General features: G+C 44.2%; 4 protein-coding genes across 8 annotated transcripts in view; 1 reads left to right on the top strand and 3 right to left on the bottom strand.

The window, feature by feature from the left end:
- Positions 1–87281: 87281 nt before the first annotated feature.
- Positions 87282–131827, bottom strand: LOC140483587 (uncharacterized). Of its 2 annotated transcripts, XM_072581818.1 has the most exons (8): positions 131760–131827; positions 126217–126280; positions 124917–125005; positions 122401–122468; positions 121072–121350; positions 102305–102601; positions 94189–94653; positions 87282–87740 (listed from the first exon to the last, which is right to left on the bottom strand). In XM_072581818.1, the coding sequence occupies exons 4-8, from the start codon at positions 122444–122446 to the stop codon at positions 87355–87357; spliced, it is 1473 nt and encodes a 490-aa protein (XP_072437919.1). In that variant the 5' UTR covers positions 122447–122468; positions 124917–125005; positions 126217–126280; positions 131760–131827; the 3' UTR covers positions 87282–87354. The 2 variants fall into 2 exon arrangements, with proteins under 2 accessions (XP_072437919.1, XP_072437918.1); XM_072581817.1 differs by lacking the exons at positions 122401–122468; positions 124917–125005; positions 126217–126280; positions 131760–131827 and adding exons at positions 113365–113766; positions 116957–116992 and having other exon boundaries at positions 118748–121168.
- A 22789-nt stretch (positions 131828–154616) lies between these two features.
- On the top strand, positions 154617–187766 carry hmces (5-hydroxymethylcytosine binding, ES cell specific). 3 transcript variants are annotated; one of them, XM_072581819.1, is made up of 7 exons: positions 154617–154718; positions 162743–162972; positions 167239–167382; positions 174494–174616; positions 179925–180073; positions 181983–182175; positions 186541–187766. In XM_072581819.1, exons 2-7 carry the CDS (start codon positions 162784–162786, stop codon positions 186733–186735), a joined length of 993 nt encoding a protein of 330 aa, XP_072437920.1. In that variant the 5' UTR covers positions 154617–154718; positions 162743–162783; the 3' UTR covers positions 186736–187766. The 3 variants fall into 3 exon arrangements, with proteins under 3 accessions (XP_072437920.1, XP_072437921.1, XP_072437922.1); XM_072581820.1 differs by having other exon boundaries at positions 154697–154782; XM_072581821.1 differs by lacking the exon at positions 154617–154718 and adding an exon at positions 154730–154748.
- A 10500-nt stretch (positions 187767–198266) lies between these two features.
- Positions 198267–272907, bottom strand: LOC140483589 (coatomer subunit gamma-1). 2 transcript variants are annotated; one of them, XM_072581823.1, is made up of 24 exons: positions 272821–272907; positions 255615–255667; positions 252824–252904; positions 248209–248280; positions 245799–245878; positions 244131–244206; positions 239738–239830; positions 239352–239438; positions 237830–237984; positions 231027–231160; positions 230172–230239; positions 226873–227061; positions 225033–225128; positions 223216–223459; positions 222374–222449; positions 213565–213668; positions 212370–212495; positions 211660–211728; positions 211405–211547; positions 207933–208104; positions 205335–205432; positions 202851–202989; positions 202327–202425; positions 198267–198799 (listed from the first exon to the last, which is right to left on the bottom strand). In XM_072581823.1, exons 1-24 carry the CDS (start codon positions 272852–272854, stop codon positions 198669–198671), a joined length of 2619 nt encoding a protein of 872 aa, XP_072437924.1. In that variant the 5' UTR covers positions 272855–272907; the 3' UTR covers positions 198267–198668. The 2 variants fall into 2 exon arrangements, with proteins under 2 accessions (XP_072437924.1, XP_072437923.1); XM_072581822.1 differs by lacking the exon at positions 272821–272907 and adding an exon at positions 263016–263198.
- A 10377-nt stretch (positions 272908–283284) lies between these two features.
- Positions 283285–288358, bottom strand: part of LOC140483465 (urocortin-3-like) — a 16878-nt gene continuing 11804 nt past the window's right edge. The window contains exon 2 of the mRNA XM_072581661.1: positions 283285–283813. Within this exon, the coding sequence (XP_072437762.1) occupies positions 283285–283797 (513 nt within the window). The 5' untranslated portion in view covers positions 283798–283813. The remainder of the gene's footprint in view (positions 283814–288358) is intronic.

A 288358-nucleotide genomic window follows, 5' to 3' on the forward strand; every position in this document is an offset into this window, starting at 1 on the left:
TCAAAATTTGCTAGACAGTCCATCCATCGTCTAATAATGGCCAGGAAGAAGCTGTTCCTGAACCTGTTGGTGCATGTGTTCAAGCTGCTGCATCTGCTGCCTGACAGAAGAGGTTGTAGAAGAGCATTACCGGAGAACAATGAGTCTTTGATGATGTTGACAGCCTATCTGTGGCAGCGGGCTGTGTAAATAGAGTCCATGGATGGGAGGTTGGCTTCAGTGATGGTCTGGTATCTGCTCACAACCTTCTGTAGCTTTAAGTCAGTTCTGAGGAAGGGTCGCCGGACCCGAAATGTTAACTCTGATTTCTCTCCACACATGCTGCTAGACCTGCCGAGCTTTTCCAGCAACTATTGCTTTTTATGCCTCCAGTGAAGGGGGCAGGAGGAGATTGAGAAAGAGAGTTCTTCATGAGAAGACCAGCAGGTGTAGGAATTGTACCAGCTCTCATTGGTATCACTGTGCATCATAAATCAGACATCTCAGCTATACAATGGAGATAGCAAGGACTGCAGATGCTGGAAGTCAGAGTAAATAGATGTGGAGCTAGAGATACACAGCAGGTCAGACATCATCTGACCACCAGGAATGTCAATGTTTCAAAGGGTTTTGGCCTGAAACCTTGACTTTCCTGCTCCTCGGATACTGCTCGATCTGCTATGTTTCTCCAGTTCCACCTCCATCGAATCTGAGCGATACCAACCCTTTTTAAGACGATAAGACATAGGAGCAGAAATTAGGTCTTTCAGCCCATCGAATCTGCTCCACCTTTCAATCATGGCTGAATGCGTAATGTTCAGCAGCTCCTAAAGAAATGTATTTGAGGAGCTCTCTGCAATAAGTCACGGTCACAGAACAGTGGCATATTTGGGATTCTGGATTGGGAAGGTTAAATTATCAGCAGCTCCAATCGACCGTCTCTGAAGCTGCAGAGTTCATTAGAGTTTGCCGTTGGTTCTGGGAGCACTCCATGTTCTCAGTTCAAATCACACTGGTTCACAGAATCGAGGTGGACAGACCACCCCAGAACTGAGGGAGTGCTGCACTTTTAGAGGTGGCAGCCCTCCATGTCGAGATGTTACTGAGACCTTGGACTGCCCTGTTGGGCTGAAGTAAATGACCCCCACATTACGGTTACAGGAGAAGGCTAGAGTCCTGATCCCTACGGGCTTGTGGGATCTTGCTGTGTGCAAATTGGATGCTGCATTTTTCAACTTTGGAAGAATGATTGTGTTTTAAGGCATTACTACTGGCTTTTGTGACCTTTTTTGGCTGTTAATTGTGTAGTAACATCCTGAGTTGTGAAAGGTGCTATGACAATGTAAGTCTTTACTTTCTTTACCTGACTAATGCACCTAACACCACGGGCAATTTAGCACGGCCCTTTCACCTGACCTGAACATCTTTGGACTGTGGGAGGAAACCGAAGCACCCGGAGGAAACCCACGCAGACACGGGGAGAATGTGCAAACTCCACACAGACAGTTGCCCGAGGCTGGAATCAAACCCAGGTCCCTGGTGCTGTGAAGCAGCAGTGCTAACCACTGAGCCACCATGCCACCCTAAAATTATTTTAATCATCATTCTGATTAGATTAGGTTCCCTACAGTATGGAAACAGGCCCTTCGGCCCACCAACTCTACACCAACCCTCCACTGAGTAACCCACCCAGACCCATTCCTCTATATTTATCCCTGACTAATGCACCTAACACTATGGGCAATTTATCATAGCCAATTCACTTGGCCTGCACATCTTTAGGTTGTGGGAGTAAACCCCCACAGGCAGATGGCGAATTTGAAAATGCTACACAGACAGTTGCCCGAGGGTGGAATCGAACCTGGGTTTCTAGCACTTAGAGACAGAAGTGTTAACCACAGAATGACCGTGCCACCTTTTCTTGGACTTGCAGATAAACTAGGGCAGATGCGCAGGCCCAACAGCCCCCTTAAAGGACATTAGTGAACCAGTTAGGGTTTGTCTGAGGGCTGCTCAGACACCCTTATAGGTAGCAGCATGCTTATTAATTTTAAATTTCAAAACTGTTCTCCAAGTCAAAAACTGCCATGGTAAGACTTGACAGAACATTCTTCACATGGTTAGTCCAGACTTCTTTAGGTTACTGGCCCACTGATAGAGCCATAGAGTCATACAGCACAGAAACAGACTTTGATCCAACCAGTCCATGCCCAACATCTGCTTGTCCGATATCCCTCCAAACCTTTCCTATTCATGTACTTCATCTTTTGTACAAATGTCTTTTAAATAGTCATAGAGTCATAGAGATGTACAACATGGAAACAGACCCTTCGGTCCAACCCGTTCATGCTGCCCAGATATCCCAACCCAATCTAGTCCCACCTGCCAGCACCTGGCCTATATTCCTCCAAACCCTTCCTATTCATATACCCATCCAAATGCCTCTTAAATGTTGCAATTGTACCAGCCTCCACCACATCCTCTGGCAGCTCATTCCATACACGTACCACCCTCTACATGAAAAAGTTGCCACTTAGGTCTCTTTTATATCTTTCCCCTCTCACTCTAAACCTGTGCCCTGTAGTTCTGGACTCCCTGACCCCAGGGAAAAGACTTTGCCTATTTATCCTATCCATGCCCCTCTTAATTTTGTAAACCTATATAAGGTCACCTCTCAGCCTCCAACACTCCAGGGAAAACAACCCCAGCCTGTTCAGCCTCTCCCTGTAGCTCAGACCCTCCAACCCTGGCAACATCCTTGTAAATCTTTTCTGAACCCTTTCAAGTTTCACAACATCTTTCCAATAGGAAGGAGACCAGAACTGCATGCAATATTCCAACAATGGCCTAACCAATGTCGTGTACAGCTGCAACATGACCTCCCAACTCCTGTACTCAATACTCTGACCAATAAAGGAAAGCATACCAGACACCTTCTTCACTATCCTATCTACCTGCGACTCCACTTTCAAGGAGCTATGAACCTGCACTCCAAAGTCTCTTTGTTTAGCAACACTCCCTGAGACCTTACCATTAAGTGTATAAGTCCTGCTAAGATTTACTTTCCCAGAATGCAGCACCTCGCATTTATCTGAATTAAACTCCATCTGCCACTTCTCAGCCCATTGGCCCATCTGGTCCAGAACCTGTTGTAATCTGAGGTAACCCTCTTCGCTGTCCACTACATCTCCAATTTTGGTGTCATCTGCAAACTTACTAACTGTACCTCTTATGCTCGCATCCAAATCATTTATGTAAATGACAAAAAGTAGGGGGCCCAGCACCGATCCTTGCGACATTCCACTGGTCACAGGCCTCCAGTCTGAAAAACAACCCTCCACCACCACCCTCTATCTTCTACCTTTGAGCCAGTTCTGTATCCAAAATGGCTAGCTCTCCCTGTATTCCATGAGATCTAACCTTGCTAATCAGTCCCCTTGCTAATCAGTGTTGTAACTGTACCTGCATTCACCACTTCATCAGGAAGTTCATTTCACACACGAAACACTCTCTGTGTAAAAAGTTTTCCCCTCGTAAATCTTTATCCCCTCACCATAAAATATGCCTCCACTCTTGAAATCCTTGGGAAAAGGCACCTGCCAATCACCTTATCTACGTCCCTCGCGATTTTATAAACCTCTATAATTTACACCGCAACTTGGGAAATAGGGACAGAAATAGACAATCAGCCCAACTAGCCCGCTCTGCCATTCAAATAGATCATGGTTAATGGTCAACTTCAACACCATTTTCTAGATATAGAATCATAGAATTTCACAGTGCAGAAGGAGGCCATTCGATCCATCGTGTCTGTACTGGCTCCCAAAAGAACTACCCAGCTAGCCCCACTCCCCCATGCACTGTCTCCATAGCCCTCTAACATTATCCCTTTCAAATATACATCCAGATCTCTTTTGAAACTCCTATAGAATCCACTTCCCCCTCTCTCCCAGGCAGCACATTCCAAATCCTAACACCTCTCCAAGTAAAACAGTTTCTCCTCATCTCACGCCTAGCTCTCCTGCTGCCAATCTTAAAACTGTGACCCCTTTTGGGTCAACAAGTTGAAACCGTAAGATAGAGGAGCAGCATTAGGCCATTTGGCCCACTGACTCTGCGCTGCCATTCGATCATGGATGATACGTTTCTCAACCTTATTCTCCTGCCTCCTCCCTGTAACGTTTTATCCCCTTACCAATCACAAACCTATCTATCTCTATCTCAAATGCACTCAATGACTTGGCCTCCATAGCCCTCTGCGGCAATGAGTACCACAGATTCTCCTTCCTCTGGCTGAAGAGATTCCTCCTCATCTCAGTTCTAAAGGGTCATCCCTTCACCCTCAGGCTGTGTCCTCAGGTCCTAGTCTCTCCTACTGGTGGAAACATTTTCTCCACATCTACTCTATCTAGGCCTCTCAGCATCCTGTAGGTTTCACCCAGAACCCCACACCCCCACCCAATCCTTCTAAACTCCATCGAGCACAGATCCAGAGTCCTCAACTGCTCCTCATAGGGCAAGCCCTTCATTCCTGGGAATATTCTTGTAAACTTCCTCTGGACCCCCTCCAATGCCAGCACATCCTTCCTTAGATACGGCTTCCAAAGCTGCTCCAATATTCCAATAATCTGATCTTAGACTGTGTCCCTTCTTCTAGACACCCTACTACCAGGGAGAAACCTTATTCCTGAATCTACACTCTCAAACCCTCTCAGAGATTTGCATCCTTCAATGGCATTATCTTTCATTCTTCTAAAAGGCTAGAAAATAGCAGGCCCACTGTCAAGGAAAGGCTGCCAGAATTCTCAAAGATCTGGCAATGTTTTTCTACAACCTCTACCATCGGGGGGAAGGTACAGAAGCCTGAAACACGCACCAGCCAGTTTCGAAATAGTTTGTGCCCTACTGTTGTTAGAATACTGAATGGACTCACAAACTCTTAACATTCTCCTGTACCTGTGTTTTTGTTTTTGCCGCTGTTTATCTATTATTTACTTTCTATGCTACTTAACTCTGTGATCTGCCTGTATTGCTCGCAAGATAAAGCTTTTCACTGTGCCTTGGTACACATGACAATAAATTCAATTCAATTCAACCATCTGTGCGGAGTTTACCAATTCTCCCCATATCTGTGTGGGTTTCCTCCGGTTTCTTCCCACAGTCCAAAGATGTACAGGTCAGGTGGATTGGCCACACTCAATTGCCCATAGTGTCCAGGGATGTGCAAGGTAGGTTGATTAGCCACGGGAAGTACCGGAATGGGGTAGGGGACTGGGCATTGTTGGGATGCTCTTCAGAGGGTCAGTGTGGCATCGATGGGCCAAATGTCCTGCTTCCACACCATAGGAATTCAACAAAATCAGCAATTCTCCACAAGCCGTGAAAGAATAAAGAAGGACAATTCCAGAAACGGTCAGCAGGCCAGGCAGTATTTGCAAAGAGACCAACAGGGTTATCATTTCAGTTTAATGACCTTTTCATTGAAATGACTGAATATAAATTGATTATCTTGGCAACATTGCCACACCCTGGCTGCTGGAAAGCTCAGGTAGCTAGATGGTCAGATTGCAATGAAGACTGATGCCAACAGTGTGGGTTTAATTCCCATCACCAGCTGAGTTCACCATGAACGATTCTCTTTCTCAACCTTTCCCCTCATCTGATGACCCTCAGGTTAAACCAGTTGTCCGTCTGCAAGGGGAGACCATTCCTAGAGTCCAGTAAGACTATACTACAGTACTTTATTAATATTGACTGAAGCTTCTCTACTGTAATGTGTACCAGCATAAACGCATAGTTACAATGCAAAGTTTGGAAGTCATTGTTTCATTAAATCAACCAAGCTGATATCCATACATTCAGGCACAAAAATTCAGTGGTTAGCACTGCAACCTCACAGCGCCAGGGATTCAGGTTCAATTCCCACCTTGGGCAACTTTCTGCCTGGAGTTTGCGCATTCTCCCCGTGTCTGTGTGAGTTTCCTCCGGGTATTCCAGTTTCCTCCCACGGTCCAAAGATGTGAAGGTTAGGGTGAATTGGCCATGCTAAATTGCCCCAGGCGTGTTAAGTGCATTAGTCAGGGGGTAAATATAGGGTAGGGGAATGGGTCTGGGTGGGTTACTCTTCAGAGGGTCAGTGTGTACCTTTTGGGCCAAATGGCCTGTTTCCACACTGTAGGGAATCTAACCTAATCTTATATTTAGGCAACTCCAGCAGTGTCTCAACTCTCGAATTAAAAACAGCTGATGCTGAAAAATATACCTGAACTGTCACAAAGGATTGCTATTCCATTATCAACCTTTTACTCTTTGCTACACCTCTTGTGGCTGTCATATCAATTGCAAATGATGAAAAAAAAACCAAAAGATTGTTTCAATTCTGGCTATAGGAAGGATGTTGTGAAACTTGAAAGGGTGCAGAAAAGATTTACAAGGATTGGAGGGTTTGAGCTATAGGGAGCTGGGGCTACTTTCCCTGGAGTGTCGGAGGCTGAGGGGTGACCTTATAGAGGGGCACGGATAGAGGGTATACACCAGTTCAGGGGAGTCTAAAATTAGAGAGCATGGATTTAAAGTGAGAGGGGAAAGATTTAAAAGGGACCTAAAGGGCAACTTTTTCATGGTGATGGTGGTGCGTGTATGAAGTGTGCTGCCAGAGGAGGCTAGTACAGTTACAAAATTTCAAAGGCATCTGCATGGGTATATGGATAAGAACGGCTTAGAGGGATATAGGCCAAGTGCTGGCAAATGGGACTAGATTAGTTTAGGATATCCAACATGGATAAGTTGGACCAAAGGGTCTATTTCAGCGCTATACATCTCTATGACTCTATGACTAACTCTGGATGATGGAGATCTGAAACAAAAGCAGAAATTTCAGGAAAATCTCAGTAGGCCTGGCAGCTTCTGTGGAGAGAGAAACGTAGTTAACATATTGGATCGACATTCTGAAGAAGGGTCAACGGACCTGAACGATTAACTCTGATTTCTCTCCACAGACACTGCCGGCTGTGTTGAGTCTTTTCAACAATTTCTGTTTTTGATTCAAATGCAGACGATGCTGTGCTTTGGCAGCGTGTTCCAGCTGAAGGTGTGGAAGGTTAAGTGAAGATGGCAGGCCAATTGTTCTTGGGTTCACGCGTGCCTGCCATTTCACTGCACCCCTCTGAAAGATACAGGCTGTGTCTTTGTGCTGGCACCTCTTGTCACGTTGATGAACATGACCTAATAATTACTCATCGGGGAGGGATTCATTCAGTAATTTAATGTAGAAAATACAGCAGGGAGGAGGCCATTTGGCCCTTTGAGCCTGAGCTGCCATTCAAAACAATGATCCAGTTTGGGTCCATAATTTTTGACCCCTTTGGCCCTAGGAGTTGTATCTAACTCCTTCTTGAAAACATTCAATGTTTTGGCCTCAACCAAATGTGGTAGTGAATTCCACAGGCTCTGCACTCTCTGGGTGAAGACATTGCTCCCCATCTCAGCCTCCCACCTCATGGCCTATTCTTCAACTGTGACTCCAGGTTCTAGACTCTCGGGGACATTGTCCCTGTGCTTCCCCTGTCTGGTCTTTATGTTTAGTTTCACTAGAACAATAAAACACAGTACAAAGCAGATAATGACAGCAAAGCCAATGATTTCTGTGTGTGCATCTTATAACCCCACAGCACCCTAGCTTGTCAGGCAACATCACAACATTGTAAACCCCCCCAGTGAACATGAACTCCTTAAAAGTGAACTTTGTCAAAGGTAAGGTAACATATGCAACACTTTTGTGTCTGGGTCAGAAAGTTGTGAGTTTTAGGTCCCCTATCAGAGACTTGGAAACAAAAATCAATTTGGCGCAATCGTTAGTTAGTGCTGCTTTTCAGTGAGGTGTTGAACTGAGACACCTTTCTGCGCTCTGAGTGAGCTATAAAAGACCCAGGGCTTCATCTTGAAAATCATTTGCCCGCAATGTCCTGCTACTTCTTCCTCATTGTTTGTCTGCCTTTACCTTCCATCCTCCTTTCCCAAGGTTAAGCCGTGGACCTCCACTGGAACGGTCCATCCTTACAGACAAAATGCTGCATTGGCTTGCCATCACACCTGGGCAGTTGTTCAGAAGAACCCTTCTTATCTTAACCACCTGCCAGATGGGAGTTTTGGAAGGGTCTACCAGTCAACATACCTGACCACATTACAAAGGCATTTTCATTAGCCAAACACATCCAGGCTTGGGACCCAAAACCAGAGTTCATGGAATCCCTACAGTGTGGAAGCAGGCCTTTCAGCCCATCAACCCTTCAAACATGGTCTCACCCAGACCCACCTTGTAACTCTTCATTTCCCATGGCCAATCGGGGTGGCCCGGTGGCTCAGTGGTTAGCACTGCTGCCTCACAGCACCGGGGTCCCAGGTTCAATTCCAGCTTCAGGTGACTGTCCGTGTGGAGTTTGCACATTCTCCCCGTGTCTGCATGGGTTTCCCCCTGGTGCCCTGGCTTCCTTCCACAGTCCAAAGATGTGCAAGTTAGGTGAGTTGGTCATGCTAAATTGCCCATAGTGTTAGGGGTGTTAGTAAGAGGGAAATGGGTCTGAGCGGGTTACTGTCTGGACTGATTGGGCCAAAGGGCCTGTCTCCACACTGTAGGGAATCTAATCTAATCTACCTACCCTGCATATCCCTGGACACTATGGGTAATTTAAGCATGGCTAGTCCACCTAACCTGGACTGTGGGAGGAAACCTATGCAGACATGGGAAGAATGTGCAAATTTCAAGCAGGCAGTCACCTGAGGCTGGAATTGAACCCAGGTCCCTAGCACTGTAAGGCAGCAGTGTTAACCACTGAGCTACCATGCTATCCCTAGGCTGGAGGTAGGGAACACGACCACTGTGCCACAAAAACCTTCATCCATCGCAAGAACGTACCTCCTGTTCATTATCACACAGTGGGAGATTACTGTACTCAACGTAACTCCATCACACCCTCACAACACAACAGTGCCTGCACTTCAGAACCATGTCATGTAAAATGTTTACAATGCTCAGAGCTGACAAACATGTTATAAGAATGCAAGATCTTTCCTTTCTTTTAATATTTTTGTATTAATCTATTGCTCTTTAATGTCTTTTGCAGCTTCAACTACTCCAATTTATTTCCATTCATTATCAACAACAGGCATTGCATAGCAGTGAGCAACCTCATTGCAATTGACGTAAGAGTTAATTAAGAGTTAAGTGCCTGTGTTCTGATGCTAACATATACCAAATGGAGCGGGCTAATGGAGCTGACAATGACTTGCTGCTATTGGTGGCCATGAATTACAGCTTTAAGTTAAAAGGGAACAGCTCTGTTTTAGTTAAAGTCTTTTTTTTAATTTAGCACTCCACTCATAGACCTTTATGCTTGGTTTCTCGGGTCTCCCTTTATGTTGAGGTTCTGCAGTTCTGTAACAACCAAATAACTGTCCCCACACTCACATCAAATGCAGTGCGGCTCGGTGGTGGGGGGGAGGCGATGTGTGATTGCTGTCCTTGGACTGGATCCACACTGCCCCTTGTGACTCACGTTGAACATGTGAGCTCAAACCACCAAGACCTCCACAGAGTCAATTGGCGCTGGTGGAGACTGTTCAGCCCTTTGTGTCTGCACTGGCTGTCTGAATGAGCAATTTACTCGGTGACATTCCCAACCTTCTGCCCATAGTCCGTATTATTCTTTTTCAGGTAATAATCCAATCCAAGAGACCGGACTGGACCTGCCAATGCTACACCCTCAGTTTTAAGTCGAAGATAAGCAAATTTTTGTTCAGCAAAGGATAAGAGCCAAGCAGATGCAGGTATCCCTGCTTTGTGAAAGTTCACTTTACGCCACTTTGCTTTCATGAAAGACTTACATTAGTACCTGTTTTCACTAACCGAACAAAATTCAAAGAGGATTTTTGCTTTTCTGAAAAAAGGCGATGTTTTCCCCATATAAATTAAGGCTTCTTCGCTTTACGCCATTTTGGCTTACGAAAGGTTTCTTTAAAACGCTCTACTTTCAGATAGCGGAGGATACCTGTAAATTGAGTCAGGCCACACATCAGCCATTGAACAGCAGAACAGAACAGAACATTGGAGGGACCTGTTCCTGTGCTCCAGTGTCTTTCCACCTACTGCATGATAATGTTTCTCCTCTTGTTATCATTGTTTCTTTGGCCTGTGATCTTGAGCCTGTGCCCTCTGGTTCTCAATCCTTCCACCAATGGGGACATGTTTCTCTGTCCTAACCCCTCATGGTTTTGTTAGTGTCTCTCAGCTGGAAGAGGGAAGTGTGTAAGGGCACTGACTGTACAGTGGCATTCTGGTATCCTAGACACCCTCAAGTTCTCCATGCCAATGACTCAGTGACTGATTCGTCCTGGCAACAGCTGTACCAGACCTACTCTGGGCACCAAGGAGACTATAGGGGACCAGGAAAACCTGTTATCTTTTACCCTCCTGTCTAGAAACTGTGATTCTAAGGGAGGAGGTAGTATCATAGTAGGAGCGGCAGTGGGCTAGAAATCCAGGTTAACTCTCAAAGTACATGGGTTCAAATGGGACGTGACGCCATATTGGTATTATCACTGGTCTGTTAATCCAGAAACCCCAGTAATGTTCTGGGGATCCAGGTTCATAAAGATCTGCAATTAGGAGTCTGACGATGACCATGTAATCATTGTCAATTGTCAGGAAAAACCCGCCTGGTTCACTTATGTTCTTTAAGGAAGGAAACTGCCATCCTTAACTGGTCTGGGCTACATGTGACTCCAGACCCACAGCAATGTGATTGACTCTTAGCTTCCCTTGGGCAATTAGAGATAGGTAGTAAATGCTGTCCTAGCCAGTATGGCCACATCCTGTGAGTGGATAGAAAAAAAATGCATGTCTCTTTTATTTTAAGGAGATACTAAGTTATTAAAGTGTAAAAGACCAATGGTAATTGATTGTTTCTCCTCCTTGTTTATTGTTACTCTTTCAACATCTAAAAGAATATTGTCTGAAATACGATAATGAATTGCATGAGATTATTTTTTGATGTACCACGTCAGACATATTGCTCCTTCACCCAAGAGGGCTTCCTCACACCTGAGTCTCAGCAGTTTAAGGATTAAGCCATGGGTGAGGTCAGATGCAAGTACACTGCTGGAGCCCAGGTGAATCTAGGTGCAATGATGCCCTTTTCTGCAATCCAAAGGCTGTACCTTGGGCAGTTTGAAGTCTGCCCTGAGTCACTGTCATCTCCAAGTCCTCATCTTAGTGGGCGGCACGGTGGCACAGTGGTTAGCACTGCTGCCTCACAGCGCCAGAGACCCGGGTTCAATTCCCGCCTCAGGCGACTGACTGTGTGGAGTTTGCACGTTCTCCCCGTGTCTGCGTGGGTTTCCTCCCACACTCCAAAGATGTGCAGGTTAGGTGAATTGGCCATGCTAAATTGCCCGTAGTGTTAGGTAAGGGGTAGATGTAGATGTTGATGTATGGGTGTGTTACGCTTCGGCGGGGCGGTGTGGACTTGTTGGGCCGAAGGGCCTGTTTCCACACTGTAAGTAATCTAATCTAATCTTGTGAGCTCAAGTTTCACTTCAAGGACTCAAGGCAATAATTTAGACTCATACAAGTACCGAGGGGCTCCTGCACTATTGGAGAGGCCATCTTTTGGATGGCACAATTGGTTGTTGTGTTTCCTACATTTCAACAATGGCCATTCAACATAAGAACCTGGCTGTAAAACATTTTGTAACATTATGAATGTCAAAGAAGAACAAAAAACAAAGAAAATTCCAGCACAGGAGCAGGCCCTTCAGCCGTCAATGCCTGTGCCAATCCAGATTCTCTATCTAAACCTGTCGCCTATTTTCCAATGATCTGTATCCCTCTGCTCCCTGCCCATTCATGTATCTGTCTAGATACATCTTAGATGACGCTGTCGTTCCCACCTTTACCTCTCCCACTGGCAATGCATTTCAAGCACCCACCACTCTCTGCGTAAAGAGCTTTCCACACATATCTCCCTTAAACTTTTCCCCTCTCACTTTGAATTCATGACCCCTAATAATTGAGTCATCCATTCAGGGAAAAAGCCTCTTGTTATCCACCCTGTCTATACCTCTCATGATTTTGTAGACCTCAATCAGATTCCCCCCACCCCCCAACCTCTGTCTTTCCAATGAAAATAATCCTAATCTACTCAACCCCTCTTCATAGCTAGTACCCTCCAAACCAGGTAACATCCTGGTGAACCTCCTCTGCACAGTCTCCAAAACATCCACATCCTTCTGGGAATGTATTGACCAGAACGATACACAGTATTCTAAATGTGGCCGAACCAAAATTCTGTACAACTGAAACGTAACCTGTCAACTCTTGTAATCAATAGCCCGTTCAATGAAGGAAAGCATGCTGTATGCTTTCTTGACCACTTTATTGACCTACGTTGCCACCTTCAGGGAACAATGGACCTGAACACCCAGATCTCTCTGTCCATTAATTTTCCCCAAGGACTTTTCCATTTACCATATAGTTCGCTCTAGAATTGGATTTTCCAAAATGCATCACCTCACATTTGCCCAGATTGAACTCCATCTGCTGTTTCTCTGCCCAACTCTCCAATCTATCTATAATCTGCTGCATTCTCTGACAGTCTCCTTCTCTGTCTGCTACTCCACCAATCTTAGTGTCATCTGCAAACTTGCTAATCAGACCACCTAATACCTTCCTCCAAATCATTTATGTATATCACAAACAGTAGTCTCCCTGTGGAACACCACTGATCACAGTTCTTCATTTTGAGAAGCTCCCTTCCATTACTATTCTCCGTCTCCTGTTCCCCAGCCAGTTCTCTATCCATCTAGCTAGAACACCCTGGACCCCACGCTACTTCACTTTCTCCACTAGCCTACCATGGGGATCCTTATCAAATGCCTTACTGAAATCCGTGTATATGACATCAACAGCCCTTCCCTCATCAATCAACTTTGTCACTTGCTCAAAAAATTCTATTAAGTTGGTAAGACATGATTTTCCCTACACAAAACCATGTGTCCTATCACTGATAAGTCCATTTTCCTCCAAATGTAAATAGATCCTATCCCTCAGTATCTTCTCCAGCAGCTTCCCTGCCACTGATGTCAGACTCACAGGTCTATAATTACCTGGATTATCCCTAAAACCCTTCCAAAACAAGGGAGACAACATTAGCAATTCTCTGGGACCTCACCCTTGTTCAAGGATGCTGCAAAGATATCTGTTAAGGGCCCAACTGCATCTTCTTTCGCTTCCTTCAGTAACCTGCGATAGATCTCATCTGGACCTGGGGACTTGTTTGCCTTAATGCCTTTTAGAATACCCAACACTTACTCCCTCCTTATTCTGACTTGACCGAGAGTAATCGAACATCCATCCCTAATCTCAACATTCGTCATGTCCCTCCCCTCGATGAATACCACCGCAAAGTACTCGTTAATAATCTCACCCATTTTCTCTGACTCCATGCATAACTTTCCTTCTTTGTCTATGAGTGGGTCAACCTTTTCTCTAGTTACCCTTTTGCTCCTTATATACTAAAAAGCTTTGGGATTTTCCTTAACCCTGTTTGCTAAAGATATTTCATGACTCCTTATAGCCCTCTTAATTCCTCATTTCAGATTGGTCTTACTTTCCTGATATTCTTCCAAAGGTTTGTCTGTTTTCAGTTGCCTAAACCTTATGTACGTCGTGCAAGATTCTTCTGTACTCTGAGTAATGTGTGATCTCTGGTCTGTGCTGCTCAGATTTCCAAAGCGAACTGAGATCTAACTCACATCATCAGCTGTTTGAAAAGAGTAGACTCAGATTTTACACTCGAACTGAGATGTTTCATGTTGAGGGTTTTTTTCCTGGTGCCAGTGCTCCAGGAGTAGAGGTGCTCAGATGCATTTTTATAAAAACATTCAACTACCCAGCAGAAATCATCAACTCCTCATGTTATTGGACAGATGTCAGCCATCTGTGTTCTCAAAGGAATGACATGATGAGCCACAACTGACCAGATGTCCAGATGTAAATCCAACACATTTCCAGGATTCCAGCTCACACTGAGAGGAATGGAGACATACGAAATTAATGTGCCAGAATGTCTGGCCAGATGATAAAAATAGTCTTTCTCTGTCCTGTCCTTCAAAACAGAGATGAGTACATGCTAGAATTGAGATCGCCAATGGAAATGTATCAAGACTTTCTTTGCATGAGACTCTCCCAAAGGGGATTGAAGTTTTCTGTTCCTTTCAGACGAAGATTTTCAGCCATGAGCCAGAAATTAGAACATCAACGGTTTCATTAGTTGATAAGGTCATTTATTTAAATATTCACTTGTGAGATGTGGACATTGCTAGCCAGGCAGCATTTATTACCCGTCCCTAATTGCCCAGAGGGCAGTTATGAGTCAATGCATTGCTGTGGGTCTGGAGTCACATATAAGCCAGAAGGCAGATTTCTTTCCCTTAGTGAACCAGATGGATTTTTCCCCTAACAATCGACAATAGATTCATGGTCATCATTAGATTCTTGTTTTATTTTATTGAATTCAAATTTTATTGGAGGGAATCCTGAGGGACAGGATGTACCTGTATTTGGAAAGGCAAGGACTGATTAGTCAACATGGCTTTGTGTGTGGGAAATCATATCTCACAAACTTGATTGAGTTTTTTGAAAAAGTACCAAAGAGGATTGATGAGGGCAGAGCAGTAAACGTGACCTATATGGACTTCAGTAAGGCATTCAATAAGGGTCCATATGGGAGACTCATTAGCAAGGTTGGATCGCATGGAATACACTACTTTTCGTCATTTATATAAATGATTTGGATGTGAGCCTAAGAGGTATAGTTAGTAAGTTTGCAGATGACACCAAAATTGGAGGTGTAGTGGACAGCAAAGAAGGTTACCTCAGATTACAACAAGATCTTGATTAGATGGGCCAATGGGCTGAGGAGTAGCAGATGGAGTTTAGATAAATGCGAGGTGCTGCATTTTGGGAAAGCAAATCTTAACAGGACGCATACACTTAATGGTAAGGTCCAAGGGAGTGTTGCTGAACTAAGAGACATTGGAGTGCAGGTTCATAGTTCCTTGAAAGTAGAGTCCCAGGTAGATAGGATAGTGAAGAAGGCGTTTGGTATGCTTTCCTTTATTGGTCAGAGTATTGAGTACAGGAGTTGGGAGGTCATGTTACAGCTGGACAGGGTATTGATTAGGCCACTTTTGGAATATTGTATGCAATCCTGGTCTCCGTCCTATCAGAAGGATGTTCTGAAACTTGAAAGGTTTCAGAAAATATTTGCAAGGATGTTGCCAGGGTTGGAGGATTTGAGCTTTAGGGAGAGGCTGAATAGGCTGGGGCTGTTTTCCCTGGAGCGTCGGAGGGTGAGGGGTGACCTCATATAGATTTGTAAATCATGAAGGGAGTGGATAGGTTAAATAAACAAAGTCTTTTAGCTGGAGTGGCAGTGTCCAGAACTAGAGGGCATAGGTTTAAGGTGAGCTGGGAAAGATATAAAAGGAACATAAGGGGCATCTTTTTCACACAGAGGGTGTTGCGTGTATGGAATGAGCTACCAGAGGAAGTGGTGAAGGCTGGTACTATTACAACATTTAAAAGGCATCTGGATGGGTATTTGAATAGGAAGGGTTTAGAGGGATATGGGCCAAGTGCTGGCAAATGGAACTAGATTAGGTTGGGATGTCTGGTCGGCATGGACAGGTTGAACTGAAGGGTTTGTATCCATGCTGTACATCTCTATGAATATAAGTCTATGACCTGCCATGAATCCAGGTGTCCAGAACATTTCCTGGGTCTTTGGATTAATGGTCTCGTGACAATACCACTAGATCATCACTGCATTCCCTGTAATATAGGTCAACCCACATTGCTGTTACAGAGGGAGTTCCTGGATTTTGATCCCTTAACACTGAAGGAACGACAACATAGTTCCAAGTCAGGATGGTGAGGGAACTTGCAAGGGATGGGTTCCCATGTATCTGCTGCCCTCACCCTTCTAAATGAAAGTGCTTGTAGAGTTGGAAGGTGCTGTCAGAGGGGCTTTGGTGAATTTCTGTTGTGTATTTTGTAAATAGTACATACTGCTGCTATTGAGCATCGGTGATGGAGGGGGTGGGTACCTGTGGGTGTGGGGCCAAATCCAATGAGCTCAGCCAAAAACTGGCAACTGCTTTCCATTCAGCACCTCAGTTGTACCTGCATCTGATAGACAGCAGCAACTCGAGAAGACAGCTCCCTCCATTACAGATGGGCAACAATTAGATTTGATCCCCAACAGTGTGGAAACAAGCTCAACCAGTCCACACTGATCCTCTGGAGAGTAACCCACCTTACACTTACCCCTGACTAATGCACCTAACACTATGGGCAATTTAGTACGGCCAATTCACCCTAACCTGCACATCTGTGGGAGGAAAGTGGAGAAAACCCTCGCAGACACGGGGAGAATGTGCAAACTCCACACAGACTGTCGCCCAAGGCTGGAATCGATCCCAGGTCCCTGGTGCTGTGAGGCAGCAGTGCTAACCACTGAGCCACCGTGGCCTTTAGTCAGCAGCATTCACATTCCAGAGGCATCCCCAATTCTTAAAACGATCTGTGTGGTCTTTTTGCTCCTTATTTCTGCAAAACAAGAAAGAATGTCACTTCAATCTGACATTCCATTTACATCAGCACATATTTCTTTATAATAGCTTCTGACAGAAAGAATTCTCTTCCAATTCCAATAGTAATGGGGAGAAATTGCCCCAATGTATTTCTGATAGTTTGACAACTTGGGTGCAAACTCAGATCGAGAGACCATAGAGAGATTGCCCTGTGGACTGTCCAAGTCCCGAACACAAGAGCTGGGATTACTCACTGGACAGTAATAATTCAATACAGCTGAAAACTGACATCTACCAAGCTAAGCTGGAAATGTTTTCATGAAATCATTTTTGCCAGAGGCTCTCAAATTTCCCCAAATACTTGTCTCTATCCAAATGTACAAGATGCAGATGACTGTGTGGAAAGTGACCTGAACATATTGTAGTGAATACGTTGATATTATGACAAGGGTGCTTCTTGTTCTTGGGAGGAGAAATGCTTTATAAGAAACATGGTTACACAGCAAGAGAGCAAAAAGCAAAAGCAAAAGGCAAAAAACATCAAGATGAATTGCATTGGCTTTATTGTCACACGTATTCAAATAAGTGCAGTGAAAAGTTTACAAGTCAGCACTGACACTCACAAGGAACAAGGTACACAGGCACAGCTTCTCGAGTTACACAGTACCAAGGTACAATCCTTAGTTACAGAATAGAGAAATAAAGGAAGAAAAGGTTATGTTACAGGTATGCACAGTATAACCATTGGGAAAAAAATTAAAGCTGAAGAGACAATGATCACAGTAGCCATTCAACGGCTGTCTACATCAGAAGAACACATGGGTGCATCCAGGTGCTCTGACTGCTGACTGCATATACACACACTGGGTCAATGTGTACACATTGCGCACTGAGTCACTGCTGTCAAACTCCACACTGGGTTACTGTGTCCACACCCGACACTGGGTCACTGCTGTCACACTCTCACACTGGGTCACTGCTGTCACACTCCACTCTGGGTCACTGCATCCACACTCACACTGGGTCACCGCTGTCAAACTCCACAATGGGTCACTGCTGTCACACAAACACTGGGTCACCGCTGTCAAACTCCACAATGGGTCACTGCTGTCACACAAACACTGGTTCACTGCTGTCACACAAACACTGGGTCACTGCATCCACACACACACTGGGTCACTGCTGTCAAACTCCACACTGGGTCACTGCATCCACACTCACACTGGGTCACCGCTGTCAAACTCCACAATGGGTCACTGCTGTCACACAAACACTGGTTCACTGCTGTCACACAAACACTGGGTCACTGCTGTCACACAAACACTGGTTCACTGCTGTCACACAAACACTGGGTCACTGCTGTCACACACACACTGGGTTACTGCTGTCACACACACACTGGGTCACTGCTGTCACACTCACACTGGGTCACTGCTGTCACACACACACTGGTTCACGGCTGTCACACACACACTGGTTCACGGCTGTCACACTCCACACTGAGTCACTGCTGTCACACACACACTGGGTTACTGCTGTCACACACACACTGGGTTACTGCTGTCACACACACACTGGGTCACTGCTGTCACACACACACTGGGTTACTGCTGTCACACACACACTGGTTCACGGCTGTCACACACACACTGGTTCACGGCTGTCACACTCCACACTGAGTCACTGCTGTCACACACACACTGGGTTACTGCTGTCACACTCACACTGGGTTACTGCTGTCACACACACACTGGTTCACGGCTGTCACACACACACTGGTTCACGGCTGTCACACTCCACACTGAGTCACTGCTGTCACACACACACTGGGTTACTGCTGTCACACACACACTGGGTTACTGCTGTCACACACACACTGGGTCACTGCTGTCACACTCACACTGGGTCACTACTGTCACACTCACACTGGGTCACTGCTGTCACACACACACTGGGTCACTGCTGTCACACACACACTGGGTCACTGCTGTCACACTCACACTGGGTCAGTGCTGTAACACTCACACTGGGTCACCGCTGTCACACTCTCTCACTGGGTCACTGCTGTCACACTCACACTGGGTCACTGCTGTCACACTCACACTGGGTCACTGCTGTAACACTCCACACTGAGTCACTGCTGTCACACTCCACACTGAGTCACTGCTGTCACACTCACACTGGTTCACTGCTCCACACTGGGTCACTGCTGTAACACTCCACACTGAGTCACTGCTGTCACACTCACACTGGTTCACTGCTCCACACTGGGTCACTGCTGTCACACTCCACACTGAGTCACTGCTGTCACACTCACACTGGTTCACTGCTCCACACTGGGTCACCGCTGTCACACTCTCTCACTGTGTCACTGATGTCACACTCTCTCACTGGGTCACTGCTGTCACACTCACACTGGGTCACCGCTGTCACACTCTCTCACTGGGTCACTGCTGTCACACTCACACTGGGTCACCGCTGTCACACTCTCTCACTGGGTCACTGCTGTCACACTCCACACTGTGTCACCGCTGTCACACTCTCTCACTGATTCACTGCTGTCTCACTCCACACTCGGTCACTGCTGTCACACTTCACACTGAGCCACTGCTGTCACACACACACTGGGTCACTGCTGTCACACTCCCACACTGGGTCACTGCTGTGATGCTCCACACTGGGCCACTGTGGTCACACTCACACTGGGTCACAGCTGTCACACTCTCACACTGGGTCACTGCTGACACACCCCACACTGGGTCACTGCTGTCACACTTCACACTGAATCACTGCTGTCACACTCACACTGGGTCACTGCTGTCACACTCACACTGGGTCACTGCTGTCACACTCTCTCACTGATTCACTGCTGTCACACTCACACTGGGTCACTGCTGTCACACTCACACTGGGTCACTGCTGTCACACTTCACACTGAATCACTGCTGTCACACTCACACTGGTTCACTGCTCCACACTGGGTCACTGCTGTCACACTTCACACTGGATCACTGCTGTCACACTCATACTGGGTCACTGCTGTCACACTCACACTGGGTCACTGCTGTCACACTCACACTGGGTCACTGCTGTCACACTCTCACACTGGGTCACTGCTGTCACACTCCACACTCGGCCACTGCTGTCATACTCACACTGGGTCACTGCTGTTATAGTCCACACTGGGTCACTGCTGTCACACTCACACTGGGTCACTGCTGTCACACTCTCTCACTGATTCACTGCTGTCACACTCTCACACTGGGCCACTGCTGTCATACTCACACTGAGTCACAGCTGTTACACTCTCACACTGGGCCACTGCTGTCACACACACACTGGGTCACTGCTGTCACACTCTCACACTGGGTCACTGCTGTCACACTCTCTCACTGATTCACTGCTGTCACACTCACACTGGGTCATTGCTGTCACACTCTCTCACTGATTCACTGCTGTCACACTCACACTGGGTCACTGCTGTCACACTCTCTCACTGATTCACTGCTGTCACACTCCACACTGGGTCATTGCTGTCACACTCTCTCACTGATTCACTGCTGTCACACTCACACTGGGTCACTGTGGTCACACTCTCTCACTGATTCACTGCTGTCACACTCATACTGGGTCACTGCTGTCACACTCTACACTGGGTCACTGCTGACACACCCCACACTGGGTCACTGCTGTCACACTCACACTGGGTCACTGTGGTCACACTCTCTCACTGATTCACTGCTGTCATACTCACACTGGGTCACTGCTGTCACGCTTCACACTGGGTCACTGCTGTCACACTCACACTGGGTCACTGCTGTCACACTCACACTGGGTCACTGCTGTCACACTCACACTGGGTCACTGCTGTCACACTCACACTGGGTCACTGCTGTCATACTCACACTGGGTCACTGCTGTCACACTCACACTGGGTCACTGTGGTCACACTCTCTTACTGATTCACTGCTGTCATACTCACACTGGGTCACTGCTGTCACACTCACACTGGGTCACTGCTGTCACACTCACACTGGGTCACTGTGGTCACACTCCACACTGGGTCACTGCTGTCACACTCACACTGGGTCACTGTGGTCACACTCTCTTACTGATTCACTGCTGTCATACTCACACTGGGTAACTGCTGTCACACTCTGTCACTGATTCACTGCTGTCACACACACACTGGTTCACTGCTGTCACACTCTCTCACTGATTCACTGCTGTCACGCTTCACACTGGGTCACTGTGGTCACACTCCACACTGGGTCACTGCTGTCACACACACACTGGGTCACTGTGGTCACACTCTCTTACTGATTCACTGCTGTCATACTCACACTGGGTAACTGCTGTCACACTCTCTCACTGATTCACTGCTGTCACACTCACACTGGGTCACTGTGGTCACACTCTCTTACTGATTCACTGCTGTCACACTCACACTGGGTCACTGCTGTCACACTCTCTCACTGATTCACTGCTGTCACACTCACACTGGGTCACTGCTGTCACACTCTCTCACTGATTCACTGCTGTCACACTCACACTGGGTCACTGCTGTCACACTCTCTCACTGATTCACTGCTGTCACACTCACACTGGGTCACTGCTGTCACACTCTCTCACTGATTCACTGCTGTCACACTCTCTCACTGATTCACTGCTGTCACACTCACACTGGGTCACTGCTGTAACACTCACACTGGGTCACTGCTGTCACACTCACACTGGGTCACTGTGGTCACACTCTCTTACTGATTCACTGCTGTCATACTCACACTGATTCACTGCTGTCACACTCCACACTGGGTCACTGCTGTCACACTCACACTGGGTCACTGTGGTCACACTCTCTTACTGATTCACTGCTGTCATACTCACACTGATTCACTGCTGTCACACTTCACACTGAATCACTGCTGTCACACTTCACACTGAATCACTGCTGTCACACTCACACTGATTCACTGCTGTCACACTCCACACTGGGTCACTGCTGTCACACTCCACACTGGGTCACTGCTGTCACACTCACACTGGGTCACTGCTGTCACACTCTCTCACTGATTCACTGCTGTCACACTCCACACTGGGTCACTGCTGTCACACTCACACTGGGTCACTGCTGTCACACTCCACACTGGGTCACTGCTGTCACACTCCACACTGGGTCACTGCTGTCACACTCTCTCACTGATTCACTGCTGTCACACTCACACTGGGTCACTGCTGTCACACTCTCTCACTGATTCACTGCTGTCACACTCCACACTGGGTCACAGCTGTCACACTCACACTGGGTCACTGCTGTCACACTCACACTGAATCACTGCTGTCACACTCACACTGGGTCACTGCTGTCACACTCTACACTGGGTCACTGCTGTCACACTCACTCACTGAGTCACTGCTGTCACACTCTCGACTGGGTCACTGCTGTCACACTCACACTGGGTCACTGCTGTCACACTCTCACACTGGGTCACTGCTGTCACACTCTCTCACTGATTCACTGCTGTCACACTCCACACTGGGTCACTGCTGTCACACTCACACTGGGTCACTGCTGTCACACTCTCACACTGGGTCACTGCTGTCACACTCTCTCACTGATTCACTGCTGTCACACTCACACTGGGTCACTGTGGTCACACTCTCTCACTGATTCACTGCTGTCTCACTCCACACTGGGCCACTGCTGTCACACACACACTGGGTCACTGTGGTCACACTCTCTCACTGATTCACTGCTGTCTCACTCCACACTGGGCCACTGCTGTCACACACACACTGGGTCACTGCTGTCACACACACACTGGGTCACTGTGGTCACACTCTCTCACTGATTCACTGCTGTCTCACTCCACACTGGGCCACTGCTGTCACACACACACTGGGTCACTGCTGTCACACTCACACTGGGTCACTGTGGTCACACTCTCTCACTGATTCACTGCTGTCTCACTCCACACTGGGTCACTGCTGTCACACTCACACTGGGTCACTGTGGTCACACTCTCTCACTGATTCACTGCTGTCTCACTCCACACTGGGCCACTGCTGTCACACACACACTGGGTCACTGCTGTCACACTCACACTGGGTCACTGTGGTCACACTCTCTCACTGAGTCATTGCAGTCACACTCATACTGGGTCACTGCTGTCACACTCATACTGGGTCACTGCTGTCACACTCATACTGGGTCACTGCTGTCACACTTCACACTGGGTCACTGTGGTCACACTCACACTGGGCCACTGCTGTCACACTCACACTGGGTCACTGTGGTCACAATCACACTGGGTCACAGCTGACACACCCCACCCTGGGTCACTGCTGTCACACTCACACTGGGTCACTGTAGTCACACTCTTTCACTGATTCACTGCTGTCACACTCCGCACTGGGCCACTGCTGTCACACTCTACCCTGGGTCACTACTGTCACACTCTCACACTGGGTCACTGATGTCACACACACACTGGGTCACTGCTGTCACACTCACACTGGGTCACTGCTGTCACACTCACACTGGGTCACTGCTGTCACACTCTCACACTGGGTCACTGCTGTCACACTCCACACTCGGTCACTGCTGTCACACTCCCACACTGGGTCACTGCTGTCACACTCTCACACTCGGTCACTGCTGTCACACTCTCACACTGGGTCACTGCTGTCACACTCACACTGGGTCACTGATGTCACACTCACACTGGGTCACTGCTGTCACACTCTCACACTGGGTCACTGCTGTCACACTCCACACTCGGTCACTGCTGTCACACTCTCACACTGGGTCACTGCTGTCACACTCACATTGTGTCACTGCTGTCACACTCTCACACTGGGTCACTGCCGTCACACTCTGCACATGATCACTACATCCACCATAAGACCATAAGATATAGGAGTAGACATAAGGCCTTTCAGCCCATCGAGTCCACTCTACCATTTAACCATGGCTCATGGGCATTTCAACTTCACTTACCTGCCCTCTCCCCATAGCTCTTAATTCCTTGGGAGATCAAGAATTTATCAATCTCTGCTTTGAAGACATTTAATGTACCGGTCTCCACTGCGCTCCATGACAATGAATTCCACAGGCCCAGCACTCTCTAGCTGAAGCAATGTCTCCTCATGTCCGTTCTAAATTGACTCGCTCTAATTCTGAGGCTGTCCTCTCGGGTCCTGGTCTCCCCGCCTAACGGAAACTACTTCCCAGTGTCCACCCTTTCTAAGCTATGCATTATCTTGTAAGTTTCTATTAGATCTCCCCTCAACTTCTAAACTCTAATGAATACAGTTCCAGGATCCTCAGCCGATCATCATATGTTCGGCCTACCATTCCTGGGGTCATCCGTGTGAATCTCTGCTGGACACACTCCAGTGCCAGTATGTCCTTCCTGAGGTGTGGGGACCAAAACTGGACACAGTATTCTAAATGGGGCCTAACCAGAGCTTTATAAAGTCTGAGAAGCACATCGCTGCTTTTACAATCCAACTCTCTTGAGATAAGTGACATCATTACATTTGCTTTCTTAATCATGGACTCAAAATGCAAGTCAACCTATAGGGAATCCTGGACTAGCACTCCCAGATCCCTTTGTACTTTGGCTTTATGAATTTTCTCACCATTTCGAAAATAGTCCATGCCTGTATTCTTTTTACCACACATTTCCTCATGTTGAATTTCATCAGCCATTTCCTGGACCACTCTCCTAAACTGTCTAGATCCTTCTGCAGCCTCCCCACTTCCTCAGTACTACCTGCCGGTCCACCTAATTTCAGATCATCGGCAAACTTCACCAGAATGCCCCTAGTCCCTTCATCCAGATCATTAATATGTAAAGTGAACAGCTGTGACCCCCAACACTGAACCCTGCGGGACACCAATTGTCACTAGCTGCCATTCCGAAAAAGAACCTTTTATCCCAAGTCTCTGCCTGTGTCAGACAGTCAGTCCTCAATCCATGCCACTAGCTCACCTCGAACACCATGGACCTTACTCAGCAGCCTCCCGTGAGGCACCTTATCAAAGGCCTTTTGGAAGTCTTGACAGATAACATCCACTGGGTTTCCCTGGTCTAACCTACGTGTTACCACTTCAAAGAATTCTAACAGGTTTGTCAGAACGACCCCCCCCTTATTAAATCCATGTAGACTTGTCCTCATCCGACCTTATACATCCAAGAATTTAGAAATCTCATTCTTAAGAATGGATTTTAGAATTTTACCAACAACCGAAGGCTAATCAGTTTATAATTTTTCATCTTTTGTCTTGATCCTTTCTTGAACAAGAGGATTACAACACCCATTTTCCAATCATCTGGGACTTTCCCTGACTCCAGTGACTTTTGAAAGGTCACAGTCAATGCCTCCGCTATTTCATCAGAACTCTAGGATGTAGCCCATCAGGGCCAGGAGATTTATCAATTTTTAGACCGTTTAGCTTTTCTAGCATTTTCTCTTTTGTAATGGCTACCATACTCTGCCCCCCGATATTACTCATGTCTTCCATTTTGCAGACTGATGCAAATACTTGTTAAGTTCTTCAGTTATTTCCTTATCTCCCAGCACTTGCCTTCCTGCATCAATTTGGAGCAGCCAAATGTTGACTTTTGCCTCTTGTTTGTTTCTTGCATATTGAAAGAAACTTTTACCATCATTTCTCATATTACTGGTGAGCTTACCTTCATATTTGATTGTCTCCTTCCTTATTTCTCTCTTTGTTATCCTCTGTTTGTTTTTGTAGTTTCCCAATCTTCTGATTTCCCACTGCTCTTGGCCACTTTATAGGCTCTCTCTTTCTCTTTGATACATTTCCTGACTTCCTTTGTCCGTCATGGCCGCCTAATCCCACACACACATACACACCCACACACCCACACACACACCCACACACACACACACATACACACCCACACACACACACACACACCCAGATAGTCTTTCTTTTCTTTGGGATGAACCTCTGTACTGTGTCCTCAATTACACTCAGAAACTCCTGCCATTGTTGCTCTACTAGGTAAAAACAATGACTGCAGATGCTGAAAATCAAATACTGGATTAGTGGTGCTGGAAGAGCACAGCAGTTCAGGCAGCATTCAACGAGCAGCGAAATCAACGTTTCGGGTTTTGCCCGAAACGTTGATTTTGCTGCTCGTTGGATGCTGCCTGAACTGCTGTGCTCTTCCAGCACCACTAATCCAGTATTGTTGCTCTACTGTCTTCCCTGCTATGCTCTGCTTCCAGTCAATTTTCATCAGTTCCTCTCTCATGACCCCGTAATTACCTTTATTTAACTGTACCACCATTAGTGAGTTTTGAGACTATTTGTACTCAGGTTGAGTTTCTGGATGTAGGTTTACTCGCTGAGCTGGAAGGTTTGTTTTTGGACGTTTCATCACCATACCACGTATCATCATCAGTGAGCCTCCAAATGAAGCACTGGTGGTGTAGCCCGCTTTCTATTTATATGTTTGAGTCTCCTAAGGTTGATGATGTCATTTCCTGTGGTGACATCATTTCAAAGAACAAAGAACAAAGAAAATGTACAGACCAGGAACAGGCCCTTCGGCCCTCCAAGCCTGAGCTGATCCAAATGTACCGTCTAAACCTGTCGGTCAATTCCTAAGCATCTGTATCCTCTGCTCCCCACCTACTCATGCATTTGTCCAGACGCATCTTAAATGAATCTACTGTGCCTGCCTCTACCACCTCTGCTGGCAACGCGTTCCAAACGCCCACCACCCTCTGTGTAAGGTACTTGCCGTGTGTATCCCCCTTAAACTTTCCACCTCTCACCTTGAAAGTGTGACCTCTCATTATTGAATCTTTCACCCTGGGAGAAAGCTTGTCTCTATCCACCGTGTCTATACCCTTCATGATTTTGTAAAGCTTAATCATGTACCCCCCTCAATCTCCTTTTTTTCTAATAAAAATAAGCCTTACCTACTCAACCTTTCTTCATGGCTAACACCTTCCATACCAGGCAACATCCTCGTAAACCTTCTCTGTACCCTCTCCAAAGCGTCCACATCTTTTTGGTAATGTAGCGCCCAGAACTGTACACAATATTCTAAATGCGGCCGAACCAATGTCTTGTACAATGTTAACATGACTTGCCAGCTCTTATACTCAATACCCTGTCCAATGAAGGCAAGCATACTATATGCCTTCTTATATATCCACCTATGCAGCAACCTTCAAAGTACAATGGACCTGCACTCCCAGATCTCTCTGCTCATCAACTTTTCCCAAGGCTCTTCCATTCATTGTATAACTTGCTCTAGAATTAGTCTTGCTTAAATGCATCACCTCACATTTTTCTGGATTAAAAACCATCTGCCACTTTTCCGCCCAACTCTCCAGTCTATCTATATCCTCCTGTATTCTCTGACAGTCCCTTATGCTTTCTGCTACTCCACCAATCTTCGTGTCATCTGCAAACTTGCTGATCATACCAACAGTGCCCTCTTTCAGATCATTTATATATATTACAAACAACGGTGGCCCCAACACTGACCCCTGAGGAACATCACTGGTCACCGTTCTCCATTTCGAGAAACTCTCTTCAACTACTACTCTCTGTCTCCTGTTGCTCAGCCAGTTCTTTATCCACCTAGCTAGAACACCCTGCACACCATGTGACTTCACTTTCTCCATTAGTCTACCATGGGGAACTTTATCAAACGCCTTACTAAAGTCCATGTATATGACATCAACAGCCTTTCCTTCATCTATCAACTTGGTTGCTTCCTTGAAGAACTCTATTAAGTTGGTAAGGCGCAATCTCCCCCGCACAAAACCATGTTGCCTATCACTGATAAGTTCATTCTTTTCTAAATATAAATAGATCCTATCTTTCAGTACTTTCTCCAGCAACTTTCCCACCACTGACGTCAGGCTCACTGGTCTGTAGTTACCCGAAATATCCCTACTACCCTTCTTGTACAGGGGGACAACATGAGCAACCCTCCAGTCCTCCAGCACCTCACCTGTATTTAAGGATGTCACAAAGATATCTGTCAAGGCCCCAGCTATTTCATCTCTCACCTCCCTCAGCAACCCAGGATAGATCCCATCCGGTCCTAGGGATTTGTCCACCTTAATAACCTCTAGCCTACCCAACACATCTTCCCTACTTATGTCAACGTGATCCAGACTAATCAAGCTTCTATCTCTAATCTCAACATTCATCATGTCCCTCTCCTCAGTGAACACTGATGCAAAGCAATCATTCAGAATCTCACCCATTCTCTCAGGTTCAACACACAGCCTTCCTTCGTTATCCTTTAGTGGACCAATCCTTTCTCTAGTTACCCGCTTGCTTCTTGTATAAGAATAAAATGCTTTGGGATTCTCCTTAATTCTGCTTGCTAAAGCTATTTCATGACGTCTTTTAGCCCACTTGATTCCTATGGTCTTGTCATTTCCTGTTCTTTTTCTCAGGAGGTGGTAAATGAGATCCAAGTCAATGTGATTGTTAATAGAATTTTGGATGGAATGCCATGCTTCTAGGAATTCTCATGCATGTCTCTGTTCTATCCTAGGATGGATACATTGTCCCCATCAAAATAGTGTCCTTCCGCATCCATATGTAAGGATACAAGTGAGAGTAGGTCATGCTTTTTTGTGGCTAACTGATATTCATATATCCTGGTGCCTAATTTTCTGCCTGTTTGTCCAATATAGTGTCTGTTACAGTTCTTGCACGGTGTTTTGTAAATGACATTAGTTTTGCTTGTTATCTGTATCAGATTTTTCAAGTTCATTAGCTGCTGTTTTAGTGCGTTGGTGGGTTTGTGGGCTACCATGATGCCAAGGGGTCTGAGTAGTCTGGCAGTCATTTCCGAGATGTCTTTGATGAAGGGGAGAGTGGCTGGGGTTTCTGGACATGTTTTGTCTGTTTGTTTGAGTTTGTTGCTGAGAAATTGGCAGACTGTGTTCATTGGGTACCCATTCTTTTTGAATACAAGGTGTAGGTGATTTTCCTCTGCTCTGCATAGTCCCTCTGTGCTGCAGTGTACGGTGGCTCATTGAAACAATGCTCTAATGCAGCTTCGTTTGTGGATGTTGGGATGATTCCTTCTGTAGTTCAGTGTTTGATCTGTATGTGTTGTTTTCCTGTAGACGCTGGTTTGAAGTTCCCCATTGGCTGTTCGCTCTACTGTGACACCTAGGAATGGCAGTTTGTTGTTGTTTTCCTCCTCTTTAGTGAATTTTATGCCAGTAAGGGGATTACTGATGGTCTTGAAGGTTTTCTCTAATTGTTTTGTTTAGTGATGACAACGGTGTGATCCACATAGCAGGCCCAAAGTTTGGGTTGGATGGTTGGCAGAGCTGTTTGCTCAAGTCTCTGCATTACTACCTCCACTAAGAACCCTGATATCAGAGGTCCCATTGGTGTTCCATTGATTTTGTCTGTAGGTTTTGTTGTTGAAGGTGGAGTGGGTAGTAAGGCATAGGTCCACTAGCCTTACTATTATAGATAGAGGAAGATGAAATAATGGTCTCCTTTGGCATAACCGCCCTGTTCACATCCATCAACATCAACCTGACCAAGGAAACACTGACTACACTATTAGAAGAACCAAAGACACATACACCAAACACCACCAATTTCATCAGCAAGGACAATATGATCAAGTTAGTATCGCCAAATTTATACTTTTCCCTAGAACACTGGTTCGAGATCGGTTCAGGTGGAGAACATCCCATTGGTACTGATTCCCCAGTTCCAAAATTGATGCCAATGTCCCATGAAATGGAGTCTCTCTTTCCCACAATCCCTCAATCCCTTAGCCACATGTTTACTTCCCTAATTTTCTTATCCTTATAAAAATTAGCACGTGGCTCGGGCAATAATCCAGAGATTATGACCCTTGAGGACCTGTTCTTCAATTTCCTTCCTCGAGTTTAGTACTCCCCAAACAGGACCTCCAGCTTACCCTTGCCTATGTTGGGCCAACATGGGCCACAACAGCTGGATCCTCCCCCTCCCGCTCCAATATCCTTTCAAGCTGGTCGGAGATGTCCTGGAGCCTGGCACCTGTGGCAGACAACATACCATATGGGACTCCTGATCCGCTTGCAAAGGATACTATCTGTCCCCCTAAATATAGAATTCCTGATAACAACTACTTGTCTTCTTGCTCCCCCCTCTTAAATGGCCTTCTGCACTGTGGTGCTATGGTCAGCTGGCTCATCCTGTCCACATCCCTTTCCCTCATCCACACAGGGAGCAAGCATCTCATACTTGTTGGACAAGGTCAAGGGCTGAGGCTCCTCCACTCCTGAACTCAGAATCTCCCTACCTGCCTCACTTACAGTCACACCCTGTTGTCCCTGAACACTTAATGAATTTGAATTAATTAATTTTCCAGGTGTGACTGCCTCCTGAAACAAAGCATCCAGGTAACCCTACCCCTCCCGGAGGTGCCGCAGTGTTTGAAGCTCAGATTCCAGATCATCAACTCTGAGCCAGAGTTCTTCCAGCAACCAACACTTGCTGCAGATGTGGTCACTGCCATTCACAATGGGATCAGCCAGCTCCCACATCATACAGCAGCAGCATACCACCTGACCAGCCATCTCTACTTATTAATTAATTTATACCAATTTATGAGTCAAATAATTCCTAGTACTTCTCTGTGATCTGATTCAACTATTCAACTGACCAACTAACAGTAAACTGTTAATCAATCACACAATATGCAAAAAATATCAATTGAAACGTCTTACCTTAGCACCTGCTATGAAAATGTGGGTGCACCTTTAAGAGAGTTAAAAACAACTGGACTACTAGACACAGCAGCAAGTGTACTCAAAAATGGTAACAATATAACACTGTGTCAAACAACTCAATTAGTTCATTGCTTGGAGACAAAAATAAATTTGAGTTCGGCCAATAAGTTTGATTAATACCTGAAACATCTCAAGCTCCAACCAAGTTTGAATTGAGTATATTGACAATTTTAAAAGCCAATAACATAATCCGATGCTCTGGAGTATAAGACTGGGGAAAATTGAACAGTTGAGAGGAGAACTGCCATGACCTAGCATGTAAACAGACTGCCTGAAAAAACAGCTCTCTTAAAAGTACCTTTTAAATCAGTAACCTGTAATGCAGAAATTCCTGACAAGGAATAAAGGAGACACAGGAAGATGCGAAGACAAAAACATGCAGTAGCCTGGTTTTGAGATAAGAAATGTTGTTTTGTAAATCTTAATGGGGAGTTTTATTGCACTAGTATTATAGAAGGGAAGGTAACAGATAGGTTAGAAATAAATTGTAAATAGTGGTTAGTTAATTATTCTCTGTTGTACTTTAAGAAATAAAGTTGTTAATTTTACTTTACATAATTCTTGGCCACTTGAAATTTTACAGATTACTGCACTGGATAAATCTTTTCTATGTTGCTGGTTTTACATTAAGCAGGAGAGCTTACCCTGTGTCTTAACAGTAACATATGAGAGTCCTTGTTTTTCTGGTTAGAGGAGGAGGGCGGGTGGGACACAGTCAAGGGGACAGGGAATCCCACTTCACAGATCCCCACCCCTCAGAACATAGCCGGTAAATGACTTCTCTTTGTCTCTCCTTGTCAATAGGAAACTAAGCATTTTTCCCACCTGTTAGGCCATCGTTATTAAATAAGGATAGAGTGAGGCATTCCCAACAGTTCTGGAAAACGAGCCGGGGGAATGGACTCAAGGGATAGCCGATTTTCTGATGTGGATAGATTTGCGAATCTGGGGAGTCTGTCCTGAGAGAAATTTGAAAGAAGAGTTGAAAGCTGCAGGGGTCTCAGTGAGTAGAGGGTTGGTCTGTAGCCTAGGGCTGTTGTTCCTGTGCTAGGAGGCCTAGACTGATGATGTTGGTTCGATTCCCAGTATGGTAGATGGTAACAATGCGAATTCAAGTTTTTTTTTAAATCATGAATTTCAGGAGGAAGGGACAAATTGCCTGTATAAGCAAATGTTGATTTTAGATTATGATCAGTACCATCATTTCTGATTATCACCATTTTTTCCTAACCGTTTCTTTCCTTCTGGATGAGTGTTCTCTTTCTGTGCTGTAACCATTTTATGAGAGGTAGGATTGGAGAGCAGGTTGATATCCTCAGTCACCTTCTGCTCTGATAACCCAAGGACCTGGGAGAGAAGTGGTTGTTGTTAATGGCATCGTACACATCATGCAGTTGGAAGTGATCAGCAATTTATCTCTCATGCCAACCCCACCCACCCCCCACCCCCCACTCCCGCTCATGTAAGGTTGAAAGCTCGGAAAGAGTTTCATGAGTTCCAACTTTTGAAGAAATCTTCCCAGCCCCCGACAAGCCAGTTCCCCTTCCAATTCAATAAAGCCAACAACATCCAGGTAACTGCTGTATACAAGCATGCCATCAATTTGTGTGGGGCAAGCTCCACAAATATAGGGAAGGCAATAGCCTTGTGGTGTTATTGCTAGTCTGCTTATCCTAGAGACCCAGGAAATGTTCTGGTAACCTGGGTTCGAATTCTGCCACACCAGGATTTGAATTCAAGAGAAATCTGGAATTAAGTTTCTAATGATGGCTATGAAACAATTGTGGATTGTCATGAAAAACTCATCTGTCGCACTAATGTCCTTGAGCAAAGGTAAATGTCATCCTTACTTGATCTGGCCTACATGTGATTCCAAACCAACAACAATGTTTGCCTCTTTACTGTCCTCTGGGTACTTAGGGATGGGCAATAAATACTGGCCTAGCTGATGATACCCTCATCATGTGAGTGAATTTCTTTTTCATAAACGCAACGGAAAATGAGTAAATAACATGCTTTACATCAGGTTTGTAACACTGGTAAGGCGCTTGGTTCAAGTGGTCCCTTTGTTAAGTACAATATACAATTTACTTAGCCACTTCCCATTCCCCTCCATCCAACTCGATCCACATATTTGTTCACTCCTCTCTCTCTCATGCGCTGAACTAGTTACTCTATACGATCCCTCTCAGCTATTCCCTGATGTAGTGGGTTTGGCATTCCCCTGATCTTCAAGTAATTGTGTTTCTCCTGCTTGTGTTTTTTTTGGAATTATGAGTGCCAATTGGTTATTTATGGCATTTAGTTGCGATCTCTTCATTAAGAGGAAATGCCTTCTCAGTGTCTACCCTATCTGTTCTTTCCTGTTAGTTATGATCCCTCAGTTATAAAGTCATAGAGTCACAGCACAGAAACAGCCCTTTCAGTCCAATTCTGACCAGATATCCTACATTAATCTAGTCCCATTTGCTAACATTTGGTCCATACCCCTCTAAACTCTTCCTATTCATATACCCATTCAGGTACCTACCTCCACCACTTCCTTTGGCAACTCATTCCATACACGTACCACCATCTGCATGAAAAAGTTGCCCCTTAGGTCCCCTTTAAACATTTTCCCTTTCACCTTAAACCTATGCCCTCTAGTTTTGAACTCCCGTATCCTAGGAAAAAGACCTTGGCTATCGTTGCCCCTCATGATTTTATAAACCTCTATAAAGTCATCCCTCAGCCTCCGACGCTCAAGAGAAAACAGCCCCAGCCTTTTCAGCCTCTCCCTATAGCTCAAATCCTCCAAACCTGGCAACATCCTTAGAAATCTTTTCTCAACCCTTTCAAGTTTCACAACATCCTCCCTATAGCTGTTTATCAACGTTTATAGATCCTCCTTATAGCACAGCATGCACTACTCCATATATGGTTTAACCAAGATCTTAGCTATGACTCCTCTGCTTTTCCATTCTATCCCTTGTTATGACTCTTTCTTATTACACAAGTTAGACACAATCTAAAAACTGTCATGAGAGATCATATTTTGTTTTTGTTTTTGTTTTTAATGAGGGGTTCATTCACTGAAACACTAAAACATATGTTGCATATTTAAGTTTAACAAAGAAACAAAAGTTTATTATGTAAAATAAATGAAGATAAAATGGAATACGCTAATTCAAATAAACCAATATGACAAAAAGTTTAAAGATTTAAAAACACATGGTAAAATATAATAACATTAGTTCAAAATCACTCCTTTACAATACTCGCACCAGAGAGATTTGCTTATTTTCACTCTAGCTTCAATTCCATACTTTCAGAATTTGATACCATCTTCTTGGAGCCTCTAGATAACTGAGCTTAGATTTTCTCTATTTCAAATAACTCCATCAGGTTTGTAACCAAGCACTTCTGGTATGGAAATTACAGACTAAACTGTTTACTCGAAGTTAACCTCTTTCTTATCCTTTCAAAAACATTTTATTTTTCATCAGGAGCAGCTGTTTGGCCCATCTAACTTCTTCCAATGTTCTGCAAACTGAACTGAAACCCAAAACATTTCTCCAAGTTGAGCATGGTTCACTAATCAAAAGAAACATAATCAATTTCAGAACTCTAAACCGAAAGCCTGGTATACAATTGTTTAGTTGTTTGTTTGTAAACTCTCTCAATGAGACCCCAAATCCCCAACTCAGACCAGGAACACCCTGCTTCATTCTGTTCTTAAAATAAGTCATCATGGCTAAATAACACTTGCAAAGGAATCATTAAATCCCTTCAAATTCACATGCCACTAGTTCAAAATCCAAACTTTAAAATAAATGAGGCTAAAATATACTTAAATCATGCATCATATATCACATCCTCCAGAAATGAACAAAAGTGTTTGATTTGTTTCTCTATGGTCCTGTTAACCAATATTTTATTAATTAATACATCCTTACCCCCAAGTCTCTTTGCTGCCATAATCAATTTAGAATGTGATTACCCAAAGCATATGTGGTGACTTTAATGTGACTACTTAAATAACACTTTCTCACTTAACTATAATAACAGTAACCATAACAACGCACCCTGCAGGGGTATTAATGTTTTATTTTGCATCCTTTGTATTGACTGCCAATCCAATTTAGCAAATTTAGAAATTGTAATTTGAATCTGCAATGTAATTTATATATCGTGTGTGACCAGCACCAATATTTATGGGACCACCTTTTGCCACTTTGCATAGCTATCCTTAGACCCACTCTCTGTTTTCTAACCCCTTCAATCCATTCTGTTTCCTTTCCATAAGACCATAAGACATAGGAATGGAAGTGAGGCCATTCAGCCCATTGAGTCCACTCCATCATTTAACCATGGCTGATGGGCATTTAAACTCCACTTACCCACATTCTCCCCGTAGCCCTTAATTCCTCGAGACAACAAGAATCTATCAATCTCTGCCTTGAAGACATTTAGCGTCCCGGCCTCCACTGCACTCTGCGGCAATGAATTCCACAGGCCCACCACCCTCTGACTGAAGAAATGTCTCCGCATTTCTGTTCTGAATTGACCCCCTCTAATTTTAAGACTATGCCCACGGGTCCTAGTCTCCTCGCCTAACGGAAACAATTTCTTAGTGTCCACCCTTTCCAAGCCATGTATTATCTTGTAAGTTTCTATTAGATCTCCCCTTAACCTTCTAAACTCCAATGAATACAATCCCAGGATCCTCAGCCGTTCCTCATATGTTAGACCTGCCATCCAAGGGATCATCCGTGTGAATCTCTGCTGGACACGCTCCAGTGCCAGTATGTCCCTCCTGAGGTGTGGGGACCAAAACTGGACACAGTACTCCAAATGTGGCCTAACCAGAGCTTTATAAAGTCTCAGTAGCATAACGGTGCTTTTATATTCCAACCCTCTTGAGATAAATGACAACATTGCATTCGCTTTCTTAATCACGGATTCAACCTGCACGTTTACCTTTAGAGAATCCTCGACTAGCACTCCCAGATCCCTCTGTACTTTGGCTTTATGAATTTTCTCCCCTGAATCCTCATGCTCTGATCTTACTTAAGGGTCTACCTTAATGTATCTTCAAACACACATTTTTTCCTGCCTTGGGGAGTAATGGAGGGATTACTTAGTCCAATGTATTGCATCAAGAAAACTTCTCCAATAGCTAACAAGCCCTGGTATTGCAGAGTACAAGAGGAGCTTTCATGGAACACAGAAACTGATTGTAAAAGCTTCTCTAGTCATGTGAAGATAAAAAGATTAGGAAAAGTCAAACTTACAGCCAGAACCAGGCAAAGTTATAATGGGGAACAAAGAAATGGCAGACCAATTAAAGACATGCTTTACTCCTGTCTTCACAAAACAGGATACAAATAATGTTTCAAAATTATTGGGAAGGACAGAGTCAGATGGGAGGAAGGAGAGAGAACTGAAGGAAATCAATACTAGTCAGGAAATGGTGTTTGAGAAACTGATGGGATTAAAGGCTGATAAATCCCAAAGGACCAATGACTTTTATCCCAGTAAACGTATGGAAACGGTTCTACCGATAGATGGGTACATTGGTGGTTTTCTTCGGAGATTCTACAGACTCTGCAACAGCCCCTACAGAATGGAGGGTAGCCAAAAAAAGACACTATATGAAAAGGGAGGTAAAGAGAATACAGGGAAGTATAGACCAGTGAGTCTGATGTCAGTAGCTGTGAAAATGCTGGAGTCCATTATGAAAGATTGAATAGCAGAGCACTTGGAAAACAGAGGCGAGATCAGACACAGTCAGTTTGGATTTACGAAAGGGAAATTATGCCTGGCAAATTTACTGGAATTTTTCGTGGATGTAACTTGTAGAGTTGATAACGGGCTGCCAGTGGATGTGCTTTACTATGACATTCTGAAGGCTTTTGTACATTGAGATTAACATTTAAATAAAGCTTGTGGGACTGGGTAGTATCCTGACACAGATTGAAAACTGACTGCCAAGCAAGAGACAATGAGTGGGAATAAACAGGTCTTTTGTCGAGTGGTAACCAGTAACTAGTGCAGCATTCCAGAGATTGGTGCTTGGAGCTCAACTATTCACTGTATATATCAATGATTTAGGTGAGGGAACCACATGTAATCTCTTCAGGGTTCTTCTGAGGAAGGGTCACTCGACCAGAAACTAAACTCTAATTTCTCTCCACAGATGCTGCCAGACCTGCTGAGCTTCCCAGTAATTTCTCTTTTTGTTTACAGTCTCTCCAAGTTTGGCACAAAGTCAGGTGGGAGAGATATGGTCTGTGAGGACGATGAGATGCTTCAATGAGGTTTGGACAAGTTGAGTGAGTGGGCGAACTTGATTTCATTTGGTTATTGGCACGTGTTGAAATACAACAAAAAGTATTGTTTTGCTTGCCTTCTTGGCAAAGCATACCTTACATAAGTACATCAGGGTAAAGTATGGCAGGTGAGCAATAATGTGGATAAATGTGAGGTACTCAGCAAAAAATAGGATAATAATTATTAATTAGAAAAGATGTTTTGGCTATGGAGGGAGAGCAACAAAGGTTTCTCAACAAACACAGAGAATGCTGAAGAAACTCTGGCAGCTTCTGTGAGGAGAGAAATGGAGTCAACTCTGGTATGACCTGTTCAGAACATTCACCAGATAGATTTCTGGATTGGCTAAGCGGACCCAAGAAGAGAGAATGGATCCATTAGAACGTTTTTCAGTATATTTTAAAAGCATAAAGGGGATTGCATAGAAATAACATTTTAACAGGACTAGACAGGGTAAATGTAGGAAAGATGTTCCCGATGACCGGGTGTCCAGGACAAGAGGTCACAGTTGAGGGAAATGGGGTCAGCCATTTCATTTATAGAAATGGTTTGGATGTGAATTTTGTGAGGTATGGTTAGTCAGTTTGCAGATGACACCAAAATCAGTGGTGTAGTGAACAGTGACGAAGATCATCTCAGAGTATCTTGAACAGATGGTCAAATGGACCAAGGAGTGGCAGATGAAGTTTAATTTAGATAAGTGTGAGGTGTCCGCATTTTGGTCAGGCAAATCAGGGCAGTACTTATGCACTTAATGTAGGGTGCTAGGGAGTGTTGCTGAACAAAAAGACTGTGGGGTGGACGGTAAGTGGAAAGTGGAGTTGCAAGTAGACAGGGTATTGATAGAGGCATTTGGTACGCTTGCCTTTATTGGCCAATGCATTGAGAATAGGAGTTGGGAGGTCATGTTGCAGATGTACAGGACATTGGTGAGGCCAGTTTTAGAATATTGTGTTCAATTCTGGTCTCCCTGCTATAGGAAAGATGTTATTGAATTTGAAAGATTTCAGAAAAGATTTACAAGGATGTTGCCAGGTTTGAAGGGTTTGAACTAAAGGGAGAGGTTGAATAGGCTGGAGCTGTTTTACCTTGAGCATCGGAGGCTGAGGGGTGACTTTATCGAGATTTGTAAAATCATGTGGGGCATGAATAGGGCGAACAGCCAAGGTCTTTTTCCCAAGGTGGGGGAGTTCAAAACTAGAGGGCATAGGTTTAAGGTGAGAGGGGAAAGATATAAAAGGGACCTGAGAGGCAAATCTTTTATGTGGAGGGTGATGCACATATGGAATGAACTACCAAAGGAAGTGCTGGAGGATGATACAATTGCAACATTTAAAAGGCACCTAGATGGGTATATGAATAGAAAGGGTTTAAAGAGATATGGGCCAAGTACTGGCAAATAGAGTCAGAGTCCTACAGCACGGAGACAGGTCTTTGGCCCAAAATTGTCCGCACAGATCAAAACATCCATCAATACTAACCCATTTCCCCGCACTTGGCCTATATCCTTCTAAATCAATACAATACAACACATATACCCAATCCCCTCTATGCACTCTGATTGAGACTTCCTTGAAAATCTCTAATAAGTTTGTCAAATGACCTAGTTTAATTAGGACATCTGGATGGTATGGGCAAGTTGGACCAAAGGGTGTAGTTGCATGCTGTACAACTCTAAGAGGGGAAATGTCTTTACACAGAAAGTGGTGAGCCTGTGGAATTCTTTACCACAGACAGTAGTTGAGGGCAGAACATCGAATGTTTTGAAGAAGGAATTGGTTATAATTTTTCAGCCTCAAGGGTTAAGAAGGGTACGGGGAGACAGCGAGAATGGGGGACTGAGTTGGATGATCAACCATAAACATATTGAATGGCAGAGCATGTTTGAAGGGCTGAATGGCCTACCCAGTTCCTATTTTCTATGTCTCATTGCATAGCAGCCCAGTTTAAAGTTGGAGGTCACAAGACTGCTCCTCGGATGCTGCCTGAACTGCTGTGCTTTCCCAGCACCAATCTAATCTAGACTCTGGTTTCCAGCACCTGCAGTCATTGTTTTTACCTTTTTCCTACTGGATGAGGAAAGGGGTGATGTGTATGTGTTTCGGAGGGTGTGTTGGTAAACTATATGATTCCCCCATCACCATTCAACCCTCCCCCACCTTCCCCATTCATCCCAGTAAAACACCTCCATCCATCTCACCACCCCTCCACCCCCTCCAGCTTTTGGATGAGAGAGTTCAGCTTGCATTCTTTCTTGTTCCTAACCTTCTGCATCCCTGGAACACTAACCTTTCTGCAAGTGAACAAAAATTGGCAATTGGCACTTTCCAAGTTGAATGAAATATAGTGAGTTTAGCAGTTAAATTGGAGTTGAGTTTTGCTTTAATTGGAAGAATGAATCATTTGTAAGTGATGCAGTAATGATGTTAATAAAAGGAGAAATGGCGATTACCACAGTGCTGGAGATAACTAGTGCAAATTGTTAATTAAAAATGTGCCATTGGTGTTCCAAAATACTTGGTTTGCTGTTTTTTATGTGCTGGATTGAAGTACTCAACATTTTATATTGAATCACAACAGAACACACATTTCTGTAAGTTATCTTTCCATATTTAGTTTGTGAATATTAGATTCATGCTGACCTTTTCAATGTTCTGTATGTCTCAAATTCTAACGATATGGGAAGTCTTTAGCAGATTGTGCATAATTTCTTTTAAGATTATTTCAGACAGTCATGGCCAATATAACACACTGGCTCCAAGTTACACAGGAGCAATGGCCTTGATGTCTTTAATTTTCTTGTTAGGTGCTGGGAGAGGTTTGTAGTTATTCCAAGATGGATTTTTCTGCTTGAAACCCAGATTGACCACATTGTCTAACCCATTATCATCTTCTTATGTTGGCATCTTGAAACATTGCTTCTTAAGCTAAAGATATGGAAGCTTTAGAGACGGTACAGAGGAGATTTACCAGGATGTTGCCTGGACTGGAGGGTATGTCTTATGAAAGAGTCAAAACTCACACAATACCAGGTTATAGTCCAACAGGTTTATTTTTAAATACTAGCTTTCTGCACCTCCACGTTATGGTAATGAAGAAAGGTGGAGGGAGCTAGGGCTTTTCTCACTGGAGTGAAGAAGGTTGAGAGGTGACTCGATAGAGGTGTACAAGATGTTGAGAAGCATAGATAGAGTGAATAGTTGGAGACTTTTTCCAAGGGGGGAAATGTCAGTCATAAAGGGGCATAATTTTAAGGTTATTGGAGGAAGGTTTAGGAGAGATGTCAGAGATAGGTTCTTTACACAGAGAGTGGTGGGTCTGTGGAAAGCATTGTCAGTGGTGGTAGTAGAGTCAGATACATTCGGGACATTTAAACAACTCTTGGATAGGCACATGGAATGGAAGATAGTACAATGAAGGGTATGTGGGTTAGTCTGATCTTTGAGTAGGATAAAAGGCTGGCACAACATCGAGGGCCAAAACGCCTAAACTGTGCTGTACTATTCTATGTTCCATGTTTTGTGAATTCCTTCTTCTGTATTGGCTGGTCCATAGCTGTGCAATCCTGTAGGGTTTCACACATTACTTGTTAATGGTTTCACCATCTCTTTCTTGCAGTTGCTCTGTCAATCTCTTGTGTTGGCTTGTCAAATATACTCCCAGCACAAGGAGAGAAACAGATTACAGGTGAAGCTTCTTTCATAGAGAGCACCTTCTCTTGAGTTTGATGTAATTTGATTTATTATCGTCACATGTACCCAGGTACATTGAGCAATACAGGCAGACCATAATATGTAAAGGCACAAAGATCACAGGGTGATTGAACAGAGTGAGTAATACAAAGTTACTGCTGCATCGAAGGTGGACAAAAAGCAAGATTGACATTACATTTGAAATTTGAGAGGTCCATTCAGCAGTCTCATAACAGCAGGCAAAAAGCTGTTCTTGAACCTGTTGGTACATGTGTTTGAGCTTTTGCATCTTGTATTTGATGGAAGAGGTTAGGAGAGATTATAACCAGGGTAGGTGGGCGGGGCCTTTGATGATGTTGGCTGCCTTTTGTGTGGCAATGAGATGTGTGGATGGAGTCAATAGATGGGAGGTTGGCTTCCGTGATTGCCTGGGCTGTATACACAGCTCTCTGTAGTTTCATATGGTCCTGGGCAGAGCAGTTTCCACACCAAGCCATAATGCATCCAGATAGAATGCTTTTATATCTGGATCTATTAAAATTGGTGAGGGTCCCTATGGCCATGCATATTTTGGGGAATATCAGGGAGATGACAGAAGGATATCCAGGTTGATTATCAGCATCGTGCACCATCTTCCAATGTCAATAAGCCCTAATATGGGACTAGCGCACCGTGCTTCTGGTTCATAGGAAGGGGCATTGCCCCTGTGACACAAGGCTGTCAAGAAGGGAGGTGGTGGTCTGGTGCTGATATCATCGGATTCATGAACCAGAGGTCCAGGCTAAAATCCTGGAAGCATGGAATCAACTCCCTCCATAGCCGCTCGTGGGATTCACATTCAACTGAGTAACAAACACAGAGACTATCAAACCTCTCACAGACATGACAGTCATGCCAACTATCAATTGCTATAAAAATCCATCTGATTCATTATTCTGGAGAGGAGATCTGCCAGCCTCTCGTGGTTTGGCCACCATGGAATGCCCTGTAGGGTTGACCCTTTCCTGCCTGACAATCCCTAACAAACAATTGGGGATGGCCAGCGAGATTGCTCTGAATACAGGCATGGTCAGCACTGGGGATTCTTCATTTGAAATTCAGGCCAATCAGGAAAGACTTTGCCAATCACTCCATGATCCAGGCCTGCCCCTACACGAAGTTTGTGGGATGAGAAAATGTTAGCAAGTCCCTTAAAACCAATGAACCAATCAAACAAAGCCCAATTTTCATGATGAATATGGGAGCAAAGGCCATGTTTAGATTTATGCTGGAAATGCAGATCTCTTTAAAGGTCAACAAGCAGATATTTTCTTCATGAACCCATTCAGAGATTTTTTTTAGTCTCATGGTTAATTTTTTTTTCCTCTATTTCCCCTACACTACCACCTAACTGTGGTAGTGCTTATAATTTCCCCTGCACCCATGTTGTGTGTGTGCAGGTATGAGACACAGTGAAGGACAACAGGTGTACAAATCTTTATTCAATCTCCATGACCAGGAAGAAAGGAGTCACCCATTGGCCAGTGACAAGCAGAGATTTTCTCATCAAAACTGCATGATCAAAACGTTGAAGGGGAGGGCAGGGATTTCGGAGATGTTATTATACGGATTGTAACAAGGTCAGCCAGGTGGAGCTCATAGAATGTGAGTTCTCTGATTGGGGCTGTTAATCTGGTCCAGTCATGGAGCCCTGGCTGACAGATAGAAACAGGAGTACCAGAGGTTCTGTTCACTGGCTCTGAGGAAGCCGGGCCAGTGTTAAATGTCTGTGTAAACTAAAGGGTGTCTTGGTACTAGCATCTGCAGAGTTATATCAGCTAGTATACATCTCCAGAGCAAGTTAGGACTTGAACCTAGGTCTCCTGCCTCAAAGGGCGGTACACTATTCCTGTACACTTTGACTAGGCTATCACATGCTTCCAAGGACAAGCCAAACAGAGACACACCCGAGAATTCCTAGAAGCATGGCATTCCAACTGGAACTCTATCAACAGTCACATTGACTTGGATCCCATTTACCACCCTCTGAGAAAAACTACTGGAAGTGACATCACCAACACAAGGAAACAGCAACATATAAACAAAAATCGGGACAAAACACCAGTGCTTCACCGGAGGCTCACTGATGATGTTACCCAGTATGGTGACGAAACGTCTGAAAATAACCTTCCAGCTCAACGAGCAAATTTACATCCAGAATCTCAACCTGAGCTGCAAATCTTCTCAAAACTCGCTAACACTATTTCTGTGTCACAAGAGCCCATTAAAAGGTAGCTGGAACTACTCTTCTAATCAATCTGTTATTACACACCTCTGGAGCAGGTGGGACATGAACTCAGTCCTCTCACTCCAGAGGAAGGGACTTGAACACTGCGCCACAAGAGGGCCCTAAGGGACACGTAGAACTGGTTGACTGGGAGCAGGGGATGCTCATTGGAATTTTATTTAGGTTCTCATAGTGTTGCAGTGGTCAATTAGTTCAGGTGGCTAGACTATAATGCCGATAACACTGAGGTCAGACTCAAAAAGAACTGCAGATTCTGGAATCCAAAGTAGACAGGCAGGAGGCTGGAAGAACACAGCGAGGCAGGCAGCTGCAGGAGGTGGAGAAGTCAATACTTCAGATCTACTTCAGGTCCTGAAGAAGGATAACACTGAGGTCAGCAGTTCAATCCCTGTTCTGGCTAGTTCTGAAGAAAGGACCCTAAATTTGAAATGTTAGCTCTATTTTGGCTCCACTGACCTGATGAGTTCTTCAATTTCGAAACTTCAGCTCCTGCATTCTTTGCTTAATATTGCTGGTATCATTGTCAGACTTTACCTTTTTTTGGTAGAGTCCCTATCTCATAGCTAGGAGGCCCATGTTCAAGTCTCACCGACCCCAAAGGTGTGTAATAACATCACTGAACTGAAAACTTTGGAAATAATAGCAAGAACAAGCAGGGCAAAAAAACTCTTTCCCAACTATCAATTGTGACTTTACAAAGTGGTACAATTTGGCTCCCTTCTGTTTGAAGGAAAAACCCAAATCCATCTTTGATTTTTATGCTTCGGGGCTGCATATAAATCTATCACCCTGGAAAAGAATTCAACAACCTCACAGCATCTGAAGAGGCATCACGCAGCTGGGGCAGTGCCTGGGTAGATTTCCATCACCAACCCGAGCTTAACTCAGCGCAGGCAAATCGAAACTTCCAGGAATTGCTAGACAATCTCAGCAGGTCTCTGTCACCATTTGCGGAGAGAAAGAAGAGTTCGCGTTTCGGGTACGGTGATCCTTCTTCACTTCTGGTGTATGCTATCAGACGTGCTGAGTTCCTCCAGCAATTTCTATTTTAATTTCACATTTACAGCAGCCACAGTTCCTTGTCTTTTTCTTGAAACATCCAGGCCCTTTTGAGAATTGCACCCCCACTTCTCCTTCTCCTTCTAAATGCTGGTGGTTTCTTTTTGAAAATACTTCGGAAACAATTTTTCTGTCTCCTGTCCAAAATGGGTAAGGCGAACAAATTGCTGCCAATTAAGTCTACATCCACTTCATTAAAAAAGACTGGACTAAAGGAAGGTTGTAACAAACATTTTGTTCTGTGATCTTTGAGTAACTAAAGCTGTTTAATCTATTTATAACGGTGAAATCACCATAGTTTCGTTCCCCCATTACAGAGAAACAACAGGCAGCAACTGAACATTAGTGTCACAACACCTCAGGTAAGGGGAGAGATTGAGAAGGAGAGTCCTTCATGGCAATCTCAGCCAGTGTGGGAATTGAACCCGTAACATTAGCATCACAAACCAGCCTTCCCGCTAACTGATTACCTTTTGTCACGCATCAAAGCTGGAAAGCTAGGAATATGCACTTTCTTCATTATTAATCGCTTCTCAGGAATAAATGTAAAATCTTGTTCAGCAAATGAAAAGGGCTGGGTTTGACTGTATGGTCAAGATTAGAGTGGTGCTGGAAAAGCACAGCAGGCGAGGCAGCATAACCTTTGCCTGCATGGTGTCCACCAAATATTCTTGAGGCTTTTAGGGAATGGTAGGCCCCACAGAGATTAGAGTGCATTACTATTACATCAAACTCTGTTTCCATTAAACCACTGCAGTGTAGAAAGAGGCCATATAGCCCACTAAGCTTCAGCCAATCCCATGAAGAGCATTTTACCTTAACTCTACGTTAACCATGGCTAACTGACCCAGCCTGCACAATCCACCTAACCTGCACATTTTTGGATTGTGGGAGGAAACTGGAACACTCGGAGGGAAACCACGCAGATACAGGGAGAGCATGCAAACTCCACCAAGGGAGGAATCGAACCTAGGTTTCTGGTGCAGTCAGACAGCAGTACTCACCACTGAAACACTCTGCCCTTCTTGTTACTGTTATGCTGTGTGTTATTTAGTGTTGATTTAGTTAGACCATGAAGACTGGAGTATATTTCTCTCCCCCCAACCCCCCTCGCTCACCTCCGGCTCCATTTTGATTTCACCTCGATTCCTCCTCTTTTGGTTTGACTTTCTGTTATTGGGTAACAAACGGGTACTCATTGTAATTTGTTTCATTTGTGAATTTGGTGGATGGTTTATAAAATAAATAAAAGCTGAGTCCCTTCATCGTTACATCCACATCCTGGATGTCCTCGGAGAGAGAGCACACAATGCCCACCTCAGTGCCCACTAGTGCCCTTGAAGCTTTTCAGGATAGGTTAGCACCCATCTTCGACTGATCAGGTAACAATCCATCTTCCTGTTCTTGTTCCCGACAAGGCTGACTTCACATGTATCCACGCTACGTTTGCCCACTCACTCAACCTGTGTCCAAATCACACCGCAGCATCACTGTCCATCGTCCTCTCGGCTCACCACCTGACCCAGCAGCAACTCAGCGAATGGTCTACGCTCCCCTGGGTTAAAGCAGCCATGGGTTAATCTCACTCTAAGGACACTGGAGCAAAAACGTACAGGGGTGTGGAATCTTTCAGGCACAAGAAACGGCAGGGAAGGTGGCGTGAGAGGAGATGTCATGGAGACTCCCACCATCTTCCTGTCACCACGGCCTTTACCTTCTGGGTAGGAAGGCCTAGCTGCTGCCAGTTGAGGTCCTCAAGTGACAGGTTAACAACCACCTAAGGACCTCCTCACAACACCAGCCCCATTGATAATCTTCCCAACATAGAGGACAATGTCAGCCTTCCCAATTAGGAACCAGTGTGCCCTGCCTACTGCATTGTGGGAGTGCAGACATGGGTGTTTAGCTGGGGGTATGGCTTGCTCTGGAACTGTTCCAATCTCAGAGTGATCAGGGCCACGGGCAGGTGGAGCCACTGGAGGTCATCCTTCCCGTCTCTTACCTCCACACCTCCCTATCGTGTCTCCGCCCTGTGAACCCCCCATTCTGTTTTTCAACACTTCCTTTTTGGTGCAATCTGTTTAAATGGTGGCATGGTGGCTCAGTATATGGTACTATTACCTCACAGCACCAGTGACCTGGGTTCGATTCCAGCCTCGGGTGACTGTCGGTGTGGGTGTGCTTTGGTTTTCTCCCACAATCCAAAGACATGCAGGTCAGGTGAATCAGCCATGCTAAATTGCCCATAGTGTTAGGTGCATTAGTCAGGGGGAAATGGGTCTGGGTAAGATACTCTTTGGAGAGTCGGTGTGGACTTGTTGGGCCAAAGGGCCTATTTCCACGCTCTAGGGAGTCTAATCTAATCCTTTAGGGGCGAGTTAATAATTGGTAATAAAGGTATGATGCATAAAATGTTTGCTTTTGGTCTTCACTATGCTGGGAGATGTTTCAGTGTGATTTGGACAAGTTGAGTGAATGGGCAAGTGTAATATGGATAAATGTGAGCTTATTCACTTTGGGACCCAAGACAGAGGGTGGATTATTATCTGGATGGCAATCGATTGGGAAAGGGGAAGGGGCAATGAGACCCTGGATATCCTTATACACCAGTCGCTGAAAGTAAGCATGAAGGTTCGACAGGTGGTGACGAGAGGATTCAAGCAGGGGCAGGGATGTCTTGCTGCAATTGTCCAGGGCCTTGGTGAGACCACAGAGAGTCATAGAGCATCTGGAATATTGCAGCTTTGGTCTGCTTATCTGAGGAAAGATCTGTCGAGAGAAGGAATATCAGTCAAAATTGCCAGGTTGATTCCTGGGATTGCAGGATTGATTTATGAAGAGAGACCAGATTGATTAATGCTTTTTTAACTGAGGTTTAGAAGAATAAGGGGTGACCTCATTGAAACCAATAAAATTTTCACAGGGGATGGGTATATGAACAGGAAGAGCTTGGAGGGATATGGGCCGGGTGCTGGCAGGTGGGACTAGATTGGGTTGGGATATCTGGTCGGCATGGACAGGTTGGACCGAAGGGTCTGTTTCCATGCTGTACATCTCTATGACTCTATGACTAGACAAAGTAAACACAGGAGTGATGCTCCTAATGATTAATGTGTCCAGAACCAGGGGTTACAGTCTAAGGGTACAGGGGTAGGATTGAGACAAGGAGAAATTTCTTCACCCCATGAGGGGTAACCTGTGGAAATCTCTGCCACAGAAAGTGGTTAAGTCTGAAAGTATTCAAGAAGCATTTAGATATAGTTCTTCGGGCTAAAGGGTATGGGAGAAAAGGGAGGAACAGAGTTGAAATGTCAGCCATGATCATATTGAATGGTAGCACAGGCTTGAAGGAACAAATGGCCTACTTGTGTTATAGTTTTCTGATTCCATGTTTCTAACATTGAAAGGAAACAGCGCAGGTTTGGAAGCTGCCTGTTTTGATGCACTAACAGAAAAAAAATCCATCTACCCTTTTGTTTGATTCATAGGAATTCAATAGTACGCTGTCCTGCACACATGACTGAACAAAATGCACATTGGAACAGGTAAATCTGGGGTCAGCAACAGAGTTTCTGTCATAGTACATATTCATTTTAAAATGCATTTATCTCAGATTCAATGAAACTAAGAAACACTAAGCTGTATCAATTAAGATGCTTTGAAGAATCTTGGCTCCTTTTAAAGCTATAATTAGTGTAATCTGGACACAGCATTCAGCCTCCAATAATGCATTTATAATCTCAATATTCAGTCAACTGCAACTGGTTTTATATTGGGAGAGGAAAACGCTCAGAGGGCTGTACCTCACGTTCCTATGACCATCCCCCGCCATGAACAACACGGTGAGCATAAAGGTATAGGAATATTATCATTTCCCACTTCCCTCCCAAACTGTAGCCGTAAGATTTAGGAGCAGAAGTAGACCATTCAGCCCATCACGTCTACCCTGTCATTCAATCACAACTGGTATATTTCTCAAATCCCTTACTCTAGCCTTCTCCCCATAACCCTTGATCCCCTCACGAATCAATCTTTGTCATAAATACATTCAATGACTCAGCTTCAGCAGCAATGAGTTCCATAGGGTCACCACCCTTTGGCTGAAGAAATTCCTCCTCAGCTCAGTTCGAAAGGGCCATCTCTTCACCCTGTGGCTTTGCCCTCGGGTCCTAGTCTCTCCAACTCGTGGAAACATCTTCCCCATGTTGGATAGACTGAACATGACAAAGATTGATTCGTGAGGGGATCAAGGGTTATGGGGAGAAGACTAGAGTAAGGGATTTGAGAAATATACCAGTTGTGATTGAATGACAGGGTAGACGTGATGGGCTGAATGGTCTACTTCTGCTCCTATATCTTATGGCTACAGTTTGGGAGGGAAGTGGGAAATGATAATGTCCAACCTCTACATGCGATTTGTTAAGACTGGGTGTAGTGACTGAGAAAGAGAAATTGAAAGTAGGCAAGCTGCTGTAGGTGTGAGAGAGAAAACGCTTTAAAGCATTGAATAAAATCCTTGGATATGTAGAGCCTGGAGTGTATTATCTCTTCATATCTCTAAGGCATGAAATACCATATGCGAACAACATCAGCTTAGGATTCAGCCCTTGTCACTTTTATTTTTATCAATGTTGGCAATCTGACGACATTGCCCCCAACCCAATCTTTTTTTAAAGTTTTAAGTTGTAAGGCTCTTTTACTTTTAACCTAGTGGTTTTATCATCTGGGAACTGCCCAGCACTGTAAGTTCCTTAAATCTAAGCCACCACCCTCTGGTAGACCAAAACCTGGGATAATTGGATTGCCATATGAGGGAAGGTGAGAAAGAGAAGGTTTTTATCCTCTATAGGTGGAGTGTAGTAGAGTCAGAGGTGACTTAATTGAACTATATAAGGTCATGAGGAGACTTGACCAGGTGGACGTTGATAGAATGTTTCCTCTTGTGGGAAATTCTCAAACTAAAGGTCATTGTTTAAAAATAAGGAGGTGCCCATTTAAAACGGGCATGAGGAAATCTTTATTTACTCTCAGAGGGTTTGAGTCTTTGGAATTCCTTTCCTCAAAAGGCAGCAGACGCAGAATCTTTCGATATTTTGAAGGCGGGAGGGAGTTGGATTCATGATGACCAAGGGAGATGAAGGATTGTTGGGGGATATGCAGAAATGTAGAGTTGAGGTTAAAATTAGATCAGCCATGATCATATTGAATGGGGGACAGGCTTGAAGGGCTGAGCGAGGATTAGAGTGGTGCTGGAAAAGCACAGAAGGTCAGGCAGCATCCAAGGAGCAGGAAAATCGATGTTTTGGACAAAAGCCGTTCATCAGGAATCAAGGTGATTCTTGATGAAGGGCTTTTGCCCAAAACATCAATTTTCCTGCTCCTCGGATGCTGCCTGGCCTGCTGTGCTTTTCCATTCATATCTTGACTCTAATCTCCACCATCTGCAGTACCCACTTCTGCCTTGAAGGGCTGAGTGTTTCTACTCTTATTCCTTGATTGCCTGTCCTTATGTGCCCTAACCCCTTGCCTTGCCTATCTTCCTCCTAACCCTAATCCTAACCCTCTCTCCCATCTTCCTCATGCCCTGCTGCTTTATGTACCCATCCTATCCTCCCTTTGCTCCAGTATTGGTGGGGGGGAGACTCACTTCTTTCAGCCCTACACCTTGGAATTCCTTCATTTTTGAACCTTCCAACTGCCCTCAGTCCGACAATCCGTCCTTAAAATCCCATCTCAGTAATATCCTTTTAGCTAGCCTTTTGTCCACACTTCACGGTTTCACTTTTTGTGGTTCAGTAACTGGACACCTCTTCTCTTGTAGTTTCTTTTTTGAAACATCTTGGGCTTTCTTACTTTGTAATAACATGCAAGTTACTGTCGTTTGCACAGCATGAAGGCCCATCGAGCAGCCAAAGGTCAGAAAGCTGTAGTGTTAGCTTTTGGCTGCAATTTTATTTGGAAACGTACATTCACCAGACACAGTGCTCGTCTGCTGCTCAGCGTAGAGTATGTTCAAGTGTACCAGCCCAATAACAAAAGGCCCAATGGTTAGCACTGCTGCCTCAAGGGACCTGAGTTCGATTCCAGCCTCAGACAATTGTCTGCGTGGAGTTTGCACATTCTCTCTGTGTGGGTTTCCTCCGGGTGCTCCCACAGTCCAAAGATGTGCAGGTTAGGGTGGATTGGCCATGCTAAATTGCCCAAAGTGTCCAGGGATGTGCAGGCTAGGTGGGTTAGCCATGGAAATTTAGAGCGATAGGGTGAGTCTGGGAAGGATGCTCTTCAGAGGGTTGGTGTGGACTCAATGGGCTGAATGACCTGCTTCCACACTATCGGGATCCTATCAATTATAATTAGGTTCAGCTCAACTAATGCATTGGAGGAGGCAAGTGCAAATGAGTATTTAGGTATGACTCTTACCTCTACACATTAATCAGTCAGTCTTCCAGGGTTGCCACTGACCCTGTGAACGTTGGGTCTTTATTGTGTAAGCTAATTGTTCTGAAAGAGTTAATGCTAGAGATGGCATTAAGCCCCACCCTCCCCAATTTGATGGTGCCATAGGAGGGGAAGCACAGAATTTTAAAAGCGACAAACCCACCATCTTTATGAGGTCCTCATGAACTCACCACCAGTTACATCGCTTGGGGGGGGCATAGTTCAGCTCAGTTGGTTGGACTGACAAGCTTGCACTACAGAATGATGCCAACAGTATGGGTTTAAATCCTGCCCTGGCTGAGGTCACCCTGAGGCATGATAACCCTCACGGTTAAACAACGCCACTCCTCTCTCTCTCTCACTCTCTCTCTCTCTAATGAGTGCCCAGCAGGACTTTGCCATCGTGCAATAAATTGCATGCTGTTTCAGTCACGTGCCTCATCATGTTAGACTACCTCGTGTTACCTCTCACCAATGCAGGATTGAAGACACCCAGTAGATGCCAAACTAAAAGGAGGGCAGTGGGCAACATTGGCGACCCTTCTGGTGACCCTGCAGCCAGCTAGCTCATACAACACGGTGTAAGCAGTGGTCACCTTTAGCCGCAACGTTGCAAGAGGTGTGACTTAGATCGGACCAGTCTGTGATGCCCTTTGCAGTTGAATAGCCCCCCCGATGCTCACTTAACGGGTTTATGCTTAAAGAGTGGGTGCAGAGGAGTAGGAAATGGGGTGCTGCCTGTCTCAAAAGGACTGTGCAACTCAGCAGAGGGGTGCAGAGAAACCTAAGGGCAGAAGCGAACATTTTGAATTTGTCTGTAAAACGTTTGAGATTTTGCATTCTTGCATTTATCCTGACAAGACAAAAACCTTCAGCAACCTTCCTCTCAACCCAGCAAGACCGTGTATTGGTCCTTTCTGATTTCTCAGAAACATAGAATCTAGGAGCAGAAGTAGGCCATTCGGCCCTTCAAGCCTGCTTTGCTGGATAAATTGAATTAATTTGATAATACCTTTGTGTCTCCAAAGGCTGGTGTTTTCTGGCTGATGGGACAAGGTGGGTTCCACTGGAGACTGTAAACCTGCTTCCCTCCTTATTCTGCTTGTCTCTGAGATCAGCCACAATCTTGTTGGTGTTGCATTGAGCAATGAAACACCAAGGGGAAAGGCAAGAATTTTGTTTTGTGAAGGATGAAAGCAGCTTGACACAAAGTGTTCTTTATTTTCAAAATAGCTGGTACGAGCCAACACTGCCCCCTAGTGCCTTGAAGAGTCTGGCTTTATGAGGAGGTTTTTCAGTTATTTCCCCCTTCATTGGGTGTCTGTGCGTTTCAGAAGTATAGAGAAAGATTGCGTGCAATTGCCTGAGAAATGCCTTAATATTGACTCCCAACACCCCACCAGGACCCATAACTGATTCTGGGATCATTTCATCAAACTGTAAAAGGTTCAGTACAGATTCTGAACTCCGTTAGGAACCAGCATTTGGCTTTTACTGACTAATTTTTCTCTCCTGAAGCTACAGAATTTTTAAAAATTCATTTTTGGGATTAGACAAAGCCAGTATTTACATCTGGCCCTACTTTTCCAGAGAGGACAGTGATGAAGCACTTTTAGTATCTCTGTCAGCTATCTGCTTGTGGGAGAATCTAGGACCAGAGAGACTTGGGAGGTGTCCAGTTAAAGCAGAGGTGACGCAGATCTGTTTTGTCTCTTAAAGGGCAGTGAATCCGTGACATTCTTTGCTGTCGGGGGCTCTTGAGGCTGGCTCATTAAGTATATTCAGGGCTGAGATAGACAGACAGTAAGGGGAATCGAGGGTTATGGGGAAAAGGCAGATAAATGGAGGTGAGGATTATCAGATCAGCCATGATCCTATTGAATGGCAGAACAGACTTGATGGGCTCAAAGAGTGTGGTGCTGGAAAAATGTAGCACGTCAGGCAGCATCCAAGGAAGCAGGAGAATCAACATTTCGGACATTAGGAATGCGATGGGCTGAATAGGGGGTTTACTTTTGCTCCCACTTGTAGGAATTCCATGTTAGAATCCCAACAGTGTGGAAATAGTCCATTCACCTCATGGAGTATGCAACAATCCAGACCCACCCTACCCCCACTTTTCCCAAGGCACATCCTAGAACACAATGGGACAACTTCCCATGGCCAATCCATCCTAACCTGCAATTCTTTGGAGGAAATCGGAACACCCTGCAGAAACCCACGCAGACACGGGGAGAATGTGCAAGGTCCACACAGCGTGAGGCTGGAATTAAACCCAGGTTCCTGTTGCTGTAAGGCAGCATTGCGAACCACTAAGCCATCATGCCAACCCTTTATCCACTGTGTGAGACGATGGCTCCCACTTTGGTCTGTGCACAAGCAGGATCCTGACCTTCCCGTAGCTGGTCATTTTAACCCAGTGTCCTACTCACATGCCCATGTCTGTCCTCGGCATGCTGCAGTGTTCCAGTGCATCACAGTGCAAACTAGAGGAACAACATCACATCTTTACAACTTTCTTGACTTAATATTGAGTTCAATACCTTCAGATTGTGAACTCACTCCCATTCCTTCCCTTTCGTTTCGCTTGTTCCCCTCTCTCCCCTCCTCCCGTCCCACTTACTATCCTCTCCAGTCTGACAGTTAGACACACCATTGTTTTGCTGTTCTCACATTCCAATCATTTAACCTGTACGATTGACATCTGAACTATTGACATCTTTATTCCCAATTCCTCTGCCTCTTCTGCATCTGTTCCCAGGATGACCAACTCCATCTCAGAAAATCCCAGATGGCCTCCTTCTTCCATGTTCGCAAATTCCCTTCCCACATGGTTGACAATGCCATTCCTGATGAAGGGCTTATGCCCAAAACATCGATTCTCCTGCACCTCGGATGCTGCCTGACCTGCTGTGCTTTCCCAGCACCACACTCTCAACCCCCACGTCTTTTGTCTATCAGCACCCAAGGCCCCCATACTATAGTATAAATGCTGTCCCCACCCCCTCACATTTCACTTCAGCTTTGATGAAGAGTCATCTAGATGGGAAACGTTAACTTGCTCTCTTTCTGTGGATGCTGTCTGACCACAGCATTGATTGTCTTCAGCTCCCACTTTGGTGTTGACTTTCTGTTCCCTAAAGCCAGAGGGACCTCTCCAAGAATACACGACCTTTGGCTAAATGTACAGAGACTCTGGGCCCCCAAGTGTTGTCCTCCTGGCCCTCCCTGGTGAGTCCAAAGGAATGCAAGCTACGTTTAGCATGGACTGGGTTGAAGAATGTGCTGGGATGGCGTGAAGTAATGTATCATTGTATAATCTGAGTCTCACTCCAATTATTTAGAAAGTATTTATCCCATTAGCTTTCAACTCTCCCCAAAGCAGTGAGGCTACCAGCCTGGAACTGAGAATCACAGGATCTCATGGTGGATTCATCTCATGAATCTACACATTGCCTATTATAGGCGGATGAGCCCTCTTTGAGTTCCCTCTCAATTGTACACCTGGGGTGATGAAGAAGGCAGTTTCTGCATGTCACCACGAAGGGGTACAGCTGAGGACTGGCCAATGGAGAGGTTGTGGCCATCAATGAGGCACTGACGCGTTCGATCTCATTCTCAAACTGCCTCTCGCCAACAACATGGATTGGAAATGAAAACCAAACAGTATGCAGGAAGTGAGTAGCGCTCTGATTGCCTGCCCTCATACATTGACATACCTGTTAGACATATCTGACCGAGGGACCAGTGCTCAGCAAGCTGGTACTTCCAGATAAACCTGTTGGACTATAACCTGGTGTTGTGTGATTTTTAACCTTGTCCACCCCAGGCCAACACCGGCACCTCCACATCAGAGCTACTCCAGGCAGAGTTGAATGGTTGCAGTTAAGAGTCAATAATGTTGATGTGGAACTGATGTTGCAAGGTAGAGTGGATTTGATGGGCTGATTGACCTACTTGTGTTCCTGTGCTTCATAATACAGGATGGACTGGTTAAGGACAGCAAGTGTCCTTCCTCAAAAGGCGTCAACAGACTTTATTTTATTCACCCATGGGATATGGGCATCGCTGGCTGGGCCAACATTTATTGCCCATCCCTAGTTACCCTTAAGAAGGAGGGGGTGAGCTGCCTTCTTGTACCACTGTACACCTGCTATAGGTCAACCCACAATGCCATTCAAGAGGGAATTCCAGGATTTTGATCCAGTGACACTGACGGAATTTCGATATATTTCCACACCAGGATGGTGAGTGGCTTGAAGGGGAACTTGCAAGGGGGTGGTGTTCCCATGTACCTACTGCCCTTGTCCTTCTACATGTGGATTTGGAAGGTGCTATCTCAGGATCCTTGGTGGGCTCCTGTGGTGTATCTTGTAGATACTGCACACTGCTGCTACTGAGCATCGGTGGATGGAGGATGTGAACAGTTCAGAGTGGATACAGAGCCAATCAGGAGAGCTGCTCTGTCCTGAAAGGCGGCGATGTGGTAAATGTTGTCAGAGCTGTTTGTTTCCTGGTAGTGATGAGTATTCCATCACACTCCTGACATAAGACCGCAAGAAACAGGATCAGGAGTAAGCCACTCTGCCCCTCAATCCTGCCTCACCATTCATTAGGAAGACGGCTGATCTGACATGCCTCACATCCACTATCCTGCATTTTCCCCATAATCCTTGATACCCCAACTGATCAAGAATCCATCTCAGCCTTAAATATACACAAAGACTCTGCCCTTACTCTGCCTATGTGTCTGGTACATGGTGGATAGACATTTGGGAATCTAAAGTTAAGTTTCTCACCACAGAGTTCCCAGTTTCTGATCTGCACTTGGAGCCACAGAATTTATTGGCTGGTCCATATCATTTTCAGAGCAATGGTAACTCTCAGGATGTTTACAATGACAAAGCCATTTACATTCAAAGGAAGATGGGAAGGCGCTCTCTCTCTGGAGGTGGACATTGAACTTGTTACACAAATATTATTTGTTCTTCACCAGCTTGAGTCTGAATGGTGTCAAGGCCTTTCGGAAAATAGGCCTGGGCTTTTCCAAGGCAGAAGTAGAAATTGCTGGAAAAGCTCAGCAGGGTCTGGCAGCACCTGTGGGGAGAAATCAGAGTTAACGTTTCGGGTCAAGTGACCCTTCCTCAGGGGAAGTGTTCTGAGGAAGGATCAATCAACCCAAATTGTTAGTTTTGATTTCTCTCCTCAGGTGCTGCCAGACCCTGCTGAGCTTTTCCAGCAATTTCTACTTCTGCCTTGGAAAAGCCCAGGCCTATTTTCCGAAAGGCCTTGACACCATTCTGCAGTTTCTTAGAGTCATACAGGACAGAAACAGACCTTCAGTCAAACGCGTCCACGCTGATCAAATATCCTATATTAATCCAGTCCCATTTGCCAGCATTCAGCCCATATCCCTCCAAACCCTTCCTATTCACATACTCATCCAGATGCCTTTTAAATGTTGTAATTGCACCAGCCTCCACCATTTCCTCTGGCAGCTCATTCCATACACGTACCGCCCTCTGCGTGAAAAGGTTGCCCTCAGGTCCCTTTTAAATCTTTTCCCTCTCACCCTAAACCTATGTCCTTTAGTTCTGGACTCCTCCACCCCAGGGAAAAGACTTTGTCTATTTAGAGAAAGTGAGGACTGCAGATACTGGAGATTAGAGTCAAGAGTCAAAAGATTAGAGTCAATCCTGATGAAGGGCTTTTGCCTGAAATGTCAATTTTCCTGGTCCTCGGATACTGCCTGAACTGTTGTGCTTTTCCAGCAACACACTCTCAACCTTGTCTATTTACCCTATCCACGTCCCTCATAATTTTATAAACCCCTATAAGGTCACCCCTCAACCCCTGACGCTCCAAGGAAGACAGCGCCAGCCCATTCAGCCTCTCCCTATAGCTCATACCCTCCAACCCTGGCAACATCCTTGTAAATCCTTTCGGAATCCTTTTAAGTTTCACAACATCACTCCTGTACCATTTTTCCAGGTTCAGTTTGAGAATGGTGCTGTACATTCGGTAATCATCGACAAACACTCCAGTTCTAACGTGATGAAGGAGGGAAGGTCATTGATACAGCAGCTGTTGATGTTTGGGTCTAGGACAATACCCTGAGCAACTCCTGCACATTCCCCCCGAAGCTGAGATGATTGAACTGCAATGATCACAGGCGTCTTCCTTTGTTCTTGGTACAACACTAACCAACACAGAGTTTTCTGTCTGATTCTCATTTATTCTTGTTTTGATGTCACACTCAGAATGGTTAGGTTCTCTTATGACGACATGCTATGTTTAAAAAATCTGGAACTTAGTAGAGTTAGAGATGACTAGATTTTCTTTTAGATTGGATTCCCAACAGTATGGAAACAGGCCCTTTGGCCCAACAAGTCCACACTGAACCTCCAAAGAGTAACCCACCCAGGCCCATTGCCCCTACCCTATATTTACCCCTGACTAAAATGGCCATGGGAACTTTCCCATAGTGTCCAGGGATGTAGAGGCTAGGCAGATTAGCCATGGGGAATGCAGGGTTGGGATTGAGTGTCTGGATGTGATGCTCTTTGGGAGGGGTGGTCAATGGGCCAAATGGCCTGATTCTATTAGTCATGTAATGCTCTAGGGGGCCTTGGCTCAAGTTCTGCTTGGGGTGGCATGGCGGCTCAGTGGTTAGCACTGCTGCCTCACAGCGCCAGGAACCCAGGTTTGATTCCTGCCTCAGTGACTACCTGTGTAGAACTTGGATATTTACCCTGCGTCTGCGTGTGTTTCCTCCAGGTGCTCCGGTTTCAAAGGTGCTGCTCCAATCCAAAGGTGCCCAGGTTAGGCGGATTGGCCACGCTAAATTGCCCATGGTGTTAGGTGCATTAGTCAGATGGAAATGGGTCTGGGTGGGTTACTCTTCGGAGGGTATGAGTAGACTTGTTGGGCTGAATGGCCTGTTTCCACACTAAGTTGGAACACATAAAATTCCAAGTGTCTTCTTTTAAATTCATTCATAGTATGTTGGCATCTTTGACCAGCCCAGCATTTATTGCCCATCCCTAATTGCCCAGAGGGCAGTGAAGAGTCAACCACATTGCTGTGGGTCTGGAGTCACATGTAGGCCAGACCAGGTAAGGGATGGCAGTTTCCTTCCCTGAATGATATTAGTGAACCAGATGGGTATTTCCCCAGAAATAGACATTGGTTTCATGATCATCATTCAGCTATTAATTCCAGATTTAAAAAAAATAACTTCAAGTTCTACCACTGCAATAGCAGAGCTTGAACAGAGGCCCCCTAGAACATTACATGATTAATAGCATCAGGCCATTTGGCCCATTGACCCCTGAAAGAGCATCACACTCAGACTCAAACCCAACCCTGAATTTCCCCATGGCTAACTCAACCTGCCTTACACATCCCTGGACACGATGGGAAATTTCCCATGGCCAATCCACCCTAACCTGTCCATCTTTGGACTGTGAGAGGAAACCAGAGCACGTGGAGGAAGCCCACACAGACACAGGGAGAATGTGTAAACTCCACACAGACAGGCACCCAAGGGTGGAATCGAACCCAAGTTCCTAGTGCTGTGAGTTGGCAATGGTAACCAGTGAGCCACCATGCTCTGCCTGAGTCGACGTATTAGCAGTGTAATGGTAGTACCACTAGGTCATCACCTCCATAAGTGAGGATACAGAAAGGAAGTTTTCCTGCCTATTTAAATGTCTAAAACTAGGAGTCACTGTTCAAAAGTAAGGGGTATCCATTGAAGACCGAGGTGAGGAAGGTACTGTTCTCTTCGGGGGTTGTGAGTCTCTGGAACATTTTTTCCTGAAAAGGTGGCAGAAGCAGAGTCTTTGAACATTCTTAAAACAGAGGTAGTTAGATTCTTGATAAACGAGGGACTGAAAGGTCACCAGGAATGTGGAATTGAGGTTACAATGGGGTCAACCATGATCGAATTGAAAGGTGGAGCAGGTTTGAGGGGCTGAATGATCTACTCCTGTTCCGAACATATGGGTTCGTAAATAGCAAACACAGAGCAAGTTGAAGAAACTCAGCTGATCTGTGGGGAGAGAAATCGAGTTAGCATTTTGAATGTCAAATGATTAAGAAGAGCCATATTGGACTTGAAAATCTGTTGCTCTCTCCATAGATGCTGACAGACCTGCTGAGTTTATCCAGCACTCTCTGTGTGTGTTTTGGATTCCCAGCATGCACAGTAATTTATTATGTTCAAATGGGTGTTGGTACATAGAGCATCAATATGTCCTTCTCTGTCTCAATTGAAATGCTGTAGACAGAGTAAGGTGGAATGCAGTGGGTAATGTCCCTGCCTCTGAGCCAGAAGCTTTGGGTTCAGGTCCCACTGCAGTTCTTGATGTTGAGGGGAGGCCTATTTGTAATGCAGCTGAATCATGTCAGTGACAGGACAGATTGGAGGAAGAAATTCCTGGTTAATCCTGTGACAGAAAGGACATTGTAGCCGAGAGTGTGGTGCTGAAACAGCACAGCAGGTCAGGCAGCATCCGAAGAGCAGGAGAATCGACATTTCAGGCATAAGCCCTTCATCAGGAATAATGCCTGAAACATCAAATCTCCTGCTCCTCGGATGCTGCCTGACCTGCTGTGCTTTTCCAGCACCACACTCTTGACTCTGATCTCCAGCATCTGCAGTGCTCACTTTCTCCACAGAAAGGACATTATAGCCTCAGTCATCATTGTTCAGGCCAAAATGTGCCTGTTGACACTTATCCTGGATTCCCTGTAACACATCACCGCAAGATGACAAGGCAACTTGAACCACCCATTGAAAACTGGCTGTGACTAACTGCAAGCCCAAGAATTAGGATATCCTAAATATCTCAAAACAGTCCCCATTATCAGGAATTCATTCTTCCAGGCTGAACTTTGCCACTCCTTTGCCTGTCTAACTGTTGTTCTCTCTAGGAGAAAGTGAGGACTACAGATGCTGGAGATCAGAGTTGAGAGTGTGGTGCTGGAAAAGCACAGCAGGTCAGGCAGCATCCGAGCAGCAGGAGAATCGATGTTTCAGGCAAAAGCCCTTCATCAGGTTGTTCACTCTATTCAGGCTCCATTTCCACCTAATGTTTGCTGTCCCCACACCCTCCCCCAACTCCCCACCCTCTCAGAACCCCTGCTCAAGCAGAAATACTAACTTTTTCCGAGGTACACGTAGTTCTGAGGAAGGGTCACTGGACCTGAAACATTAACTCTGGCTTTCTCTCCACAGGCACTGCCAGGATGGCTGAGTTTTTAAAGCAAGTTTTGATTTTGTTTCTGATTTCCAGCATCCACAGTTCTTTTGTTTGGATAGAATATCCACTTTTGTGATCAAACTGGAAAAGATTTGATGAGTAAATGGTCGGAAGTTTACTGCATTACTGCAACTATTTACAGGTTGCATGAATGTGAGATATTTATTGCAGAGATCTTGGTGAGGCTACTTTTGGAATACTGCATTCAATTCTGGTCTTCCTGCTATCGGAAGGATGTTGTGAAACTTGAAAGGGTTCAGAAAAGATTTACAAGGATCTTGCCAGGGTTGGAGGATTTGACCTATAGAGAGGGGCTGAATAGGGCTGGGGCTGTTTTCCTTGGAGCATCGGAAGCTGAGGGGTGACCTTATAGAGGTTTATAAAATAATAAGGGGCATGGATAGGGTAAATATACAGGGTCTTTTCCCCAGAGTAAGGGAGTCTAGAGGGCATAGGTTGAAGGTGAGAGGTGAAAGGTTTAAAAGGACCTGAGGAGCAATGTTTTCACACAGAGGGTGGAGCGTGTATGGAATGAGCTGTCAGAGGAAGTGGTGGAGGCTGGTACAATAACAGCATTTAAAAGCATCTGGATGAGTATATGAATAGGAAGGGTTTGGAGGGAGATGGGCCAAATGCTGGCAAATGGGACTGGATTAATTGAGGAAATGGTAAGGACTGCAGCTGCTGGACATGGTAAGAATACAGAAGGACCGTGTGGGTGACAGACCTGGGGAGTCTCTTCAAGCCATGGAGCCACAGAGATGTACAGGACGGAAGCAGACTCTTCAGACTAACTTGTCCGTCAGATATCCTAAGTTAATCTCGGTCGATAAAAAGTGGAGCTTAAAAGGGACAGAAGGTCATGCACCACCAGAGGAGCAGGAAAGGTGACATTTCGGTCCGAAACCCTTTGTCAGAAACGTCGACTCTCCTGCACCTCTGATGCTGCCTGATCTGCTGTGCCTTTCCAGCTCCACCTTTTATCGACCGAGATTAATTTAGGATATCTGGTCGGTATGAATGAGTTAGACTGAAGAGTCTGTTTCCGTTTTGTACATCTCTATGGTTCTATGCCTCAAAGAGACTCCCCAGGTCTGTCACCCGCATCCTCATTCTGTGCTCTCACCACATCCCCTGCCATTACCACAGTAGACAGGGCTCAATCAATTCTTAACCTTCTCAGACAACACAAAGCAAGAGGCAGGGCGCGTCTCCAAACTAATAGAGAATATGACAAGAAACCCTTGACTTATCCCTCTCAGGTAGACCACCAGTCCGTTACACAGATACATTGACAACCACAACCTCCAAAGTAGGAGCTTAGAATCCCTACAGTGTGGGAGCAGGCCATTCGGCCCATTGAATGCATACTGACCCTCTGAAGATCATCCCACCCAATTCCAATAACCCTGCATTTCTCATGGATAACCCACTCAGCCTGCACATCACTTCCTGAAGAAGGGCTCGTGCCCAAAACGTCGATTCTCCTGCTCCTTGGATGCCGCCTGACCTGCTGTGCTTTTCCAGCAACACATTTTCAGCTCCGATCTCCAGCATCTGCAGTCCTCACTTTCTCCACCACTGTATGGGGCAATTTATCATGGCCAGTCCACCTAACCTGAACATCTTTGGTCTGTGGGAGAAAGCCCACACGGACACAGGGAAAACATGCAAACTCCATACATACAGTCACCTGAGGCTAGAATCAAACCCGGGTCCCTGGCGCTGTGAGGCAGGACTGCTACCTACTGAACTCTCATGCTGTCCCTGTAACTGTAGCTGTCATTTTCTAAAGTAATAGTGCTGGAAGGTTTGTGTGACACTATAAAATGTACATGGGTGAGAACATGTTTATTAATATATTTTTCAAATTGTACAGAGTTATTTCACAAGCAGGGAGTTTGCTTTTGATAATCTATCCTGTGCTTCTTAATTGTTCTGTCCTTTTCATATATTGCCTGAACTAAGGATCTTTCACACTGTTTGGAAGCCATTGATTTCCACACCATCTGCTATCTGTACATTTTTTAATTTGCTCTGATACACAGTTTCAATGGCTTCTGGCAATCTTACTTGGCCACATCTATCAGCTCCCAATCTCTCTGAACCTCTCCAGTCCCTGAGCTGTGTCACGGATCAAAGCCAATCTTTTCTTTTGAATATGCAGCCTTTTACCTAACTATCAGCGCTTCTTCAACTCTGAATCAGTCTGATAACTTCAATGTGCTGCTCTTTTTTGCAGATTTCCTTTGCATATTTGTTGTGTAGCTGATAGTTGCTGACATTGGCAGTTGTTTGCTGAGCTTTTAGTTTGCCTGTACACCCAATCTCCACCTCACCTTCAGTCCGTCTTACCTCTTGGATTTCGAAGCCTGTCTTGCATACCGTAATTTGCTTTGTTTCAAATTAGAATTGCTTGAAGTCTTGACTTTATCCCTTTGAAGGATGGCTGCTTACTAACCCACAAGTTTAAGACTATCCCAAAGAATATCTTTTCAAGGGATTTTTCAAATTATGTAGAAACTGGTGCGCAATATTGGGGCAATTCAGCGTGGATGGGGGCGGGGGTGGGAGGGGGAATCGGTTAGCTCAGTTGGTTGGAAGGCTGGTTTGTAATGCAGAGTGAATCCACAGTGTGGTTTTACACCCTGTTATAGCTGAGGCCACTCTGACCTTTCTCAACCTTTCCCCTTGCATTGTGACCCTTAGGTTAAACCAACACTAGTCGTGTCTCTCTCTCTAACAAGTGAGAACATTCCAATGGTCTGGTGACTTAGTGACTTCACCTTTTACTTATTTGACCCAACTAACCCCTGCTGATGTTCATGCTACATATAACTCTCATCGATTCTGTCTCCCTCCTCTTAGCCTTTCAACATATCTACCTATTCCCTATTTTTTATGCTCTCAATTCCTTTAGAAAGCCTCTAATTATGTGTGTTGCTTCCTTTAATCCTAACCATCAGGAAATTCTCCTTTCTGTTTGAACTAGAAGAGGTTTGCTTAGTGAAGAATTGGAAATCTACTGCATTACTCCAAGTTTTTACAAGTTATATGACTGAAAAACCAAAAAACCTGCAGATACTGGAAACCAGAAATCGGAAATCGTTGGAAAAACCCTGTTGCCCTGGCAGCAATAGAATGTTTTTGAAATAACTGCTCAGAGGCCAGGACATGTGTAAAAACGTTGCCCCTCAGGTTCCCTATTATTCTTTTCCCTCCAACCTTTAGCTGATGCCCTCTAGTCCTTGATTCCCCAACCCTGAGAAAAAGACTGAGTGTGTTCACCCTATCCATGCCTCCCATGAGCTAATACACTTCCTTAAGATCCCCCTTCACTCTCCTGAAGAAAATGTCCTAGCTTGTCCAACCTCTCCCTATAACTCAGACCATTGAGTCCTGGCAACATCTTTGTCAACTTATTCTATACTCTTTCCAGTTTATTAACATAATTCCAATCGCAAGGTGACTAAAACTATCCTAAAAAAAATCCTAAACGAATCTAGTCCAATTGGTCGGCATTTGGCCCATATCCCTCTAAATCTTCCTATTCATATCCAGGCGCACTTTAATTGTTCCAGTCTCCACCACATCCTCTAGCAGCTCATTGCATACACGCACCACCCTCTGCGTTAAAAAGTTGCCCCTTAGGATCCTTTAAAATCTTTCCCCTCTTACCCTAAACCTACACCCTCTAGTTTCCGGACTCCCACACTCCAGGGAAAAGACTTTGTCTATTCACCCTATCCATGTCCCACATCTTTCAACTGTGGAAGGAAGCTCACTCAGACACAGGGAGAACACCACCAAAAACAAAAGCAGTGACCCAAGGGTGGCATTGAACCCAGGCCCCTAATGTAGTAAAGTCTTAGTACTAACCATTGAGCCACCAATGGCTGACCTGCTGTGAGAGCTGAAATTTCTAAGTCCCTCTTGTATGTTCCTTACACATCTTTGCATTTTCTCCAGTTTTTCCACACTCTTTCTCATTGCACAGTGACTGGAGAGGGATAGCAGTTCAGCAACATGGTTTGAGCTCTACCCATTGAAATAAATCCCTGTGTATTCTTAATCATTTTTCAACAGTGAGATGAGATTCTCCCAAATATAACCTGGGATCACAGCACAGATATCCCCTGCAAGGAACTGAGTGAGTTTCCTCACTAGGGGCCGCATTTTAATTTCCAATGTGTTTAGGTGTGGATGGCGGGGAGTGGTTTAACATTGGCACAGATGGTAATCGCTTGTAGCCCGCCAACTTCCGAATCTCAATGCCATGTGTGAGACTGCCTGCAGGCAGACCCCTCAGGAGAAGCAGGTTGGCACTTAGCAGAATGCTAATCATTCCATTAAAGCGACACCAACAAGGGATTTCAGCTTTAACCTTTGGTTCGTACATTTCCTAGGCCTCCTGGAACCTATCAGCAAAGGCGAGGTGTAAACATACATTTAGAGTCAAGGGGAAGGTGGGGTGGGGGAGTGTGTTAGGGTCTACTACCTGAGGCCAGGGGCACCACGTGGCTTCCCGTGTTTGGGTGAAGGGGTCGGGAGCCCCTGGTGTTCTATTCGGAGGGTACTGGCTGCAGTGTTTGAGTATGCGGCATACAAGAACTGCTGTGCCCGGGTAAAGGGTCAGGGTGCACCATGTTCGGTTTAAGGATCAGGGTGTACCTTGCTCAGGTCAAAGGGCATGGGTGCACTGTCCTCATATCAAAGGGCAGGAGTACACTGTGCTCAGATCAAGGGGCATGAGTGCACTGTGCTCAGGTCAAAGGGCAGGGGTACACTGTGCGCAGGTGGAAGGGCAGGGGTTGTTGTGCTTGGGTCAAAGAGCAGGGACCATGCACCTGGGTCATGGGGCAGGGGATCCTGTGCTCTGTTAATGTGGAGGGGGGGTCACCGGGGGTCCTGTAATCTCTCTCCCTGAACACAGCGACAATTGGAGTGAACAAAGAGGAAAGAACAAAAAAAATCCCAGCACAGAAACAGGCTCTTTGGCCCTCCAAGCCTGCGCCAATCTAGATCCTCGATTGAAACTGTTGCCTATTTTCTAAGGATCTGTTTCCCTCTGCTCCTGCCCATTCAAGTAGCTGTCTAGATACATCTTAAATGATGCAATTGTGCCCACCTCAACCATCTCCACTGGCAACGCATTCCAGGCACCCGCCACCCTCTGCGTAAAAAAATTTCCACACGTATCTCTCCTAAACGTTTCCCCTCTCATTTTGAACTCATGTCCCTTAGTAATTGAGTCCCCCACTCTGAGAAAAAAATCATCTTGCTATCCACACTGTCTATACCTCTCGTGATTTTGTAGACCTCAATCAGGTACCCCCTTAACCTCCGTCTTTCTAATGAGTGGTGGGACATTGGGGTCAATGTTAGGGGTGTTAGGGAATGGAACGTTGGGGTGGTGGGTGAATGTCAAAGTTGAAACATGCACAATTCTTAGGGGTTTTACAGGGTTGTTTCCCATTGTCAGAGGAACTTAGACACTGTGAACACCTCCTTGAAATGGAGTGGCATTGACATCAATAATGGAGGGAGCTTGCGAACAACTGTTCCCATGACAACAAATTGTCCTTCAAACTGCGTCACATTCTGAATGCCAGATCCTGCTATAATTGCAGGACGACCTGTACATACACCCGATGAGTTTTTTTTTAAAGATTAGATCCCCACAGTGTGAAAACAGGCCCTTCGGCCCAACCTGTCCACAACAACCCTCCAAAGAGTAACCAACCCATTTCCCTCTGACTAATGCACATAGCACGAGGGGCAATTTGGCATAGCCAATTCACCTGACCTGCAGATCTTTGGACTGTGGGAGGAAACCAGAGCACCTGGAGAAAACCCACACAGACACGGGGACAGTGTACAAACTCCACACAGGGAGTCATCCAAGGCTGGAATCAAACCCAGGACCCTGGTGCTGTGAGGCAGCAGTGCTAACCTCTGAGCCACCGTTCCACCCCAGTTTCAGATGGCGAATTGGCTGATTTAGTCGTGGGAAGATCTGCCACAGAAATTCTCATCTCTGAATGGACATCATCCTGCATTGGCAGGGTAGCTAGGAATGGTGGTCGTGGTGCAATGGCAATGTCAGCGTATCTTGGCTTAATGTGCTAGGGATGTGGGCTTTAATCCTACTGTAGTAGATGGTGAAGTTTCAATTCAATCAAAAGCTCGCCCGATGGTGCTCATGTAACTGTTACTGGCTTTTATAAGGACTTATCTGGTTGGCTGATGCCCTTTTGAGAAGGGAATCTGCCATTTTTGCTGGCCAGTCATGTTGCAGCTGTATAAAACTTTAGCTCGGCCATTTCTGGAGCATTATGTGCAGTTCTGTACATCACACTATGGGAAGGATCGGGAGGCTTTGGAAAGGGTGCAGAAGAGATTGGCCAGGATGATGCCTGGATTGGAGTGTGTTAGCTATAAGGAGCGGTTGGACAGACTTGGATTGCATTCGCTAGAGCATTAAAGACTGAGATGTGACCTGATCGAAGTTATAAAATACTATATACTAAAGAAGCATAGATAGAGTCGATAGCCAGAGACTATTTCCCAGGGCAGAAATGACTAACACAAGGGGTCATAGTTTTAAGCTGGTATAGAGGGGATGTCAGAGGCGGGTTCTTTACACAGAGAGTTGTGAGAGTATGGAATGCGTTGCCAGCAGCAGTTGTGGAAGCAAGGTCATTGGGGACATTTAAGAGACTAGAGGGGATGTCAGAGACGGGTTCTTTACACAGAGAGTGGTGAGAGCATGGAATGCGTTGCCAGCAGCAGTTGTGGAAGCAAGGTCATTGGGGACATTTAAGAGACTACTGGACATGCATATGGTCACAGAAATTTGAGGGTGCATACATGAGGATCAATGGTCAGCACAACATCGTGGGCTGAAAGGCCTGTTCTGTGCTGTACTGTTCTATGTTCTAAAATTATGAGAGGCACAGATGGGGTGGATAGTCAGCATCTTTATTCCAGGGGGAAGTGTCAAATACTAGGTTTAAAGTGAGGAGGGATAGTTTATAGAAGAAGTTTTTTTTTAATGTAGAGTCTGATAGGTACATGGGATGTGCTGTTAGGGGGGTGATAGAAGCAGATGCAATAGCAACCTTTAAGAGGCATTTAGACTGAAACATGAACACGCAGAGATTATGGGGATATGGACCATGTGCAGGCAGGTAGGATTAGTTTAGAATAGCATCAGAGTTGGCACAGATATTGAAGGATACTGGATTAGTGGTGCTGGAAGAGCACAGCAGTTCAGGCAGCATCGAAGGGTCCGTTCCTGTGCTTTGCTGTTCTATGTTCTATGTTCTTAACTGCCCTCTGGGCAATTAGGGGTGGGCAATAGATGTTGACCAAACCATTGACACCCATGCCCCATCATCAAAGAAAAATTATTACAATCTATTCAGATGGCTGATTCGTTATTCAGTTATTTGGTCATGGTTTTGTTTTAGAATATGTTTTCAGGATGTGGTTGATGAGAAGTGTTGTGATGTGGTGAGTCATGTCGCTGCCCCTGAGTAGTGTGGTATCACTGACTGTGAGGTGGATGAACACTGCAGCAGTGGGTAGATTCCCAGTCATTGAGGGCTCTTTGCTGCTGGAACTGAATTGATCTTCTATCAAGGACCATGAGTCTGCTGATGTTTAACAGCATTCCCACATTAATAGATGTCCCACACAAAGCATCTCTCCACACTCTGCATTTAAAAACTTCTTCTATAAACTATCCCTCCTCACCTTAAACCTAGTATTTGACACTTCCACCTCTGGAATAAAGACTCTAACTATCCACCCTATCTATGCCTGTCATAATTTTACATACTTCAATCTGGTCACCCCTCAATCTTTAATGCTCTAGCGAATGCAATTCAACTGCCCCACATGCACACAGATTTAAATACATGAACAATCAGATTCATTAACAAGGGATTGTTACTGACAGAATACATCAAGAATAATGAACATGTTTAAAGATGAACAAACACTGTCGCTAAAGCAATGAAGTTGGATTGAAAGCAGGTGGAACCTCCGCATCCTTTCTGCAGTTTGCAGGGTGTTAGAGAGATTTTGATGCAGAAACCATAGCACTGAGTCAGCTGAAATTACCAACTCCTCAGAAGGTAACCTGTCAGAGAACTAGACTGATTCCAAACCTGGGTCTGAACTTTACACAACGTCACCACCCAAAAGCTTGCATCCCTCCAAATAGTCTGAGAAATGACATTTGGGGGTCATTAAGCAAATTTCACAACATTAGAATGAGTGAAGACCATTAACTTCGGAATCTGTGAAAGCTGTCTCCGAGATACAGGATACCACAGCTGGGGTGAGACTTTTAATGAAAATGTCATCGCCTTTGAAGGAAGGTGTGAGTCTGCCATCCGAGTGGGATTGCGCTGCATGTTGGAGATGTGCTAGCACAGCTTGAGCCCAGCTTTATTTAGCGAAGGGGCTGGATGGTTGAGTAAACCATCATCAAAGTCAGAGGCAGGTTGAGTGAAGGCGATGAAGAGAAGTTGCCCGTGGTTTGATGCAGGTGAAATTTTAAAAAAAAATACACAACACCAGGTTATAGTCCAACTGTCGTGTGAGTTTTTACTTTGTCTGCCCTAACCCATCACCAGCACCTCGTCAGCAGGTTAAATAAGGCAGGGTAAAAAGAGTAAAGAGTGAGGAAAGTCTCACTGAGCCTGAGAAAAGGTATTGTCCTGCTTTCAGTCAAAAATTGACACTCAAGGCTGGGAAAACCACTTTGCCTGAAATGTGCAAAATGGAGAAATCAAGTAGCAATGGGGCCATTGTAACAATGACTCCCTCACAGACACTGTATTTCTTCACAAGGTTAGGAAACTGCAGAAGGTTGCAAAGAGAGACTGAGCTCTGGTGTGAATAAGATTTTTACGATAGAAAGAGCTTGCGTTTATCCACAAGATTGTAACAGGGTTAGACACAAAGAAAATGCATTCCTGTTAGCTGATAGTACAAGGAGCAGGGGAATAGATTTTAAGTTTCAGGTGAGTGATGTGGGGCTGGGAGCCTGGGGGGATGTGAGGAAGAACATTTTCTTTTATACAGAGGTTGGTAATGATGTGGAACCTGATGATGAGGACAGAGGTGGATACGGCAATAATAATCTCAAAATTGGAGAGGCACTTGAGGGAAGTAAACTTGCAGGACTATGGGAAAAGGCTCTGTGTACTCAAACGATATGTCTGATCGGCCATGAATTATGAATGTGAAGCTTGGTGCTTTGGGAACGTGGAAGAAATTGAAAAGGAACCGCTTTGAATTGTGAGCTTTGGAAGGATCTGAAAGATAAGCTGAGTTAAGAAAAGAAGTAAGGAAGGAATACTAAATGAGACCATAAGAGCATAAGGTATAGGAGCCGACTGAGGCCATTCAGCCCATCAACTCTGCTCCACATTTAATCATGGCTGATATGTTTCTTAACCCCATTCTCCTGCCTTCTCCCTCGATCCCCTTACCAATTAAGATCCTATCTATATCTGTCTTAAATATATCAAAAGCCTTGGCCTCCAAAGCCATCTGCAGCAATGAGTTCAACAGTTTAACTACCCTCTGGTTGAAGAAATTCCCCTACATCTCAGTTCTAAACCATTCTGACTTCACTCTGAGGCTGTGCCCTCGGATCCTGGTCTCTAATGATAGTGGACACATCTCCCTTACATCTACTCTATCCAGGACTCTCAGTATCCTGTAAGTTTCAAACAAATTCTCTCTCAACCTTCTAAACTCAATCAAGTACAGAACCGGAGTCCTCAACTGCTCCTCATATAACAAACCCTTCATCCCCATGATTATTCTTATAAACCTCCCCTGGTTCCCCTCCAATGCCAGCACATCCTTCCTTAGATACAAGGCCCAAAACTGCTTGCAATATTCCAAATGCAGTCTGTTCAGAGCTTTATACAGTACATTCTTCCTCCTCTATTCGAGCCCTCTTGAAATGAATGCTGACATTGCATTTTCCTTCCCAACTGCCAACTGCATGTTAACCTGAAAAGAATCCTGAACTAGGACTCCTAGGTCCTTTTGTGCTTCAGATTTCCAAAGCCTTTCCCCATTTAGAAAATAGTCCATACCTCTGTTTTTCTACCCATAACCTCATAATTTCTCACATTGTATTCCATCTGCCACTCTTTTGCCCACTTTCTTAGTCTGTCCACATCCTTCTGCAGCCTCCACACCTTCTCAACACTACCTGTCCCTCCACCTATATTTGTGTCATCTGAAAACTAAGCAACAATGCCTTCAGTTTCTTCATCCAGATTGTTAATGTATCACGTGAATAGTTTGGTCCCAACACTGACCCCTGTGGAACTCTACTAGTCACTGGCTACCATCCTGAAAAAGACCCCTTTTTCTCCACTCAGTCAGCCAATCCTCCATCCATGACAGCACTTTGACTCTTACCTTATTTAGCAGCCTCCTGTGTGACACCTTGCCAAAGGCCTTCTGGAAATCCAAATAGATCATGTCCGCTAACTCACTTTGTCTAACGTGTTTGTTACCTTCTCAAAGAATTCTAACAGATTTGTCAGGCATAACCTCCCTTTGACAAAGCTGTGCTGACTCAGCTCTATTTTACCGTGCACTTCTAATTACTCTGTAATATCATCCTTTATAATGGCCTCTAAGATCTTACAATGACCAGGTCACGCTAACCACCCTATGGTTTCCTGGCTTCTGCCTCCCTCCCTTCTTAAACATTAGCCATTTTCCAGTTCTCAGGTGCCCTCCCTGACTCCAGTGGTTCCTAAACGACCACCACCAATGCCTACACAATCTCCTCAGCTATCTCCTTCAGAACTCTGGAATGTAGTTCATTTGGTCTGGGTGATTTATTTACCATCAGACCCCTCAGTTTTCCCAGCACCTTCTCCTCAATGGTAGCCACTACCCTCACCTCTGCCCCTCAATTCTCTTGAAGTTTTGGTATATTGCTGGTGTCTCCCACCATGAGGACTGTTGCAAAGTACCTATTGTCATGACACGGAGTAAAGCCCTCTGCTAATTTAAAACTGCAACACAGAAAAGATTCACCCCGTACTATGATCTGTTCAAATTCGAGAGGTAAAGAACTATCCCAAAAGTCACCAGTTAAAGTAAAAGTTAACAACTTTTTTTAAGTCTGACAGAGAATAATTAAATAACAACTATTTACAACTCCTTTCTCTAAACCTATGTTACCTTCCCCTCTATAACACTGGTCGAATAAAACTCCTTATTATGATTTACAAAAAAAACACAAAAAACAAGCTTTATCGAGTGTCCTCTGTAGATTTTCCTCTGTCTTTTTTTTTCTTCTTAGGGGTTCTGCTTCACAGTCCTTTGATAGATACAGGTCCCTTTAAGACAGCAGAACTTTCTGCAAGCTGTCTCTCACTAATTATTGTTGCACACTGTCCTTTGCCTGGGGAGCTGTTCAAAATGTTCTGAAATTCTATACCCCAAAGCATCGCGTCATTTCATTGGTTTAGTGTAGTCCAAAATCTTATTTTTTTTAAACTCAGTTGGACTTTGGTAACTTGGGCACAATTTAAACTGATTGACCGAATTTGAATTTGTTTTTGTATCCTGACAACACATCTCTTAGCTGTTTCGACCAAATGTTACACTGTTACTTTGTGGCAGACTCTCTGTTCTTCTCTAAGTCCTTGCTAGCTTTTCAACTCTTTAAAGGTACAGTACCCCTTATACCTTCATAACACATTTCAGTTCCTCCATCATTTTTGTGTTCCCCATTATTACTTTTCCAGCTCATTTTCCAGAGATCCATTCTTGCCTCTCTCTTACCTTCTGTATGTATATATATATATATATATATCAAAAGATCTCTAGCAATCTTCTTTTTTTATTACTAGCCAGTTTGCTCTCACATTTCATCTTTACCCCACATTGCTTTTAATCTCCGCTGGTTTTTAAAAGCTTTCCAAACTTCTGTCTTCCCACTAACCTTTACCACATGCTTTTTCTTTTGCTTTTATGCTGTCCCTGACATCTCTTGTCAGCTATTGTTGCTACATCCAGCCCTTAGTACATTTCTTCTTCCTTGCGATAAGTTTCTGCTCTGCCTCCCGATTTACCTTAGAAACTCCTGCCATTGCTGCTCCACCTTCCAATCTGATACATCTCTACTAGATCGACCCTCAGCAATCTGTGGTCCAAAGAAAACAACCCAAACTTGACCAACCTATCTTCAAGACTGCTCCTTCCCTGGCAACATCCTGGTGAACCTCCTCTGCGCCTCTCCTCTATCATTGTCTTCTGTCTTCATAAGGGCCACAAATTTTGTACCTGGCAAACAGATTCCTCCCCACTCATCACCTTTCCTCCCACCTTTATCTCATTCAATATTCGCACAATATTTGTTAACCATGCGTTTGTAGAAGGTTGATGGCTGTACAATTCAACTTCATTTTTACTTCCAAATGGCATTCCATTTTGAATAAATCCTTCCCTGCAAGAGAGCAAGGCCAGTTTTCCTGAAGCTTTTTTTTGTATAGATATAGGAGCTGACAACTTTGGAGTGTGATGGAATACTCCCCACTTGCCTGGATGGGTTCAGCTCCAACAACACTCAAGAAGCTCAAAGTAAAAACAAGGACTGCAGATGCTGGAAACCAGATTCTAGATTAGAGTGGTGCTGGAAAAGCACAGCAGCATCCAAGGACTGAACTGCTGTGCTTTTCCAGCACCACTCTAATCTAGACTCACGAAGCTCAACACTATCCAGCACCACTTAATTTGGCACCATGTCCACAAACGTCCATGCCCTCCACCATCGACACTCAGTAGCATCAGTATGTACCATCTACGAGATGCATTGTAACAATACACCAATACTTCCCATAGCCAGACACTCAGTCAAGTGCCTGGAAATGCCATTTGTGTTACCTACACCGCGTGGACTGCAGCGATTTGCAATCACCTTCTCCGAGGGTGAACAACAACACCCACATTCTGTAAATGAATCAACTAAGCCCCACCTTTAACATGCAAGTTCTCAAGTTCTGAGAATGGACAGTAAATACAGCGCTGCTGCCTCACAGCGCCATGGACGTGGGTTCGATTCCACCCTTGGGCAACTGTCTGTGTGGAGTTTGCACGTTCTCCCTGAGTCTGCATGGGGTTTCCTCCAGGTGCTCCGGTTTCCTCCCACAGCCCAAAGATCTGCAGGTTAGGTGAATTGGCTGTGCTAAACTACCCCACAGAATCCAGTGATGTGCAGGCTAGGTGAATCAACCATGGTTACATGTATGAGGTGGATCTGGGTGGGATGCTCTGCAGAGGCTCAGTACAGCCTCGATGGGCCAAATGGTTTCTACCTGCACTGCAGGTATTCCATGATCGTACGATACTGACCTGGAAAATTATGCCCATGTCATAAAAATGAATAAGTAATGTTTTATCTTTACGAAGCAAAGATCTACTCACAATCAGGTGCAAATGTATAAACAGATATCGCGTCTGAAATATTTATGTTTTTTAAAGGAAGGAGTTTAAAGAAAGGATTGAGGAAGACAATTATGTCAAGGAGTTGCTCAAAGGAAGTTTCTTTTGTCCAATGCCAATAGTAAAAAAAAATTTAGAATCCCATATCTTCATTGTGGAGGGATGGGAATGCAGGTGTCATTGACAGTGATGAGCTGGTTCAGGACTGACGGATCTCTTCAATCTATATCTTTCTTTTTTTTCCCTTAATCTTAAATTATTCAAAACTGCGCTGTTGCATGGCGACAAATGAAAGATGTTCACTATATTTCATCGTACTCTGACTGTAAAATACATGTGACAATAAAATCAAAATCAAATGATGTCATGTTCCATTCCAAGCACTCAACGAAGGTTATGTTAAAACATCAAGATAACATAATCCTTTCCAATATTAATTGAAAATGCAATATTATGAAAAGTATACTAAAATGCTAAAAGGAATTACAAGAAATTACAGGATTCCAGTGAGAAATTTTGACACAGCTTATTTAAATGAAATAGCAAACATATTTGTCTATAAGACAAATACATAACTTGGATGTTATCACTGTTTTCCTGAATTTAATCCTGATCAGTTCACCCCTTCAAAAGGGGATTAAAGCCATGAGCAATTCTAAGGTTTAAGAATAACAGAAGCCACTCTAAGCCTTGTTTTGCCATGACAAGATTTCAACGTTTTTCTTAATCATTCCGAGCCACGTACATCACTTCTCACTAGCAGCAAACCAGTTCAAATGGACGCTCACTCTGAGCTGTGATGAATACCACAGACTCCGGTTTCAGAGATTGCAAGTTCAGGACATGATCAAATGAGCCGGCACATTAATTTTCTCTCATTTCCGACAGAGAAAAATACACCGCGTCAAATAACCTCTCCATCAAAGTCAAGGAAGTATTATTAGCGATTGATCAAGACATAGGAAAAGGGATTAAAAAGAGAGGTTTGCAGAACCACACTAAAAATAGCCAGAACATTCAAATATTGTTAATAATTCATGTATATGAAGACAAAACAAAATCAGCCAGGGATGTATCTGTCTTAATCTAAAATGTCTTCCTGTATTAGTAGGGTATTTTTTCCTCTTTGTTTATTCACAGGATGAGGGCATCGCTGGCCAGGCCAGCATTTATTGCTCATTCCTAATTGCCCAGAGGGTGGTTAAGAGTCACCCACATTGCTGTGGGTCTGGAGTCACATGTAGGCCAGACCAGGTAAGGAGGGCAGTTTCCTTCCCTCAAGGACATTTGTGAACCAGATGGGTTTTTCCGACAGTCGGCTGATATCAACGTTTAACATTCTCGATCACAATCTTCTCAGCAATGTTTAGAAGAACTTTCAATGTAAATCGTAACCTTGAAAGGGTTGTGCATTTTGACAATCCCTTGAAAAAGGCGACCAGGAGTTCTCTGCTCTTGGTATTGTTACCCATGATGACAAGGTCAAGGTGGGGGGGGGGGGAGGGGGTGGGGGGGGCTGCGGTTGGGTAGCGGGTGGAGGTGGTGGATGGGGAGTTGATGCAAGACAATGTGCAGTCCAGAAACTTAGCAATGACACAACAGGCAAAAAAAAGGCTGTCATCTCAAAGACCATGATGGTCTCATCGCCTTGGTGGCCCCAGTCACCGTGTCTTGATAAACTAATAAAGTATGGCCAGCAACCTACCAGGATCATATGGAGAATGAGGGCACCCATTAACAAAGTGACATGTGAGTTTCTATCAGTGTCCCTGTGCCAAGTGCTGAGGTAATGAAGAACTAGTGATGTGGCCATAGCTGTGACCCAGGGAGTGCTGAGACAAGAGTCTGGACACAAGTGATACATGGGTTTCTGTTTTTTTCTCTTTTTATTCAATTCAATTCTGGTTGCCACATTACAGGAAGGATGTGGAGCATTTGGAGAGGGCACAGAAGAGGTTGACCAAGTTGCTGCCTGGATTAGAGGGTTTGAGCTGTAAGGAGAGGCTGGGAAAACTCAAGTTGTTTTCTCTGGAGCAGCAGATTCTGAGGGGAGACTTGATAGAAGTCTGTAAAATGATGGGACACATAGATAGGGTTGACAGTCAGAATCTTTTTCACAGAGTTGAAATGTCTAAAACTAGGGGGCATGAGGGGGGGAAAGTTCAAACAGGATGTGAAGGGCAAGTATTTTAATCAGAGTGGTAGGAGCCTGGAATGTGCTGCCAGGGGTGGTGGAGGCAGATATGAAAGGGGAATATAAGGAACTATTAGATAAGCATGTGAATATGCAAGGAATGGAGGGATGTGGACCAAGGGAAGGCAGAAGGGATTAGTTTAATTTGGTGTCTTGTTTAGCACAACAACATGGACCGAAGAGGCTGTTCATGTGTTGTACTGTTCTGTGTTCTCCGTCCCCATGCATGGAATTTGAGTGTCATTGGCTAGGCCCTGGAGAAGGTGATGCTGAGCTGCGTTCTTGAGCTATTACAGTCCTTGAGGATAGAGCCAGGGTGGGAGTTCCAGGATTTTGACCCAGCAACACTGATATAACTACGATAAATTTCCAAGTCAGGATGGTGTGTCTCGGAGGAGAATTTACAGCTGTTCCTGTGCATCTGCTGCTCTTGTCCTTCTAGATGGTAGAGGTGAAGTTGAAGGAACCTTGGTGAGGAACAGCAGTATATCTTCTAGATACCACACACTGCTGCTGAGCGTCGGTAGTGGAGGGAGTGGATGCATATGGATGTGGTGCCAATCAAGTGGGCTGCTTCCTCCTGGTTGGTGTTGAGCTTCTTGGGTGTTGTTGGAGCTGTGTCCATCCAGGCAAGTGGGGAGTATTCCATCACACTCCTGATTTGTGCCTTGTAGATGGTGGACAGGCTTTGGGGAGACACAAAATGCATTGAGGTGTCTTTGGACAACAGCACCTGTGACTGAGCAATCATTTTCACAAACTCCCCACTGTCCATTTGAAATGGGAAAGGGAATAGAAAGGTTGCCTTAAATATGGGTTGTGTCCTGTCTGGGGAACCACACTTTGCACAATCACCATTCTCGAGGTTAAAGAAGGAAACCATCAAATTTTGTAACTTGGAATGCTAGAACCATCATGGATCTTTTCAAATATGACCATGCTGAAAGATAAATTGAAGTAATGAAGACAGTGGCCTAGCTGTATTGTCATTGGATTGGTTATCCTGAATGCCAAACATATGCTCTGGTGACATAGACTCGGATCTCACCAGGTGGAGCGAGGGGGAAACAAAGGTCAACAGACATCATGGTGATCAGGTCAGTTGCTGTAAAAACCGACCTGGTTCACTAATTCCCGTCAGGAGAGGAAATCTGTTCTCCTTTCCAGGCCTGGCCTACATATCGCTCAAGACCTATAGTGACATTGGTTTCTTGAGCATTGTTGGATCTCCACTCATTAGGCACGTGGAAAGGAGCCCAGTACACTCCTGACTTGTTGATGGTGGACATCTATTCCCCAGTAATTTGGTTGACTCTTAACTGCCTCCTGGGAAATTAGCGATGGGCAATAAATGCTGCCCATGAGCCAGTGATACCCATATCCCATGAACAAAACAAATTTGCATCATGATCCATTTTCCTGGCAGTTAAAGGAAATGAGAGAAAGTTTATGGCACAGAAAAAGATGATTTTGACCATCATGTCTGTGACTCCAGAGAAACAAGCCAACAGGCCCAATCTCACTTTGCTGCACTTAGTCCATCACCCCGTAAGTGATAGCACTTGATGCATTCCTCTTCCTTTGAAATGAGTTGACATGTTATGCCTCTACTACCCTTTCGGGCAGTGTGTTTCAGATTCCCCCCCCCCGCCACCCCGACCTGCAGCACACCCACCCTGGTGGAAAAGCCGAGGAACTACAATGCAATTAGGCAAGATTTAGGAGGCATAGGATGGGGAAGGAAACTGCAGGGGATAGGCACATTAGAAATGTGAAGCTTATTCAAGGAAAAGCTACTGTGTGTCCTTGATAAGTATGTACCTGTCAGGAAGGGAGGAAGCTGTGGAGCGCGGGAGCCGTGGTTTACGAAGGAAGTGGAAGAAGAAGGCTTATGTTAGGATGGGATGTGAAGGCTCAGTTAGGGCACTTGAGGGTTACAAGGTAGCCAGGAAAGACCGAAAGATAGAGGTCAGAAGAGCTCAGAAGAGCCAGGAGGAGACATGAGAAGTTGTTGGCGGATAGGATCAGGATAAACCCTAAGCTTTTTATAGGTATTTAAGGAATAAAAGAATGACGAGTAAGATTAGGGCCAATCAAGGATAGTAGTGGGAAGTTGTGTGTGGAGTCAGAGGAGATAGGGGAAGCACTAAATGAATTTTTTTCGACAGTATTCACTCTAGAAAACGACAATGTTGTCGAGGAGATTACTGAGATACAGGCTACTAGACTAGGTGGGATTGAGGTTCACAAGGAAGAGGTATTAGAAATCCTGCAGAGTGTGAAAATAGATAAGTCTCCTGGGCCGGATGGGATTTGTCCTAGGATCATCTGGGAAGCCAGGAAGGAGGTTGCCGAGCCTTTGGCATTGATCTTCAAATCATCATTGTCTACAGGAACAGTACCAGAAGACTGGAGGATAGCAAATGTAGTTCCCCTGTTCAAGAAGGGGAGTAGAGACAATCCTGGTAATTATAGACCAGTGAGCCTTACTTCAGTTGTTGGTAAAGTGTTGGAAAGGATTATAAGAGATAGGATTTATAATCATCTAGAAAAGAATAATTTAATTAGGGACAGTCAGCACGGTTTTGTGAAGGGTAGGTCATGCTTCACAAACCTTATTGAGTTCCTTGAGAAGTGGACCAAACAGGTAGACGAGAGTAAACCAGTTGATGCCGTGTATATGGATTTCAGCATGGCACTCGAAAAGGTTCCACACAGTAGGCTATTGTACAAAATGCGGAGGAATGGGCTTGTGGGAGATATAGCTGTTTGGATCAGTAATTGGCTTGCTGAAAGAAGACAGAAGGTGCTGGTTGATGGGAAATGTTCATCCTGGAGTCCAGTTACCAGTGGTGTACCGCAAGGGTCGGTGTTGGGTCCACTGCTGTTCGTCATTTTTATAAACGACCTGGATGAGGGCGTAGAAGGGTAGGTTAGTAAATTTGCAGATGACAGTAAGGTCGGTGGAGTTGTGGATAATGACGAAGGATGTTGTAGGTTACAGAGAGACATAGATCAGCTACAGAGCTGGGCTGAGAGATGGCAAATGGAGTTTATTGCAGACAAGTGTGAGGTGATTCACTTTGGTCGGAGTAACCGGAGTGATCTCGGTGTCCATGTACACAGATCCTTGAAAGTTGCCACCCAGGTTGACAGAGTTGTTAAGAAGGCATATAGTGTTTTAGCTTTTATTAATAGAGAGTTCGAGTTTCAGAACCATGAGGTTATGCTACAGCTGTACAAAACTCTGGTGCGGCCGCACTTGGAGTATTGTGTACAGTTCTGGTCACTGCATTATTAGAAGGATGTGGAAGCTTTGGAAAGGGTGCAGAGGAGATTTACGAGGATGTTGCCTGGTATGGAGGGAAGGTCTTATGAGGAAAGGCTAAGGGGCTTGAGGCTTTTTTCGTTAGAGAGAAGAAGGTTGAGAGGTGACTTGATAGAGACATACAAGATAATCAGAGTGTTAGGTAGGGTGGACAGGGAGAGCCTTTTTCCAAGTGTGGTGACGGCGAGCACGAGGGGGCATAGTTTTAAATTGAGGGGTGATAGATATTGGATAGATGTCAGAGGTAGTTTCTTTACTCAGAGAGTTGTAAGGGTATGGAATGCTTTGCCTGCAACGGTAGTAGATTCGCCAAGTTTACATACATTTAAGTCGTCATTAGACAAGCATATGGACATACGTGGAATAGTGTAGGTTAGATGGGCTGCAGATTGGTATAACAGGTCGGCACAACATCGAGGGCCGAAGGGCCTGTACTGCGTTGTAATGTTCTATCTCTCCTCTAACCTTTGACCTAATCACTCTAAATCCATGCTGCCTCCTCACCAATCCCTCCGTTAAGATAAATAGGCCCTTCCATCTACTCAATAGCAGACCTCCCACAACTCTGTATAGCTCAGTCAAAGCCTTGTACTCCAGGAAGAACAACTCCAGCTAATCCAATCTGTCACGATAGTGATAAAATAAGGACTATTAGTTCTCATCTTCCATCATCTGATTCTGACTTTAATAAACTGAAATAATTTCACAAAAGCGCACTGATGTGAAAATGGCAGCAGTCCCAATGGAGCCATCCACATCCATCAAAGTTTCACCTGCACATCCACTAATATCATTTATTGTATCCATTGCTCCTGGTGCAGTCTCCTTTACATTGGAGAGACTGGACAGCCTCTTAGCAGAGCGCTTTAGGGAACATCTCTAGGACACCCGCACCAATCAACCCCATCGCCCCGTGGCCAAAAATTTCAACTCCCCCTCCCACTCTGTGAGGACATGGAGGTCCTGGGCCTCCTTCACCGCCGCTCCCTCACCACCTGAAGCCTGGAGGAAGAACGCCTCATCTTCCACCTCGGAACACTTCAACCCCAGGGCATCAATGTGGACTTCACCAGTTTCCTCATTTCCCCTCCCCCCCCCTTACCCCAGTTCCCACCTTCCAGCTCACCATCATCCTCATGACCTGTCCTACCTGTCAATCGTCCTTCCCACTTATTGGCTCCACCCTTTTCTCTGACCTATAACCTCCATCCACCTATTGCACTCTTAGCTATATTCTCCCCAGCCCCGCCCCCTCCCATTTATCTCTCCACCCCTGAGACTCCCTGCCTCATTCCTAATGAAATGTTTTGCCCAAAACGTTGATTTTCCTGCTCCTCGGATTTACTGGCAGCCTGACCTGCTGTGCTTTTCCAGCACCACTCTAATCTTGACTCTGATCTCCAGCATCTGCAGTCCTCACCTTCACCTGCCATCACCTGACAAGCTTCATAAATACACCACAAATAACAATCAGTCTAAATTGAACTTAACCCTTTTTATCAAAAGAGACCGGAACCATTCAGGCATGAAGAAAACTATATCTTCTGTTTAATTTACATGGTTTACAAAGTTAATCTATTAGAGATGAAAAAATAAATCAACTACAATTATCCAGATGGAAAACAATAAAGCCAGACAAGGGAATACACAAATCAGCTATATTTCAGGCCAACCCAGGGCCTTTGAGAAGTACCATCGATGTTGTTTGAGATGGATTCTCCTCATCAGTAGGAGGACAGGTATACTATCAGTGTCCTTATAGCAGCTAACAGCAGCAGCTTCAAGGCCACAATCATTCAAAACCAACTCCGCTGGGCCGGCCATCTGTTTAAGGTGCCTGAGTTCTGATGGCCAAAGCAAATCTTCAGCTGTTCAAGGAAGACACTCATAGGGTCATAGCGATGTACAGCAGGGAAACAGACCCTTCGATCCAACTCATCCATGCCGACCAGATATTGCAACCTAATCTAGTCCCATTTGCCAGCACCTGGCCCATATCCCTCTGAACCCTTCCTATTCATATACCCACCTAGATGCCGTTTAAATGTTGTAATTGTACCAGTCTCCACCACTTCCTCTGGCAGCTCATTCTATAGATCAGCCACAGAAGCCATTTCCTGCGTGGCCATTTTCCAGGTTGCCCATCATACTTGTTAGCAAGTGATTGCTGATAGCAATAATACTTCAGGCAACTGCTTTGATGTTGTGGAGGAGATGGATTTGTGACCGGAATTGAAGAACTCTCCCTTTCTTTCTCTCTCTCTCTCTCTCTTTCTCTCTCTCACACTCACACCCCTTTGTTGTCTCAGACAGGACAAAACCCAGTGATAAGCAAATTGATGAAGCAACTGAACACCAAGACTTTTAAAATATATGCATAATATTCATAGCTGTCATTGATTCAGAACATTGCAAACTAACCATGGTCACACATTAAAGCTACATTAAGGATAGCAAAGATGATTCCCGATAGGAGTGAGAGAGGCAGGGTAATTGTCATGGGGGACTTCAACTATCCAAATATTGACTGGGAGCACTATAATACGAGTACTATAGATGGGTCAGTTTTTGTCCAGTGTGTGCAGGAGGGCGTCCTGACACAGTATGTAGACAGGCCTACAAGGGGCAAAGCCACGTTAGATTTAGTACTGGGTAACGAGCCAGGCCAGGTGTTAGATTTGGAAGTAGGTGAGCACTTTGGAGATCACAATTCTGTCAGGTTTACTTTAGTGATGGAAAGGGATAGGTGTACTCCACCAAGCAAGAGTTACAGCTGGGAGAAGGGAAATTACGATGCAATTAGAAAAGATTTAGGAAGTGTAGAATGGGTAAGGAAACTGCAGGGGATGAGAACATGAAAAATGTGGAGCTTATTCAAGGAAAAGCTCCTGTGTGTCCTCGATAAGTATGTACCTGTCAGGCAGGGAGGAAGATATAGAACGCGTGAGCCGTGGTTTACTAAGGAAGTGGAATCCCTGGTCAAGAAGAAGACGAAGGCTTATGTTAGGACAAAACGTGAAAACTCAGTTAGGGCACTTGAGGGTTACAAGGAAATCAGGAAAGACCTAAAAAGAGAGCTCAGAAGAGCCAGGAGAGGACATGAGAAGTTGTTGGCGGATAGGATCAGAGTAAACCCTAGGGCTTTCTATAGGTATGTCAGGAATAAAAGAATGACGAGAGTTAAATTAGGGCCTATCAAAGATAATAGTGGGAAGTTGTGTGTGGAGTCAGAGGAGATAGGGGAAGCACTAAACAAATATTTTTCGACAGTGTTCACTATAGAAAATTAAAATGTTGGCGAGGAAGATACAGAGATACTTCTAGACTAGAAGAGATTGAGGTTCACAAGGAAGAGGTATTAGAAATACTGCAGAGTGTGAAAATAGACAAGTCCCTTGGGCCGGATGGGATCTATCCTAGGATCCTCTGGGAAGCAAGGGAAGAGATTTGCCAGCCTTTGGCATTGATCTTCAAATCATCATTGTCTACAAGAATAGTGCCTGAGGACTGGAGGATAGCAAATGTGGTTCCTTGTTCAAAAAGGGTAGTAGAGACAACCCTGGTAATTACAGACCAGTGAGTCTCACTTCAGTTGTTGGTAAAGTGTTGGAAAAGGTTATAAGAGAGAGGATTTATAACCATCTAGAAAAGAATAATCTGATCAGGGACAGTCAGCACAGTTTTGTAAAGGGCAGGTCATGCCTAATGAATCTTATTGACTTTTTTGACAAAGTGACCAAACAGGTAGATGAGAGTAAACTGGTTGATGTGGTGTGTATGGATTTCAGCAAGGCATTCGATGAGGTTCCCCACAGTAGGCTATTATACAAAATGCGGAGGAATGGGACTATGGGAGACATAGCAGTTTGGATCAGGAATTGGCTTGCTGAAAGAAAACAGAGGATTATAGTTGATGGAACGTGTTCATCTTGGTGTCCAGTTACTAGTGGTGTACCGCAAAGGTCAGTGTTGGGTCCACTGCTGTTCGTCATTTTTATAAATGACCTGGATGAGGCTTAGAAGGGTGGGTTAGTAAATTTGCAGATGACACTAAGGTCGGTGGAGTTGTGGATAGTGATGAAGGATGTAGTTGGTTGCAGAGAGACATAGATAGGATGCAAAGCTGGGCTGAGAGGTGGCAAATGGAGTTTAATGTGGGCAAGCGTGAGGTGATACACTTTGGCCGGAGTAATCGGAATTCAAAGTACTGGGCTAATGGTAGGATTCTTGGGAGTGCAGATGAGCAGAGAGATCTTGGTGTCCATGCACACAGATCCTTGAAAGTTCCCACCCAGATTGACAGGGTTGTTAAGAAGGCATACAGTGTTTTGGCCTTTATTAATAGAGGGATTGAGTTCCGGAACCAGGAGGTTATGCTGCAGCTGTACAAAACTCTGTTATGACCACACTTGGAGTATTGTGTACAGTTCTGGTCACTGCATTATAAGAAGGATGTGGAAGCTTTGGAAAAGGTGCAGAGGAGATTTACGAGGATGTTGCCTGCTATGGAAGGAATGTCTTATGAGGAAAGGCTGAGGGCCTTGAGGCTGTTTTCATTAGAGAGAAGAAGGTTGAGAGGTGACTTAATAGAGACATACAAGATAATCAGAGGGTTAGATAGGGTGGACAGGGAGAGCCTTTTTCCAAATATGGGAACGGCAAACACAAGGGGACACAACTTTAAAGTGAGGGGAGATAGGTATAAGACAGATGTCAGAGGTAGTTTCTTTACACAGAGAGTAGTAAGGGTATGGAATGCTTTGCCTGCAAAGGTTGTAGATTCGCCAAGTTTACGTGCATTTAAGTCGTCATTGGACAGGCATATGGACGTACATGGAATAGTGTAGGTGGGATGGGCTTCAGATTAGTATGACAGGGCGGCGCAACATCGAGGGCCGAATGGCCTGTACTGTGCGGTAATGTTCTATGTTCTATGATCTATGTTCTAACATTTCAGGAACATCTGAGGAATTTAAACTTCATATTCTTCCATCTTCCTTTTTCTACCATGTGCAACCCTTTCAATGTTGTATGTATGTGTCTGAGTGTTTGTGTGTGTGTGTGCATGTGTGTGTGTGTGTGCATGTTTGTATGTGTGTTTGTGTGTGTGTGTGTGCGCTTGTTTGTGTGTGTATTTATGTGTGTTTGCATGTGTGTGTGTGTGTTTGTGTATGTGTTGATTTGATTTGATTTATTATTGTAACATATGCCTAGATACAGTGAAAAGTTTTGTTTTGCTTGCAGTACATAAAGATCAGACCATACAAATAATGAGGAATATAATGTTACAGCTGCAGAGAAGGAGCACAAAGATTGAGATCAACATGAACTTTAAAAATTGAGAGGTCCATTCAGAATTCTCATCACAGCAGGGAAGAAGCTGTTCTTGAATCTGTTAGTACGTACATATAAACTTTTATGTCTTCTGCCTGATGGAAGAGGTTGGTATTACCGGGGGGGGAAAGGGGGTCTTTGATGATGTTGGTTACTTTCCCTAGGCAGTGGAAAGTGCAAATGGAACCAGTGGAAGGAAGGCTGGTTTGTATGATGGACTGGGCTGTGTTCATGGCTCTCTGTAGTTTCTTGCGGTCTTGGGCAGAGCAGTTGCCAAACCACGCTGTGATGTGTCCAGACAGGATGCTTTCTATGGTGCATCTATAAAACTTGGTAAGAGTCCCTGTGGACATGCTGAAATTCCTTAGACTCCTGATGAAGTAGAGACGTTGTTGTGACTCCTAGATCATTGTGTTGACATGTTTGAACTAGGTCAGATTGTTGACGGTCATCACTCTCAAGAGCACAATGCTCTTGACCATCTGCACCTCAGCACCATTGATACAGGCAGGGGCATGCCCTTCAGTCCACTTCCTGAGGTCAATGAGCAGCTCCTTCATTTTGCTGACATTGATGGAGAGATTGTAACATCATAACACTAAGCACCCAACCTCTTACCTATATTCTGTCTTGTTGTTGTTTGAGATTTGCCCTCTCATGGTGGTGTTGTCAGGGAACTTGTGAATGGAGTTGGGATGGAATTTGGCCGCACGATCATGAGTGTAGTATAGTAGGGGACTGAGTACACAGCCTTGCAGGGCACCAGTGCTGAAGATTATGATGGAGGAAGTGTTGTTACCTATTCTTACAGATTCCAGTTTATTGGTCAGGAATTCAAGGATCCACCAACAATGCAGGGAGTCAAAACGTAGGTCTCAGAGTTCAGAGATGAATTTGTTTAGGATTATGGTGCTGAAGGAGGAGCTGTAGTCGATAAGTGGGTGTCTGACGTAGGTATCCTCGATATCCAGATGTTTCAGGGATGAGCGAGTTTTCAGTAGATTTGTAGCTCAGGTTGAGGCCTAGGGTCAGGGATGAGTGTAGGGCCAGGGAGATGGTGTCTTCTGTGGACCTGTTGCGCCTGCTACACACATATGTGTTGATGCATACGTGTGTTTGTGTGTGAATACGTGTAAGTGTATGTGTGAATGTGTGCGTGCGCACGTGTGTAAGAGCATGTGTGTGTCTCAGGATCAACAAGTAACCTAATTTATCTTCCTTTCACTCAAGAAAACCTTATTATTGGTTCCTTGTTGTTTCTGTTGAATTAGTCAAATGCACTTCAATGGAAATGAAGTATAGCTGTGTGTTAAAAGGAGCATGAAATTTTTGCTCTGGCTAACCAATGGGGTTAAAAAGTGGTGAGCTGATTCATCCTTTCTCTCCTTGTCATGACACATCACTCCACATGGCTGCATTTCCTCATCATAGATTCATAGAGTCAGAGAGATGTACAGCACGGAATCAGACCCTTCGGTCCAACTCGTCCAGATATCCCAACTTAATCTAGTCCCATTTGCCAGCACCCAGCCCATATCCCTCCAAACCCTTCCTATTCATATACCCATTTAGATGCCTTTTAAATGTTGCAATTGTTCCAGCCTCCACCACTTCCTCTGGCAGCACATTCCATACCCGTACCACCCTCTGTGTGAAAACGTTGCACCTTCAGTCCCTTTTATCTCTTTCCCCTCTCACCCTAAACCTATACCCTCAAGTTCTGGACTCCCCCAACCCAGGGAAAAGACTTTGTCTATTTATCCTAAACATGCCCCTCATGATTTTATAAACCTCGATAAGGTCACCCCTCAGCCTCTGACGGTCCGGGGAAAACAGCCCCAGCCTGTTCAGCCTCTCCCTATAGCTCAAATCCTCCAACCCTGTCCCATCCTTGTAAATCTTTTCAGAATCCTTTCAAGTTTCACAACATCCTTCCGACAGGAAGGAGACCAGAATTGCATGCAATATTCCAAAAATGGCCTAACCAACGTCCTGTAGAGCCACAACATGACCTCCCAACTGTTATACTCAATATTCTGACCAAAGCATACTCTGAAAGCATACCAAACGCCTTCCTCATAAGACTATAAGACATAGGAGCGGAAGTAAGGCCATTCGGCCCATCGAGTCCACTCCGCCATTCAGTCATGGCTGATGGGCATTTCAACTCCACTTACCCGCATTCTCACTATCCTATCTACCTGTGACGCCACTTTCAAGGAACTATGAACCTGCACTCCAAGGTTTCTTTGTTCAGCAACACTCCCTAGGACCTTACCATTAATTGTATAAGTCCTGCTAAAATTTGCTTTCCCAAAATGTAGCACCTCGCGTTTATCTAAATTAAACTCCATCTGCCACTTCTCAGCCCACTGGCCCATCTGGTCAACATTCCATTGTAAATTGAGGTAACCTTCTTCACTGTCCAGTACACCTCCAATTTTGGTGTCATCAGTAAATGTACTAACTATACCTCCTATGTTCATACCTAAATCATTTATATAAATGACAACACCCACATATGGATAGGGAAATCAGTAAACCAGATAATCTTTTTTACCTCCAATGATCATCATCAGACTCTTGATGCCAGATGTGTTTTTTAACATTGAATTCAAATTCTACCATGGCAGGTTTTGAACCCTGGCCCCCCCCAAAGCATTACCTGGCTATCTGGATTAATAATTGAGCAGCAGCACCACTAGGCCATTGCAGACTCCATAACATAGATGCAGCAAAGTCAGCCTGTTCTTATCTTCTTTCCCTCATCTACAGGGGCCAGTTCATTGGCCAGTCCGTTTGTGATGTCAGCTAATGTCCAATACTGAACATGAAATATCTACCAAAAAACAAAATATACTGCAACTCACAGCAGGTCAGGTAGCATCCATGGAGAGAGATCAAGCTCACGTTTTGAATCTAGATGACTTTTCATCAGAGCTGATATGGAGTCTGGTGGGGGCAGCATTTACACAAGTTGGGATGTTGGAGTGCTGGGGGAGAAAGGATATGGATTAAGTGATTGGAATGTGAGAATGGCAGAAAACGATGTGTCTAACTGCCAAACTGGAAAGAATAGACAGTCTCAAAGGGGTAGGGGGGAGAGGAGAGAAGGTGACAGAGAATGTAACAAGCAAAGCTAAAAGAAAGTGAAGAAATGGGTTCACAATTTGAAGGTGTTGAACTCAATACTGAACCACACCTCCACACTTCACACCAGCTCTGAGGAAGAGTCATCACAACTCGAAATGTTAGCTCACTCTGTCTCTGCGGATGCTGCCTGACCCACTGTGATCTCCAGCATTTTTCCTTCCCAACACAGATTCCGGCCTCTGCAGTAATCTGTTCCTCAATAAAACGCCTAGTTTTGTTTCTGTCACTGTAAAAGACCAGGCAGTAGGACTTCAAAGGAATTTTATTTGCTCAAACCAGACAAGAGAGATGATTGGTGACTGAACGCAGATTTTGGTTTGACAGCTTTTTTTACATTCGGAGTCAACTCAGTACGGCTCAAGGTCATTTCTCCCCATTTTACTTTGGAATCTTGTGTCTCCTACATCCTGGATGTTTTCCATGCTTCTGAGCATTGCATGTTGAGCACCGGTCAAACACCCCGAGATATCATTTGGCACATCAAATGTATACCGATTAATTAGCCCATACTTCTTGCGCACACATTTCTCAAGGAAGTGGAAGTATACGTTTGATTTATGAAATGCGAGATGCCTCTGACGACAACCACTATAGTATTCTCGAACGCCTTGTGTCTTCAGTATCAAGTCCGAGTCTGCTACATCACGAATGTCCTTGCCACATCCATAACACTTCTTAGGCTTATATCTCAGCTTGGAGAAGGAAACAACTTCAAAGGTCATTTTCTGCTGTCCTGAAAATCAAAGGGTAGGCCATCAATAATAGACTTGTCAATAGGATAGATTACAGGAATACATAGGGGTTATACCTCCCCAATCAACTCAACTAGTCCACAAAGCCACCACGCAAAAGTGAGTACTGCAGATGCTGGAAACCAGGGTCTAGATTAGAGTGGTGCTGGAAAAGCACAGCAGGCCAGGCAGCCTCCAAGGAGCAGGAAAATCGACGTTTCAGGCATTCCTGATGAAGGTCCGAAACGTCGATTTTCCTGCTCCTCAGATGGTGCCCGTCCTGCTGTGCTTTTCCAGCACCACTCTAATCTAGACTCTATTCCACAAAGCCATTCATTTGTAGCACACACAACTCATTTTGATTACATTTTCCCCTGTTGTACCCCTATTCTATCAATGCCATCTTCTTCCATCCACCTATTCAATCTTACCTTGAATGGTGACCACTGGCAGTGCTCTATGTGAGGAAATGTTCCTACCCTTGCTTAACCATTGAAAACAAACACCTTCCTTCTTCTCGCGCCCATCTTTGTTGTATACTGCCTCAGGGTTCTCGAAAAATGCAGCACTGAGAAAAGCCCTTTGATCCATCGTATCCGTGCTGGCCAGAAACACCCATCCAACTATTCTCATCTCATTTTCCAGCACTTTGCCCACAGTCTTGTAATCACAAGTGCACAGCTGCATGCATCTTAGATGTTATGAGCATTTCTGAATCACATAAAATAGACGTCCATAGAATAGATTCCCTATCGTGCGGAAGCAAGTCATTCAGCCCAGCAAGTCCACACTGACCCTCTGAACATAGTGCCAGGGACCCGGATTCGATTCCAGTCTTGGGCGACTGTGTAGTGTACGTGGACTAGCCGTGAGAAATACAGGGATATGGTAGGGGGCTGAGTCTGGGTGGGATGTTGTTCATAGAATCCCTACAGAGTGGAAACAGGTCCTTATACCTCACCCATGTTTCATCCCATTCAGCTGCTATCCTACTCAGTTGCCACCTTATTGTCTGCCACTGTCTATAGCTGCTACCAACATTGCAACATTTCTGAACAAGTCTTCAGGATAGGGGAGTCTAAAAGTATAGGTTTAAGGTGAGAGGTGAAAGATTTAAAAGGGACCTAAGGGGCAACTTCTTCACTCAAAGGGTGGTACGTGTATGGAATGAGCTGTCAGAGGAAATGGTGGGGGCTGGTACAATTACAGCATTTAAAAGACATTTGGACAGGTATGTGGATAGGAAAGGTTTAGAGGGATATGCGCCAAATGATCATGTGCATAGATCCCTGAAAGTTGCCACCCAGGATGATAAGGTTGTTAAGAAGGTGTACGGTGTGTTAGCTTGTATCCCACTCAGACCCATTCCTCTCCCTATTACTCTACATTTATTCCTGACTAATGCAACCAAGCTATACATCCCTGAACACTATGGGCAATTTACCATGGTCAATCCACCCTAAGTTGAAAAATGTGGTGCTGGAAAAACACAGCAGGCCAGGCAGCATCCGAGGAGCAGGAGAATCAACGTTTCGGGCATAAGCCCTTCTTCAGGAATGAGGCTGGTGTGCCAAGCGGGCTGAGATAAAAGGTGGGGGGAGGGAATTTGGGGGAGGGGCACTGGGAATACGATAGGTGGAAGGAGGTGAGGGTGAGGGTGATAGGCCAGAGAGGGGGTGGGGGCAGAGAGGTTGGGAAGAAGATTGCAGGTCAAGAGGGCGGTGTTGAATCCAAGGGTTGGGACTGAGATAAGGTGGGGGGAGGGGAAATGAGGAAGCTGGAGAAATCTACATTCATCCCGTGTGGTTGGAGGCTTCCTAGGGGGAAGATGAGATGCTTTTCCTCCAGGCGTTGTGTGGCCAGGGTCTGGCGATGGAGGAGGCCAAGGACCTGCATGTCATTGGCAGAGTGGGAGGGGGATTTCCCCTCCGACATGGTCAATGACGCTCTCCACAGTATCTCCTCCACTTCCCGCACCTCCGCCCTTGAACCCCGCTCCTCCAATCACCACCAGGACAGAAGCCCACTGGTCCTCACCTTCCATCCCACCAACTTCCGGATACATCGTAGCATCCTCCGTCACTTCTCCCATCTCCAGACGGACTCCATCACCAGGGATATATTTCCCTCTCCACCCCTATCAGCATTCAGGAGAGACCACTCCCTCCGCGACTCCCTCGTCAGGTCCACATCCCCCACCAACCCAACCTCCACTCCCGGCACCTTCCCCTGCAAACACAAGAAGCGCAAAGCTTGCGCCCACACCTTCCCCCCCTCACCTCCCTCCAAGGCCCCAATGGATCCGTCTATATCCGTCACAAATTCACCTGCACCTCCACACACATCATTTACTGTATCCGCTGCACCCAATGTGGTCTCCTCTACATTGGGGAGACAGGCATTTTTTTCTCCTAGTCAATCCACGCTAACCTGCACGTCTTTGGACTGTGGGACGAAACAGAGCACCCGAGGGGAAACCCACGCAGACACAGGGAGAATGTGCTGACTCCACACTGACAGTCTGAGGCTGGAATTGAACCCACGTCCCTAGTGCTGTGAGGCAGCAATGTTAACCACTGAGACGCCGTGCCACCCTTCTAAGCTTTCTATCCTTTCCTTCAAATATATGCCCTCTGGTCATTGATCTCTCCTTGAAGGGGAAAAAAGTCTCCTGTCTTCCTATCTATGATCCTCATAATATTATACACCTCAATCATCTCCCCACCCCTCGGATGCTAAAGTAAACTACACTATGAAAATCCTGACTCATCGACTCTGTGGGATTTTTCCAGGAGGTTTTCGCTCCACCTTCCCCTTGATTGCCTCTCAACTCTGATTTCTCCCAGGTTCACCTCCAACTGATCCATACTTCTGACCCCCTGACTCCAGCCCAACACAGCAATAGCACCCAGCTAACCCCTGAATCCCCTCGTTCATCACTGACTGCCTCAATCCCCTTTCTTAACACCTCCCAACCAGACCTCACAAGCCCTGACCTAACAATTTCTCCCTAACCTGAATCCCCACCTCATCCAGTTACTGTTGTAGCCACCTGCCACCCAGATACCTCACCCATGTATCATCCCATTCAGCTGCTATCCTACTCAGTTGCCACCTTATTGTCTGCCACTGTCTATAGCTGCTACCAACATTGCAACATTTCTGAACAAGTCTTCAGGATAGGGGAGTCTAAAAGTATAGGTTTAAGGTGAGAGGTGAAAGATTTAAAAGGGACCTAAGGGGCAACTTCTTCACTCAAAGGGTGGTACGTGTATGGAATGAGCTGTCAGAGGAAATGGTGGGGGCTGGTACAATTACAGCATTTAAAAGACATTTGGACAGGTATGTGGATAGGAAAGGTTTAGAGGGATATGCGCCAAATGATCATGTGCATAGATCCCTGAAAGTTGCCACCCAGGATGATAAGGTTGTTAAGAAGGTGTACGGTGTGTTAGTTTTTATTGGTGGATGGATTGAGTTTTGGAGCCATGAGATCATGCTGCAGCTGTACAAAACTCTCATGCGGTCACATTTGGAGCATTGAGTACAATTCTATAAGAAGGATGTGGGAGCATTGGAAAAGGTGCAGAGGAGATTTACCAGGATGTTGCCTGGACTGGAGAGAAGGTCTTATGAGAAAAGACTGAGGGACTTGAAGGTGTTTTCTTTAGAGAGAAGAAGGTTAAGAGGTGACTTAATAGAGACATACAAGACGATCAGAGGATTAGACAGGGTGGACAGTGAGTGCCTTTTTCCTCGGATGGTGATAGCTAGCACGAGGGGACACAGCTTTAAATTGAGGGGTGATAAATATAGGACAGATGTCAGAGGTAGTTTCTTTACTCAGAGACATGGAATGCATGGCCTGCAACAGCAGGGGACTCGTCAACTTTAAGGGCATTTAAATGGTCATTGGATAAACATATGGATGATAATGGAATAGTGTAGGGTAGATGGGCTTCAGATTGGTTTCACAGGTCGGTGCAACATTGAGGGCCGAAGGGCCTGTACTACGCTGTAACGTTCTATTTTCTATATTCTATGTTCTATGTTCTACGTTCTACGTTCTATGTTCTATGTTCTATGTTCTATGTTCTAGTTCAGTTTAAGAATCCTGGTCAGCATGCGCAGAAGAGTCTGTTTCTGTGCTGTATGACTTTATAATAAATCAGTAACGTTCTCTCTTAATAAAGGAACCTGGCTGATAGATCGTTTTATTCTGGATCTATTTACAGAAGACAAGATAAACACAGGATGAATATTCCCAATGTATTTTCACTATTTTTACTGTTTTTCTCACTGTAAGATATATGTGACAATAAAATCATTCATTCATTCATTCATGCAGTGACTGGGAAATCCAGAACTACGGGGTGGGCCATTTAGGTTTGAGATGAGGAGGAAGGTCATCACCTGGAGAGTGGGCAACCTGTGGGATTCACTGCCAAAGAAAACAGCTGAAGCCATAACATTGAAAGTTTTTAAATAGGAGTTAGATACAAAATAGAAATCACTGGAGAGGCTCAGCAGGTCTGGCTGCAGCTGTGGAGAGCAAAACAGAGTCAACATTTTCATAGATTCCCTACAGTGTGGAAGCAGGCCATTCAGTCCATCGAGTCCACACCAACCTGCTGAAAAACGTCCCACCTTTGCATTACCCATCTAGCCTGCACACTGTGGTCAATTTAGCACAAAACCGGCACATCTTTGGACTGTGAAAGGAAACAGACACCCTGTGGAAACCTGTGCAGACACAGGGAGAACATGCAAACTCCACATAGACAGTCATCCAAGGCTGGAATCAAACCTGGGCCCCTGGAGCTGTGGGACAGCAATACTAACCACTGAGATACCCTACTGCTAGACCTGAAATGCTAACTCTGCTTCTCTCTCCACAGACATGGCAAGACCTGCTGAGTTTTTCCACTACTTTCTGTCTCAATTTCAGATTTCCAGCATCCGCAGTTCTTTGTTTTCCTTTAGGAGTTAGATATAATTCTTAATGTTAAATGCACTAAGGGATATGGAGCAAAAAGTGGGAACAGGGTACAGATTTGGATGATCAGCCTACTCATGTTCCGACTTCCTATGTTTCTGTGGAAGTACAGAAATTTCCATATTGACATGTTGATAACTGAGCAAATCAATGCTGTGACCAATGGAGGCAAAGAACTGGAGAAAGAGAGTAAGAGAGAGAAAGAAAGAAACATGCCCTTTCCATTGACACCATCACCTACCAGAATACTGCAGCTCTTGTTGTAGAAAGGAGATTTGGGAACATGGTCTAGTTTGACTTTCTCCATCTGGCCAGTCAGCGCTATAGTAACACAGTTAGAATTAAGATACACTCTGTATTTTTGAAAACACCAGAATTGGAAGTCCCAGCCACAAATGCAGAGCCAGATCATGGTATAAAGGAAATGGGGCAGGGCAGAGAGACAGAATCCTATGGAGATTGCCACTCCAGGGATATTGGGAGGCACGGAGTGTGGTCGTGGGGGGTTGGTTCTGGGGACACCAAGGTGCTGCCGAATTTCACAGTGTTAGGATTCTCTTTGTTCACTTTCCCACCGGGTAGTCAAATCAGTGCTGGTGGTGGGGGAGGATAGCTGGGCAGTCAGGAAGGTGGCACGGTGTCTCAGTGGTTAGCACTGCTGCCTCACAGCGCGAGGGACCTGGGTTTGACTCTGGTAAGTGATGGTGACTGTGTGGAGTTTGCACATTCTCCCCATGTCTGCGTGGGTTTCCTCCCACAGTCCAAAGATGTGCATGTCGGGTAGATTGGCCATGCCAAGTATGAGGTTATAGGATAAGGGGCTGGGTTTGGAACGCATGCTCTTCAGAGAGTCAGTACAGACTTGATGGACCAAATAGTCTTTATCTGCAAAGCAGGCCTGTTCTGCCTCTCAATGAGATTCTGTTTCTGATATGCGAATTCCACATATCTTCCTTTGGACCTTATTCCTTAATATCTTTGTTGAACAAGAACCTGCCAACATTTGATTTAAAAGTAACAAGTGATCCAGCATCAATACTGTTTGTGGACAAAGTCAGAAGTCACACGACACCAGTCCAATGGGTTTATTTGAAACCACAGACTGTAATTCCATGTGACTTCTGACTTTGTCTAACATTAGCACCTCCACCTACTGTTTGTGGGAAAGTGCTTGAAATCCCTCCCATCCTTTGTTTGTGGAGGTGCTTCCTAACATCTCTCCTGAACGGTCTGGCCCTAATTCTCAGACTATGCCCCATTATTTTAAAATCCCCAATTTTTGTTTAACAGAGGTATTAAGGGATATGGGCCAAAGGCAGGTATGTGGACTTAGAGCACAGATCAACCATGATCTCATTGAATAACAGAAGAGACTGGAGGGGCTGAATGGCCTCCTCCTGTTCTTATATTCCTAAGTCCCAAAAATAGTCCTCAAAATGTAAGATAAGATTTACCTTTCTTGTTTGAATTCCTTCCTCCTTGGAGTTTTCGCTTTGTTACCTTTCGCTCCTTCATTGTTGAGGGAGGTGGTTTCTGGGGTCCCTTCTCCTCGGTTAACTCCTTTTTATAATCGGTGATTTTACTTTGCTTCAGCACAGGCTCATCGTCTAAACCTGTCTCCAACTTAACTTGATGATCTAGTGTGTGCACTTTCTCAGTAGAAGGCTCTAGATTGTATGTCTCCTTCCTCAGACCCCCTCCCTCCTCAATCTTCATGTCCATTTCGGCAGCCTTGATTTTTCTCTTTTTCTTCCCCAGATTCTTAAATTCCTCTCTCCTCTCCAGTTGAATCTCTGAGGTCTTTAATCCTTCAAAAGGCTTGGTTATTTTCTCTTTTTCTAGAATCTTTGATTTCTCACTTTTCTGACTCTTTTTCTCTTGGCAGTTGGTGTTTTGTATTACTTTCTTGACTTCCTTTCCTAGTTTATTAAAATCGAAGGAAAACATTTTGATAAAATTAATTGTTTTTTTCTAAAACAATCAAATAATACAGGATGTGGATATTGTTGGCTAGACCAGCGTTCATTGCTGTGGGTCTGGAGTCACATGTAGATCAGACTAGGTGAAGGTGGCAGATTTCCTTCCCTGAAGATCATGAACAAACCAGGTGGAATTTTCCTGGCGTTTGCCAATGGATTTGTGGACATCATTAAGTTCTTAATTATGCCATCTGCTGGGGCCCCAGGATCTCTGAATTAATAGGCTAAGTCTTAATACAACTGGATCATCATCTCCCCACTCATGACTAGACTATTGGTGACTAGGATGAACTTTCTACAACAATCACTTCATGTTATCATTAGACCTTAAATGTGGGACTTCTATTGAATTCAAATTCCATCATTTACTATAGTGGAATTTAAACCCATATCTTGAACCCATATTCCTGAAGAAGGGCTCATGCCTGAAACGTTGATTCTCCTGCTCCTTGGATGCTGCCTGACCTGCTGTGCTTTTCCAGCAACACATTTTCAGCTTTGAACCCATATCTACAGAACATTACTTGGATCTCCAGGTTTATAGCCTCACAACAACACCACTAGGCCATCACCTCTCATATGTAATTAATTTAGTTTTTTGAGGTACTGCTACTTTACTACTGCAAAGACTGTATCATTTCATTTTTCCCTATTTATATCGGGAATTAAAATGGGAAAAGGATTGTTTGAAACCAAAGATGATGGAAAGGATGAATGCCCTTTTTGAAAGCAGGTAACCAATGCTCATTGTAAGTATTGTTTACACAGCTATCTGCTCAAGCAGTTGGTGGGGGTGTGGAAGAATTGAGTCACAGACTAAGGAAGGTCTACAAAATAGATTTGACCAGCAACAAGTGTCTGATTGGTCAGTGGAGTGGCAACTGACTGTCAATACCAAATATATTCTGCCTTCCAACTGCTACTTCACTGGCTCCCAGATAACTGAATGACTTGTCAGCGTGTTTGCTTGGTCAAAAACCATCAGACCTCAAGGAAGAAATGGGTTGTCTTATCTTCTGCAATTACCAGCCTGAGGAAAGTCGTTTTATTTCCTTCATTAGTTGTTGTAATAATATATCCTTCTTTCTTCCCCTTCCCCGTCCTGACCCATGCATCACTCTAACTGTCATTTCCTTTGTTTTGAGCTACCATTTTGCTTTGAGACATCCTCAGAAAAATCTGGTCCCCATCATGATTGCAGTATCTGCAATTGCGCTGTGACCTGGACAAATTGACCATAAGCGAGGTAGTGAGGCATGAGATAAGACTCGACTTCTTTCCGTGACAGCAGGTTTAGTATCAAAAGTGCTTCTCCTCACTAACCCAGTGGCCCAGATTCTCGCTGTGTAAGAAGAGTTTTCAGACCGGTCGGGAGCTGGGCTCTGATTGTTTGGGGCGTTGTCATGGAGAAGGTAACTCAGACAGTTACCTCTCTGAGTTGTTCCTTAAACTCAAAGAAGGCAAGTCAACTCTGATTGGTTGTCATGATTTGGAGATGCTGGTGTTGGACTGGGGTGTACAAAGTTAAAAATCACACAACACCAGGTTAGAGTCCGACAGGTTTAATTGACAACCACCTGATGAAGGAGCAGTGCTCCGAAAGCTAGTGCTTCCAACTAAACCTGTTGGACACTAACCTGGTGTTGTGTGATTTTTAACTCTGATTGGTTGTGGCATTGCCATAAGGAACCCTCCACCCACACATTTGTTTAATTGTAAAAGGCACATTGCCTGGAGATATTCTTTCTGTTAACCAAAACTGCAGAGGCTGGAAGTCAGCAACACAAACTGAGACTGTTGGAAAAACTCAGCAGGTTCTGTTATTGTCCCACAGATGCTACCAGCCCTGCTGAGCTTTTCCAGCAATCTATGGCTAGCACAGCTGTGTCACAGTGCCAGGGACCTGGGTACAGTACCACCCTCATGTGACTGTTAGTGTGGTGTTTGCACATTCTCCCCGTGTCTGCATGGGTTTCCCCCGAGTGCTCTGTTTCCCTCCCACAGTTCGAAGATGTCAAGCCTAGGTCAATTGACCATAATAAATTGCCCATACTGTCCAGGATGTGCAGGCTAGGTGAGTTAGTCATGGGAAATATGGGGTTACAGGAGTTGGCCGGGGTTGGGGTGGGGTGGGAGTTGAGTCTGAGAGGGAGGATCTTCATAGGGTCAGTGTGGACTCGATGGGCTGAATGGCCTGCTTCCAAACTGTAGGGTTTCTACGATTCTATAATGCAAAACGATTAGGATGGCAACATTGGTCAAACGCAACTCTTCTCATCACCTGTGCAACAATATAATTGACAAATCATTGGAAAATTTTAAATGGAGCAGATGTGAGATAAACATTGCGTAAACTTTTTGATGTGTACGCATCTTTAAGGGGATGTATGTTAACCTGCTGTCAAACATTACTGCCACTGACCATAGGATATGATGGAGGGACCACAATCTGCTGCCCCTCTGCAAACATTATTAGTTGACATCAAACCTTAGCATAGAATCGCCCAGCTAACTGTCCTTTCAATGTAGACTTATCTCGAAATAAAGAGGTCAAGTGCATGACCACTAAGCTCCACACAGTCAGGAAGGAGAGATCACACCTGGACTGAGATAGATTCTGAGGGAAGATGCAACTAAGAATTTGGAGGCAGTGTGGAAATTCGGGAAGAAAGGTGCTTTCTGCTTGTTTTTTTGGCTCAGAGTTGAGAAGGTTTTGGAAACAGGGTATATTGAAGTCCAGGATTAGGGGTCCTGGTCAAAAAGTGTGACATCACAGGAAAACTGTAAGTTTATTGGTTGGTAATAATTACTTATTTGACTCTCTATGATCAGTTACTTTCAGTTTGAAGGCAAATAGGGGAAATATTTACAGGTTACAAACTAAAAGGCCAGTTTGGGGCAGCACCGTGGCTCAGTGGTTAGCACTGCTGCCACACAGCACCAGGGACCTGGGTTCAATTCCAGCCTCACATAACCGTGTGCAGTTTGTACCTTCTGCCTGGGTTTCTTTTGGGTGCTCTGGTTTCTTCACACAATCCAAAGATGTGCAGGTCAGGGTGGATTGGCCATGCTAAATTACCTGTGGTGTTCAGGGATGTGTGGGTTAGGTGCATTAGTCAGGGATAAATGAAGTGTAATGGGTTTGTGCGGGATACTCTTCATCATTCCTGATGAAGGGTTCCTGCCCAAAATCTCAATTTACCTGCTCCTCGGATGCTACCTGACCTGCTGTGCATTTCCAGCATGACTCTAATCTCCAGCATCTGCAGTCCTCACTTTTGCCTACTCTTCCAGGGGTCAGTCTGGGCTTGTTGGTCTGAAGGGCCTGTTTCCACACTGTAGGGATTCTAACTGCAAAGTAGGAGTGCTTAAAAGAATCAAGTTAAGAATTAAGCAATTAAATTGAGATGCCGGGCCAGGCGATGTGTTGTACCTGCAGTATGTGGGAGCTGGTGGGCTCTACTGTGGTTCATAATGGCCACATCTATAGCAAGTGTTGGCTGCTTCAGGAACTCCAGCCCAGAGTTGGTGAGCTGGAGTCTGAGCTTTGAAAAGTGCAACATATCAGGGAGGGGGGAGAGTTATCTGGATGCTGTATTTCAGGAGGGAGTCACACCCCTTAGATTAACAACTATGAATTGGTCAGGGATGGGAGGGTGTGACTATGAGCGAGACAGGTAGAGGGATCCTGGAGGTAGTGCTGAAGGGGCCTCAGTCCTTGAGTTTATCCAACAGGTTTGGGATTCTTGTTTCTATGCGGATGAGAGTGGGGACTATAGGGAGGATGAACTAACCATAACACCATGGTACAGGGAGCCATTCAAGAACGGGAGAAAAGAGAAATCTAGTTGTAACTGGGGACACTACAGTCAGGGGGATAGACACTGTCCTCTGTGGCCAGGATTGAACACCTCAAAGACTATGTGGCCTGGCATGGTGCCCGGGTTCAGGATATCTCATCTGAGCTGCAGAGGAACTTGGAGTGGGAGAGGAAGGATCCAATTGTTGTGGTCCACATAGATACCAATGATATCGGTAGAAAGAGAGAAAAGGTTCTGCTGAGGGAATATGAGCAGCGAGGGGCTAAATTAGAAAGCATAGCCAAAAGGATTGTGATCTATGGATCACTGCCTGAGCCACAAGCTCATTGGCAAAGAGTCAGCAATATTAAAGAGGTCAACACGTGGCTGAAAGATTGGCGTGAGAGAAATGAGTTTGAAGTCATGGGACATTGACACCAGTATTGGGAAAGGGGGGAACTGTACTAAAGGGACAGGCTTCACCTGAATCATGCTGGGACCAGAGTCCTAGGAAAGCTAGGGCTGTAGATAGAGCTTTACACTAAATAGTAGAGAGAGCTAGGTACAGTTGCATGGAAAATTATGGAAAAAATTCACATGAGGAAGGACTCAACACAAGTTATTAAGGTTTTCAGAATGAGTAGTAGGACTGAGTATAGTAAGTGTCAGGACTCTAATGTTAGGTACAGCAGCTAGGGGGACAACTATGAGAAGAGAACAGTTAACTCAGGACTGAGGATGTTGTACTAAGAGGAACCATGATTATCCGAAGGATACGGGTAAGGAGCATTTCATTCAGTTAATCGAATTCTGGAAAATCAAATGTCGGATAACATAGTTTAGCCTAGCATAGGGACCTTGCGATCTTGCTGGATAAACCAATATTCAGATAGTCAAATGCTAGATAATCAAGGCTCCTCTAATATATGAAGTGTATGAAACAAAGAACTGAGATTCTGGCACAGATTGAACTTGGCAGTTACGATGTTGTAGGTATCACAGAGACATGGCTGCAAGGGGATCAGGGCTAGGAACTAAACATCCAAGGATTCATGTCCTAATGAAGGAACAGGTAGGTGGGCAGAGAGGGAGGGGTTGACTTATTGGTAAGAAATGAAACTTAATCAATAGCAAGAAATAATAATGAGTCAGAAGGCATAGAATCTGTATGGGTAGAGTAGAGGAATCGTAAAGGGAGAAAGATCCTGATGGGAATTGAGTACAGGCCTCCCAGCAGTAATCAGGGCGTGAGGAAGAAAATAAATCAGAGGATTGAATTGTAAGAAAGGCACTATTGCAATAACCATGGGAGACTTCAATATGAATGCCTGGGAAAGTCAGGTGGTAGTTGATCCTAACAAAAGAAATTCAAGGAATGTCTACAGGATTTTGTTTTGGAGCAGCTTGTGGTGGAGCCCACTAGGGAACAGGCAAGTCTGGATTTTGGTGATGTGTAATGAAAGCAGATGTGATTAGGGAATTTAAGGTGAAGGAACCCCTAGGGAGCAGTGACCATAATATGATTGAATTCACCTTGCAGTTTGAGAGGGAGAAGCTGGAATCAGATGCAACTGTATTACAATTGAGTAAAGGGAACTATAAAGACATGAGGGAGGAGCTGGCCAGAGGTGATTGGGATGGAGCCGAGCAGGGAAGATGGTGGAGCTGCAATGGTAATTTGAGAGGCAAAGTAGGAATTCATTCCAAGGAAGAAGGAACAGGAAAGGCAAGGCAACTATGGCTGATGAGAGAAGACAAGGACAGCAAAATAGCAAAGGAAAAGTATACAATATGGTGAAGATTAGTGGGAAGCCAGAGGACTAAGAAACCTTTATAAACCAGCAGGGGATAGCTAAAAAGCAATAATGGGGGAGAAGATGAAATATAAGAATAAACAAGCTAGTAATATAAAAGAAGATTGCCAGAGTCTTTTTTTAGATATCTAAAAGGTAGGAGAGAGAGGCAAGCGTGGACATTGGACCACTGGAAAATGAGGCTGGAGGAATAGTAATGGGGAACAAATTAATGACTGAGGAACTGGATAGGTACTTTGTGGCATTAGTCTTCGCCGTAGAAGAAAGCAGTAGCAAACCAGAACTTCAAGAGAGACATAGGACAGAGCTGAGAGTAGTGGCTACCACTAAGAGAAGCTGCTGGGGAAGCTGAAAGGTGGATAAATCACCCAGACCAGGTGGACTACATCCTAGAGTTCTGATGGAGACAGCTGAGGAGATTGTGGAGGCATTGGTGGTGATCTTTCATGAATCACTGGAGTCAGGGAGAGTCCCAGAGGACTGGAAAATGGCTAATGTAACAGTTCTGTCTAAGAAGGGAGGCAGGCAGGAAACAAGAAACTGTAGGCCAGTTAGCCTGACCTCAGTCATTGGTAAGATTTTAGAGACATTTATGAAGGATGAGATTGTGGAGTACTTGGAAGTCCATGTAAAATCTGGTTGAGTCAGCACAGCTTCGTCAAGGGGAGGTCATGTCTGATATGTCTATTAGAATTCTTTGATGAGGTAATGAGCAAGTTAGACAAGGGAGAGCCAGTGGACGTGATATATTTGTATTGCCAGAAAAACTGGAAAGATGTCACATAGGAGGCTACTAACTAAGGCCCATAGTGTTAGGGGTAGGGTTCTGGCATGAATAGAGGATTGACAGACTGGCAGAAGACAGAGAGTAGAGACAAAGGAGTCTCTTTCAGGATGGCAGCTGTGACTAGTGGAATTCTGGAAGGGCCCTTGATGGAACCGCAATTATTCATATCAAAAGTTAACTATCTAGACGAATGAATTGAGGGCATTGTTGCTAAGTTTGGAGATGACACAAAAATAGGTGGAGGGACAGGTAATATTGAGGGAACAGGAAGGTTGCAGAAGGATTTGGACAAGTAAAGAGATTGGGCAAAGAAGTGGTGGATGGAGTACAATGTGGGTAAGTGTGGGTTTTTCACTTTAGCAGGAAAAAGTGAGCCATAAACTATTTTCTAAATGGGGAAAGGTTTCACAAATCTGAAGCATAAAGGGAGTCATAGTTTAGGATCCTCTTCAGGTTAACATGCAGGTTCAGTTGGCACCTAGGAAGGCGAATGCAATATTAGCATTCATTTCAAAAGGGCTACAATACAAAAGCAAAGACGTACTGCTGAGACAATATAAGGCTCTGGTCAGACTACATTTGGAATATTGTGAGCAGTTTTGGGCCCTGTATTGAAGGAGTTGGAGGGCTCCTGAGGAGGTTCACAAGAATGATCCTGGGGATGAAGGGCTTGTCATATGAGGAGTGGTTGAGGACTCTGGGTCTGTACTCAATGGAGTTTAGAAGGATAAGGATCTGATTGAAACTTGCAGAATACTGAGAGGCCTGGATAGCGTAGACATGAAGAAGACATTTCTACCAGTAGGAGAGACTAGGACCCAAGGGCACAGCTGCACAGTGTCTGGATGCCTTGAGAACTGAGATGAGGAGGATTTCTTCAGCCAGGCGAAATTGCTGAAGAAGGCTGTGGAGCCACATCAGTGAGTGTATTCAAGACATGGATAGATAGGTTCTTGCTTGGTAAGGGGGTCAAGGGTTAAAGGCAGAAAGCAGGAGAGTAAGGTTGATAAATGTAGCAGCCATGGTCAAATGGTGGAGTACACGTGATAGGCCAAATGGCCTAATTCGGCTCCTATATCTTATGGTCAAAGTTGGTGTAATATTGGCACATTTATACATCTGAAAGAAGAATATAATGTAACCTACATTTGGCAGTTCCATCTCAATTAACATTAATGTGTTTCCCTTACCTGGTAATTCTTTATCTGTGTCTTTCTTGAATTTTTTTCCACACTTGCCATCAGGTTTATTTAAAACATTATCAATTAACATAATATTAAGGCTGTAATCACTTTTGCTCATTGGTTCTCCTTTTAATACTTTCCTTTGGAATTCATGTAGTTTTCTGTGTCGTCGCTTCACAAATTCTCTCTTCAGATCACTTAAGGTTGTCCATGGGTCATTTTTGATATCAATACATAGATAATCAATATTCTGGAATTGTTTTGGTTTTTTGATGATTGGGAGCATATCATCAATAGCAAATCCTGAAACATAAGACAACATTCAACAGAAAAGTCAGAACAGACTTTCAGTGCAGACTCGAAAGAGATTGAGGTGAATGTTATCACTTTTCAATCCTGGTTTAGACCTAAAACAGATGGTTGAGCTACAATGATCAAGAATCAAGATAGTTTATAAGGTCATAAGAAAGAGTTAGGAAGTCATGTTGAGATTGTACAGGACATTGGTGAGGCTGCTTCTGGAACACTGTGTCTAGTCCCCCATTTATAGGAAGGGTATTATTAAGCTGGAGAGGGTTCAGAAAAGAGTTACCAAAATGTTGTTTTTAGATTAGATTACTTACAGTGTGGAAACAGGCCCTTCGGCCCAACAAGTCCACACCGCCCCACCAAAGCGTAACCCACCCATACCCCTACATTTACCCCTTACCTAACACTACGGGCAATTTAGCATGGCCAATTCACCTAACCTGCACATCTTTGGACTGTGGGAGGAAACCAGAGCACCCGGAGGAAACCCACGCAGACACGGGGAGAACGTGCAAACTCCACACAGTCAGTCGCCTGAGGCAGGAATTGAACACGGGTCTCTGGCGCTGTGAGGCAGCAGTGCTAACCACTGTGCCACCGTGCCGCCCATTGCTTGGAATAGAAGGTTAGAGTTATAAAGATAGGCTAGGAATCTTTTCACTGGAGCATAGGAAATTGAGAGGTGACTTTATAGAAGTTTATAAAATCATGAGGGGTATAAATAGTGTTACTGGTGGCTGTCTTTTCCCTGGGATAGGCGATTTCAAGACTGGGGGTATATTTTTAAATTGAGAGGAGAAAGATTTTAAAAAGACATGAGAGGCAAATGTTTTTACACAGAGTATGCATGTGGAATGAACATCCTGACGATGTGGTGCGCATGGGCACAATTACAACATTTAAAAGACATTTGGATAAGTATATAGAGTCATAGAAATGTACAGCATGGAAACAGACCCCTCGGTCCAACCCGTCCATACTGACCAGATATCCCAACCCAATCTAATCACACCTGCCAGCACCCGACCCATATCCCTCCAAACCCTTCCTATTCATATACCTATCCAGATGCCTCTTAAGTATTGCAATTACCAGCCTCCACCACCTCCTCTGGGAGCTCATTCCATTCACATTTGGAGGGATGGGGCCAGGAGCAGGCAAGTGGGACTAGTTTAGTTTGGGATTAGGTTTGGCATGGACTAGTTGGACCGAAGGGTCTGTTGCCATGCTCTACGACTCTTAAGAACCAAGAACTAGGGGCAGTTATCCATAGTTTGTTTCTTGAGCTATCTTCACCAGTTAGTAAGATCATAGGTATTCTTCCTCCTATAATTCCCAACAGTATCCATATATCTAAATTATCATCTGGTAAGACAAAACTTGAGTACTGCAGGGAGAAAAAGGACATGGTTTGTCAAGGTTTCCCATCTTGCATTCATCAGGACATTTTGCAAGAATCGAAATTTAAGAGAGCAACCAACATCTAATCTCTTTGAGAAGAGAGAGCGTGATTGGCTGGCAAGTGGGCTCAGATGGTAGAGGTGCTTCCATGGAGAATGCACCAGTTAATTCTGATTGACAGCTAACAGCCAAGCTTGTCTTAAATTTTAAACGAGGGAGGGGAGGCCTTGTCCCCACCTCTGATGAGAGGTGCTGGGTTCAAGTGCCATCTGCTCTGCAAATGTGTCTGAACTGTTTGATGAAGAATACATTTCACCAGGCAAGCTATCTCTGATTGATCAGGGCACTGCCCTGAAATATGAAATAGCAAATATCTGTCACCTATTTTGTTGAGTTGAAACAGACCTTTCTGTCTGCTCACATCGGTGGAGAATTCAAAAGATTCATAATCTTTTGACTGAAATGTTTCCTCATCTGAGTCCCAAATTATCAAACCCCTCATCTTAAGACAGTTCCCCACTTGTTCTAGATACCAAAGACAATGGAAACTGCCTCCCAGCATCTACCCTATCAAGTCTCTTAAAAATTTTATACTTTTCATCATCTTCATTTATATTTAAATCATCTTCTAAACAATGAAGAATATTGTCGACGATGGCAACCACTCACTAACGAGTATGATTGTCCACACCCTAGGGAAATTCCATGTCACTGGTCATTGTGCACCTGATAACCCCAGTTCTAGAGCCACAACTCCACTCATATGTTTAGCCAGTGCTTGCACTGGCCTCAAGATCGTTGGCATGCTTTTCTCCAGTTCCTTCTCCATACTTTGTACTTCACCAAAGAATGGCGTCCCTTCATACAGGAGATTTCTCCAAGTTAGTTTCTTCCAAACGAGGGTACCCTGTGCATTAATGTCTGTGATGCATTTCTTGAGGGAAGCCATCACAGAGTCTTAGAAACACTTGCTTTGTTCTCTTGTTCAAGTGCCTTCCTTGAACAGCTGAAGATTTGCTTTGGCCATCAGAACTCAGGCACCTTAAACAGGTGTCCGGCCCAGCGGAGTTGATTTTGAATGATTGTGGCCTTGAAGCTGCTGCTGTTAGCTGCTATAAGGACACTGATAGTATACCTGTCCTCCCACTGATGTGGAGAATCCATCTCAAACAGCATCAACGCAAGGGCCTTGCGTTGGTGTCTATATGTAGTCCAAGTTTCACAGCCATGCAGGAGAATCAGAAGGACGACTGCCTTATCCACAAGGATCCTGGTATGAGCACGGTTGTCACGGTCATCGACTTTTCTCATCCTTAGATATTCAAAGGCAATGCTCACAGATTGGAGGCAATGCTGAATCTCCACATCAATGTCAGCCTTAGATGAGAAGTAGCTTCTCTGGTAGTTTGGATTTCTCCATTTGTTTTAATGGAGAGATGAATTAGAATGTGTCCTGGTTGGGAAAGGACTTGAGTCTTCTTGAGGTTCAGGCTGACACTAATTCTTTGGCATGCTTTCGTGAAATCGTTAAGCAATGCTTGAAGATTCTCTTCTTAAGGGGCAGAGATGAGATTGTCATGCACATAATGAAGCTCCCCAGGCAAAATCAGAGTCGGACACTTCTTGCATTTCAACCATAAGATTAAGAACCGTGGGATAAAGATATCAGAATATAGATCTAATTTGTTCAATCTCTACTCCGGACAATCCTCTCACTCCAGAAATTACTTCAGTGAACCCTTGCTACTCTCCTTCTAAGGCAAATATTTCCTTTCTTAAGTAGGGAGACCCAAACTTTATACAGAACTCCAAATTTGGTACTACCTAAGTCCTATGTAATGACAGTAAGGTTCCTGTACTATTAAACACCAATTGCTTTCCAATTAAAGCTAATGTACCATATTCTTTCCCAGTTGTTTGTTGTACCTGTCAACTTTCAGTAATTTGGTTACAAGGAAGCTTGGATCTCTCCAAATACTCATGTTTCCCAATTTCTCATTTATTTAAAAATTCTAATGTTTTTGATTTTTTTCTACCAAGTGACTAACTTCAAATTTCTCCGAATTATATTCCATCTACCTTATTTTTGCCCGCTCAGATAATTATCTGAAAAGTTTTGCAACTGCTTCGTACGCTATTCACAGTACACTTACCCAAACCAAAAAATATCATCAAAGTGAAATGTATCATGGTCAATCCTTCACCTAAGTCATTGATATAAATTCTCTGGATGTGAGACCCAAGCTCAGACGCTGTGGTACACCACTGGCTACAGTCACCCATCCCAAAAAATGAACTGCTTATCTCTACTCTTTGTTTTTCTTATCATTAACCAGCTCTCAATCCATGCTGATATATTAGCCTCATCCCATAACTTCTAATTGCACTCAACAATCTCTTCTACAGTAGCTTACTTTTGAGATTCCAAATGTATTACATCCACTGATCGTCCCTTATCTACTTATTAGTTGAATCATCAAAAAAAACCTAACAAATTTGACAAATCTGCATTTCCTTCCATAAATTCATGCTGAAATGTATGATTTTCCGTGTAGTTCCCTTGTAACAGACATTTCTAATTGTTGTTTGTACACAACTTGCATAATTGCTGAAAAAGAGGCACATTTTGTCAAAGTTTTCCATTTTATACAAATCAGAACATCTCACAAGAATATTTATTGATGCCAGATGACCTGACCTGAAGTTCTCTATTTTTCGTTTTCCCTTCATTGTTGAACCGCAGGGTCACCCTTCCTGCTTTCCAGGGACCATTCTAGAGTCTAGGAAATTCTGGAAGATCAAAAGCCAATACCGCTAAACTAAGAATTGATGAATCAGATCAAAGATCCACAATGCTGTCACATCTAGTCATGATGGGTGTTGGGGAAGTAAAGAAAGGTAGGAGCTTCCTGAATTTTACCTTCTTCAATGTCAATGGAGTTGAGCACACAGTTCAAATGGCAAAGGTAAAATGTTTGCAATAGCCTTCAGATGACATCCTGGCTAGATGGTTCACTTCATCACCTATGAAGGCTCTCAGATATGGTCAGTGCCATTTCTTACCCAGTTCATTTCATAACAAATCAAGAAACAGATAAAGGCACTGGATGTAGCAGACGCTTACAAGCCATGTCAATGTTCCAGCAACAGTACTGAAGACCTGTGCTCCATAGTTAGCTACGTCTCCACACAAACTGCTCGAGTACAGCTACAGCACTGACCTTTTCCCAGCAATGTGAATGGTCACCCAATTATGTCCTGTTCACCAAAGCAGGACAAGTCCAATCCAGTTCATTGCCATCCCATTGGTCCAATATTGATAATCTGAAAGTGATAGAAAGTCTTGTTCACAGGACTATCAAACAACAGCATGCTCAACCATGCTCAACAAGACCATTGAATCCAATGGTGGGATGTGTGACTCATGAAGTCTACATCCTGTCCTCTTTTGAAACTCTAAGATGTAACTAACTATTAGGCAACACAAACCAAAGCTATCCTGACATAAGTAAACAATTGAATATGTATTCCACTACTAAAGGTTATGAAAAATCTGCCTGGGAGTCACAAGAAAGTTCTTGAATCCACCTCTTATAGAGTCATAGAGTCATTCAGATAAACAGCACGGAAACAGATCCTTTGGTCTAACTCGTCCACACCGACCACATATCCTAAACTAATCTAGTCCCATTCGCCAGCAGTTGACCTATTTTCCTCTAAACCCTTCCTATACACATATCCAACCTGATGCACTTTAGTAGTTGTTATTGCACCAAACCCACCACTTCCTATGGCAACTCAGTCCATACACACACCACCCACTGTATGAAAACGTTGCCCCTCAGGTCCCTTTGAAATCTTTCCCCTCTCACCTTAAACCTATGCCATCTAGGTTTGGACTCTCCTACCCTGGGAAAAGGTTCTTGGCTATTCACCCTATCCATGCCATTCATGATTTTATAAGCCTCTATAAGGTCACCCTTCAGTTGCATCCCCTATCTCTTGTTGAAACCATACAAAGTAAGCATGCAATGGAATTAAGGAGAGACACTATTCCACAAATAAAATTCAGAATGTATAGATAATAAGACAGCCTAACCTGATACTTTGTGAAACCTATAAATAGTTTGTAAATTATTCAAAATTTAATGAACTCAAGTGTACAACACATGATCAATAGACTTGAATATGAACTGCAGAGTGTAGTAGACCTTTCATTTTTATTTTGTGAATGAAGGCGACCGACAGTTTGCAACATATTGTATTTATTTGTACACTGAAGAACAGGTATCCCCTGCTTTTCGAAAATTTGCTTTACGCAACTTCGCGTTTACAAAAGACCAACGTTAGTACCTCTTTTTGATAACTGAAAGAAATCCGAAAAGGATTTTCACTTTTAGGAAGAAAGGGTGAAATTTTTCCCATATAAATGAATGCTTCTTCGTTTTACACCATTTCAGCTTACGAAAGGTTTCATTGGAACGCTGTACTTTCGGATACCAGGGGAAACCTGTATTGCAGTTTCTTTTATAATTATGACAGCTTCGGAAATCTATTCCTTGACTTTGGCTAGCCGTTATAATCTGTTTTCCCTTTCTCTGTCAATTTCATTTTTTTAAATTAGTTTTCTGCACTTTAAAGTCACTCTAAAGAAAATGTAAGCTAATCTAACTGGTTAGCTCAGTAAGCTGGTCAGCTTTTTTTTTAAAAGGTAGAGCAATGACCAACACAATGGGTTCAATTCCTGTACCAGCATAAAGGACTCACCTTCTGAACTGTTCCTCTTTTCCGTAGTGACCAACAGGTTAAACCACCAAAAGCAATCTTTCTCTTATGAGATTGCAACCCTATGGTCTGGTAGGACCATGGTGACTTTACTTTTACATTCCAGTGAAAATAAAAAACAACTAAGGACACAGTTATGTGAAATTCCACTAGATACTGATTTCTGTCTGCATGCTCTCATTTATTTAGCTCTCCAACAACATTTGCCTGAATGGGGGTTAGCACTGCTGCCTCACAACACCAGTATCCTAGGCTCAATTCCAGCCTTGAGTGACTGTCTGTGTGGAGTTTGTAGATTCTCCCTGTGTTGGTGTGAGTTCCCTCTCGGTGCTCCGGTTTCCTCCCACAGTCCAAAGCTGTGCAGGTCAGATGATTTGGCCCATGTTAAATTGTCCATAGTGTTAGGTGCATTAGTCAGAAGAGGGTGGGTTGCTCCTCAGAGGATTGGTGTGGACCTGTTGACCCAAAGAGCCCGTTTCCACACTGTAGGGAATCTAATCATTCCACATGTTTTTACTGTCTCAGTGACACAGGAGGTTTGACTAAGGTTTCTAATGACAGAGAAAGGAGACTCTTGTGGCCACATCAGCCCAGCTTCAAGTCATCATTACTTCATAGTTTTGTCTGAACAGGTTGTTTCATTAAAAAATATCTAGAAAAAAGATGATGATGAATGGATAGGAAAAGGCCTGTGCAAGTTGGAGGAAAGCAAGAAATTAAGCTGTCTTTCTCCTCCCATTTAACATGTATACTTTGGTAGAGAGATACGTTTGGCCTTGAGATTATATTGTGGGATAACAAAGCATTAAGTATTTAACATCATTGTTTACGATTTGTCTCTCTGCCTATTTTACTGGATCAAAACCCTGGAACCCCTTTCCCAACCACATGTAGCATACTTCCACCAGCTGGAACTCAACTTCCATCAGCTAAAGCCAAGGGAGGTGAGGGCCCAGCAGGATTAAGCAACAAAGAACAAAAAGAGAGAAGAACACCACAGGAACACGCCCTTTGGCCCTCCAAACCTGGGCCAATCATCATGTCCTAGCTAAACTAAAAAACAAAGCTTCTGCCCTTATTTGGTCCGTATCCCTCTACTCCCTCATTGTTCATGTAACCAACCAGCCTCTTAAATGTTGCCAATGTGTCTATTTCCACCATCTCATCTGGCAGTGCGTTCCAGGCTCCTATATCTCTGTGTGAAAGCCTTCCCTCACACAGCTCCCTTAAACTACACCTCCCCCCCCCCCCCCCCACCTTGAATCTGTGTCCCCTTGCAATTGAAATTTCCACCCTAGGGAAAAAGTCTCTGACTATCCACTCTGTCTATGCTTCTGTAATTTTGGAGACCTCTATCAGGCCTCCTCTCAGCTGCCATCTTTCCAGTGAAAACAATCCTGGTCTGTTTAACCTTTCCTCATTGTCAATGTCCTTGAGTCCAGGCAACATCCTGGTGAACCTTCTCTGCACTCTCTCCAAAGCTTCCACGTCCTTCCGCGATCAAAACTGCACACAATACTCCAAATGCATCCTAACAACGGTTTTATACAGCTGCAACATGGTTTGCCAACTCTTGTACTCCATGCCCCACCTGATGAAGGCAATCATGCTGTATGCCTTATTAATCTCAGCCATCTGTGTTGTCACTTTTAGGGAACTGTGGACCTGCATGCCCAGATCCATCTGCCATTTTACTGGATCAAAACCCTGGAACCCCTTTCCCAACCACATGCAGCATACTTCCACCAGCTGGAACTCAACTTCCATCAGCTTAAAGCCAAGGGAGGTGAGGGCCCAGCAGGATTAAGCAACAAAGAACAAAAGAGATTATTGCTGGGCTATTATTCCAGAGACCCAGATAATGCTCAGGGGGCCTAGGTTCAAATCCTGTCATGGTAGAGATGGAATAACAATCCAATTTTCAGTACAAATCTGGAATTAAGAGTCTAATGATGTCTGTGAATCCAATATCAGAAAAACCCATTTAGTTCACTAATGCCCTTTACTGAAAGAAAATGACACCTTTACCCTGCCTGGCCTACATGTGACTCCAGAACCATAGCAATGTGATTGACTCTCAACATCAATTAGTAATGGCCAATAAAGGCTGGCCTAGCCAGAAGTGCCCTCTTCCCATGAATGAATACAAAGAGAAAACTTAGCTCTCTGTCCGGAGGTAATGTCCTTTCTTCCTGCACCTTCCTGTAATTCCAAACAGACATACTACCAAGTTCTACTTGGCTGGCAGCTTCCAGGAGAGCAGGACACTCTTATCCCAGGACGTGAGCTGTATGGAAAGTCCACCAGGCGGAGCATTTAGAATAAGATTCCCTACAGTGTGGAAACAGGCCCTTCGGCCCAACAAGTCCACACCCACCCCCCCCGAAGAGTAACCCACCCAGACCCATTCCCCTATCCTATGTTTACCCCTGACTAATGCACCTAACACAATGGGCAATTTAGCATGGCCAATTCACCTGACCCGCACATCTTTGGATTGTGGGAGGAAGCCGGAGCACCTGGAGGAAACCCACACAGACACGGGGAGAACGTGCAAACTCCACAGAGATAGTCATCCAAGGCTGGAATTGAAACTGGTTCCCTGGCACTGTGAGGCAACAGGGCTAACCACTGAGCCACCATGCCACCCCTAGAGGGTATCTAGAGGGTGATGGGGCGACCCTCCAGTTTTCACTCTCTGCTCTGCACTTGGAGCAAAAAGTGGAAGATTCCTTCCTTTATTTAGTATTTCTACCAAGCCTTCACCAATTAGTACAGCTTCTTTCTTTAAGGGGCCCTGCATTTGGGGATAACGCGGTGGCTCAGTGGTTAGCACTAGCACCAGGGACCTGGGTTCAATTCCAACCTCAGGTGACTGTCTGTGTGGAGTTTGCACATTCTCCCCCCCCCCCCCCCCCCCCCCCCCCCCGTGTCTGCGTGGGTTTCCTTGCACAGTCCAAAGATGCCCAGCTTCGGTGGATTGACTGTGCTAATTTGCCTGTAGTGTCTAGGGATGTGTGGGCTAGCCATGGGAAATGCAGCATTGTAGAGATGAGGTGGGTCTGGATTGGATGCTCTTTGGAGGGTTGGAATGGGCTGAATGGCCTGCTTCTACACTGCAGGAATTCCACGCACTTAGTTGAGCAACTCTTTTGCTTATAATAGATCTTTCTAATTTGGTTAACATTTTCTGACAGGCAATTTCACATTTTTACTTGCCCAGCTAATCTACTTGCTATACCGTCAAAATGTCTCGTAATTACCTTTAGTATTATTAGATCAAATTTTATCATTTATTTCCCTTTCAAGATTTAATTTGATTTTGTTACCTTGTTCTAATTCTGTCATCTAGCAAGTACTGGCAATGTTGAAGGAGCGACATAAATTACAATGGGGCACAACAGCTGAATGAGAAGATATCAAACACTTATTCTGGAATAAGAGAATAACAAGATGTCCTCATTTAAAAGTTAAGATAGTACTAACAGAAAATGCTACTTTAAGTGAGACAACTTTAATTGAATTACAGCTTCCAATAGGAATCAATGTTAAATCTAGAGTTAGGTTCCTTCAGACATTTTCTTGCCAAAAGAAACCAAAGTACAAGTTGAAATACTGTACCATTCTAGGGTAACGTTGTGCGTTCCTAATTGAAATAATTTTCAAAATAGAATGAAACATTAAATATAAACAAAAATAGTGTAGAAATTCAGTTTAGATAATAGTCACCAGTCTTTCTTAAACATCGGCTTTAATGGTTTTTGTCTCAATTCTCTTTGTCTCTTCAACTCTGCATTTTCCACTTTCTCTCTCTCTCCCTCACTTTGACATTTACACTTTGTCCCTCAGCCTCTTTGACTTTTCCACTCTATCTTGCTGCCTTTTCAGTCTGTCTCTGAACGTGAAACTTAGAATGATAGAGTCCTAGAGATGTACAGCACACAAACGGACCCTTCAGTCCAACTCGTCCATGCCAACCAGATATCCTAATCTAATCTCATCCCATTTGCTAGCACGTGGCCCATATCCCTCCAAACCATTCCTATTCATATACCCATCCAGATGCCTTTTAAATGTTGTGATTGTACCAGCCTCCACCACTTCCTCTGGCAGCTCATTCCATACACACACCACCCTCTGCATGAAAAACTTGCCCCTTAGGTCCCTTTTAAATTTTTCCCCTCTCACCTTAAACATGTGCCCTCTAGTTTTGAACTCTATCTACCATGGGGAAAAGATCTTGTGTATTTACTCTATCCACGTCCCTCATGATTTTATAACCCTGGATAAGAATACCCCTCAGCCTCTACAGGGAAAATGGCCCCAGCCTATTCAGCCTCTCCCTATAGCTCAAACCCTCCAACCCTGGCAACATCCTTATAAATCTTTTTTGAACACTTTCTCTCTGTCTCTCTCTCTCTCTCGCTCGAATGAGGGAGTACCTGAAAGTTCTCTACTGCTATGGTGACATTAGATGGAGGAGATCATTCAAAGTTAGACTGGTCCTTCCTTACTGTTCTTCGTATCTTATTCATGTTACCTCTGTAATTCCACCCTTCACAATGACCTACCTTTACAAAAATATTCTAGTGCTTTTCTGTAAGATCCACCTTCGAAATTATTGGTGAAAGAAAGCATCTCACTTGTTATGCTCACATCGGAAAGTTCTTCTTCAATAGCATTTTGTAGCTTCTGGTGTAAAGGAGCAAGCTGCTTTATCCCTTCAGAGCCTCCCTTTACAGGTAACAGGCTGAGTTTCAGGAGAGCCGTGTAAGATAAAATCTGCAGACGGGCTTCTACACATCCTGGTACAATGTTCAGAATTTTACTTTCCATAGAGTTAACAATTTTTCGAAATTTTAAGAGGAGGTTGATATCACTTTCAAATAATTCCTGAAATAGGTTTTCCAGAGCTTCAGTTCCTTTCTTCTGGATGGTATTAGCTTTAACTATCACAGTTTTAACTGAACAATCTGTGGATGAAAGCAGACACAAAGTGCCCTTAGATCGCCTGGATTATACAACAGGTTTCTCCCCTGTTTGTTTGCTATCTTAGCCTCAGCTGACAGACTGTATTTTCTTTTCTAGACATGAAATACTGAGTTGCTGCACTCTTTCAGGAGAAGGAACAGATCATAACTGGGATCTGGATATTCCAGAGTATTAGAATCCATGGATGTAGTGGTTGGGTCGATTGCCATTGGAAACGGAGGGTTATGGGAAAAAGGTAGTAGGAATGTTCTTTGGAGGGTTGGCGTTAAGCCATTGGGCTAAACGGCCTGCTTCCGCACTGTAGGCATTCCGCGATTCCATAATACTATGAGTTGACATTTTGGAAGGGGTCAAGAAAAGATGGAAAAGGAGCTGAGGTAACACCGAAGAACTTTCGAAAGCTGATTGGAGGCAGACGTTCGCCGGTAAAGGGACGGCTGGAAAATGGGAAGCCTTCAGAAATGAGACAACAAGAATCCAGAGAAAGTATATTCCTGTCAGGGTGAAAGGGAATGCTGGATGACTAAAGAAATTGAGGGTTTGGTTAAGAAAAAGAAGGAAGCATATGTCAGGTACAGACAGGATAGATCGAGTGAATCCTTAGAAGAGTATAAAGAAAGTAGGAGTATACTTAAGAGGGAAATCAGGAGGGCAAAATGGGGACATGAGATAGCTTTGGCAAATAGGGTTAAGGAGAATCCAAAGGGTTTTTACAAATATATTAAGGACAAAAGGGTAACTAGGGAGAGAATAGGGGCCCTCAAAGATCAGCAAGGCGGCCTTTGTGTGGAGCCGCAGAAAATGGGGGGGATACTAAATGAATATTTTGCATCAGTATTTACTATGGAAAAGGATATGGAAGATATAGACTGTAGGGAAATAGATGGTGACATCTTGCAAAATGTCCAGATTACAGAGGAGGAAGTGCTGGATGTCGTGAAACGGTTAAAAGTGGATAAATCCCCAGGACCTGATCAGGTGTACCCGAGAACTCTGTGGAAAGCTAGAGAAGTGATTGCTGGGCCTCTTGCTGAGATATTTGTTCATCGATAGTCACAGGTGAGGTGCCGGAAGACTGGAGGTTGGCAAACATGCCACTGTTTAAGAAGGGTGATAAAGACGAGCCAGGGAACTATAGACCATGGAGCCTGACCTCGGTGGTGGGCAAGTTGTTGGAGGGAATCCTGAGGGACAGGATGTACATGTATTTGGAAAGGCAAGGACTGATTAGGGATAGTCAACATGGCTTTGTGCATGGGAAATCATGTCTCACAAACTTGATTGAGGTTTTTGAAGAAGATTGGTGAGGGCAGAGCAGTAGATGTGATCGATATGGACTTCAGTAAGGCGTTCGACAAGGTTCCTGATGACAGACTGATTAGCAAGGTTAGATCTCATGGAATACAGGGAGAACTAGCCATTTGGATACAGAACTGGCTCAAAGGTAGAAGACAGAGGGTGGTGGTGGAGGGTTGTTTTTCAGACTGGAGGCCTGTGACCAGTGGAGTGCCACAAGGATCAGTGCTGGGCCCTCTACTCTTTATCATTTACATAAATGATTTGGATGCGAGCATAAGAGGTAGAGTTAGTAAGTTTGTAGATGACACCAAAATTAGAGGTGTAGTGGACAACGAAGAGGGTTACCTCAGATTACAACAGGATCTGGACCAGATGGGCCAATGGGCTGAGAAGTGGCAGATGGAGTTTAATTCAGATAAATGCGAGGTGCTGCATTCTGGGAAAGCAAATCTTAGCAGGACTTATACACTTAATGGGAAGGTCCTCGGGAGTGTTGCTGAACAAAGAGACCCTTGGAGTGCAGATTCATAGCTCCTTGAAAGTGGAGTCGCAGGTAGATAGGATGGTGAAGAAGGTGTTTGGTATGCTTTCCTTTATTGGTCAGAGTATTGAGTACAGAAGTTGGGAGATCATGTTGTGGCTGTACAGGGCATTGGTTAGGCCACTGTTGGAATATTGTGTGCAATTCTGGTCTCCTTCCTGTTGGAAAATGTTGTGAAACTTGAAAGAGTTCAGAAAGGATTTACAAGGATGTTGCCAGGGTTGGAGGATTTGAGCTACAGGGAGAGGCTGAACAGGCTGGGGCTGTTTTCCCTGGAGCATCGGAGGCTGAGGGGTGACCTTATAGAGGTTTACAAAATTATGAGGGGCATGGATAGGATAAATAGACAACGTCTTTTCCCTGGGGTTAGGGAGTCCAGAACTAGAGGGCATAGGTTTAGGGTGAGAGGGGGAAGATATAAAAGAGACCTAAGTGGCAACTATTTCACGCAGAGGGTGGTATGTGTATGGAATGAGTTGCCAGTGGAGGCTGGTACAATTGCAACATTTCAGAGGCATTTGGATGGGTATATGAATAGGAAGAGTTTGGAGGGATATGGGCCGGGTGCTGGCAGGTGGGACTAGATTGGGTTGGGATATCTGGTCGGCATGGACGGGTTGGTCCGAATGGTCTGTTTCCATGTTGTACATCTCTATGACTCTATGTCGAAAAAGGGCACGAGCAGGACAGTCATGAGAAATTATCTTAGCTCAGAGGATCAGATATAAGGTTGAATCTTAAGGAAAATCAGCCAAGAGGAATGTTGTGAAACTTGAAAGGGTTCAGAAAAGATTTACAAGGAAACGGCTGTCGTGAAACGGTTAAAAGTGGATAAATTCCCAGGACCTGATCAGGTGTACCCGAGAACTCTGTGGGAAGCTAGAGAAGTGATTGCTGGGTTGGAGGGTTTGAGCTATAGGGAGAGGCTGAATAGGCTTGGGCTGTTTTCCCTGGAGCATTCGAGGCTGAGGGGCGACCTTATAGAGGTTTATAAAATCATGAGGCATTCTAAAAAAGAGATAAGGTGGGGGAGTCCAGGACTAGACAGCCTAGGTTTAGGGTGAGAGGGGTAAGATTTAAAAGAGACCTAAGGGATAACTGGCTCATGCAAAGGGTGCTGCATTTATGGAATGCAATGCTCATTGGAAGAATGATGTGGAGATGATGGGCTAAGTGGCTTGCTTCCATAGTGTATGGGCTCTTTATGATTATTGTGTTATATTTTGGTCACCCTATTTAAGAATGGGTATCATTATATTTGTCATTGTTGAGAAAACGTTTGCTGATTCCTGGAAAGAATATTTGCGTTAGAAAGCCTATTTGTTACTCACTATATCCACTGGGACTGGGGTTGGAGAAAAAATGTCCTGAAGAAAAAGAAAAGTTGAATATCATCCACAAATTATTTTTCATCGAAACACTGATACTTATCAATTTACTTAATATAGTCACATGCTAACAGCACAACATTAGTAATTTAGGTTAAAAAATAGAAATTGCTGGAGAAACTCAGTGGGTCTGGCAGCATCGGCAGAGAGAGAAACAGAGTTAATACTTAAAGTCTAATATAGCTGTGTTTTTTATTCACAGGATGTGGGCGTCGCTGGCTGGGCCAGCATTTATTGCCCATCTCTAATAGCCCAGAGGAGCGTTAAGGGTCAACCACATTGCTGTGGGCTGGAGTCACATGTAGACCAGACCAGGTAAGAACAACAATTTTCCTGCTCCTCAGATCCTGCCTGATCTGCTGTGCTTTTCCAGCACCACTCTAATGTAGATTTGATTTCCAGTATCTGCAGTCCTCACTTTTGCCTAGGTAAGAACAACAGTTTTCTTCCATCAAGGACATTAGTGAACTTGATGTTCTTTTCCCAACAATCAACAATGGCTTCATGGTCATTGTTAGACTCTTAATTCCAGATTTAAATTCCACTATTTGCTATGGTGGGATTTGAACCCAGTTGTCAGTCATTAGCTGGGTCTCTAGATTAGTGCTAATAGTGCCTTCTTCATCCCAGGTACCCCACTTCTCGCATTAAGTTAACTGTTTGCTACATTATTGAACTGATGAATGAACTCTCTAACCTCAAATAATGCTGATCTTGCTAATGTTGATCTCGTCTAGCACATGCCTGTGCAACATAACCTGACTGCTTTTTTTACCTTTGACCTGTACATCCCTGCTTAAGTGATCTGCTCACAAACAAAGCTTTTCACTGTACTTTGGTACACGTGACAATAAATCAATTAATCAATCAATCAAGCAGAGTGCTTATCCTGAATGGTGATAGGCTACATGAGTGTTGTTGGAGCTGCACCAATCCAGACAAGTGGGGAGTATTCTATCACACTCCTGACTAATGCCTTTGTAAATGAGGGGAGGAGGAAGTGAGGACTGCAGATGCTGGAGATCAGAGTCGAGAGTGTGGTGCTGGAAAGGCACAGCCAGTCAGGCAGCATCCGAGGAGCTGGAGAATCAATGTTTCAGGCATAAGCCCTTCATCAGGAAGGCTTTGGGGAGTCAGGAGGTGAGTTGCATAGTACAGTTCTCCTAGCCTCTGACCTGCCCTTGTAGACATCTACTCTGTTTTCTAATCAACAGACACAATTAAGTTAGTAGAGTTCATTTATCTTTTAACAGTTTCATGTTAGTTGTTCCTTATTAACCCATGCTTCTCGAAGAGACAATGATTTTGGCCTTGACAGTTACCAAATGATGCTTAGATTGCTCACTCTAAGTGTCCATCAGAATTTTTGTAGGACAGTTCTGCAAATGATTGCCCAGTGGTGTAACACCAGTCTTCTCTTGTATGGTGTGAATGAACCCCACTCTCTGATAAAGCTTAAAATAAGTGACATTGATTGACGACTTATTAAAATTATACATATGCCTTTTGTTTGGTATATCATGGTACATACACAATTGTTCTGCTGACATGGAGAAGTCTCAATTATCTTTGAATTCTTATTAACCAAGGGAGGAAGGTATGTCACCTTTTGGCAGTGGGGTGGGGTGATGAGGAGATTTGGAAAAGATTTTACTATATACTCTTGCTTAAAAATTCCCATCATGTGTATAATGCAAAGAGGAATCTCAGGAACACAAGCTGGTAGGTTCTTACCTTGAACAGCCTCACATTTGCACTGGCAGTCCATTTTGTGACAACATTTGCATCTCAACTCTGAAGAGAAACAGATTTTTCTCGGCAGTAAAATATGCATGAAACTTGAAATTTCTATCAGAAAGGTCCTTAGTTATTTGGTTGACTTAAGGAGATGGGTCTACTTGGGATATGGGAAGTCCAACATCATTAAAAGTCATTATGACACAGCGGTGAACCCTTCTGCTAACTCAACCAAATACCCAAAAAAAGCTCACCTCATCTCGTAATCTGTTTAAATATGAGTGACAGAGAACTCCCAAATTCCACTATTTAAAGAAAATAATTTCAAATTTATTTTTTAGCTCTAAAAGTGAACATTAAACAATAACTATTCACAACTCTAAGCCTCCCTTTCTCTTGACTGCTTATTAAATGCCTCCAACTCTATAACAATATGATGTTCCAATAAGACACTTATTAAAATTGCATCGATTTAATTTCAAAACCACACAGCCGCTATAATCTTCCGTGTCTGTCTTCTTCCGGCTGAAGATCTCCCTGGGTCATCTTCTTTCTTTTTATTGCCAATTTCATATGAACAAGTACCTTTGATTGAGAGTGTTTCCTAATTTCTTGAGTCTCTATTGATGGCAGTTGCTCTCTCTGCAATTTTCAAAATGTCCTCATTTTTATATTCCCAACATTGGATTGTCTCATCGGTTGGATGTCAACAAAACAATAAATTCAAATTTGATTGGGTTTTAGTATCCTGGGGCATAATTTAAACTGATTGGTTAAATTCAAATTGCGTCAAAACAGCAACCAACTCAAGCATCTATTTCACACCCTAACTGTTACATATTTTCAATTGTCCAGTACACTCTGGCACTACCATCTGATCATTTGTACAGGTGCTTCTAAGTTCTCAGTTCAGAACAGCATTCACTCTCTCTTAAAGGTATAGTATACACCTTTAACTTCATAACAAAGTCAATCATGTTGCTTTGGGTGTGGAGTCTCATTGAGGTCAGAGGTAAAGAGGGCAGATAAGGTTAAAAAAGGGAAAATTTGATGTAAATGTGAGAGACAGATGTTTTGCACAGAGGGTGGTAAATACCTGGAGTGTGCTGTCAGAGGAGGTGGTAGAAGCTGAACCAATGTCTACATTTAAGAGAAGGATGAGGGGATTCAAATTGAGGTATTCAATAAAAGACATGGATAAAATAGACATGGAGCAGATGCTTCCTCATGTGGGGCATTCTAGGACAAGAAGTTACAGTCTTAGGATAAGGGGTTACAAATTTTAAAAAGAGTTGAGGAGAAATTACTTTAACCAAAGGGTTGTGAATCTCTGAAATTTGCTACCACAAAGAGCAGTGGATGTTGGGACAGTGAGTAAATTTAAGGAGGTGTTAGGCAGATTTTTAATTGGTAATGGGTTGGAGGGATATGGGGAGAAGGCAGGAAAATGGGGGTGAGGAGCATATCAGCCATGATCGAATGGTGGGGCAGACTTGATGGGCCAAATGGCCTAATTCTGCTCCTATATCCCTTATGAATTTATGAATCTAAGAGGCATTTTGACAGATACATGAATAGATAGGGAATTGAAGATACTTACTTAATTTAGAAAGGCATACAGGATTGGTGGGCTGAAGGGCCTGATCCTGTGCTGTATTGTTCTCTGTTCTCTTATTTTGTTCAACATCAGTGAACCAGGTTGTGTTTTAGGACAATCAATGACAGTTTCACGGTCACTATTACTAAGCCAGCTTCCAATTCCAGAATTTATTAATTGATTTCAAATTCTACCATCTGTTGTTTTGACTCTGTTATAGATACTTTCTGATAAACCTGGTCGGAGTTGCTATGGAAAGCTTTGGAGTAGGTGGACTTGAACGCAGGTCTCCTGGCTCAGAGGTAGGGGCACCGCCACTGCACCAAGAATACTCAAAACAAAAGTGAAAATGGAAATGTCCTGTTTGGTCCATCAAAGCCAAGGAGTGAACTAGAGAGCTTAGATCCTCAGTCTAACACTTGCCCAACTGAACTATATCAGCTGATTGGAGCAGAGGTTTTCAATATTTTCCTGATTAGTCAATTAAGTGAGATTATTACACCACTCTGAACCAAGTATTTTTAATTAAACTGTTCAGAGATGTTTTGATATATATCAGGAGCAGATAGAATTCTAACTCAGATCTCCTTCCCCAGAGGTATGGACCCCACTTCTGTAACACAAGAGCCCACCTTTAGAGTAGGTGGATAATTCTACATTAACCTGTTCCACGCTGGCATCACACACACTTACAAATCTTGGTGTTTCCAAAAACAAGACTTACCGTTATATTTACTGCCTTTATTACAAAGAAATAACCATGCATCAGTAGCAATATCTGCTTTATCAAGAATATGGATAAGGTCCCCGACTGTTGGACATTTTTCTCGACATTTCCAAGATTGTAACATTTTAAATGCTTTGTCTCGGTTACTGTTTCCATCAGAAACGAAGTTCTCAACTTCATATGCCTTAAAGCCTAGGTGTTGAATTGCTAAGCTCTGCCATGTGCTCCCCAGTTTTCCAGCTAATTCCATCAACTGTTTGTCTGAGATGGGTTGATCTGAATCAGAATGAGAGAAAACATTATTGATGCAGAACTAAACTTATTATTGTAACCAAAAGGGAAAGCCTTCAATGGAAATTACCCAATACAAGTCATCAATTAGTTCCATCTTTCAAAAGTATTTGTGCTTATCCATTTCAGAGTTATACAGCACACATGAGGCCCTTTGGTCTATTAGATTGCTGAGCTAGCTACGCTAATCCTAATTTCGAGCACTTGGCCAATAGCCTTTAACGTTTTGACATTTCAAGTGCTCATCCAAATATTTTTTAAAGGTTGTGAGGATTCCTGCCTCAACCACCCCGCCAGATTTTAGTTTTCTTTAGTACCATAGAAATGATACAGCACAAAAGGGGCTATTTGGCCCATCTTGTCCATGGTGACCCAAAAATACCAAGGTGTCCTTTGTAATCCCACCTTCCTGTACCCGGTCCATAGTTCCCCCCTCTCTCCCCCCCCCCATCCCTCCCCCCCCACTGATCCCCAACTACCCCACCCCACACATCTCCCCACCCCCCACTGCTCCCACGGTCCCTGCTTGCAGCACTTAAGGTGCAGATTCAATTACCTTATACTAGAGTAGAAGGCTCTCTACAACCATCACCAACTCTGGCAGCGAATTCCACACAACCAGCACCCTCTGCATAAAAGTGTTTTTCCTCACGTTCTCTTTTTAATTCTTCTGCCCCCCTAGCTTGAATCTGTGACCCATGGCTTTTGAACTCTCTGCCAAGGAATACAGGTTCCATCTGATGAAGGAGCGTCACTCCGAAAACTAGTGTGCTTCCAATTAAACCTGTTGGACTGTGACCTGGTGTTATGTGATTTTTAACTTTGCACACCCCAGTCCAACAGTGGCACTTCCACATCATCTTTATCCCTCACAGTTTTGTATACCTCAGACATGTCGACCCTCAGCCTTTTTTGTTCCAAGGAAAACAACCGCTACCTCTCTAATCTCTCCTCGGAGCTGCAATTGTCTTTACTAATTTTAATATTCAATTGTCCACTCATCAAAACAAGCCCAAAATTATCAGCTTACTATACCGTTTATTTCAGAATTGTCCATATCATGTTCTTCATCTGAAGGCATATTGAGCTCAGATGCTTAGTTTCTAAAAAATAGGTAAAATATCAATAAGTCATTTCCGAACAGTTTATTTTTTAATGGTTGCAGTGTATAATCTTGTATTTTTTGTTTGGTCACTGGATGGGGCCAGCATTTATTCCCTGTCTATATTTGGCTTTAAACTGAATGGCTTGCTACACCATTTCTGAGGGCACTTAAGATTTGAGGCTGGCATGGTGGCTCAGTGGTTGGCACTGCCGCCTCAGCACCAGGGACTCGGGCTTGATTCCAGCCTTGGGCGACTTGATGTAGTTTGCACATTCTCCCCATGTCTGCCTGGGTGTGCTTTAGTTTCCTCCCACAGTCCGCAAGTATGTGCAGGTTAGGTGGACTGGCCATGGGAATTAAATGATTATAGGGTAGAGGATGGTGGAATGCTATTCAGAGGGTCAGTGTGGTCTTGAAGAGTCAAATGGCCTGCTTCCGCACTATAGGGATTCTATAGTTCAACCACATGGCTGTGGATCTAGAGTCACATGTAGGCCAGACAAGGTAAGGACACCAGATTGACTTCCCTAAAGGGCATTAGTGAACCAGATGAGTACTTGCAATGGCTACTGGTGTTTTATATCCCATACATTGTGGTAATGGTAATGCTACTGGGCAAGTAGCCCATTGGCCCAGGGCAAAGTTCTGAGGACAAAATTATGGAGTCATAAAATCGTAGAGATGTACAGCATGGAAACAAATCCTTTGGTCCAACTCACCCATGCCAACCAGATATCCTAAATTAATCTAGTCCCATTTGCCAGCATTTGGCCCTTATCCCTCCAAACCTTTTCTATTCATGTACCCATCCAGATGCCTTTCAAATGTTGTAATTGTAACTATATTCAAATGTAACAACAAACCTGTAATTATGAGCTTAATCTCAGTGTTGACATACCATGTTAACTATCACTAACTTCTGCAGAGCTCATCTGGATCACTAATGTTTTATTTCAGGGTTGGAAATCTGCTGCCCTTACCAGCCTAGTCTACATGTGACTTCAGACCCACAGTAATGTGGGAGACTCTTAACTGCCTTATAGGTAATTAGGGATGGGTAATAAATGCGGGCCTAGCCACAAAAGAGTAAAAATACTAACCCACATGCCACAAAAGAGTAAACATTTCCAATCAGACTGAATGATTAATGTAAGCTAGAAAGAGCAGTTGACAATCTTATCTTTGTTGCTGAATAGCAGTTTAATCTTCATTGTATTAAATGGCTAGAGAAGATCAAGAAGTATTTGAGAAAAGTGGACCATAACTATAAAAAGAGTGCAAGGTCATTCAGGAATGGAATAAGGAGGTACATTTTGCACCTTGTAATATTGTCATTAGACTATTAATTGAGAAACTCAACCAATGTCCTGGATTTGAATTGTGCCATGGGAGATGGGGGTGACAGTATCAAAATTAGGAGAGCTGTCTCACAGACATAGTCATATTTATGGAATCATACCTTAGAGACAATGTCCCAGACACCACCAACACAATCCCTAGATATGTCCTGTCACATCGGCAGGACAGACCCTGCAGAAATGGCAGCACAGTGGTATCCAGTCAGGAGGGAGTTGCCCTGGGAGTTCTCCACATTAACTCTGAATTCCATAAAGTCTCATGGCTTTATGTTAAATCTGAGCAAGGAAACCTCCTGCTGACCACCGTGTACCATCCTCCCTCAGCTGATGAATCGGTACTCCTCCATGTTGAACAGCACTGAGAGGAAGTACTCAGGATGGCAAGAACAAAATATACCACTACCAAGAGTGGCTCGGCAACAGTGAAGGACATAGCTGCTAGACTGTGGCTGGTGCTGAGAGAACCAATAAGAGGGAAAGCTGCCAGCTGCATAGAATTCAATAGCATTGCCATCACTGAATCCCCCACTATCAACTTTCTTGGAATTACCATTTACCAGAAACTTAATTGGACTTACCAAAAATATACATGAGCAGACCAGAGGCTAGGAATCCCAGAGTGAGTAACTCACCTCCTGATTCCCCAAAGCCTGTGCATCAACAAGGCACAAGTCAGGAGTGTGATGGAATACTCCCCACTTGTCTGCATGGGTGCAGTTCTAACAACATTCAAGAAGCTCAACACCATCCAGGGCAAAGCAGCCCACTTGAATTGGCACCAAAATCCACAAACATCCACTCTCTCCAAACTGATGCTCAGCAGCAGCAGATACAAGATGCACTGCAGAAATTTTCCCAAGATATTTAGGCAGCACTTTCCAAACCCATGACCGCTCCCATCTGGAAGGACAAGGGCAGTAGATACATGGGAACACCACCCTTGCATGTCCCCTTCAGAGTCATCCTGACTTTGAAATATATTGCCATTCCTTCACTGTCACTGGGTCAAAATCCCAGAATTCCCTCCCTAATGGCATTGTGGGTCAACACACAGCACGCAGACTACAGCAGTTCAAGAAGGCCCTCACCGTCCACAGCAACGTAGATGACTCTTAAAGCTGCTATGAGTAATTAGGGATGGACAATAAATGCTGGTCTTACGAGCAATGCCCACATCCTGCAAAAGAGTAAAAAAAATTGGTAAGGCTGCATTATTGAAGGGTTGCTTTTTCTATTTTTTTCAGACTGGAGTCCTGTGACCATTGGTGTTTTACAGTGAATATGCTGCTTCCACTTTTGTTTATCATTTCTATAAATGATTGAGATGTGAATATATATAAAGCATGTGGTTAGTCAACTTGCTGATGACACAAAGATGCTGGGATAGTGGACAGTGAAGAAGGTTATCTAAGATTACAGAGAGATCTTGATCAATTGGATCAATGGGCTGAAGAGTGACAAATTAAGTTTAATTTGGATAAATGCGAGGTATTACACTTTGGTAAAACAAAGAAAGACAAGAATGATACTATAAAGAGGAAGGCCTTGGGCAGTGTTGTGGAACAGAGAGACCTAAAGATTCAGGGACATAATTCTTTGAAGTTTGCATTCCATATAAAGTGTGGTTAGAAAGGCGTTTAGCACACTTGCCTTCATTGCTCAGGCCTTTGAATATAGGAGCTGAGACGTCTTGTTGAGATTATGTAGGATGTTGGTGAGGCCTCTTCTGGAGTATTGTGTGTAGTTCTAGTCTCCCAAATATTACGAAGCTGGAGAGGGTTCAGAAGAGATTTACCAGGAAGGTGGAGGGTTTGAGTTGTAACGAAAGGTTGGTTAGGCTGGGACTTTTATCACTGGAGTGTAGGAGGTTGAGAGGTGACATTATAGAGGCTTATAAAATAATGGGGGTTGTAGATAAGGTGAATGGAAGGTGTCTTTATTCCTGGGATGGGGGAGGCATATTTTTAAAGTGACAGGAGAAAGATTTTTAAAAAAGACATGGGGGCAGTTTTTTTTAACACAGGTTTTGTGTGTGGAATGAACTTCCATTGGAAGCAGGTACAGTTACAACATTTAAAAGATAATTAGATAAGTACTTGAAAAGAAATGTTTGGAGGGATATGAGCCAAGCACAGGCAGGTAGTCTAGTTAAGTTTGGGATTATGGGTGGTGTGGACAGGTTGGACTGAAGGGTCTGTTTCTGTGCTGTCTCACTCTATGACCCTATGATTGGTGTAAGCTAGCAAGAACAGTTGACAATCTTTTCTATGTTATTGAATGGAAGTTTAATCTCCATTACATCAAATGGGCAGAGAAATTCAAGAAGAAGGTGAGAAAAGTAGACCAAAGTTATTAAAATAACGCAAGGCCATTTAGGGGCCTTCTTACCTTCTCAAGGAGCAATTAGGGACAGGCAATAAATGCTGGCTCGTCCTGCAACATCATGCCCCATCTGCAAGTAAAGCAAAAACCCCAGAATTCACCCTCCACAAGAAAGTTACTGATTACAGTTTTAACAACCGATGTCGGTGTGTATTTTTTTCAGGTACAGTATCAGAAACAAGGAGTAACGTAATAACGAGAGGTTCTGCAGGTTACTTCTGATTTTACTCAAATGCTGGCAGTCCTGAAGTATTAAATGATCTTCTCTTGTTCCAATCCATGACGGTATCTGTGTTCAAGTCCTCTGTTCGTCCAAGCAGATTGAAATGTTTTATTTTGGCGGGCTCAAGCTAAGCCTCTGTGCCAAATTGTAACCTTATCTCTGTCAATGTGCTCCATTGCCTGGACTTTAAGACATCACCAAAGAATAAAAGTTATGCAGTAATGGGGGAAAAAGATGGTGCCGTGGGACTAATCACCCATGAATCCAATCTAATGCTATGCAGAAGAGCAGTGGAGAGCTGAAGAGTACAAATCGTGGCCCGGGCCTGAGGCCTACTTTTACAGGGAGATGACCAGGAATGTCCTTCAGTTGAAGATTCAGCCCATTCTGTGCTTGAAAAAGAGTCGACGTCACAGAAATTTGGCAGGGATCATATTGCTGTTAGGGCTTGTTTGAAAATTGCTATCTTATAGAAAAGTGTAATACTTATTTTTGAAGGAACTAAAACTCAGAAATAGAAAAAAAACGAAAACCAGGGCCAATTTAACAACGAAATATATTATATAGATTATAGAACAAAGCATTAAATACAGGATGAGGGTGTTGCTGGATTGGCCAGCATTTATTGACCATCCCTAATTGCCCCAGAAGGCAGTCACGAGTCAACCACGTTACTGGGGGTCTGGAGTCACATAGGCCAGACAAGGACAGCAGATTTCCCTCCCTGAAGGGCATTAGTGAAGCAGATGGCTTTGCCCCAACAGCTGATAATGGATCCATGGTCGCAATTAGATTCTTAATTTCAGGATTTTCTTGAACTCAAATTCCACCATCTGATACAGTGGGATTCAAACGTGGGACCACTGAAGACTTCCAGTGTTGATGGATTAAAAGGCCTAGTGATAATGCCACTAGGCCATCACCTCCAATAGAGTAAGAAGAAGCCAAAGTAGGATAAGAGCTGGAGAGTAAAGATAACATTGGGGGTGTACATATAAGAAGACGCAACTTTAAGTATAAGGCATGACAGCACAGCTTGGTAATGTGCATATGTGGGACCCGAGACAAGCAAAATAAAGCAAACAACTGTGATTTCTGGAGATCTGAAATTGCTGGAGAAACTCAGCAGGTGTGCCAACATCTGTGGAGGGAGAAACAGAATCAATTGTTTGAGTCTAGTGACTTGTTCTAAAAAATGGTCACCAGACTCGAAACATTAACTCTGTTTCTCTGGGCACAGATGTTGCTAAACTTGCTGAGTTTCTCCAGCAATCTCCGACTGTTGTGGGCATGTTGCTGTAGCTGCAGAAACCTGAGCTCCAGGTCTCCGAGCTCAAACGGGGACTGGGGATAATGGGGCACACCCACAAGGCTGGGAGTTATATGGAGAGCACTTTTTAGAGATGCTGTCCCACCACATGTAGGAAGGGAATGGGTAACTGTCAGGCAGTTGGCAAGAGGAACAGGTTAAGTAACACAGGAATCTCCTGGGGGCTCTGCTCTCAAATCGGTTTTCCATTCTGGAAGGGGATTAGGGCCCTGGTTCCTAATGGAAGGGTAAGCAGAACCACGTTTGTGGCACCGCGAGTGGCTCAGCTATACAGGAGTGGAGGAAAAAGAAAGATTGAGCTTTAGTGATAGGAGCTTTGTTACTTAGGACAACAGAACCATTTCTGTGGTTGTCAATGTGACCTCGAGGATGGTATGTTGCTTCTGTGGTGCCATGGTCCAGGATGTCACAAGATAGCCGCAGAATGGTCTTCTGAAGGATGGTGAAGAGCGAAAGGGCAATGTCTATGTTGATACCAATAGCTTGGAGAGGGAGGGGGATTTGGTTCTGCAGTCAAAATCTAGGGTGTTAATAAAGAAAGTTAACAAACCAGACCTCAAATGTAGCAATCTCCAATTACTCCTGTGCTTGGGAGTGCAAGAATGGAAAGGCAAGTCAGATGAATGCGTGGTTGGCAAGATGGTACAACTTCCTGCAGCACAGGGATTGGTTGCAGCAAGGGAACAAGCTGGACAAAGCTGGGACTGAGTTTCTTGCAGGGTATTTTCTGTCTACAGAATAGAATAGCTTTTATTGTCGCATTTGGGAAGTACAGGAGTGGTATGAAATATTTTTACAAAGGCTGCCTCTAATGGCACCATCTTAGGTACAAGTACTTAAGTACAAATCCTGGGTACAAAAGAGGAATAAAAGGGAAAGTAGTAGCATTTCTTACAATGTCTTAAAAATAAGTTAGATGTAAGATAGTTATAACATCGTTAAAGGATATGGGTGTTGTACAGTCCAGTAAAGAATTTCAACTCAATACTATACTGCGGCAGCTCAGTGGTTTGACTGCCCACATCAGGCCCTGGTCTAACAACACTCCCACTCCACTCCAAGCCTCCAGTCCACTTTAGGCAGAAGTGGGTCCTGCAGATGCTGGAGATTAGAGTCATGATTAGAGTGGTGCTGGAAAAGCACAGCAGGTCAGGCAGCATCCGAGGAGCAGGAAAAATCAATGTTTCGGGCAGGAGCTCTTCATCAGGATGAAGGACTTTTGCCCAAAGCATTGATTTTTCCTGCTCCTCGGATGCTGCCTGACCTGCTGTGCTTTTCCAGCACCACTCTAATCTTGATTCCAGTCCACTTTAGCCTAACTTGCCAGGATGAGGTAAACAGTGGAAAATAGTACAGAAGATCGGGGTTTACAAAATACTGAGGGATGCAACTGGCTATAACAGAGACAATAGCGAGTTAAGAAGGCAACATCAGAATAAGGAAAGAAGTGAAGTCAAAATAGATTAGATTACTTACAGTGTGGAAACAGGCCCTTCGGCCCAACAAGTCCACACCGCCCCGCCGAAGCGTAACCCACCCATACACCTACATCTACCCCTTACCTAACACTACGGGCAATTTAGCATGGCCAATTCACCTGACCTGCACATCTTTGGAGTGTGGGAGGAAACCGGAGCACCCGGAGGACATGCAAACTCCACACAGTCAGTCGCCTGAGGCGGGAATTGAACCCGGGTCTCTGGCGCTGTGAGGCAGCAGTGCTAACCACTGTGCCACCGTGCCGCCCACAAGAGTTGATGTGCATGTTGGTAATTACATCGGGAGTTACAGATACATATTGCAGTGTGAAAATATGATGTTGTGGTGTGATAGAGGCTCAAGGAAGGGCGAGACCAAGTGTTAACTATTCCTGGGTACAAGGATTTTTTTTTTATTTATTCACTTGAAGAACATGGGTAGACAGTTGCGAACACAGCCCGGTCCATCTCACAAACCAGGCATCCATCTATTGACTCCATCTATACTACCCACTGCCTTGGGAAGGCAACCTACATCATCAAAGACCCTTCCCACCCCGGTTATATTCTCGTACACACTCTTCCATCAGGCAGAAGATACAAAGCTTAAACACATATACCAACAAATTCAAGAATTGCTCCTTCTCTGCTGTTACTGGACTTCGGAATGGACCTCTCAAATTTAAAAAAAATGTTAATGTTGATCTCGCTCTGTGTGCACCTTCTCTGCAGCTGTAACATTGCATTCCTCGCTCTGTATTATTGCCCTAGTGCACTTTGTATAGTATGATCTGTCTGTATTGCAGGCAAAACAAACTTTTCAATGGACCTAGCTAATAATAAATCAAATCAAATCAGAGTAAGGAGTTTCCCCTTTAATACAGAGATGAGGCAGAATTCCTTCAAATAGAATGTGAATCTGTCAAATCCTTTACCACAGAGAGCTTTCAAGGCTAGTCATTAAGCATATTGAAGACTGACATGGATTTTAAGTCAGTAAGGGAATCAAGGAGCATTGGAATAATTTTGAGAAAGTGGAGTTGAGGATGATTGGATCAGCCTGATTTCTTGAATGGCAGAGCAGATTCGATGGGCTGAATGGTCTACATTTATTCCTGTGCCAGTGTAACTAAATGTATTTACTGGATTGTACAGCATCCTAATTTTTTAACTATGTTAAATGTTACATCTAACATATTTTTAAGACATTGTAAGTAATGCTTCTACTTTCCCTTTTATTCCTCTTTTGTATCCAGGATTTGTACTTAAGTACTTGTACCTAAAATGGTGCCATTAGAGGCAGCCTTTGTAAAAATTTTTCATACCACTCCTGACTTCCTACACATGACAATAAAGACTATTCTATTCTGTAGTCAGAAAATACCCTGCAAGAAACTCAGTCCCAGCTTCTGCCCAGCTTATTGCAGTTATGTATTTAACTAACTTGATTTAATACTGGATTAGTGGTGCTGGAAGAGCACAGCAGTTCAGGCAGCATCCAACGAGCAGAGAAATCGACATTTCGGGCAAGAGGTCATCAGGAATAAAGCTTTATTCCTGATGAAGGGCTCTTGCCTGAAACATCGATTTTGCTGCTCGTTGGATGCTGCCTGAACTGCTGTGCTCTTCCAGCACCACTAATCCAGAATTTGGTTTCCAGCATCTGCAGTTATTATTTTTGCCTCGTTGATTTTAACCCTACTGCGAATCCTCTTGCAAGGATGCCTGCCTTGAAGAAGTTTTCCTCCTCTCTCTACAAGAATCTCGGAGTCCCTCTCCCACTGCAACTCCCAGGTCATTTCCTCTGCCCTGAAGCTCTTCAATCATGTCGTGAAACAAACTCGGTACCACAGCCACATTTGCTTCCTCAGTGCCTGCCTCCATAACCAACTCATCCCACACGGACTCCGGACCACCTTTAAACCAGCAGAGTTCGGACCCGAACAGGACAAACAGTACAGACTACAGATTCAAAAACACCAGCAACAGTTCTCCATCAAGATCCTCCGCTCCACGCTTGCAGCAATGCACTGGCACCTAACCTCTCTACAGTCAGCCCTGCCCCAGCTGAGGGCCACACTCTCTCAGAATTGCAAAGGACCCCTTTATTCCTGAAGAAGGGCTCTTGCCCGAAACGTCGATTTCGCTGCTCGTTGGATGCTGCCTGAACTGCTGTGCTCTTCCAGCACCACTAATCCAGAATTTGGTTTCCAGCATCTGCAGTTATTGTTTTTACCAACTTGATTTAATACTCCAGTGATGAATTGGAATTAGAATTTCATGTCTCTAGATTTTGGCTGATTCTTGTTTGTTAAGGATGGGCAATAAGTACTTCATAGTCAGCAATGCCCATATCCTGCCCGCACAATGTGAACAATTAACGCCTTATCAATGATCCAACTCAGCCCTTGAAACACTAATATTTAAAAGTGCTAACCAATAAGTTAAACACACATGAAAAGCTTAACACTTCCTTGCAAAAAAGCACTAACAATTGAATTGGAAAATTGGGACTCACCCAAATACTTTTCCTGGTCAAAATGAAACCTTAAATGAATCATCATAACCTTTCGTAATTGAATATGGGCACGCCTACTATAGAGGAAGAGGAAATACAATTATGTCGATTGATGTATTATCGAGCACTTGGTGTGTCATTAACGAGTTTCCAAAATGCTGTCATTATTTCCTTTGTTTAAATATCACCAAGTTCCTGACTAAAATACTAGATGTTTTTGTTTTTTTCAGTGAAATTAATAACACCCTTTATAAATTCAGTGAGTACAGAAGGTTTATATTTAACAAGATTAATCGTCAAGAGAAAAATCGATTTCTGCACAAGGTCTGCAGTCTTAACAAGTTAGGTTAGGGTGGCATGGCGTCACTGTGGTTAGCACTACTGACTTGAGGCGGCACCGTCCCAAGTTCAATTCTATTCTTGCACTTCCTGTGTGAGGTTTGCATATTGTCTGTGTGGGTTCCCACTGGATGATCTGATTTCCTCCCACACTCTAAAGATATGCAGCTTAGAGTAGATTGGCCATGCTAAATTGCCCTGTAGTGTCCAGGGATGTGTACACTAGGTGGGTTCGCAATGGGAAATGTGGAATTATAGGGATACTCTTTGGAGGGTCAGTGTTTACTTGATGGGCCTAAAGGCCTCTATCTGCATTGTACAGATTCTATGATTGAAAAAACTTACATTGATTAAACCAAAACAGAATCTTCTCACAAAACTTTTGACGTAACTTTCTAAATTTTTACAAAGCAAAGCATAAATGTAAAGAAAACCAAAAGGAATCTTGTTTCAGTTTGACTGACTCCCACATCCCATCACCCAAATTCAGCCTCAGGGACCCCACCTGTTCTTGAGGAGAAGCATCTAAAACTGCCTGATGAGCAGCTAAGAAGCTGTGAGGTTTAAATGGCAGGGAGACCAACAGCAGGAATTGGCATATGACACTGGTTCACTGACATCTTGAATGTCACAATGTGAAGGTGTCAGTGTTGGACTGGGGTGGACAAAGCAGGGGCTCTGAAAGCTTCTGGTTTCAAATAGCCTGTTGGCCTATAGCCTGGTGTCGTGTGATTTTCAACTTGGTCTCTAAAGGTGGAGGAGTGAATGGATGATCGGTTTTATGGTCATGTGTATTTTACAGTGAAAAATGCTTTCAACTGTCACCCCGATGCAGGCACTGCAGTCAGTTCAGCCATAACGCGATGGTTCTGTTCCTGTGCAATCCCACATTGTGGAAAAATCACACTTTAGCAACAGTGGTTAAAGTGTTGGGGATATAATCGCGTTAAAGACAACACACGCTTTAGAAACCGCGTCCCCAATTCGTCAATTGCGTTACAGTGAATTTGCTTTCACGAAACTCGCGTTATAGCAGAAAAACCTGTATTTTGATTGGTTTAAGAATAAGAAAGAGAGAGTTCTTGCACATCGTCAATGAAGGTAATCATGCAGGTACAGCAGGTAGTGAAGAAAGCTAATAGCTTGCTGGCCTTCATAACAAGAGGAATTGAGTATAGAAGCAAAGAGGTTCTTCTGCAGCTGTATAGGGCCCTGGTGAGACCGCACCTGGAATATTGTGTGCAGTTTTCGTCTCCAAATTTGAGGAAAGACATTCTGGCTATTGAGGGAGTGCAGCCTAGGTTCGCGAGGTCAATTCCCGGAATGGCGGGACTACCTTACTCTAAAAGATTGGAGCGACTGGGCTAGTATACCCTTGAGTTTAGAAGGCTGAGAGGGGATCTGATTGAGATGTATAAGATTATTAAAGGATTGGACACTCTGGAGGCAGGAAGCATATTTCCGCTGATGGGTGAGTCCCGAACCAGAGGGCACAGTTTAAAAATAAGGGTTAGGCCATTTAGGACAGAGATGAGGAGAAACTTCTTCACCCAGAGAGTGGTGGCTGTGTGGAATGTTCTGCCCCAGAAGGCAGTGGACGCCAAGTCTCTGGATACTTTCAAGAAAAAGTTGGATAGAGCTCTTAAGGATAGTGGAATCAAGGGTTATGGGGATAAGGCAGGAACAGGATACTGATTGAGGATGATCAGCCATGATCATATTGAATGGTGGTGCTGGCTCAAAGGGCAGAATGGCCTACTCCTGCATCTATTGTCTATTGTCTAAAAAGATGGAGGTCCAAAAGAGTCCATCTACATCCCACCACCTCCTCCATCAGTCCTGAGCCAGCTCATCAGCAAAAACACCTATTATTGCCATCCCTCCCCCACTGCCTCACCGCAGCCTACACCAGATCTAATCGATGTCAAAATCCTGTCTCTCGTCAACGTCATTGTGATGCTTTTGTCTGCCACCAATGCCAGACCCAAGCAATGACAACGTCACTGATTCTCAGGTGGTTGGCTCTTCACTGCCCTTTGCAATGCTGTGGGACACCATCAGCTCAAGGGGCAATTAAAGATTGCTAATAGACATTGGTCTTGCCAGCAATGCCGACATCCCCTGAGAAAATAAAGGTTAAAAAAGTTACAACAAACAATTTCCAGATAATTGATATCATATTAGGAACTCTGATTCCAGAAATCAGAAGGTTATATCTTACTCCAAACTCAGAACTGCTTTTCTTTGGGCAATAAAAAGGATCCAGCTGATAGTTACAATGAGGTGCTAGCTAGTCAGTCATTAGGCACTGAGAAAATTCAAAGTCTATCACAGCAAAAACAAAATCCACATCATTAAGTGACATCAAGCCAGTCCATCAATATTTCATTAAAGCCACTAACTTGCTGGCGATGCCTTATTAAAATGCATACTCTTTCACTCAATCGTAATTCATCAGGATTGTGCATTGCATCACTGTTGCTGAAGAAAGTGCTGCCAGAGGCCATTTAAATAATATTGATTCCTTCTAAGTAGTTTTGGGTGTTTGCCAGGGAATTATTTGTAGCTATGTCCATCAGCAGTTAAGTAGCTTTCGATGATTAAAGAAAGAAAAGGGTTGGATTTACAAAGAGGCTTTGGTGATACCAGGGCACCCAAAATGATTTGAAACCAGTGGAAAACATTTTGTGCTGTGGTCTCTGTCGCCGTTAATCTGGACGTGCATACAGCAGTTTTGATAATGATCAGATTCTACTTTAGGTGTGGCTTTTTGCTGCAACACGAGAGAAGTGTAACTGCTCTCCCATAAATAGCATCGAATGAGTTTTACATCCGTCTGAAAAGATGGGCAGAGTCTCAGTGTGTGCTGAATTGTCTGGAATGGGACTTGAACCAACAACTTCTGACTCTATAAAGGCAAGGGTATAGGAGAAAGTGAGGACTGCAGATGCTGGAGATCAGAGTTGAGAGTGTGTTGTTGGAAAAGCACAGCAGGTCAGGCAACGTCTGAGGAGCAGGAGAATTGATGTTTCGGGCATAAGCCCTTCATCAGGAATGAAGAGTTCCGGCCCGAAATGTCGCCTCTCCTGCTCCTTGGATGCTGCCTGACCTGCTGTGCTTTTCCAACACCACACTCTCAAAGGCAAGGGTATGACTACTCAGATGAAGTACAGAAGTCTCGCAGCACAAATGAAGGCCATTAGGCCCATCCTGTCTGTACTCACAATGCCAAGCTACCTGGTTTTTTTGCGAGGAGACCAGGACAATCTATCTGACACATGTAATTCTGGCCTTTCCAGCATCTCGGATTTTAACTGTGCCACTATTATTGGTTATTATCATAGAACCATAGAACCATAGAATCATAGATTCACTACAGTGTGGAAACAGGCCCTTCAGCCCAACAAGTCCACACCGACCCTCCAAAGAGTACACACCCAGATCCATTCCCATACATTTACCCCTGACAAATGCACTTTGCCTATACATTCCTGAACACTATGGGAAAGTTGGCATGGCCAAATCACCCTAACCTGAACATCTTTGGACAGTGGGAGGAAACCAGAGCACTTGGGGGAAACCCACGCAGACACAGGGAGATTGTGCAAACCCCACACAGACAATCGCTCGAGGCTGGACTCGAACTTGGGTCCCTGGCTCTTTCACTGCCTTAGTCCTAAGCTCTGCAATTCCCCACCCTCCCCCCTCCACCCACCTCTCCAATTTTCTGCTTCTTAAATTGCTGCTGAAAATTCACCTCTTTGACCAGGGCTTCTAACCTTCTCTTCCTAATATCACTTTGTGTACAAAAATAATCTTTGCTCTATAACTGTCCTGTGAAGTGCTGTGGTATGTTTTAATATGATAAAGGAGTCATAGAGTCATGCACATGGAAACAGACCCTTCGGTCAGACTTGTCCACGTAGACTGGATACCCCAACCTAATCGAGTCCCATTTGCCAGCATATGGCTCATAACCCTCTAAACCCTTTCTATTCATATGCCCCTCCAGATGCTTTTAAAATGTTCTAATTGTACCAGCCTCCACCACTTCCTCTGGCAGCTCATTCCATACACGTATCACTCTCTGTGTGAAAAAGTTGCCCCTTAAGTTCCTTATAAATTTTTCCCCTCTCACCTTAAAGAGTCCTCTAGTTTAGGACTCCCCTGCACTGGGAAAAAGACCTTGTCTATTTACCCTATCCATGCCCCTCATGATTTTATAAACCTCTATAAGGTCACCCCTCAGCCTCCAACCCTCCAGGGAAAATAGCCGCAGCTTATTCAGCCTCTCCCTCTAGCTCAAACCCTCCAACACCCTTGGACATCTTCTCTGAACCCTTTCACATTTAATAACATCATCCTTACAGCAGGGAGACCAGAACTGAACACAGTATTCCAAAAGTGGCCTAACCAATGTCCTGTTCAACCACAACATGACCTCCCAACCCCTATACTCAATGCTCATACCAATAAAGGAAAGCATATCAAATGCATTCTTCACTACCCTGTCTACCTGTGACTCCACTTTCAAGGAACTATGAACCTGCACTCAAGATCTCTTTATTTGACAAAGAGACCCTACCATTAAAGTGTACGATTTCAACCCTGGTTTGCCTTACCAAAATGCAACACCACGCAATTGTCGAAATTAAACTCCATCTGCCATTCCTCGACCCATCGGCCCATTTGATCAAAGTCGTGTTGTAATCTGAGATAACCTTCTTCACTGTCCACCACACCACCAATTTTGGTGTCATCTGCAAACTCAATTACCATTCCTTCTAGATTCACATCCGAACCATGCACTGTAAACACACAAGTTGTTGTTGGCATAAAGTGCAGGGCTACAGAGAAAAAACAGACTATTTGAATAAAACAGCCACAATGGGCCAGGGGCCAAAATATATTCTTTCTCAAGAGCTCCTTTTTTGGTGCTAGTATACATAGAGTCCCTAACAGTATAGAAACAGGCCATTCAGCCCAATGAGTCCACACTGACCCTCCAAAGAGCAAATCACACAGACCCATCCCACTACCCTAAACCTGCATTTTCCATGGCCAATCCAAACAAGCTGCACATCTTTGGACTGCAGGAGGAAACTGGAGCATCCGGGGAAACCCATGTAGATAGGAGGAGAACATGCACACCCCACACAGAAAGCCACCCAAGGGTGGGATCAAACCCAGGTCCCTGGTGCTGTGAGGCAGTAGTACTAACTGCTAAACCACCATGCAGCCCACAAGCAAAGACTGACACAGTCAGGAAGCACTAATTTTGGCAAAACCTGGGATTGAACAAGGGACTTTTAGTCTCATACTCTCCCAACTGAGCTAATTTGACTCCTTTACTAATTGATGCAGTTACATAGAGTCATAGAGTCATATAGATATACATCACAGAAACAGACCCTTCGATCCAACTCGTTCATGCCGACCAGATATCCTAACCTAATCCAGTTCCATTTGCCAGCACTTGACCCATATCCCTCTAAATCCTTCCTATACATATACCCATCCAGATGCCTTTTAAATGCTGCAATTGTACCAGCCTCCACCACTTCCTTCTCCAGAATTTGCAGTCTGTACTTGTGTTGATCTGTTTCAAGATTTCCTTTAGTTAGGAAAGGTAGCATAAATACCTATGATGGTACAGATTATGAATTTTTCATTTGGAATCAGGAGATGAATGCTCTTTGTTAATCTTCATTGCCAAAGTAAACATTCAAATGACTTGACGTGAGATATCTTATTTGGAATGAGTCTTACATCTGAGTCTTCCTTTAATATTTAATTGCGAGCCAATGTCACTGTCCAGCATTCATTGATTTTTCTGCTAAAACTTCTCGTGTTCTCCTCCTCAATGTTTGTGTTATAAGTGAGCACTAACAATGATATCAGTGTACTGACTTCCAAAAATTCAACTGAGCAAAGGGGGAATACACACAAATTAATAACAACAGAAGTTGTCGGAAGTGCTCAGCAGCATCTGTGCAGAGAAACCGAAGTTCGTGTTTCAGGTCCACTCTGATTTCTCTTCACAGATGCTGCCAGACCTGCTGAGCTTTTCCAGTTAAAAAAATCACACACAACACCAGGTTATAGTCTAACAGGTTTAATTGGAAGCACTAGCTTTCAGAGCCGCTCCTTCATCAGGTGGTTGGGGAGTACACAATTGTAAGACACAGACTTTATTGCAAAAGTTTACAATAACTGAAATTACACATTGAAAAATACCTTGATTGTTTGTTAAGTCTCTCATCTGTTAGAATGACCATATTAGTTTAACTTCTTTCATACGTAAATCACAAAACATTTTTTTAAAAGTTACATTCTCAGGTTAACTTTAACAAATGGTGTCAGCCCAGATAATACGTTGAAGGTGTTAGCCCCCTGTGTGCTGTTGTTTGTGCCATAATGTTTAGACTGATTCTAATCTAAAAAATGAGTTAACAGAGTCTTACATGGATTCATGCAGTTTTTGAGCAAGTGTACAATGTAACTCTGCAAGTACAAATTCATCCCACAAACCATACATGTGGGTGTGGGCATGCGTGTGCGTCAGTGTGTCTGGGGTGGGGGGTTGTGAGTGTCTGTTAGAGAGAGTGTATATGTGTGTGTGTGAGTGTAAAGGGTTCTAAGTCTGTGAGAGGGTGCATGTGTGAGTGTGTGTTGCTTTTCCAGCAATTTCTATTTTTTTTCTGATTTACAGCATCTGCAGTTCTTTCAGTTTTACACATAAATTAATTTGTAACGCAAAGGAAACCAAAACAAAATGGTAATGTAGAACAGAGAGACCTAGGGGTGTAGGTACATAATTCTTTGAAGTTTGCGTCACATGTAGATAGGGTGGTTAAGAAGGTGCTTAACACACTTGCCTTCATTGTCACACCTTTGAATATAGGAGTTGGGGCGTCAGGTTAAGTTTCTACAGGATGTTGGTGAGGCCTTTTCTGGACCACTGTGTTACCCTGTTATAGAAAGGCTATAAGTGAGCTGGAGAGGGTTCAGAAAAGACCTACTAGGACTTTTGTCAGGAGTGGACGGTTAAAATTATAGGAAAAGGCTGGAGAGGCTGGGACTTTTTTCATTGGAGCGTAGGAGGTTGAGAGATGACCGTACAGATGGTTTTTTTTAAATCATGAGGGGCACAGATAAGCTGAATGGTGGGTGCATTTTTCCTAGGGCGGGAAATTTCAAGACTTGGAGCATATTTTTAAAGCGAGAGGAGAAAGAATTAAAAAGGACAGGAGGAGCAACGTTTTTTACATAGAGAGTGGTTCGTGTGTGGAATGAATTTCCAAAGGAAGCGGTGGATGCAGGTAGTTACATTTAAAAGACAATTAGATAAGTACATGGATAGGAAATATTTAGAAGGATATTGGCCAAGACTGGGAGGGGCTAATTTTGTTTGGAATTATGGTCGGCATGGAGTGGTTGGACCGAAAGGCCTGTTTTCGTGCTGTATGACTCTATGATTGCTTAACGTTTATACTTCACAATTCAGTGATTATTTTTCTGAGCTATTATACCTTCTTGACTAATTATCTTTACGTGTCTCATGAGCTATGACTTGGATCCCCCAGCACACCAGTTACATTAAAGACACATATCATTTGATAGGGCTGGTAGGCTCACTAACTGTACTTACCAAATCCATATTTCTGACAGTGAACACTGAAGGCGGATTGTTATAGGGGTTTGAGTGATGTGGGCTATGGCAAGATGTGTGGGCAGAGTTTGGCAACCAGTGCAGTAAGGCCTGACTCACTGTTGAGACCACGTTGCTCAATCTTATATGCTTTTTGCAAGCAGCGTGGGGAGATTCTCACTTGGCAGATGCCAATTGACCATCGTCATTAATTGTTGAACAACTTGTTAACGTCACAGCTCACCTCATTAATATTCAGACTCCCAATTTACCAAACTTGCCAAACTCAACCAGGATGAGTGCCTGGCAGCCCACTCAGAGTGCCCTCTCCAACATCTCAGGGCACCTCACAGACATTGGTATCCAACATCGGCCAGCCTCTAAGAATATCTCCACTTCACTTACAGTAGCTTCTAAACTTCAGCGCTGTTTTGTGGACTGTCATTGTAACGTTGCAGCAAGGACTCCACGGTCAGGGACACAGGATCAGTTCATCGGTTGGGTGATAAGACCATAAGACATAGGAGTAGAAATTAGACCATTCAGCCCATCAAATCATGGCTGATAAGTTTCTCAAACCTATTTTCCCGCTTTGTCCCTGTAACCCTTGATCCCTTTGATACTCAAGAACCTATCCATCTCAGTCTTAAATATACTCAATGACCTAGCTTCCACAACCTTCTGTGACAGTGAATTCCACAGATTCCCCACTCTCTAGCTGAAAAGGTTTCTCTTTATTTCTGTTCTGGAAGGTCTAAAAGGCTATGCCCTCAGACCCTAGTCTCTCCTACCAATGGAAACATCTTCCCAGTATCCACTCTGTCCAGGCCATTCAATATTCTGTACGTTTCAATTAGACCCCCCCCCCCTCATTGTTCTAAACTCCATTGAGTATAAGCCCAGAGTCCTCATACATTCCTCATATGTTAAGCTTTTCACTCCTGGGACCATTCTCGTCTGAACACACTCCTGGGCCAGTACATCCTTCCTGAGATATGGGGCCCAAAACTGTGCACAATACTCCAAATGTTGTCTGACCAGAGCCTTATAGACCCTCAGAAGTACATCCCTGCTTTTATATTCAAGTCCTCTCAAAACAAATGCCATCATTGCATTTGCCTTCCTAACTACTGACTCAACCTGCAAGTTTACCTTGAGAGAATCCTAGACTCGAACTCCCAAGTCTTTTTACATTTCAAACTTCTGTGTTTTCTCCCCATTTAGAAAATAGTCTATGTTTCTATTCTTCTTGCCAAAGTGCATGACCTCACACTTTCCCATGTTGTACTCCATCTGCCACTTCTTTGCCCACTCTCCTAACCTGTCCAAATCCTTCTGCAACCTCTCGCCTCCTCAATGCTACCTATTCCTCGACCTATCTTTGTATCATCTGCAAACCTAGCCAGAATGCCCTCAGTTCCTTCATCGAGATTGTTAATGTGTAAAGTGAAAAGTTGTGGTCCCAACACTGAGCCTTGCGGAACACCACTTGTCACCGGCTGCCATCCTGAGAAGGACCCTTTTATCCCCACTCTCTACTTTCTGCCAGACAGCCAAGCCTCTATCCATGCTCGCACCTGCCAGGACCAGGATGCATCTCTATTCTCTTCACTTGCTCATTCACCCTGAGCTGACCCAAATGTTTCTAAGATACCTTAACTTTGTGTGTTTTGCTCCCCCTCATACAGGAATACTTGTCTCATAGTAGTGCTGAAACAGACACAGAGAATGCTGGTGAATCTCAGCAGGTCTGGAAGTACAATGGATAGAAATAAAGTTAAGATTTCAAATTTGCTGTTGACCTTCCTTCAGAACTGAGAGGGAGGTCTGAATTTTTGATTTGAGTCCTGATGCTGAGTGACTGAGGTGTGCAGTATTGTTCAGAGCAAGCAGTGGCCAGGAGAAGTCATTGGAAAATGCATACATTCACCGTGACCTCAAGCTATTAGAATACAGAACATAGAACATTACAGCGAAGAACAGGCCCTTCGGCCCTCAATGTTGAACCGACCTGTGAAACCAATCTGAAGCCCATTTAACCTACATTATTCCTTTATCATCCATATGTTTATCCAATTACCATTTAAATGCCCTTGATGTTGACAAGTCTACTACTGTTACAGACAGGGCGCTCCACATCCTTATTACTCTCTGATGTTTTTACCAGCAGCACAGCTCCCTCCAGGACCACCACTGCTCCACCGTCATTTCCAGACCCTTCACCTCCTCATCTTCAACACAGTTCTCGATTCTCATGACAGCCATGTGATTGTGTTCACAACGTATTCTGCATTTCATTGTACGTAGTACATTACCATTTCTCAACATGATGATATACAGATATTCTAGTCTGACATTGCAAATGTTGATAGGTCTATCAGTATTGCTGGTTGCACATTGTTAATATGTGGTTAGAAATGAACTGGGGTGGCATAGTGACTCAGTGGTTAGCACTGCTGCCTCACAGCGCCAGGGACCTGGGTTCAATTCCAGCCTCAGGTGACTTCCTCTGTGGAGTTTGCCCATTCTCCCTGTGTCTGTGTGGGTTTTCTCCAGGCTTCTTTCTTTAAGCATTCAGGATGTGGGCATCGTTGGCTGGGCCCAGCATTTATTGCTCGTCCCTAGTTGCCCCTTGAGAAGGTGGTGGTGAGCTGCCTTCTTGAATTGCTGCAGTCCGTGTGCTGTAGGTAGACCCACAATGCCCTTGGAGAGGGAATTCCAGGATTTGGACTCAGCAACAGAAAAGAAACAGTCATACATTTCCAAGTCAGAATGGTGAGTGGCTTGGAGGGGGACTTGCAGGAGGTGGTGTTCCCATGCATTTGTTACCTTTGTCCTTCTAGATGGAAGTGGTCGTAAGTTTGGAAGGTACAGTCTGAGGATCTTTGGTGAACTTCTGTACTGCATCTTGTAGATCGTACACACTGCTGTTAATGAGCATCAGTGGTGGAGGGAGTGGATGTTTGTGGATGTGGTGCCAATCAAGTGAGTTGTTTTGTCCTGGATGGTGTCGAGCTTCTTGAGTGTTGTTGGAGCTGCATCCATCCAGGGGAGTATTCCATCACCCTCCTGACTTGTACCTTGTGGATGGTGGACGGGCTTTGGGGAGTCAGGAGGTGTGTTATTCACTGCAGTATTCCTGGTTTCTGACCTGCTCATTGTGTTTACTGAACATAGAACATAGAACAATACAGCGCAGTACAGGCCCTTCAGCCCTCTGACCTGTGAACTATTCTCAGCTCGTCCCCCTACACTATCCCATCATCATCCATGTGCTTATCCAAGGATTGTTTAAATCTCCCTAATGTGGTTGAGTTAACTACATTGGCAGGTAGGGCATTCCATGCCCTTACCACTCCCTGAGTAAAGAACCTGCCTCTGACATCTGTCTTAAATCTATCACCCCTCAATTTGTAGTTATGCCCCCTCGTATAAGCTGATGTTATCATCCGAGGAAAAAGACTTTCACTGTCTAACCTATCCAATCCTCTGAACATCTTGTATGTCTCTATCAAATCCCCTCTTAGCCTTCTTCTTTCCAATGAGAACAGATCCAAGTCTCTCAGCCTTTCCTTATAAGACCTTCCCTCCAGACCAGGCAACATCTGGTAAATCTCCTCTGCACCTTTTCCAATGCTTCCACATCCTTCCCGAAATATGGCGACCAGAACTGTACACAATATTCCAAGTGTGGCTGTGCTAGCTTTTTGTATAGATTAGATTAGATTACTTACAGTGTGGAAACAGGCCCTTTGGCCCAAACAATCCACACCGACCCTCCAAAGAGTAACCCACCCAGACCCATTTCCCTTTGACTAATACACCTAACACTATGGGCAATTCACCTGACCGGCACATCTTCGGACTGTGGGAGGAAACTGGAGCACCCGGAGGAAACCCACGCAGACACAGGGAGAACGTGCAAACTCCACACAGACAGTCACCCAAGACTGGAATCGAATTTGGGACCCTGGTGCTGTGAGACAGCTGTACTAACCACTGAGCCACCATGCTACCCTTAACTAGTTGCAGCATAATATTGTGGCTCCGGAACTCAATTCCTCTACAAATGAAACCTAACACACTGTATAACTTCTTAACAGCACTATCAATCTGTAAGGCAACTTTCAGGAATCTATGTACATGGACTCCAAGATCCCACTGCACATCCACACTACCAAGAATCTTTCCATTGACCCAGTATTCTGCCTTCCTGTTATTTTTCCCAAAGCGAATCACCTCACATTTAGCTGCATTGAATTCCATTTGCCGCTTCTCAGCCCAATTCTGCAGTTTATCAAAGTCCCCCTGCAACCTGTAACATTCTTCCAAACTGTCCACTACTCCACCGACTTTACTGTCATCTGCAAATGTGCTGATCCATCCACCTATGCCTGCGTCTAAATCATTTATAAAAATGACAAACAGCAGTGGTCCCAAAACAGATCCTTGTAGCACACTACTAGTAACTGGACTCCAGGCTGAATATTTTCCATCAACCACCACTCACTGCCTTCTTTCAGAAAGCCAGTTTCTAATCCAAACTGCTAAATCACACTCAATCCCATGCCTCTACATTTTCTCCAACAGCCTACCATGTGGAACCTTATCAAAGGCTTTACTGAAGTCCATGTATACCACGTCAACTGCCCTACCCTCATCTACATGATTTGTCACCTTCTCAAAAAACAACTACCCTTGACGAAACCATGTTGAAATCAAATTGTTGCTTGCTAGATGATTATAATTCTTGTCTCTTATAATCATTTCCAAAACCTTTCCTACAACAGAAGTAAGGCTCACTGGTCTATAATTACCTGGGTCATCTCTACTGCCCTTCTTGAACAAGGGCATAACATTTGCAATCCTCCAGTCCTCTGGTACTAAACCTGTAGACAGTGATGACTCAAATATCAAAGCTAAAGGCTCTGCTATTTCCTCCCTAGCTTCCCAGAGAATTCTCAGATAAATCCCATCCGGCCGAGGGGACTTGTCTACTTTCACTCCTTCTAGAATTGATAGCACCTTTTCGCAATTAACTTTGATCCTTTCTAGTCTAATATTTTGTGCCTCATTCTTCTCCTCTACAATCGTCTCCTTTTCCTGAGTGAAAACCAATGAGAAATGTTCATTTAGCACCTCTCTGATCTCCACAGGGTCCACACTCAACTTCCCACTTCTGTCTTTGACTGACTCTATTCCTACCCAAGTCATCCTTTTATTCCTCACACACCTATAGAAAGCTTTAGGGTTCTCCTTTATTCTATTTGATAAAGACGGCTCGTGTCCTCTCTTTGCTCTTCTTAACTCTCTCTTTAAATCCTTCCTAGCTGATCTTTAACTCTCCATCGTCTCATCTGAACCATCTTGCCTCATCAACACATAAGCCTCCATCTTCTGCTTAACAAGAGCTGCAATTCCTACAGTAAACCACGGTTCCCTTACCTTATCACTTCCTCCCTGCCTGACAGGGACATACCTATCAAGGACACGCAATATCTGTTCCTTAAACCAGCTCCACATTTCCATTGTCTGCACCTCCTACATTTTGCTACCCCATTCTATACATCCTAATTCTTGCCTAATGACAAATCCAGTTGAGTTTCAGGTCAATGGAAACCTCAGGATGTTGATGGGGGGTATTCAGTAATGGTAACACCATTGAATGCCAAGAACGAGTAATTTGGTTGTCTCTGACTCGTGATTGTCGTAGTCTGGCATTTGTGTAGCGTGAATGTTACTACCTAATTATCAGCCCTCGTCTGAATATTGTATAGATCTTGTTGTACTTGAATGTGGACTGCTTCAGTATCTGAGGAGTTATGAATGGTATTGAACACTGTGCAACCATCAGCGAACATACTAATTTCTGAGCTTATGATGGAGGGGAGGTAATTGATGAAGCAGCAGACATGGTTGGGCTGCGACCCTGAGCAACTCTTACAGAGATGTCCTGGAACTGAGCTGACTGACATCCAACAACTACAACCATACTCCATTGTGCCAGGTATGGTTCTAACCAGCAGAGAATTTGCCCCCTGATACCCATTGATTCCAGTTTTGCTAGGGCTCCTTGTTGTTCCACTCAGTCAAATGTGGCGTTGATGTTAAGGGCTGTCACTCTCATGTCACCTGTGGAGTTCAGCTCTTTTGTCCATGTTTGCACCAAGGCTGTAATGAGATCAGGAGCTGAGTGACCCTGGCAGAACCCAAACTGGGCGTCATTGAGCATGTTAAAGCTGAGCAGGTACTGCTTGAAAGCACTGTTGATGTCACCTTCCATCATACTACTGATGATCAGGGTTAGACTGATGGGGCAGCACTTGGTCAGATTGGATTTGTCCTGCTTTTTATGTAGGCGATCCAAGCAATTTTCCACATTGTTGGGTAGACACCAGTGTTGTAACTGTACTGGAACAGCTTGGTTAGGGGAGTGGCAGGTTCTGGAGCACAAGCCTTCAGTACTATTGCTGGAATGTTGTCAGGGCCTGCAGCCTTTGCAGTATCCAGTGTCTCCAACCATTTCCTGATATCACATTGAGTAAATCAAATTGGTTGAAGACTGATGTCTGTGATGCTGGGGACTGGGGCCAAAATGAATCATCCACTCAACACTGCTTCAGCCTTAGGGCTTTTGCCCGAAACTTCAATTTTCCTGCTCCTCGGATGCTGCCTGGCCGGCTGTGTTTTTCCAGCACCACTCTAATCTTGACTCTGATCTCCATCATCTGCAGTCCTCACTTTTGCCTGGCTATAATCCATAGCCTGGTTACTGCTAACTCTACTCCATAGCCTGGTTACTGTTAACTGTACACCATAGCCTGGTTACTGCTAACTGTTGCTATGGGATCAGGACAAAGACGTTACAGCAGCAAACTAGCTAGATATTTAGATTAATTAGTAGGTTTATGTTTACAATTGTCCAGATTAGGACAATTGGGCACACTCCAGGGACACACCAGATCTCTACAGTTTTCACCCAATAATTGTCTCTGACCTTGCATTCAATTGAGTCGAGCTGAGCACGCATATTTATTATTTGCTTATTATAAGATCTGGATGCTTCCCCCTTTCTGTTTGGCTATTTGGTTTTGTGTTTCTGCATTTGTAGGCGGCACGGTGGCACAGTGGTTAGCACTGCTGCCTCACAGCGCCAGAGACCCGCGTTCAATTCCTGCCTCAGGCGACTGACTGTGTGGAGTTTGCACATTCTCCCCGTGTCTGCATGGGTTTCCTCTGGGTGCTCCGGTTTCCTCCCACAGTCCAAAAGATGTGCAGGTCAGGTGAATTGGCCATGCTAAATTGCCCGTAGTGTTAGGTAAGGGGTAAATGTAGGGGTATGGGTGGGTTGCGCTTCGGCGGGGCGGTGTGGACTTGTTGGGCCGAAGGGCCTGTTTTCCACACTGTAAGTAATCTAATCTTGTTAATTCTGGTTTTTGATTCTTAGATGGTTATTTTCTTTTTAATTCGGGTTTTTGTAGCTAAGATGACACCGGAGAATGGTGACTCTGTACACTTTTCCCTGCACTGTCCTTCTGAATTTGAGCACACGTATCATTAAAACCTAATTCTAAAGAGGACTTTCCAAGGTTGACAGGGCTGTTTCGACTGTTTGTCTTTTCTGGTGCCTGGGTCAATGCCAGGTGGTCTATCCAGTTTCACTTCCTTGAGACTTTGTAGTGATTCATCAAATGCTAGACTATTTCAGAGGGCAATTAAGAGTCAATCACATTGCTGTGGGTCTGGAGTCACATGTAGGCCAGACAACACGAAGGTGGTATTTTCTTTCCTTTTAAATGGATTCTTAATTCCAAAGAATTGTATTTTTTTAATTGAATTCAAATTTCACTTGAATTCGAAACATTAAAATCAATTCAGTTTTCAGTCCACGTCTGTTGGCTATAATCCATAGTCTAGATTAGTGTGGTGCTGGAAAAGCACAGCAGGTCAGGCAGCTTCCGAGCTTCGAACCTGAGTCTGCAGGACATTATCTGAGCTTCTGGATTAATAGTCTAGCCCTAAGACTATGATGCCATTGCCTCCCCCAGGTGCTCCAGTTTCCTCCCACAGTCCAAAGATGTGCAAGTTAGGGTGGATTGGCCATGGGAATTGCAGGGTTATAGGGATCGATTAGGGGATGGGCCTGGGTGGGATCATCGTCAGAGGGACAGTGAGAACTCAGTAGGCCAAATGCCCCACTTCTACACAGTAGGAATTCCACGATTCTTAAATTAATCTGTAGTATGCAGGCTAGGTAGATTAGTTTTGGCAAATGCAGGGTGATGGGGATGGGGTGCGTCTGAGTGGGATGGTTTTCAGTCAGTTTGTTGCAGACTCGATGGGCCCAATGGCCTTGATCTGCACTTAGGGATTCTTTAAATGTACATACGTAATTGTAATATTACGACTTGTTTTTATTATTTCATAAGATGTAGTCATTGCTGGCTCATCAGCATCCATTGCCCCAGACCACAGTTAAGAGTCAATCATATTGCTATTGGCCTGGACTCCCATGTGGGCCAGACTAGATAAGGTCAATAAAGTCAATTTCCTTTCTGAAAGATTTTTAGTGAACCAACTGCGGTTTGTATTTTTTAAAAACTGAAATGGCTGTTGGGTCACTTTTTATTCTTCAACACCTCCCAATACTGCTCCCCATTGCTTGGATCTCTCTGTACCTTCTTATTGAACTCAAGTTTCACAATCTGCCATGGTAGGATTTGAAACCCACATCTCCAGAACATTAGCCTGGGTTTACTGGATTACTCTTTCAGTGACATTACCATCAGGTATGATATTGATGAAGGGCTCCTGCCCAAAACATCGATTTTCCTGTGCTCCTCGGATGCTGCCTGACCTGCTGTGCATATCCAGCACCACACTCTCAACTCTGATCTCCAGCATCAGCAGTCCTCATTTTCGCCTATCAGGTATGAAACTTCTGTCCTAGAATCTGAGTCTACTTTCAAAATTGGAAAACAACAAATGCTGGAAATCACAGCGGGTCAGGCAGCATCCATGAAGAGGGAGCAAACTAACATTTAGAATCTTGATGATTCTTCATCAGATGAAGAGTCATCGAGACTTGAAGTGTTAGTTTGCTCTCTCTCCGCTAATGCTGCCTGACCCGCTGTGATCTCCAGCATTTGCTGTTTCCAGTACAGAGTCCAACATCTGCAGTGGTTTGCTCGTAACTTTCAAAAACATTGAATTCATGAAACAAATTAATCACTTTTGCAAATGAATAGGAACAAGCAACCTCTATTTTGGTGATTGTGTCCCTCCCTTTGGGTTTAGTTTCTGGAACTGAGGGTCGTAGTTTAAAATAAGGCATTGCCCATTTAAGATAGAGAGAGAGGAGGTGTTTTTTTTTCCTCACCGAATGCATTGAGTCTCTGGAACCCTTTCCCTGAGAAGGTGCTGCAGGTGGAGCCTTTGAATAATTTTTTTTCAGTCAGCAAGCTGCTTCCTTCGGAAGTTTTCTCGATAAGGTTTCAGAAATATTCAATGAATGTCTTAAAAAGACTTCTTTGAGTGTCGACAAATCTTAAATAGAAACATACAAAGGCGAGGAGAAATTGACCAGGAAATGAAATCACTGAAATGAAAGTGCAGATTAACTCTTTTTGATAGCAGTTTCGCTAACTGTAAATAAAAAAAAAAATTCTTTATCTAGAGATTAAATGAGGAGACCAACAGCTTGGCTACAGGAGTGGGCCTCAAGAAAGTATTTTGGCAGAGAGAGAGGGAGGGAGGGAGGGAGAAAGAGAAGGAGAGAGAGAGGGAGGGAGGGAAAGGCATTCGACAATGTTCCCATGGGAGACTGATTAGCAAGGTTAGATCTCATGAAATACAGGGAGAACTAGCCATTTGGATACAGAACTGGCTCAAAGGTAGAAGACAGAGGGTGGTGGTGGAGGGTTGTTTTTCAGACTGGAGGCCTGTGACCAGTGGAGTGCCACAAGGATCGGTGCTGGGCCCTCTACTGTTTGTCATTTACATAAATGATTTGGATGCGAGCATAAGAGGTACAGTAAGTATGTTTGCTGATGATACCAAAATTGGAGGTGTAGTGGACAGCGAAGAGGGTTACCTCAGATTACAACAGGTTCTGGACCAGATGGGCCAATGGGCTAAGAAGTGGCAGATGGAGTTTAATTCAGATAAATGCGAGATGCTGCATTTTGGGAAAGCAAATCTTAGCAGGACTTATACACTTAATGGGAAGGTCCTAGGGAGTGTTGCTGAAATAAGAGCCCTTGGAGTGCAGGTTCATAGCTCCTTGAAAGTGGAGTCACAGGTAGATAGGATAGTGAAGAAGGTGTCTGGTTTGCTTTCCTTTATTGGTCAGAGTATTGAGTACAGGAGTTGGGAGGTCATGTTGCAGCTGTACAGGACATTGGTTAGGCCACTGTTGGAATATTGCGTGCAGTTCTGGTCTCCTTCCTATTGGGAAGATGTTGTGAAACCTGAAAGGGTTCAGAAAAGATTTACAAGAATGTTGCCAAGGTTGGAGGATTTGAGCTACAGGGAGAGGTTGAATAGGCTGGGGCTTCCCTGGAGCATCGGAAGCTGAGGGGTGACCTTACAGAGGTTTATAAAATCATGATGGGCATGGATAGGATAAATAGATAAATTTCCCTGGGGTGGGGGAGCCCAGAACTAGAGGGCATAGGTTTAGGGTGAGAGGGGCAAGAAATAAAAGAGATGTAAGGGGCAACCTTTTCACGCAGAGGGTGGTACGTGTATGGAGGATGTAGTGGAGGCTGGTACAATTGCAACATTTAAGAGGCATTTGAATGGGTATATGAATAGGAAATGTTTGGAGGGATATGGGCCCGGTGCTGGCAGGTGGGACTAGATTGGGTTGGGATATCTGGTCGGCATGGACGGGTTGGACCGAATGGTCTGTTCCCATGCTGTACATCTCTATGACTCTATGAGGGAAGGAGAAAGAGACAGAGAGAGAGCGAGAGAGAGAGAGAGAGAGAAAGAAACAGATGCTACCTGATAACAGTCAGATAAAGTACAGACGTGAACCAAAAACAAAAACAGAAATTGCTGGAAAAGCTTAGCAGGTCTGGCCGCATCTGTGGAGAGAAATCAGAGTAAACATTTCAGTCTAATGACCCTCAGAACAGTTCTGAGGAAGGGTCATTCGACCCAAAATATTAACTCTGAAATGTTTACTGGACACGAAACGTTGACCCTGATTTCTCTTCACAGAGGCTGGCAGACCTACTGAGCTTTTCTGGCAATTTCTGTTTTTGTCTTTAATTTACAGCATCCGCAGTGCTTTCAGTTTTTGTTGTGAATAAAATAAATAACTTTCATAAAGAAATCCTCATTTATCATCCCCTCGTGGTAGGAGTATCTTGTGCACAGATTATCTACATATCACCAGAGACTGTCAAAGAATCATAACAAATAGGAACAGGAGTAGTCCATTTGACCCTTTGAGTCGGCTCCACCACTCAATAGGGTCATGAGTGGTCTGACATCCCTCATGTACACTTTCTTGGCTTTTCCCCAGAATCCTTGATTTCCCGACTGATCGAGAATTGATCTCAGCTTTAAATATACGCAAGGACTCCGGCCCCACACCTCTCTGTGGCAAGAAATTTCAAAAGCTCACAACCCTCCAAGAGAGAAAATTCCTCCTCATCTCAGTTTAAATTGGTGCCCCTTTATTCTGAGACCATACCCTCTGGTTCTAGACCCTCCCATGAGGGGAAACAACCTTTCAGCATTGACCCTATCAAGCCTCTTAACCATCCTGTTTGTTTCAATGAGATCACCTCTCATTCTTCTAAATGCCAGTGAATAAAGTCCTAAGCTGTTTAGCCTTTGCTCATAAGACAATCCCTCCATGCCAGGGATCATCCTAGTGAACCTTCTCTGTACTACCTCCAATGAAATGATATCTTTCCTTTAGTAAGGGGACCAAAACTGCTCACAGTGCTCCAGATGTGGGCTCACCAGCACCTTGTACAGTCGCAGTAAGCCTTCCCTGTTCTTGTGCTCCAACCACATTAGAGTCAGAGGGTCATAGAGATGTACAGCACAGAAACAGACTCATTGCTTCAACCCGTCCATGCCCAGATATCCTAATCTAGTCCCATTTGCCAGCATTTGGCATATATCCCTCTAAACCCTTCCTATTCATACAGCCATCCAAATGTCTTTTAAATAAACAATTGCTGAAAGTATTTTGGATCATCTTGAGGATGTCAAAACTCTTAACCAAATGTTACAGTTACAAGTGGAATATTGTCCTTCATTGCAAGAAGGATGGAGTTTAAAAACAAGGGAGTTATGCAGCAGCTGTATAGAGCACTGGTGAGGCCACACTTTGAGTACTGTTTTAATCTCCTTACTTGAGAAAGGATGTACTTGCACTTGAGGTAGTGCACTAGAGGCGGTTCACCAGAGTTCAGAGGGTTGGCTTATGAGGAATGATTGAGTAGACTGAGACTATACTCATTGGAATTGAGAAGAATGAGAGGTGTTCTTATAGAGACATAGAAAATTTATGAAGGGAATAGATAAGATAGAAGCAGGGGGTTGTTTCCACTGGTGGGTGAAACTGGAACAAGGGGGTATAGCCTCAAAATAATGGGGACCAGATTTCAGACTGAGATGAGAATGAACTTCTTCACCCAAAGGGTTGTGAATCTGTGTAATTCCCTGCCCAATGAAGCAGTTGAGACTATCTCATTGAATGTTTTTAAGGCAAAGATAGATTTTTGAACAGTAAAGGAATTAAGGGCTATGGTGTGTAGGTGGGTAAGTGGAGCTGAGTCCATGAAAAGATCAACCACGACCTTATTGAATGGGGAGCATGTCCAAGGGGTCAGATGACCTACCTTTGCTCATTACAGTATTAGCTATTAAGACATGGGAGTCCTGACTTATGAAAGTCCAACTCATGAATGCTCATACTGACGAACACAATCCTTTATAGGGGTGTAATTTTAAACATCTGACATATGAATATTGCCTGTACTAACAAACGGCTATTTTATATTGTCTTGCATTCCATTCCGACTTGCGTACAAATCGACTTGCGAACAGAATCATGAACGAATCATGTTCACAACTCGGTTTGGGCAATCAAGGCATAGAGCACAAGACCAAGGAAGTCACTGGTCTGGCTTAGCTAAAGTCATGCATCCAGTCCCAGTGATGAGGCGTTTTGCTGATTAAACAAGCTGGGATTTTACTCCTGAGCAGAAGTGTTCAAAATCATGAGTGGTCTGCATGGAGTAGACAGGGAGAAAATGATTCCACTTGTGGAAGGATTGAGAATGGGAGTTAACAGATTTATAACAATTAGTTAAACAATAACTGATAGAAGAAAAAGCGTTTTCACACAGCCAGTCATGGGTCACAAAGTTCAGTGGAAGCAGGTTCAATTCAGACACTCAAGAGAGAATTAGACGGTTACAGTCAGTTCTGTAACGTGATGGTTGTGTTCTTGTGCAACCCTGTGTTATAGAAAAATCGCGCTTTAAAAACAGTGTATAAATTGTTAGCGATGTAATTGCGTTACAGCCAGCACAGGCTTTAAAAGTTCGCACTTTCGAAACTGCGTCCCCAATTCGTCAATCATATTACAGCAAATTTGCGTTGACGAAACGTGTGTTTGTAGCAGAATGACCTGTATTTGGTTTTATTCCTTCGGGGATGTGGATATCATCGGCTCCACTTTTTTCTTAAATCTTTACGTTTTCGTTTCAGTGATTTAATTTCTTGGTCAAATTCTCCTTCTCTTTGTGGGGTTCTTGAGTAAATTTTGTGCCATGGGGAAATGCCACCGATAGAATTGGGAAGGCCAGCATAATGATAACAGGCCAAATGGTCTGTGCCATGATCTCGATTTGAAAAGTTAGCTTCCTCTCTCTCCATGGATGCTGTCTGACCCGCTGCGATCTCCAGTATTTATTGTTTCTGCGCCATGATGACCACGGAGGAAGAGTCAAAGTCAGAAGTCACATGACACTAGGTTATAGTCCAACTGTTTTACTTGATATCACACGGTGGCTCATTGGTTAGCACAGCTACCTCACAGTACCAGGGACCTGGGTTCAACTGGGTGTGTGTGTGTGTGTGTGTGTGTGTGTGTGGAGTTTGCACATTCTCCCCCTATCTGTGTGGGTTTTCTCCCACAATCCAAAGATGTGCAGGTTAGCGTGAACTGGCCATGCTAAGTTACCCATAGTGTTCAGGTGGAATGTGTCTGGTAGGATACCCTTTAGTGGGTTTGTGTTGGGCCAAATGGTTTGTTTCCACACTGCAGGGATTCTCCAACGAGCTTCCTCAGGTGAACCTGGCAGTGGTCCAAAAGCTTGTGATTTCAAAGAAACCTGTTGGACTATAACCCGGTGTCATGTGACTTCTGACCTTGTCCACCCCAGTCCCACACCAGCACCTCCACTCCATTAAATTCATTTGTCAGCTCTTCTTGCTTCTCTCTTCCTCGGTGTGGAGGTGCCGGTGTGGGACTGGGATGGACAAAGTCAGAACTCACACGACACCAGGTTATAGCCCAACAGGTTTATTTGAAATGACACCAGCTTTCGGAGCATTGCTCCTGCACTGCCAGGTACACCTGACAAAGGAGCAATGCTCCGAAAGCTGGTGTGTTTTCAAATAAACCTGTTGGACTATAACCTGGTGCCATGTGACTTCAAATAAATTCAAGTGAGAGTGGATGGGGGAAGAAGGGAAATGCAGAGGGTCTGGGGTGGGGAAGGGGACATCCAGTCACTGAGGGAGTGATGGGGCCCACTTCCAGCCTCCAGTGGCCAAAGGGCCAGCCCTCAACAGCATGGCGGCTGGGCGGAGCCATGCCCTTAAGGGGCGGGGTTCCGAGCGTCATGACGTTGGGTCAGTCCCGCCCTTTTAAAGTGCGGGTGGCGCGTCCGCTGCTGTGAGTTGGATACAATGTGACGGTGGCGGGCGCTGAGGTGCGTCATTGTTGGAAATGTAACAATTCGGTATTGTATCCAATCAATGTATCCAAATGGTCAGGTAAAGGTCAAAGGTGGCGGCTAGGAACGTGTGGCTCAGGGGAGAGAGAGAGAGAAGGCTCTCTCAGGGAGGTTGCCTTCCTGTGGGCCAGGCCTGTGCCCTCCTGGCCCAGGTCCTTGTCCATCCCTGTTATCTTCAGCAGGTATTCAGCGCTGAGGGGAAGGCAGGGAAAGTGTGAAGTGGCCCTGAGCTATGTGGAGGAACGTTCAAGATCACAGCACCGGATTCCTTTCCAACTTTCCCATGCCCCTCCCCAACTGTCCTCATGCCTCCCTGACTTTTAAAGTTTTTGACCCTATATTTGCTGATGTAGCTCTGTGCCAGAGAAATGGCCACGTAAAGGGCAGCGAGGGGGAGTCTGTGAGAGACTCTCTCAGAGACCTGCCTAGGGTCACTCATGCCACACTGTGAACCCCAGCTCTCTTGCACACACCCCCCCGCCCCCCCCCCCCCCCCTCCCCTCCGAGCCAGGAATGCTAAGCTTTGTTATGATTATTTTCAGGAGGTATCTACCAGTGAGGGATGGATGAAAAACCTTAAGGTGCTCTGATCTAGGTCTGAAAAAGGAGCTGACTTGTTAAGTTATAAACAACAGAAATTGCTGGAGAAACGCAAAAGGAGTGGCAGCATCTATGGAGAGAGAGCAGAGCTGGACTTGAAACAATGCAGTTTTTTTTTCTCTCCACAAATGCTGAGCTGCTTCAGCAATTTCTGTTTTTCTTTGTTTCAGATTTCCAGCATCTGTACTTCATTTTCTTATTTTGGTGACTTGTAGTTTGGGTTTCTTTCCCACCTTCCTCCCCCTTTTTGAGTCTTGACACTCTCTCTAAACATTTGACCACCTCTCCTAATGTAGCTCTGTCATATTTTGTTCCCGTGAGTGGCCATATTGGTAGTAAATGGGCTACATAAATAATTTTTCACTTTTATGAAGGATTGGTGATTTATATATTTTGACTTTCACTTTTAATTCACTTATCAATAAGTTGTATTTGAAAAGGGACTGAGGAGCAATTGATTTTCAAAAGGTAGTTTTTTTTTCCCCTTAACATTTGTCATTATTGAAAAGTTGTTGGTATTTGTTTGACCCAGCCTCGAGACACGAGCTGTTGAGTGAGTTTGGTTATGACACACAAAGAAAGCGTGCAACTTGATGTAAAGTTGCAACCACTGTCTGTCTCACATTTTGGGGATGTTCAATAGTCCTTTGTGTGCATTTAAGCTGTTAGAAATATGTTCTCCTTAAAGAAAATCACCAAGTAACTGCACTGAGTAATCAGTGTTTTAACAAGTAATCATCTCTGGTGTTGTGCAAAATAATTTGTAAATTGCTAGTTTCATTCTGACTGCTGTCATTATATTTGTTGCAGGATTTCCCCTCTACTGTAGGTAGCGGTTCGTGCAACGAACTCAGATGCTCAAAATAATTTGCCATGCATTTGCTGTTATAATCTTCACTGTCCTTGCCAAACCCCATCCTGTTCTCGCCCAATGTGCGTACATCTATCTGGATTCACTTGGGAGTACCAGGAGTGGGCTCCTCCTCTTCCAAATAAGAAAGGCACTGAGGTCAAATATTGCAGCCCTATCCCCACACGGTTCACGCCAGCTGTCTCTGCGGTGCAGAGTCCGGAAATCGCAGCTAGAACTTTCCACAGCTGTGTAGCTCAGAGCTTCTGTAGGTGCGTTTTCTAACGGCCAAAATCTGCCTACTTCATGTCAAAAAAAAAACTTCTCGTCTCCTGCGACTGAACTCATAGAAGTTAGGAACCCAGAAAGGGACCATTCAGCCAGTGCAGTCAACAGCTCTTCGTCCAGTTATAGTCCCCTTCCCAGTTCCTGCTCTGTAGCCTGGTAGTTTCCAGCAATTCCAGGTAGGTACCCAATTATTTACATGTTTAGGTCTGCAGTAACCTTATGAGCAGTGAGCTTCAGGCACTGTCTGGGTGATACAGCGTCCCTTCGAATCCCACTGTGAACCTCCTACCATTTACCCTCACTCCCTCTGGTCATCAACACAGAGAATCCATTATGGTGGACCAGGTGGGAACCAGTGACATGGTAGAACATCATTCTTGGTTCTAGTTGAGAGTTTGGGGCGGCAAGGTGGCTCAGTGGTTAGCACTGCTGCCTCACAGCACCAGGGTCCCAGGTTCAATTCCAGCCTTGGGTGACTGTCTGTGTGGAGTTTGCACATTCTCCCCATGTCTGCTTGGGTTTCCTCCGGGTGCTCCAGTTTCCTCCCACAGTCCAAAGATGTGCAGGTCAGGTGAATTGGCCATGTTAAATTGGCCATGCTAAATTGCCCATAGTGTTAGCTGCTTTAATCAGAGGGAAATTGGTCTGGGTGGGTTACTCTTCAGAGGGTCGGTGTGGACTGGTTGGGCCGAAGGGCCTGTTTCCATTCTGTAAGGAATCTAATCTAATCTCATCTAACGGTAGGACATTTAAAAAGTAATCATAGAATCCCTACGGTGCGGAAGGAGGCCATTCAGCCCATTGTTCCATGCTGACCCTAACCCACCTATCCCATCCCTGCTTTTCCCACGGGGAGTCCATCTAACTGGCACATCTTTGGACTGTGGGAGGAAATCGGAGCAGCCGAAGGCACAGGAACAATGCGCAGATTCCACACACGGTTGCCTGAGGGTGGAATCGAACCTGGGTCTCTGGCGCTATGAGGCAGCGGTGCTGACTACTGAGCCACTGTGTATCATTCCAGATTGTTTCCCTAGTCACCAATGACTATGGATGGGATCAAGGAGGGTGGAGAGTTTAAACACCCAGTCCAAAGAGTGGTGTGAGGACAGTGGGGTTACTGTCAATGGGGTACTGACACCAGTACTTTGTAGGGAGGGAGTGAAGAAAACAGCGCTGATCTATTGGAGTGGCATTCCAGTGATGTTAGAGATTATTGATTGATTCTTGTACACGTACTGAGATACAGTGAAAAGTGTTGTTTTGCATGCTGTACAGGCAGATTGTACCATACAAAGTGCACCGGGGAGCAGAACAGAGTGCAGAATACAGTGTTACAGCTGCAGAGAGATCAGAATAACCTTTGAGAGATCAGTTCTAAAGTCTGATAACTGAGGGGGAAGTTGTTCTTGAATCTGTTTGTTCGTGTATTCAAATTTTTCTATCTTCTGCCTGACGGAGGAGGGTGGATGAGAGTAATACCAGGGTGAGAGGGGCTTTTGATGTTGATAGCTTTTCCGAGGTAGCAGGAAGTGTACACGGAGTCAGTGGATGGAAGGCTGGTTTGTGTGATAGACTGGGCTGTGTTCACAACTCTGCGTGTTGTCTTGGAATCCTCGGAAGGACAATTGCTGAGATGCATCTGGATAGGTTGCTTTCTATGGTGCATCCATGAAAATTGGTAAGAGTGAATTCCTGTATCCTCCTGAGAAAGTAGAGATGTTGTTGAGCTTTCCTTATTACACAAATCTCCGGGAGAGTGGTAGATTGTGAGAAGAACAGTGTGGTTCTCCAAAAGTCTCTGAAGTTGGTGGAATGGGCAGATAAGATTGCCTGCAGCGAAGTGTGAGGTGATGCATTTTGCCAGGAAGAATGCTGAAATACGTCAGAAAATTTACCTCCTTGAATATTTTTAAGGCGAAGATGGAGTAAAGGAATTAAGGATTACGGTGAGAGGGCAGGTGGGTGGAGCCTAGGCCCTGAACAGATCAGCCATGATCTTATTGAATGGTGGAGCAAGTTCGAGGGGCTAGACGGCCTACTCCTGTTCCTGGTTCTTACATCCTTAAATCAGGAGTACAATTCTGAAGGAGGTGCAGGTACTGAGGGGCCTGGGGATGTATGTGTGCAGATTATTGAAGGTGGCAAGGCAGGTGGAAGCAACATACAATAAAGCATACAGTGTTCTTGGCTTTATTAACAGGGGCATAGGATACCAGCACAAAGAGGTGACGTTGAGCTTGGTTGTCGAGTCAGGACTGTTCTCCTGGGAGTGAAGAATATTTAACAGGTTTTTAAAATCATCAGTGGACTGAACCGAGGAGATCGGGAGAAGCTGTTCACAGTTAGAAAAACGGGCATAGATTTAAAGTAATGTGCAAGTTAAGTGAGAGTAGTGTGCGATAAAGCTTTCTCACCCAGCAAGTAATTAGTGTGTGGAATGCACTGCCCGGAAATGTAGCGGAGACAGTTTCAATTAAGGCACTCGAGGGGTATTAGATGGTTATTTGAATGGAAATGGTGTGCAGGGATATAGGGAAGAGACTAGCATTAGATAATAGATTCTGTGCAGTTGCGACAGGCCTGGGTGGCGCGGTGGCTCAGTGGTTAGCACTGCTGCCTCACAGCGCCAGGGACCCAGGTTCAATTCCCGCCTCAGGCGACTAACTGTGTGGAGTTTGCGCATCCTCCCCGTGTCTGCATGGGTTTCCTCCGGGTGCTCCGGTTTCCTCCCACACTCCAAAGATGTGCAGGTCAGATGAATTGACCATGCTCAATTGCCTGTAGTGTTAGGTGGAGGGGTAAATGTGGGGAAATGGGTCTGGGTTGGTTGTGCTTTGGCGGATTGGTGTGAACTTGTTGGGCCGAAGGGCCTGTTTCCACACTGATAAGTAATCTAATCTAATCTAAATGGCCACCTTCTACAAATTCTGTGACATAAACATTGAGAGATTTAGATTTAAACACCATTACTGAGACATAGTTTCAAGGTGACACAAGATGGAAAATGAATCTTCCAGGGTATACAGTATTCCAAAAAGATGGACAAAATGACACAGGAAGAGGGGTAGCCGTGAGAGGAAAGCATGGCAGAAGGGCATGAGGAAGGATCTCTGCTCAGAGGTCAGAAACTGGAATCAGTAATGGGTGGAGAGATCTGTGGTCAGAAAACGCTGGTGGGAGTATTTAATAGGCCCCCTCCCATCGGACAAAGAACAGGAAATTATTGAGTTGTTCCAATCTGACTGAAGCTGGCAGAATGATACATCTTTTATCTGCCTTTTAATAGGACAGACACTTTAGATATGTGTGCCGCGCTGGTTTGTTTTAACGAGCTAAAACTATGCAATTTACTGACTCAAAAGCAAGAGTAAAATGGTTGTTCAACCAATTTAAAACAAGAGTTTGCATTTGTATAATGCCTTTAACATAGTGGAAGATCACCAGTTTCTTCCCTGGAGCAAAATCAAGACAAAAGAAAAATTTCAGAGAACCCGAATGTGGGATGTAGACTGGGTGCCCAAAAGATTGATTCAATGAAGTAGACCTTAAGCTGGCTTTTAAAGGTGGACAGTGTGTGTGATGGAGAGGAAGGGCAAGTTTAGGGTGGGAATTCCAGGCCTCACAGCCTACACTGTTGAAGGTTATATTGAGCTGAAAATGTGTTGCTGGAAAAGCGCGGCAGGTCAGGCAGCATCCAAGGAGCAGGAGAATTGACGTTTTGGGCATGAGCCCTTCTTCAGGCATCCCTTCAGTTCAACTCGTCTGCACCAACCAGACATCCCAATCTGACCTAATCCCATTTGCCAGCACTTGGCCCATATCCTTCTAAACCTTTCCTATACATCCTTTTAAAATGCTGTTATTGTATCAGCTTCCACCACTTCCTCTGGCAGCTCATTCCATACATCCACCACCCTCTGTGTGACAAAGTTGCTCTTTGGGTCCCTTTTATATCTTTCCCCTCTCACCCTTAACCTATGTCCTCTAGTTTTAGACTCCCCTACCCTGGGAAAAAGACCTTTGCTCTTCACCCAATCCATGTCTGTCTTGATTTTATAAATCTCCATAAGGTCACCCCTCAGCCTCTGATGCTCCAGGGAAAACAGCCCCAGCCTGTTCAGCCTCTCCATATAGCTCAAACCCTCCAGTCCCGGCAACATGCTTGTAAATCTTTTCCTGCACACCTTTCAGGTTCCACAATGTCTTTCCTATGGAGGTCCTCTGAGTGTTGAAGCGCTGCAAGACACCATTAGGGCATTAGGTTATAAATGGACTCTTAACTAAGAGGAAACAATTCCAACTGTTGGAAGATCATCCAGCGACTTGCAGTTGGTCTGGCTGCATGGTCAGTCATCAACATTACTCAACACAATCCAACGCCTCACCTATGACCTTTTCTTCAACATCTTGGCTGCCTTTCTCGCTATCGTACAAAAATATTTCTGCGTCTTTCACAGTGCAGAAAAGGCTCTTTGTTCCATCGCGTTTGTACTATCAAAAATATATTACTACCCACAATAGGCCCACTTGCACAAACTAGGCCCACAGTTTTGTCTGCTGTCACTTTTATTCTGGTCCTCTTTATAAGTTTTTTTAAAAAAATTGTTCGTAGGATGTGGGCATTGGGTGTCTGGGCCAGTTTTTACTGCCTGTCCCTAATTGGCTTGTTGGACCAATTCCGGGGCAAGTTCAGCATCAGCCACGTTACTGTGGGTCACAGCGGGTAAGGAGAGATTTATTTGAAGGGCATTAGTGAGCAAAGTGGAATTTTACAGCAACAACAGAGATCACTATTAGGTCGTCCTGTAATTCCAGATTTTGTTTTATTGTCTTCAGTTTTTGCTATGTCCCTGCAACATTATCCTGGGGTTCTGCAATACTAATCCAATGACATCATCGTTGCACCATTACCATGTCCCTACGTTTATGTACAAAGTAAAGTTTCCATATTCCTACCAAGCCTTAGACCAGTGTCTCATTATAGAGAGACAGCTGTTGGTGGTTTAAACTGAGGATCACTTCCTCAGATGTGGTGGGAGTTTGAGAAGTTGCGTATTACATGGTAACCTTGATGCAGGAATTGAACCTACACTTTTAGTATCGCTCTGTATCACAAACCAGCCATCCAGCTAACTGAGCCCCCCAAACTCATATACAAGTGACGCGTAGAGAGACAATGGGGGGAATGGGATAGTGTGTGGTTAATGGCCGGGAGGATTAAAGAAAGTCCATCAATACAAACTGTCCAGTCTTGTCATTTTTCAGGGCGTTTTCCTGGTTGGAAAAGGTGTGGGAAGGTTTCTCACTGATTACTAAATCATTTGCCTTTTTGTAATTTTGTCTGAATTTTGTTTAGAACATTAATATCTTTTTCTTTTCCCCCTTCCAAATTTGTCATTCCAAGAAAACTATATCTAACTCTTCCTTGAAAACATTCAATGTTTTGGCCTTAACCACTTTCTGTGGCAGAGACTTGCACAGCCAGCCCCCTCACTGGATGAAGATATTTCTCCTCCTCTCAAACCTACATGGCTTTCCCAGTATTGTTAGTCTCTGACTCTTGGTTCTAGACTCTGTGGTCATTGGGAATCAAGAAACCGCATAATCTCCTTTTCCGGTCAGAGCGCTCTCAGCATCTTGATTGGAGTGAACCTCCCTCAATTGTTTGTTACTGGAAGGTTCATTGGGCTGGAGAGGCTGTTCAATGGATATAACTGGGTTATCAGCCAGTAGTCGCAAAGGGCTCAATATGAAAAGGTTTGAATTTTTGAGATGAGTCTGAAATCCCCACTCACCCTATGCCATTACACGAGCTGAATCCCTAGTGTGGAAGCAGGCCACTTGGCCCATTGAGTCCACACTGACCATCCAAAGAGCATCCTGCCCTATCCCTGCATATCCCATGGCTAATCCACTTAACCTGCACATCCCTCTTTACTATGTGACAATTTCCCATGGCAAATCCACCTGACTACATATCTCTTTAAGTGTGGGAGGAAACTGGAGCACCCAGAGGACACCCACGCAGACACAAGGAGAATGTGCAAACTCCACACAGACAGTCACACGAGGCCGGAGTCAAACCCGGGTCCCTGGCGCTGTGAGGCAGCAGTGCTAACCACTGTGCCACCAAAAAGTGACAGTGCTGGAGATCGTAGTTGGCAGAATTCATACATTCAATGGGATGACCCTAATGGATTTCTAATCCATAGCCTTAATCACGACTACATCCTTCACTGTGTTATCATCTCTTTTGCAGGTGTAACATCTAAGGATTTGTACCGAGACCGTCTCGCAGCGATGTGTGGGCGTACTGCATGCTCGCTGGCGGCTGAGCAGATCAGACGTGCCTGTGCCTATCGAGATGGGCGAGGGAGGAGGAGGGACCCAGACTGGCGAGATGGGGACCGCAATAAGTACAAGCCTTCGTTCAACAAAAGCCCACATTCCCACTGCCCGGTGCTGGTGTCCAGAAAGCACTTCCACAAAGTAATTCCTCTCGTTGGTTTATCTTGTTCCTTTTTATGCATCTTATGGTTCAGATAACTTTGCTTTTCAATGTCATGGTGTAGAGGAAAAGTCACTTTAATTCAGGAGTCCAAACTGGGGACATGTTCAAATCCCACCACGACAGCTAAAATTAAATTGGTAAATCTGGAGCATGCAGTGTTAGAGTCGAGAGTGTGGGGCTGGAAGAGCACAGCAGGTCAGGCAGCATCTGAGGGGCAGGAGAATCGATGTTTCGGGCATTATTCTTAATGAAGGGCTTATGTCCGAAACGTCGAATCTCCTGCTCCTCGGATGCTGCCTGACCTGCTGTGCTTTTCCAGCCCCACACTCTCGACTCTGATCTCCAGCATCTGCAGTCCTCACTTCCTCCTAGTATGCAGAGCTAGTCTCAGCAGTGAAACTACCTTAGATTTTAAAATACTGAGAGGGGTAGATGCAGGTGAAATGTTTAAGCACGGCCAATCCAGCTAACCTGCACATTTTTGGACTGTGGGAGGTAACTGCACTCAGAGGGAACCCAATGAAACTGTTCCGTTGGTGGAGAAGTCTAAAACCAGGGGGTGCAATTTAAAATAAGGGGAATGATGCTTCGGCCCTGAGATGAGGAGAATTTTATTTTCTTTACTGAGAAGGTTGTGAATCTTGGAGTTCTCTACGACTGTGGGCCAAAGAAGCTGGGTCTTTTGAGTATGTTAAAGATCAGTGGCTCCGTGGTTAGCGCTGCTGCCTCGCAGTACCAGGGACTTTGGTTCAATCCCACCCTGAGGCTACTGTCTGTGTGGCATTTGTACATTCTCCCCATTTCTGCGTGGGGTTTCGTCTGGGTGCTCTGGTTTCCTCCCATGGTCTTGACAAGATATCCTAAATTAATCTATTCCCATTTGCCAGCATTTGGCCCATATCCCTCAACCCTTCCTATTCATACACCTATCTAGATGCCTTTTAAATGATGTAATTGTACCAGCCTCCACTACTGATTTTTGCGCATTTAGATTTCAAACTTGAGGCTGCTTTTTTTTTCTGTCAAGTGGTTTAATATTAACTGGGTCAGCCTTTCAGGGAGCCACGATCGGCTATGTGTCAGAGATCGCATGATTAGATCAGATTAGATTACTTACAGTGTGGAAACAGGCCCTTTGGCCCAACAAGTCCACACTGACTCGCTGAAGCACAACCCACCCAGACCCATTCCCCTACATTTACCCCTTCAACTCTCACTACGGGCAATTTAGCATGGCCAATTCACCTGACCTGCACATTTTTGGACAGTGGGAGGAAACCGGAGCACCCGGAGGAAACCCACGCAGACACTGGGAGAATGTGCAAACTCCACACAGACAGTCGCCTGAGGTGGGAATTGAACCCGTGTCTCTGGCGCGGTGATGCAGCAGTGCTAACCACTGTGCTGCAGTGCCGCCCACATGACTTCAAGAACACCTGGAATGTTAATGGAAGTTTGTTTATATCAAGGGGCGGTTTAAGAAAGGAGAGAGAAAACATAAAGCTATGAGCTCAAGCACCGTAAAGGATGTAGAGTCTAGATTAAAGTGGTGCTGGAAAAGTGCATCAGGTCAGGCAGCATCCGAGGAGCAGAGTACAGGATGAGCAACCTTTTTAAAAAATGATTCAGCTTGAATGCTTTCAGATGTAGTTTAAATGTGACCTGACTGGGGTCAGAAGCAAGTATGGTGTCTCCAACAAAATGAGATTGTTCAGAGCAGTGAAGGGAATAAGTTACCTCAGTGAAAGAGTCTAACTTGCGAAAAGTCCAGACCAGAGGTGTTTGGTTATTTCGCTGCAGAGAAAGTTTAAGCTCTTGGCTGTGTATCTGTTAACGACAATGGAATTCTCAGATCAGGAACTGAAAAAAAATTAAGTCAAGCCTGTAGATTTGATAAGAAAGAAAATAATCTATGGATTTTGTTAACTGTAAAGTGATAGTGTTGGAGAGTAAATGGGATTTTGCTTTAGCTGTGTGTTTTTGAAATTTTCAGATAGTTTGTTTCATTTTTTTAAAAACATTTTTTTGTGATAAAGCTCTGTTTTGTTGTAAAAGCCAGTTCTGCAGCATTATGTGCTTATGTTACAGTGAAGGACTGTTAGATTAAATTGTGAAGAAAAAAAGTCATTCAAAGCCTTGGAAAACAAACAGAGAAAAAGTGCTGAAGAAACTCAATGTTTCTGCCCCACTGATGCTGCTGAGCTTCCCCAGCATTCTGTGTTGGATTCAGATTTTCTGCAGTTGCAGTTTCTTGGTTTAATGATAAGCTGGATTTCATGCTGGGATCTGACTTGTCCAGTAGTAACATTGGCTGGGAGCATTTTGTCAGGTAGAAGGTTGTGAAAGGTCATGTTGAGGACGATTGCTGGGAAGCCTTCAATCAGCCAGGGTTGATCTAGGCAGAGGAATCAATTCCGTTCTGTTTGGTGTGACTTTGTTGTTTAAGGAAAAAAGAGACTGCTCCCGTCATTGATCAGAGCAGTGAATATAGGAATTGAGGCATCATGTGACAACTGTACAAGATATTGGTGAGGCCACTTTTGGAATACTGTGTACAACTGTGTTTGCTATAGAAAAGCTATTGCTAAATTAGAAAGAGTGCAGAAAAGTTTACAAATATGTCACGGGGTCTGGAGGGTTTGAGTTATAAGGAAAGGCCTGGAGCATCAGTGATTTATAAAATCATGGGGGTCATAAATAAGATGGATAGCCAAGGTCTTTTCCTTAGGGTAGGGGAGTCTAAAACTCTAGGGTAGAGCGTTAAGGTGGGAGGGGAAGGACTTAAAATGGACCTAAAGAGGTATGTTTTTCACACAGAGGGTGATGTGTGCATGGAATGAGCTGCCAGAGGAAGTGCAGGTACAATGACAACAAGGCATTTGGATGGGTATATGAATAGGAAGGGTTTCGAACGATGCATGCGAAACACAGGCAAATGGGGCTAGATCACCTATTACGGAGTGAATACAGTTAACACAACCACAGAAGGCAACGTACTGCAGACACTGGAAGTCTGATATAAATGTAGAAATCAAAAATACTCAGCAGCTCTGGCAGCAGTATATCCCCGCTCTTGTATTCTAGCCCTGTCAAAGTGAATACTAACATTGCATTTGCCTTCATAGCTGCCAGCTGAACTTGTGTGTTAACCTGAAAAGGATCTTGAGCTAGGACTACCAAATCTCTGTGTAGGAAATCTGCTGCCCTTCCCTGGTCTGGCCTATAATGATTAGATTAGATTTCCCACAGTGTGGAACAGGCCCTTCGGCTCAACCAGTCAACACCAACCCTCCGAAGAGTAACCCACCCAGACCCAATTCCCTCTGACTAATGCACCTAACACTATGGGCAATTTAGCATGGCCAATTCATCTGGCCTGCACATCTTTGATTAGTGGGAGGAAACCCACGCAGACACTGGGAGAATGTGCAAACTCCTCACAGTCGCCTGAGGCTGGAATCGAACCTGGCACCGTGAGGCTGCAGTGCTAACCACTGAGCTACCATGAGTCCAGACTCTTGGCAACGTGCTTTGCTTTTAACTGCCCTCTGGACAACGAGGGATGGACAATAAATGGTGGCCTAGCCAGCACCGCCCACGTCTCGTTAATTAATTTATAAAAATGCTGGGAATCTGGAATCAGACATGGGGCAGATTTCCTTTCCCACAGGATGTAGGTGATACCAGGTGGGGTTTCTTTAAGACTAACAATGGTAGTTTTATCATCGCCATCACCAAGACTAGTTTAATGCTAACAATTTATCACTGAATGTAAATTCCACCAGGTGCCATGGTGGGATTTGAACTTGCTCCCTCCAGACCGTTAGCCTGGCCCTCCCGACCACAGTTACTGCTACACCACAGCTGTACAAGTGCAGGCTGCACTGCAGCATGTATCCCATTTAAATTGCATGTTTGGAGTGTAGCTGCCGGGACATTGCAGCTGAATGTAATCACTGTGTTCATGTTTTGGTTATTTTCCAACAGGAATTGCCATGGGACAGGGACTGAGCACGAGGTCGAGGGAGGGAACGGCCATATCTGTATTTGATTTGGAGGTGCAGGTGTTGGACTGGGGTGTACAAAGTTTAAAAAAAAATCACAACACCAGGTTTATAGTCCAACAGGTTTATTGAGAAGCACTATCCTCTGGAGTGCTGCTCCTCCATCAGGTGGTTGTGGAGTATATGTATATTTGTTTTGGGTGTTGGTTGACTGATTTGTCTTTCTGTTTGTGTTGACAGGATGCAGACAGTACTGAGCAGCTCCTGGCGGCCATGCGGTGGGGTCTTATTCCCTCCTGGTTCAGAGAGAGCGATCCTTCCAAAATGCTGTACAACACCAGTAACTGCCGCAGTGATGGGATGCTGCACAAGAACTCGTACAAGGTTTGATCTTCACGAAGCACTCTGATTACATCCCCCTATCCCTACCAAAGCATTCTACCCTGGTCTTCCCTGAAACGTGGATGTCGTTGGGCTGTACTGACATTTATTGCCCGACCCTAAATACTCTGGACGTAAAACGCCTTACTTCACCATTTTGTGCATTTCAGAGTCAACCATGTTACTAACACAGAATGGGGTCATTCGGTCCATCATACCTGCTCTAGTACTCCAATCGAGCATCGTCACCATTGCTAATCTCCTGCTTTTTGCGCATTCCTTTGCACACCATTTCCATCCAACCAATAAAGCCCTTGAACGTTTCAATCGAACGTGCCCTCCACCGCATTCACAGGAAGTGCGTTCCAGAACCCTAACTACTCACTGAGAAAGATTATTCTCACATCGCCATTGTTTCTTTTGTAGGTCACTATAAACCTGTGCCCTCTTGTTCTCGATCCTTTGACGAGTGGCAGCAGTCACCTGTAGATTGGTATCCTCTCTAATTTTCTTCCTGGGTGTGTGGGTCTCCGAGGACTCTGTCTGGTAGTAACGTTGGGAACCACATGTTGATTCTGTGATCAATACGCAGACCATCAGGACGGCTACACATGGTAACAGCCGTCCAGCTTCGAGAGGATGTTAGTGAAGGCCCTATCAGCAACTTTCCTTAATTGGTGCTGTAGTGGAGGGTGAAGAAGGTGATCTAAAACTGCAATGAGATCTTCTTTAATTGGGTCAATGGGCTGAGGAGTGGCAGATGGAGTTTACTTTGGATAAATGTGAGGTATTGTATTTTGGTGAAACAAACAATGATGGGAATTATACAATTAATGCTGCAGCCCTGGGTAGTGTTGTAGAACAGAGAACAGGTTCACGTATAAAGTTAAAAATCACACAACAGGTTGATTTGGAAGCACACTAGCTTTCGGAGCGCAGCTCCTTCATCAGGTGGTGGTTCAGGTGCATAATTCTTTGAAATTTGCGTCACGTAGACAGGGTGGTTAAGAAGACGTTTAGCACACTTGCACTCATTGCTCAGAGCTTTTGAATATAGGAGTCAGGACGTCATGCTGAGATTGTACAGAACGTTTGGTGAGGCCTCTTCTGTGCGCAGTTCTGGTCGTCCTGTTATAGGAAGGATATTATTAAGCTGCAGAGTCTTCAGAAAACATGCACGATGGTGCTGGGAATGGAGGGCGTGAGCAATTAAATAGACTGGAAATACTGGGGCCTTTTTCACTGGAGCGTAGAAGATTGAGGGGTGACCTTGTCTAGGTTTATAAAATCGTGGGCACAGATTGAAGGCTCTCCCTGGAGTGGAGAGGTCAAAACTAGCTGCCATATTTGATGGTGAGAGGAGAAAGATTTAAGAGGAACATGAGGGGCAACTTTTTTTTTTACACAGAAGGTGATTTTTGGATGTGGAATGAACATCCAGAGGACGTGGTAGATGCAGCTACAGTTACAATGTTCAAAAGAAATTTGAATGCATTCATGAATAGGAAAGACTTGGATGGAAATAGGCCAAGTGGGATTGTGGTCGGCGTGGACTGGTTGGGCCGAAGGGTCTGTTTCCGTGCTGTATGACTCTATGACTATTAGTTAACCAGTTGAGTTTTTACATCAGTCAATTCACGTTTTAATGGTCTCCATTAGCTTACAATTTTAGACTTATTAATTGAATCCTAAATTCTGCCAGCTTCCCATGATGTGCTTTGGGAAGGAAAAGTGCCATCGTGTGACTTCAGATCCACAGCAATGTGGTTGACTCTTCACCGCAGTCCGGACAATTAGGAATGAGCAATAAATACCCTTTTGAAATAAATGCTGACTCAGCCAGTGATGACCATATCCCATAAATGAATAAAAAGTAATTAGCTTGTGCCCCTAGATGACTAGTGTTGCTGGAAAAGCGCAGCAGGTCAGGCAGCATCCAAGGAACAGGAGAATCGACGTTTCGGGCCTCAGCCCATTCCTGAAGAAGGGCTGAGGCCCGAAACGTCGATTCTCCTGTTCCTTGGATGCTGCCTGATCTGCTGCGCTTTTCCAGCAACGCATTTTCAACTCTGATCTCCAGCATCTGCAGTCCTCACTTTCTCCCCTAGATGACTAGTCTGGTGACATAGCCCTCTAAATCAACATCATGGTGTCATACCACTTTTACACTTGCACATGGTAGAGGAACAGGATATTTAGGGGAGGTTGGTGCTAATACTGCACACATCATCTCATCGACCCCTCCCTTGTGTTTATCCAGCCTGCCTGAGATACATCTATGCTGTTCTCCTTGATTGCCCCTCATGGTATTGAGCTCCACATCCTTATCACCCAGGAAAGTACGGTGCATAGTGACTGAGACGGATCTTGCTCATCCTTCCATTCAAGCAGGAGTTTTCAAGAAGGTCATAGATATAGAAGGCAGTGGAGCCGATGGTATTATTGCTGGACCGTTAGTCCAGAATGTTCTGGGGACCTGGGTTCAAATCCTGCCACGGCAAGTGGTGGAATTTGAATTCAATAACAATCTGGAATTAAGCTTCTAATGATGACCATAAAACCATTGGCAATTGTCTGAAAAACCCATCTGGTTTCCTAATGTCCTTTAGGGAAGGAAGCTGCCATCCTTACCTGGTCTGTCCTACATGGGACACCAGACCCACAGCGATGTGGTTGGCTCTGAATTGGGCAATTAGGGATGGGCAGTAAACGCTGGCCTAGCCAGTGACGCCCTCATCCCATGAGTGAATATTAGAAAAAAGTTCTTAGATTCAAAGGATATGGAATGGAATTGCTGAGTTGGCTAATCAGCTATGATCCTATTGAATGGCGCAGCAGGCTTGAAGGGCTGAATGGCCTCCTTCTATTTTCTGTGTTTCACCCCACCATTATTCAGTAATTGTCTTAAGGTCAGATATCCCCCTCTCTGGAATTTTCGGGAGTTGGTAAAGTTGGCCTTGGATACCATCTCCTCAGTCCGCACCAATCAGGGTTTGGCAAGTCTAACTGTCAGTTAATATTTCAGAGATCTTAACACCATCAAACATGGTTTTGTGAAAGGAAATCAAATTTGATAAATCTATCAAATGCTGGGGGTGTGGATTTGAATCCTGGCAGATTCTAATTCAATATTATTAGATTACTTTAGATTACTTAGTGTGGAAACAGGCCCTTCGGCCCAACAAGTTCACAGGGATCCACCGAAGCGCAACCCGCCCATACCCCTACATTTACCCCTTCACCTAACACTGGGTAATTTAGCACGGCCAATTCACCTAACCTGCACATTTTTGGACTGTGGGAGGAAACCGGAGCACCCGGAGGAAACTCACGCAGACATTGGGAGAACTCTACAGTCAGTCACCTGAGACGGGAATTGAATCCGGGTCTCTGGCACTGAGGCAACAGTGCTAACCACTGTGCTACCGTGCCGCCCATATTTGGTTTGATTTATTACTGTCACATGTACTGTGATACAGTGAAAAGTATTGTTTTACATGTTAACCAGACAAATCATACCTGACATAAGTACATCAGCGTAATGGAACAGAACGCAGAATATAGTGTTACAGCTACAGAGAAGGTGCAGAGAAAGATCAACTCTAATGTATGTGAGGTCCATTTGTAAATCTGATTGCAGAAGGGAAGGAACTGATTTTAGGAGATGTGGGCGTTGCTGATGCGGTCGGCATTTATTATACATCCCTGGCTGCCTCGAAGAGAGTTCAGAATCAATCCCATTGCTGTCAGTATGGAGTCACATGGATGCCAGACCAGGTAAGGGTTTCCTCTCCTAACGTTATGGAAAGGACCAATGGTTTTGTCGACAATTGGCAACGATTACATGGTCACCGTTGGCCTAGCTTCTTAGATTTTATTGAACACAAATTTCACCATCTGCCCTCGTGGGAATCAAACCCAATTCCACAGAATATTAACCTGCGGCTCTGGATTGCTCGCCCAGGTGGTTCTCTGAAAAGGAGGAATGCATGGAGTTGAGGGTAGAAGGGAGGAGGCTAGCACTGAGGGAATTGCTCATTCGGAGTGCTAGTATAGACATGATTGGCTGAAGGGCCTCCTTCTGCACCATCACAATTCCAAGAGTTAAGCATTTCAGGCACATCTTAAGGGAGGCAACAACCCAGTGGTATTCACACTAGACTATCAGTCCAGAGCTGAGGAGTGCGGTGCTGGAAATCCGAGTCTAGATTAATGGTGCTGGAAAAGCACAGCCAGTCAGGCAGCATCTGAGGAGCACAGAGTCATGGAGATATACAGCACAGAAACAGACCCTTCGGTCCAACCTGTTCATGCCGACTAGATATCCCAACCCAATCTAGTTCCACCTGCCACCATCTTGCCCATATCCCTCCAAACCCTTCTTATTCATATACCCATCCAAATGCCTTTTAAATGCTGTAATTGTACCAGCCTCCTCCACGTCCTCTGGCAGCTCATTCCATACAAGTACCACCCTCTGCGTGAAAACGTTGCCCCGAGGTCTCTTGGATCTTTCCCATCTCACCCTAAACCTATGCCCTCTAGTTCTGGACTCCCCCACCCCAGGGAAATTTATCTATTTATCCTATCCATGCCCATCATGATTTTATAAGCCTCCATAAGGTCACCCCTCAGCTTCCGATGCTCCAGGGAAAACAGCCCCAGCCTATTCAACCTCTCCCTATAGCTCAAATCCTCCAACCCTGGCAACATCCTTGTAAATCTTTTCTGAACCCTTTCAAGTTTCACAACATCTTTCCGATAGGAAGGAGACCAGAATTGCACACAATATTTCAACAGTGACCTAACCAATGTTCTCTACAGCCACAACATGACCTCCTAACTCCTGTACTCAATACTCGGACCAATAAAGGAAAGCATACCAAACACCACCTTCACTATCCTACCTACCTGTGACTCCACTTTCAAGGAGCTATGAACCTGCACTCCAAGGTCTCTTTGTTCAGCAACACTCCCTAGGACCTTACCATGTATAAGTGTACCATGTATATTTGTGGGCAGCATGGTGGCACAGTGGTTGGCACTGCTGCCTCACAGCGCCAGAGTCCCGGGTTCAATTCCCGCCTCAGGCGACTGACTGTGTGGAGTCTGCACATTCTCCCCGTGTCTGCGTGGGGTTCCTCTGGGTGCTCCGGTTTCCTCCCACAGTCCAAAAACGTGCAGGTCAGGTGAATTGGCCAGGCTAAATTACCCATAGTATTAGGTAAGGGGTAGATGTAGGAGTATGGGTGGGTTGCGCTTCGGCGGGGCGGTGTGGACTTGTTGGGCTGAAGGGCCTGTTTCCACACTGTAAGAATTCTTTAAAAAAAGTCCTGCTAAGATTTGCTTTCCCAAAATGCAGCACCTCACATTTATCTGAATTAAATCAAGATCCTGTTGTAATCTGAGGTAACCCTCTTCGCTATCCACTACACCTCCAATTTTGGTGTCATCAGCAAACTTACTAACTATATCTCTTGTGCTCACATCCAAATCATTTATATAAATGGCAAAAAGTAGTGGATCCAAATGGCTAGTTCTCCCTGTATTCCATGAGATCTAACCTTGCTAACCAGTCTCCCATGGGGAACCTTGTTGAATGCCTTACTGAAGTCCATATAGATCGCGTCTACCACTCTGCCCTCATCAATCCTCTTTGTTACTTCTTCAAAATCTCAACTAAGTTTGTCAGACATGATTTCCCACGCACAAAGCCATGTTGACTATCCCTAATCAGTCCTTGCCTTTCCAAATACATGTACGTCCTGTCCCTCTTTTATGCATTTCAAGACATCCAGCACTTCCTCCTTTGCATTATGGTGACATCTTGAAAAATGTCCATCTATTTCCCTACATTCTATATCCTCCAAGTCCTTTTTCACAGTAAACACTGATGCAAAATACTCATTTAGCATCTCCCCATCTCCTGCAGCTTCATACAAAGGCCGCCTTGCTGATCTTTGAGAGGCCCTATTCTCTCCCTAGTTACCCTTTTGTCCTTGATGTAGTTGTAAAAACCCTTTGAATTCTCCTTAACTCTCTTTGCTAAAGCTATCTCATGTCCCTTTTTTGCCCTCCTGATTTCCCTCTTAAGTATACTCCAACTACCTTTATACTCTTCTAAGGATTCACTCGATCTATCCTGTTTATACCTGTCATATGCTTCCTTCTTTTTCTTACCAAATTCTCAATTTCTTTAGTCATCCAGCATTCCCTATACCTACCAGCCTTCCCTTTCACCCTGACAGGAATATACTTTCTCTGGATTCTCGTTATCTCATTTCTGAAGACTTCCCATTTTCCAGCCATCCCTTTATCTGCCCCCAATCAGCTTTTGAATGTTCTTCCTGGAAAAGCACAGCAGGTCAGGCAGCATCCGAGGAGCAGGAAAAATCAATGTTTCAGACAAAAGCCCTTCCCACTTCTGTCCTTTGGAAAGTTCATGCCTAATACCGTCAAAATTGGCCTTTCTCCAATTTAGAATTTCAACTTTTAGATCTGGTCTATCCTTTTCCATCACTATTTTAAAACGAATAGAATTATGGTCGCTAGCCCCAAAGTGCTCCCCCACTGACACCTCAGTCACCTGCCCTGCCTTATTTCCCAAGAATCGGTCAGGATTTGCACCTTCTCTAGTAGGTACATCCACATACTGAATCAGAAAGTTTTCTTGTACACACTTAACAAGTTCCTCTCCATCTAAACCCTTAACACTAGCAGGAGAGATTAATCCAGAGACCCAGGTAACAGGGGCCCAAGTTCGAACCCAGCCATGGCAGATGGTGGTATTTGGATTCACTTAAATTTGGAATTAAGTGTCTAATGATGACCATGAATCCGTTGTCAATTGTTTGAAAAACTGTGTCACTAATGTCCTTTAGGGAAGGAATCTGCCATCCTTACCTGGTCTGGCCTACATGTGACTCCAGACCCACAGCAATGTGGTTGGCTCTTAATTTCCCTTTTGGCAATTAGGGATGGGTAATAAATGCTGTTGTAGCCAACGACACAACGTCCTGTGAATGGAAAAAAATATCCGTGGGGTGGTCTGAAGCTGGCTATATAGCGTTGGGTGTAAAATCCCTGTAACCCATTGTGGGCTGTGTTTCAGCAGGACCCCTTCATGAAGGGACAGCGCTGTGTGGTGCTGGCTGATGGCTTCTACGAGTGGCAGAGGCAAAATGGTGAGAAACAGCCTTATTTCATCTACTTCCCACAGACCTGTGAGAAAGAGGAGGTAAGAGCAGAATGTGCATTTCTGTATCGCCCGTCAGAGTCTTGGGAATGGAGGGGGGAGGGGAATGAGAGGCAGAAGAGGGAGGAGATGAGGTGGGGGGGAGAGGACATTGAGTAAGGAGGGAGAGACTACATGGGAAAGAGATCAGTGACCAAGGGGGTGTCACAGCACACTGTCACCCAATGGATGGCAAGCGGTATTCCTACCCATTTGAATAGCTCTGAAGCTACAGGACATGGAGCCCTCTCTGAGCAAGTGACCCAGCCCCACAACAACAGCCAGTGTGTCCGCCTCTTCCTGAGGAAGTCAACTAACCACCAGTTCCTTCTGGAACTTGACGACAAATTCAGGAGAGAGGGTGGGTGGTGGAGTTTGAGGGGGGAGGGGGGGTGGGGTTGGAGGGGGAAGTGTGGATGGGGTTTGCAGGGGAGGGTGGATGTGGTTTGAGGGGAAAGAGGGTAGCGACTGAGGGAGGGGTTTGGGGGTGTGGGCGGATGGGGACTCGGTTGGGGGAGGGGGGTGTGGTTGGAGGTGGGGAGGGAGAGTAGGTACGGAGGGAGGGAGGTGTTTGGGGATGGGAGGTTAGGGACTCTGGGGGGTTTGAGGGAGGGAGGGTAGGGACCAAGGGGCGAGGGAGTGGAGGAAAAGAGGGAATTGAGTGGGAGGAGAGATTGAGAGAAGGGAGGAAGAAACTGGGAGACCGAGGAGAGATGAGAGAGAAAAAGAGGGAGAAGTGACAAAGAGTTGGGAAGACATGAGCGAGAGGTGGAAAGGAATTGGGAGCGAGTTGAGGGAATGAGAGAAGGAGGAGGAATTGACAGAGTGGCGGGAGGCAGAGGATATTGAGTGGGCTGGGAGGGGGAGGGAGAGAGATGAAAGTGACCAAACGGTGTCAGAGCACAGAAGACCCACATAGACGGTGACCAGCGCTGGCTGGAGTGAAGGAGTGTTTAGAATCCAGTCCTTACAGTAACCACCTTTCATTATTACCAAACAAACCTCACCAAATGGTAAAGAGACAGTAGTCCTCTTTGTCTCCTCCTTAAAAAAAAATTGTAATTTTTCTGAGTGAGTTCCTGCAATCAGTTTTTCAACTGAATCAGTTCTTTCGCTTTGATTAATGTGACCAAGTTCAGATGGTGATTGTTCCAACGTCAGCTTATTTCCAAGAGTGTAATCAGAGAGTGAGTGAGAGAGAGAGAGAGATCCCTGATTAGCTCAATGTGTTTAATTAACCAGAGAGAGAGAGAGAGAAAAGAGTTGGGGAAATGGTGAATAAAGATTGTTGTCACTGTTATCTGTCTGTGTATACAGTACTGCTAACGTACTGCTTTAAAGACCACTGCTCCCCTCCACACTGCCCGGACCCACTGCTAGTCTGATCCAGGACTGTGTGCTAAGGGATGCAGTAAAACCTGAGGCAGCTGTCACCAGGCTACAGTGGGAAAAGGCCAGCATCGAAAAGTCTTTGTCAGAATCTATCAAGGGTCTGTGACATTTCGACATCTCCTCGTAGCCTTAATGAGAACGTAAACAGTTTCCTTTCACATTTAGAAAATGTCTTTTTGTTTTTGGTTGCAACTGGATTGAAGCTGTAATCAGCAACTTTTGGCAACATCGGTGTGGAACTGTTTTGTGTTTATTGTCTTATTATTTGTGAGTTGGGCAATTTTTTTTGAAGTTTAAAAGGAAAATGTCTATACCACATGGATTTCGCTTTACCAATCACCCCCCAGGTGTTGTTCCCCGGCCCTGCACCATTAATGGTGTCAGTGATTTGAAAAAGGTCTGTGACTCCCGAGCAAAGAATGGGCAATACCGTTCAGAATCTCGGATGTTACAGCACAGAAAGAGGCCATTCAGCCCATCCTGCAAGGGTTAATCTACCTCATGCCAGTTTCCTGCCCTTTCCCCATATTTCTCACAAACTGTTTCTATCCAAGTAACTACCTAACGCCCTTCATGAATGCCTCAACCGAACCTGCCTCCTGCCGAGAGCTTAACGACTCGGTCTGAAAAACCTTTATTCTCACGCCTCCCTCGTCAAGGCTTGTGCTTCTTTTTGGTGTTGTGACCCTTGAACTCCTGTGCAGCCTCACTGAGAATGTATGTGTCAGGGAATATTTCCACCTGCCTCTTCCAGCCTTCCATCCTGACCTGTTCTGCTGATTTGAACCTGATGGGAAGGGCAACTGTTGATCCCAGTCTAATCCCATGTATGCTGCCAAAGAGCAGGGAGTGCTGTTTTATATTTACTGCAGTGTGTCCCTTTAATCTGTTTGCCATTGCCTCCTAATCCAGTGGGTGCTCGGTGAGCTGTAAATATTCACATTTCACCTTGGCTTGTTTCAGATCCAGCCTTGGCTGATCATCTGTTTCTTCCCCACCCTCTCCCTCTGGTGCTTCTCTCCGTCTCTCTCACTCCTTATCCTTCCTCCTGTCTTACCCACCGTCTTTACTGGACACAGTTTCCATTTTAAATCACTTCAATAGCACAGAAATGGGAAGGGGTGGATAAAGCATCTTTATAGAATGGGAGGAAGTGAGGAGTGCAGATGCTTTCTGATGAAGGACTTTTGCCCAAAATGTCGATTTTCCTGCTCCTTGGATGCTGCCTGACCTGCTGTGCTTTTCCAGCACCACTCTAATCTAGCCTCTGATCTCCAGCATCTGCACTCCTCACTTTTGCCTGGTCTGGCCTATATGTGACTCCAGACCCACAGCAATCTAGTTGACTCTCAACTGCCCCCTGACATAACCCAGCGAGTCACTCAGTTGAAGGGCAGTTAGGGACAGGCAGTAAATGCTGGCCTCACTCCCAATGCTCACGTCCCTCTAAGAGGGTGCAGAGAAAAGGGCTCGGTACCTGCATGACACAAACAAGATACTGCAGATGCTGGAATTCTGAAATAAATAAAAAACTGGAGAAACTCAGCAGGTCTGGCAGCATCTGTGGAGAGAGAAATGGAGTTAATGTTTCGAGTCTGGTGTGACCTGAGTTCATGTCAGATTTGAAACATTAACTCTGTTCGTCTCTCTCCTCAGATGTTGCCAGACACAGAGTTTCTCCAGCATTTTGTGGTTCAGTTTTGAGGTGCTCAGTTTTTATTTCTGAGCACCTATTATTCTGTTTTAGAGTCATAGAGATGTACAGCATGGAAACAGACCCTTCGGTCCAACTGATCCACGCTGACCAAATATCCTAAATTAATCTAGTCCCATTTGCCAGCATTTGGCCCATATCCCTCTAAACCCTTCCTATTCATATACCTATACAGATGCCTTTTATATGTTGTAATTGTACCAACCTCCCCCATTTTGTCTCAATCCAGCTCATTCTATACCACACCACCCTCTAAGAGAAAAGTTGCTCCTTGGGTCCCTTTTAAATTTTTCCCCTCTCACCCTAAACCTATGCCCTCTAGTCTTGAACACCCCCCACCCTGGGGAAAAGACCTTGTCTACTTCGCCCATCTATGCCCCTCATGATTTTTATAAACCTTGATAAGGTCACCCCTCAGCATCCGACGCTCCAGGGAAAATAGTTCCCGATAGTCTGTGTTTCTTTTGTTTCCTTCGTGTGATGTGGGCTTGGCTAGAATTTGTTGTCCATCCCTAATTGCCCTTGAACTGAGCAGCGAGGGCATTTAAGAGTTAACCACATTACTGAGCGTCAGGAGTCTTATGTAGGCCAGACCAGGTTAGGACGGCAGATTTCCTTCCCTAAAGGACATTAATGAATCAGCTGGGATTTTACAACCGTGGTTACTGATGTTTTCTATCCTGTACCTGGGGATGTGGTTCTGGAATTGGCTTTCATTAACGGGCGGATTGAGTTTTAGAGCTGTGGGGTTTTGCTGCAGCTCTATAAAACCCTGGTTCGACCACACTTGGAATATTGTGTCCAGTTCTGGTCACCTCATTGTAGGAGGGATGTAGATGCTTTAGAGAGGGTGCAGAGGAGATTTACCAGGATGCTGCCTGGATTGGAGGGCTTGTCTTATGAAGAGAGGTTGAGTGAGCTAAGGCTTTTCTCATTGGAGAGAAAAAGGAAGAGAGGTGACTTGATAGAGGTGTACAAGGTAATGAGAGGCATTGATAGAGTAGATAGCCAGAGACTTTTCCCCAGGACAGAAACGGGAAGCATAATTTTAAGGTGATTGGAGGAAGGTTTAGGGGAGATGATAGAGGTAGGTTCTTTATGCAGAGAGTTGGTAGGTGTGTGGAAGGCATTGCCAGCGGTGGTGGAGTTAGAGACAGTAGGGACATGTAAGCGACTGCTGGGCAATCACATGAATGGCTGTAAACTGAGGGGTTTTAGATTACTTACTTAGTGTGGAAACAGGCCCTTTGGCCCAACAAGTCCACACCGACCCTCTGAAGAGCGACCCATCCAGACCCATTCCCCTTCACTTACCCCTTCACCTAACACTACAGGCAATTTAGCGTAGCCAATTTACCTAACCTGCACGTTTTTGGACTGTGGGAGGAAACCGGAGCACCCGGAGGAAACCCATGCAGACACAGGGAGAATGTGCAAACTCCACACAGGCAGTCGCCTGAGGCTGGAATTGAACCAGAGTCTCTGGCGCTGTGAGGCAGCAGTGCTAACCACAGTGCCACCATGCCGCCCACAGTGCGTAAGTTAGATTTGTTTTAGGATTAAGTTAAATGCTCAGCGCAACATCATAGGCCAAAGGGCCGGTACTGTGTTGCACTGTTTGATATTCAATAAATGCTAATGTCACTGGACTCATAATTCAGAGCTTCAGGTTTAAGGACAAGGGTTCAAACTGCACTAAGGCAGCTGGTTTAAGTTTGGAATTATACAACTAGTCTCAGTATTGGTGACAATGGTCTTCCTCCCTAAAGGACATTAGTGAACCAGATGGACTTTCACAACAATAAGCATGTGGTATCACTACTGTCAGTCCTCAAATAGCGAACAGGGGTCGATTTGTACACAAGTTGGAACACAATACAAGATGACATAAAATACCTGTTTGTAAATATGGTGACCCATTTGTATGCTGGATTTTTAAAATTGTTACAATCCTGCACAGGACCTTGCCCATAAGAAAGGGTGTTTATAAGCCAGATGTTTATAAGTAATGGACTGCTTTGTGTATGTTCCAGATGTTATTTTTATTGAATTCACATTTCATCACCCCTCACAGTAGGATTCAAGCCTGTATCTCAGCTGATTGGAGTGGGATTCTAGATTAACGAGTCCAATGGCATTGCTTGTGAATTAACGTGTGTGTGTGTGTGTGTGTGTGTGTGTGTGTGTGTGTAAATATTGCTTCAGGAAGATGGGGAGGAGTGGCAGGGTCGCAGACTGCTCACTATGGCCGGGCTCTTTGACCACTGGGCGCCTCCTGGAGGTGGTGAAGACCTTTACACCTACACTGTCATCACAGTGGATGCTTCCAAAGCCATGGACTGGATCCATGACAGGTATGTGACCTGCAAAACAGGTGGAAAAGGGAGAGTTTGACGCGGGATTTAGAGAGCGGCTTCTGTCATCCCTCTGTTTCCGATTTGATTAGATTCCCCTACAGTGTGGAAACAGGCCCTTCGGCCCAACAAGTCCACACCAACCCTCAGAAGAGCCACCCACCCTGACCCATTCCCTGACATTTACCCCTTCACCTAACACTACGGGCAATTTAGCATGACCAAATCACCTGACCTGCACATTTTTGGAGTGTGGGAGGAAACCGGAGCACCCGGAGGAAACCCACGCAGACACGGGGAGAACGTGCAAACTCCACACAGAGAGTCGCCTGAGGCGGGAATTGAACCCGGGTCTCTGGCGCTGTGAGGCAGCACTGCTAAGCACTGTGCCGCCCACAATTTATTTATTAATTTATCACTGTTCAATTAGTGTATCAATCTGGAAAGGAAGGGTAACCCTGAGTGAAGGTGATGTCTGTCCAGTTCACTAAAGTCCATTAAGGAAAGAAACCTGCTGTCTGTAGTGACTGTAATGAGATCAGCTGGGTGGACCTCAGACTGAGGGTTCCCTGATCGGGCCTGTTAATCTGATCCAATCAGAGAGCCCTCGCCTAAAGATATACACAGGAGCATCAGTCATCCTGTTCACACTGGGGACTGCTCAGTGTCAAGGACTGTTCACGTGTAAATGAAGGAGGAGTCGGTGACCGGGATACTGGCCTCTTCTAGGTTGTTTCACTTTCCTTACTCTGTCTGGCATACATGTGACTCCAGACCCACAGTTAACTTCAGTATGGCCTGGTCACTCAGTTCAAGGGGCACTTGAGAGACTGGCTACAGTCACTAGCTTTATCAGGGTGTCCCACATCTCATGGAAGAATATTAAAAAAGAAAGAGGAGGTTTCAGTTAGCTCTCTTTGTTTGAGATTGATTTGGTCCCACATTCTTTGAGTCTTTGGGGTAAGTCAGTTCTCTGGAGCAATGAGCTCTTGCCCTCACTTTGAATCCTAGTCTGCCCTGTGCTCCAACCATTCTAACACTTGTTGACATGCATTGGCTCCTCGTCAAACGACATCTTAGAAACTAGGAGCAGGAGTAGACCATTTCCCTGCTCAGCCATTCAATGTGAGCATGGTTGGTCACCCAACTCAGTGCCCTGTTCCCACTATCATCCCACAGCCTTTGATCCCTTCAGCCCCCAGGGATATAGCAAACTCCTCCTTGAAAATGGTTTGGCCTCAGCCACTTTTTGTGACAGACTCTCACCCTTGTCTCTCCATGGCCTCATCTCTCCTGATCTCGGTGCGTTCCTCCAGCCAACTCCTCAAACTCTGGACAGCTTATGCTCTCCTGATTTTACTCACTCTGTCCCGATCGACTGTGCTCTCAGCTATTGGGCTCCCAGCTCTGGAAATCCTTCCCTGCAGCTCCCTGTCTCTCTTTCTGATGTCACCACAACATTTTGGATTTTAACTGGTCTCTCTCTTTCTCTCTCTCTCTCTCTACCCCCCCTCTCTCTACCCCTCTCTCTGTCTCTGTCTCTCTCTGTCTCTCTCTGTGTCTCTCTGTGTCTCTCTGTGTCTCTCTGTGTCTCTCTGTGTCTCTCTCTGTCTCTCTCTGTCTCTCTCTGTCTCTCTCTGTCTCTCTCTGTCTCTCTCTGTCTCTCTCTGTCTCTCTCTGTCTCTCTCTGTCTCTCTCTGTCTCTCTCTGTCTCTCTCTCCCCGCCCTCTCTTCCATCCTCCCTCTCTCTCCCCCCTTCTCTCTAACCCCTCTATCTTTCTCTCCTTTCTCCCCTGCTCTCTCTCTCTCTCTCTCTCTCTCTCTCTCTCTCTCTCACCCCTTCTCTCTAACCCCGCTCTCTTTCTCTCCTTCCCCCCCTCGCCATCTCTCTCATCGTTCGTCCTGGTAGGATGCCAGCAATTCTGGATGGAGAGGAGGCTGTGAGGATGTGGTTGGATTACGGGCAGGTACCAGCCATGGAAGCTCTCAAACTGATCCACCCGACAGAAAGGATCGCACTCCACCCAGTCTCCACTGTGGTGAACAATTCCAGAAATGACTTCCTCGACTGCATCAAACCCATTGAACTGGGAGTTAAAAAGGTACCCTCTTATTTGAAGAAAAATTCAATTAAACGACTGTCCCTCCTATTGGAAAGATGTTGTGAAACTTGAAAGGGTTCAGAAAAGATTTCCAAGGATGTTGCCAGGATTGGAGGGTTTGAACTATAGGGGGAGGCTGAATAGGCTGGCTCTGTTTTCCTTGGAGTGTTGGAGGCTGAGGGGTGACCTTATAGAGGTTTATAAAATCATGGGGGGCATGGAGGGGGTAAATAGACAAAGTCTTTTCCCTGGGGTGGGGGAATCCAGAACTAGAGGGCATAGGTTTAGGGTGAGAGGGGAAAGATATAAAAGGGACCTAAAGGACAACATTTTCACACAGAAGATGGTACGGGTATGGAATGAGCTGCCAGAGGAAGTGGTGGAGGCTGGTACAATTACAACATTTAAAAGGCATCTGGATGGGTATATGAATAGGAAGGGTTTAGAGTGATATGGGCCATATACTTGCAAATGGAACTGGATTAATGTAATTCGATGAATTTAGGATATCTAGTCGGCACGGACGAGTTGAAGGGTCTGTTTCCGTGATGTACCTCTCTCTGACTGACTCTAGAACTGTTTGCAGAAATGGAAAGCACATGTTTATAATTTAATTCTCTTTCATAGCCCCCATCTCCCGCCAACACTCCCCAATTTTCCTGACCATCTTAACTGTTCCTAAGAATCCGAAGCCTTGCTGTGCAGAAAGAGGCCATTTGGCCCATTGTGTCTGCACCAACCATCCCAACCTATCCCGGTAACCCCAGATTAGGGTTTTTACCATGGCCAGTCCACCTGACCTGCACACCTTTGGACTGTGGGAGGAAACCGGAGCACCCGGAGGAAACCCACGCAGACACGGGGAGAATGTGCAAACTCCACACAGACAGCCAAGGCTGGGATCGAATCAAACCCAGGTCCCTGGTGCTGTGAGGTAGCAGTGCTAACGACTGGGTCACTGTGCTAAGGGATTTAGCCTTAGCTTCTGGCCTATCCTAATACCTTGCCTATTCTCCAGATATGGCACGCACTATTCAACTGTAGACTGCCTCACAGACTACTCACTATTCAATTGCAGACTGCCTCTGTCTCTCTCTCTCTCCCCCTGTCTGTCTCTCTCTCCCCGTCTGTCTGTCTGTCTCTCTCTCTCCCTTTCTCTCTCCCCGTCTGTCTGTCTGTCTGTCTGTCTCCCTCTCTCTCTCTCCCCCTGTCTGTCTCTCTCTCTCTCTCTCTCCCTTTCTGTCTGTCTGTCTCTCTCTCTCCCCCTGTCTCTGTCTCTCTCTCCCTCCCCCCCCCCGTCTGTCTGTCTGTCTCTCTCCCCCGTCTCTTTCTTTCTCTCTCTCTCTCTCTCTCTCTCTCTCTCTCTCCTCCCCCTCCCCCCTGCTGTCTGTCTGTCTCTCTCTCTCTTTCCCCCTGTCTGTCTCTCCCCCTCTCTCTCTGTTTCGAACAGGACAGAGTTAGGACACTTTTCTCTTTGGTGTGAGAGCTTTGGAGCTCAGAAGGCATCAGAGACCGGGTCATTGAGTATTCGTAAGGCACGAGGTGGCTGAATTCTTGTTTGACGGGGAATCGAGGGTCCCTACAGCCACGATCTGATTGAATAGCACAGCAGGCTCGACGGGCCAAATGGCCCACTCGTGTTTCTATTGCGTACGTTCAAAAAGTAAATGTGAGATCTTTTATTCCACCAATAGTACGAAAAGCTGAGGAGGAGATGTATGTGAGTGCTGCAGTAATTGTTTTCCTGGCAGAGCAGGAGTAAGGTAAATGTGATGGGGCTACCTTGTTTTTTTGTTGTTGTGGAGCGAGAGGTTGGTTGCAGTGTTTTCTGTATTTCTCTACCTACTCAATGATTGTGAAAACGTGGCTCAACAGCGTCATCTTGTGGTAAATACCCCACCCCTCCGGCTTCCCGTGGAAAGAAAAAAATTGTCATCCCGTGCAATGGAAGAATTTACCAAACAAAGGAATGAATTTGCAGGACACTGCCTTTAATTTATGCCTTTAAAGAGCCTTTATTTTAAAAAAATAAGTAATTGAGCCAACTACAATTTTTGCACACTTTAAACTGCGAGATTAATTTATTTGACAAGTACACGTCCCCAGCTTTCAGTCTAAAATTGCTTTTCAAAAGTGCAGTTGGCAGCACAATTAAGGTTTATTAAGCAGTAATTCCAGAGAAAATAGATTTGAGCTGTTTTTAGATGTTAGCGTGCACTTTTACTTGTCTCTCTGTTAAATTGTTTTTTGCATGCTGTTCAGGACATTATTGTTCTCCCATTTCAGTACATTCGGCCCCTCAGGTTGGTGCTGTACAAGAAAGAAATATGGAACTTAACTGCATTTTTTTTTTAGATTAGATTCCCTACAGTGTGGAAACAGGCCCTTCGGCCCAACAAGTCTACACCGCCCCTCCAAAGAGTTAACCCACCCAGACCCATTTCCCTCTGACTAATGCACCGAACACTATGGGGCAATTTAGCATGGCCAGTTCACCTGACCTGCACATCTTTGGGCTGTGGGAGGAAACCCATGTAGACACGGGGAGCAAACTCCACCCAGACAATTGCCCAAGGCTGCATCTTTGTGCTTTTAAATTCATTCCTGGAATATGAGCACCGCTGGCTATTTAATGCCCATCCTTAATTTCTCAGAGGGCAGATAAGAATCAGCCGCTGTGTGTCTGGAGTCACATGTCAGTCCAGACTAGATGAGGATGGCAGATTTCCTTCCCCGAAGGACATGGGTTGACCAGATGGGTTTTTAGAAGAATTGATATTTATGGTCACCATGGTGGGGGGGGGGCGGAACAGTTTGGTGTTATGGTGATGTTACTGGGTGAGTAATCCAGAGCCCCAGGTTAGTATTCTGAGGAAGTGAGTTCAAATGGATTCTGTTCTGTTACCATGACATGCTTGTGGAAGGTACGATTAACAAGCAAAGCAATTCTTTTGCACTGCATCGCGGTACATGTGACAGTGATAAATCACACCAAATATATTGAATTAGAATCTGCCAGTGTGGGATTCGAACCCCCATCCCCAGAATTTGACAAGTTTATCAAACTTGATTTCCCTTTCACAAAACCATGTTGACTCAATTTGATTGTATTAAGATCTTGTAAGCATCAACAAGTTAAACTTGCCAAACCCTGATTGCTGTAAGACTGAGGTGGTGGTCTCCAGGACCATCTTCCCCAATTCTTGAAAATTTCAGAGATTGGAATATTGGACTTGTTGACGATTACTGAATAATGTTGGGTTAGAGAAACACAGAAACTAGGAGGAGGCCATTTAATATTGATTATGGCCAATCATCCAACTTAGCACCCTGTTCCTGCTCTCCCTCTTTCATTATATTAAAAATATAATTCTTAGGACTAAAAGCTCAACCTCCTTCGAGAAAGCATTCAATGTTTTGGCCTCAACCACTTTTGGTGGCAGAGAATTCCACAGGCTCCCCATTGTCTGGGTGAAGAACGTTCTCCACATCTCAGTCCAAAACGACCATGCATCCTTAGGCAGTGACCGCCTGGCTCTGGACTCTACCGGTCATGGGTGCATCCTTCTTGTGTTCACCCTGTCTCATCCTGTTAAACTTTAAGATGTATTCTGAGACTCCCCACACCCTGCCTAACCCATTGCTTTACACTCTAGTGGATATGACACCAACTGATCCATAGAGTCATACAGAATGGAAACAAATCCTTTGGTCCACGCTGACCATGTCCCCAAACTAAACTAGTCCCACCTGCCTGCTCCTGGCCCATATCCCTCCAAACCTTTCCTATTCATGTACTTCTCCAAATGTCATTTAAATGTTGTAACTGTATCTGCATCCATCATTACTTTTAGCAATTCATTCCATGCATGAACCACCCGCTGTGTAAAAACGTTACCCCTCATGTCCTTTTCAAACCTCCCTCCTTTCACCTTCAAAATATGTCCCCTAGTGTTGAAAGCCCTCACCTTTGGGAAAAGACCATTGGTATCCATCTGAACTGTGGCTCTCATGATTTTATAAATCTCTCTAAGGTTACCCCTCAAAATACGTTCCAGTGAAAAATGTGCCAGCCTATCCCTATATCTCAAGCCTTGCAGTCCTGGCAACGTCCTGGTAAGTCTTTTCTGAATCCTCTTCAACTTAATAATATCCTCCTTATAGCAGGGCAACCAGAACAGTGCACATTACTCCAAAAGTGGCCTCACCAGTGTCCTATACAATCTCTTTGTACATTATGCATGAGTCTGTGTTCTTGTTTTTAGCAAAAAGCTTCTCCAGATCCAAAAGTTGGTTAAAACTCCCAGATGTGTATCAGGAATGGCCGTGGGTTTGGTGTTTGATGTGTTCTGTCTGTTCCTGCAGGAGGTCAAGCCCACAGCCAGCAGTAAGCTGATGATGAACTGGCTACAGAACCCCTCTCCCAAGAAGGAAGAAGCCAGCCCTGGAAGCCAGCACACCGTGAAGGTGGAGACACCAAAGAAGAGCAGCGTGGGGCTGATGCAGATGTGGCTTCAGAAAACCGAGGAACCCTCAGCCAAGAAGCTGCGCACCAGCTGAGGGCTGGTTCCAAGGCAGGGCCTCAGGGGACCAGGAGAAGGTGGAGCTGTGTTTCCTAACGAATATCCCCTGGCTGTTCTGACTAGCTTGCGTTTGTTTTTTTTTGTTTAGTTTGTTGCAAAGTTTGTGTTGTCACGTTGTGCATTTGCCTGTAACCGTTCAAAAGGGGGTGGAGGGGAAGGAAATGTGATTGAGCTGAAATGAAGAAAATCTGAATTCCCCACCTGCCCACTGGAGAAGGGACACGGCCCGGGTTTTGACACTGGTTTGTCGGGGAAATGCGCCTGGTGTGGGAGCTGGGATATGGGAATGTACAGTGAGGCTGGGGTACAAACTGTCCTGAGCCTGGGAAGGGAGGGTGGGGAGGTGGTGAGAGACATGGCCAGAGTGAGCATTGCATTAGCTGTGATTTTGGGAAGTGGGCAGCGGGCGGGGAAGGGTGTAATTGCCCCAGTGTTCGGTATTCCTGGTGTGGAATCCAGGCTCTCCATGGCATCCAGGGAGCAAGGAAGTCTGCAGCTTGGGATAACCAACTCTGGAGTGGGGGGAAAGGGAGCAGACCAAGGCTTTGGTATTCCTGCAGTGTTCCAGATCATTGTGTGTGTATGTCTCTCTCTGTCTCTCTCTGTCTCTCTCTTCTCCACCCCGCCCCCCCGTGCATGCTCTCTCTGTTTCTGTACCCCCCCCACCCCTACTCCACACTGTGCTGCTGGGTTCTCATATGGCCCCTAGCTTTGCACATTGGCAAGCAAGACATTTCTGGGACAACTGGATTGAACCTGTGGGGGGGGGATGTCAAACATTAAATGCAGGGTCTTCCTGCCTTTCCCACCCTCCGAACCTTGCCCCTCCCCCTCTCCGGGGCGGGGAAGCTCTCTCCGTTTCAGCCAGTGGTTACTGTTTCTTGGCAGTGAAGTTCAGGCATTTCGAGTTTTGCTGTTGCAGGTGTTGTAATGCTTCCCGAACAGCTGTATTAATAATTGTACAGCGACAGTGATTAAAACTAAATAAACATCTGCCTGTGCCATTAATTGTCTGATTTGCTCAGACGTGCTTACGCTGGGGAAGGGATTTGTGAAATTGAAATGGAACGATGTGGAATTGTAGAAGGGATTGGGGGAGGGAAAATTGGATTCTAACAAGGGGCCAAGTGGGTGAGGTAGATCTGGATGCTGGCATTTAGATTTGCTCCTGTATCGTGTCTCACTCCAGTTTGGTGCAGTACTGACCACCTGCTACTCAGACTGCCCCTTCCTCTGGCTGCGAATGGCAGCTGGCCGAATCAGTTGGTCAATCCGTGTGTTGTCACCTTTTGGCTCTTTGGGGTGGGGAAGTGGGAGTGACTGCCCTTGACACCAGTGTAAGTTTTGACTGGGGTCAGGCAGTCCAGAACTAGAGGTCATAGGTTGAGGGTGAGAGGGGAAAGATATAAAAGAGACCTAAGGGGCAACATTTTCACGCCCAGAGGGTGGTACGTGTATGGAATGAGCTGCCAGAGGATGTGGTGGAGGCTGGTACAATTACAACATTTAAAAGGCGAGTGGATGGCTATACAAACAGGAAGAGTTTGGAGGGATATGGGCCAAGTGCTGGCAGGTGGGACTAGATTGGGTTGGGATATTTGGTCGGCTTGGACGGGTTGGACCGAAGGGTCTGTTTCCATGCTGTACATCTCTATGACTCTTATGATAGAGTGTGGCATCAAGGAGCTCTACACCTGCAAAGAGGAAGATGGCTGTGGTCGTTGGAGGTAACAAAGTATTGTGTTGAGTTCTGGTCATCACATTGCAGGAAGGCTTTGGTACAGAAGAGGTTTACACAGATGCTGCCTGGATTAGAGGGCAAGAGTTATAAGGAGAGGCTAGAAAAACACGGATTGCTTTCTCTGGCGTGGCGGAGGCTGAGGGGAGACTTGACAGAAGTCTATTAAATGATGAGATGCACAGATAGGGTGGACAATTAGTCACTTTTCCACAGTTGAAATGTCTACTAGGGGGAAAGGTTCAAAGGAGATATGAGGGGCAAGCTCAGTGGTAGGAGTCTGGAAAGTGCTGCCAGCGGTGATGGTGGAGGCAGATATGATAGGAGTGCTTAAGGCACATGAATATGCAAAGAATGGAGGGATATGGATCAAGAGCAGAGAAAAGGGATCCGTTTAATCAGACATCGTGTTCAGCACAGCAGCATGGGCGGAGCGGCCCATTCCTGTGCTGTTCTATCTCAGCTCCAGGACATCTCTGCAGGAGTTCCTCAGGTTAGTATCCTGGACCCAATCATCTTCAGCTGCTTCATCAATGACCTTCCCTCCACCATAAGGTCAGAAGTGGGCAGGTTCAGCACCATTCACGACTCCTCAGATACTTAAGGAGTCGATGTCCAAATGTGTACTTTAGGTACAAGTGACAATAAATCAATCAATCCTTGAACAGCCCCTTCCAAAGAGCCCCTTCCAAACCTGAAACCTCAACTGTCTAGAAGGACAAGAGCAGCAGATACATGGGAACACCAGCCCCTGCAAGTTCCCCGCCAACCCACTCACCATCCCAACTTGGAAATTATAGTGCCATTCCTTCATTGTCAGTGGGTCAAGACCTGGAATTCCCTCTCTAACAGCATTGTGCGTCTACCTACAGCACAGGGACTGCAATGGTTCAACTAGGCAGCACCTTCACCATCTCGAAGTTTAGCAGCAAATGCTGGTTTCACTGGGAACACTCCTATTTTAATTAACAAATTGAAAGAAAAGGCACTGTAACAATGACTATCACCTGACTACTGGACTCTATTACAGAATCCCTACGGTATGGGACAGGCCCTTTGGCCCAACAAGTCCACACTGACCCTTTGAAGAATAACCCACCCAGACCTATTCCCTATCCTACATTTACCCCTGACTGATGCACATAACCTACACATTCCAAAACACTAGCATAGCCAATTCACTTAACCTGCACATCTTTGGACTATGGATGAAAACTGGAGCACCCAGAGGAAACCCACATAGGCAATCACTGGAGGCTGGACTTGAACCCAGGTCCCCGAGGCAGCACAGCTAAGTTCAACGCTTTCCCTGCTCAATTTCTGTCAGTGATGAGAGTTGGTGGATGCTGTTCCCTCTCTCTGGAGGATAAGAGGCCATCGGAGGATGTGAGATGAAACGATTACTGCATGCTGCGTCTACTGTGTGCAGTAGAAACAGGTGGGATCTTCGGAGCCTGAGAGAATGATAACTGATGGTTTTACTGGTCCTCCAATAAATTAACTGAAGCAGCAGGAGATGTAGAATTAATACAGAACAAGATTTAGCACAAGGCTTTAATGAGCTGTTAGCTCAGAGAAAGCAGTAAACAATTAGATTCAGTTGTGGTAGATTTTGAGGCAGCTTTTTTTGTTTTGACGTTCTGGATTCCTGGAGTAAACTATCATCTTCCCAGCAGTGACTAAAACTTGCTCACTGTCTCATCTACAGCAAACATTTCATTCTTAAATAAAACAACAAACGGCAGACACTGGAAGTCTGCCGTGAAAAGCAGAGAATGCTGGAGAAACTCAGCAGGTTTGGCAGTATCTGTGGGAAGAGACACAAAGTTAACATCGAGCCCTTTCTAACCAAGTGTTACTGGACCCCAAATATTAACTGTTTTTCTCTCCACAAATGCTGCCAGACCAGCTGAGTTTCTCCAGCACTTCGTTTTTATTTCATGCATATATTTTGTCTCTGTTTATGGAAGTGCAGTTCTGTAAATCTCTTCAAGATTGTGAGGAGGGTTTGTGCTCTAGGGAGAGGCTGAATAAGCTGGGGCTGTTTCCCTGGAGTATCCGAGACTGAGAGGTGACCTTATAGAGGTTTATAAAATCACGAGGGGCGTGGAGAAGATAAAGAGAAAAGGTCTTTTCTCTGACTTGGGCAGTCCAGAACTAGGTTTAAGGTGAGATGGGAAAGATTTAAAAGAGACCAAAAGGGCAAACTTTTCACACAGAGGGTGGTATGTGTATGGAATGAGCTGCCAGAGGAAGTGGTGGAGGCTGGTACAATTACAACATTTAGAAGGCATCTGGATGGGTATATGAATAGGAAGGGTTTGGAGGGATAGGGGCCAAGTACTGGCAAATGGGACAAGATTAATTTAGGATATCTGATCAGCATGGACAAGTTGGACTGAAGGGTCTGTTTCTGTGCTGCACATCTCTATGACTAAGTGCTGGAAAGTTTGATGACTGTTGATGGAGTTTTTTGTCTGTGCAGATTGAATGAGCTAAAAGCTCTCTTTAGTCCTGTATGATTCCCTATTCTTCCCCACTCCCCAGTCCACACCAAATGAGCATGACCTTGAGAGGCAGTGGGACATCTAGATAGCATAGGTTTAAGGTGAGAGAGGACTAAGAGGCAATGTTTTCACATAAAGGGTGGTGTGTGTATGGAACGAGCTGCCAGAGAAAGTGGTGGAGGTTGGTACAATTACAACATTTAAAAGGCATGTGGATAGGTATATGAATAGGAAGGGTTTAGAGGGATATGAGCCAAATGGGACCAGATTAATTCAGGATATCTGGTCAGCATGGAAGAGTTGGACCGAAGGGTGTGTTTCCACGCTATGACTATGACTCTCTTCCCCCTTCCTCCAGTTCTGTCTTTCTCAGGCTATGGAATGCAAAACCTGCCTGGTCTTTACAGCTCAGTGATCCTAGTTTGTAAGTTCACTCGCTGAGATGACATGTTTGTTTTCAGACATTTCATCACCATGTTAAGTGACATCATCAATGAGTCTCCAATGAAGCGCTGGCGTTCTGTCCTGCTTTCTATTTGTGTGTCTTGGTCTGTTAAGGTGGGTGATACCATTTCCATTTATTTTTCTCAGAAGTTAGTAACCTTCAAGGAACTATTCCCCTATACCTCATGGTCCCTTTCTCGCCAACACTCCCCTTCTATTAACCGTGTAAGTCCTGCCAAAATTTTGGTTTGTCTTACCAAAATGCAACACCTCAGATTTATGGAACTGAAACTCCATCTGACCAAGGTCCTGTTGTAGTCTGGGGCTAACCTTCTTCACTGTCCACTACACCACCTATTTTATTGTCATCGGCAAACTTACTAGCCATACTTCCAATATTCACATCCAAATCTTTTCTATAAATTACAAAAAGCTGAGGACCCAGGGTATAGTCTCAGTACCCAGGGCTGCCAAGTGTGGACTGAGATGAGGAGAAAAATATTCTGTGGGTTCAGGGTCTTTGGAACACCTTGCCACAGAGAGCTGTGGGGACAGAGCTCTTGTGTATATTTAAGGTTGAGACAGAGAGATTCTTGATCAGCAAGGGTCATGTCGTAAAGTGGAGATGAGGAACGTTGCCTGATGAAGGGCTTTTGCCCGAAACGTCGATTTTCCTGTTCCTTGGATGCTGCCTGACCTGCTGTGCTTTTTCAGCACCACTCTAATCCAGACTCGGGTTTCCAGCATCTGCAGTCCTTGTTTTTACCTTGAGGAATAGTGCAGCAGGCTCTAGGGACCCAGTAGCCTACTCTAGTTTCTATTTCTTATGGGAGGGTGGAGCAGGTTTGAAGGGCTGAGTAGCCTACTTCAGTTGCTGTTTTCAATGTTTCTACCTCCTTGGTCTTTCTCCACACTATCCACATATCCCTTGGTGTCTTTCACAATCTTCCTGCAACCCCCCCTTTTGGGATTTTGTTTGCTTAAACCCTTCTACTTCACACTCTCCTCTCCTGATAACATTCAGCTCTGTGACCAGTCTGTTACACCTCTGACATACTTTAAAACAGATTCAGAAAATCCCAAAGGCCAATGTATAAACTTGCATCAAGGCAATACTTTATAAGACTAGAAAGTCAGGCAAAGTCTTGATGACACCAGCTTCATCTGTAAGCTTTGCTGAAAGCAAGCCCTCTGTATACCAGATCTTCCAAATCCATCTCAGACCATCCAGCCCCATGCTGTTTTACATCCCCTGAGTACAGAAAACCTCCGCACTTCAAAATAATCATCAGACTCTGCTCAGACTGAGTCTAAGATTGGCTCTAGATTAATTTGCACACAGGATTAAAAAGTGGTTGGGGATTCTCATTGTGCAGTGGTTGTGTACCTCTGGACCAGGAGGCCTACGGTCAGATCCCTGGGAGAACACGGCAGACTTGCTGTTAGTCAACCTTGGATTCCAGCAGCTGCAGTTTTATTTTGACTCTAAGTTCAGATCCCATCTGCTCCAGAGGTGTGGAATAGCATCGCCGAGCAGGTAGATTAGAAAGTCTCTTGGTTAAATCACCATGGCCTACGTGAACCATAGTCCTGCTCTCTTGTTACAGTGAGATGGCTGGTGGTGAGTTTAGCCTGAGGTTTCCCATGCCTCAGGTGAGGGATGAGGTTGAGAAGACAGGACCTACATGGTAACCTCTGCGGGTGCAGGAATTGAACCTGCATTGTTGAAGTCACTGCATCCACCTAACTAAGCTGAGCTCAAATTCTATCGAGGGGGAAAGACCTGCTTTTCTATCCTACTTTTCATAACACCACTTGCATCCCAGACAGAAACACTTGAAACAGGGGTAATTTCTTAATGAAGGAGACACCCAATTTCCAGTCAGCAAGCTCTCACAAACAGCAAGGTGATAAATGACAAGATAATCTGCCACCTTAGGCACTAAAAGATCAATATGGCCCAGACACTCAAAAGAACATTGTTGCTTCTTGAAATGCTAGCCTTTACAATCACCTGAAAAAAGGAGACTTGGTTTAACATCTCAGCAAATAATGGTGATTCTGACAATGCAGTGCTCCCTCAATGCGGTACAAAGTGTGTCAGATAGATTACATGTGCATTTCAGAGATGTCACACTACTAATTGAGCCACAAGTGATTGGGACAGTCGTTTAGAGTGTGATCAATTGATTCACCAGTTCACATTGACCTCAACAGCCTACAAAGATCAGGAATTTATAGAAATTTTCACCTCAGGATTTGACTAATTTTACAGGAAGTGCCATTGGACAGACTGAAAAATGGCTGTCTTTTCATTTGAGTGGAATTATAATCAGTTTCATTGAGAGAAACAGGCAACAGGCAGAAATATTTTCTCTGGTCACTGAGTCAGTAAATAGGAGATTAAAATGTTCAATTGTAGGTGATTCATTCTTTTTAAAAGGATTGTTAGAAACACAGATGGAAGCACAATCAAGGATAGCTTTTCAAAAGTACAGAGGAAAAATATTTCTTGAAGTATTTTAATGGGGAATGGCATGAAATTATTACTCTGAGCTAGCACAAGTGTAACAGGCTCCAAACACTAATTAGATCCTTATGCCCATATCCACCATTGCACAACTTTACATATGCTTTGTGTTGCCCAAGTACAGAGTGAGTTCCCATGGTACAGTGGTTCATGAGTGCGCATCTGAACCAGTTCTAGTTTCAAGTCACAGTCCAGGACTTGGTCAAGGAAGCGGTGTTCATATCATGGTTAAACAGGTCGACCATCAACTTGTAAATCCGTCCTATACACATCAGGGGAAGAAACAGAAGAGATTCGTGCTCAGGTGTGCGATAGAAGGAAAACTTAACCTTCCATCATTATCCATATCTCCACTGTACAATATTCACTTAAACCCACAACAACACTGTAGCAACTGCTGTCAGGGACAAAAGACCCCATATGCCTGTAACATACAGAACCAACACTATTTACAGAATTCCATGCAGTGACTGCCAGAAACACTCAGCAGATAGACCGGAAGGAGACTAGATATTGGAATACACGAACATCATTTGGCAGTAAAACGACACGACTAATTCTCTCTCATCTCCATACACTGGGACAAGGAGGACTATCGATTTGACATGGATAATGTAACCATCGTGGGACAAGCTAACCAAAGACACGCACTGGAATTTCTCGAGGCCTGCTTCTCAACCTGACACACTATCAACAGACACGTAGAAATGGATCCTATATACAAGGCACCGCGGAGCATGACCTGAAACGACACAACCCACCATAACAGACCGGGTCAGATAAATCATGAGCAGAGGAGTAAAGCAACACTTCATCAGAAGGAGCACTGATGATGTTACCTCACAGGGTGACAAAACATCTGGACACAAACCAACACGCTGCGGGGACAAAATAACAATTGCATGTGCTTAAATACATTTTTGTTGCCACAGCAGTTAGAACTGAGGAAACATGATTTTGTCCTGACACATGTTTGAAGTTTGGATGAGTGTAGGTACATAATATTATTCAATTAATGGACGGGTCCTGGGTAGAGTAGCAGAAGCTCCCTCAGGGTTCAGGTACATAATTCTTTGGAATTTGCATCACATGCAGACAAAGGTAGTTAAGAAGGTAAAAAAGGTCATTGTTCAGACATTTTGGAGTATAGGAGTTGGGAATCATGTTGAAGTTGTACAGGATGTTGGTGAGGCCTCTTCTGGAGTACTGAGTGCAGTTCTAGTCGAGCACAGCAGGTCAGGCAGCATCGAAGGAGCAGGAGAATCGACATTTTGGTCATAAGCCCTTCTTCAGGCTTATGCCCGAAACATCGATTCTCCTGCTCTTTTGATGCTGCCTGACCTGCTGCACTTTTCCAGCAACACATTTTTCAGCTCTGATCTCCAGCAACTGCAGTCCTCACTTCCTCCTCCTTGTAGTTCTAGTCGCCCTGTTATACGAAGGATATTATTAAACTGGAGGGAGTTCAGGACATTGCAGGGTATGGAGAATTTGAGATATAAAAATAGACTGGAAAGGCTGGGGGAAGGGGACAGTTTTTCACAAGAGGTTGAGAGGTTACCTTACTGAGGTTTATAAAATCACGAGGGGTGTGCAGATAAGATGAATGACGAGAGTCTTTTCCTTAGGGTGGGGTAGTACAGAACTGGAGGGCACATTAAAGTGAGAGGAGAAAGATTTTAAAAAGAGGCAACCTTTTTACACAGAGTGTGGTTCTTGTGCGGATTGAACTTCCAGAGGAAGTGGTAGATGTGGGTACAGTTACAACATTTAAAAGACATTTGGATACGTTCATGAGTAAGATACATTTGGAGGGATATGGGCCAAGCGTAGGCAGGTGGGATTAGTTTAGTTTGGGAGCATGGACAGCATGTGGACTGAAAGGTATGTTTCTGTGCTGTATGATCCTACAACACTGGGTGTAGAAAGACTCCAAGAAGCCCAGTCAGGCCCAGGAAGTTAAAACCTCATTCACTGCCTCCACAAAACCGCCGGGATGCAGAGTGCACAGACGACTATTTGAAAGGACTGACCGAACTGGTAAATGTATCTCCTTGGAGGAGGAGGGGGCCAACAGGTACAGACCAGCAGTCACCTCCAAAATCAAACAGATTCTACGTGAGAGAGAAAAAGAGAGTTAAGGTTTTGAGTCCGATATTACTCCAGAACACAAAACTTTAACTCGGTCGCTCTATCTGCAAATGCTCCCAGAGCTGCCGAATTTCTCTATCACTTGGCTTGTATTTTAGATTGACACTGTACTTTGTTTTTATCTGACCAATCGTCCCCCCAGTTCCCTTCAAAGTCTCTCAGTAATCCACCTTGTCAATAGCTTGCTGTTATCGGGTCAAAATCCTGGAAACCAAACTGCTTCCTAACTGAATTGTGGAAATGCCTTCACTACACACACTACAGTGATTCCCAAAACAGCCCGCGATATATCTTCAAGGATAATAAATGCTGGGATTCTGAAGAACGGCCATTCGACCCAAAATGTTGCCTCCGATTTCTCTCCACAGATGCTCCCGGGTTTGCTGAGCTTTTCCAGCGATTTCTGTTTTTGTTTATAATGAATGTGTGCCTTGCCAGTGATACTTACACCCCTAAAAGTGCATCCCATGCTAAAACATACAGCTTCAATCGTTAAAGATATTCGGAGACAAAGTTTGTTCAGAGTGCTGGCTCAGTAATACCAATTGTCCACTTCCCAGACCTCAAACTCAGCATTAACATATTTCACCTGCTGACTGACCAGCACTGCAGAAATAAAACTCAATTTGCACGCATCGAGGAACTGTGGAACTTTCAATGTATAAAATCGAGCTGACAGCAGAATCTGCTGCAATTCATCTGCAACAGTAATTTCACAGTTATACTATCAGGGCTGGATTGTAATTTGGAAAAGGATATACTCTTCTTAATGCACGGGTGAGGAAAATTAGGAATTATAAGATTGCTCAGCAGCAGATTCCCCACTGAGAAAATTAAATGTAATGTGTGCCACAGGAAGCAGGGGAATGGAACAGGTAGGGTCACATAAACATATTAGGTATAGTAATCAACTCATTGTTCAGTATGATTGTGGAGCATTGATTGCACAGCCCGAGCTGCATTCATGAAACCAGAAATAGACCAACACTTACAACAAGCACAGGATTCATCAGTGACAGAATACAACAACACATGGGAGTACCATTGGTAGAGATTTGGGAGGCGGGGGGGTGGGGGGGGGGAAAGAATTGGAGACAGAGAACGAGAGCAACAGAGTGCTGCTCAGGAATGGCTGTCCTGAGGAAGCACTCGCCACAGCCATGTATTTTGGATCACCTGAATGTGACTGCAACTGGGATGGTTTCTCTACTGGCCTCTGTTCCACCGCAGCACCCTCCCAAGACAAGCAAGTGATGGTGTGGGGCTGGAGCCAGGGGAACGAGAAAGGAAGAGGAAGAATGAAGAGAAGAACACACAGACCAGGCCCTACTGATTATTCATAGAATCTCTACAGTGCAGAAGCAGGCTATTCAGTCCATCGAGTCCACACTGACCCTCTGAAGAGCACCCACCCAGACCCACCCCCCCTATCTTATAACCCTGCGTGAACATCCCTGGACACTATGAGCAATTTAGCACGGACAATCCATCAAACTGCACATCTTCGGATTGTGGGAGGAAACTCACGCAGACACGAGGAGAATGTACAAACTCCAGACAGTCAGTCACCAGAGGCTGGAATTAAACCCAGGTCCCTGGTGCTGAGAGGCAGCAGTGCTAACCACTGAGTCACAATACAATCCCCACAAAATATGGACTTCAGCTAACAATGAATGTCCGCCTCAAACTGCCCAAGAACCAAGGTGGGCGGCACGGTGGCACAGCGGTTAGCACTGCTGCCTCATAGCGTCAGAGATCCGGGTTCAGTTCCCGCCTCAGGTGACTGACTGTGTGGAGTTTGCACGTTCTCCCCGTGTCTGCGTGGGTTTCCTCCGGGTGCTCCGGTTTCCTCCCACAGTCCAAAGATGTGCAGGGTCAGGTGAATTGGCCATGCTAAATTGCCCATAGTGTTAGGCAAGGGGTAAATGTAGGGGAATGGGTGGGCTGCGCGTCGGCGGGTCGGTGTGGACTTGTTGGGCCGAAGGGCCTGTTTCCACACTAAGTCTAATCTAATCTAATCTAAAAACCTGCCGACAGCCGGGAAAGGGAATTTCAGATTGTACAGGGGATAGGAATCCTTTTGAAAGTTTTTTTAGTTGTCCCAGTGGGCAGCAAATCCAAAATGATGCGAACAGAAATTGGAATAACAAAAGCCTTTTTATTCAACAAATCGCAGACAGGGGTGGGGGAGGAAGAAAATTTATTGCCCCTGTGTTCCATACTACATTTTGTGCATTATACATGTGTAATGTAACAAGTCCTCATAGGCGTGAAGGGTATTTAAAATTCATTCTGATTTGTTGGTATTGTCCAGATATTTCCTAAGATTAATCAGATATTATTACAAGTAATCATTTTATAAACCTGCTTGCAGATGCAAAAGATCCAACAGCAGCATCTATTTTTGCATCACTGAAGCAAGCTCAGTCGTCTTTCCCCCATAATTAGCAATAAAATTAACGAGTCACGGCGTTCCCATAGAAATCTCTCACCCAGCCCGGGCAGCGAGAGTGCGGCTAGTGTTTTCTTCACAGAAGAATCTAACCGACAGAGGCCATGATGACGTCGACGGGAACCTCGTCCTTGCTGCGCGCGGTCACTTGCATCGTCACTCCGTCCATCAGGGCGAGCCGGGCCCGTACGAGGAGGTCATGACCTCCACGGAAAACACCTGAAATGGGAGAAGGAAACGTCATTCCTAGGGATCAAGAGAGGTCATTTGGCCATGCTCAATGTTGTTTTGGGGGGGGGATGTTGAGGTCTTACAGAAGGATCAGCCCAAGAACCTGCCATTCTATGGTATTTATACACACACAGTCAATTTCCTCCATTAGACTTCATCTCACCCATCGACATACCTTTTAATTCTTAAGTCAGAAACCTCACGACACCAGGTTCTAATCCAACAGATTTATTTAAAATCATGGGCCTTCAGAGCACTCCTCCTTCGCCAGGTGAAGTGGAGAGAGGTGCTCATGCACAGAATTTCATTATTTTTCATTCCTTCTCACCTCAACTTAAACTTCAAATCTGCAAACCTCCCCACCACATCACTCCCCTCCCACCCCACTCCAGATAACCTTTCATTCCATTGGTTTACAATAATCAAGAGGGGCGTGGATAGGATAAACAGACAAAGTCTTTTCCCTGGGGTCAGGGAGTCCAGAACTAGAGGGCATAGGTTTAGGGTGAGAAGGGAAAGATATAAAAGAGACCTAAGGGGCAACTTTTTCACACAGAGAGCGGTGCGTGAATGGAATGAGCTGCCAGAGGAAGTCATACAGTCATAGAGACGTACAGCACAGAAACAGACCCTTCGGTCCAACCCATCCATGCCGACCAGATATCCCAACCCAATCTAGTCCCACTTGCCAGCACTTGGCCCATATCCCTCTAAACCCTTCCTCTGGTGAAGGTTGGTACAATAACAGCATTTAAAAGGCATCTGGATGGGTACATGGATAGGTAAGGTTTGGAGGGATATGGGCCAAATGCTGGCAAATGCAACTAGATTAATTTGGGATATCTGGTCAGCATGGATGAGTTGGACTGAAGGGTCTGTTTCCGTACTGTACATCTCTATGACTTGGCTTCCACTGACTTACAGGCAGGAAGTTTAAAGACAAGAGTTAAATAGATTTTTGACTAACAGGGGAGTCAAGGATTTGGAGTACAGATAGGAAAGTGAAGTTGAGATCATAGATTGAAACATCTCAGTGGCTTACTCCCTCTCCTCTGTTAGTGTCAGTGCTGGAAGTGATTAGTAATAACATTCAGGTTATTTTGACACCCAGGACATCCAACAGTAAGTACCTTGCAGACTCTTACCAAGTTTCCTGGAAATATGCAATAGTATAGCCTGGCAATCTGGTGGACTGCATACTAATGACGTGGGCAGCACGGTGGCACAGTGGTTAGCACTGCTGCCTCACAGCGCCAGAGACCCGGGTTCATTTCCCGCCTCAGGCGACTGTCTGTGTGGAGTTTGCACATTCTCCCCGTGTCTGCGTGGGTTTCCTCTGGGTGCTCCTGTTTCCTTCCACAGTCCAAAGATGTGCAGGTCAGGTGAATTGGCCATGCTAAATTGCCCGTAGTGTTAGGTAAGGGGTAGATGTAGGGGTATGGGTGGGTTGCGCTTCAGCGGGGCGGTGTGGACTTGTTGGGCCGAAGGGCCTGTTTCCACACTGCAAGTAATCTAATCTAATCTAATCTAAGAGGGACAGAATTCAAATTCTATTCCAGTCGGTCCCTAAACTCAATAACTCTGGCCATAAGGAGTGGCAGCAGAAAGAAATCACCTCTCCTTAAAGGGAACTGGGCATTCCCTCACCACTATTACACCTCAATCAGGCTAACACCTGATTCCAGCTCCTACAATTTGCCTTAATGTACTGTTAGAAGCTTAATGCAGCAAAAAAGGGATATGAGAAATGTCAGACAGGGTGGATAAAACCATCAGTAATGAGGACAGGAATCAAACAGTGTGGACCTAGGGAGTCCAGAACCAAGGGTCACAGTCTAAGAATATGGGATAGGCCATTTTTGAGGTCGAAATTTCTTCACCCAGGGAGTGGTGAGCCTGTGGAATTCTCTGTCAACAGTTGAAGCCAAAACACAATGTTTTCAGGGAGAAGTTAGATATAGTTCTTAGCACTAAAGGGATCAAAGGGAACAAGGAGATAGTGGGAACAGGGGACTGAGTTGAATGCTCAGTCACAAACATACTGAATGGTGGAGCAGGTATCTCAGCGCAGGCTCGAAGGGCTGAATGGTCGATTTCTGATCCTACTTTCTACATTTCAATGTAAACCACCCTCATTCAGTCAAACCTACAGGACCCAACTCATTAGAACATAGGGACTGGCATCATATGAGGCATTACTATGTCAAGTGATGCAGTTATTACAGATAGTGCTTTAAACAACCCCATCCTCTATCACCATCCCTGAGCACATGTGACTCCCACCAGATGGACTCCCAGAAGACCAAAGAGATTTAAAAGGTATCATGTAAGCAAGACGCAAAGCAAAATCCAAACTATAACACTGCAGAAAATGTACAGGGCCCAGTTTAGGCTCTTACGAGTCAGAGTTTAGATCAGAGTGGTGCTGGAAAAGCACAGTAGGTCAGGCAGCATCCGAGGAGCAGGATACTGTGCTTTTCCAGCACCACTCTAAGCTAAACTCTGGTTTCCAGCATCTGCAGTCCTCACTTTTGCCACTTAGGAGTCAGACACTAGCGGACGTTTGCATTCTTACAAATTTGGGATGGTGCTGGGGACTTTGGAAAGGGTACATCAACACCCAGACGCTGACATCACCAGGGTAAAGATAAAGGCTCCAGCCAGCGATGGCAGAGGCTGAGCAGAGAGCAGGGGAGTGACTGTGCGTCATGTACGGCTGTGGGTGTTTACTGAGATAGCCCAGAAATGCCTTGTTTCGGGTGTCTGCGTACCAGGTCAGTGCTTCCAGATTACGCTAGAAGGCATTTCCATAAAAGAACCACAACCAAACCCACCCTCGCAATGCTATTTAAGTCAAAGGAAGAGTGCAGGAGCAAAGTAGCTATGTTCACAAGTCGACTTTAATTCCAAAAGGAACAGTCTGAAAATCTGTGTTTAAAAAAAAATCCAGAAATAGAAATTTGTTTTCAGTAAAATGAATGGTGAAGCAGTCAAACCTGGGTCACTTTACAGAAGGTGAGCTACTCACGTTGACCTCTATGAGACTGGAAGTGGAGCAGGAGTAGGTATTCAACCCTGACCCACCATTCACTAAGGTCATGCAGGATGTGCTTGTGCCTCAAATTCCCATCTATCCTCTTTACTCCAAGTGCTCCCTGACTTGTTGCTACATAGCTTCCCACGTTAGTGGCCGAGCGCAGCATCCAGATCAGGGCAATGAAGGAGAGGCAACGAACGCCAGCAATGGCCAGCAAAAACACACGGAGCCACCATTTTCATTTTACAAGAACCCAAGCAGCATACAATGAGGACGGTATTTTACAACATAAACAAATTGCCGACAGACATCAATGTTCAGCCTTGGGAAGGCAAATAAAGAATAACTAAGACTGAACCTCTGACACCCACCAGAAACACATCTCTGGGATACTGGGGCATCAATATGCTCACAACATCCCAGTCAAAACTGACCATCACTGGGTGGGCACCTGGAGATGGGGAAGGGACCAACTTACCTGCTAGATAGAGTGTGTGAGAATTCTTATTCTCTGGCACCTTGTCAGATCTCTCGCATGGCTGCATGCCCAGGAAGTTAATAATATTATTCACGGCCTCTGCAAACACAAGGACAGCAAGGTTTAGAAGGTGGCTACTGGCCTGTACTCAGCTACCCACTAATGTTGACAGCCTAATCCAAATGACCGAATCCCAAAAGCAAGTCATGACCCACTCAATGGCACGACATTTACTGCGGGATACTAAAGACCACAAGCAGTCAACAAAGTATTTCTCGGGATGGGAAAACACCCCAGGACCAGGGTGTGGGAGGCAGGGAGGGGGTTGCCCCAGGATGGGGGGGGCAAATTCAGCAGAGGCACAAGTACAGTGCAGCTTTTGCAAAAACTGCAAGTCTCATTCTGCCACAACGACTTGGAACAAGAAGGTTTTGTTACAATCCAGTCACGGTGCTGAACATTACTAATTAACGGTGCTACATACAGGTCAGTGTTACATATGCTAACCACTGGTTACCACTAACCATGAAGTGTTTTCATGCTGGACAGGGCAAAGGTCTCCTCCTTCTCAAATTCAGATCCCACTTCCTCCCAAGCAGCGCTGAAGTTTGGTTTCAGGACTTTCTGGATGTGATCTGCCACTGTGATCTCCACATCTTCCAGCTGAGACAGAAGACAAAATAAAGCAGGCTTTGAGCAGAGGTGTCTGTGGCATCTTGTCTCGTTCACACAAACTCAGTCACGTTCAAATTGCTGCAGGATTCTGGATGCCATTGTGAGTACAGTGGCGAGGATATGTGAGTCAAGTGTTGAAAGAAAGAGACAATGCTGCAAGATGACGCAGGAGCTTCTCTGGGGCTGCTTCAGATTTGCCAGTATTACTTTGCCAAAGTGTAGCCAAAGCTTTGTTAATCCAGATAAACAGGGGTCAACACTGCAGGTCAATGAGGTGTCAGCAGAGGGGTAGGAACACCTCCAAGGAATTTCCTAACCATGCAGTTAGACAAAAGATATCAATGAGGAGAAAAAGTCAAATGTTGCCTGCTTAAAAACAAATCTTGTTTTCAGACACCACCTGTCTTCAAATGGCTGGATTATTGGCACTTGTGGCAGAAGCGATACTTTTCAATTTACTGTGCACTCTCCTCACAGCATTTGCATTGGGGAGTCAAGTATACACCAGACTCGAGTTCAAGGTTAAACAGAGGTATAGAACATTCCTGGCACACAATAAGGCTATTTGGAGACTGGGACATTAAATGCCTTCAAGGCAGAGATTGATAAATTCTTGATCTCACAAGGAATTAAGGGCTACGGGGAGAGTGCGGGTAAGTGGGAGTTGAAATGCCCATCAGCCATTATCGAATGGTGGAGTGGACTCGATGGGCTGAATGGCCTTACTTCCACTCCTATGTCTTATGGCTCTTTGAGTCTGTACTAACTGAAAATAAGTTACCATGTAATCTCACACTCTAGCTCTTGGTCAATAACTATGCAGGTTGCCGTGATGTGGAGGTGCTGGTGTTGGACTGGGATGGACAAAGTTAAAACAAAAATCACACAACACCAGGTTATAGACCAACAGGTTTATTTAGAAGTACAAGTTTTCAGAGTGCTGCTCCGTAATCAGGTAGCTAGTGGAGTAAGATCATAGGACACAGAATTTATAGCAAGAGATTGCAGTGTCATACACAGTGATATATTGAACAAACCTAGATTGCTGTTAAGTCTTTCATCTTTTAGAATGGGGTTGCAGGTTTCCATTCATTAATATGTAAATCCAAGAACTTCTTTCAAGTCACATTCCTAAGATAACTTAAGGTTTTATAAAAAAAAGTGACATCTCAGCTCAGACAATACATTAAAGGTGTGAGGTTAGAGTTTGTATGCATTACAATCTTGAGTCAGGCTGGTTCTATTTCCAAAATAGGAATGTAGGTTACAGCATTTTACGCACAGAGCCAATTAGTTATTTGTTTTTTTTAAATGTCACCATTTTAAACAGCAAATCCCAGATTGCCACTACCATTGGAGTCAAAGATTTTTTCAACTTCTTTCTCATGCTTCCACCAATTATTTTAAATCTAAGCTAGCTGGTTATTGACCTGCTGAGGGAAATGGGTCACTTCCATTCAATCTCTCCCAGCCTCACAACTGTATCCACCTCAATTAAATCTCCTCGTAATACCATACCCTCATCCTTTTCTGTTCTCAAGGATACATCCTCACCGATGCAATCCTTTGTCATTGTTAAAATGTGCCAGTCCCGAAAACATCCTGGTAAATCTCCTCTATACCCTTTCTCTACGCTCATGACTACGATAACATCCTTCCTGAAATAGGACGATGGGAACTGTGGCCAAGCTATAATTGTACACAGTTCTGGTCTGACCTCCTTACTCTTGTACCCAATACCATGGTTAGTACGCCTTCTTAACCAGCTTACCACTGACCTGTCTACCTGCTTTCAATGGTCTGTGTGCATGCAGTCCAAGTGGTCTCTGTTCAGATATATTTTCAGCATCCTACCATTTATACTATATTAGTTTGTCCCGATTGCCTCTCTCAAAGGCATCACCTCACACTTGTCTGGATTGAATTCAGTTCACCACTTGCTACTATCTGACCAGTCCAGTTTTCTTCATCAATCTCAACCAGTCACCCTGTGTACTAAGGGAGCCCTGTAATGGGGAAAAGGCTATCTTTCCGATGAACAGGGCATCCCCCATCTGGCCCCACCAGTGAAAACTTAAAAAAAGTTCCACGACTTTTCTGAAAAGTAGGGATGTTACTTATATTGTCTTGGCCATTAAATATCCGTCAAGTTATCATCACTAAAACAAATTATCTGGTCAGCTGGATCTTGCTGTGTACAAATTGCCTGTAACAAAATGAGACATCCGGAGGTCTTGAAAGGTTCTACATGAAACAAAAGACTTTCCTTCTATTGCTTCCCTAAGATACAGTGCATCGGACTCATCCGGACAAATTGGTTCAGTTCCACTTACCACATATTCATCTTCATAACCCTCTTCATCAGCCTCTCCCGTGTTGGGGTCACAGTCTTTCACGGTGAACTTTAAGGTACAGCTAAACGTACAGGACACTAAAAGCAGAGAAAGGAATGAGCTGCAAGTACAGACAGGACTTGGAAGAAACACATCACACTCATACATTGAGGAAGGGAGGCAAAATGGCAAGAGTTAACTCTGGTGTCTGCCACAACATCCTAACACTGCATGGAATACATGGGCACTGCATATTTAACAGCTTAGATCTTCAAATGTCAACAGGCCTGCCGTGACTTCTTCAGTGCCAATTCTAAGTCTTTCAAGGCAAGATTACCCATAGCCCCCATGTGAGTTCAGAACACATTTCCTTGTTTTTCTGCACATAGCCAAGCTGAACATTGGGAAAGACAGATTTTTGTTGGGCAAGCATGTCAAGGTGGGGAAATGGAATTATCAGCTTGATACAATGGAATGATGGAACACGCTAGATTGCCTAATATGGTTCTCCTGAGAGGCTGGGGCATTGGGGTATCGGATTTGAACCAGCAGCCTCAGCTGGTCTAGTTGTTGAGAATTGGAATACTGACAGCCAAGGTCCTAACTCAGGATTTCTGGGATAAGTGCTCCCTGTAGAAAAGAGCAATGACATGCGTGGCCAGGAAAGAAATGCTGTGGACAGTGCCTCCCCGCCACCGTGGTAACACACAGGTCCCACACACAACCAATTTCACAGGTCGCAGTAGAACCACTTCCTGTAATTCAACAAGGGGCTGGCCCTCCTTTACAGGCTGGAGGATGACAGATATCAGGAAACAGAAGTGTTTCTTTTTCCTTCAGCGGATGAGTGTGTCACCAGCTAGGCCAACATTTGTTGCCTATCCTAAATACCCTTGAGCTGAGTTTCAGAGGGTAACAAATAAAGTCACCCCCATTGCAGCGATGACAAAGGTTCTGGTGTTGGAATGGAGTGGTCAAAGTCAGGAGTCACACAACACTAGGTTATAGTCTAACAGGTTAATTTGAAATCACAAGCTTTTGAAGCACTGCTCCTTTGTCAGGCAAGTGTTAGGATTTCACCTGACAACAGAGCAGCACTCCGAAAGCTTGCCATCTCAAATGAAACCGTCGGACGATAACCTGGTGTCATGTGACTTCTGACTTTGTCCACATTGCAGTAGGTCTTGAAGGCCAGACTAGTTAAGTACTCTCCTGAAGAAGGGTTACACCTGAAACATTGACTTCTTCACCTCCTGATGTTACCTGGCTTGCTGTGTTCTTCCAGCCTCCCGCCTGTCTAGGCTAGGTTAAGTACGGCAGGTTTCCTTACCCAAAGGAGGATTTAGTGAATGGTCTCAATATTTCTCAGGGCCATTGTAACAGAGAGTAGATGTCAATTCCAGCTTTATGAATCACAATTTGCCAGCAGCTCTGGTGTTGGTAATCCAGAGTATCAGAGTTGGCCTCCAGATTACTAATCCAATGGCATTATCACAGCACTGCTGTCTCCCCAAGTACTCTACTGAGGTTCCTATGCAGTTGAGTTGAGTAAGGTATCTTGTGAAGTCTAGAATCAGACAACACAACAGCAACTTACGGGGGAATAGGAACAGACCTGGCTGGGTACTTGTACTCCTGGCCACTTGCAAGCAGTATTGAAAGTTTGAGAGCTGCACTCCAAAACTGAGAAAACAAAATACCGAGAGGCTGCATTCCCTATTAGTAATGCCAGCACAATCCAGGCAGAATCTACTCGACTAAACAAACACAAGTGGCTTAAACTCAAAAGCCATTTTCTCGTATTTCCTCTATCTTTTAAGATGGCTCAAGATTAAACAGCTTTTATCTATGAAGCTCTCTACAATCCCATGTCAAAACTGAGATTCCACAAACTACACTGGACCAGGAAATTGAGCTGATTTGTTTTTAAAGCGAGCATGAAAACAATTTTAGACTGTACCTACCTAAAGGTATTTAATTAACTAAGAAACAGCCTAGTGTACACCAAGTAAGCTACTAGTATAGAACCAAGAATTGTGGATGCTAGAGATCTGAAAAATAAGAACAGAAATTGTTTGAGCAACCCACCAGATCTGGTAGCATCTATGGAGAGAAAACTGACTTAATATTTCAAGTCCCCATTGACTTTTCTTCAGATCTGCAGAATTACACTGCTAAATTGTTTATTGAAAGGTATTTCTGGTATTAAAATAGTATTTCCAGGGCTTCAGCACAAAATTGACACTCCATCGCAGCACCAAGAGGAGCTGAATTGCTGAATGTACCAAGTTCAGGTGAAATATTAACTCAAGGTTCCATCTGTCTGGCTTGCTTAACTGGATGTAAAATAGCCATAGACACTATTCAGTGAAAGATCAAGGGACTTATTCCCAAAATATAGGCCGATGTTTCATACCCTGACATAGCAATAACAGATGATCTCACCTAAACCTATGCCTTCTAGTTTTTGGCCTCCAACCATCCTGTGGAGAAGGCCTTGGCAATTTACCTTAGCTATGCCCCTCATAATTTTTAAACCTCTTACGTCAATATCTCAACAATGCAACATTTTCCAGGTAATTGCAAATGCTTCCTCACCTGCTGCTGGATCTTCCTCTGGCAACGTCACCAGCGTGTAACAGATGCCTGGCTGATTATAGGATAGGGTAGCTGCTGGAATACAGCACAGTACTTCGTAACCTTCTGTGGGTTCCATCTGTACAGTGACATTCTCCAGGATTTGATCATTCAGAGTGTTGGTACAATCAAACTACAGAGACCAAAAAGAAAATAATTTACCAAATGTGATTTATTTTGATGTCACCAGATAGGGCTTAAACTAGAATCTGGAGGCTGGGAGCCAGTCCACCTCCCATTTACCTTTGACCCTCAGCATCCACCAGATTTTCACACACACAATTATGGGTCATAGAGTCATGAGATGTACAACATGGAAACAGACCCTTCGGGCCAACCCATCCATGCCGACCAGATATCCCAACCCAATCTAGTCCCACCTGTCAGCACCCGGCCCATATCCCTCCAAACCCTTCCTATTCATATACCCATCTAAAGGCCTCTTAAATGTTGCAATCATACCAGCCTCCACCACTTCCTCTGGCAGCTCATTCCATACACGTACCACCCTCTGGGCATGAAAAAGTTGCCCCTTAAGTCTCTTTTATATCTTTCCCCTTTCACTCTAAACCTATGCCCTCTAGTTCTGGACTCCCTGACCCCAGGGAAAAGACTTTGCCTATTTACCCTATCCATGCCTCTCATAATTTTGTAAACCTCCATAAGGTCACCCCTCAGCCGCTGATGCTCCAAGGAAAACAGCTCCAGCCTCTCCCTGTAGCTCAAATCCTCCAACCCTGGCAACATCCTTGTAAATATTTTCTGAACTCTTTCAAGTTTCGCAACATCTTTCCGATAGGAAGGAGACCAGAACTGCACGCAATATTCCAACAGTGATCTAACCAATGTCCTGTACAGCCGCAACATGACCTCCCAACTCTGACCAATAAAGGAAAGCATACCAAACGCCTTCTTCACTATCCTATCTACCTGCGACTCCACTTTCAAGAAGCTATGTACCTGCACTCCAAGGTCTCTTTGTTCTGCAACACTCCCTAGGACCTTACCATTAAGTGTATAGGTCCTGCTAAGATTTGCTTTCCCAAAATGCAGCACCTCGCATTTATCTGAATTAAACTCCATCTGCCACTTCTCAGCCCATTGGCTCATCTGGTACAGATCCTGTTGTAATCTGAGGTAACCCTCTTTGCTATCCACTACACCTCCAATTTTGGTGTCATCTGCAAACTTACTAACTGTGCTCGCATCCAAATCATTTATGTAAATGACAAAAAGTAGAGGGCCCAGCACTGATCCTTGTGGCACTCCACTGGTCACAGGCCTCCAGTCTGAAAAACAACCCTCCACCACCACCCTCTGTCTTCTACCTTTGAGCCAGTTCTGTATCCAAATGGCTAGTTCTCCCTGTATTCCATGAGATCTAACCTTGCTAATCAGTCTCCCATGGGGAACCTTGTCGAACACCTTACTGAAGTCCATATAGATGAGAGTTCAAATTCCTTTCTGTTCCCTCTCTTCAACAAAAGACAACTTTAGAAGATAGCACCATACCAAGATCCATTGTCCCAACTTTCACATGGTTCTGCAGGTGAAACTGCAGTGAAGTGATCATTGGAACTTTTGGCCCTGACTCTCGATGAGAAGGGTTGACTTTACAGCTACCCACAGTAGTTAATACTTAATTCAGGACTGCAGAGTGTGGGCCATGCCAAGTGCAGTCCTAGGCCTATAGATCAGATGGCATTCTTGTCTTTCCAACATAAGGTCATGAATTTGGCCCCATATCGGTGACCATAATCTGGCCTGACATCAGGTACAACAGGAATTTTGCATTATCAGAGGTGCTGCCTCTCAGCTTAATTTTTCAACCGAGACCCCACCTATCCTTTTCGGTGAACATGAAAGATTCCACAGCATTTACTCTGGTAGTAGCGGGGGATTTATGTCCTTACATTTTATTTAGAAAGGAGCATGTTTGTGCTGTTGGGAAGAGGAGCATTTCTTCCCCATCCCTAATTACATTTGAGAAGGTGGTGGTGAGCTGCCTTCTTCAACCACTGCAGTATTGACAGTGTAGGTGCAACCACAGTGCTGTTATGCAGGAAGTTCCATATTTTTGTCCTAGCCAGACTGAAGGAACAATGATGTAGTGCCAAGTCAGGATGGTATGTGGCTCAGAGGAGGGACATGCAGCTGGTATCGCTTCCCTGCATTTGCTACCGTCTCCTTATGGATGGCAAAGGCTTGGCGTTGGGAAAGTACTGTTGAAGGAACTGTTGGAGGGAATTACTACTATGCACCTTGTAGATGGTACACAATGTTGTCGCTGTGTATTAGCAGTGAACATTGAAGGTGATGGATACAATGTCATTCAAGCTTTGTCTTGCATAGCGGTCAAGCTTCTCAAGCCATACACATTCGGTAAGCAGAGACTCCCAAGTTGTGCGTTATAGATGGTGGAGAGGTTATGGGAGTCAGAAAGTGGCAGAGAAATCCCAGCCTCTGGTGTGGTCTTCTGGCCACAGTATTTTTGACTAGTCTAATTCAGTTTCTGGTCAACGGTTGTTGACAGTGGGAAATGCAGCAACGGTAATGTTGTTGAATGTCAAGAGAAAATGGCTTGATTCTCTCCTTTTAGAGATGGTCATTGCCTGGCACTTGTATGGTTCGAGTGCTACTTGGTTAATAGATATTGCTCACAAAAGAAACTACACTATCTGGATATTATCACATAGCTGTTTGTAGGAGTTTGCTATGCACAAAATTAGATTAGATTATTTACAGTGTGGAAACAGGCCCTTCGGCCCAACAAGTCCACACCAACCCGCCAAAGCACACCCACCCATACTCATTCCCCTACATTTACCCCTGCATCTAACACTACGGGCAATTTAGCATGGCCAATTCACCTAACCTGCACATTTTTGGACTGTGGAAGGAAACCGGAGCACCCGGAGGAAACCCACGCAGACACGGGGAGAATGTGCAAACTCCACACAGTCAGTCGCCTGAGGCGGGAATTGAACCCGGGTCTCTGGCGCGGTGAGGCAGCAGTGCTAACCGCTGTGCCACCATGCCACCCACCAAAATGAGTGCTTCAAAAGTACTCCAATGGTTACAAAGCATCATGTGACACAGCGAGGATGGGAAGTGATATTCAACTGTATTTCTTTTTTTAAAATGCCTCTTGACTCCAGGGTGTGCAGCCCCTGACATGTTACAAGAGCCACCATACATCAGAAGTGCTTCATTGGCTCAGAGTTCTTTGGGAGATCATGGAAAGCACTGTATAAATTAAATGCAAATCTTCCCTTTACTGCTATTTCAGCTCAAATCAGCAAGTTAAACATTCAGCATTAGGACTGAAAAACAACACCTACAAAGTAGGAAACTGCAAACTCTAAGATTAACGATTCTAACCGGCTTTGGGATGAGTGAAAAAGGACAGCTGAGAGGCCTAGGAGTCACATACCTGGAACACAAAGTGATTTTCGAAGGTGTGCTTGGTGCAACGGATAACATATTCTGTCTCCAATTCTGTGAGGGGGACGGGATTAGATGAAGACTTGAAAAGTGAGCCAAGCCCTTTGAACTCTGGAATAACAGCAAGTTGTTCTGAAACAGAACGAGATTTTCATTTGTGGTTTATTGCATGCAGCAAGTCTGAATCGAGTGTTGCAATTCTTACACTACAAGCTGAAATTTCTGTAGTCAAAGCTTCTCTTACCTTGGAAAATATCCTGTCTACTTGATGCCACCTTTTCTGGCACTTTGACTGCGGTTGCTGGAGAGATTTCTGGAAATAATAAAACATCAGTAAAAAGTCAACAGGGATAAATATTGTTGGGGAAGGATAGAGGTTGCAGAGAGAGCAGCAAAGATGCCTCCCTTTACACAACTGCCTATAGGCTTCTTTTTTAACTCCCAGTGCAATTCACCAAGCTCTGCAGGGATTCACAAAGGGATCAAGTCATCTCTGTCCTTCAGCATAGTTCTGACAGGGGAAAGGAAAGAAGAAAAAGACCTCATTATCAGCCTTTTCCAACAGCTAGCTGACCTTCACATGTCCTTCCTTCGTAGCAGCCCTAAGCTAGTGATTAATTCAAACAAGCTCATGAAATTCTTTTTTTCCCAAAGGAATGCAGCATCAACAAAAACTGCCTTTTCCATTTTCTGGAAAGGGAGTAGTTTGAGGGTAGCCATTAAACTCCAGCTGCTTCTCAAAATGTCATTTGAGAGACACAAAAATGAGGAGGGCCGTTCAACTTGTCTCATGCAATTACAGGAAAAAAAAGGTCTCCCCTAACCCAGTCTAGCTGCTTTTGAAATGAATAGTGCCTCCACTACTTTCGTGAGGAAGTCCATGACAAAAACAAATGAAGTCCATGGTTTACCAGGGGTGAGAAAGGAATAAGCTCCATATGTACTTGCACCTACCAGTCTTCTGTTCTGCAGAGGAAGCCATCGACAGTGGAACTGATTTTAAGTCGAAGGGTTTTTCGGATGGTTCCAGTGTGTAGTGGTGCAGTGCTCGCTCCAAGCCTGGAATTGACACTTGCAGACCTGGACAGGGAGAAGTTGCATTGCTTTTTAATTGTGCCTTGTGTGTAAAACAATGTTGGCGCTTTAAAGCTTAAAATCTGAAACACACCATGCATATTATTCTTATATTCGTTGTGTAACTACTGAAGACCCTGACACTCACTTCAGTGCAAGTGTCATTGCTCGAACTGGTAGATCACAGACTGTCATAATTCAGCTCAATGTGTTGCTTTTAAACCATAAGATGTAGATGCAGAAGTAGGCCATTCAGCCTGTCCGGTCTGTGCTGCCATTTGCCTAAAATCATGGCTGATCTGATCAACCTGGACTCTCCTGTCCTGCCCTTTTCACACAACCACTGATTCCCTTACTGTTTAAAAACCTGCCTATTCAGCCTTGAATATTCTGAACAACCCAACCTCGACAGCCCCCTGTGATAAAAAAATTCCACAGATTTGTTACCTTCAGAAGAAATTCCTCAGCACTGTCTTCAATTTGCAATCCTTATTCTGAGATTATGCCCTCTGTTCCTAGACTCTTTCACAGTGATCTGTAATGCTGGATTTTACACTTTCTAAATTTTTTTTCTCTCCTTTAGAATTTATACTTTTAAGAAACTGTACCTAGGTACCTGTGTACCTAAGACTGCACCATAAGTGGTGATTTGTAAATTTTTCACTGTACTCAGTTGAATACAGATAATGCTAACCAGAAAGTGAATCTGTATTCATCCTGTCTAGTCCTCTAATAATCTTGCAGATATTTTCTAACCAACCTGTGCAGAGATATTATTACACTCCTCTGGAACAGGTGGGACTTTAACATGGAGTAGACGTATTCCCACTGTATTACAAGAACCCAGCTTTTTTAAAATAAAACCTCCACCAAATCACGCCGTTACTAATTTAGTTAAGTGCAAGCATTGCCCACCAGGTGCAGTGCAACAAAACTCAGCTCTTAGTTATTTCAATTAACTTGTGACTTGTTACAGTTTGATTGGGGCAAACACAGGAGCGACCAGGATGAACACGCAAGCAACCATAGCGAACACACGAGCAAAACAAGGACTGACACACATGACACTCCTTACCATTGAGGATGTAAGCAGAGTTCAGTGCCTTCTGTTTCTGCTCCAGCACACTCAGGTAGAAGGTGGCCCGGTCTCGCACCTCATTGTCATCATCCATCATGCATCTGTGCAAAATATGCAGCCTTACATCAGAAATGACAGGAGGATCAGCAACCAGAAGACACAGATTTAAAGGTAATTGACAGAAGAACCTGGGACAAGTGCAGGAAAACCTTCACAGTGAGTTACGATGATTTGGTTGGTGGAGGAACCAGATTCAATTACAGTCTTCAAAAGAAAATTAGACAAATCAAAGAAAAACAAAATACTTTGCTGGGCGTTTGGAAAAGAACAGTGAGGATTTATTTCATTGTGTTTTCAGTGAGCTAGCACAGACTTGTTGGGCTAAATAGTCTCTGGATTGTATCTTTCTAGCATATAGACGAGAAAATATACACTGATTCAGTTGAGACAAAAGACATGGGGCTGTGACTTTGGATTGGTATGAGTGCGTGCACAGCATGAAATATTTAAGTGTAAGTATTTTAATCTAATTTCAGAATAATTTTGTGACAATTCTCTGGCTTTAAGGAGGTGTATTTTGTCCTTTTTCTTTGCAAGAGAGATTTTAAGACAGAGCTATCTGTTTGAATTGAATAAAGTGAACAGCTTGTGAGGTCTTGGACTTTTTTTTTGAAAGATTAGATTAGATTACTTAGTGTGGAAACAGGCCCTTCAGCCCAACAAGTCCACACCGACTCTCCGAAGAGCAACCCATCCAGACCCATTCCCCTACATTTATCCCTTCACCTAACACTACCAGCAATTTAGCATGGCTCATTCACCTGACCTGCACATCTTTGGACTGTGGGAGGAAACCGGAGCACCCGGAGGAAACCCACACAGACACAGGGAGAATGTGCAAACTCCACACAGATAGTTGCCCAAGGTGGGAATTGAACCTGGGTCTCTGGCGCTGTGAGGTAGCAGTGCTAATCACTGTGCCGCCCATGAAAGTTGGGGCAATAGAAGCAGCCTAGTTTTCTAATAGAGTTAAGTTCTTCCAATTTTTTTCTTTGTTTTCTTTTAACAAAAGTGCGTGAAGAAAGTGTACTTTACTGCAAGGCTGCTAGTTTGACTAATCGAGTTGCAACACAACTTGTTTTTAAAATAAAAAAAGCTAGAGTCCAGGCTATCCAAATATATTTTGAGGTGGTTTGATCATTTACCTTTAGCAACAGTGCAGAATTTTAAACAAAGGCCCATGGGCAGAGAGGTGCTGGTAGTGGTATGTTTAAAGAGTTAGCGGTCATTTCTATTGGAAACCTTTCCAACTGGATCAGTCCTCCTTCACTATCACCCCACCCCCAAACATAACCCATTATATCACTAGCAGAGACACTGGAAAGTGACTGCTAACTAGGGTTTGCTAATCCTACATGATTAGAATAGTCTCAAGGAATTGAAGTCTAATTTCCCAGACACCACTGCAAGCAATCCAGGAGAAGAATTAATCAGAGCGCTGTTAAATAAGGTTGGGGAATTATTTTCGTTTTCAACATTTCCTTGAACACCTCTACATATCGATTATGTACTGTAAATGTAAAAAAAGGCTGGGGCGAATGTATGTGAAGAATCATCCAATCACGTGACAAAGAGTCTTTCCAATTGACTAGGGGAAGGCAGGTGCATCACAGAGCAGTTTTAGATGGAAGCAAATAAAAAGGTGGAATGGTTTACTTGAAAAATAATCAAAGTCACTCAATAAATACAGAAATTGTTGGAGAAACTCAGCAGATCTGGCAGCATCTGTCGAGAGAGAAAAACAACGTTAATTTTGAGTTCAATATGACCTTCTTCCACTCTTTTGCTCTTATCAAAGTCCTTGCTAACTAGAAATTCTTCTAGAAATTCACGTGCGTGTCTCAGTTTGGCTTGTCCTAAGATGGATGTGTTGTTTAAATATATTTTTAATATATTTTATATATTTAAAAATACCATGCAAGAACTGTAACAAACACTACATGGGAGAAACAGGCAGAAAACTAGCCACCAGGATACATGAACACTAACTAGCCACAAAACGACATGACCCCCTCTCACTAGTATCCTCACATACAGATAAGGAAGGACACCACTTCGACTGGGACAATACATCCATCTTAGGACAAGCCAAACAAACACATGCACAAGAATTCCTAGATGCATGGCATTCCAACCGGAACTCTATCAACAAACACATCGAGTTAGATCCCATCTACTACCCCCTGAGGAAAAGAACAGGAAATGGCATCACACAGGAAATGATATCACCAACCCAAAGAAACCCAAACATATAATAGAAAGCAGGAATCATGTACACTGCTTCTCCTGAGGCCCACTGAAGATGTTACCTAGTAGGGTGATGAAATGTCTGGAAATGAACCTCCCAGCTCAGGGAGCAAACCTACATCCATTATTTACAGACTCTTTCATCAGTATGAATTAACCTCCAGTGTAACTAAAAGCAATCCTAAGATATGTAAAGGTATACAGAAACAGCAAGTAAATTAATCCAGTCAAACCCTACAATTCTAACCTAGCAAAGAGACTTGGCAGGTTATGTAGCCCTATAATTAGTAAAAGGAGGCAACAGTAGTCTGGAACGCTATCCAGAAATGTATGTTATTACTTAAAGATTCTAATAATTTCTCAAGACAACAGGGTTAGGAATACAATAGGAGAGTAGGCCTTTGAGCCTGCTCTGCCACTTAATAAAATGTAGGCTGATCATTAACCTCAATGCCACCCTGCTCCAAATCTATATCCTGAGATTCCCGTCAGTCCACCAATCCCAGCTCGAATATTGCATTGAAGTGAGCATCTACAGCCCACTGAGGTAGTGAGTTCCAAAGATTTGCTACCTACAGTAAGGAAAGTTTTTTTACATCTCCTCCTTAAATGGTGCCCCTTCAGCAGAAACTATGATCGCTTGCTCCAAACTTGGGAGTGCATCCATTCTGTCATAACCTTCTAAATAACTTTGCAAATTTTAATTAGATTCTCTCTGATTATTCTCAACTCCAATGAGTATACATCTATTCTACTTAATCTCTCCTCCTAGGAAAGCCCCCTCTTATTCCTGGCTCAAAAGGTATTTATTGGCTTTTGTAAGAATGGAGTATACAAGGAGAACTATCAATAATAACACATTTTCACACCTGAATTCTGCAAAAATGTGCATCATGAGTTACAGTTCAGGATACAAGGACTGCTAGTTATCAAGTTTTGGTAAATGTGAGGAATTGTTTCTAATGCCCACTTTTTAGCCTTGCTTCCACTTTGCCTATGTGTGAATTTGCATTTTTCCATCTTAGCTTATTCAATTAACTGCAATAACTACAAAATCACTCCGCAGCTCCTGTCCAAGGCAGTCACAGGATTTGTGCAAGTGCCCTCAGGAGGAGTTAGCTGTCAAAGCGAATGAAGTTTTAAGTTTCTGAACAGCTGGCACCAGCAACCTGTCAATAATCTCAGAGCTGCAAGAGCTAGAGAGTTCTTGAGGGTGAACAAACATGGACAGGTTGTGGGATCTGCAGAATGTCTTTATCAGTTGAAGCATGAATAGCAACCGTTTTTACGAGATGATTGTAGAATTATATAGCATTGTAGCTGGCTACTGGCTCATCTGATCTTCAGTGGTTCTTTGAAAGAGCTCTTCCCACTTAGTCACTGCCTCATCCTAGCCCTTGACCTGATAAATCTTCCCCTTCAAGTATTTACCCAATTTCTATTTGAAAGTTACTAGTTAATTTGTTTCCACTACTCTTACAATCAGTGCATTGCACATCACCTTAACTCATTGTTGGGGGGGGGGGGGGGGTGCGGGGAACAGGTTTCTCATGTCGTTTTACCAATTGCCTTACACCTGTATCCTCTGGTGACCAATCCGTTTGGTCATGGAAACAGTTGCTCCTTACTTATTCTTAAAAAACCCAAACCCTTTAAGATTTTGAACATCTCTAACAGATCTCTCCTTGAAGTTACGTATTCCAAGCAGAACAAACCCAGCTTCTCTAGTCTTTGTGCTGACAGGAGGTCACTTAAAACCTAATGGTAACATAATTAATTAAAGCTTTCCTTACAAGGTGTTTCTGTGCCACCCTGCTGAGAAATGCCTGATCTCTGTTCTGCAATTTCCCTTGGCAACGCCACGGGGATCAGAACCCCACACTGAGAATGGGAAACAGCAAGGTTTGTGAGGTATGGGAATAGCAGGTGCTGGCAGAACCTTGTAAATTCAAATGATATTGCCACAAGTTTAGCATCAGTCCAAATCTGTGTTAATACAGAGTCCTTCTGCTGGCAAGATGGATTTCTCCCTTTAGAATTAGAATTATTAAGCCTCTTAAATAACTTACGACGCTGGGAAGTCCTAAGACTGATCCTTCCAGGTTAAAATTCTGAGTGCTAATTCAACAAACTGGCTAATACGTTCATAAAAATGCCACTCAAATCTGTTTAACACACAGTCATTAAACCTTTTAAAATAATTCTTGACATTTAATTGAAAAACCCATTTCATTAAAATGGAATACAGCGCAATTTAGCAACAGCTTTCAAAGCAGAACATTTAAAATTATCATACAAAAATTTCAACCTCTCCAAACTGAATATAAATCATAACTTTCACAGCATCAAGGTTTTATTGAGAACAAGCAGACTTGTATTTATAAGCCTTTGAGATGCCCCGAAGCACTTTACAGTCAATGAATTACTTTAAACTGTAGTCACCGCTGTTACGTAGGCAAATCCCCCACAGTAAATAGAAATAGCCAAGACCATTTCTAATATTTCAAATATATTTAAGTGCACAGATTTTAAAATATGTGTCATCTTATTCTTTTAGCGTTGTGTTTGGGAACCTTAAAAAGGGGAAGGAAAGTCGAGGGCAGGACTCCCAACTAAAGACATGCTGTGTGTACAGCTGGCTGTGCGTTTGCCTAGGGTTTGACAAAACAATTCTCTCAGGGGTTACCAGGGAGCTGTACAACCCTAATGACTGCACTGTCGATGTAACAACCCAATAGTCAAGAGATCCATCGTAGCAGATCTTAATGATTTTGGGGAGGGGGGGGGGGGGGGGGAAGAGAGGGGGTGGGGGGGGAAATGGCCTTGCATTTACATAGCATCTTTCATGATTTCAGGATATATCTAACTGCTGAAAAGTGCTTTTAGAAAGCAATTAATCAGTATTGCAGTACAGGAAATAATTTGTACATTGCAAGGATCCCACGACCATCAATCCAATAAATAGACAGGTAATCTATTTTCTATTACTCTGGTGTTATTGCAGAGGTAAATATTGGCCAGGACACCAGGGATAACCCACTGATAGTGCTACAGATCTTTTGCACCCACTGGAGCGAGGTAAGTGGAACATTGGTTTAATAATTCACCTGAAAGTCAGCACCTCTGACAGTGCAGCACAGGGAATATCAACCTAAACTATAACTGGCTTTCCATAAAAGACAAAATCTTATTTCAGAAGTACAGTACGTTATACTGCTTTAATAAACAGCAGCTTCTTACCCTTATGCTTTAACCCACAGTAATTCACTAAGAAACCAAATCAAATATATATTTAAGAAGCAGCTGACAGTGACACTGTGTAAATATCTGATGGGCACCATCAGTACTTTCTAACACCAATGTTAGGCGCTCACAGTGAGCCTAGGCACCAGGTTGTTCGAAGCCTTCTCCAATAAAACACTGAAAATGTGCAAGTACATTTTGAGGTGTTGTTGGTTGCAGATGGATGAGCTTTGCTCCAGACATGTGACTTTTCTGCCTGCAGTTACAGTCACAACACATCAACCATACATTTAAAAGTCAGTGAAACTTTCCCCATAATCCACTGAACTCACTTCTGCTTACCCCACCTGGATTCTATCCAAGTGATTCTCACTTGGTAAAACATAACGAGGCTCAGAAACAAAATCAGAAATTGCTGGAAAAAACTCAGCAGGTCTGGCAGCATCTGTGGAGAGAAGGCAGAGTTAATATTGCGGGTCGAGGGACCCTTCTTGATGACTCAGCTCATCCCCTTCTTTCACCCATTCTATAAACCAAACCAGATTCGGAAAATTTCCTCAACGGTATTGGCAAACAGACTTTTTTTTTTAAAAAAGGTCAACATTGCTTACATGGTTACATCAGACTAGCTTTTAATTCCAGATTTTACTGAATTCCAACTTTACTATCTGCTATAATGGCAAACGTACGTATCCATGTCCCCCAAATATTAGCCCGAGGCTCTGGTTATGTTACCACTATACCACTGCCTCCTAGTTTTAAGGTGTCCACTGTCACTCAATCAATAGCTAAAGTAAACGCTTTGGTCATTTAATTAATTCCTCTTTGTGGTAGCTTGCTGGATACTCTCTGTGGAATTCTTACATTACACAGCAATCACACTTTAAAAACTACTTAACTGTATAGCACTTTGGAATGTCCTGGGGTTGAGCAAAATGGTACATAATATAAACAAATATATATTTGTCTTTCCTTTAACAGCTGAGCTCAACCCTCTTTTTACCCAATAACTCTTTTTCTAGCAGCATTGCTGAGAAGACTAGCATTTATTACACTTTCCTCAGTGCTCATAAAAAGATGCTGTTACCTTCTTAAACCATACTGCGTGGATTATAGCTTCTCCGAACAGTTTTGTTATGACTGAGTGGCCTAAGATCAAAGATTTCCTTTCTTGAAGTTACAACAGTTATAACAAATTATATTTACGTAGCTCCTTTAAAGTAATAAAACACCCCAAGGCATTTCACAGGAACATTTCAAAACAAAACACAAAGCCAAGCCACACAGGGAATTATAGGTCAGAACTCCGAAAGGCTAAATACAAGTAGGTTTTTGAGGTTTGTCTTAAAGGAATAAAGAGACTCAAGTCCTGTCTACCCGACGTAGAGAAGACCACATCGGGTGCAAGGACATGCAGGTCCCGAGCCTCCTCTATCGCCAAACCCTAACCAGCCAACATCTGGAGGAAGAACGCCTCATCTTTCACCTTGGGATCCTGCAAACACACGATTAATGTGGATTTCACTAGTTTCCCCATTTCCCCCCCTCCCCCCCCCCCCCCCCCCCCACCTTACCCCAGTCCTAAGCCTCCAACTCGACACCACTCTCTTGACCTGTCCATCGTCTTTCCCATCTGTCCACTCCTCCCTCCTCTCCGACCTATCATCTTCTCTCCCACCTTCATCTACCTATTGCATTCTGAGCTACCATAACCCCCAGCCTCACCCCACTTAGCTCTCAGTCCCCAGCTCACAATCTCATTCCTCATGAAGGGCTTATGCCCGAAACGTCGATTCTGCTGCTGCTCGGATGCTGCCTGACCTGCTCTGTTCTCGACTTTAGATTAGATTCCCCTACATTATGGAAACAGGTTCTTCGGCTCAACCAATCCACACTGACCATCTGAAGAGCAACCCACCCAGACCCATTTCCCTCTGACTAATGCACCTAGCACTATGGGCAATTTAGCATGATCAATTCACCTGACCTGCACTTTGAATTGAATTGTGAGAGGAAACCAGAGCACCCACAGGAAATGCACACAGACAAGGGGAGAATGTGCAAACTCCACACAGACAGTCGCCCGAGGCTGGAATCGAACCTGGGATTCTGGTGCTGTAAGGCAGCAGTGCTAACCCACTGAACCATTGTGCCGCCCAGGAAGCAAGGTAGAAAGGTGCAGGAAAGGAAATCCAAACCAAAGACCGAGGGAACTGAAGATGCAGTCATCAATTAAAACAATTACAAATTAATTAGGTAAATAACTTTAAAATTAGAGGAATTAATATATCTTAGAGGTTGTTAGACTGGAGAATATTACAGAGACAGAAATGAGCAAGGCCTTGGGGGATTTGGAAACTAACAAGAGAATTTTAAAATCGAGACATTTCTTGGCTGAAACCAACAGAAGATAGCATACAGTGATAGGTGTTAAGATATGGAAAATATTAGTGAACCAGATGGCTTGCTATGACAACTCTCTAGTTGCATGGACCCCATTACTGAAACAAGATTTTTAATTCTAAATTTAAGTAATCAAATTTAATTTCTCCAACTAATGTAATTGAATTTGAACTCATGTTGCTCGCTGACTAATTCAGACTTCTGGATAACTAGTCCAGTAACAGAACTACAATGCTGTCACATCCATGCACTCTAGCTAGTGGTCACCACATCAAAAACAGGACAGAAAAGCCAGAGAGATTTTCATTTCTCTTTACCACCAAAGTGTCCCTCTCTGCCAGAGATCATCAATGACCAGATGAGAAACTGTAAGGAGCAATCTCTCATTCTCCTAAAAATACTGTTGTTTCTAATTACAGCAAGCTGAGCTCCACAAATTTTAATCTGAACAGTCAGCCATATAGCAAACCACTAGAGAATAGAATGGAACCAAGTGAATACAACAAAGTCATAGTAAGAATAGAAACACTTGCATCAGACTTTTAAATATCTGTGAAGCTGATGCTGTATTTCTGAACATGCTGGAAATATTCCACGATATTCTCAGATCAGTAAATTTACACTGGATGGTTTATTTGCTCTCTCTGACACTATGCTTACACAGAATAGATAAATTGTGTTGGGAGGATGAACAGGACAGTACACCTGACATTGGGAAACAGACAGTAGATTGTTCAGCCCTTCCACCCAGTTCCAATATTCAATTAGACCCACTGTGTATGTGTTCACTGTGTCACTATATTCACTCGACTTTGGTAATAACATATAGCATATAGCTGTAATGTGCACTTACCTCTTCAACAGCACGCTTACACTGGGATACATCTCTTCATTTTGGGCTCCAAACTTTGCCAAGGCACTCACAGCAGCTGCAAAAATGTTAGAAAGAGGGAAATACAGTTCCTTTATTTGAGTTTGCAATCCAGCAAGGTGCTTTAAAACCACACACTTGAAGTCTACAGGTACAGTGAAGGTAAAATTCAGCACTCCAGCTTCAACATTTGAGCTAGTACAATTGCCCTTGTATTGTACCATTGTGATTTACTTCACAGGAACTCCCACAACTGTTCCTTGCCTCAAGAAAAAAATCCAGGAGAAGACAGGTTGGGGAGTTCCATCATTCAATTTGACCTCCTTTAAAGTATATATAGTATATACAGGGAGGCAATGGCCCAGTAGTATTATCACTGGACTGTTAATCCATAGACAGATAATGTTCTGGGGACCTGGGCTCAAATCCCACCATGGGAGATGGTGAAATCTGAATTCAATACAAATCTGGAATTAAGGATTAAACGATGACCATGAAACCATTTTCAATTGTCAGAAAAACCCATCTGGTTCACTAATGCCACTTTAGGGAAGGAAACTGCCATCCTTACCTGGTCTGGCCTACACAGCAATATGGTTGACTCTTAAACTACCCTCTGGGCAGCTAGGGATGGTCAATAAATGCTGGTCCAGCCTGTGATAAACTCATCCCATGAATTAATAAAATGAAATACAAACAGGTAGGTAATATTATATTCTTTCTTTCTTTCTTCCTCTGTGATCACCACCTTCTGAGCATTCTTTGGCTCATTCTTTTTCAAAAAAAGAAATATCTTTTATAAGCAGACACAAAGTGCAACTCACCTGCTCGGACCTCTTCGTTCTCCAGGATGACCCGATTATAGATGAAGCGAATGTACTTTGAAGGGTTGGGGGTCCTGGCTCCTTCCCTCCCGAGCAGGTGAAGGATGCGGGTGGCCAGGACTGTAAACTCACAGTCCTCAATGAACTCACAGAGGTGAGCCAGCCCAGTTTCCTTGCTCTCTGGGTTGTCCTCAATAATACAGATGATGCACTCCACAATGGCACGCTTGTACTCAAATCCACCCTGAAGGGAATGTCAGAATTCAGAACATGAACCAACTTTAGATTCCTCACTGCTGAACAATTAAATGACAGTCACACCATCTGCTGGTTGCTGATTAACTAATTTGGAAAGACCCACCCCTGGAAGGCAGAGAGATTTAATATTGTAAGCCACTTATCTGAACGCCCCATGAACATATATGGATAAACATTCAAAATGGTGTAATGAACCAGAGTTGAAAAAGAATGTCTCTGGTGTCTTATTTTCACCTGCTCCGCTTTATTCTCTGCAACATGAGGATGGTAATGTGGGAAAATGGGATCTTCCAATCGTGTAACTCAATAATTGGATTAACAGGGGAACTGATCAGCTGTTGGGAAAACATCCTAACACATAGTTTAAACAAAAATGACACTTTCTGTTGCTGTCCTGAAGGAACCTGCTTTGGACATAACCATATACAACAACTTGGTGTAGATAAGTGGGGACAGACTCAACGGGCTGAAGAGCCTCTTTGGTGCTGTGTGACTAACTAGACTCCGTAATTTACAAAGCAGCAAACTACACGTTTGAATAACGTTCCTAATACACTCAAAAAGATGCACACCATTTTCTTCTGTATTTTTAATCCAAATAATATTGCGGCTGTGGGATATTAGGTTAACAGGATTTATCAAGTTCTTTATCAAATTTCTGTTAAGATAGCAGAGACCAGAATACCATGTAATGTTAACAGGACTGTGGGTTAACCACCTCACAAGGTGATTTTTACCCCACTGGTGTTGTAATCATCATAATTCTGAACACCTCTATTAAATCTCACATCAACCGTACAGTAGGTAAGGATAAGAAAATAAATTGAATAATGGGGTTCAGTTTGAAAGGGGATTTTGACAGAACTGATTGAGAAAACTATTTGCACAGACCAGAAGATCGGTAACCAGAGGACATCAGTTCAGAATAATTGTTAGGAGAACTGGTTTGCGAAGGGAAGGAGATTTTCTTTTTGTTTTAAAATGCAGTGAGTTACAGGGCTCTGGAAGGCATTGTTTGAAGCACTGACTGCAGATACAATAGTAAATTGCAAAAGGGAATTGAATATGTGCTTGAAACTAAAAAGAAAAAATTGCAGGTCTTTGGGGAGAAAGTGAGATTAATTGGATAGGTTTTTCAAAAAACAATACAGGCATAATAGTTCTCCTTCTCTACTTTAAATTTCTGCAAAGTTCCTGAGCAATTGCAGTCAAGTCGCTATAGTCCCAGAGGATCATAGGGCTGTTCTCTCATTAGACAGAGAATGATGATTGGTGGTGAGTTTAACCTGAAAGTCATCACACCCCAGGCGAGGGATGAGGTTGAGAAGGAAGGACCTTCATAGTAACCTCAGCCAGTGCAGGAATCAAATCTGCACTTTGGTGTCACTCTGCAGCACAAACCGTCCAGCCCATTGAGCTAACCGAATCCTCCCCATTGGAGGGCAGCTGTAAACTCTGCTCATAATGATCCAGGACATTAACAAAAGTAATTGTAAAACATACCCTTTATTTACAAAGGAAGCAGTAATTTTTAAGTATTCGATCATAAATTAACACACCTCTTCCCGCAGCATAGTGAACAGGAAATTCATCATCACAGAGTGCTTTCGTGGGAACTTCTGGCACAGAGTACTGATGGCCTGCACCACCACCACCTAAATACAAGATCATTGGAAGAACATCAAAGAGCAAGCCAGAGGAGTATTCTTTCCAAACATGGTTTTTGTCTTTAAATCAGAAACAAAGCACTTAAAAACAAGCCAAATCAAACATACAAAAGCGGCTCAGGCTAGACACAGCTGAGAAGGGATGCCGCAGATCTGCAGGTCAAAAGGACTCTCAAGCACCAGAGAGTCAAACCTAATATCTTCAAGATCATGGAGGAATTGCCAGAACAACGAGTGATGTGCCTCACACGGTCAGCTGTCACTCAGCATAGAGCACGTCCACTCCCAAGTCAGAAAACATATATCCCAGCTGATCTTGTCAATCTCATTTCTGCATCCTTCCCAGAGCCGCTGGATTTCCACTCCCTTCCTGCCTTTAGGTCCCAGCCCTGCATCGCTGGATTCTTCCAAGTCCTAGACTGCTGTTTGTTTCTGAAATCAAGAACAATCTATTCCCCCAGTGGCCTGGTAACTAAATGTACCACAAAATGTATAACGAGGCACAGAGTCTGTATTCAGTTCCATACCAAATGTGCTGGTTGCAATCAGGTCACAGTTTAATTGATTTTGAGGGCCCCTGGTTAGGGAGGAATAATCATCTCGAGTTGTTCCTGCCCTCCGACAAGTGGTCTCTGCTGGAAAGACAGCGTGTGCACATGTATAATATCCATAGTCTCAGTGGATATACGAGGTCTCTTAGGTGGACGACATACACATGAATTAGGAGTAGAAGATAAGGTCTTAGACCCTGCTTTACCACTCAATAAGATCCTGCCTGACCTGATTACTCCACATTCCTGACTGCTCCTGACAGAACCCCACCTACTCCTGACAACATTTCACTCCTTGCTTATTGAGAATCTGTCCACCTCTTTCTTCAAATTATCCAAGGGCCATGGCTCCAACACAATGAGGAAAAGTATTCTAAAGACTAACGACTCTCTATGAGAAAGACATCCTTCCTTAACTCTATATTTAATAGGCAACCCTTTATTTTTAATTACCCTTTGTTCTAGATCCGTCCAAAAAGGGGAATCATCTTTTTCACATTGCTGGAACCCAATGATGTGTAACACTGGCAACAGATCATGAACAAAATGGAGGGTGAAAAATATTACTATATAATATATAGGTTAATTGAAATAGGTATGTTGGAAATATATGACGCAAACTTGATATGCACAAGGATATGGTGATAGGATGATATCCAATAGGGAGTAAGTTGACTTCATCTGAAGCATAAACACTGACATAGAAACCCTACAGTGAGGAAGCAAGCCATTCAGCCCATGGATGCCGCAATGACCTTATCACTGTAACTCTGCATTTACCATGGCTAACCCACCTAGCCTGCACATGGTTGGACACAATGGGCAATTCAGTGTGGCCAATCCACCTAACTTACACACCTCTGCACTGTGCAAGGAAACCAGAGCACTGGAGAAAATCCACACAGATGCAGGGAGAATGGGCAAATTCCACACAATCGCCTGAAGGTGGCATCGAACCTGAGTTCCTGGTGCTGTAAGGCAGCAGTGCTAACCACATAGACCATAGCTGGAGCCTATTCCTGTGCTGTCAATTCTTTATCAAACAAGAACATCCCTTTCTTTAATAATAAAAAATATAAATCTGGTAAGGATGCCTGGGAATTACCAAACATTCTGGAAATGGGTACAAATGCACAAGATTACTGAGCGCCATCAGTGAATAGGGAGGTGGAAATGGTTACCTTGAACTCATCTGAGATTTCTGACATAAAAGAGGAGATCTGCTTCATGAGACGGTCAATGCTACTCTCACTGCCTGTTTTCAGCAGCGTGGTGATGGCGAGTGTGGCAATGCTGCGGTTCGAGTCGGTCACCAGGTTTTCCAGGTCCAGGTTGCAGGCAGTCACAGCTGATGGATGCTTCATCGCCACCTGGAAAACAAGCAGAGCAGCAACTTTAAACAAAAAACTCAACTGCCCATCAGCGCACTGATCTCCTCCCCCCGATGAATGCCACTGACACTGAACGCACGTTGAAAAATTCCAACAAAATAAGGCAAATTCAATTCGACCATCATTGGGGAGGGAATGACCCAGTGGTATTATCGCTAGACTATTAATCCAGAAACTCAGCTGATGTTCTAGGGATCTGGGTTTGAATCCTGCCAGGACAGATGGTGGAATTTGAATTCAATCATAACCTGGAATCACGAATTTGCTGATGACCACGAAATCATTGTCGATTGTCGGAAAAATCCATCTGGTTCACTAATATCCTTCAGGGAAGGAAACTGTCATCTTTCACTGGTCTGGCCTACATGTGACTCCAGACCCACAACAACGTGGTTGACTTTCAATTGCCTTCTGAAATGGCCTAGCAAGCCAGTCAGTTCAAAGGCAACTAGGGACTGGGAATAAATGCTGGCCAGCCAGCGATGCTCATGTCCCACGAGTGAATAAAAAAGAACAAATGTCATGAGGAAGAGTAGGGAAATGGGACTAAATAATTAGCGCTTGCAAACTGCTGTCACAGACACATTGGGCCAAATGTCCTTCTCCTGTGCTGTATGATTCTGTGATTCTAAAGGCAACTGTTTAAGTAAGGGAGCCACCTCTGTTGCATAAAACATTAAACACTTATGCAAGATGAGACTTAAACATAATACCTTGAAATTAGTACGCTGATAGCGACAGATTATTAACTCATGGAAAATAAATTTACATGAGATAAGACTGTAAGGCACAATTAGACAGTTTTGTCTATCTAGTCTGCTTCACCATTCCATCATGGCTGTTATGTTTCTCTTCTGCCTTCTCCCATAACCCTTGATCCCCTTACTAATCAAGGATCAACTTTGTCTAGAACATAGAACATAGAAAAATACAGCACAGTACAGGCCCTTCGGCCCTCGATGTTGCACCGACCGAAGCCTACACTACACTAGCCCAATAACCTCCATATGCTTGTCCAATGCCCGCTTAAATGCCCATAAAGAGGGAGAGTCCACCACTGTTACTGGCAGGGCATTCCATGAACTCACAACCCGCTGAGTAAAAAATCTACCCCTAGCATCTGTCCTATACCTACCACCCCTTAATTTAAAGCTGTGTCCCCTCGTAACAGCTGACTCCATACGCGGAAAAAGGTTCTCACTGTCAACCCTATCTAAACCCCTAATCTGTCTTAAATCCACTCAATAACTTGGCCTCCAGTCTTCTGCAGCAATGAATACCACAGAGACATTACCCTCTGGCTAAAGAAATTTCTCCTCCCCTCAGTTCTAAAAGATCGTCCCTTCACTCTGAGGCGGTGCCCTACGGTCCTAGCCTCTCCGAATAGTGGAGATATCTCCATGTCCACTCTATTCAGGCCTCTCACTATTCTGTAAGTTTCAATCAGATCCCCACTCATCCTTCTAAATGCCATTGAATACAGTCGCAAAGTCCTCATTTGACAATCCTTTCATGCCCAGAATCATTCTTGTAAACCTCCTCTGGAACCCCTCCAACGTTACCACATCCTTCCCTAGATACAGGGCACAAAACTGATTACAATATTCCAAATAAGATCTGTCCAGACCTCATACAGTACATCTCTGTTCATGTATCCTCGCCCTCTTGAAATAAATGCTAACAATGCATTTGCCTTTCTAACGACCAACTGAGCCTGCATTTTAACCGTTAGAGAATCCTGAATCACAACACCCAAGTCCCTTTGTGTTTCAGATTTCTGAAGCCATTCCCCATTTAGAAAGTTAAAAATCACAACACCAGGTTATAGTCCAACAGGTTTAATTGGAAGCACACTAGCTTTTGGAACGTCGCTCCTATCACCTGATGAAAGAGCAATACTCCGAAAGCTAGTGTGCTTCCAACTAAACCTGTTGGACTATAACCTGGCGTTTTGTGATTTTTAGCTTTGTATACCCCAGTCCAACACCAGCATCTCCAAATCATGTCCATTTAGAAATGCCTCTAATCTTCCTATCAAAGTGCATAACATCACAATTGCCCACATTATTTTACATCTGCCACTCCTGTGCCCACTCTCTTAGTCTGTCCAAGTCCTTCTGCAGTATCCCAGCCTCCTCAATGCTACCATTTGCATCATCTGAAAACTTAGCAACAATACTCTCAGTTCTTTCGCCAAGATTATTAATGGATAATGTGATTCATTGTGATTCCAATACAGACCCCTGCTGAACTCCGCTATAGTCACTGGCTGTCATTCTGAAAAAGACCGTCTGCTTTCTGTCAGGCAGTCAAACCTCTATCTATGCAAGTACCTTGCCTCTAACACCAGGGGTACTGGTCTTATTTAGCAGCCTCCTGTGCGACACCTTATCAAAGGCTTTCAGTAAATCCCCTCAATCAACACCAACACAATAGATTATCTCATAGCTTGTTTAACTGAGAGTTTGCTGTGTACAATTTGAAGGCTGCGATTTTTACCACAGCTTCAAAGTGCTTCATTAGCTGAAAACTTTTTAAAATGTCTTACAGTTAGGGAAATGTGTTACAAAAATGCACAACTGCTTGCTGAAAAGCATAGAATTAATAACTTCAGAAAACTGTTTTATGACAGTAATCATTAGCTATGATAGCAGTAACTACTGTGGGATGGTTACAGTTCAGAAAGTCAATGACCACCAGTTTGTTACAGCAATCGATAACTAATCTCATTTCCGTCCTCATTCTCTGCATTTGATCATTCCATTTTATTGTTTATCTGCTCTTCCATTATGAAGATGCAACGATCTCTGCCTCAAGTTACTCAGTGGGAAAGTATTATGTGCCCCAACATCCCATAGAGCACAAACTTTCTCCCATGTTTCATTTGTCAGGCACCACATCACTGAATTCCAATCCCAGGAAATCATTCAATTAAATCTTTGCGCAATTTAAATGGAAGTTTTTTAAAAAATCTCTTTTGCTCCAGCATGTCTCCATAACTATAGGTCCCCATCACTGGCATCAACCACTCAGCATAAAGAAAACCTTTGTGCCAATGTGCAAATATCACCCTTCAAATCTCCTCTTACCTTATTGAGTGTCCTCACTGCTGCATATCGCAGGGCTGCCTTAGGCGAACTACAGAACAACTGTAGCACTGCAGGGAGCAAAAAAGTTCAGAATAAAAGGCCACATAAAAAGCAAAAAATTACTGCATCTCACTGCCATATGGTCATCAGGAATTTGTTAAACTTAATGCAAACCTAATCACAGACACTGTTTGTGTAGGGTTGTGAGATGATAATAAGGCAACCAAGAAATTCTGGCAAAAAACAAAGTAATAAAAATAGAGCAATACGGAATAGTTTGCATTGTAAAATGTAGAATTTGTCTACAGTTCTCCAGGCAATGGACTATTATCCTCAGTCATACTGTTAGCTCACAGATATCCTAGCCTATATTCTTCAAACTTCTGACATTTTGTCCATCCTTCATCACCTTAGTCCCACCATTAGCAGCCTTGCCTTTAGCTCTCCAAGCCAGAGGTGCTGGAATTCCTTCCCTTAAACCTCTGCACTTCCCTTTTTCCTTAAAGGCTCCTTGATTGGGCTTTTGGTTACCCATCCGAATAAGTTTACTAAATTCTTTTTCTGATAGTTGGAACCTATCAAGACCTTTTAACCACATTAAAACACAAATTCTTATTGAAGTCGAGGAAGTGAAGCACAAGCTATACCAGCACACTGGAGAAAGCAGAATGCTTGGTCAATTTCCTCAGGTCCCTTTTGCAAGGGTGAACAATTGGGAGACCTCCTTGTGAACCTCTCAGCTTTACTAAGAGGGTCAACATTTCAATCACTGAGCCAGAACAGAAGTTATTCTCTAAGCATTTTCACCTTTACAATATTTATTCAAACTATTTTTCTTTGCTTTCACACACTTACCAGAGACAGCAGGAGCCAGTTCTTTAGCTGTACAGTTTGGCAGGTTGACAATGGCAGAGGCTGCTTCATAGACTACCATCTCGTGCTTGTTCCTCATGCAGTTCTCAATGAAGTCAAATAGAGGACTGTCACGGCTGAGAGAACAACAAAACAATCTATTAACACCCTGTTGATCAACAACCCCTGCTCTTGGAAGTCCAGGAATTTAAAAAGGCAAACTTGGATTCCAGACTTGAAAGAGCACAAGCAAAATTAAAATAAACCTTGAAAGGAAAATGTAGCAGCACCACGTGCAGCATGTACTCCAGGAGTCGGGGCTGCCTCAACTTTCTCCCACTCATGTTTTCTCACCAAAGGCAACCCGCATAAATAACACAATGATACCCAGAATTCTTAAATATCAGAACAGGTTGTCAGAATTTGAACCTATTTCTTTAGAAAAGAACACTATGTGGGATGCAAATGCCTGCTCTAAACACTTGTCCAATCGTACACATTTGTACTCAGTTACAGAATATTGCACTCCTGATGGGACCAGCTCACTGCACATTGAATGGGTGGCTACTCAACAGCATGCCAGTGTGTGTTTGGTGCAGACATACCACATCGTATTCTCTCTGTCATAGTAGTCAGTCCTCTACAAAGCAGCTCTTCCATATTTTCCAATAGCACTGGCAAATCTCAGAGTCACAGTGATGTACAGCACGGAAACAAACCCTTCAGTCCAACCCGTCCATGCTGACCAGATATCACAACCAAATCTAGTCCCATCTGCCAGCACCCGAACCATTTACCTCCAAACTCTTCCTATTCATATACCCATCCAAATGCCTCTTAAATGTTGCAATTGTACCAGCCTCCACCACTTCCTCTGGCAGCTCATTCCATACACGTACCACCCTCTGCGTGAAAAAGTTGCCCCGTAGGTCTCTTTTATATCTTTCCCCTCTCACCCTAAACCTATGCCCTCTAGTTCTGGACTCCCCAACCCAGGGAAAAGACTTTGTCTATTTGCTCTATCCATGCCCCTCATAATTTTGTAAACCTCTATAAGGTCACCCCTCAGCCTCCGATGCTCCAGGGAAAACAGCCCCAGCCTGTTCAGCCTCTCCCTATTGCTCAAATCCTCCAACCCTGGCAACATCCTTGTAAATATTTTCTGAACCCTTTCAAGTTTCACAACATCTTTCCAATAGGAAGGAGTCCAGAATTGCACGCAATATTCCAACAGTGGCCTAACCAATGTCCTGCACTGCTGCAACATGACCTCTCAACACCTGTATTCCATAATCTGACAAATTACGGAAAGCATACCAAATGCCTTCTTTACTATTCTATCTACCTGCAACTCCACTTTCAAGGAGCTATGAACCTGCACTCCAAGGTCTCTTTGTTCAGCAACACTCCCTAGAACATTACCATTAACTGTATAAGTCCTGCTAAGACTTGCTTTCCCAAAATGCAGCACCTCACATTTATTTGAATTAAACTCCATCTGCCACTTCTCAGCTCATGGGCCCATCTGGTCAAGATCCTGTTGTAATCTGAAGTAACCCTCTTCGCTGTCCACCACACCTCCAATTTTGGTGTCATCTGCAAACTGACTAACTATACTTCTTATGCTCACATCCAAATCATTTATATAAATGACAAAAATTGGTGATTCAGCACCGAACCTTGCAGCACTCCATTGGTCACAGACCTCCAGTCTGAAAACAACCCTCCACCACCACCCTCTACCTTTGAGCCAGTTCTGTGTCCAAATGGCTAGTTCTCCCTGTATTCCATGAGATCTAACCTTGCTAATCAGTCTTCCAAGGGGAACCTTGTCAAATGCCTTACTGAAGATCATATCTACTGCTCTGCCCTCATCAATCCTCTATGTTACTTCTTCAAAAAGCTCAATCAAGTTTGTGAGACATGATTTCCCATGCACAAAGCCATGTTGACTATCCCTAATTAGTCCTTGCCTTTCCAAATACATATACATCCTGTCCCTCAGGACTCACTCCAACAACTTGCCCACTACCGGCATCAGGCTCACTGGTCAATAGTTCCCTGGTTTGTCCTTACCACTCTTCTTAAACAGTAGCACCATATCAGCCAACCTCCAGTCTTCCGGCACCTCACCTATGACTATCGATGATACAAATATCTCAGCAAGAGGCCCAGCAACCACTTTTCTAGCTTCCCACAGAGTTCTCGGGTACAACTGATCAGGTCCTGGGGATTTATCTACCTTTACCTGTTTCAAGACATCCAGCACTTCCTCCTCTGTAATATGGACATTTTTCAAGATGTCACCATCTATTTCCCTACAATTTATATCTTCCATATCCTTTCCACAGTAAATACTGATGCAAAGTACTCGTTTGGTATCTCCCCCATTTTCTGCGGCTCCACACAAAGGCCGCCTTGCTGATCTTTGAGGGGCCCTATTCTCTCCCTAGTTACTCTTTTGTCCTTAATGTATCTGTAAAAACCCTTTGGATTCTCCTTAATTCTATTTGCCAAAGCTATTTCATGTCCCCATTTTGCCCTCCTGATTTCCCTCTTAAGTATACTTCTACTTCCTTTATACTCTTCTTCAGATTCACTTGATCTATCCTGTCTATACCATATATATGCTTCCTTCTTTTTCTTAACCAAACTCTCAATTTCTTTAGTCATCCAGCATTCCCTATACCTACCAGCCTTTCCTTTCACCCTGACAGGAATACACTTTCTCTGGATTCTCCTCACCTCAGTTCTGAAGGCTTCCCATTTTCCAGCCGTCCTTTTACCTGTAAACATCTGCCCCCAATCAGCTTTCGAAAGTTCTTGCCTAATACCGTCAAAATTGGCCTTTCTCCAATTTAGAACTTCAACTTTTAGATCTGGTCTATCCTTTTCCATGACTATTTTAAATCTAATAGAATTTTGGCCGCAAAACCATGTGGAAAATTTACTCCAGTCGCAGCACAGGTCGCTGCGGTATACCCAACCTTTTCCCTATTCCTTTGAGTTTTCCTTATTGACTTACTATCGTGAGCGGAAGGGCAGATGGTTCTGAACACCGTCTCTAAACCCACAGAATGTTAAACGTTTCAAATGACACTACCAAAAACAGCAAGCCTCAAGCTATCAACAGTGTCTGAGATATCAATATTTGCCTTTGATCAAAATTCGATACTGTTGCACCTATTAAAATGGCAGTTCTTCAGCAGTTTTTTTTAAATCAAGTTCCTTATCACTGAGTCAAGACCATTAACTGGTCAAACTATCCTAGATGCTGATGATTACGTGTGCTAAAATGGCTGGAATACTGTGCTGAGCTTGCAAAGGCCTAACTGTCGCCTATTTATTAGTCAACTGTTCAATATTCTTTCAATCAGGATTAGTCTTCAGGCAAGAATTAATTTGAACACATAAGTTGTAGTGTTTCCCCCCCAATCATTTCTTCCCTCACCTTCTGGAAGTTTTGGCGAACTCTGAGGTTTTCTTCCTATTATATGTTGTCGGGTTGTGCTAACTTTGTGATCTGGCCAAAATCAGCCAATTCAGCACGGTGCAGAGATTAAACCAAGGAAATCCATGCTCCAAGCACTTCTCACAATGGATAGTTCTTTTACCCACAGGGAAAAATGCTGATGTGGAGAAGACAAAAGAAAAATAGAGTGCGTGCTAAGCACTGAACTCATTAACGCTTCAGTGTAATGGTTACACTTCTAATTGACATTGTCAAAAATTTGGCAAAATGGCTTTAAGTCACGCATGTTCATACATTAGAAAAATTAAAGTTATCAGATTTCATAGTGCCATCCCCTCTTACCAAGTCTGCTTCTGACTAGCTCTGTTTTGCAAAGATAAAGTGTTGAGTAATGGGGAAGACAGATTGCTGAGGACACTTGCTGTGCTTCCTGAGGGATTTTGGGCACCAGGATGGATGAGGAATTCAGAGCTGCAAATTTTGGATGGCAGCCTAAAGGTTCCTTTGGAGTTGGAGCGCCAGTCAGTGTTTTTGCAAGGAATGTTGCAAATGCATTGCTACTCGCCAATGAAGAGCTGAGACTCATTTTATGCGAAGATCATAGTCAAGAATCCAGTTTGAAAGTAACCTTCACTTCAATTTGACACTGCCACAAATATTAAAATGATCATTTTTCTACAGATTTTTTTCCCTTTTCCCTCTACCAGGGTTATTTGTGCATGAACCATGACAGTCAGTGTCGGCAGTTTTGCCAAATATGGAGCAGCTCAAAGCCAAGCCTGATCTCATGCTCACCAGGAATCAGCTGTAAGATGCCTGGCTGATTTTCCCAGTGACACAGAGACAGATTGTAGTGCACTAACCCAGAACGGACTACAAAACCCTCTGAGGCCTCTTTGGTCTGTGTGCGTTGAATGAAAAAAAGAATATGTGGAGGAGTCTAAAATAGGAGCACACAATCTCAAACTCAGAGCCAGGCTAATCAGAAGGGAAGTTGGGATACAGTTTCACACAAAAGACAATAGAAGCATTAAATTCCTCCACAAAAAAAAATACTAAATTCCACCCAAGTTGATCACATTAAATCCAAGGTCAAAGGGCTTTCTTTTCTAGACTGGGGCACAAAAGGATATGGAGCCAAGGCAGGTAAACAGTGTTTAAATATGAATCAGCCATGATCTCAATGAATGGTGAAACACTCAACAGCTTGAATAGCCTATTCCTATGAAAGGCCATATCTAAGAGAAACTATTCCAATCCTTGTAGTGTGTAAACCATCCTCTGGTTTATTTTATTCATTTACCGGATGTGGGTTTCACAAGATAAGCCAGTATTTATTGCCCAACCGTAATTGCCCTTGTGAAGGTGATGTAAGTGGTCTTCTTGAAACAGTGTAGTGCATGTGGTGTAGGTCTTTTTAGCAGACTTTTGGTAGCTATTATATTTAATGCAGTGGCTTGCTAAGCCATTGTAGTGGTTGACTCTCCAGTGGGTCAAGTGGGCCAGATCAGGTAAGCACAGCACCTCTCTCTAAATGATATTAATAAACCTGATAGGTTTTTATGATAAGTGACAATGATTACATGGTCACCACCAGACTAGTTTTAATTCCAGATTTAGTTACTTAATTGAAATTTCGCCACCTGAACTTATGTTTTACAGCATCAACATGATTATCCCACTGGCTCCTAGCAAGCATGGTGTTTAGGAGTCTTGATGTTTTTTGATGCATTTTGTGATTAAGTTAGAGCCATGGTACAATGATATTTTTAATTTTAGACCATGTTACAAACAAGCTCTCCCACATTAAGTAAAATGTGGCTAACTGCAGAGCTTAGTCCTCCCTGTGGTGCCCCTGGTGCAACTTCAAAATGTTATTCCATCTCATTTGCAGCAGTTGCAAGGAATAAGGACCAACTGCAATTTCTCAATGCACCAGCGGACAGCCCAATTAATATTAGGCTTGCTGGCGATACAAACAACACAAATGAGCATTTTGTTTAAATATTTTTCTAGTTCTCATATCAGCCTTCAAGTGGCATCTATGAGCGAAACGTTCAATCAAAATAGGAACCAGGGTTAATATTATAAAGCCCATACTGGGACCTGCATTCTTCATCCAAAGTGGTTCAAATATAGAACATGCCACCACAAAGAGAAGTTGAAGCAAACAGCACTGATGTATTGACAGGGACTGCCAGAGAGATAGTAATACTAGGATCTCCTGACAGGTTCAGATGAAGAAGAACCAGGAGAAAGTGCTTGTGGGGCAAACACAGAATACAGCACAGAAACAGACCCTTTAATCCAACTAGTCCCTGCTGATCATAATCCCAAACTAAACTGCCTGTGCTTGGCTCATAATTCTCCAAACATTTCTTATTCACGTACTTATCCAAATGCCTTTTAAACGTTGTTACTGTACCTGCATCCACCACTTTCTCTGGAAGTTCATTCCACATACAAACCACTAAAAACAGTTGCCCCTCATGTCCTTTTCAAATCTTTCCCCTCTCACCTTAAAAATATGTCCCCTATTCTTAAAATCCCCCACCCTAGGGAAAAGACATCTGCCATTCACCTTATCTATACCCCTCATGGTTTTATAAACTTCCAAGGTCACCTCAACCTCCTATGCTCCAGTGAAAAATGTCTTAGCCTCCCCAGCCTCTCCTTATAACTCAAAGCCTCCATTCCCATCCTTTCTTCATCCCAGCAAAACCTTTTCTGGACCCTCCCTTATTTAATAATTTCATTCCTAAACAGGGTAACGCAGAACTGCACACAATAGTCCAGAAGACATCTCACCAATGTCCTGTACAACCTCAATATGATGTCCCAACTATTATACCTTCATTACTCAGACCTTTTGTGTAAGTTCACTAAGCACCTCCTTAACCACCTTGACTACCTATGACACAAACTTCAAATATTTATGTACCTGAACCCCTCTAGGTCTCTGTTCTACAACACTACCCAAGGGCCAACATTTAATTGTATAAGTCCTGCCCTTGTTTGGTTTACCAAAAATACAATGCCTCACATTTATCCAAATTAAACTTTATCTGCCATTTCATAGGCCAGTTGGGCTGTATAGCCTGTTTCTGTGTGTCAATGCACTCCTATGCATTGAGATGGTCTAAACCCATTTCATACATGTTTCTTGCAAGCAGCAGACTTCTTGCTCATTATACGATTGAGGGAGACAGAGGAGAGAGCTATGAAAGGCACCAACTTGATCCTTGCTAGTTCAGTCAAGTGTGGGAGACCTTGTCACAAGTGCCAATTGGTACAACAGAAGAACATGGTTCATTTGACCCTGAAAAGTTCTCACTTGTCATCCTCCTCCAACAGTTTACTGGCGATGCGGATCATCATGCAATAGGCAAATGGTGACTTGAGGCCCTGGCGTGCGAACTTCGACACCATCTTGTTAACAGCAAGCCGGTCGTTTTTCCTGATGTGGTACAGTAGCCCCAGGGCATGATACTGAAAGAAAGGAGTGCAGTCACCCACTGTTTTGGAGGAAGTATACAAACAATATGCAGACATGGAAAAGTTAATAAGCTCTTTATAGTGGCATTTGTGGAGGGAATATTGTCTAGAATGCTGACAAAATCGCTGTTAAAATGGGAATTGTTGAATTCCTTTTGAACAGGTAGACAACCCAATAGATTACCATCTTAAGTAAAAAGCAGTAAGCCTGATGGTGCAGAACTCTCTCAATACAAAAACAGAAATTACTGTAAAAGCTCAGCAAGTCTGGGAGCACCTGTGGAGAGAAGTCAGAGTTAACAGTTTGGGTCCAATGACCCATCTTCTGAACAGGAGGTCTGGCAGCATCCTCTCTCCAAGGGTGCTGCCAGGCCTGCTGAGCTTTTCCAGCAATTTCTGTTTTTGTTTCAGATTTCCAGCATCCGCAGTTCTTTCAATTTCTTTTCAGCACTCTTATCAAATCCATCCATAATTTTCAAAATGGCTATTCAATCACCTTCAGTACTTTCTCTAAGTAGAATAATATCAGATTCTCTCATCTCTAATACCATTCTAGCAGATCTTCTGTACACCCCCTCAAAAGACTTGACATCCTTCCTAACATTTGCTGCTCAGCACTGGGCACAATACTCCAGCTACAGACTAAATGGTGATTTCTAAATTACTTCCTTGCTTCTGATCTCCTATGATCAATGCAGTCAGCTAATTCAACAGAAAAGTACAGATTCAATCTTGAGTCTTGAAGTGCAATGGGTTTAAGTAGCACACTGGGTAGCATACATACCCACTAACTTATAATCATAGAGTAATACAGCATGGAAACAGGCCCTTTGGCCCAAACTGGTCCATACTGACCATGGTGCACACTCAGCTAGTTCCAACTGCTCGCATTTGGTCCACAACCCTCCAAACTCATCCTATCCACGTACCTACTCAAATGATTTTTTTCAAAAAGTTGCTATTGTACATTCCTCAACCACTTTCTCTGGCAGCCCATTCCATACATGCACCACTCTCTGCATAAAGAAGTTGCCCCTCAGCTCCTTCTTAAATCTTTCCCCTCTCACCTTAAACCTATGCCCTCCAGTTTTCAATTCCTCATCCCTGGGAAAAAGGCTATAATAAGCTCACTCCACATTCCCCTACGTTCCAAGGATTAAAGCCCTATCCTGGCCAATCTCTCCCTGTAACTCATGCTTACTTGTCCTAGCAACATCCTTGTAAACCTTCTTTGCACTCTTTCCAGTTTAACTACGTCTTTCCTACAAGAGAGTGACCAAAACTGTACACAATACTCAATTTGTCAGTGTTATCAGTGAATAGTTTGCATCGACTTTAAATTGTGCAACCATTCGATTTACCTGCACCATAATGTTGTCACTGGAGGCTGCCTCTTGTGCTTCGTTCACCCAGCGCTTCACCACATCAAAGCCGGTCTTGAGCAAGTGCTGCAGGATACAAAGGAAACAGTGGATTAATGACATCCTCTTCCAACATATCCATCGAATGATATTTGCAATTGAATTTCAAAATCCCAAAGCAGCACGTACAGCATTTCGAGTTGACATGACAAATGTCATTCCTTCATAAAATGCCACTGTATAAAATCAGAGTAATGAATTACCAGGAAGTTAAAGTAATAAGAAATGGAGTCAGGCTGTGTAAATAACTTCCATATCAGGACAAGTCAGCATTATTCCTATACCAAGTTACTATGATATATTTTGCAACAGACAACAGCACTCACCAAGGAGGAAAGCAATGCTGAGCTGGAGACACTGGGCACTTTGTCCACGATTGCCTGCTTCATGTACCTTTCGATAGCTTGCAGCATGGTGCCCTTCAGGAATCATATAAGAGAGTGAATGAAAGAGATCCGAAACAGCACCTTCCAGAAGGTCAACACTTTAAAAACTAATGGGACAGAGAAGCCCAACTAATATTTCGTGTTTAAAACCAAAAGAACTGCAGATGCTGTAAACCAGAAACAAGAACAGAAATTGCTGGAAATTTTAATCCTGATTTCTCTCTACAAATGCTAACAGACCTGCTTAGCTTTTCCAGCAATTTTTGTTTTTGTTGTTAGTTAATGTTTAGTGTTTCTCAGTTCAACCCTACGGACTCCATACTTACTATTGTGTTAATTTCCTCTTTAACCAGCAGTGAAATTGCACTGCCTTTTCCTTTATGTCTGTCCTTCGATGTTCTGCTCCCATTCCTGGTCAACCTGCAGCCATGTCTCCCTAATTTTTTTAAGAGATTACTTACAGTGTGGAAACAGGCCCTTCAGCCCAACAAGTCCACACCGACCCATCGAAGCGCAACCCACCCAGACCCATTCCCCTACATTTTACCCCTTCACCTAACACTACGGGCAATTTAGCATGGCTACAATCTCAGCTACATAATTCTGTTTTCATCCAAGTGCATGATAAATTTATCCTTTTTTTTAGGCAGCACAGTGGCTCAGTTGTTAGCACTGCTGCCTCATGGCATCAGGCTACTGTGTTTGATTCCACCCTCGAGCGACTGTGTGGAATTTGCACGTTCTCCAAGTGTCTGCATGGGTTTCCTCCGAATGCTCCTTTTTCCTCCCACAGTCCAAAGATGTAGAACTCGGACTAAGCCCCACTGTCTGCTACTTGATCCTCCGTTTCCTGACCCACACGCCATAGTGAAGACTGGGGACAATATTTCATTGTCACTAACACTCAACATTGCAGCACCCCAGGGGTATGTACTCAGCCCCTACTGTATTCACTGTTCTCCCATGACCGCGTCAGCAAATACCAGACTAATGTCATTTACAAGTTCACTATTGACACCACCATAGTTGGTCAAATATCAGAAGGCGGTGAAACAGACTACAGATGGGAGGTGGAAGACCTGGAAAAGTGGTACACTGAGAACAACCTAGCCCTCAATGCCAGCAAAACCAAGGAACTCAATACTGACTTTCGGCAGGATGTTACTCATGCCCCCCTACACATTAACAGTACAGAGGTGGAACAAGTGGAGAGTGCCAAGATCCTCGGAGTGGTCATCCACAACAAGCTTTCTTGGACTCTTCATATGGATGTACTGGTTACAAAGGCTCAACAATGTCTCTTCTTCCTCAGGCAGCTGAGGAAATTTGGCATGACGGCAAATAACCTTGCCAACTTTTATAGGTGGGCCATCGAGAGCATTCTGTCACTACCTGGTATGGCAACTGCACTATTCAAGATCGGAAATGGTTACAGTGAGTGGTGAACTTGGCCCAGACAATCACAAAGGCCAACCTCCCATCTACAGATTCAATCTATCAAGCCCGCTGTCAAGGAAAGGCCGCCAGCATTCTCAAAGATCCATCCCACCCTGGCAATGTTTTTCTACAACCTCTACCATCGGGGAGAAGGTACAGAAGCCTGAACATATGCACCAGCCAGTTTTGTAACAGTTTCCACCCTACTGTTGTTAGAATACTGAATGGACTCTCAAACTCTTAGCATTTGCCTGTACCTGTGTTTTTGTTTTTGCCGTTGTTTACCTATTATTAACTATCTATGCTACTTAACTCTGTGATCTGTCTGTATTGCTTGCAAGTCAAAGCTTTTCACTGTGCCTCGGTACACGTGACAATAAATTCAAATCATTCATTCAATTCAAGTCAGGTGAATTGGTCTTGCTAAATTGCCCATAGTGCCCAGGGATCTGCAGGGATAGGTGAATTAGCCAAGGGAAATGCAGGGTTACAGTGACAGGATGGGGAAGGTGGATCTGGGTGAGATGCTCTTCAGAGGGTCAGTGTGGACTCAATGGGCCGAATGGACTGCTTCCACACTGAGGGGATTCTATGATTCTATGTGAATGTTTTTTGCATTAAGGCACAAACTTTTAAGGTTTACCTTTTTAACATTACATGGCCCATCCCCATTACTTTTCACTGTGACCTTGTTTGATCCAGGCCCTTGATTTCTCTGCTCAATACTTTTCTTAATCTGCCTTTGTTTTTGTCCTTGATTTCCCTTCCTCTGATTCTGTGCATAGGCTCCCACCCCCTGCCAACTTAGTTTAAAGCTTTCCCAACCACTCCAGCAAGACTCCCCCTAGAACAGTAGTGTCAATCCTGCCAAGCTTGTACTGGTCCTTGCTCACCCAGAACCGGTCTCAATGCTGCAGGAATCCGAAACCTACTGTTTCTACTCTGACTAACACATGGCACTAGTAACACACATAGAAACATAGAAAGTAGGTGGAGGAGACCATTCAGCCCTTCGAGCATGTACCACCATTCAATATGATCATGGCTGATCATGCAATTTCAGTATCCCATCCTCGCCCTCTCCCCATCCCAATGATGCCTTTAGCTGCAAGGACCACGTCCAGCTCCATCGTGAATATATCTAGCGAAATAGCCCCAACAGCTTCCTGTGGGAGAGAATCCCACAGGTTCACAACTCCGAGTGAAGAAATTCTTCTTCATCTCAATCCTGAATGGCTTACCCCTTATGCTTAGACTGTGACCCGTAGTTCTGGACTTCCCTGATATCAGGAACAAGCTTCCCACATCTAGCCTGTCCAGGACCAGGACCTTTTGCAATATTGCTTGTAGGATATCACTTTTTAAAAAAAATTTGCTGTTTGGCACCTCCGCTTGATTCACATCTGCACTGAGAAGAGTGCAAAGCTCTTCGAAATTTCGAAGCTTTAAACCATTCTTGCTTTCACAGATCCTTACAGAAGTAATAAGAGTTGACAAGAGCAGTGGGCAAGGACAGCAATAGGGCTAACCTAGTTTAGAAGAGTTTTACTTAACCATCTAAATTAAAAACACACAGTTGCAATAAGAACCCCAGGGCTTAAGCATTCAAAGACACACTGGCCAAAGATGGAGTAATGAAAACCAAGGATGTACAACAGGCCAGAAGTGGAAAACGATATAATAAAAAAAAACATTTTAGTCAGTTTCATCCTCACAACGTAGATTAACAGATCTATTGAGAGATGGCTTTAACAGTTCTTCTGCTATAGTTCTCCACCTCGTAAGCATGTTATTTACTTTTTTAGATATAGTTAAGGTGACTTATAATGTACTGAAATAGCTTTATTTTTCTGTTTTTGAAGTTCCATTTAAAACATTGCTGCCTTGAAGAAATGTTTTCAGACCTGTTTTAAAAAAAGATAATCAATATATATTGACCGAGGCATGATAAACTATCTGCGCTGAATCACTCCCTGCAGCTTTTTTTTAAAACCCTGATGAATGTACGAACAGACCTATGGGTTTGCTACTGTGGAAAATTTATCTTGAACAGTTAGCCTGATAGCTTAAGTGTCTGGTGTTACATAAAGACACTAAAACCTGTACAATTCCAGGTCTCTAGGAGGACTGCAGATGCTGGAGATCAGAGCTGAAAAATGTGTTATTTTGGTAGCCTTGGCCCTACCACTGCAATCTCAGGACGTGAAAATAGAGTCAGGGCTCCTGACATCCTCCGACTCCAAATGGAGAACGTCCCTTTGATCAATGGCACTGGGTCAAGAAGACTTCAAAAGGCAGAGAATATTAGGGAGGAAACCCCAGGGCTTAAACATTCAAAGACACACTGGCCAAAGATGGAGTAATGAAAACCAAGGATGTACAACGGGCCAGAAGTGGAAAACGATATAATCAAAAAAACCTGTCAAAATACATGTGAAAACAGAAATACATCTCTTCAGAAAAAAAACTGCCTTATGAATACAGACAATTACACTTTCAATGCTTACAACTATGGGCAGTGATGTCAGTATTGGGAACGAGAACATATGTTTTTCATAATTAAATCTCTGAGCTGGTTAGATGCAAGATGAAGAAATCTCTTGCTGTATCCCAGCAAGGTGTTTCAAATTCCACTGCACCAATGTAATCATTTCAGCAGCAGCCAGAATCTGAACCCAGTCATTCCAGGACCATTCTATGGGCAACACCACCCATTTCTACTGGAAACTAGGCAGACAATCTTCAATTTTGAGTCCTTACTGCTGCGGAATTGAGATTCAAATAGAAGGAGACATTGCGTTAGTAACAAAAACTCTTTTATAATTTGATTTTTAAAACATTATCATCCTATAAATTATGTCCACATGCAGGTCTGCCTTTTGAGCACGGTACTTACATCAGTAATTTTACACAGTGCTCTCACAGCAGGTCCCCGATAATTGTCTTCTTTCCCAGTCATGTCTTTAGTCAGGCTAAAGGAAAAAAATATATAGAATAACTGAAGCAATAACTTAGCTAGATTGCAAAAACCTAATCCTCTTAACTGTAACTATAAAGAGTATTCCTTTTCAGGCTAATATGATCAATTAACTGTCAAACCACATACATCTGTAATGGGGGCTGTTTATTAAAAAACACTATTTAGATGTCGGGAGGAAGGAAGATTACAACTTGCATGGCGCTTTTTAAGAGTTCTTTAAAGTCAATACATCATTTTACAACACTGTCACTGTTGTAACTTAGCATTATTGCAGATAATTTGGCCACAGTAAGATCCCACAAACAGCAATGTTGCTAAAGGGATAAATATCGTCCAAGACTAAGGAAAACTCCTCTGCTCTTCTTACAAAATAGTGGGATCTTTTATACCCACCAGAAGCGCAGGCCAGGCCGCCCTAACCTCTCATGTGAAAGCCAGCATCTTAGGGTTGCACCAGCAAATGAACCAAGAATATGAACTCAAGCACCTGGACTGAGCACCGAAAGCTGCCTATTGACTTTCAATGAACTATCTCCGACCCAGACTTGCTTGTTCCAAGAAACTTCCATGTTGTGCATCTCCCTAACTTTCAGCTTTCTTTTCTTACAATCTGATCAGACCTCAAATCTGTTTGAATAGTCCTCCTCACAAATACTTTCAAAAACATGTTGATTGGTCATTTGCAACAAGTACATGGAGAGAAATTAATATAAGGTAGTCTTGACTAAAAGGTGCTCAGACGCTGCAAGGTCTTTACATCTTGAATTAATTGGACCAGGAGAAATATACCATTGTAAAAAAAAAGTAAAAGAGAAGTGTTACTGTGGAAACAGTATACTGTGTGATGGAGAGTAAATGTTATTAACAGCCCCTGCCTATGAAGATTGTATTGTCTGCAATCGGTAGTATAGTCATTGTGGTTTGATTTATTTCCCATAAACTAGTAACAATCAAAATTACAAGACACCGGAACAAAATCACCCTGCAGGTAAATTTCTATAGCATATGGTATTCCTGCATGTTGTATTTTACTGACTGAAATTCTCTGTGTGTTAAAGTTGCTATTTCAACAGCTTTTAAAAAATTTATTATAAACTGGCACTGGCAGGAGCTCCATACTCTGGCACCTCATCCAAATGTTTAAGCAAAGTCTAACAGGACATGAAACCAGGTCAGCGAGGAAAAGGAGCAACAGGTAAACAGGCCAACAAGAGCAAAGTCAACAAGAAAGCAATCCCATAAACACTCTGCTCATATGTACAAGCCACTGCCAGACGAACAGTGACAAGCTTCATGGACTGCAGTCTCTTACTCTTTCAGTACAAAGGAACGTGGGTCCACAGACCAACTTTAATTCATAAGACCATAAAGTACAGGAGTAGAAATAGGCCATTCAGCCCATCGAGTTTTCTCCACCTTTTAATCATGGCTGATACCCTTCTCAATCACATTCTCCGACAAGACCGTAAGATATAGAAACAGAATTGGGGAAGGAATGGGCAAACAGCCAAGTTAGGAGGATAAGGGAAAAGCTGAAGCCGAAGTGTTTTAACTACCTGCTAATAGATTCCCTGTGATACTAACCTGCTGGTAACGATGATGACATCCTCAGCAATGTTAGCCATTTCTTTGATTGTCAGGTAGCACATCCTTCGTAGGGTCGGCTGATCCAGATAAAAAGCAGAAACAAAACTTAATTCTTTGACATCCCATGTCAACAGTTTTCAGCAATAATTATTTGACAATGTGTGCATAAAAATTAGTCAGTTCCTTTACTTCATTGAACAGATTTAGAAAAATTAATCTAGGAAGGGGTAGGTTTGTATTTGTTTAGCATCCTATTAAGGAGCAATCCTCGTACAATAAATTACTTTGTCTTTACAATATAATAACTGTAAAGCCAATCACAGCAGACATAATTTGAAACCACAAGATTTCACAATGAATGTAAGTTATTGAGCAAAACATAATCCAAACGAGACAACATTGTCCTGCTCGTCACCAGTTTTCAGTAGACATGATTCTATTCCCTCTCTACATCCTGCTCTAAAATGAATCCTGTTGAGGTCCCAATGCTATATGATAATATCAAATAGATACATAAAGGTGTACACCACAGACACAGACCCTTTGGTCCAACTCATCCATGCCAACCAGATATCCCAAATTAATCCAGTCCCATTTGCCAGCACTTGGCCCATATCCCTCTCAACCCTTCCTATTCATGTAACCATCCAGATGCCTTTTAAATGTTGTAATTATACCAGCCTTTACCACTTCCTCTGGCAGTTCATTCCATACATGCACCACCCTCTGCATGAAGGTGGTGTCCCTTGGGTCCCTTTTAAATTTTTCCCCTCTCACCCTAAAACTATGCCCTTTAGTTCTGGACTCCCCCACCCCAGGGAAAAGACCTCATCTGTTTATCATCCATGGCCCTCGTAATTTTATAAACCTCTATAAGGTCATCTATCAGCCTCCAACGCTTCAGGGAAAACAGCTCCAGCCTATTCAGTCTCTTCCTGCAATTCGAATCCTCCAAGATTTACATCCTTGTAAACCTTTTCTGAATCCTTTCAAGTTTCACAACATCCTTCCTATAGGAGGGAGACCAGTATTGCACACAATATCCCACAAGTGGCCTAACCAATGTGCTGTACAGCCACAACATGATGGTGATTGCACTAAGATGCTCAGAATGTCCTCTCTGGATGACAGTCACCAGCCCGGCCCTTCACCTTTGATCCAGCCTCAGACATCTCAGAGCCCCCTTAATGGTATCAAAGCCAGCTTTCTATCGACAAGTGTCAAAATGGTATCTCCTCCATCCAACAGCCGCTGAAGTCCACCGAGAACATTCTAATTCATACAAGATAATGCCATTGAGGTTAAAACAAAAGCAAGGAGGCCAGTTGTTGCTGGATGAAAAAGAACTACAGTCCATCTCAGTCACCTTCTGTCATACAAGTGGCTGTGTTAGACAATAATGGCAGGTTTGACACTTCAGAACAGTCAATTAGTCTGTAACACAAGGCAGGGAAAACCCCTATTGGAGTATTTTGCGGACAATGGGTTCAAAGCCATTTCCTCCCTCGAATATGCATTATCACGTTTTAATTCCAAATTACAGGGGGGGGGGGGGGGCAGAAAAGGAAAGAGGGGCTTTTATCGGTCGTGAATAGTCCTAGTGTTGCATTTATTTTCGTCCATGCATTGTGCTGTGATTGTATCTACAATGCATGGACTGCATCTGTTCATTGAAGCATTTCACCACTGCCTTCTCAAAGACAATAAATGCTCGTCTTACAAATGACTGCAGTTTTGGGTTAACATGAAAGAATCAAAGTGACATGTGACCTAAAAAATTGCTAATTATAAATCTTTAGCATACTTACAAGGATCCACTGAATGAGTAAATCATTTGATCCTACAAATTTCTGATCTGCTTTACCACGAGAAACGTATAAACTGCCTGTGATGTCAATTTAGTCACACAATCGCAAACAATTCATTATCTGTGATTTCTAAATTTCATTTAAAGACCCAACTAAAATCTAAATTCGGCAACAGTAAGTGCTTTCACAGTTTCTATAAAATAGAAGGATGGGTCTTTGGAAGTTTTGTTGTTGGGAACAGTAGAATAAAATGTGCTGTGCTTGAGATAGGCACTTTGGACAGTATGTCACAAAGGTAGAGTACTGGTGGCTGTAATCTGGTCATTAGTGGTGGAATCAACTTGAAATGATGAACCACACATGAAACACACTATTTTCAAGCATTGTTCACTGGAACACATTGGTATAAATAACCCAGTCAAAAAACAGGCAGAGTTTTTTCCCCCACCAGCAGTTAATAAAAGGTAGTCCCTGGGTTGCAAACAAACTCTTAGATTCCATTCACAACTTGATTTCTACACAATCGGAAGCACAATGCACGATAATATAAAGCAGCCGTATTGGTTCGCATTTGTAAATTGGAGACCTCCTCTACTTACATCATTTGACTGGAAGAGCTTAGTCATGGCAAAAAATGCCTCTGTAGCCTCTATGGAACCAAAATGCTCCCCCTGTATAAAAATAATACAAGAACTCAATTTTTTCACTTTAACAGAGCATGAAATAGTAAGGTAATTTAATAAATAGTGGCTTTCCCGTGTTTAACCTTTACATGAAAAGAATAACATGTCAGATCTTAGTTTCAAAAGTATCCTCTGGACCCTCTCTATTACTAACCTCAGCAGCCTTTTCACCCAGCCTTGTCCTTCTCCTGGACCATATCTCAATTCATTGTGAAACCCTTTCTCCCCAATTACTCAGTTTCCAAACTAGGACCAGTTGTCAGCCAACGTGTAATTAACTACCTTTACTTCAGCAAACTTTATGAGCTACACGTCTGCCTCTGTGGGGACTTATTCTCAAAGAATCACTATTTTTAACTTCTTCCAACAAAATCATTTAAGATTTGCAAGGTCTTGTTCAACCTTCATCAATTTATATCATACTCTCTCTAGTAACTTTATTAAAGGTTTGGCTATTTTCAAATTTCTAACTTTAGGCTTGTGCCAAATCATACACATACAAAAATGCACATTTCACATGGTATATAGTGAACTTTAAATGTGAAATCTTCACAGTGTCCCCATAAAATTATCACCAGCTAGGCACACTGTAACCAGCACTCACTCCCTCCAGTCACTTCAGGTCTGACAGCAGGAATTTCCAGAGATCCCTTTGCTTGACTCCTGTAATACCAGTCCACTTGGCTCTGGTAAAACAGCCCTGTTCCAGGAAGGCTGTTTCATCTACTATTGAAAGATTTTATACATAAATGTTTTTATTTTCAGCACCAAAACCAACTGCAGTATGCCTCCCAGTCACCTGTCTATGTGCAAACTCGCATTTTCATCACAACTTAAGTCACATGCTCACTGTTCAGTAACTTGGGGGAAATAGATTTCTCTGACCGTAATCCACTCTGGATTCAAAAGGTACCATCATATAAAGAAAACAGATGTTTCACAAAGTGCAAGGTTCATCACAACTCTCAATTGTTAATAGCATAAAAGCTGCTAGTTTGTCACCATGGTAGTTTTATGAAAATTGGAAGTGGAAAAAAAAACTGCTGACAAATAAGAAAACGGTGCAAACAGTTCCAAACTTACCCTTTTAAGAATTTTACTTTGTTTTATTTATGAAGATCCAAATAATGTCATTTTTATGACTTGGGTTATAGCCAGCTGCACGGGATTTTTCATTGGGAACAATTATTTTAAAAAAACCTCCCACACTGAACATGCTGCAGTTTGAAGGTTAGCACCTTAAAACTAACTTAAAATGCAAAAGGTCTGTTCGTGAAGCACCAGCACCACCTGTTGTCGACAAGTCAGTAATACATCAGAAACAAATTGAAAGGCAAAACTGCTCCTGAAGGGCAAATATATTTGCATATTTTCTCCATCATACATCTCTAATTACAACAGTCAAGTACACTAGTGATTAATATGTCCAGATGCTGCAATCAAAATGTACAGCAATCATTAAATTGAATAAAAAACTGAATTGTATCAGTCAACTCGGAGAGGTATTGGGCAAAATGGCTTGCTTCTGTGCTGTAAGAACTGGGTAATACCAATTGATGCCAAAACAGTTGCACGATGGAAGGTCAATCTATACCTTAGTTATGGGGGCCAGTTTTGGCTATCAGATAAAAGAAAACTGAGACTCTGCAGAATGCAACTCTGCAACTTATGGTTATAAGATTGGTCTATATAATGAGAAAGACTGGAACAAACTTGGATTTTCACCACTGAAGTAAACAAAAAGGGGTTTTAGCATGGATGAATAATGCAGGAAAAAATACTTCTGGACTATTCCTTCAAGATAAACAGCAAAATTTGGGCAAGGTAGCAGAGTTCAACTTGGGGATGCTTTCCCCAGGCATTCTTCACAAAGCTTTTGAAATATGGCGCTCCCCATTTGATACCAGAAGTTAATAGCCTGCAATCGTGAAGTGACTGAGATGCTGTGAATGAGGATTGAGGGAGAAGAGACACGCCCACAGGTTTGTCTTGAGTAGATAAGTGAATGAAGAGGACTCGCCATACACATTTATCCTTTTAAACGCCTTTCCATATCCATAATGGATTCAGAATCTTTCAAAAATCTGTATAATCACACAGCACAGCTCATTCAGTCCTCTGTTTCAACTCTTTGAAAGGGCTACCAATTAGTCTTCCCCACCTCACTCTTTCTCCATCGTCCTGCAAATGCTTTCCTTTAAGTATTTCATTTTCCCCCATTTACCAGTATCTTGCTTAATTGAACAACTGCACTTAACAGAACATTTATGTTGCTGAAGCCCCTCACGAGTCATTATAATTGTCTCAACAGGATTTGGAAAAAAACATTCTTCCAGGCAGCAAAAACACTGCATTACCTATTTTACAAAACTTACACAAATTCACTTTGAAAAGTTTTACCACGGCTTTAGGGATTACATTATTCAAGCAAAACATTTCTAATCACCACAGTTTATAATGGGCGGCACGGTGGCTCAGTGGTTAGCATTGCTGCCTCATAGTGCCAGAGACCCGGGTTCAATTCCCGCCTGTGTGGAGTTTGCACATTCTCCCCAAGTCTGCGTGGGTTTCCTCCGTGTGCTCCGGTTTCCTCCCACAGTCCAAAAATGTGCAGGTTAGGTGAATTAGCCATGCTAAATTGCCCCTAGTGTTAGGTGAAGGGGTAAATGTAGGGGAATGGGTCTGGGTTTCTTACACTTCAGGGGGTCGGTGTGGACTTGTTGGGCCGAAAGGCCCGTTTCTACACTAAGCAATCTAATCTAATAAAAGTAACATCCCTACATTTAAAGGTAATTACATCTTGGTTCGGAGGCTCACTGAAGATATTACCTACTATGGTAATGAAATGTCTGAAAATAAACCTTCCAGCTCAGCAAGCAAACCTGCATCCAGAATCTCAACCTGAAATACAAATCTTCTCAAAACTCAGTAAATACACCTAATCAGTAGCTTAGCAATAACAAATCAATGACTACCACCTGATGAAGGAGCAACGACCCGAAAGCTAGTGTGCTTCCAATTAAACCTGTTGGACTATAACCTGGTGTTGTGAGATTTTTAACTTTGTATACCCCAGTCCAACACCAGCATATTCAAATCATGGTCACAAGACAGGACACTTCCAAGCTCATCGGCCAATAGCAAACCTACTATCCAAGGGACTTACAAAGTCCATTTTGGGTCCATGTCATTTTATATCCCTTGTTTGGAAAAAATAATCAATCTCTCTCGCGTTTTGTGGGAGAGTGTACCAGATATGAACCACATTTCCAATGAAGAAGTGTTCTCTAACTTCCCACCTGAATGGCTTGGATCTATTTTTTCTTTTAAGATCATACTCCTCAGTCCTACAGCAGAAAATTTATTTTCAGTTAACTCATCAATTGCCTCCTTGATCCTAAAGGATCTCAATCAAATTACCCTTTAACCATCTATAATTTTGTTGACTACAAACCCAGCACATGTGCTAAGGAATTGTAAAAGTGAAAAAGCAAGCAGAGATGCATTCAAGTTACACAAACACAAGAGGAAGAATGGACCATAAGGATGAGATGAAGTAGTGTCAGAGGAGATTCATAAGAAGCATAAACTATAGGTTACATACCAGTCGGTCCATTGCTGTGCTGCACATTCCATGTAACTATAAAACCCACAAAATCTGTACAGCTATTTTTAATCTGCTGGGGCCATTTTTGGACAAAATCATCATTGCTGGTAATTCCTTGCATCAGTACGACCACCACCTCAATCCCCCTCTGCTCTACCTGATACCAGACAGCGTGCAGTTCTGATAGCAGCTCATTGTATGCTGCGTAAAAGCAACTTCCAATCACTGTCTGAATCAGATTATGTTGAGCAGTTTATTTTCTCTGGAGCAGCAGAGACTGAGAGGAGACTTGATGGAAGTTTATAAAATTATGAAACGTATAGATAGGGTTGACGGTCAGTCTTTTTTTCCCCCAGAGTTGAAAAGGAGGCATACATTTAAGGTGAGGGTGGATATTTCAAAGGAGATGTGAGGGACAAGTTTCTTTTTAAAGATTGTGAGGTGGTAGTGAAGGCAGAATGATAGGGGCATTTGAGAGAGTTTTAGATGAGCACATGAATATGCCAAGAATCGAAGGATATAGACTAAGGGCAGGCAAAAGGGATTAGTTCAATTTGGCGTCATGTTCGGCACAACATCATGGGCTGAAGGGCCCAGTTCCTGTGCTGTACTGTCCTATGTTCTGATTGCAGTCAACAGCCAGGGACCCATGTTTTCTGTTAACTAGTTCTTAGAAGCAACACTTGGGATTTTCCACCAATTACTGAAACTAATAGCTTCTTCGTTTATAGTCTTCACTACACAGCCTCACATTTACGCACACTTTGTGGCCAAGCTTCCCAACATTGATCCTGAATGAGTCTTTCAGATTGACATGATCAGTTACAAATGGTTCAAAGGTTCACGAGTACAGTTCAAATAAATTACTGGGCAACTGTTCAAAGTTCAAAGATTATTTCTCGAAGATACAGCAAGAGGCCTAACCTGATTTATCAGATACAAGATCTTGGTCAGAATGTGAGCACATTTCCGAGGATTGATGGGAGTTTCGTTAAACACTCGAGCCTGCAACAAAACAATAGTAAAAACATAAGTAGTGTATGCTATGAATCATTAACAATCTCAGCAAATCCACATAAAATGAACAGGCAGGTTGAGAATACCCATTTAGTCCATCAAATCTCTATTTATTACCTGATCATAAAATCTAATGCAGTTTCCTGCACTAATTCAACCACTCATGGCAGACTTTGATTATCTCTTTCTTTGGAATAAAACAACCAGATCTGTGATTATAAAGAGCTTTGCCTGTAGTCTCAATAGATTTTGAATCAGCTGGGTAAGGCGAGACAAAAGCAACAAGATAAAATGTTTCAGTGAGTTAATGGGAGAAAGCAGCACTTCACAGCATATTGCTGGCTTCCCTCTGAAGCTATTCAGTTAAAACCACACATCAGCATGTACACACACACACATTTCAAAAATTACTCCTCTAATTCTTTTCAGAAAGGAGAAAGTTGAGGACGACTTAATAGAAGCATTTAACAATACAAATTTATTTGGTAGCCAGATGCTTAGAAAACTGCGAACTATAAATAAGAGTCACTAATAAACCCAAAAAGGAACTTAGCAGAAATCTGCTAGCCCAGAGGGCATAGAACTTGCTCCCACAAGGAGTAACTGGGGTGAAAAACATAGATGCACTTAACAGCATGCCAGATAAACTCTTAAAGAAGGAAGAGAAGGAGAATTGTCTCGAATATGATGGCGGTAAGCTTCCTTCTTGAACCGTTGTAGTCTTCGGAACGTACGGACATTCAATGCTGCTCGGAACGAGTTCTAGGATTTGTAGCCAGAAAAAAATGAAAGAAAGCAATATAGTTCCAAAGTTAGCATAGTGTGGGGCTTGGAAGGAAATCCACATTCATGACGTTTCCATGCAGACACTGTCCTTGCCCTTCTAAGTGGTAGAGGTCATGGGTTTGGATGGCATTGTTGGAGGAGCCTTGGTGAGTGATTGCAGTGAATTTTATAGATGGTACACACTGCTGCCAGTGTTGCTGGTGATGAAGGAACTATTAAATATTAATGGGCAGCCAATCAAATGAGCTGAACAAAAACAGAACTGCAAATGTGTAAATCTAAAACACAAACAGAAATCACAGGAGAAATTCAGCAGATCTGGCAGCATCTTTGGAGAGAAGGCAGAGTCAACATTTTGAGTCCAGTGACCATTGACCAAAATAAGCTTTCCAGCAATTTCTATTTCAATCAAGTAGACTGCTTTGTTCTGGATGGTGTCAAGTTTCTCAAGTTGTTGGAATAGCATTCATCCAAAGAAGTGGAGCATATTGCACCACATTCTTAACCTGAACCTTGCAGAACATAGACAAGCATTAGGAACATAGGAAGCAAGTTAGCCACTACAGAATTCCAAGGCTGACCTGCTCTTATAGCCATTAATTTATATGGCCTGTCAAGTCCAGTTTCTGAACAATGGTAGACCCCTAGATGTAATACATTCAATATCAAATGCCAACAGTTATACTCTGTCTTGCTGGACAGGTCATTGCCTGACACTTGAAGGGCACAATTGCTACTTGCCACTCATTATCCCAGGCTTGAACGTTGCCCGGATCTTGCTGCATATAAATATTTCTGGTTCAATACCCAAGTATTCACAAATGGTGCTGAATGTTGTGCAATCATCAGCAAACATCTTGATGAGATTGGATTAGATTCCTACAGTGTGGAAACAGGCCCTTCGGCCCAACCAGTCAACACTGACCCTCCAAACAGCAACCCACCCAGACCCATTTCCCTCTGACTAAATGCACCTAGCACTATTGGCAATTTAGCATGGCCAATTCACCTGACCACAGCACCCGGAGGAAACCGATGCAGACACGGGGAGAATGTGCAAACTCCACACAGATTGTCACCCGAGGCTGGAATCGAACCTGGGACCGTGGTGCTGTGAGGGAGCAGTGCTAACCACTGAGCCACCGTACTGCCCTGAAGTAGCTGAAGATGGTTGGGCACTTCTCTCCCCACCATGGAATTCAGCGATTTTGCTGATGCTTGATCCATGCAGCAGAGATCAGGAACCAAGTTTTCCTGACAGAACCGAAACTGATCATCAGTGAGCAGGTTATTCATTTGCATGCGTTGATTGATAATACTGCTGATGACCCCTTCCATCACTTTGTTAATGTTAGAAGGCAGCCTGACAGGGTGGTAAATGGCTGGGGTTGTACTTGACCTGCTTTTTATGGATAAGAATTGATATAGTGCACTCATGCAGGTAAATGCAGATGATTTAATCACAGTCTTGACAATAAGCTGCATGCACTACTCAATACTGAAATCAGAATGTGGGCATTCGCATTAATTGGTGCTCACTGTAAATCCTTTGCCTCTACATGTCATCATCTCTACTTATGTGACTTCCTACTGCCACTCAAATCTAGCTTCACAGAAAGCCTCGATCCTTGCAAGCGAAAGGGAAGGCCACCAGCCCTGTGCACCCAACAGTGGGAGCACATTTGAGCTGGGCCTTCAAAGCTGCAGTATGGAAATCATGAATGGTCAGCATTCTGACTGACAGACAGACACATACACATACACTGTGGCAGGGGTCACTGTATGGGAAGCTGCCATGACCTGTATCTTTTCAAGGTCAAGGGAGTGTTGGAGACACTACAGCATCCCCACCTGCTGTAGTCTGTAAATTGGCAAACTACTGCGTTTGCATAGCACAGTAATCAATGCTCACCTCCTGCAGTACAGAACCTTTGTCCAGGTGCTGGAACGGATTTGAGCCCCCACCTAAGACAAAATAAGAAATAGGTTCATAAAATCAATCAGAACAATGTAAATGCAATCATGAATGTCAATAAACAATATTTGTCCAATGGTTTAACAAAGAAAACGTACTGTTTGATTTAAAAAAAAGCAGTGTAAGGTTGTTATGCCTGTTCCATCCTCCAATACGACTACCAATGAACTTCTACCTAACTCTCATTTCCACTCTAAACTCATATTCCTTGCTCATCAAAACATCCAAAAAAATTACCAAGCTCAATTTTGAATTTTCTCAACTGCAGAGCATTCATCTGCAGGAGAAGGACTGTGGAGATTCTTGGTGACATAAGAGCTGGGTTTCTTCAGCAAACAGATGAATACTGACCGGGTTTTCAGATAATGTCAGTGCCAGGCAGCATGTAAGGTGAAAATTAGAAGAAGGCCAAGGATAGATCCTGGAGAGGGTGGGAGAAGTGACACAAATCTAATGATGGTGAAGAGAATTGTAAGCAGATGATTCGCCGAGACAAAAACAGAAATTGCTGGAGAAAATGTGTGCACATCTGTGTTCAGATAGGTGGAGGCAGAGACCAGCGAGAGAGATGTGAAAAGGATGCATAAACAAGGAGAGTACAGGTAACACCAGGACAGAAGAAAAACTGAGTAAGTAATAATAAAAGCTAAAAGTAGGAGAAAATGGGTGAGCTATACTGAACATAACCCAATGTATGCAATCATGGGCCATGGAGTACATGAGATTGGGTGACTGTGCTGTTATAACAGGACCTGGTGTCGGGTTGGTAACAAACATGGAAAGATAGAATAAATATCACCTTTTGAGCTGCTAACAGTTCTGATGAAGAATTGCCAGACTCGAAACATTACCTCTGCTTTATTTTTCACAGATATAGACTTACTGAGTTTCGCCAGCAATTTGTTTTCATTTCAGATCACCAACATCCACAGTTCTGTTTTATTTTAGTGATTCTGTATGACTGTTAATCGTAATTTGATATTGCTCCTGTTAAAGAGCTGAGGGATGTTTTTCTACATTAAAAACTGTAATATTAAAGTTGTTGGAGCAAATTACTGCAGATACTGGAATCTGCACTGAAAACAAATGCTGGAAATCACAGCAGGTCAAGCAGCAATCATAGAGAGAGAGCAAGCTACTGTCTCAAGTCTAGATGCAGAGTCCATCTAAATTCAAATTGTTAACTTACTCTCTCTTCATATTAACGTTGTTGCTGACTGACCAGCTTTATTTGTTTCTATAGGTCTTTCCTGAAAGAAAGACATACTTGGAATTTTGTCATATGTAATGCTCTAAATATTTAAAGCAATTATAAAAAGGAATCATGCCTACAGGCATAGAGCCAACTGAGCATAAATTATCACTTCAGCCCCTGTGGCATTAACAAATAGGTTTGATCTGGTTATATTATCAGACTCCCCAAGCCAATTACTTTCAGAGTGCAATAAGAGATTCAGCGTAAATCTTTAGTATTTGACTTGGCTATCACTTCATGTGAGGTGCACATTCACTTTGTGTAAAAAGGAGGAAACATCAAGGATCTTTGTAATCAATAGAAGTGAAAACAATTGTGGGAATTGAGAAGTTGGGGAAAATAGCAAGCTTGTTGAAAGTGAGCAGTTGTAAGGTTTTAAATGAGGACTGGAATGGAGACAAAGAGGGCCTGCAGAGGACAAAGGGAGGCAACCACTGAGCTGCCTCCAACACAGCCTAAATACTGGGTCACTTCCTCACCATGTCTTCACATGGGGACATTGAGGTTAAATGTCATTTGCTATTATTTACCTTCATCTGGTCTGGGACTTGTTCAACACTACCAGCTGTGCTGGTTGTACCCTCTTCCTTTAGTCAGAAGGCTGTAGGTTCAAGACCTCTCCACAGACTCTACAGCAAACATTTATGATTAACCCTCCAATTGCATAACGAGGAACATAGTAATTCACATGCAACATTACACTATGTTTCACTCTGCTCTCTAGTGGGCCCAAAAAATCGTATGGCACTACTTTGAAGTTCCCCTACCTAGATCCCCTACAGTATGGAAACAGGCCACTGGATTCAACAAGTCCACAACGACCCTCTGAAGAGTAACCCACCCAGACCCATTTCCCTACTACTACTCTAGATTTATCCCGACTAATGTACCTAACCTACACATCCCTGAACACCATGGGCAATTTAGCACGGCTAATTCACCAAACCTGCACATCTTTGGATTGTGGAAGGAAACTTGAGCACTCAGACGAAACCCATGCAAACACGGGGAAAATGTGCAAACTCCACACAGAGAGTCACCCGAGGTCAGAATTGAATCCGGGTCCCTGGTGCTGTGAGGCAGCAGTGCTAACCACTGAGCCACTGTGCTGTCAAAAAACAATCTCGGATTTCAGCAAAAAGAGCATTTCCTGACAGCTCTCACATTTGTTTAGCTGGGATAGAGGAGTGTGAATAGGAAGTTCGCCACCTCGCTTCGCTGCCTCAACGCTTGGATTGATTGCATCTCCTTGTTGAACCAGCAGAAACAGCTCAGTCAGAAAAGTGTTGGACTGAAGATCTAAAGCTCCCTGGTTCAAACATTTGTTCCCAAGTCAATGCCACTATAAAACAAACCACCAATATTATTCTTATATGTGGGAACATGCTAAGTGCAAGTTGACTGCTCACATCGGTTCAAATTATACAAAAGTACCTCTTTGGCTGCTGGGATTGGTGAAATGACCGGAGGCTGTAAAAAGCATTACAGAAATGCAAGCTGTTATATAACTAGGTGCCTGCTGTTACTGATCAAGTCTTTACTTTCTACAATCTAGTTATAATCTATTGTTACTTCTGCTCAACAAAAAAATCTCTATTTCAGATTTAAAATTAACTAATCTAGCATTAACTGCTGCTTGTGGAAGTTCCAAACTTCTATCAACCTTTGCATTTGGAATTGCCTTTTAGACTATGCCACTAGATCTAGAATCACCAACTAGTGGAAGTAGCTGATCTTTTGTTACCCAGCCTCTTTCTGTCATTATCTTGAAGACTTCAATTCAATTCAGTACCAATTCTAATGTCTTGGAAAAGTGCTTACAAAGCCTGCCACATCACAGCACAGACATCAACAACTGCCACCTCCACCCCTCAAACACACAGATACGCGTTAAATGCCCAATGAGGGTTTGTTTACAGAAGCAAAAGAGCCTTTGATTCACAAAAATCAGCCAAAATGAAAAATGTTTCTGTAAATGAACGAGGAACATCTATTTATAATACAGATGGAAAAATTATGTTTCTTAAGTAGCTGAACTCTTAAACATGCTGCCCCTTGCCTGGATATGTTCATTCTGGCTTTGGTATCACCTAAGCCTACAATCGTTTTCATCAAGTGACAACAGATATTGATGGGCTATTGATCTATAGACAAGAATCCAGCAGAAGTAATGGAATCACAGAGGGTTGGTCCCCAGGTGCAACAAGTAATTCGGAAGGCAAATGGAATTTTGTCCATCATTGCTTAAGGGATTGAGTTTAAAAGTAGGGAGGTTATGTTGCAGCTGTACAAGGTGCTGGTGAGGCCACACCTGGAGTACTGCGTGCAGTTTTGGTCTCCCTACTTGAGAAAGGATGTACTGGCACTGGAGGGGGTGCAGAGGAGGTTCACCAGGTTGATTCCAGAGTTGAGAGGGTTGGCGTGTGAGGAGAGACTGAGTAGACTGGGATTACATTCATTGGAACTTAGAAGAATGAGGGGGGATCTTATAGAAACATATATAACATCATTTTATATAATAAAATTATGAAGGGAATAGATATGATACAAGTACAGAAGATATTTCCACTTACAGGTGAAACTAGGACAAGAGGGCATAGCTCAAAATTAGGGGGAGCAGATTTCAGACTGAATTGAGAAGGAACTTCTTCACCCAGAGGGTTGTAAATCTATGGAATTCCCTACCTAATGAAGTAGTTGACACTACTTCAGCAAACATTTTTAAAGCTAAGTTCAATTTTCTTTGAACAATAAAGGAATTAAGGGATACGGTGAGAGTGTGGGTAGTGGAGCTGGGTCCATGAAAAGATCAGCCATGGTCTGATTAAATGCAGAGCAGGTTCGAAGGGCCAGATGGCCTACTTCTGCTCCTGGTTGTTATGTTCTTATGAACGATCAGGTCACTTTCCCATCTTAATTCACAAACACTGGTACTAAAGTTTATACATCTAATAGCACCTACTCAAACATTTGTCACATCCAACCAGTACATTCACTACTGGTTCATCATTCCTTGAAAAAATCAATTTGACAGTAAACACCAACACTTCACAAGGTTCATAACTGACTGTTATTAGCATTGAAAAAACAAATATATTGTAAGTAATGTTAGATAAAATTTGAGTAAGGGAAAAATATAAAATAAAAACATTGCTGAAAAGAGAACTGAAGTTTTACTCTTGCACCCATCAGGACAATTGCAAAATTTCAAACAATCACAACTTTCCCATTACACACACATTAGCTGTTGAGTTGCTACGCACAGATCCATAAATTCTGCCTCAATCTACATCTTTTCACCCATCAACTCATCTGGTCTAAGTGTGCAACCCTTCATGGCAGATAAAGGAGTCACATCAAAGCGGTGTCCACGTTTTTTGTTATCCAAAGGATATCCATGCCCTTATCCCCAGAGGATTTGAGGTACAGATGAAAAGGGAGCTGATTGCCTCAGCCAATCAAACCTACTGACCATTGATACAGAAAACATAAGGGGGAACTATCATCTCAAGCTGCTGAGGGGCAAAGCTTAGACATATTCCTTTTGCGTGCAAAGAACAAGCCCTGCGTATGAATGCATACCACTTCTAGCAAACATAAATGAGCCAATTTATGAGCTCAACTGTTACCACTTGACAGAAAATTAAGTTCTTTTATTTTTCTTTATTCTTTTATAGAAAGTGGGCTTCAGGGCTAGGACAATATTTATTACTTATCCCTAATTGACCGGAACGCAGTTAACATCACATTGCTGTTGGCTAGGCAAAGGTGAGGACGGCAGATGCTAGAAACCAGAGTTTAGATCAGAGTAGTGCTGAAAAAGCACAGCAGGTCAGGCAGCATCCGAGGAGCAGGAGAATCGACATTTTGGGCAAAAGCCCTTCATCAGGAAGGGCTTTTGCCAGAAACGTCGATTTTCCTGCTCCTCGGATGCTGCCTGACCTGCTGTGCTTTTCCAGCACTACTCTGATCTAAACCTCCATCACATTGCTGTTTGTCTGGGTTTACATGTAAGCCACACAAGAATGGCAGATTTACTTCCCTGAAGAAAATGAATTGACCACTGGTTGCCATTAGACTAGTTTTTTTTAATTGCAGATTTGTACCAAATTCGATCATCTGTAATGACAAGATTCAAACGCACGTGCCCAGAACATTAGCCTGGGATTTCGGATTTCTAGTCCAGTGACATTTCCACTGCTTCCTCGCTATGCATTTTTTCTTCTGTTCTAACGGATCTCCTGTATATTTCCAATACTTTAAAAGGTACATTTTATTTTGAAACTAAGAAAAGGCTATCATTATGGCTAAACCATAAGAAAGTCTGAATATTCAGGAAGGAACTGGATAGGAATTTGGCAGGATAAATCAGATTGAGCAGTGTATTGATTATTTGGATTTTGCAACAGCCAAGCAGCTCCAGTGGTCTTTTCCAGCAGATTGTCTTTGAAATGTCCCACCATTAAAATGCTCACAGTGAACTCCTACAAATGCTGCCAAACCTCTAGAGACAAGCACTGACAGATTTGGTACACCATTAAAGATAATGTTTGCTACCCAACAAAACTGAAGACAAAAAAAATGACACTAACTTATAGTAATTCGTGTACAGAGTCAAGAGTGATTCCTGATGAAGGGCTTTTGCCAGAAACATCGATTTTCCTGCTCCTCGGATGCTGCCTGACCTGCTGTGCTTTTCCAGCACCACACTCTTGACTCTGATCTCCAGCATCTGCAGTCCTCACTTTCTCTTACTGCACAGCAGAGCTAACCCATTGATAAGTTAAAAAAGTATGAAACATTGATTATAGACAGACAGGAATCCACCACTGTGATTTGTTGTTGTTTTTCAGATAGGAATAAAATTTCTGGTGGGATTCTAAAGAGATTAACGTGTGGATTTCTGCTCTTCCTGCTGTATGTACAAATGACCAAAACCTTGGTGTACAGGGCACAATTTCAAAGTCTGTAGATGACATTAGACTAGACTAAGTATAATAAACTAAAAGAAGCATTGGGCAGAGCTTCAAACTCACAGAAGGTAGATAGAGTGGACATACGAAATTTAATGCAGAGAAATCTAAAATGATTAATTTCATTAAGAACATTGTGCAAAGATAATTTCAAAAAGGGTACAATTTTAAAGGGGGTGGAGGAGGAGAGGAACTCATATCGGTAATTGAAATTGGCAGGGCAGACTGAAAAAGCAGTTAATAAAGCATCAGGAACCCTGACTTTCACGATTTGAGCATAAAGCAAAAGTTAAAATTGGTCCAGCATCAACTGGGCTACTGTACTCAGTTCTGCACACCAATTTTTCAGAAGGGCATGAAGAGGAGGCTGAGAAAAGACTTGATAGATGTGTTCAAAATGGCTAGGAATCTGTAGAAGCATATAGGAAGAAAGTGTTCCCAATAGTGAAAGGATTGAGAATGAGAGGGCACAGATTTAAAGCAATTGGCAACATGAGGGAAATCTTCATTACACACAACTGGTTAGGATCTGGAATGTGTTGTGTGTGTAAGAGTGTAGGCATGTGAGTAAGTGTAAGTGAAAGAGTGAGTGTGCGAGAGACTATAAGTGAGTGTAAACGTGAGAGAGAGTATGTGCACACATGAGTGTGTGTGTGTGTGTTAGACAGTGTGTAAGTGCACATTTGATTGTGTAAGCATGTTTGAGTGTGGACAAACACACACGTTAGCAGATTCAATCAAGGCATTCAAGAGGGAACAATATTACTCTCTGAAAATGAAGCATATGCAGGTTTATGAGGAGAAGGCAAGGGAATGGCACAGGATGAATCGTTCAGTCAGAGATGCAGCGCAGGCCAATTCACCACCTACCATGCCAGAACGACTGTATGAGTCCAACCAAAATCCCATCCCTGCCCTGGCAAAGTATGCCATCGCTGTGCTCAGATAGCACCAGAAAGTGAGTTTCCAGCCCACACTGAGCAGTCTGAGAGAGGCTTTACCTGAACTGACTGCATTAGGAACTTGCCCCACCACTTGCTCCCTTAGGCCGGTGCTGCCATGGTAACCAACACAGGCCCCTTCACCCCATCCTTCATGACTGACACTTACCAGACTCCTCGTCCTTTTTGTCGAACTTTTTCAGCATCTTCCCAGCCTTTGAGCTTTTAACTTGCTGATTTCAGAGGCGCTCCAGGAAAAGGCCTGGCTTCTTCCAGACTGTTCCTCTAGGTCTCCCCTACTCCCAGCCACTCTCAGACCTCCAGCTCCCACTTCCGGTATCAGTCCCTTCACTTCCTGCCAACCTGTCACAACGACACGTCACTCACCCACGTCTGCGCAAGCCCGATGCCGGCACTGCCCGCGAGGAGCCGGCCGTCAGAGCATGCGTAGCATTGCAGGTTCTCCGTCAGGTCTGAGCGTGCGCAGCATGATCGTTCCGCCGACGGGCCTGAGCGTGCGCAGCATCGCCAGTCCACTGTCAGGTCTGAGCGTGCGCAGCTTTGCCGTTCCGCCGTCGGGTCTGAGCGTGCGCAGCATCGCCAGTCCACTGTCAGGTCTGAGCGTGCGCAGCTTTGCCGTTCCGCCGTCGGGTCTGAGCGTGCGCAGCATCGCCAGTCCACTGTCAGGTCTGAGCGTGCGCAGCTCTGCCATTCCGCCGTTGGGTCTGCACAAACGTCAGAGCGATCCACGCGCATGCGTATTAAGCTGTTTGCTTTTGGCCCATTACTGGATAATTTATATTATTATTAATTTGCCAATTTTAGCAAGTGTAGAAACTGGCCACGTTGGGCCAAAACAGCCATTGCTCGTGTTTATGAGGGTCACACAAAGGTTAAAATCACAAAAGGAGGCCATTTGGCCCCTCTAGCATGAGCTGGTTCTCTGCAAGAGCAGCTCAGGGAGCTCCACTGAGCTCCCACCTCAAGGGATTTCAAACACCTTTAGATCTTAACACAAAGGAGCAGATTTGCCCATTCAGCCTCTCTAGGTTTTGATGAAGTGATCAAGAAGGTTCTTTGATGAAGTGGTATGGCAACTGTACCAGTTCAAGATCGGAAATGGTTACAGAGAGTGGTGAACTCGGCCCGGACAATCACAAAGGCCAACCTCCCATCAGTAGAATCCATCTACCAGGCCCACTGTCAAGGAAAGGCTGCCAGCATTCTCAAAGATCCATCCCACCCAGGCAATGTTTTTCTACAACCTCTACCATCAGGGAGAAGGTACAGAAGCCTGAACACACGCACCAGAAGGTTTAGAAACCTGACTGTTGTTAGAATACTGAATGGACTCACAAACTCTTTGCATTCGCTTGTACCTGTGTTTTTGTTTTTTGCCGCTGTTTACCTATTATCTACTATCTATGCTACTTAACTCTGTGATCTGCCTGTATCGCTCGCAAGACAAAGCTTTTCACTGTGCCTCGGTGCACGTGACAAAAATTCAGTTCGATTCAAGAAGGTTGACGTGGGCAGGGCGGTAGACAGAGGCTGTGTAGATTTCAGTAAAACCTTTGATAAGGTTCCACATCGTAGGCTGTTGTTGAAGGTCAAATCACATGGAATCCAGGGGAATTGACAAACACAATTGGCTTGATGGTAGAAAGCAGGGGGTATTTGTGGAAGGATGCTTGTTGGCCTGGGGGCCTGTGACTAATGGAGTGCCTCAGGGAATGATGCTGGGGCCATTGCTATTAGTAAGTTTGCAGATGATACTAAAATAGGCGGTGTTGTGGACAGTGATGAAGGTTGTCAGAAATTGCAGCAGGGGACCTTGGTCAGCTGGGGAAGTAGGCCGAGAATTGGAAAATGGAGTTTAATATAGATAAATAGGAGATCTTGCATTTTGGAAAATCAAAACAAGGTAGGAGTTTCATGGTGAATGTTAGGGCCTTAAGGAGTGTAGTTGAACAGAGGGACTTTGGAATTCAAGTGCACGGTTCTCTGAAAGTGGAGTCCCAGGTAGACAGAGCAGTGAAGAAGGCTTTTGGCACACTGGCCTTCAGCAGTCAGGGCATTGAATATAGAAGTTGTGAAGTTATGTTGCAGTTGTACAGGACATTGGTGAGGCCGTACTTGGAGTATTGTGTTCAGTTTTGGTCACCTTGCTTTAGGAAGGATGTTATTAAACAGGAAAAAGTGCAGAAGAAATTTACAAGCATGTTGCCAGGACTCACAGTCTGAGTTATAGGGAGAGCTTGGACAAGCTAGGTTGTTTCTCTTTCGAGCGTAGGAGACTGAGGGGAGACCTTAGAGAAGTGTGTAAGATCGTGAGAGGCATGGATAGGGTGAATGCACTCAGTCTTTTTCCCAGGGTTGGGGACTCAAGGACTAGAGGGCATCAGTTTAAGGTTAGAGGGGAAAGAATAAAAGGGAACCTGAGGGGCAACGTTTTTACACAGAGCGTGTTAACGCATATGGAATGAGCTGCTCGCAGAAGTGATTCAGGCGGGTACATTAACAACATTTAAAAGGCATTTGGATAAATACATGGATAAGATACATTTAGAATGATATGGGTCAAGTACAGGGAAATGGGGTTATCGTGGATGGACATTTTAGTCGGCATGGACCAGTTTGGGCCAAAGGGCCTGTCTCTGTGCTGTAGGACTCTGACTCTGTGAGAAAGTGATGACTCCAGATGCTGACGAGTCAGAGTCTAACAGTGTGGTGCTGGAAAAGCACAGCAGGTCAGGCAGCATCCGTGGAACAGGAGAGTCACTTATGCCTGAAAAGTCAACTGACTTGCTGTGCTCTTTCAGCGCCACACTTTTCGATTTTGACCTTATAAGTCTCATCATTGCTGATATGTTTCTTAACCCCATTCTCCTGCCGTCTACCTGGGCACGACATTATGTTGAACTCCTCTTCCATCTCATCCGTACCCATTTCTTTGGACAGGAGTCCTCTCTCTATCCCATAGACACTCTCATTTGCCTACAGCACACTACCTGTCCACTGGACCCATGCTTCTGGCCATTTACTTACAGTCAATGTGTTCACTGAGAACTGTTGACGTGATATCTTTTGCCTGAATTTCTCTGCCCCCTCACCCATCCAAACCTACCGCCCTCTGAAGGGACTCTCAGATCCAACTCTGACTTTGAAGCCTGTCCATGAGGGTGGTGGTGTTGCTGTTGTCTGGCAGACTGACCCTGACATTGGGGAGGCTGAGCACCAACTCTCAAACATCTCGGTCAGATCCACTGACGTCAAGCCGGTGTTCTTCTCTGACCACTGCCTCCTGCTGGCCGACTGTCACCTACAGGACGAACAGCGGGCGGGCAAGGGAACGTGGAAACATAATAATAAGCTGTTGACCCCGGGAAACATCGAAGAGCTCAAGAGGGATTACGCAGGTTGGAGAACCGTGAAGCCCCTCTTTGAGTCTCCAGCGGACTGGTGGGAAACGGTAAAAGGGAACATCAAGAGGTTCTTTATCCTCAAAGGTGTCCAGGACGCGAGAGAGAGGCGGGGAAAACTGTCCCAGCTCCAGGAAAGTATGCAGAACCTGCTCCTGCTGCAGACGATGGGGGTCGATGTCACGGAGGACCTCAAGGAGGTGAAGGGCCAGCAAGCCTCGCTCTTTGCCTCGGAGGCCTCCAGGATAATCTTCCGGTCCAGGGTCCGCTCGGTGGAGCAGGACGAGACGTGCTCACGTTTCTTCTTCCAGAAGGTGCACAAAGAGAGCTCCGTGCTCAGCAGCCTGAAGAAAGAAGATGGCTCGGTAACGTCATCTCAGGCTGACGTCATGAGGATCAGCAAATCCTTCTACGCCAGCCTGTATGACTCGAAGCCGACCGACAGCGCGGCCTCCCAGTCGTTCCTGTCCTCTATCACGGAGGTCCTAGATGACGGAACACGAGAGAGGCTGGACCAGCCACTATCTCTGGATGAACTGACCAAGGCCCTCGAGTCCTTCGAAAAGAATAAAACTCCCGGAAGCGACGGCTTACCGGTCGAGGTTTATTCCGCTCTTTGGGACTTGATCGGCCAGGACCTGCTGGAGGTGTATGTCAGTATGCTCCGGGCAGGTACCATGAGTGAATCCATGAGGAAAGGCATCATCACCCTGGTCTACAAGCGGAAGGGGGAGAGGGAGGAAATTAGAAATTGGAGACCGATCTCACTGTTAAATGCAGACTACAAAATCTTGTCAAAGGTCATCGCCAACCGGGTCAGGTCTGCTCTGGGATCGGTGATCCACCCGGACCAAACCTGTGCTGTACCGGGCAGGAAGATCTCTGAGAGTCTCGCACTCCTCAGGGATACGATCGCCTACGTGCAGGACAGGGGGGTGGACACCTGCCTCATCAGCCTGGACCAGGAGAAAGCCTTTGACAGGATATCGCATACATATATGAGGGATGTCCTCTCCAAAATGGGCTTTGGGGAGGGAATCGGAAATTGGATCAGACTGCTCTACACCAACATTGTCAGTGCAGTCTCAATCAATGGGTGGGAATCAGATAGCTTCCCTGTAAGATCTGGAGTCAGGCAGGGATGCCCCCTCTCACCCGCCTTGTTTGTGTGTTGCATAGAGCCATTTGCCGAATCCATCAGGAAGGATGCGAGCCTGAGAGGGGTGACTATTCCTGGCAGCGGGGGCCTGCAGGTTAAGGCCTCCCTGTACATGGATGACGTCGCTGTTTTCTGCTCGGATCCGCTGTCCGTGCACAGACTCGTGTGCATCTGCGACCAGTTCGAACGGGCCTCGGGGGCCAAGGTAAACCGAGGCAAGAGCGAGGCCATGCTCTTCGGGAACTGGGCCGACCAATCCTCTATCCCCTTCACCGTCAGGACTGACCACCTGAAGGTGCTGGGTATTTGGTTCGGGGGGGCTGGGGCGTGCTCCAAGACCTGGGAGGAGCGGATCAGGAAGATGAGACAGAAACTAGGCAGATGGGGGCAACGGTCACTCTCCATCGCGGGAAAAAACCTGGTCATCAGGTGTGAGGTACTCTCAGTATTGCTATATGTGGCACAGGTCTGGCCTATCCCCAGGACCTGTGCCGCCGCAGTCACCCGGGCCATCTTCCAATTCATTTGGAGATCAAAGATGGACCGGGTCCGAAGAGACTCTATGTACAAAGACCGGTGCAATGGGGGAAAAAACACGCCCAATGCCACCCTCACCCTGATGGCCACCTTTGTGTGTGGCTGCATCAAGCTGTGCGTGGATCCCCGGTACGCAAACACCAAGTGTAACTACGTACTGAGGTTCTACCTGTCCCCGGTGTTGCGAAGGATGGGCCTGGCCTCGCTGCCGCGGAACGCTCCGAGTAGTTGGACCGTTCCGTATCACCTGTCCTTCGTGGAGAAATTTATGAGGAAAAACACCTTTGACCACAAGTCCATCAGGAAGTGGTCAGCACGTAGCGTCCTTGAGACCCTTCGGGAAAAGGAGAGGGCGGATCCTGTCGAGCGGTTCCCTGAGCAGACTGTCAAAGCCATTTGGCAGAATGCCTCATCGCCAGAACTTTCCAACAAGCACCAAGACGTGGCTTGGCTGGTGGTGAGAAGGGCTCTGCCTGTGAGATCCTTTATGCACGCCCGGACTCTCTGCCGCACCGCACGCTGCCCTCGAAGTGGCTGCGGGGGGGACGAGACTGTCACACACCTCCTTCTGGAATGTGCCTATGCAGAGGAAGTCTGGAGAGGAATGCAGTGGTGCTTGTCGAGGTTCGTCCCGAGCAGCGCCGTGACGCGGGACTCCGTGCTCTACGGCCTGTTCCCCGGGACTCACACCGAGACGAACATTAACTGCGCCTGGAGGATCATCAACTCGGTGAAGGACGCTCTCTGGGCAGTCCGAAACCTGTTGATCTTCCAGATGAAGGAGTTGACCCCGACCGAGTGCTGCAGACTGGCACATTCCAAGGTCCAAGACTACGTGTTGAGGGACGCGCTGAAGCTTGGGGCAGCTGCCGCCAAGGCGCGGTGGGGAAAGACCACCGTGTAAGATCGGCCTGCCTAAAGAAGAACAGGGGGCCCATACAGACGGTTTTTTTTGGGCTCTGCTGATGCCTCAGCCAAATATATGTATATATACAAGATTGAAAAATGCACAGGATTGTAAAGGACAAGGATAAAGTCGAATCTGTGTTTGTAAATATGGACATATGTATGGCATGATCCAATGTACAGACCATCAAATCATTTATGAATAAAGTATATTTTTGAAATAAAAAAAAATCTCCTATCATAACAGGGCACTCACTCAGTAGGTGGGTTCCGCTGAAGCCACAGCCAAATACCAAGAGACTGGATAGTTAATAAAGGTAACTGTTAATAGGATAACTGTGAATTCGATTAATTCAATTTGTAATGTTAAGACATGCAATGTATATAACTATGAACGACATGGAAAATTGTACAAGTACCAAAGATTTATTTACATGAATAAAGTATATTTTGAAATTAAAAAAAATCTCCTATCTTCTGGGGACCATAACCTCACCTCCAACCTCTGGATATTATGCCCATGACGGTCACTAAGTTCATCTTATTTGGGGATCTCTTCCTTCCTTCCTATGCGTCCTCAGTCCACTCCCCCTTCCCAGCCTCCACAGCTTTCAAGGTCACAGTCCCCAACCCCATACGCCTTCTTCCCACGTTCCATAAATTGACTGCCTGCAGACCCATTGTCTCTGCCTGTTCCTGCTCTACCACAGTTACTTTGTCTACACATCCTGACACTCTGCTTCCTTTAAAGACTCTCCATTCTCCCAGTGCCTCTGTCTCTGTCACATCTGCTCTGATGATTCCCACTTCAACAAAGGGGTCTCTGAATCATCCACCTTCTTTTGTCAACAAGGGACTCACCATTGATGTGGTTGACAAGGCCCTCAGCCATGTCTGACCCATCTCCCGCAATTCTATCCTCACCTCGTCTCTTCCCTCCCACAACAGCAGTAGGGTCCCCCTTGTCCTCACCTAGCATCCCACCAGCATCCACATCCAGAGGATCATTAGATGCCATTTCCGCCAACTCCAGCAAGATGCCACCACCAGACACCTATTCCCCTCCCCTCCTTTATCAGTCTTCCACAAGAACCCTTCCTGCCAGGATACCCAGATCCATCCTCCTTCATTCCCAACATGCCACCACACCCCATTGTACCTTCCCCTCTAAATACAGAAAGTGTAACACCTGCCCATTTATATCCTCCCTGTTCACAAACTACGGCTCTGGACACAATTTCCAGTGAGTTACCTGCGCTGCATTCATTCTACTCTACTGTATTCGCTGCTCACAATGTGCTTTCCTCTACAGTGGGGTGACAAAACCCAGACTGGGTGATCACTTTGCATCTGTCTGTAAAAATGGTCCTGAGCTGCCAGTTGCCTGGCCCTTCAACAGACATCTCTGTTCCCTGGCCAACATCTCTGCGTCAGGTTTGCTGCAGTGCTCCAGTGAAGCTCAGAGAGCAGCATGTCATTTTCTGCTTGGGGACCCAACATTGAGTTTAATGATTGTGGAACCTGGACACATCATTCCAGGTCCTTTATGCACTCCCACACCCCAGGCTTATCATGACATGTGCTGTTATCAGCACAGCCGACCCATTTTTCCTTAGTTACAGTCCCCATTATCAGCTTCCTCCATCCCTGCCTTCCCATTATCCGCCTCTTTCTCTCTCTCTCTCTCTCTCTCTGGTCTCCATCTCTGCCTATTCACTTTCTACTCTTGCCCCCTCACCTCTTATCTTTCGCATAAATACCACCTTTTCCTAGCTATCAGTTCTGAAGAAGGGTCACTAGACTCAAGATATTAAGATTAGATTACTTACAGTGTGGAAACAGGCCCTTAGGCCCAACAAGTCCACATCGCCCCTCCGAAGAGCAACCCATTCCCCTACACCTAACACTACAGGCAATTTAGCATGGCCAATTCACCTAACCTGTATATTTTTGGACTGTGGGAGGAAACCCATGCAGACACTGGGAGAATGTGCAAACTCCACACAGACAGTTGCTTGAGGCAGGAATTGAACTCGGGTCTCTAGCGCTGCAAGGCCGTAGTGCTAAGCACTGTGCTGCCCTTGCTCTGCTTTCGCTCCACAGATGCTGCCAGATTTTCTCCAGCGATTTCTACTTTTGTTTCACATAGTCCCACTCGCCACCTTTTCCCCGTCACTCTAGGGCTCTTATTTTTCTTTTCTGTCCAGGGCTCCTCACCTGGAGAAAGTAGTTGTGTTTAAACAAATTTATTGAGTCATACAGCATGGAAACAGACCCTTCGGTCCAACCAGTCCATGTCGAACAAGGAGAGTTTGCTATCCTGATCCCCGAGATAAAGGGTGGTCTTCAGAGGAAACCATTGTTCAGGTTGGGTCCGGACTGTTTGGGGTTTAGAAAATGAAGTGTGACTGTGTTGCAACATATGAGATTCTGAGGGTTCTTAACATGATAAATGCTGACATGATGATCCCCTCTGAGTCATAGAGATGTACAGCATGGAAGCAGATCCTTTGGTCCAACCTGTCCATGCCAACCAGATATGTGGGTGGCACGGTGGCACAGTGGTTAGCACTGCTGCCTCACAGCGCCAGAGACCCGGGTACAATTCCCGCCTCAGGCGACTGACTGTGTGGAATTTGCACGTCCTCCCCGTGTCTGCGTGGGTTTCCTCCGGGTGCTCCGGTTTCCTCCCACAGTCCAAAGATGTGCAGGTCAGGTGAATTGGCCATGCTAAATTGCCGTAGTGTTAGGTAGGGAGTAAATGTAGGGGTATGGGTGGGTTGCGCTTCGGCGGGGCGGTGTCGACTTGTTGGGCCGAAGGGCCTATTTCCACACTGTAAGTGATCTAATCTAATATCCCAACCCAATCTAGTCCCACCTGCCAGCACCCGGCCCATATCCCTACAAACTCTTCCTATTCATATACCCATCCAAATGCCTCTAAAATGCAATTGTACCAGCCTCCACCACATCCTCTGGCAGCTTATTCCATACACGGACCACCCTCTGCGTGAAAAAGTTGCCCCTTATGTCTCTTTTATATCTTTCCCCTCTCACCCTAAACCTATGTATGCCCTCTAGTTCTGGACTCCCCGATCCCAGGGAAAAGACTTTGCTTAATTACCCTATCCATGCTCCTCATAATTTTGTAAACCTCTATAAGGTCACCCCTCAGCCTCTGACGCTCCAGGGAAAACAGCCCCAGCCTGTTCTCTTGTGGGGGGAGTTTCTAGAATGACTGGTCACAGATTCAGAATAGATGGCTTTCAATTTAAGACCAGACATGAGGAATAATTGCTGTCTCAGAGAGGAATTAACTTGGAATTATGAACTGCAAATAGCAGTGGAGGCTGGATACGTTCAAGGGTGATTTGGATAGGTATTTGTTTTACAAGTGACATTGGATGTAAGGGTGTGTGAGGGAGTTGATTAGGCAGAGTGGAAAGTGGAGTCGTGGCTATAATCAGATCAGTTGTGATTTCATTTATGATAGAGCATGTTTGAGGGCTAGATGGCCTACTCCCGTTTCTTGGGTTCTTGCGCCGCAACGTTACCAGTCAAGGGAACATGCCAATAAGCTTTACAACTTATTCAAGAGGAACAAGTTACATTTGAAATAGATAAAATAGAGAAATATTTGTACTCTGTATTCCCTTGGTAACCTGGAGTGTTTGAGGCTCCATATTGTCTGTAAGCAAACTTTACTTGCATTGTAAAAATCCTTTGGTTTCTATACATTATAAAACACCCTCAGTTTCGATTTTTGTAAAACACCTTCAGTTTCTATATAGCCAGGGAATGTGAAGGAGAAGGTTTCTCCTTTTGTACTATATTTAGAACATTTTAGAATCAGTTTCCGCATGTTAACAGCCAACAAACTGCCAACTAGGCTCGGATTACATTCCAGTGTCTTGACAAGACTCTTAACCGTCAAAATATTGCTTACCTACCGTATTCGCTGTCGTCATTGAAGAACATTTTCATTCCTCCTGTGACAGAGCTTCAGGAATGTATTCCCTGGTGATCGAGCCCTCAGCACCTGTGTTGGACTCGTGTACAGAAATCCCTGCACTTTGACCTCTGGCTGACGATGTTAACAATGCAGGTGAGAGAGACATTTCCTAAGGTAAACCAGTACTCAATGCAAACAAGCAAAAGAGCCACCTGGTAAATGATCTCATTCATGAGATATTCTCCCCACCATTCTCAGAATGAAAACCGGAAACGAATGGACCGCCTAAATGATCCATGCTGAGGTCAAAATTATTTATAATATATTACTGTAAATCAACATTAATTTAAAAATAATTAAATATTATTTCTATTAATACAAATAAAAATTGATGTTTTGAAAACAGTTCATATTACAGAAGAGAATGTGCTGGAGGTCTCAAAGTATAAAGTTGGATAAATCTCCGAGACCTGCACTAGTGTGTCCCAAAACTGTGGGAAGGGAAGTTAGGGAGGAAATTGCGGGGCCCCTTTGCAGAAATGCTTGTATCATCGATAACCAAAGATGAAAATCATGAGAGGTATAGATATGGTTAATGGTATGTCTCTTTTCCCATGGTTGGGGGTTTTCAAGACTGAGGGGCACGTTTTTAAGGTGAGAGGAGAGAGTTTTATAAAAGATATGTGGGGCAAATTGTTTACACAAAGGGTGGTTGGCATGTAGAATGAACGTCCTGAGGACATGGTGGATATGGGCAGAGTTACAACTTGTAAAAGGCATTTGGATAAGTACATGAGTAGGAAAGGTTTGGTAGAATATGGGCCAGGAGCAGGAAGGTGGGACTAGATTAGTTTGGGATTGTGTTTGTCATGAACTGGTTGGACCGAAGGGTCTGTTTCCATGCTGTATGACTCTATGACTCCGTCAGAGGAAGTTTAAAAAATATAAAGGTGGCTAAATCTCTGGGACCTGATCCAGTGTATCCCAGGATGTTGTTGGGAGCTATGGATGAAATTGTCAGGTCCCTTGCAGAAATATTTGTATCATCTATAACTGCGGCTGAGGTGGAGGAGGACTGGTGGGTGGCAGAGAAGGGATGTAAGGAGAAGCCTGGAAATGATAGATCTGTGGGTGGTGGATAAGTTGTTCGAGGTGATTCTGAAAGATAGGATTTGTGTGCATTGTGAGGTGCAAGGAATGGTTAAGGATAGCCAGAATGTTTTGTTCAAGGGAAATCGTGTCTCACAAACTTGATTGAGTTTTTTGAGGAAGTAGCGAAGAAGATTGATGAGGGCAGAGTTGTAGACATTGTTTACTTGGACTTTAGTAAAGCCTTTGAACAGGGTTTCACATGGTAGACTCGTTAGTAAAGTTAGATCACGTGGGATTCAGGGTGAGCTTGCCAATTGGATATAAAATTGGCTTATCAACAGAAGACAGTGGTGGTGGAGGGCTGTCTTTTTGAACTGGAGACCTGTGACCAGCAGTGTTGCGTGATGGATCCACTTTCGTTCGTCATTTATGTGATTAGATTCGGTTCCCTACAGTGTGGAAACATCCCCTTCAGCCCAACAAGTCCACACCGACCCTCTGAAGAGTAACCCACCCAGACCCATTTCCCCCTGACTAATCCAGCTAACACTATGGGCAATTTAGCATGGCCCATTCACCTAACCTGCACATCTTTGGACTGTGGGAGGAAACCCACACAGACACGGGGAGAATGTGGAAACTCCACACAGACAGTCGCCCAAGACTGGAATCGAACCCAGGTCCCTGGTGCTGTAAGGCAGCAGTGCTAGCCACAGTGCCACCCTATTTAGTTATATAAATAATTTAGATCAGAATGTAAAAAGCATAATTAGTAAGTTTAGGATGACACCAAAATTGGTGGTATAGCGGACAGTAAAGAAGGTTATCCAGGCTTACAAAGAGATCTTGATCAATTGGGTCAATGGGCTGAGGAGGGGCAGATGGATTTTAATTTGGATAAATGCCTGGTGTTGCATTTTGGTTAAACAAACAGGGACAGGAATTATACAATTAAAAGTCGGGCCATAGGGAGTGTTGCCAAACAAAGGGATCTACTGGTGCAGGTGCATAATTCCTTGACAGTGGAGTCGCAAGTAGACAGAGTCGTAAAGAAGATTTTGGCACACTTGCCATCATTGGTCAGTGAATTGAGTACAAGAGTTGGGAGGTCATGGTGTGACTAAAGGACATTGGTTAGGCCACTTTTGAAATGCTGCTATCAGTTCTAATCTCCTTGCTATAAGAAAGATGTTGTTAAACTTGAAAAGATTTGCAAGGATGTTGCTGAGCTATAGGGAGAGGCTGAATATGCTGGGTCTTTTTCTCTTGAGTGTTGGAGGCTGAGGGGTAAAATTACAGAGGTTTATAAAATCATTAGGGGCTTGGATAGGGTGCATAGCCACGGTCTTCTTCCTGGGGTAAGAGAGTCCAAAAGTAGAGGACATAGGTTTAAAATGAGAGGGGAAAGATTTAAAAGGGACCCTAATGGGCAACTTTTTCATGCAGATGGTGTATGGAATGAGCTGCTAGAGGAAGTGGTGGAGGCTGGTACAATTACAACTTTTAAAAGGCATCTTGCTGGGTTTTTGAATAGCAAGGGTTTAGAGGGATATGGGCAAAATGCTGGCAAAAAGGCCTAGGTCAGTTTAGGATATCTGTTCGGGATGGACAAAGGGTCTGTTTCCGTGTTGTATAACCCTATGACTCTGTGACTATAAATTCAGCAGGTAATAAGCAAGACAAATGGAATGTTGGCCTTCATTTCAAAGGGAAATGGAGTATAAAAATAGGGAGGTTTTGCTGAAACTATACAAGGCGTTAGTGAGATCACAGCTGGAATACTGTGAACAATTTTGGACTCCTTATCTAAGGAATGATATGTTGGCACTGGAGGCAGTCCAGAGAAGGTTCAGTACATTGATCTCATGTACAGAGGGACAGTCCTTATGAGGAGAGGATCAGTAGGTTGGGCCTGTACCCATGGGACATAATCTCAAAATAAGGGATCAACCACTTAAGCCAGAACATAGAACATTAAACAGTACAGCACAGTACAGGCCCTTCGGCACCCCCGATGTTGTGCCGGACCAGAGATGAGAGGAATATCCTCCTTCAGAGAGGAGTGGATTTGAGGAATTCTTTACTGTTGAGACTGGGTCATTAAGGCTGAAATAGAAGGATTTTTAATAAGTAAGGGAATTGAGAGTAACGTTGGGAGGGGTGGGGGAAGGCAGGAAAATGGGGCTGAGGATTATCAGGTCAGCCATGATCTCATTGAAGGGAACAGCAGATGCGATGGGCTGAATTGCTCCTCTTCTTATGATCTTATCTTCTCATCCTTTTCCTGAACTCTTGGGAGGCTTTGATCATGGGTTGTCATTAGCACTCTGCCCAAGCTTGTCCCCTTCCATATACAGAACGATCGGTGGTGGGGGGAGATATCCAGTCAGGGGAGCATGTTATCATCACTAAGTGCTGACATTGGGAAACTCAGATTTGCCGAAACAGGAAAGCAATCTCCCCCTCCCCCACACACCAATGTGACTCACATTACCTTTAAAAAAGAACATGTACATGTTTAACAATGGCTTTGAGTGGGTAATCAAAGGAAATCTGAATCATTTAAGATCTCCCTGATGGACACCAGAACTGTTCACAGTAATCCCGATTTGGTGGTGCTGGTGTTGGACAAAATTAAAAATCACACAACACCAGGATATGGTCCAACAGGTTTATTTGGAGGCACTAGCTTTCGAAGCACTGCTCCTTCATCAGGTGGTTGTGAAGCAGGATCATAAGACACAGAATTTAGAGCAAAAGATAACAGTGCCATGCAGCTGCATGTAGAGGAAACTAGTTTTTTTTCTCCCAGAGGGTGGTAGAAATATGAAACGCACTGCCTGAGTGGGTGGTGGAGGCAGGTACTCTTATAATATTTAAGAAGCATCTGGATGAGCATTCAAAATGCCAGGGTATAGTTGGCAATGGGTCAAGTGCTGGTAACTGGGATTAGTTGTATATTGGTCTGTCTCGCCATGATGGGCCAAAGGGTCTGTTTCTATGTGACATTGGGAAACTCTATGTGACAAGTGGAAACACCAAGTGGGACAAGTTTAGTTTGGAAACATGATCAACGTGGACTTTTGGACTGAAGGGTTTGTTTCCGTGCTGTATGACTCCATGATTCTACAGCAGGAAACACTGTCCACTAAAAGTAAGATACTGCCGATACTGGAAATTTGAAACAAACACAGAGAATGCTGGAGAAACTCAGCAGGTCAGGCAGCGTCTGTAGAGAAAGAGAGAGAGAAACAGAGTTAACGTTTTGAATCCAGAATAAAGTGACAACCACCTGATGAAGGAGCAACGCTCCGAAAGCTAGTGCATCCAAATAAGTCTGTTGGACTATAACCTGGTGTTGTGTGATTTTTAACTTTGTCCACCCCAGTCCAACACCGGCACCTCCACCCCATGAATCCAGAATAACTCAGCCTGAAGAATAATCGTACAGAACTCAAAACAATATCTCAATTTCTTTCCCCAAAGCTGTACTGCCAGATGTACTGAGTTTCTCCAGCATTCTCTGTGTTTGTTGCAGATCTATCCAGGAATCAATTGTGAAGTTTGACTATTTTATTTGAAAAGTGTCTTCCTTTAAATTATGCATTTATGGGATGTGAGTGTCTGTGAGATGTGTGGAAAGTAATGCCCATCCCTGATTACTTTAGGGAAAGATTGATATGCCTTCTTCTTGAACTACTGCAGTTGTGTGATGGAGAATTGACGTTTTGGGCATAAGCCCTTCATCAGAGCTCTTTCTGATGATGGGTTTATGCTCAAAATGTCGATTCTCCTGCTGCTCGAATGCTGCCTGACCTGCTGTGCTTTCCCAGCAACAGACCCTCAACTCTGGTCTCCAGCATCTGCAGTCCTCACTTTCTCCTCCCTGCAGTTGTGTAATGTCAAGACATGTTGTGGTGGAAGTCAAAAAGGGTGGTGCTGGAAAAGCCAGTCAGGCAGCATCCAAGGAGCAGGACAGTCGACGTTTCAAGCATAAGCTCTTCATCAGAAGTGTTGTGGTGGAAGCCCCAGGATTTTGACCTAGTGACAGCGAAAGAATGGTGGTGAATGGCTTGCAAGGGAACATGGAGATAGTAAGGACGGCAGATGCTGGAAGTCAGAGTTGATTAGAAGGGGAGCTGGAAGGGCACAGCAGTTCAGGCAGCATCCGAGGAGCAGGACTCCCGACCCAAAATGTCGACTCTCTTCCAGGGGAATGTTCAAGTCTTGGTGTTCCCATGCATCCGCTGCCCTTGCCCATTAGGACAATAGAGGTTGCAGGTTTGAAATGTGTTCCTACAGAAGCCTTGGTGAGTTACTGCACTGTGTGTTGTAGATGGTCAACACTGTTGTCACTGTGTGCTGGTGGTGAGGAGAGGAAATATTGATGGTGGTTCATGGGCAACTAATCAAACAGATTACTTTGTCCTGGGTGGTGTCAGGTTTTTTGAGTGGTGTTGGGGCTGAACGCTTCCAGGCATGTGGCGATTATTCCATCACACTCTTAACTTGTGCCTTGTAGGTGATGGACAGGCTGTGGGCATTCAGGAGTTGAAGTATTCACAAAGAATTCCCAGGCATTGCTCTGTTTCTGAAGCCAGTGTGTTTATATGACTGATCCAACCGAGGTTCTGGCCGGTGGGTGACCCTAAGGGTTTTGGTCAGAGTTTGACAACGTCATTGAATATCAAGGTAAGATCCCATTGATCTCCCTCAAGCTGTTCAGAATTGCAAATATGGCAGCCTTCCCCAATAGCTCGCTGGCAAATAGCTGGTGTACTGTTGGACTATGCAGGCTTTGAAAGCTTCAGGTTCCATTTCCATTGTGCTGTGCCAATCAATCTCACCTGAGGCAGCAGTTCCTACAAATGACCCGACTGCTCATCTACTCAGGGGCCTTTGTTCCTGCTTCCTGACCACCTTGCAGTAAGATATACTGGAGAATGTGCAGATGTTATGAGGGCTGGATTCCATTAGTCGTGATAACCCTTTGATAGAATAGTCTATGCAATCACACAAGTGACAGCAACTTAAAGATGTAAACACATCAGAAAATTTGTCCCATGGCAAGAGAAATCCTTCTCAACAACTCTTTAGGCCTCAGCTGAAGCATTGAGTCCCATTCACAGAATCCCAACAATTTGGAAGGAGGCCATTCAGCCCACTGAGTCCACACTGACACTGTGAAGACCATCCCACCCTGACCCACCCTATCCCTGTAACCTTGCATTTCCCATGGCTAATCCACCTAGTCTGCACACCCCTGGACACTATGGGTAATTTAGTATGGCCAATCCACCCTAACCTGCACATCTGTGGACTGTGGGAAAAAGCCTACACAGACACAGGGAGTATGTGCAAACTCTACACATAAGGTCGCCACAGCCTGGAATTGAACCCAGGTTCCTGGCATTGTGAGGCAGCTGTGCTAATCACCGTGCCACCCCATTCTGCGCAGCACTCTTTAGGAAGGATGCCAGTACCATGGAGGTGACTTTAATGGTTTACAGTAACATAATGGACATCAATTACACAGCAATATAAGGGAGGTTGGGCTTGTTCTCTCAGCAGAAAAGGTCAATGGGAGATTTAATGTCTTAATTCAGTAGGAGTGGAGATAAGATGAGTTACTTTTACACAATGTGTTACGATGATCTGGAATGCAATCTCTAAGAAGATGGCGGAAGCAGATTTAATAATAATTTTCAATCATAATGCACGTAAATTTGAAAGGGAAACATTTGCAGGGCTATGGTGAAATAGCAGCACAGTAGGAAAATTTGGATAGCCTGTTCAAAGTACCGAAAGGTTTTCTTCGATGATAGAGTCATACAGCACATAAACAGACCCTTCGGTCTAACCAGTCCATGCCGACCATAATCTCAAACTAAACTAGGCCCATTTGTTTGCACTTGGCCCATATACCTCCAAACATTTCTTGTTCTTGTACATATCTAAATGTCTTTTAAATACTGTAACTGTACCTGTATTCACCATTTCCTCTGAAAGTTCATTCCACACATGAACCACTCTCTGTGTTAAAAAAAACTGCCCCTCATGTCTTTTATAAATCTTTCTCCTCTCAAATTAAAAATATACCCCCTAGTCTTTAAATCCCCCATCCTGGGAAAAAGACACCTGCCATTAACTTTATCTCTACCCGTCATGATTTTGTTAACCTCTCTGAGGTCACCCTTCAACATCCTACGTTACAGTGAAAAAACTCCCAGCCTATCCAGTTTTTCCCTGTAACCTCCAGTCCTGGCAATATCCTGGTAAATTTCTTCTGAACCCTCTCCAGCTTAATAATATCCTTCCTATAACAGGGTGACCAGAACTGGATACAGTTGTGTAATGTATGATTCAAAATTATTTGAAAAGGGAAATAACATGATAAATCTTTAGTCGAAATGTGTATGTGGAATTGCCCAAACAGGGAGATTGTCACCAGAATATACCGCACATAGTCTTGCCCATTAGGGTGAAGTTTAGAGGGCAAAGTTAATCATTCACCAGTGACAAGTCAAGGTTGAAAGAAACAGAGAACATACAAACAAGTGAATCAGGAACAGGAGGAGGCCACTCAGCCTCTTGAGTCTGCTACACCATTGAATAAGATGGCTGGCTGTGGCGGTGCCAGTACCTGAAGCATGGACTTTTAGCAGCGTTTCCATTGCTGTACTTGGAGCAGGGTCTTGAAGTCCTGGGACATACCACAGAGATCTTGCAGAAGCCCTGGAGCTGTTTTTGAAGACCCCTCTTACGGAAGATGAACTCCATGTAATTCCTTTAATATTCTTTTCGTGATTCAAAGAGGTGTCAGACTGTGGCAATAAAATACCTTTCACTGTATCTTTCTAAATAAATGTGAATAAATAAATTAATCCACAGCTAAAATAAATCCACAAGATCATGGCTGATCTGATGACTCTATATTCTGGCCCAGCCTTGGTAACTTTTCACCCCTTACTCACCAAGGCCATCCTTACCTAGACTGGCCTACATGTGACCTACACCTAAGTGCTTGACTCTTAACTCCCCTCTGGGCAATTAGGAATGGGCAATAAATGCAGAACTAGCCAGTGACTCCCTCATCCTGTGAATGAATTTTTAAAAAGTAGTTGCAATGTTCTAATCCCAGATCCACACTCCCTTAGGAATGTATCTCCTTACTCTGAGCACAGTAGTAACTTTGAAAGGGGATGGCTTGTGAATGGAGTTTTAAAATTCCCATCAAATCCTTCCATGCCTCATGGCCTTATCCCTGCAATCTCTCCAACCCTGTCATCCCCATGTACTGCTTCAACATCTAGTCTTGTCTGTATTCATGATTGGCTTTACCCCACCCAGGGAATCCATATCTCCAATTGGCCCATCGTGTTTGCACTAGCTCACCGTATAAGTAATTTGCTCATGCCATTCCCCGCCCCCCCCCCCCCATCCATGTAATATGAGCAAGTTACTAGTCATGCATGGAATTTAAGAGATGCCTGGATAATATGTAAACATTAACTATGACATGTAAATACTACATGGTATTTACTGAAGGAGTTATTAAACCAGTTCTAGAGACAGAAATGGTGGGTCCTGCTCTTGACTCTGATCTTTGTGGCCCACCTTGCCCTGACCCAAACACAGTGATCCTATGTCCCCAGTTAGGGTGCAATGGCCTCTCAGTGTTCCCAGGCCTTGGTTATTGAGCCTGCCAATGTACCCTCTGTCCTAAACCAGGTATTAAACCAAGCTCTCCAAGGTGAATGACAAAAGATCCCAAGTACTATTTGCAGAAGAACATGGGGATTTCTCTCCTTGTTCATATTTTAAAAATTTATTCACAAGATGAGGGATAAGCCAGTGTTTGTTGCCTAGAGGTTTTTATTTTATTCATTGGATGCAGGCGTGACATTTATTGCCCATCCTAGGGGCAGTTAAGAGTCAACCATATTGCTGTGGTTCTGGAGTCACATATAGGCCAGACCAGGTAAGGACAGTAGATTTTTTTCCTTTAAGGGCACAAGTGAAACAGCTGGGTTTTCTCCCAGCAACCAATACATGGTCCCTATTAGACTCTTAATCCCAGATTTTTAATTGAAATTAAATTCCATTATCTGCTGTGACTGGAGGAGAACCCAGGTCCCTAGAATATTGGGCTGTTAATCCAGGTAGTGATAATACCACTAGGCCATCGCCTCTCCCTGTTCATGTGGATGTCTCAAATAGCACAAAGCTAAACACTAACTGGTCATTTGTCACATTGCTGTTTGTGAGAGCTTGCTTGCCACATTTCCTATAATACAAAAGGGAGGGTACTTCGAAAGTATTGAGTGCAAGGAACTTTGGGATAACCTAAGGCATTTAAAGATGCAGCTTCTTTCTGATGATTTATAAATCATATCACATGATATGTTCATATATTAAAAATGAATTATGTAAGGTTGAAGAAAGAAATTGGTTGACAATGAACCAAAGTTCTCCATAGTCAGTGAGATACTTCCTCTATCTCTCATGCATCTATCTTTTAGTCAGTTCAAAAATCTTAACATCATGTAGTACAGAAGAGGCCCTTCAGCCCATTGATTCTGTAGTATCATAAATACATTTCGACTTACATTTTCCAACACTCGGCCTATTTCCTCAATTTCTATGAAACTTCAAATGCTCATTCAAGTGCTTTTTAAAGTTTGTGAGATAACCCACCTCAACTAACCCCACCCAGGGAGTCCATATCTCCAATTGCTTGGGCCTTAAGCTTTAGAATTCTACCCATTCTCCCTAACCAATTGATCTCTCTGGGCTCTGTTATAACCACAGCCAACCATCTTATTCAATGGTCTAGCAGACTCAAGGGGCTGAGTCAAGATTCAAATGGTACTGGAAAAGCACAGCAGGTCAGGCAGCATCCGAGGAGCAGGTAAATTGACGATTCGGGCAAAAGCCCTTAATCAGCCCCCTTGTATTCTGTCAGACCTGCTGTGTTTTTCCAGCACCACTCTAATCTTGACTCTAATCTCCAGCATTTTCAGTACCCACCTCCCTCGGGGGGCTGAGTGTACAGTGATTATATCTCACCTCCTCCAAACACATTCCTCAAAAGCTACCTCTTTGAATAAGCTTTAAGTCACCTGTCCTGATATTCCCTTAGATGAATCAATGACAAATTGTGTTTGACAAAGTTCATGTGAAGCATCTTAGGACATTAAAGCTTACAAATCTTGCCCTGTGTTTGATTATCAGAGCAAAATGCAAAGGAAAAAATCCACCAGAAGTGCTGGAATGATTCAAGAATAGATTTAATTTGTCTATTACACAATAAATAATCAGAACATGAATAAAAAGCTACACTTTAGGTACAAGTTAATTTTTCTTTTGTTCATTTTCCAATCCGTGCCATCAGTGCAGCATTGGCAGCAGCTTTTGCCCTCATATCTTTTGCCTTAGCAAGGTCAATGAGGATGCTGAGAATGTTGGTGGGCACATCCAGGGACAAGGAGAACCTGGTACCCTTGCTATTCCTCCTGGACAGCAACATCTCCCTCCCCCTCTGCATGTCGAAAGTGTACTGGAATGGCAAGGTGAATGTCCTCCTGGGCCAATAGGTCACCGCATCAAGGGGGCGAACCGATGCGGGGTCTTCACGTTTGACTTGTGAGCGGTCAGGATACCGGTCGCTCCCTTCGGCTGCCATGGGGTTTCCGAGACTCGGGTCAAGGATTCGTACGGCCAGCAGGCTTTTCATTTCCTCCTCTTCCTCCTCCATCTTGGCTGTGCTTTCCTCATTGCTGTAGCTGCCCACAAACCTTTCACCCTTGACCTCGTGACCTTTCAGTGACACAAAGGACACGACGAGGAGAATTGAGAGCATCATGAAGCTCTGACTGAACATCCTGGTCTGGTCTGATCTGAAGAGAAAGATAACATCATGAATTTGGCACCAATTAAGGTCCTGAACGCTACAGAAAGGAAACGCATTTAAAATTGTTCCACTGCAGAAAGGGGCCATTTGGCCCATCGTGTTTGCACTAGCTCACCGTATAAGTAATTTGCTCATGCCATTCCCCGCCCCCCCCCCATCCATGTAATATGAGCAAGTTACTAGTCATGCATGGAATTTAAGAGATGCCTGGATAATATGTAAACATTGACTATGACATGTAAATACTACATGGTATTTACTGAAGGAGTTATTAAACCAGTCCTAGAGACAGAAATGGTGGGTCCTGCTCTTGACTCTGATCTTTGTGGCCCACCTTGCCCTGACCCAAACACAGTGATCCTATGTCCCCAGTTAGGGTGCAATGGCCTCTCAGTGTTCCCAGGCCTTGGTTATTGAGCCTGCCAATGTACCCTCTGTCCTAAACCAGGTATTAAACCAAGCTCTCCAAGGTGAATGACAAAAGATCCCAAGTACTATTTGCAGAAGAACATGGGGATTTCTCTCCTTGTTCATATTTTAAAAATTTATTCACAAGATGAGGGCTAAGCCAGTGTTTGTTGCCTAGAGGTTTTTATTTTATTCATTGGATGCAGGCGTGACATTTATTGCCCATCCTAGGGGCAGTTAAGAGTCAACCATATTGCTGTGGTTCTGGAGTCACATATAGGCCAGACCAGGTAAGGACAGTAGATTTTTTTCCTTTAAGGGCACAAGTGAAACAGCTGGGTTTTCTCCCAGCAACCAATACATGGTCCCTATTAGACTCTTAATCCCAGATTTTTAATTGAATTTAAATTCCATTATCTGCTGTGGCAGGAGGAGAACCCAGGTCCCTAGAACATTGGGCTGATAATACCACTAGGCCATCGCCTCTCCCTGTTCATGTGGATGTCTCAAATAACACAAAGCAAAACATTAACTGGTCATTTGTCACATTGCTGTTTGTGAGAGCTTGCTTGCCACATTTCCTATATTACAAAAGGGAGGGTACTTCGAAAGTATTGAGTGCAAGGAACTTTGGGATAACCTAAGGCATTTAAAGATGCAGCTTCTTTCTGATGATATATAAATCATATCACATGATATGTTCATATATTAAAAATGAATTATGTAAGGTTGAAGAAAGAAATTGGTTGACAATGAACCAAAGTTCTCCATAGTCAGTGAGATACTTCCTCTCTCTCTCATGCATCTATCTTTTAGTAAGTTCAAAAATCTTAACATCATGTAGTACAGAAGAGGCCCTTCAGCCCATTGATTCTGTAGTATCATAAATACATTTCGACTTACATTTTCCAACACTCGGCCTATTTCCTCAATTTCTATGAAACTTCAAATGCTCATTCAAGTGCTTTTTAAAGTTTGTGAGATAACCCACCTCAACTACCATCCCAGACAGTAATTCCAGACACCCACTGCTCTCTTGGGGTTAAGAAACCTTTCCTTAAATCCCCTCTAAACCTCCTGCCTTTAACTTGAAAAGGCATCCTGATTTGCTAAATTTGCGAATTGCAATTCTGTACATTCAAACATGACTTTCTCATGGAAACAAGGCCCTAGATCACGGGAGAGAAGGCCAAGAGTGCTCCTCTAGTTCCTCAGTGCCTGGTAACACCAGGATGACACCATGCCGCCCCTGTAGCTGTTGTAAAGAGCCTTGGTCAGATTATGAGAGAAAGTGAGGACAACAGATGCCGGTGATCAGTGTCAAAAAGTGTGGTGCTGGAAAAGCACAGGAGGTCAGGCAGCATCAGAGGAGCAAGAGACTCGACATTTCAGGCATAAGTCCTTCATCAGATTATGTCTGGAGTAGCTGCCTCCAGTTTTAGACTGCATCGTAGGAAGGTTATACTGACTCACCAGAGATTCACCAGAGTAATTATTTATATTATTCTAATGGGAAGTGGGCGTTGAAACATAGAAACATAGAAAGTAGGTGCAGGAGTTGGCTATTCGGCCCTTTGAGTCTGCCCCACCATTCAATATGATCATGGCTGGTCATGAAATCTCAGTATCCTATTCCCACCTTCTCCCCATCCCCCTCACATGCCACCTAGCTTAGTGTCATCTACAAATTCGGAGATACGACATTCAATTTCTTCATCCAAGTCATTAACGTACATTGTGAATAGCTGGGGTCCCAGCACTGAACCCTGCAGTACCCCATTTGTCACTAGGTTAAAAACAATGACTGCTGAAGCTGGAAACCAGATTCTGGATTAGAGTGGTGCTGGAAAAGCACAGCAGTTCAGGCAGCATCCGAGGAGCAGGAAAATCGATGTTTCGGGCGAAAGCCCTTCATCAGGAATTAATGAAGGTTATCGTCCAACAGGTTTATGTGAAAGTACAAGCTTTTGGAGCGCTGTTCCTTCATCAGGTAAGTAATGGGGCAGGATTATAGGACACAGAATTTATAGTAAAAGGTCAAAGTGTCATACAACTGATGCAATGTATTGAACAAACCAAGATTGCTATAAAGTCTTCAATCACTTAGAATGGAGATGCAGGTTTCGATTGATTAATATTGATTAAATTCCAGAAGTCCTGCTATTCAATGTAATCATGGCTAATCTGATAGTCCTCAAACTCACTTTCCAGCCTTTCTCCATAACCTTTGATTCCTTTACTGATTAAAACTCTGTCAGTCTCAGCCTTGAAAACATTTAATGGTCAGTCTCTGCAGCCCCCGTGGCAAAATATTCCACAAACTCACTGCCGTCAGAGAAGAAATTCCTCCTCATTTTTGTCTTAAACATGCGATCACTTACTCTAAGATTGTACCTTCTGGTCCTCGACTCTTCCTCAAGGGGAAACAACCTTTCTGCGTCTACCCTGTCAGTGATTGATATTTGAGTGGATGTGTTCTAAACCCCAGGCCCTACATCCTCTTCCTCTAACCTAACTTAGAGGAGGTAAGCTGTAAGTTCTTGTTCTTGTTTTGGAGACTAAGTGTAGAGTAATGGCAGCGCAAGCAGTGGAGTGTTCCTCCTGCAGGATGTTTGAGGTAGGGGTGACCACTAATGCTCCTGCCGACTTCATCTGCAGGAAATGCAGTCAGCTCCAGCTCCTCACAGAACGCGTTAGGGAACTGGAGCTGGAGTTGGATGAACTGAGGATTATTCGAGAGGCTGAGAGGGTGATAGATAGAAGCTACAGGGACATAGTTACGCCAGAGAACAGAGGTAGCTGGGTAACAGTTAGAGGTGGGAAGGGGAGGAAGCAGGCAGTGCAGGGTTCCCCTGTGGTCGTTCCCCTCAACAATAAGTATACCGCTTTGGATACTGTTGGGGGGGACGGCCTAGCAGGGGTAAGCTGCAGTGACCGGGTCTCTGGCACGAGGTCCAGCTCTGAGGCTCAGAAGGGAAAGGGGCAGAGGAGGAGAGCACTAGTTATAGGAGACTCTATAGTTAGAGGGACAGTCAGGCGGTTCTGTGGACATGGGCGAGACTCTCGGATGGTTTGTTGCCTCCCGGGTGCCAGGGTCTGAGACGTCTCGGACCGTGTCTTCAGAATCCTTAAGGGGGAGGGTGTGCAGCCAGAAGTCGTGGTACACATTGGCACCAACGACATAGCTAGGAAGAGGGGTGGGGAGGTCATTCAAGAGCTCAGGGAGTTAGGCTGGAAGCTAAAAGCTAGGACGGACAGAGTCGTCATCTCTGGGTTGTTGCCAGTGCCACTGACAATGAGGCAAGGAATAGGGAGAGAGTGCAGTTGAACACGTGGCTGCAAGGATGGTGTAGGAGGGTGGGCTTCAAGTATTTGGACAATTGGACTGCATTCTGGGGAAGGTGGGACCTGTACAAGCAGGATGGGTTGCACCTGAACCAGAAGGGCACCAATATCCTGGGAGGTAGGTTTGCTAGCACTCTCGGGGGGGTTTAAACTAATTTGGCAGGGGGATGGGATCTGGACTTGTAGTCCAGCAAGTAGGTTAGCTGTTTTTCAGGATGTCCAAAAATGTAGGGAGGCTGTGGAGAAGGTAGCACTGACAGGGAATACTTGCGGACACAGAGATGGGTTCAAGTGTGTATACTTCAACGCAAGGAGTATCAGAAATAAGGTGGGTGAACTTAAGGCGTGGATCGGTACCTGGGACTACAATGTTGTGGCCATCACGGAAACGTGGATAGAAGAGGGACAGGAATGGTTGTTGGAGGTTCCTGGTTACAGATGTTTCAGTAAGATTGGGGAGGGTGGTAAAAAAGGAGGGGGGTGGCGTTGCTAATTAGAAATGGTATAACGGCTGCAGAAAGGCAGTTCCAGTGGGATCTGCCTTTGGAGGTAGTACGGACTGAAGTCAGAAATAGAAAAGGAGCAGTCACCTTGTTGGGTGTTTACTATAGGCCCCCCAATAGCAGCAGAGATGTGGAGAAACAGATTGGAAACAGATTTTGGAAAGGTGCAGAAGCCACAGGGTAGTAGTCATGGGCGATTTCAACTTCCCAAATATTGATTGGAAGCTCTTTAGATCAAGTAGATTGGATGGGGCGGTGTTTGTGCAATGTGTCCA

This window comes from Chiloscyllium punctatum, chromosome 12 (genome assembly GCF_047496795.1).
Source record: "Chiloscyllium punctatum isolate Juve2018m chromosome 12, sChiPun1.3, whole genome shotgun sequence".
Taxonomy (NCBI): domain Eukaryota; kingdom Metazoa; phylum Chordata; class Chondrichthyes; order Orectolobiformes; family Hemiscylliidae; genus Chiloscyllium; species Chiloscyllium punctatum.

Excerpts from the sequence above, each read along its gene's own strand:
- LOC140483587 (XM_072581817.1), bottom strand. The coding sequence starts at position 118,847 with ATGCATATTTTACTGCCGAGAAAAATCTGTTTCTCTTCAGAGTTGAGA. Across the intron at positions 116,993-118,747 it reads CAAATGTGAGGCTGTTCAAG|GACATTTTTTCTCCAACCCC; the intron begins GTAAGAACCTAC and ends CTTTTTCTTCAG. Across the intron at positions 94,654-102,304 it reads CACAGATAAAGAATTACCAG|GAAAGGAAGTCAAGAAAGTA; the intron begins GTAAGGGAAACA and ends TTAATAAACTAG.
- hmces (XM_072581819.1), top strand. The coding sequence starts at position 162,784 with ATGTGTGGGCGTACTGCATGCTCGCTGGCGGCTGAGCAGATCAGACGT. Across the intron at positions 180,074-181,982 it reads ATGGACTGGATCCATGACAG|GATGCCAGCAATTCTGGATG; the intron begins GTATGTGACCTG and ends TCGTCCTGGTAG. Across the intron at positions 182,176-186,540 it reads TTGAACTGGGAGTTAAAAAG|GAGGTCAAGCCCACAGCCAG; the intron begins GTACCCTCTTAT and ends CTGTTCCTGCAG.
- LOC140483589 (XM_072581822.1), bottom strand. The coding sequence starts at position 263,052 with ATGCTGAAAAAGTTCGACAAAAAGGACGAGGAGTCTG. Across the intron at positions 230,240-231,026 it reads ACTGGCTCCTGCTGTCTCTG|TGCTACAGTTGTTCTGTAGT; the intron begins GTAAGTGTGTGA and ends TGCTCCCTGCAG. Across the intron at positions 198,800-202,326 it reads TCACACACTCTATCTAGCAG|GTGTTTTCCGTGGAGGTCAT; the intron begins GTAAGTTGGTCC and ends CTCCCATTTCAG.